The sequence below is a fragment of the Hemiscyllium ocellatum genome, chromosome 46, assembly GCF_020745735.1.
Source record: "Hemiscyllium ocellatum isolate sHemOce1 chromosome 46, sHemOce1.pat.X.cur, whole genome shotgun sequence".
Lineage (NCBI taxonomy): Eukaryota > Metazoa > Chordata > Chondrichthyes > Orectolobiformes > Hemiscylliidae > Hemiscyllium > Hemiscyllium ocellatum.
This window is the reverse complement of record NC_083446.1, coordinates 5,220,362-5,488,803: the sequence shown is the minus strand read 5'-3', so window position 1 is coordinate 5,488,803 and position 268,442 is coordinate 5,220,362. Positions and strand designations below refer to the sequence as shown.

Here is a 268,442-nt window from a genome sequence, read left to right as displayed (position 1 = left end):
CCAGGGGTTGGTGACGTTGGGGCTGAGGCCGAAGCTGCAGAAGCCCGGGTGGTGGACGGGCGAGAGGCCCAGGCGCCTCAGGCACATGCCGGTGTAGACGTCATCGATGGGGAAGAGGGGTACGGAGCGGGAGACCCGGGCCAGGCGTCGGGCCAGGAGTCCTGAGTAAAGGACCCCAGCGCCGCCCGCGTACGGCGGGTATAGTCCACTGTAGAAGGCCCCTGGCACGTAGTATTTGAGGGAGGCGTCGCGGGAGGGCCGGCCCCCCACGATGAGGTCGCCGACGAAGAGGTCCAGGCCTTGTACCTGGCCTAGGCCCGACAGGTAGTCGAGTAGGCCTCCGGTGTTGACGAAGGTGTCGTCGTCGCCCTTGAAGACGTAGCGGGCGCCCGGGCACCGGTGCCCCATCCAGGCCAGGAACAGCACCTCCTTCAGGGTCAGGTTGAAGAAGGTGTCGAGGAAGGCCCACTGCAGCAGGTCGCCGTGGAGACGGCTCTCGCAGCCCAGCAGGCCCGAGAGCTCGGGGTGGCCCTGCCGGCCCAGCAGGAAGAGGAGGCGGACCCCCAGGTGCCTCCCGGCCCCCCAGGTCTGCCGGATGGCCTGGCGGCGGTCAAAGCTCGAGGCCTGGCTCTTGACAGCCAGGAGCAGCTTCACCTCGCCTGGGCCTCGGCACAGACCCCGGGGCTCCAGCAGCAGCGGGTACCGGCGGCAGTGGCGGTACAGCAGGAAGTCTTGCATCTGTTGCGGCAGGTGCTGGAAGTCGACGAAGGTGTCCGCTACCTCGAGGTCAGGCCCACACAGGCCTCCTCCTCCTTCCCCTCCCAGCCTCCACGCCATCTCCCTCCGTTCCCGGTTCCACAGCGACTCGAGCGGGCAGCCAGTCCTCCAGAAGGAGCCAGGAGCCAGGGCGGAGTCCTCGTCCACCTGCCACCACCCCCACCACCGTCCCCAGCTCCACAGGGCCCAGAGGACGGCCAGGTTGGTCAGGAAGCCGCACGCTCCCCAAAGCAGGCCCTTCCTCTGCAGCAGCTTCATCCTCTTCCCGGACTGCGGCCTGTGGTGGGAAAGCGGGGGCTGAGGAGCTTCAGGAGGGACGGTTCCCTCCCAGGCCTGAGGATGGAACAAGAGACGCTGTTGTGAGCTGTACGCCCCCTATATAATCTCCTGCCCCGGGCATTCGACTGCGGGTGGCATCGCACGCGCTTGCCCACCCAACACCCCACCGCAATTGGAAAATCACCAACACTGTTGGGAAACCTAACCAAATAACACGGTAACTATTGCTAATTAACTGTAGTAACATCCCACAAACACAACCCTTGGCAAAAAGGCAAACTCAGAAAACTGGAGTTAGAGAGTCATAGAGCCTGGAAACAGACACATCAGTCCATGCCAGTTGGAGATCCTAGATTAACCCAGTCCCATTTGCTTCCTCCCCACCCCCGAAACCGGTCAATCCATTCTCTGCTCATCGGGACGGTACGTTCAACTGCGGGAGGCATCACAACATGCCCCGACCCCACTCACCAAACGCTTCCTCCCAGGCCAGGTACTCCGTTCTCTGCTCAATGGGACGGTACGTTCGACTGCGGGAGGCATCGCGACACACTCACCAAACACTTTAGACCTCCTCCCACCCCTCCCAACAGCCCTGTAAAGGGTGGGATATTCGACTGGGGGAGGCAGCACATCGACACCCACCCGCGACCCTCCCCTGCACCGAAGGATAACTCCGGGGCAACTGCGGAGAGGGCACTCATCCTGCTGCGAGGGGATACCCGGCGCACCACCTCTGCCAGCCACATGGTCATCGCCACCACACCCTCCCCAAACCCCTCCCCGAAGGTGGGCACGGGCCGGGGGTAGGGGGTGGGGTAAGGGGCACCCCAGTTGGTAGGCGGGTACTCACCGTCAGGGTCAGGGTCGGGAGTGGAGGCAGAGAGGCAAGGGGAGTCAGCGGGTCGGTGCAGTGATGTCCCGGGAGGGAGCCAGGGTCTCCACATGGACACGGGCACATGCTGCATCAGGGGGGAGGGGGAGGGGGAGGGCACCAACACTGCACCCCCTGGTGCACGGGAGGAGGAGCCGCACCTTCCACAGACCGTCCTCCCCCTGGTCACGGGGAAACGGAGATTCCGGGACATTCCGGTCTGGAACAGAGAGACTCCCCTCATCCCCCAACCCCAGACCCACCCTCAACATCAGCCCAGGCCAGACGTCACTGTCGGAGGGTCAGTGCTGAGGGAGTGGGCACTGTCGGAGGGTCAGTGCTGAGGGAGTGGGCACTGTCGCAGGGTCAGTGATGAGGGAGTGGGCACTGTCAGAGGGTCAGTGCTGAGGGAGTGCCGCACTGTCGGAGGGTCAGTGCTGAGGGAGTGGGCACTGTCGGAGTGTCAGTGCTGAGGGAGTGCCGCACTGTCGGAGGGTCAGTGCTGAGGGAGTGGGCACTGTCGGAGGGTCAGTGCTGAGGGAGTGGGCACTGTCAGAGGGTCAGTGCTGAGGGAGTGCCGCACTGTCGGAGGGTCAGTGCTGAGGGAGTGGGCACTGTCGGAGGGTCAGTGCTGAGGGAGTCGGCACTGTCGCAGGGTCAGTGATGAGGGAGCGCTGCACTGTTGGAGTGTCAGTGCTGAGGGAGTGCCGCACTGTCGGAGGGTCAGTGCTGAGGGAGTGGGCACTGTCGGAGTGTCAGTGCTGAGGGAGTGCCGCACTGTCGGAGGGTCAGTGCTGAGGGAGTGGGCACTGTCAGAGGGTCAGTGCTGAGGGAGTCGGCACTGTCGCAGGGTCAGTGATGAGGGAGCGCTGCACTGTTGGAGTGTCAGTGCTGAGGGAGTGCCGCACTGTCGGAGGGTCAGTGCTGAGGGAGTGGGCACTGTCGGAGTGTCAGTGCTGAGGGAGTGCCGCACTGTCGGAGGGTCAGTGCTGAGGGAGTGGGCACTGTCGGAGGGTCAGTGCTGAGGGAGTGGGCACTGTCAGAGGGTCAGTGCTGAGGGAGTCGGCACTGTCGGAGGGTCAGTGCTGAGGGAGTGGGCACTGTCAGAGGGTCAGTTCTGAAGGAGTGGGCACTGTCGGAGGGTCAGTGCTGAGGGAGAGGGCACTGTCAGAGGGTCAGTTCTGAAGGAGTGGGCACTGTCGGAGGGTCAGTGCTGAGGGAGCGGGCACTGTTGGAGGGTCAGTGCTGAAGGAGTGGGCACTGTCGGAGGGTCAGTGCTGAGGGAGTGGGCACTGTTGGAGGGTTAGTGCTGAGGGAGTGCCGCACTGTCGGAGGGTCAGTGCTGAGGGAGTGGGCACTGTCGGAGGGTTAGTGCTGAGGGATTGCCGCACTGTCGGAGGTCTGTGCTGAGGGAGTGGGCACTGTCGGAGGATCAGTGCTGAGGGAATGGGTCAGTGCTGACGGAGTGCCACACTGTCGGAGGGTCAGTGCTGAGGGAGAGGGCACTGTCGGAGGGTCAGTTCTGAAGGAGTGGGCACTGTCGGAGATTCAGTGCTGAGGGAATGCTGCACTGTCGGAGTGTCAGTGCTGAGGGAGTGGGCACTGTCAGAGGGTCAGTGCTGAGGGAGTGGGCACTGTCGGAGGGTTAGTGCTGAGGGAGTGCCGCACTGTCGGAGGGTCAGTGCTGAGGGAGTGGGCACTGTCAGTGGGTTACTGCTGAGGGATTGCCGCACTGTCGGAAGGTCTGTGCTGAGGGAGTGGGCACTGTCGGAGGATCAGTGCTGAGGGAATGGGTCAGTGCTGAGGGAGTGCCGCACTGTCGGAGGGTCAATGCTGAGGGAGTGCCGCACTGTCGGAGGGTCAGTGCTGAGGGAGCGCCGCACTGTCGGAGGGTCAGTGCTAAGGGAGCGCCGCACTGTCGGAGGGTCAGTGCTGATGGAGTGGGCACTGTCGGAGGGTCAGTGCTGAGGGAGTGCCGCACTGTCAGAGGGTCAGTGATGAGGGAGCGCTGCACTATCGGAGGGTCAGTGCTGAGGAAGTGGGCTCTCTCGGAGGGTCAGTGCTGAGGGAATGCCGCACTGTCAGAGGGTCAGTGCTGAGGGAGTGGGCACTGTTGGAGGGTTAGTGCTGAGGGAGTGCTGCACTGTCGGAGTGTCAGTGCTGAGGGAGTGGGCACTGTCAGAGGGTCAGTGCTGAGGGAGTGGTCACTGTCGGAGGGTTAGTGCTGAGGGAGTGCCGCACTGTCGGAGGGTCAGTGCTGAGGGAGTGGGCACTGTCGGAGGGTTAGTGCTGAGGGATTGCTGCACTGTCGGAGGGTCTGTGCTGAGGGAGTGGGCACTGTCGGAGGATCAGTGCTGAGGGAATGGGTCAGTGCTGACGGAGTGCCGCACTGTCGGAGGGTCAGTGCTGAGGGAGTGGGCACTGTCCGAGTGTCAGTGCTGAGGGAGAGGGCACTGTCGGAGGGTCAGTTCTGAAGGAGTGGGCACTGTCGGAGGGTTAGTGCTGAGGGAGTGCCGCACTGTCGGAGGGTCAGTGCTGAGGGAGTGGGCACTGTCGGAGGGTTAGTGCTGAGGGATTGCCGCACTGTCGGAGGGTCTGTGCTGAGGGAGTGTGCACTGTCGGAGGATCAGTGCTGAGGGAATGGGTCAGTGCTGAGGGAGTGCCGCACTGTCGGAGGGTCAGTGCTGATGGAGTGCCGCACTGTCGGAGGGTCAGTGCTGAGGGAGTGCCGCACTGTCAGAGGGTCAGTGATGAGGGAGCGCTGCACTGTCGGAGGGTCAGTGCTGTGGGAGTGGGCACTGTCGGAGTGTCAGTGCTGAGGGAGTGGGCATTGTCGGAGGGTCAGTGCTGAGGGAGTGGGCACTGTCAGAGGGTCAGTGATGAGGGAGCGCTGCACTGCTGGAGGGTCAGTGCTGTGGGAGTGGGCACTGTCGGAGTGTCAGTGCTGAGGGAGTGGGCATTGTCGGAGGGTCAGTGCTGAGTGAGCGCCGCACTGTCAGAGGGTCAGTGATGAGGGAGCGCTGCACTGTCGGAGGGTCAGTGCTGTGGGAGTGGGCACTGTCGGAGTGTCAGTGCGGAGGGAGTGGGCATTGTCGGAGGGTCAGTGCTGAGGGAGTGGGCACTGTCAGAGGGTCAGTGATGAGGGAGCGCTGCACTGCTGGAGGGTCAGTGCTGTGGGAGTGGGCACTGTCGGAGTGTCAGTGCTGAGGGAGTGGGCATTGTCGGAGGGTCAGTGCTGAGTGAGCGCCGCACTGTTGGAGGGTGTGTGCTGAGGGAGTGCTGCACTGTCGGAGGTTCAGTACCAAAGGAGTGCCGCGCTGTCAGAGGGTCAGTACTGAGGAAGTGGGCTCTCTCGGAGGGTCAGTGCTGAGTGAGCGCCGCACTGTTGGAGGGTTAGTGCTGAGGGAGTGCTGCACTGTCGGAGGGTCAGTGCTGTGGGAGTGGGCACTGTCGGAGGGTCAGTACTGAGGGAGCGGGCACTGTCGGAGGGTCAGTACTGAGGGAGTGGGCACTCTAGGAGGGTCAATGCTGAGGGAGCGCTGTGCTGGACTCAAATTGGCCTGACATGACGGAACCTTTATATGACAAGACAACACGGTAACCCTGGAAGTACTGTGCCTTTAAATCAGTCTCAGCCTGGTCTTTTAGGGCCCTGTTGCCTGGTCAAAATACTATCTCACAAATCTGACAGGGTCTGCAGAACTACGTGTACGCCCCATCAAGGTGCTGTCTCTCAGATACCTTCCTCGAGGGCACAAGTTTAAGAAGAGAGTGGAAAGATTTAAAAGGGACCGAAGGGGCAACTTTTTCACACAGAAGTTGGAACGTGCAGGAAGCAAATTTCTGCTGATGGGTGAGTCCCTAACCAGAGGACACAGTTTGAAAATAAGGGGTAGGCCACTTAGAACAGAGTTGAGGAGAAACGTCTTCACCCAGAGAGTGGTGGGTGTATGGAATACTCTGCCCCAGAAGGCAATGGAGGCCCAGTCTCTGGCTAGAGCGCTTAAGGATTGTGGAATCAAGGATTATGGGAATAAGGCAGGAACAGGATACTGATTGTGGATGACCAGCCATGATCATAATGAATGGTGGTGCTGGCTCGAAGGGCAGAATGGCCTCCTCCTGCACCTACTGCCTAATCTGAATGGAATGAGCTGCCAGAGGAAGTGGTGGAGGCTGGTACAATGACAACATTTAAAGGCATCTGGATGTGTACATGAATGGGGATGGTTTGGAGGGATATGGGCAAAATGCTGGCAGATGGGACTAGATTCTGGATGTAGGTTTGCTCACTGAGCTGGAAGGTTCATTTCCAGACGTTTCGTCACCCGACTAGGTACCATCTTCAGTGGGCCTCTGGGCGCAGCACTGCTGATAATTCCTGCTTTGCATTTATTTGTTTGGGTTGGTGATGTCATTTCATGTGGTGATGTCATTTCCTGTTCCTTCTCTCAGGGGGCGGGAGATGGGGTCTAACTCGATGTGTTTGTTGATAGAGTTCCAGTTGGAATGCCATGCTTCTAGTGCATGTCTCTGGATGTGTTGTGCTGAAAATATGTTGCTGGAAAAGCGCAGCAGGTCTGGCAGCATCCAAGGAACAGGAGATTCGACATTTCGGGCACAAGCCCTTCATCAGGAACCTTCTCCTGTTCCTTGGATGCTGCCTGACCTGCTGCGCTTTTCCAGCAACACATTTTCAGCTCTGATCTCCAGCATCTGCAGTCCTCACTTTCTCCTCTGGATGTGTTGTCCCAGTCGAAGTGGTGTCATACAGATCCGGAAGGACATATTTCCATGTATCCCATGCCACCTTTGACCTTCTAGATGGTAGCAGTCCCCCGTGGGTGTGGAAGTGTAGATGGTACACTCTGCTGCTCCTGAGCGTCAGGGGTCGATGGGGGAGGTGAATGTGGTGCCAATCAAGCGCGGGCTGCTTTGTCTTGGGTGGTATCAGGCTTTTTGAGTGTAGTTGGAGCTGCGATCATCCAGGCAAGTGGGGACCCCTGGTTCAAGGGTCATTTGGGTCACTACACTGAGATTAGTTCCCCTTTCAACACTGGAAGATAATGTCATCGTTGACTGTCTACTCATCTTGAAGATTAAAAGAATTCAGTCCCATAAAAAGACCCATGACTGTAATTAATCATTTTGCTGCAAATGAGCTTATAATTAGCATTAAAAACAGACAATGCTGGAAAAGCTCAGCGGGTTTGTGAAGAGAAATCCGAGTTAACGTTTCAGGGTCCAGTCACCCTTCCTCAGAACGGCAACTCTGATGTCTCTCCACAAACCCGCTGAGCTTTTCCAGCAACCTCTGTTTCTGCTTCTGATCCACTGCACCTGCGGTGCTTTCGGTTTTTTGTTTAGAATTGGGAATTCGTTTTATTCCCAATTTGCAAGTCGCCGTTTTCAGCGAATGGTTGAGGAGGAGGTGGAGGTATCATGGGAATGTCGGTGAGAATTAAATTAATTCGCTAAACACACCTGGAATTGGAAGCTGGTCTCAGTGAGGGTCGCCATGGGTCCGGAGGAACCTCGATTATCTGAATGACACGGGCGGGAAGTATTTTGTTTGGAAAATTGAATGTTCAGATAACGAACACAGTTTAGCCAAGTGTTGGGACCTTGCGATCTTGTCCAGATAATCCGGAATGCGGATAATCGAACGTCGGATAATCAAGGTTCCTCTGTATTTGTTGTCTAACCCCATCTCAGAATTGTGAAGGCTTCGAAGGTGGCCATTCAGCCCCATCCTGCCTGTTCCAGCTCCCTAAACAAGCATCGCGATCTCGCTCTGATCTCCTGATTTTCCCCAATCACCATCCAGTGCCTCAACTGAACCTGGCTCTACCACATCTCCAGGGCAGCGCATTCCACATCCTAACCAGTCCCTGAGTGTAGAGGGCTGTTTTATTTCACACACGTCACCCTCAATTTTTATTTTTGCATGTTGCTTTAAAATCGAGGAGCAGGAACTGCTTTTCCTGATTTACTTTATCCATGATTTTGGCAACTTTTCTCTCAGCCTTCCTCTCTCTGAGGGACAACAGTTCCCACCTTTAGATTAGATTAGATTACTTACAGTGTGGAAACAGGCCCTTCGGCCCAACAAGTCCACACCGACCCGCCGAAGCGCAACCCACCCCTACCCCTACATTTTACCCCTTACCTAACACTATGGGACAATTTAGCATGGCCAATTCACCTGACCCGCCCATCTTTGTGACTGTGGGAGGAAACCGGAGCACCCGGAGGAAACCCACGCAGACACGGGGAGAACGTGCAAACTCCACACAGTCAGTCGCCTGAGGCGGGAATTGAACCTGGGTCTCTGGCGCTGTGAGGCAGCAGTGCTAACCACTGTGCCACCGTGCCGCCCACCTCTTTCATCTGTCCTCGGAACTGAAGTTTCTCATTCCTGGAATTGTTCAAGTTAAATCCCTTCTGCGTTCTCTCTAGTGCATTCACAGCGTTATTCTAGCGTGGCACCCATAACTGTATCCAATACTCCAGCTGAGGTCTAACAAGAGTCTCATATCAGTTCCCCAGCACTTCCTGTGTCTGAGTGATAAAGTTAATGATGCCTTATTAACTGCTGTTTCCACTTGTCCTGTCACCTTCAGTGATGTGTGCACATATACACTCAGCTCCCTCTGCTCCTTTACAATCATATTTTATAGACAATAGGTGCAGGAGTAGGCCATTCGGCCCTTCAAGCCAGCACCACTATTCATTATGATCATGGTTGATCATCCACAATCAGTATCCTGTTCCTGCCTTATCCCCATAACCCTTGATTCCTCTATCTTTAAGAGCTCTATCCATCTCTTTCTTGAAAGTATCCAGAGACTTGGCCTCCACTGCCCTCTGGGGCAGAGCATTCCATATATCCACCACTCTCTGGGTGAAGAAGTTTCTCCTTAACTCTGTTCTAAATGGCCTACCCCTTATTTTTAAGCTGTGTCCTCTGGTTCGGCACTCACCCATCAGCGGAAACATGCTTCCTGCCTCCAGAGTGTCCAATCCTTTAATAATCTTATACGTCACAATCAGATCCCCTCTCAGCCTTCTAAACTCAAGGGTATACAAGCCCAGTCGCTCCAATCTTTCAACATATGATAGTCCTGCCATTCCGGGAATTGACCTCGTGAACCTACGCTGCACTCCCTCAATAGCCAGAATGTCCTTCCTCAAATTTGGAGACCAGAACTGCACACAGTACTCCAGGTGCAGCCCTGTACAGCTGCAGAAGGACCTCTTTGCTTCTACACTTAGTTCCTCTTGTTAAGGTGTCCACAATGCCATTAGCTTTCTTCACTGCCTGCTGTACCTGCATGCTTGCTTTCATTGACCAATGTACAAGTACACCTAGATCTCGTTGTAAGTCCCCCTTACCTAACTTGACTCCATTTAGTATTGTCTTCCAATTTTCTTCCTATTGGGCGGCACGGTGGCACAGTGGTTAGCACTGCTGCCTCACAGCGCCAGGGACCTGGGTTCAATTCCCGACTCAGGCAACTGACTGTGTGGAGTTTGCACGTTCTCCCCGTGTCTGCGTGGGTTTCCTCCGGGTGCTCCTGTTTCCTCCCACAGTCCAAAGATGTGCTGGTCAGGTGAATTGGCCATGCTAAATTGCCCGTAGTGTTAGGTAAGGGGTAAAATATAGGGGGTCTGGGTGGGTTGCGCTTCGGCGGGTCGGTGTGGACTTGTTGGGCCAAAGGGCCTGTTTCCACATTGTAAGTAATCTAATCTACACTGCGCATTTCTCTGCACTGAACCCCTATCTGCCACATATCTGGCCACTCCACCAACTTCCCATGGGTTCCAAGCTGTTCTCCTCACCGTTTACAATCCTTCTGAGTTTCCTGGCATCTCCAAACTTTGAGATTGTTCCCTTTCCCCTGCAGACCATTCATTAATTTCCGTACAAGCAAGGGATCCCAACACCGACCCATCCTCCAGCTCCGTTGCCCGTTTTTCTGTTTCCTGTCACTCAACCAATTTTGTCGCTGTCCCAGCAATCTGTCCTGGATCACCCACATGGTCAGGAAGCTCAGAAAGTTCAGCATGTCCATAGAGATGCTCATCAACTTTTACAGAGGCACAGCATCCTATCCGGAAACATCACGGCCTGGTACGGCTCCTGGTCTGCCCAGGACCGGGAGAAACTCCAAGGAGCTGTCAACACAGCCCAGTCCATCACACAACCCAACCTTCCATCCACTGACTCCATCTACACTTCCCACTGTCTCGGGAAGGCAGCCAACATCATTAAAGACCCTCTCCCACCCCGGTTATAATCCCTTCCACCCTCTTCTGTCAGGCAGGAGGGACACCTACGTTCAGGACACCACCCACTCACGCCCTCCACCTCCTCCATGATTTTCGCTTCCCCGGTCCCCAATTCCTTATCTTCACCATGGACATCCAGTCCCTGTACACCTCCATCCCCCATCACGAAGGGCTCAAAGCCCTCCGCTTCTTCCTTTCCCGCCGAACCAACCAGTACCCTTCCACTGATACCTTCCTTCGACTGAACTGGTCCTCACCCTGAACAACTTCTCTTTCCAATCCTCCCATTTCCTCCAAACCAAAGGAGTTGCCATGGGCACCCGCATGGGCCCCTGCTATGCCTGCCTCTTCGTCGGATATGTGGAACAGTCCATCTTCCGCAGCTATACTGGCACCACCCCCCACCTTTTCCTCCGCTACATTGATGACTATATCGGTGCTACCTCGTGCTCCCACAAGGAGGTTGAACAGTTCATCCACTTTGCTAACACCTTCCACCCCAACCTCAAATTTACCTGGACTGTCTCAGACTCCTCCCTCCCCTTCCTAGACCTCTCCATTTCTATCTTGGGCGACCGTCTCAACACGGACGTTTACTATACACCGACCGACTCCTACAACTACCTTGACTACACCTCCTCCCACCCTGCCCCCTGTAAAAATGCCATCCCATATTCCCAATTCCTTCGTCTCCGCCGCATCTGCTCCCAGGAGGACCAATTCCAGCACCGCACAGCCCAGATGGCCTCCTTCTTCAAAGACCGCAATTTCCCCCAGACGTGATCGACGATGCTCTCCACCGCATCTCCTCCACTTCCCGCTCCTCTGCCCTTGAGCCCCGCCCCTCCAACCGCCACCAGGACAGAACCCCACTGGTCTTCACCTACCACCCCACCAACCTCCATATACATCGTATCATCCTCCGTCATTTCCGCCACCTCCAAACGCACCCCACCACCAGGGGTATATTTCCCTCCCCTCCCCTATTAGCGTTCCGGAAAGACCACTCCCTCCGCACCTCCCTCGTCAGGTCCACACACCCCACCAACCCAACCTCCACTCCCGGCACCTTCCGTTGCAACCGCAAGAAAGGCAAAACTTGCGCCCACACCTCCCCCCTCACTTCCCTCCAAGGCCCCAAGGGATCCTTCCATATCCGCCACAAATTCACCGGCACCTCCACACACATCATTTACTGCATCCGCTGCATCCGATGTGGCCTCCTCTATATCTGGGAGACAGGCTGCCTACTTGTGGAATGTTTCAGAGAACACCTCTGGGACACCCGGACAAACCAACCCAACCACCCCGTGGCTCAACACTTCAACTCCCCCTCCCACTCCACCAAGGACATGCAGGTCCTTGGCCTCCTCCATCGCCAGACCATGGCAACACAATGCCTGGAGGAAGAGCGCCTCATCTTCTGCCTAGGAACCCTCCAACCACAAGGGATGAATGCAGATTTCTCCAGCTTCCTCATTTCCCCTCTCCCCACCTTATCTCATTCCCAACCCTCGGACTCAGCACCGCCTTCCTAACTTGCAATCTTCTTCCCGACCTCTCTGCCCTACCCCCTCTCCGGCCTATCACCCTCACCTTAACCTCCTTCCACCTATCGCATTCCCAACGCCCCTCCTCCCTACCTTTTATCTTAGCCTGCTTGGCACACCCTCCTCATTCCTGAAGAAGGGCTTATGCTCGAAACGTCGAATCTCCTGCTCCTTGGATGCTGCCTGACCTGCTGCGCTTTTCCAGCAACACATTTTTCAGGAGGGACAAAAGCTCAAACACACGCACCGACAGATTCAAGGACAGCTTCTTCCCTGTGGTTACCAGATCTCTGAACGGACCTCTCAAATTTCAAATCTAATGTTGATCTCCCTCCCTTCTCTGTCGCTGTGACATTGTATCCCTCACTCTGTTCTATCACCCTACGATCTTTGTATGGTATGAGCTGCCTGTACTGCACGCAAAACAAAACTTTTCTCTGTACCTGGGGTACATGTGACCATAATAAATCAGATCATACCAAGGCCTGACAGGGCTGTTGTCTACACTGATTCAGATACCTTCTGGGAACCCATGTATATCACATCAACAACTTCCCCCTCATCGAGCCTTTCTGCTGTCTTTTCAAAAAGGCCAGTCTGTTCAGCACCATTTCACCTTTCGAAATCTGTGCTGACTCTTCTGAATCAACCCAACTCGAATCGCCAATTCTATCCTGAGAAATTGCTTCCCGGAGCTTCCTCACCACTGATTGGTTTATAATTGCCGGGATTGTCCTCATAACATGAGGAGCGGGGAGTAGGCAATTCAGCCCCTTGAGCCCCCTGCACCATTTAACATGACCATGGCTGATCTTATCCTGATCTCAACTCCACTCTCCTGCTCGTCTCCGTTCCTTATCCTGATTTTCATCAGAAACATTCAGAATCCCTAGAGTGTGGAAACAAGCCCTTCAGCCCAACAAGGCCACACCGATCCTCTGAAGAGTAACCCACCCAGACCCCATCCCCTATCCTATTATCCTATATTTATCCCTGACTAATGCACCTAACCTACACGCCCCCTGAACACTATGGGCAATTTTTTGACTGGCCAATTCACCTGGCCTGCATACCTTTGGAGTATGGGAGGAAACCGGAGCAAACCCATGCAGACACGGGGAGAATGTGCAAACTCCACACAGACAATCTGTCTGAGGCTGGGATCGAACCCGGGTCCCTGGCACCGTGAGACAGCGGTGCTAACCACTGAGCCACCGTGCTGCCATATCTATTGTGTGACTTTTAGCTTTGTCCAGCCCAGTCCAACACCAGCACTTCCACATCATATCCTCCTGAACCTTTCCTGTCCATGTATTTGTCCAAATGCCTTTTAGGTGTTGTTCATGTACCCACCTCAACCACTTCCACTGGCAGCTCATTCCATATGCGTAAAAAAAGTTGCCCCTCAGGTTCCCTTTTATTCTTTCCCCTCTCACCTTAAACTGATGCCCTCGAGTCCTCGATTCCCCAACCCTGGGAAAAAGACTGAGTGTATTCACCCTGTCCGTGCCTCTCATGATCTTATACACTTCTGTAACATCCCCCACCCCCACAGACTCATATGCTCTCAAGAAAAATGTCCTCACTTGTCTACCCTTTCCCTATAACGCAGACCGTTGAGTCTTGGCAAAATCCTTATAAATTCCTTCTGCACTCTTTCCAGTTTAATAACATCCTTCCTATCACACGGTAACCAAAACTGAACACAATACTCCAAGTGTGACCTCACCAACGTCCTGTACAACTGCAATATAACTTCCTAACTTCTGTAGTCAATGCCCTGCTTTTTCATTTTTTTTGCTCTTATCTACAATTTCGCTATGTTACACTCTGTCCCTGCTGGCAGGTCATTGTAAATAGTTCAGAGCTGAGAACTGAACCCTGTGGCACCCACTAGTTACAGTTCACTATGCAGAAAACCTTCTGTTTTCTATCAGTCAGCCAATCCTCTATCCAAGCCAATATTCCCTGGGCTCGAAGCTTCCGGATCAGTTTTTTATGCAGCATCTTGTCAGGTGCCTTCTGGAAATCTAGATACTCCCATTATCCACCTTACTGGTTACCACCTCAGAAATAAAAACACCAGCAGGTTAGTCAAGCACAACTTGCCCTTCGTGAACCTTGCTCATACTGGTCATTTAAAAAACACATTCATTTGTGGGATGTGGGTGTAACATGCTGGGCCCGTCCCTAGTTCTCCCTTGAGAAGGTGGTGGTGAGCTGCTTTCGCGACCCACAGTGCCCCTGGGGAGAGGGTTCCAGGATTCTGACCCAGCGACACTGAAGGAACGGCTGATCCAATTCCCGAGTCAAGCTGGCGAATGGCTCGGAGGGGAACTGGCAGGTGTTCCCGTATATCTGCTGCCCTTCTCCTTCTCAATGGAAGTGGTCGTAGGTTTGGAAGGTGCTGTCTGAGGAACTTTTGGTGAGTTTCTGCAGTGCATCTTGTAGACGGTACGCACTGCTGCTACTGAATGTCGGTGGGGGGAGGGAGTGAGGATATGGTGCCAATCAAGTGGGGGCTGGTTTACCCTGGATGGTGTCAAGCTTCTTGATAGTTGTTGGGGCCGTACCTATCCAGGCAAGTGGGGATTATTCCATTACAGTCCTGACTTGTGTCTTGGAGATGGTGGATAGGCTTTGGGGAGTTACTCCGTGCAGGATTCCTAATCTTCGGACCTGCTCTTGTAGCCACTGTGTTTATTCTTTGATTCCAGTTGAATTTGGTCAATAGGAACCCCCAGGATGTTGATGATGAGGGTTATTCAGTGATGGGAACACCATTGAATGAGGAGAAAGTGAGGTCTGCAGATGCTGGAGATCAGAGCTGAAAATGTGTTGCTGGAAAAGCGCAGCAGGTCAGGCAGCATCCAAGGAGCAGGAGATTCGACGTTTCGGGCATAAGCCTGACGTTTCGGGCATTCCTGAAGAAGGGCTTATGCCCGACACGTCGAATCTCCTGCTCCTTGGATGCTGCCTGACCTGCTGCGCTTTTCCAGCAACACATTTTCAGCTAACACCATTGAACGTCAAGGGGCGCTGGTTGGATTGTCTCTGATTGGTGATGGTCAGTGCCTGGCATTTGTGGAGCGCAAGTGTTACTTGTCAGCCCAAGCCTGGGTATTGCCCAGATCTTGTTGGGTTGGAATATGGGACTGCTTCGGTACCTGAGGAGTCGTGAATGGGGCTGAACACTGCAATCATTGGCGAACATTCCCCACTTCTGACCTTATGGCAGAGGGAAGGTCATTGATGAAGCAGCTGAAGATGGTTGGGCCTAGTACATTACCCTGAGGAACTCCTGCAGAGATGTCCTGGAGCTGAGATGACTGACCTTCAACAATCATCACCATCTTGTTACAATCATTACCCGCTGAGAGATTCCCCCTCACACCCATTGATTCCGGTTTGGTTCCTTGATCCCACACTTGATCGAAGTTAAAAATCACACAACACCAAGTTATGGCCCAACAGGTTTATTTGGAAGCACTAGCTTTCGCAGCGTCGCTCCTTCATCAGGAGGTTGTGGAGAATAAGATTGTAAGACACAGAATTCATAGCAAAAGTTTACACTGTGATGTAACTGAGGTTATTCATTGAAAAAGACCTGGATTGTTTGTTAAGTCTCTCATCTTTTAGAATGACCACATTGGTTTCAGTTCTTTCAGATGTAAATCGCAGATTTTCTTTTTAAAAAAGTTACATTCTCAAGTGAACTTTAATAGTTGGTGTCATGTCGGCCCAGATAATGTATTGAAGGTGTGAGCTTCCTTGTCTGAGGCTGTCTGTGCCCCAATCGGTCAGACTGATTCTAATCAAAAAAACAGATTTACAAAATCTTACACTTGATCGAATGCAGCCTTGTTGTCTCTCTCACCTCTCCCGAGTTCTGTTTTTCCAAGCGCTCAGTTATCTGCTCCTTTGTGGTTGACTCCAGTCCATTGCCCAGGTTAAACTAACTGGTCTAGGATTTCTCAATTTTCGTCTGTCTTCTTTGTCAAGTAAGGGTGTCACACTGGCATGTTCCTAATCCACTGGCAACTTTCCAGAATCCAGGGAATTTTGGAATATCATAACTAATGTATCCGCTATCTCTGCTGCCACCTCCTTTAACAGCAAGTCCCTCAGCTGAAGGGTTAATCACAGAGGGAAATGTTAGTCTCCCCTTGCCCGGATGTGTGACTCCGCACTCCTCGGCTCTTTGAGATGGGCCCCTTTAGCAAGGGCCAATGATGCAACAAATAAGAGTGGGGTATGAGCAGGTCGCCCAGGTGACTGTCGCCCCTGGCAACGCCGAGCGGCCCCCTCACCTCCTCCCCGCCCACCGCCAGCCGTCTCGCGGAGGATGTGGCCGGCCCACCGGGAGGCGGTGTACATGAACCACTGTGTGAAAACGAGGTCCAGTATCGGCGCCAGGCCGAAGGGCAGGGTCACTGCGTGCCCCTACTGCGGTGCCAGCCCCAGCCCACGGCGCCTGGGGAGGACGAGACGGGCGAACAGCAGCAGCATCTCCGTGGCCTCCCTGTGCACTGGCCTGATGGCGTATATCGAGACTATGCTGGAGATAGCGCTGCAGGTGGGTTCAGCCTAACCCACATCCCCCTGCTCCGGCCTCAGCGATCGTGGTCAATCGAGCAGCACAGTGGTTCTGCTGCCAGGGACCCGGGTTCGATTCCACCTTCAGGGGAGTCTCTGTGTGCTGTTTGCAAGTCCTCCCCATGTCTGTGTGGAGTATCCTCCAGGTGCTCCGGTTTCCTCCCACAGTCCAACGGTGTGTAGGATAGGGTGGATTGGCTGTGCTAAATTGTCCCATAGTGCCCAGGGATGTGCAGGTTAGGGTGGATTGGCCGTGCTAAATTGTCCCATAGTGCCCAGGGATGTGCAGGTTAGGGTGGATTGGCCGTGCTAAATTGTCCCATAGTGCCCAGGGATGTGCAGGTTAGGGTGGGTTGGCCGTGCTAAATTGTCCCATAGTGCCCAGGGATGTGCAGGTTAGGGTGGATTGGCCGTGCTAAATTGTCCCATAGTGCCCAGGGATGTGCAGGTTAGGGTGGATTGGCCGTGCTAAATTGTCCCATAGTGCCCAGGGATGTGCAGGTTAGGGTGGGTTGGCCGTGCTAAATTGTCCCATAGTGCCCAGGGATGTGCAGGTTAGGGTGGATTGGCCGTGCTAAATTGTCCCATAGTGCCCAGGGATGTGCAGGTTAGGGTGGGTTGGCCGTGCTAAATTGTCCCATAGTGCCCAGGGATGTGCAGGTTAGGGTGGATTGGCCGTGCTAAATTGTCCCATAGTGCCCAGGGATGTGCAGGTTAGGGTGGGTTGGCCGTGCTAAATTGTCCCATAGTGCCCAGGGATGTGCAGGTTAGGGTGGGTTGGCCGTGCTAAATTGTCCCATAGTGCCCAGAAATGTGCAGGGTAGGGTGGATTGGCCGTGCTAAATTGTCCCATAGTGCCCAGGGATGTGCAGGTTAGGGTGGATTGGCCGTGCTAAATTGTCCCATAGTGCCCAAGGATGTGCAGGTTAGGGTGGATTGGCCATGGGAAATTGTCCCATAGTGCCCAGGGATGTGCAGGTTAGGGTGGATTGGCCGTGCTAAATTGTCCCATAGTGCCCAGGGATGTGCAGGTTAGGGTGGATTGGCCGTGCTAAATTGTCCCATAGTGCCCAGGGATGTGCAGGTTAGGGTGGATTGGCCGTGCTAAATTGTCCCATAGTGCCCAGGGATGTGCAGGTTAGGGTGGATTGGCCGTGCTAAATTGTCCCATAGTGCCCAGGGATGTGCAGGTTAGGGTGGATTGGCCGTGCTAAATTGCCCCATAATGTCCAGGGATGTGCGGTGTAGGTTAGCCATGGGAAAGGCAGGGTTACAGGGAAGGGGTGAGGGTGAGGGTAAGGGTGAAGGTGGGGGTGGCGGTGGGGCTGGGATGCCCTTTAGAGGATTGGTGCAGACCCAATGGGCCAAATAGCTTCCACACTCTCGGGATTCTATGATAAAACTAATTTGATTCATTTTATCAGCGGGATATAAACATTTAAGAGGATATGACGTTGTCAGTGGGATTTCACTGTGCTAACTGGGACGAAGATGTGTTAGTGGGATACACATGCTCTTTAATAGCAGGTATCAGTTGTATGTAACTCATGGAGTACCTGGGACATATAGAGACATAGAGATGTACAGCGTGGAAACAGACCCTTCCATCCAACTCGTCCACGCTGACCAGATATCCTAAACTGATCTGGTCCCATTTGCCAGCACTTGGCCCATATCCCTCCAAACCCTTCCTACTCATATACCCATCCAGATGCCTTTTAAATGTTGCAGTTGTACCAGCCTCCACCACTTCCTCTGGCAGCTCATTCCAAACATGTACCACTCTCTGTGTGAAGTAGTTGCCCCTTAGGTCCCTTTTACACCTTTCCCCCCTCACCCTAAACCTATGCCCTCTAGTTCTGGATTCCCCCATCCCAGGGAAAAGATCTTGTCCCTTTTATCCAACAGTGTCCCTCGTGATCTTATAAACTTCAATAAGGTCACCCCTCAGCCTCCAACAGCCCCAGCCTGTTCAGCCTCTCCCTGTAGCTCAAAACCCTGGCAACATCCTTGTAAATCTTTTCTGAACCCTTTCAAGTTTAATGTGGCCCCATTTGTTACTATTCGTCTTTTCATAGTCTAACGGGGAGGATGAGGATGATGTCAAGGTCACTGTGTCGCCTGTAACCAACTGGGAGAACCTCCGCACCGATGAACTCTACCGAGGTCAGAACAATGTCACCATATCCGGCCATACCTGGCAACATCCTTGGTAAGTAAATCCGGAGATTTCCATTCCAGAGATAGGGGCTGGAAGAGGGTCTGAATGTATTATTGTTCCACCCATTACTGTGGAGAGCAGAAGTAGTCTTAATCCATATTCTTGTGGTCTGAACACTGATCTGTAACTGTCCTGGGTTGCTGTGTCAGTACAGGACATTGGTTAGGACAAAATGAGGACTGCAGGTGCTGGAGATCAGAGTCGAAAAGTGTGGTGCTGGAAAAACACAGCAGATCCGGCTGCATCTGAGGGGCAAGAGAGTTGACATTTCAAGCATAAGCTCTTCATCAGGATTGACCTGTCGACTCTCCTGCTCCTCAGATGCGTACTGACCGGCTCTACTTCTCCAGGACATTGGTTAGGCCACTTTTGGAATCCTGCATTTAATTCTGGCCTCCCTGCTGTAGGAAGGATGTTGTTAAATTTGAAAAGATATGCAAGGATGTTGCTGGGTTTGAGCTATAGGGAGAGACTGAATAGGCTTGGAGGGTTGGAGGTTGAAGGGTGATATCATTGGCTGTTTCACAGTCAGTGTGCCAAGTCACAAGGATACCGCAATATCTCGTATAGAAGCTGGAACGTCATATTGTGGCTGTGCAGGACATTAGTTAGGACACTTTTGGAATACAGCATACAATTCTGACTCCCCCTATAGGAAAGATGTTGTTAAGCTTGAAGGGGTGCAGAAAAAAATTACAAGGATGTTGCAAGGTTTGGAGGGGTTGAGCTTTATGGAGAGGCTGAATAGACTGGGGCTATTTTTCCTGGAGCGTCGGAGGCTGAGGGCTGACTGAATTGAAATGTATTAAATCACAGGGGCATCGATAGGGTGAATAGACAAGGTCATTTTCCCAGGGTAGGGGAGTCCAAAACTAGAGCACATGGGTTTAAGGTGCGAGGGGAAAGATTTAATAGGGGTAACTTTTTCAGGCAGAGGGTAGTGTGTATAGAATGAGCTGCCAGAGGAAGTGGTGGAGGCTGGTACAATGAAAACATTTAAAAGGCATCTGGATGGGTATATGAATAGGAAGGGTTTAGACTGATATGGCCAAATGCTGGCAAATGGGACTAGATTAATTTAGGATCTCTGGTCGGCACAGACGATTTGGATGGAAAAGTCTGTTTCCGTGCTGTACAATTCTATGACTCTATATTCTGTGTCTAACCCCATGTGTACCTGCCCTCAGAGTATTTGTTGGGGACAGTGTAGAAACAGCTTTATTTTCAGTTTACATGAATAGAGGGAACTTTGTATCTAATCTCATGCTGTACCTGTCCTGGGAGTGTTTGCTTATTTTATTCTCTATCTAAACTCATTTTGAGCCCACCACTTCTTTCATTTAGGGAAAGATCCTGCAAACAAGCCTGGGACTCGAGTCATGGCTTTGATGCAATGCACTCTGACTCGGGGAACCTTGAGTCGTTAGTCAACGGGATGTGCCCTCTGCACAGGGTCAGAACTGATGGGGAATGCCAACTTGGAAAAAATGAGGATCAAGGTACTTGCCGAGTGGGCAAGGCACAGGACATGGGGCTATACCTCCAAGACATGGTCAGGGATCAAGGGACAAGACCCCTGGGAAAGGTCGGCAATCAAGAGTTGGGCCCTGCCAGCAAGGTCAAGGATCAGGGATCATGCCGTGAGGTTAACGCGAAGAATCAAGTGCCGCTGCCACTGGAAATGGTTAACGGTGAAGGGTCGTCAGCTTCGGGCCAGGTCAGGGAGGAAAGGTCATGTTCCCTGGGCAACGTAGAGGATGAAGGGTTAGGCCCCAGTAGCTGGGTCAAAGATCAAGGGGTACATTCCTTGGGTGACAGGGAGTGGGCACTGTCGGAGGGTTAGTGCTGAGGGAGCGCCGCACTGTCGGAGGGTCAGTGCTGAGGGAGTGGGCACTGTCGGAGGGTCAGTGCTGAGGGAGTGGGCACTGTCGGAGGGTCAGTGCTGAGGGAGTGGGCACTGTCGGAGGGTCAGTGCTGAGGGAGTGGGCACTGTCGGAGGATCAGTGCTGAGGGAAAGGTTCAGTGCTGAGGGAGTGCCACACGGTCGGAGGGTCAGTGCTGAGAGAGTGGGCACTGTCGGAGAGTCAGTGCTGAGGGAGTGAGCACAGTCGGAGGGTCAGTGCTGAGGGAGTGGGCACTGTCGGAGGGTCAGTGCTGAGGGAGTGCTGCACTGTCGGAGGGTCAGTGCTGAAGGAATGGGCACTGTTGCAGGGTCAGTGCTGAGGGAGTGAGCATTGTCGGAGGGTTAGTGCTGAGGGAGTGGGCACTGTCGGAGAGTCAGTACTGAGGGAGTGGGCACTGTCGGAGGGTCAGTGCTGAGGGAGCGTTGCATTGTTGGAGGGTCAGTGCTGAGGGAGTGCCGCACTGTCGGAGCGTCAGTGCTGAGGGAGTGGGCACTGTCGGAGGATCAGTGCTGAGGGAGTGGGCACTGTCAGAGGGTCAGTGCTGTGGGAGTGGGCACTGTCGGAGTGTCAGTGCTGAGGGAGTGCCGCACTGTCGGAGGGTCAGTGCTGAGGGAGTGGGCACTGTCGGAGGGTCAGTGCTGAGGGAGTGGGCACTGTCAGAGGGTCAGTGCTGAGGGAGTCGGCACTGTCGGAGGGTCAGTGCTGAGGGAGTGGGCACTGTCAGAGGGTCAGTTCTGAAGGAGTCGGCACTGTCGGAGGGTCAGTGCTGAGGGAGAGGGCACTGTCAGAGGGTCAGTTCTGAAGGAGTGGGCACTGTTGGAGGGTCAGTGCTGAAGGAGTGGGCACTGTCGGAGGGTCAGTGCTGAGGGAGTGCCGCACTGTCGGAGGGTCAGTGCTGAGGGAGTGGGCACTGTCGGAGGGTTAGTGCTGAGGGATTGCCGCACTGTCGGAGGTCTGTGCTGAGGGAGTGGGCACTGTCGGAGGATCAGTGCTGAGGGAATGGGTCAGTGCTGAGGGAGTGCCACACTGTCGGAGGGTCAGTGCTGAGGGAGAGGGCACTGTCGGAGGGTCAGTTCTGAAGGAGTGGGCACTGTCGGAGATTCAGTGCTGAGGGAATGCTGCACTGTCGGAGTGTCAGTGCTGAGGGAGTGGGCACTGTCAGAGGGTCAGTGCTGAGGGAGTGGGCACTGTCGGAGGGTTAGTGCTGAGGGAGTGCCGCACTGTCGGAGGGTCAGTGCTGAGGGAGTGGGCACTGTCAGTGGGTTACTGCTGAGGGATTGCCGCACTGTCGGAAGGTCTGTGCTGAGGGAGTGGGCACTGTCAGAGGGTCAGTTCTGAAGGAGTGGGCACTGTCGGAGGGTCAGTGCTGAGGGAGTGGGCACTGTCAGAGGGTCAGTGCTGTGGGAGTGGGCACTGTCGGAGTGTCAGTGCTGAGGGAGTGCCGCACTGTCGGAGGGTCAGTGCTGAGGGAGTGGGCACTGTCGGAGGGTCAGTGCTGAGGGAGTGGGCACTGTCAGAGGGTCAGTGCTGAGGGAGTCGGCACTGTCGGAGGGTCAGTGCTGAGGGAGTGGGCACTGTCAGAGGGTCAGTTCTGAAGGAGTGGGCACTGTCGGAGGGTCAGTGCTGAGGGAGAGGGCACTGTCAGAGGGTCAGTTCTGAAGGAGTGGGCACTGTCGGAGGGTCAGTGCTGAGGGAGCGGGCACTGTTGGAGGGTCAGTGCTGAAGGAGTGGGCACTGTCGGAGGGTCAGTGCTGAGGGAGTGCCGCACTGTCGGAGGGTCAGTGCTGAGGGAGTGGGCACTGTCGGAGGGTTAGTGCTGAGGGATTGCCGCACTGTCGGAGGGTCAGTGCTGAGGGAGTGGGCACTGTCGGAGGATCAGTGCTGAGGGAATGGGTCAGTGCTGAGGGAGTGCCACACTGTCGGAGGGTCAGTGCTGAGGGAGAGGGCACTGTCGGAGGGTCAGTTCTGAAGGAGTGGGCACTGTCGGAGATTCAGTGCTGAGGGAATGCTGCACTGTCGGAGTGTCAGTGCTGAGGGAGTGGGCACTGTCAGAGGGTCAGTGCTGAGGGAGTGGGCACTGTCGGAGGGTTAGTGCTGAGGGAGTGCCGCACTGTCGGAGGGTCAGTGCTGAGGGAGTGGGCACTGTCAGTGGGTTACTGCTGAGGGATTGCCGCACTGTCGGAAGGTCTGTGCTGAGGGAGTGGGCACTGTCGGAGGATCAGTGCTGAGGGAATGGGTCAGTGCTGAGGGAGTGCCGCACTGTCGGAGGGTCAATGCTGAGGGAGTGCCGCACTGTCGGAGGGTCAGTGCTGAGGGAGCGGGCACTGTCGGAGGGTCACTGCTGAGGGAGTGTGGCACTGTCGGACGGTCAGTGCTGAGGGAGTGCTGCACTGTTGGAGGGTCAGTGCTGAGGGAGTGCCGCACTGTCGGAGGGTCAGTGCTGAGGGAGTGCTGCACTGTTGGAGGGTCAGTGCTGAGGGAGTGCTGCACTGTTGGAGGGTCAGTGCTGAGGGAGCGCCGCACTATAGGAGGGTCAGCACCAAGGGAGCACTGCACTGTCAGAGATAGTCAGCTCTGAGGGAGAGCCACAATGTTGGAGGTCACTACTGAGGGAGAGCCGCACTGTCAGAGGGTCCCCACTCCGGACTCCTTCCCCCTGGCGGATGAGACCTTGACTATTCCCCCTATCCTTGCCTGTAGTGATTTATCTCACAAGTAACCCAGGAGCAGGGAGGGAAAGCCTATCTTGTAGCAGTACCTGATGGAGAGAGGGAAAAGCCTGCTTCTTCAAACCTACAGCAGCCTCTGCCCTGTTGTGACTCTAACAGCAAGTGCTTAGAGCTCAGCCTGAAAACGAAAAAGTCTAGAAATCCCGGTCCGAGAGAGCTGGCCACACCCGTCCAGGCTCCTTCTATTGTTCCAACTTTAAAATAAACAGATCCCAAGGCCTCACGTTCCTGCCTTTCCAAGTGGCGCCTCTCTCTTAAAACCTCTTTAAAAACAGGAGAAACCAGGACAAAATAACCTCATATAGCGACAGCATTGTCACATTCAGGACGGTGTGTTCGACTGTGGGAGTCCCCACCAAACCCTTCCCCCCGGGGCCAACCACTCTGTGCCCTGCTCATTGGGACAGTGTGTTCGACTGTGGGAGACATCACAATACACCCACCAACCCTTCCTCCCCACCCCCGAAACCGATCAATCCATTCTCTGCTCATCGGGACGGTATGTTCAACTGCGGGAGGCATCACAACATGCCCCGACCCCACTCACCAAACGCTTCCTCCCAGGCCAGGTACTCCGTTCTCTGCTCAATGGGACGGTACGTTCGACTGCGGGAGGCATCGCGACACACTCACCAAACACTTTAGACCTCCTCCCACCCCTCCCAACAGCCCTGTAAAGGGTGGGATATTCGACTGGGGGAGGCAGCACATCGACACCCACCCGCGACCCTCCCCTGCACCGAAGGATAACTCCAGGGCAACTGCGGAGAGGGCACTCATCCTGCTGCGAGGGGATACCCGGCGCACCACCTCTGCCAGCCACATGGTCATCGCCACCACACCCTCCCCAAACCCCTCCCCGAAGGTGGGCACGGGCCGGGGGTAGGGGGTGGGGTAAGGGGCACCCCAGTTGGTAGGCGGGTACTCACCGTCAGGGTCGGGGTCGGGAGTGGAGGCAGAGAGGCAAGGGGAGTCAGCGGGTCGGTGCAGTGATGTCCCGGGAGGGAGCCACGGTCTCCACATGGACACGGGCACATGCTGCATCAGGGGGGAGGGGGAGGGGGAGGGCACCAACACTGCACCCCCTGGTGCACGGGAGGAGGAGCCGCACCTTCCACAGACCGTCCTCCCCCTGGTCACGGGGAAACGGAGATTCCGGGACATTCCGGTCTGGAACAGAGAGACTCCCCTCATCCCCCAACCCCAGACCCACCCTCAACATCAGCCCAGGCCAGACGTCACTGTCGGAGGGTCAGTGCTGAGGGAGTGGGCACTGTCGGAGGGTCAGTGCTGAGGGAGTGGGCACTGTCGCAGGGTCAGTGATGAGGGAGTGGGCACTGTCAGAGGGTCAGTGCTGAGGGAGTGCCGCACTGTCGAGGGTCAGTGCTGAGGGAGTGGGCACTGTCGGAGTGTCAGTGCTGAGGGAGTGCCGCACTGTCGTAGGGTCAGTGCTGAGGGAGTGCCGCACTGTCGGAGGGTCAGTGCTGAGGGAGTGGGCACTGTCAGAGGGTCAGTGCTGTGGGAGTGGGCACTGTCGGAGTGTCAGTGCTGAGGGAGTGCCGCACTGTCGGAGGGTCAGTGCTGAGGGAGTGGGCACTGTCGGAGGGTCAGTGCTGAGGGAGTGGGCACTGTCAGAGGGTCAGTGCTGAGGGAGTCGGCACTGTCGGAGGGTCAGTGCTGAGGGAGTGGGCACTGTCAGAGGGTCAGTTCTGAAGGAGTGGGCACTGTCGGAGGGTCAGTGCTGAGGGAGAGAGCACTGTCAGAGGGTCAGTTCTGAAGGAGTGGGCACTGTCGGAGGGTCAGTGCTGAGGGAGCGGGCACTGTTGGAGGGTCAGTGCTGAAGGAGTGGGCACTGTCGGAGGGTCAGTGCTGAGGGAGTGCCGCACTGTCGGAGGGTCAGTGCTGAGGGAGTGGGCACTGTCGGAGGGTTAGTGCTGAGGGATTGCCGCACTGTCGGAGGTCTGTGCTGAGGGAGTGGGCACTGTCGGAGGATCAGTGCTGAGGGAATGGGTCAGTGCTGAGGGAGTGCCACACTGTCGGAGGGTCAGTGCTGAGGGAGAGGGCACTGTCGGAGGGTCAGTTCTGAAGGAGTGGGCACTGTCGGAGATTCAGTGCTGAGGGAATGCTGCACTGTCGGAGTGTCAGTGCTGAGGGAGTGGGCACTGTCAGAGGGTCAGTGCTGAGGGAGTGGGCACTGTCGGAGGGTTAGTGCTGAGGGAGTGCCGCACTGTCGGAGGGTCAGTGCTGAGGGAGTGGGCACTGTCAGTGGGTTACTGCTGAGGGATTGCCGCACTGTCGGAAGGTCTGTGCTGAGGGAGTGGGCACTGTCGGAGGATCAGTGCTGAGGGAATGGGTCAGTGCTGAGGGAGTGCCGCACTGTCGGAGGGTCAATGCTGAGGGAGTGCCGCACTGTCGGAGGGTCAGTGCTGAGGGAGCGCCGCACTGTCGGAGGGTCAGTGCTAAGGGAGCGCCGCACTGTCGGAGGGTCAGTGCTGATGGAGTGGGCACTGTCGGAGGGTCAGTGCTGAGGGAGTGCCGCACTGTCAGAGGGTCAGTGATGAGGGAGCGCTGCACTATCGGAGGGTCAGTGCTGAGGGAGTGGGCACTGTCGGAGGGTTAGTGCTGAGGGATTGCTGCACTGTCGGAGGGTCTGTGCTGAGGGAGTGGGCACTGTCGGAGGATCAGTGCTGAGGGAATGGGTCAGTGCTGACGGAGTGCCGCACTGTCGGAGGGTCAGTGCTGAGGGAGTGGGCACTGTCCGAGTGTCAGTGCTGAGGGAGAGGGCACTGTCGGAGGGTCAGTTCTGAAGGAGTGGGCACTGTCGGAGGGTTAGTGCTGAGGGAGTGCCGCACTGTCGGAGGGTCAGTGCTGAGGGAGTGGGCACTGTCGGAGGGTTAGTGCTGAGGGATTGCCGCACTGTCGGAGGGTCTGTGCTGAGGGAGTGGGCACTGTCGGAGGATCAGTGCTGAGGGAATGGGTCAGTGCTGAGGGAGTGCCGCACTGTCGGAGGGTCAGTGCTGATGGAGTGCCGCACTGTCGGAGGGTCAGTGCTGAGGGAGTGCCGCACTGTCAGAAGGTCAGTGATGAGGGAGCGCTGCACTGTCGGAGGGTCAGTGCTGTGGGAGTGGGCACTGTCGGAGTGTCAGTGCTGAGGGAGTGGGCATTGTCGGAGGGTCAGTGCTGAGGGAGTGGGCACTGTCAGAGGGTCAGTGATGAGGGAGCGCTGCACTGCTGGAGGGTCAGTGCTGTGGGAGTGGGCACTGTCGGAGTGTCAGTGCTGAGGGAGTGGGCATTGTCGGAGGGTCAGTGCTGAGTGAGCGCCGCACTGTCAGAGGGTCAGTGATGAGGGAGCGCTGCACTGTCGGAGGGTCAGTGCTGTGGGAGTGGGCACTGTCGGAGTGTCAGTGCTGAGGGAGTGGGCATTGTCGGAGGGTCAGTGCTGAGGGAGTGGGCACTGTCAGAGGGTCAGTGATGAGGGAGCGCTGCACTGCTGGAGGGTCAGTGCTGTGGGAGTGGGCACTGTCGGAGTGTCAGTGCTGAGGGAGTGGGCATTGTCGGAGGGTCAGTGCTGAGTGAGCGCCGCACTGTTGGAGGGTGTGTGCTGAGGGAGTGCTGCACTGTCGGAGGTTCAGTACCAAAGGAGTGCCGCGCTGTCAGAGGGTCAGTACTGAGGAAGTGGGCTCTCTCGGAGGGTCAGTGCTGAGTGAGCGCCGCACTGTTGGAGGGTTAGTGCTGAGGGAGTGCTGCACTGTCGGAGGGTCAGTGCTGAGGGAGTGGGCACTGTCGGAGGGTCAGTACTGAGGGAGCGGGCACTGTCGGAGGGTCAGTACTGAGGGAGTGGGCACTCTAGGAGGGTCAATGCTGAGGGAGCGCTGTGCTGGACTCAAATTGGCCTGACATGACGGAACCTTTATATGACAAGACAACACGGTAACCCTGGAAGTACTGTGCCTTTAAATCAGTCTCAGCCTGGTCTTTTAGGGCCCTGTTGCCTGGTCAAAATACTATCTCACAAATCTGACAGGGTCTGCAGAACTACGTGTACGCCCCATCAAGGTGCTGTCTCTCAGATACCTTCCTCGAGGGCACAAGTTTAAGAAGAGAGTGGAAAGATTTAAAAGGGACCGAAGGGGCAACTTTTTCACACAGAAGTTGGAACGTGCAGGAAGCAAATTTCTGCTGATGGGTGAGTCCCTAACCAGAGGACACAGTTTGAAAATAAGGGGTAGGCCACTTAGAACAGAGTTGAGGAGAAACGTCTTCACCCAGAGAGTGGTGGGTGTATGGAATACTCTGCCCCAGAAGGCAATGGAGGCCCAGTCTCTGGCTAGAGCGCTTAAGGATTGTGGAATCAAGGATTATGGGAATAAGGCAGGAACAGGATACTGATTGTGGATGACCAGCCATGATCATAATGAATGGTGGTGCTGGCTCGAAGGGCAGAATGGCCTCCTCCTGCACCTACTGCCTAATCTGAATGGAATGAGCTGCCAGAGGAAGTGGTGGAGGCTGGTACAATGACAACATTTAAAGGCATCTGGATGTGTACATGAATGGGGATGGTTTGGAGGGATATGGGCAAAATGCTGGCAGATGGGACTAGATTCTGGATGTAGGTTTGCTCACTGAGCTGGAAGGTTCATTTCCAGACGTTTCGTCACCCGACTAGGTACCATCTTCAGTGGGCCTCTGGGCGCAGCACTGCTGATAATTCCTGCTTTGCATTTATTTGTTTGGGTTGGTGATGTCATTTCATGTGGTGATGTCATTTCCTGTTCCTTCTCTCAGGGGGCGGGAGATGGGGTCTAACTCGATGTGTTTGTTGATAGAGTTCCAGTTGGAATGCCATGCTTCTAGTGCATGTCTCTGGATGTGTTGTGCTGAAAATATGTTGCTGGAAAAGCGCAGCAGGTCTGGCAGCATCCAAGGAACAGGAGATTCGACATTTCGGGCACAAGCCCTTCATCAGGAACCTTCTCCTGTTCCTTGGATGCTGCCTGACCTGCTGCGCTTTTCCAGCAACACATTTTCAGCTCTGATCTCCAGCATCTGCAGTCCTCACTTTCTCCTCTGGATGTGTTGTCCCAGTCGAAGTGGTGTCATACAGATCCGGAAGGACATATTTCCATGTATCCCATGCCACCTTTGACCTTCTAGATGGTAGCAGTCCCCCGTGGGTGTGGAAGTGTAGATGGTACACTCTGCTGCTCCTGAGCGTCAGGGGTCGATGGGGGAGGTGAATGTGGTGCCAATCAAGCGCGGGCTGCTTTGTCTTGGGTGGTATCAGGCTTTTTGAGTGTAGTTGGAGCTGCGATCATCCAGGCAAGTGGGGACCCCTGGTTCAAGGGTCATTTGGGTCACTACACTGAGATTAGTTCCCCTTTCAACACTGGAAGATAATGTCATCGTTGACTGTCTACTCATCTTGAAGATTAAAAGAATTCAGTCCCATAAAAAGACCCATGACTGTAATTAATCATTTTGCTGCAAATGAGCTTATAATTAGCATTAAAAACAGACAATGCTGGAAAAGCTCAGCGGGTTTGTGAAGAGAAATCCGAGTTAACGTTTCAGGGTCCAGTCACCCTTCCTCAGAACGGCAACTCTGATGTCTCTCCACAAACCCGCTGAGCTTTTCCAGCAACCTCTGTTTCTGCTTCTGATCCACTGCACCTGCGGTGCTTTCGGTTTTTTGTTTAGAATTGGGAATTCGTTTTATTCCCAATTTGCAAGTCGCCGTTTTCAGCGAATGGTTGAGGAGGAGGTGGAGGTATCATGGGAATGTCGGTGAGAATTAAATTAATTCGCTAAACACACCTGGAATTGGAAGCTGGTCTCAGTGAGGGTCGCCATGGGTCCGGAGGAACCTCGATTATCTGAATGACACGGGCGGGAAGTATTTTGTTTGGAAAATTGAATGTTCAGATAACGAACACAGTTTAGCCAAGTGTTGGGACCTTGCGATCTTGTCCAGATAATCCGGAATGCGGATAATCGAACGTCGGATAATCAAGGTTCCTCTGTATTTGTTGTCTAACCCCATCTCAGAATTGTGAAGGCTTCGAAGGTGGCCATTCAGCCCCATCCTGCCTGTTCCAGCTCCCTAAACAAGCATCGCGATCTCGCTCTGATCTCCTGATTTTCCCCAATCACCATCCAGTGCCTCAACTGAACCTGGCTCTACCACATCTCCAGGGCAGCGCATTCCACATCCTAACCAGTCCCTGAGTGTAGAGGGCTGTTTTATTTCACACACGTCACCCTCAATTTTTATTTTTGCATGTTGCTTTAAAATCGAGGAGCAGGAACTGCTTTTCCTGATTTACTTTATCCATGATTTTGGCAACTTTTCTCTCAGCCTTCCTCTCTCTGAGGGACAACAGTTCCCACCTTTAGATTAGATTAGATTACTTACAGTGTGGAAACAGGCCCTTCGGCCCAACAAGTCCACACCGACCCGCCGAAGCGCAACCCACCCCTACCCCTACATTTTACCCCTTACCTAACACTATGGGACAATTTAGCATGGCCAATTCACCTGACCCGCCCATCTTTGTGACTGTGGGAGGAAACCGGAGCACCCGGAGGAAACCCACGCAGACACGGGGAGAACGTGCAAACTCCACACAGTCAGTCGCCTGAGGCGGGAATTGAACCTGGGTCTCTGGCGCTGTGAGGCAGCAGTGCTAACCACTGTGCCACCGTGCCGCCCACCTCTTTCATCTGTCCTCGGAACTGAAGTTTCTCATTCCTGGAATTGTTCAAGTTAAATCCCTTCTGCGTTCTCTCTAGTGCATTCACAGCGTTATTCTAGCGTGGCACCCATAACTGTATCCAATACTCCAGCTGAGGTCTAACAAGAGTCTCATATCAGTTCCCCAGCACTTCCTGTGTCTGAGTGATAAAGTTAATGATGCCTTATTAACTGCTGTTTCCACTTGTCCTGTCACCTTCAGTGATGTGTGCACATATACACTCAGCTCCCTCTGCTCCTTTACAATCATATTTTATAGACAATAGGTGCAGGAGTAGGCCATTCGGCCCTTCAAGCCAGCACCACTATTCATTATGATCATGGTTGATCATCCACAATCAGTATCCTGTTCCTGCCTTATCCCCATAACCCTTGATTCCTCTATCTTTAAGAGCTCTATCCATCTCTTTCTTGAAAGTATCCAGAGACTTGGCCTCCACTGCCCTCTGGGGCAGAGCATTCCATATATCCACCACTCTCTGGGTGAAGAAGTTTCTCCTTAACTCTGTTCTAAATGGCCTACCCCTTATTTTTAAGCTGTGTCCTCTGGTTCGGCACTCACCCATCAGCGGAAACATGCTTCCTGCCTCCAGAGTGTCCAATCCTTTAATAATCTTATACGTCACAATCAGATCCCCTCTCAGCCTTCTAAACTCAAGGGTATACAAGCCCAGTCGCTCCAATCTTTCAACATATGATAGTCCTGCCATTCCGGGAATTGACCTCGTGAACCTACGCTGCACTCCCTCAATAGCCAGAATGTCCTTCCTCAAATTTGGAGACCAGAACTGCACACAGTACTCCAGGTGCAGCCCTGTACAGCTGCAGAAGGACCTCTTTGCTTCTACACTTAGTTCCTCTTGTTAAGGTGTCCACAATGCCATTAGCTTTCTTCACTGCCTGCTGTACCTGCATGCTTGCTTTCATTGACCAATGTACAAGTACACCTAGATCTCGTTGTAAGTCCCCCTTACCTAACTTGACTCCATTTAGTATTGTCTTCCAATTTTCTTCCTATTGGGCGGCACGGTGGCACAGTGGTTAGCACTGCTGCCTCACAGCGCCAGGGACCTGGGTTCAATTCCCGACTCAGGCAACTGACTGTGTGGAGTTTGCACGTTCTCCCCGTGTCTGCGTGGGTTTCCTCCGGGTGCTCCTGTTTCCTCCCACAGTCCAAAGATGTGCTGGTCAGGTGAATTGGCCATGCTAAATTGCCCGTAGTGTTAGGTAAGGGGTAAAATATAGGGGGTCTGGGTGGGTTGCGCTTCGGCGGGTCGGTGTGGACTTGTTGGGCCAAAGGGCCTGTTTCCACATTGTAAGTAATCTAATCTACACTGCGCATTTCTCTGCACTGAACCCCTATCTGCCACATATCTGGCCACTCCACCAACTTCCCATGGGTTCCAAGCTGTTCTCCTCACCGTTTACAATCCTTCTGAGTTTCCTGGCATCTCCAAACTTTGAGATTGTTCCCTTTCCCCTGCAGACCATTCATTAATTTCCGTACAAGCAAGGGATCCCAACACCGACCCATCCTCCAGCTCCGTTGCCCGTTTTTCTGTTTCCTGTCACTCAACCAATTTTGTCGCTGTCCCAGCAATCTGTCCTGGATCACCCACATGGTCAGGAAGCTCAGAAAGTTCAGCATGTCCATAGAGATGCTCATCAACTTTTACAGAGGCACAGCATCCTATCCGGAAACATCACGGCCTGGTACGGCTCCTGGTCTGCCCAGGACCGGGAGAAACTCCAAGGAGCTGTCAACACAGCCCAGTCCATCACACAACCCAACCTTCCATCCACTGACTCCATCTACACTTCCCACTGTCTCGGGAAGGCAGCCAACATCATTAAAGACCCTCTCCCACCCCGGTTATAATCCCTTCCACCCTCTTCTGTCAGGCAGGAGGGACACCTACGTTCAGGACACCACCCACTCACGCCCTCCACCTCCTCCATGATTTTCGCTTCCCCGGTCCCCAATTCCTTATCTTCACCATGGACATCCAGTCCCTGTACACCTCCATCCCCCATCACGAAGGGCTCAAAGCCCTCCGCTTCTTCCTTTCCCGCCGAACCAACCAGTACCCTTCCACTGATACCTTCCTTCGACTGAACTGGTCCTCACCCTGAACAACTTCTCTTTCCAATCCTCCCATTTCCTCCAAACCAAAGGAGTTGCCATGGGCACCCGCATGGGCCCCTGCTATGCCTGCCTCTTCGTCGGATATGTGGAACAGTCCATCTTCCGCAGCTATACTGGCACCACCCCCCACCTTTTCCTCCGCTACATTGATGACTATATCGGTGCTACCTCGTGCTCCCACAAGGAGGTTGAACAGTTCATCCACTTTGCTAACACCTTCCACCCCAACCTCAAATTTACCTGGACTGTCTCAGACTCCTCCCTCCCCTTCCTAGACCTCTCCATTTCTATCTTGGGCGACCGTCTCAACACGGACGTTTACTATACACCGACCGACTCCTACAACTACCTTGACTACACCTCCTCCCACCCTGCCCCCTGTAAAAATGCCATCCCATATTCCCAATTCCTTCGTCTCCGCCGCATCTGCTCCCAGGAGGACCAATTCCAGCACCGCACAGCCCAGATGGCCTCCTTCTTCAAAGACCGCAATTTCCCCCAGACGTGATCGACGATGCTCTCCACCGCATCTCCTCCACTTCCCGCTCCTCTGCCCTTGAGCCCCGCCCCTCCAACCGCCACCAGGACAGAACCCCACTGGTCTTCACCTACCACCCCACCAACCTCCATATACATCGTATCATCCTCCGTCATTTCCGCCACCTCCAAACGCACCCCACCACCAGGGGTATATTTCCCTCCCCTCCCCTATTAGCGTTCCGGAAAGACCACTCCCTCCGCACCTCCCTCGTCAGGTCCACACACCCCACCAACCCAACCTCCACTCCCGGCACCTTCCGTTGCAACCGCAAGAAAGGCAAAACTTGCGCCCACACCTCCCCCCTCACTTCCCTCCAAGGCCCCAAGGGATCCTTCCATATCCGCCACAAATTCACCGGCACCTCCACACACATCATTTACTGCATCCGCTGCATCCGATGTGGCCTCCTCTATATCTGGGAGACAGGCTGCCTACTTGTGGAATGTTTCAGAGAACACCTCTGGGACACCCGGACAAACCAACCCAACCACCCCGTGGCTCAACACTTCAACTCCCCCTCCCACTCCACCAAGGACATGCAGGTCCTTGGCCTCCTCCATCGCCAGACCATGGCAACACGATGCCTGGAGGAAGAGCGCCTCATCTTCTGCCTAGGAACCCTCCAACCACAAGGGATGAATGCAGATTTCTCCAGCTTCCTCATTTCCCCTCTCCCCACCTTATCTCATTCCCAACCCTCGGACTCAGCACCGCCTTCCTAACTTGCAATCTTCTTCCCGACCTCTCTGCCCTACCCCCTCTCCGGCCTATCACCCTCACCTTAACCTCCTTCCACCTATCGCATTCCCAACGCCCCTCCTCCCTACCTTTTATCTTAGCCTGCTTGGCACACCCTCCTCATTCCTGAAGAAGGGCTTATGCTCGAAACGTCGAATCTCCTGCTCCTTGGATGCTGCCTGACCTGCTGCGCTTTTCCAGCAACACATTTTCAGGAGGGACAAAAGCTCAAACACACGCACCGACAGATTCAAGGACAGCTTCTTCCCTGTGGTTACCAGATCTTTGAACGGACCTCTCAAATTTCAAATCTAATGTTGATCTCCCTCCCTTCTCTGTCGCTGTGACATTGTATCCCTCACTCTGTTCTATCACCCTACGATCTTTGTATGGTATGAGCTGCCTGTACTGCACGCAAAACAAAACTTTTCTCTGTACCTGGGGTACATGTGACCATAATAAATCAGATCATACCAAGGCCTGACTGGGCTGTTGTCTACACTGATTCAGACACCTTCTGGGAACCCATGTATATCACATCAACAGCTTCCCCCTCATCGAGCCTTTCTGCTGTCTTTTCAAAAAGGCCAGTCTGTTCAGCACCATTTCACCTTTCGAAATCTGTGCTGACTCTTCTGAATCAACCCAACTCGAATCGCCAATTCTATCCTGAGAAATTGCTTCCCGGAGCTTCCTCACCACTGATTGGTTTATAATTGCCGGGATTGTCCTCATAACATGAGGAGCGGGGAGTAGGCAATTCAGCCCCTTGAGCCCCCTGCACCATTTAACATGACCATGGCTGATCTTATCCTGATCTCAACTCCACTCTCCTGCTCGTCTCCGTTCCTTATCCTGATTTTCATCAGAAACATTCAGAATCCCTAGAGTGTGGAAACAAGCCCTTCAGCCCAACAAGGCCACACCGATCCTCTGAAGAGTAACCCACCCAGACCCCATCCCCTATCCTATTATCCTATATTTATCCCTGACTAATGCACCTAACCTACACGCCCCCTGAACACTATGGGCAATTTTTTGACTGGCCAATTCACCTGGCCTGCATACCTTTGGATTATGGGAGGAAACCGGAGCAAACCCATGCAGACACGGGGAGAATGTGCAAACTCCACACAGACAATCTGTCTGAGGCTGGGATCGAACCCGGGTCCCTGGCACCGTGAGACAGCGGTGCTAACCACTGAGCCACCGTGCTGCCATATCTATTGTGTGACTTTTAGCTTTGTCCAGCCCAGTCCAACACCAGCACTTCCACATCATATCCTCCTGAACCTTTCCTGTCCATGTATTTGTCCAAATGCCTTTTAGGTGTTGTTCATGTACCCACCTCAACCACTTCCACTGGCAGCTCATTCCATATGCGTAAAAAAAGTTGCCCCTCAGGTTCCCTTTTATTCTTTCCCCTCTCACCTTAAACTGATGCCCTCGAGTCCTCGATTCCCCAACCCTGGGAAAAAGACTGAGTGTATTCACCCTGTCCGTGCCTCTCATGATCTTATACACTTCTGTAACATCCCCCACCCCCACAGACTCATATGCTCTCAAGAAAAATGTCCTCACTTGTCTACCCTTTCCCTATAACGCAGACCGTTGAGTCTTGGCAAAATCCTTATAAATTCCTTCTGCACTCTTTCCAGTTTAATAACATCCTTCCTATCACACAGTAACCAAAACTGAACACAATACTCCAAGTGTGACCTCACCAACGTCCTGTACAACTGCAATATAACTTCCTAACTTCTGTAGTCAATGCCCTGCTTTTTCATTTTTTTTGCTCTTATCTACAATTTCGCTATGTTACACTCTGTCCCTGCTGGCAGGTCATTGTAAATAGTTCAGAGCTGAGAACTGAACCCTGTGGCACCCACTAGTTACAGTTCACTATGCAGAAAACCCTCTGTTTTCTATCAGTCAGCCAATCCTCTATCCAAGCCAATATTCCCTGGGCTCGAAGCTTCCGGATCAGTTTTTTATGCAGCATCTTGTCAGGTGCCTTCTGGAAATCTAGATACTCCGATTATCCACCTTACTGGTTACCACCTCAGAAATAAAAACACCAGCAGGTTAGTCAAGCACAACTTGCCCTTCGTGAACCTTGCTCATACTGGTCATTTAAAAAACACATTCATTTGTGGGATGTGGGTGTAACGTGCTGGGCCCGTCCCTAGTTCTCCCTTGAGAAGGTGGTGGTGAGCTGCTTTCGCGACCCACAGTGCCCCTGGGGAGAGGGTTCCAGGATTCTGACCCAGCGACACTGAAGGAACGGCTGATCCAATTCCCGAGTCAAGCTGGCGAATGGCTCGGAGGGGAACTGGCAGGTGTTCCCGTATATCTGCTGCCCTTCTCCTTCTCAATGGAAGTGGTCGTAGGTTTGGAAGGTGCTGTCTGAGGAACTTTTGGTGAGTTTCTGCAGTGCATCTTGTAGACGGTACGCACTGCTGCTACTGAATGTCGGTGGGGGGAGGGAGTGAGGATATGGTGCCAATCAAGTGGGGGCTGGTTTACCCTGGATGGTGTCAAGCTTCTTGATAGTTGTTGGGGCCGCACCTATCCAGGCAAGTGGGGATTATTCCATTACAGTCCTGACTTGTGTCTTGGAGATGGTGGATAGGCTTTGGGGAGTTACTCCGTGCAGGATTCCTAATCTTCGGACCTGCTCTTGTAGCCACTGTGTTTATTCTTTGATTCCAGTTGAATTTGGTCAATAGGAACCCCCAGGATGTTGATGATGAGGGTTATTCAGTGATGGGAACACCATTGAATGAGGAGAAAGTGAGGTCTGCAGATGCTGGAGATCAGAGCTGAAAATGTGTTGCTGGAAAAGCGCAGCAGGTCAGGCAGCATCCAAGGAGCAGGAGATTCGACGTTTCGGGCATAAGCCTGACGTTTCGGGCATTCCTGAAGAAGGGCTTATGCCCGACACGTCGAATCTCCTGCTCCTTGGATGCTGCCTGACCTGCTGCGCTTTTCCAGCAACACATTTTCAGCTAACACCATTGAACGTCAAGGGGCGCTGGTTGGATTGTCTCTGATTGGTGATGGTCAGTGCCTGGCATTTGTGGAGCGCAAGTGTTACTTGTCAGCCCAAGCCTGGGTATTGCCCAGATCTTGTTGGGTTGGAATATGGGACTGCTTCGGTACCTGAGGAGTCGTGAATGGGGCTGAACACTGCAATCATTGGCGAACATTCCCCACTTCTGACCTTATGGCAGAGGGAAGGTCATTGATGAAGCAGCTGAAGATGGTTGGGCCTAGTACATTACCCTGAGGAACTCCTGCAGAGATGTCCTGGAGCTGAGATGACTGACCTTCAACAATCATCACCATCTTGTTACAATCATTACCCGCTGAGAGATTCCCCCTCACACCCATTGATTCCGGTTTGGTTCCTTGATCCCACACTTGATCGAAGTTAAAAATCACACAACACCAAGTTATGGCCCAACAGGTTTATTTGGAAGCACTAGCTTTCGCAGCGTCGCTCCTTCATCAGGAGGTTGTGGAGAATAAGATTGTAAGACACAGAATTCATAGCAAAAGTTTACACTGTGATGTAACTGAGGTTATTCATTGAAAAAGACCTGGATTGTTTGTTAAGTCTCTCATCTTTTAGAATGACCACATTGGTTTCAGTTCTTTCAGATGTAAATCGCAGATTTTCTTTTTAAAAAAGTTACATTCTCAAGTGAACTTTAACAGTTGGTGTCATGTCGGCCCAGATAATGTATTGAAGGTGTGAGCATCCTTGTCTGAGGCTGTCTGTGCCCCAATCGGTCAGACTGATTCTAATCAAAAAAACAGATTTACAAAATCTTACACTTGATCGAATGCAGCCTTGTTGTCTCTCTCACCTCTCCCGAGTTCTGTTTTTCCAAGCGCTCAGTTATCTGCTCCTTTGTGGTTGACTCCAGTCCATTGCCCAGGTTAAACTAACTGGTCTAGGATTTCTCAATTTTCGTCTGTCTTCTTTGTCAAGTAAGGGTGTCACACTGGCATGTTCCTAATCCACTGGCAACTTTCCAGAATCCAGGGAATTTTGGAATATCATAACTAATGTATCCGCTATCTCTGCTGCCACCTCCTTTAACAGCAAGTCCCTCAGCTAAAGGGTTAATCACAGAGGGAAATGTTAGTCTCCCCTTGCCCGGATGTGTGACTCCGCACTCCTCGGCTCTTTGAGATGGGCCCCTTTAGCAAGGGCCAATGATGCAACAAATAAGAGTGGGGTATGAGCAGGTCGCCCAGGTGACTGTCGCCCCTGGCAACGCCGAGCGGCCCCCTCACCTCCTCCCCGCCCACCGCCAGCCGTCTCGCGGAGGATGTGGCCGGCCCACCGGGAGGCGGTGTACATGAACCACTGTGTGAAAACGAGGTCCAGTATCGGCGCCAGGCCGAAGGGCAGGGTCACTGCGTGCCCCTACTGCGGTGCCAGCCCCAGCCCACGGCGCCTGGGGAGGACGAGACGGGCGAACAGCAGCAGCATCTCCGTGGCCTCCCTGTGCACTGGCCTGATGGCGTATATCGAGACTATGCTGGAGATAGCGCTGCAGGTGGGTTCAGCCTAACCCACATCCCCCTGCTCCGGCCTCAGCGATCGTGGTCAATCGAGCAGCACAGTGGTTCTGCTGCCAGGGACCCGGGTTCGATTCCACCTTCAGGGGAGTCTCTGTGTGCTGTTTGCAAGTCCTCCCCATGTCTGTGTGGAGTATCCTCCAGGTGCTCCGGTTTCCTCCCACAGTCCAACGGTGTGTAGGATAGGGTGGATTGGCTGTGCTAAATTGTCCCATAGTGCCCAGGGATGTGCAGGTTAGGGTGGATTGGCCGTGCTAAATTGTCCCATAGTGCCCAGGGATGTGCAGGTTAGGGTGGATTGGCCGTGCTAAATTGTCCCATAGTGCCCAGGGATGTGCAGGTTAGGGTGGATTGGCCGTGCTAAATTGTCCCATAGTGCCCAGGGATGTGCAGGTTAGGGTGGATTGGCCGTGCTAAATTGTCCCATAGTGCCCAGGGATGTGCAGGTTAGGGTGGGTTGGCCGTGCTAAATTGTCCCATAGTGCCCAGGGATGTGCAGGTTAGGGTGGATTGGCCGTGCTAAATTGTCCCATAGTGCCCAGGGATGTGCAGGTTAGGGTGGATTGGCCGTGCTAAATTGTCCCATAGTGCCCAGGGATGTGCAGGTTAGGGTGGATTGGCCGTGCTAAATTGTCCCATAGTGCCCAGGGATGTGCAGGTTAGGGTGGATTGGCCGTGCTAAATTGTCCCATAGTGCCCAGGGATGTGCAGGTTAGGGTGGGTTGGCCGTGCTAAATTGTCCCATAGTGCCCAGGGATGTGCAGGTTAGGGTGGATTGGCCGTGCTAAATTGTCCCATAGTGCCCAGGGATGTGCAGGTTAGGGTGGGTTGGCCGTGCTAAATTGTCCCATAGTGCCCAGGGATGTGCAGGTTAGGGTGGATTGGCCGTGCTAAATTGTCCCATAGTGCCCAGGGATGTGCAGGTTAGGGTGGGTTGGCCGTGCTAAATTGTCCCATAGTGCCCAGGGATGTGCAGGTTAGGGTGGGTTGGCCGTGCTAAATTGTCCCATAGTGCCCAGAAATGTGCAGGGTAGGGTGGATTGGCCGTGCTAAATTGTCCCATAGTGCCCAGGGATGTGCAGGTTAGGGTGGATTGGCCATGGGAAATTGTCCCATAGTGCCCAGGGATGTGCAGGTTAGGGTGGATTGGCCGTGCTAAATTGTCCCATAGTGCCCAGGGATGTGCAGGTTAGGGTGGATTGGCCGTGCTAAATTGTCCCATAGTGCCCAGGGATGTGCAGGTTAGGGTGGATTGGCCGTGCTAAATTGTCCCATAGTGCCCAGGGATGTGCAGGTTAGGCTGGATTGGCCGTGCTAAATTGTCCCATAGTGCCCAAGGATGTGCAGGTTAGGGTGGATTGGCCGTGCTAAATTGCCCCATAATGTCCAGGGATGTGCGGTGTAGGTTAGCCATGGGAAAGGCAGGGTTACAGGGAAGGGGTGAGGGTGAGGGTAAGGGTGAAGGTGGGGGTGGCGGTGGGGCTGGGATGCCCTTTAGAGGATTGGTGCAGACCCAATGGGCCAAATAGCTTCCACACTCTCGGGATTCTATGATAAAACTAATTTGATTCATTTTATCAGCGGGATATAAACATTTAAGAGGATATGACGTTGTCAGTGGGATTTCACTGTGCTAACTGGGACGAAGATGTGTTAGTGGGATACACATGCTCTTTAATAGCAGGTGTCAGTTGTATGTAACTCATGGAGTACCTGGGACATATAGAGACATAGAGATGTACAGCGTGGAAACAGACCCTTCCATCCAACTCGTCCACGCTGACCAGATATCCTAAACTGATCTGGTCCCATTTGCCAGCACTTGGCCCATATCCCTCCAAACCCTTCCTACTCATATACCCATCCAGATGCCTTTTAAATGTTGCAGTTGTACCAGCCTCCACCACTTCCTCTGGCAGCTCATTCCAAACATGTACCACCCACTGTGTGAAGTAGTTGCCCCTTAGGTCCCTTTTACACCTTTCCCCCCTCACCCTAAACCTATGCCCTCTAGTTCTGGATTCCCCCATCCCAGGGAAAAGATCTTGTCCCTTTTATCCAACAGTGTCCCTCGTGATCTTATAAACTTCAATAAGGTCACCCCTCAGCCTCCAACAGCCCCAGCCTGTTCAGCCTCTCCCTGTAGCTCAAAACCCTGGCAACATCCTTGTAAATCTTTTCTGAACCCTTTCAAGTTTAATGTGGCCCCATTTGTTACTATTCGTCTTTTCATAGTCTAACGGGGAGGATGAGGATGATGTCAAGGTCACTGTGTCGCCTGTAACCAACTGGGAGAACCTCCGCACCGATGAACTCTACCGAGGTCAGAACAATGTCACCATATCCGGCCATACCTGGCAACATCCTTGGTAAGTAAATCCGGAGATTTCCATTCCAGAGATAGGGGCTGGAAGAGGGTCTGAATGTATTATTGTTCCACCCATTACTGTGGAGAGCAGAGGTAGTCTTAATCTATATTCTTGTGGTCTGAACACTGATCTGTAACTGTCCTGGGTTGCTGTGTCAGTACAGGACATTGGTTAGGACAAAATGAGGACTGCAGGTGCTGGAGATCAGAGTCGAAAAGTGTGGTGCTGGAAAAACACAGCAGATCCGGCTGCATCTGAGGGGCAAGAGAGTTGACATTTCAAGCATAAGCTCTTCATCAGGATTGACCTGTCGACTCTCCTGCTCCTCAGATGCGTACTGACCGGCTCTACTTCTCCAGGACATTGGTTAGGCCACTTTTGGAATCCTGCATTTAATTCTGGCCTCCCTGCTGTAGAAAGGATGTTGTTAAATTTGAAAAGATATGCAAGGATGTTGCTGGGTTTGAGCTATAGGGAGAGACTGAATAGGCTTGGAGGGTTGGAGGTTGAAGGGTGATATCATTGGCTGTTTCACAGTCAGTGTGCCAAGTCACAAGGATACCGCAATATCTCGTATAGAAGCTGGAACGTCATATTGTGGCTGTGCAGGACATTAGTTAGGACACTTTTGGAATACAGCATACAATTCTGACTCCCCCTATAGGAAAGATGTTGTTAAGCTTGAAGGGGTGCAGAAAAAAATTACAAGGATGTTGCAAGGTTTGGAGGGGTTGAGCTTTATGGAGAGGCTGAATAGACTGGGGCTATTTTTCCTGGAGCGTCGGAGGCTGAGGGCTGACTGAATTGAAATGTATTAAATCACAGGGGCATCGATAGGGTGAATAGACAAGGTCATTTTCCCAGGGTAGGCGAGTCCAAAACTAGAGCACATGGGTTTAAGGTGCGAGGGGAAAGATTTAATAGGGGTAACTTTTTCAGGCAGAGGGTAGTGTGTATAGAATGAGCTGCCAGAGGAAGTGGTGGAGGCTGGTACAATGAAAACATTTAAAAGGCATCTGGATGGGTATATGAATAGGAAGGGTTTAGACTGATATGGCCAAATGCTGGCAAATGGGACTAGATTAATTTAGGATCTCTGGTCGGCACAGACGATTTGGATGGAAAAGTCTGTTTCCGTGCTGTACAATTCTATGACTCTATATTCTGTGTCTAACCCCATGTGTACCTGTCCTCAGAGTATTTGTTGGGGACAGTGTAGAAACAGCTTTATTTTCAGTTTACATGAATAGAGGGAACTTTGTATCTAATCTCATGCTGTACCTGTCCTGGGAGTGTTTGCTTATTTTATTCTCTATCTAAACTCATTTTGAGCCCACCACTTCTTTCATTTAGGGAAAGATCCTGCAAACAAGCCTGGGACTCGAGTCATGGCTTTGATGCAATGCACTCTGACTCGGGGAACCTTGAGTCGTTAGTCAACGGGATGTGCCCTCTGCACAGGGTCAGAACTGATGGGGAATGCCAACTTGGAAAAAATGAGGATCAAGGTACTTGCCGAGTGGGCAAGGCACAGGACATGGGGCTATACCTCCAAGACATGGTCAGGGATCAAGGGACAAGACCCCTGGGAAAGGTCGGCAATCAAGAGTTGGGCCCTGCCAGCAAGGTCAAGGATCAGGGATCATGCCGTGAGGTTAACGCGAAGAATCAAGTGCCGCTGCCACTGGAAATGGTTAACGGTGAAGGGTTGTCAGCTTCGGGCCAGGTCAGGGAGGAAAGGTCATGTTCCCTGGGCAACGTAGAGGATGAAGGGTTAGGCCCCAGTAGCTGGGTCAAAGATCAAGGGGTACATTCCTTGGGTGACAGCGATAATGAAGAGTTATGCTCCTCAAGCCAGGACAAAGATCAAGGGTCATGTCCATTGGGCAATGTCCAGGAGAAAGAGTCATGCCCCTCAGGCCAGGACAAAGATCAAGGGTCATGTCCATTGGGCAATGTCCAGGAGAAAGAGTCATGCCCCTCAGGCCAGGTCAAAGATCAAGGGTCATGCTTATTGGACAATGTCAAGGACAAAGAACCAATTCCCTCAGGCTGGGTCAAAGATCAAGGAGCATGTTCGTTGGGCAGTATCAAGGATGAAGGGTCATGTCCCTCCAGCCAGGTCAAAGGTAAAGGGTCATGCCTCATTGGCCCCACTCCCCTGCACTGGATGTGGGAGGGCTTTTCCGTGGAGCGGTACGCCCCCCGCAGGCGATTGGCGGAAAATGCAGGCGAGCGCTCGAGGGTGAAGACTGACGGAGACTTCCAAACTGGACCACCCCCAGAGGGGGTATCAGCGTGGCGGTGTCGCCAAGGGGCTCGCCCGAGGAAGGCCGAGAGTCCGGGGACGTGCCGATGGACTGAAATCCCTCACTGCGCCTCCTTCCCCGGCAGGACACAGGCAGGGCGGACAGAGGCGAGTGGCCAGAGAGGGTGGCGCACCGCCCGGGCTCCCCCTGCCTCCAGACGCCACTTGGACGAGCCCACACGGGGCGCCTGCGCGGCCCCGTCTCCGGGCGGCGTAACTATAGCAACCGCCGGCCAGCGTCCGGCGCAAGCGCAGAATCCACCACCACTGCCTCCGAGGTGCCGGGCCGAGCAGCCGCCGCGGACCGTCAAGGCGTACCGCGAGTTCCTGAGGCAGTACCGGAGCATCGTGGAGGATGGGCGAGACCACAAGCCGCCGACGAGGGATGCTGATGAGTTCCGGCTGAAGGCCACCAAACTGGTGGAGCAAAGGCACCAACTCGTCAGGTAAGCGACAGCGACCTGCTCCCGGGGGCGGTTTGCTACCGGCGTCCTCATGCCATTGGATGTTAGGCATGTCAACCGGAGACGATCTCCGATCCGATTGGTCTAACGAGATGTCCGTCAATTCTCCGGACAACACGATTGGTCCAACCGTTGTCCCCGCCTGGAGTTGTCCGGGCCTCTTTCTATTGGTCCGTGAAAACGTCAAGTATCCGCCCGTTTCGGGATGCCTCCGTCCCTCTACCGTCCCCCTTATTGGTCCCCTCACCCGTCGATCAACGGTAGCCCAACCGCCATTGGTCGGATGGACGGCGGCTAACTGCATCTCACCAACGGTCACGTTCCGTGCGTCCACTGTCCCACCCCCCAGCCTTCTGCTAATTGGCTGGTAGCCTTCGGCAAGGCCCACCTCCCATACCCGATTGTACTCCCCTAATAGACAAGAGGTACGTCAATGAACCTGATTCCCCCTCCTACTTGTCGTCGCTACGTCAATTATTCGGGACCCTTTCCTCATTGGCTACCGAGCAGCAGTCGAACCCGCCCTTCTCCGATTGGCCCACACGCCCCGTCAATCGAGTGGCCCCTCCCTTCACTGTGGGTCTACTCCTCCGGCTATTGGTCCACTCTGCAGAGCCGCCTCCATGCTGTTATTGGTTGGCGCTGCCGGGCAGTCACCAGGTCCTCGCACCGCTATTGGCCATGGTAACCGTCAATCATTATGCCTTTAAAGTCACCCCCCCAACTTTTATTTTGAGTTCCTTCACAACTTTTATAAAGTGAAATGTCGTCTGCGTCTGAAGTGGACGAAGTTGCAGGGTCATGGTGACAGGCACAAAGTGTCACAGAACCTTTACAGCACACGAGCTGGCCATTCAGCCCATCATGCCAATACTAGCTCTCCAAATGGCCAATGCTCCACTTCAGACCCTTCATTTGTAACACTGCCCGTCGTTTCTTTGGAGATTATATTTCAACCCCCCCTCATGAATGCCTCCATTGAACCCGCCTCCACCACCCTGACTAGTAGATACAAATTTCTAGGCTATACTGGTGTTCCAAGATGACCTATTAATTTCAGTGAATGGCCATTTGTGTCGTGAGGTGGTTTCCTCCTCCTCCTCCACCACTTTGCCTTTGCTCCTTTTAACCATTCCTTTAAATTCTTTTCTCCTCAACCCATTCTGTTTACTCCCTATCTGTTCTGTGTAGATTTCCCTTCTGACTATGTAAGTGGGTGGCACGGTGGCACAGTGGTTAGCACTGCTTCCTCACAGCGCCAGAGACCCGGGTTCAATACCCGCCTCAGGCGACTGACTGTGTGGAGTTTGCACGTTCTTCCCGTGTCTGCGTGGGTTTCCTCCGGGTGCTCCGGTTTCCTCCCACAGCCAGGTGAATTGGCCATGCTAAATTGCCCGTAGTGTTAGGTAAGGGGCAAATGTAGGGCTATGGATGGGTTGCGGGTCAGTGTGGACTTATTGGGTCGAAGGGCCTGTTTCCACACTGTAAGTAATCTAATCTAAACCTCTGCCAAATCCAGTCACCCAGTAGTCCAATCCTGACTTCTCCAACCTATCCATGGATGCTCTTCATCCATAGAAGCATTTATCAGCAACCTTTTTACTGCATGTTCTTATACCCTCAGACGCTTCCTGCCCGGAACTAGAAGCAGAACCTCAGGTGAGGGTTGAACCAGTGTTTTACACAGGTTTATCATCATTTCCTTCGACCTTTGTAAAGTGCACACTGCAGAAAGCTTCACTAACCACTTTCCTGACCTGTCCTGCCATATTGCATGATACATCCACACCAAGGCTGTACATCTGAATTTTGCTGCAGAGAATGGAACAGCAAACACCCGACAACACTGCTAAAATTGAGGGTCACAGCAATTCCATCTAGTCATTTCGGTTAGAATCAAAGTCAACTATGGATAGATAATAAAATTCTGGCCAGCCAGCGACACCCACATCCCACAAACAAAAAGAAAATTCCTACAATGTGGAAGCAAGCTATTTGGTAAATTAAGTCCAAACTGACCTTCTGAAGAGCATCCTACCCAGACCCACACCCCCACCCTCCCCCAGTATCCCTGCAGTTCCCGTGGTCAATCTGCAGGTGGAGTTGAAGAACCTTGCATGACTTCTTCAATAAAGAGCAGGTGTGGGCCCTTTGGTCTCCACGTCATGATCACATTACTGTTTTGGGAGCTTGCTGAGTGCAAATTAGTTTCTGTGTTTCCAACATTGCAAAGATAAGAGGCATGATGCCACCTCATAGCACCAGGGGCCCAGGTTCTATTCCAACCTTGGGACATTGTGTGGAGTTTGCACATTCATTTGTGTGCCCTGGTTTCTCCCACAGTCCAAAAATGTGCAGATTAGGTAGATTGGTCTAGCTAAATTGTCCTGCTTAGGTTTAGTTTAGGTGGGATGAGCCATGTTAAATGTGGAGTTACGGGAATAGAGAGGGATGCTGTTTAGAGGGTCGGTGCAGACTTGATGGAAAAAGTGAGGACTGCAGATGCTGGAGATCAGAGCTGAAAATGTGTTGCTGGAAAAGCGCAGCAGGTCTGGCAGCATCCAAAGAGCAGGAGAATCGACGTTTCGGGCATGAGCCCGTCTTCAGGAATGATTCTTCAGGGCATTCCTGAAGAAGGGCTCATGCCCGAAACGTCAATTCTTCTGCTCTTTGGATGCTGCCTGACCTGCTGCGCTTTTCCAGCAACACATTTTCAGCGCAGACGTGATGGGCCAACAACCTGTTTCCACACTGTAGGGATTATAAGAGTCATATAGCATGGAAACGGACCCTTCAGTCCGACCGGTCCATGCTGATCCCAAACTAAACTAGGCCTACCTGTCGGCACCTGGCCCCTCTCCCTCCAAACCTTTCCTATACATGTATCTATTCAAATGTAATTGTACCCACATCCACCACTTCCTCAACAAGGTAATTCCACACGTGAACCACCCTCTGTGTGAAAAATGGGGCTGTTTTTGGTTTTTTAAAATCTCTCTCCTTTCACTTTAAATATGTACCCCCCCTCCCCCCGCCCAAGTCTTGAAATCCCTCATCCTAGGGAAAGGACAACTACTCCATCCATACCTCTCATTATTTTATAAATCTGTATAAGGTCACCTCTCGACCTCCTATGCTCCCGTGAAAAAAACATCCCAGCCTTTCTTTATAACTGAAACCTTCCATAGCCGGGAACATCCCGGTAAATCTCTTCTGAACCCTCTCCAGCTTGATAATATCCTTCCTATAACAGGGCAACCAAAACTGGACACAGTACTCCAGAAGAGACCTCACCAATGTCCTTTTACAACCTTAACATGACGTTTCAAATCCTATACTCAGAAGAATGAGCAATTCTATGATTCTAACAAGGCCTGCATTAATACAAAGTACTTCATTGGTTGTAAAGCAGTTTTAGTCCTCAATGACCTGTGAACTTCACTACCAAAATGCTTTCAAAGCTAACCCACCGAATTTAACACAAGCACCACAGGAGTGCTCGTTCACTGATCACTAAACACCTTTACACACAAGGTGGCTCCTTCTCACAGTCTCTGCTTGTGTTCTGAGTGTCATCCATTTCTCACGATGCCAGAAATCTCATTTCACCTCCTTTGTCCTTCTTCTAATGAGGTAAGCTCCTTCAGGAAGACCTGTGTGCTTCACAGAGCCTGTGTCAGCTGAATGACTTGTCTTTATTAATAAATAGGGCCATTCAGTACAGGAACAAGGAGGCAGTTGGGTAATTCTGGATTTGGTGGTGAAGGGATTAGGGAGCTTAAGGTGAAGGGACTGGGGTGGGGTGTTAGTGGCCATAATATGATAGAATTTACCCTGCAGTTTGAGAGGGAGAAGCTGGAATCAGATGGAACGGTATTACAATTGAGTAAAGGGAACTACAGAAACATGAGGAGGAGCTGGCCAGTATTGATTGGAAGGAGAGCTGAGCAGGGAAGACGGTAGAGCAGCAATGGCCAGAATTTCTGCAGAAATTCATCCCAAGAAAGGAGAACCATATCAAGACAAAAGATGAGGCAACCATGGCTGACTTGGGAAGTCAGGGGCAGCTTAAAAAAACAAAGGAAAAAGCAGGCAATGTGCTGACGATTAGTGGGAAGCCTTTAAAAGTAAGCAGGAGGTAACTAAAAAAGCCGGGCGGGGGGCGGGGGGGTGGGGGGATGAAATGTGCAGATAGCTAACTAGTAATATGAAAGAAGAATGCAAGAGCTTTTTTCGATATACATAAAAGGTAAGAGAGAGGCAGGAGTGGACCACTGGAAAATGGAGCAGTAATGGGAAATAAAGAAATGGTACTGAATAGGTACTTTGCTTTACTTCAGAGTGGATCACACCAGCAGAATACCAGAACCTCAAGAGAGTCAGCAGGCAGAGGTGAGTGTAGTGGCCATCACTAAGGCGAAGGTGCTGGGGAAGCTGAATCACTCAGACTCAAAGACTACACCCTCGAGCTTTGAAGGACAAGCTGAGGAGGTTGTAGAGGCTTTGGTGGTGATTTTCCGGGAATCACTGGTGTAAGGATAGGACCCAGAGGACTGGAAAATGGCATATGTAATATGCCTGTTTAAGACGGGAGGGAGATGGAAGGCAGGAAACTATAGGCCAGTCAGCCTGACCTCGGTCGTTGGTGAGATTTTAGAGTCCATTATTAAGGATGAGATTGCAGAGTACTTGGAAGTGCATTGCAAAATAGGGCTGAGTCAACACAGCTTCACCAAGGGGAGGTCATGTCTGACAAATCGTTTAGGATTCTTTGAGGGGGTAACAAGCAATTAGACAAAGGTGAGCCAGTGGACGTGGTTTATTTCCAGAAGGCCTTTGACAAGGTGCTAAGTAAGATGAGCCCATGGTGTTAAAGACCAGCTACTAGTGTGGATAGAGGAGATGCTGACTGGTAGATGGCAGAGAGTGGGGAATAAAAGGGTCTTTTTCAGGATGGCAGCCGGTGAGGAGTGGAGTTGCGCAGAGTTTGCAGAAGGCAGAAAGACAGGTGGAAGGGCAGGTAGTGCTGAGGAAGCAGGGAGATTGCAGAAGGACTTGGACAGGCTAGGAGAGTGGGCAAAGACGTGGGGGGTGGAATGCAGTCTGGAAAATGTGAGATCATGCACTTTCGTAGGATGTTTAGAGGCATAGACTATACTCTAAATGGGGAAAGGCTTCGGAAATCTGAAGCACAAATGGGGTAAGGAGTCCTAGTCCAGTGTTCTCTTAAGGTTAACACGCTGGTTCGATGGCAGTGAGGAAGGCAAAAGCAATGTTAGCATTCATTTCGCGAGGGCTGGAATACAAGAGCAGAGATGTACTTGCTGAGGCTGCATAAGGCTATGGTCAGACTGCATTCGGAATATTGTGAGCAGTTTTGAGCCCCACATCTAAGGAAGGATGTGCTGGTGTTGGACAGGGGGTCCAGAGGAGGTTTACAGGAATGATCCCAGGGAGGAAGGGCTTGTCATATGAGGAGTAGTTGAGGACACTGAGTCTGTCCTCAACGGAGTTTAGAAGGGTGAGGGGGCATCTCACTGAAACTTCTAGAATACGGTGGGGCCTGGACAGAGTGGACATGGATCTGTTAGGAATGGTTAGGACTCAAGAGCACAGACTCAGAGTGAAGGGACAATCCTTTAGACCAAAGATGAGGGGGGATGTTCTTCAGCCAGAGAGTGGTGGCTCTGTAGAACTCATTGCTGGCTCTGGGGACAGAGTCATTGAGTGACTTTCAGGCAGAGATAGGTGGGTTCCTGATTAATAAGGGGGATCAAGGGTTACAGGGAGAAGGCAAAAGAGTCGGGAAGTGTTACAGGGAGAAGGCAAGAGAGTGGGGTTGAGAAACAGATCAGCCATGACCAAATGGCAGGGTAGACTTGATGGGCTGAATGGCCTAATTCTGCTCCTATATCCCCTGCAGACTTATGGATGTTAAACCTCTGAAAGTCACTTGTTGGATCTCAGCTGGATACTATGTATAGACCTGGATTATCATATTCAGGAAAGGTGTGATTGAAATGAATATTAAAGATGTATTTAAAGTTAAGCCGGATAAACAAATATAGGGAGAAAGGAATAGAAGGATAGGGTGAGGTGGGGAGATGAAGAGAGTGTGCAGGGGGAAACCAAAGTCAGCAGCTTCAGATCGAAGGAAAGTGTGAGGCATCCAGGAGTGCCCAACAGTGAAAAGGGAGAGCTAGGTGTCATCAGACAAGGAACTCTATATTTCCTCAACTCATTGCAAGGTCTCGTCAAGGACATGAGTGTGGGACAGGAAGTCAATTGGAATAGATCAAAACAACAGGGGGAATATCTGAGGGGAGGGTTCAAGGTTGTCATCAGCCCCAGTATTCACTCGCATGCCCTTCGTGCTTGAATCCAGGAAAACGATAATGGAGAAAGAGAGGAAAGAACGGATGGAGCAAAAGAAACTCTCAAAGGAGAGAATGAGAAGGAGGAAGCTGGAGAGAGAGATAGCAGTACGCATATCTGTGTGTGAGATGGACAAGTGGAGAAGGACACAGGCAAACAAAAAACTGCAGTCCTTCAGGTGAGAGTCAGCGTCATTCTGTCCCATCTCTCATGTCCCAACGAGGACGCCTGACATTGGAATCTCGATAAATACTGATACACTCACCCCCAGGGATCACCTCTAAACGCTGGTACACACTCCACGGATCTCCTGTAAATACTGAGATGGTTCCTGGGGACCCGATTAAGTATTCCTACTCTCCAGGGACCCCCCTGTAAGTAGAAATACACTCCCCAAGGACTCCCTGTAAATGCTGGCACACTCGTTGGGAAACTCTCAGACCCATTGCTAACACTGACACACACTTCACACAGACCCACTGTAGACACTGACACACACTTCACACAGACCCACTGTAGACACTGACACACACGATACAGACCCACTGTAGACACTGACACACACCATACAGACCCACTGTAGACACTGACACACACTTCACACAGACCCACTGTAGACACTGACACACACTTCACACAGACCCATTGCTAACACTGACACACACGTCACACAGACCCCCTGCAAATACTCACACAATTTTAGCAGACCCTTTGTAAATACACAGACTTTCTAGGGACACTCTGTAAATATTGATAGTCTCCCTGGTGATATCCTGTAAATTGTGACACAATCCCTAGGTACTCCTGAACACACTTACATCCACTTGCAGGCCTAGTAACAGCTTAATAAGTTCACAAGTGCAGTCTAATCTCGAACTGAGATAGTATTGAGAAATGAGGGTCTAGTGATAAGTCTAGAAAGGACCGTAAATTTATTGTATGGGAAACAGACACATCTGCTTTTCACCTGATCAGTGGAGCAAGTGTTTATCTCTCTATTTTTGTTTTACCTAATCTGCCCAGGAAATATAACCGTGAGCAGACAGTCCAATACCAGGCGGAGCTCAGGGAGATGAAGGAAAGAGTGGCCCGTTCTCCATTCCTGTTTGAACAAGTCATCCAAGTGAGGGGAAAGCGTTTAAAAGGGAGTGGGTGATGACGGTGGAAACCTCTTCATGGGATTGTCTTTATGACTGAACACACTCTCTCACACTCACACACGAGGGGCGCATTCTCACTGAACACCCTCTCACACTCACACACGAGGGGTGCATTCTCACTGAACACACTCTCACACGAGGGGGTCCATTCTCACTGAACACACTCTCTCACACTCACACACGAGGGGTCCATTCTCACTGAATACACCCTCTCACACTCACACACGAGGGGTCCATTCTCACTGAACACACTCTCTCACACTCACGCACGAGGGGTCCATTCTAACTGAACACACTCTCACACACTCACACACGAGGGGTCCATTCTAACTGAACACACTCTCTCACACTCACACACGAGGGGTCCATTCTAACTGAACACACTTTCTCACACTCACACACGAGGGGTCCATTCTCACTGATCACACTCTCACACACGAGGGGTTCATTCTCACTGAACACACTCTCTCACACTCACACACGAGGGGTTCATTCTCACTGAACACACTCTCACACACTCACACACGAGGGGTCCATTCTAACTGAACACACTCTCTCACACTCACACACGAGGGGTCCATTCTAACTGAACACACTTTCTCACACTCACACACGAGGGGTCCATTCTCACTGATCACACTCTCACACACGAGGGGTTCATTCTCACTGAACACACTCTCTCACACTCACACACGAGGGGTTCATTCTCACTGAACACACTCTCTCACACTCACACACGAGGGGTCCATTCTCACTGAACACACCCTCTCACACTCACACACGAGGGGTCCATTCTCACTGACCACACTCTCTCACACTCACACACGAGGGGTCCATTCTCACTGAACACACTCTCTCACACTCACGCACGAGGGGTCCATTCTCACTGAACACACTCTCTCACACACTCACACACGAGGGGTCCATTCTCACTGATCACACTCTCTCACACTCACACACGAGTGGTCCATTCTCACTGATCACACTCTCTCCCACTCACACACGAGGGGTCCATTCTCACTGAACACACTCTCTCACACACTCACACACGAGGGGTCCATTCTCACTGATCACACTCTCTCACACTCACACACGAGTGGTCCATTCTCACTGAACACACTCTCTCCCACTCACACACGAGGGGTCCATTCTCACTGAACACACTCTCTCACACTCACACACGAGTGGTCCATTCTCACTGAACACACTCTCTCACACTCACACACGAGGGGTCCATTCTCACTGAACACACTCTCTCACACTCACACACGAGGGGTCCATTCTAACTGAACACACTCTCTCACACTCACACACGAGGGGTCCATTCTAACTGAACACACTTTCTCACACTCACACACGAGGGGTCCATTCTAACTGATCACACTCTCTCCCACTCACACACGAGGGGTCCATTCTCACTGAACACACTCTCTCACACACTCACACACGAGGGGTCCATTCTAACTGAACACACTCTCTCACACTCACACACGAGTGGTCCATTCTCACTGAACACACTCTCTCCCACTCACACACGAGGGGTCCATTCTCACTGAACACACTCTCTCACACTCACACACGAGGGGTCCATTCTCACTGACCACACTCTCTCACACTCACACACGAGGGGTCCATTCTCACTGAACACACTCTCTCACACTCACGCACGAGGGGTCCATTCTCACTGAACACACTCTCTCACACACTCACACACGAGGGGTCCATTCTCACTGATCACACTCTCTCACACTCACACACGAGTGGTCCATTCTCACTGATCACACTCTCTCCCACTCACACACGAGGGGTCCATTCTCACTGAACACACTCTCTCACACACTCACACACGAGGGGTCCATTCTCACTGATCACACTCTCTCACACTCACACACGAGTGGTCCATTCTCACTGAACACACTCTCTCCCACTCACACACGAGGGGTCCATTCTCACTGAACACACTCTCTCACACTCACACACGAGTGGTCCATTCTCACTGAACACACTCTCTCACACTCACACACGAGGGGTCCATTCTCACTGAACACACTCTCTCACACTCACACACGAGGGGTCCATTCTAACTGAACACACTCTCTCACACTCACACACGAGGGGTCCATTCTAACTGAACACACTTTCTCACACTCACACACGAGGGGTCCATTCTAACTGATCACACTCTCTCCCACTCACACACGAGGGGTCCATTCTCACTGAACACACTCTCTCACACACTCACACACGAGGGGTCCATTCTAACTGAACACACTCTCTCACACTCACACACGAGTGGTCCATTCTCACTGAACACACTCTCTCCCACTCACACACGAGGGGTCCATTCTCACTGAACACACTCTCTCACACTCACACACGAGTGGTCCATTCTCACTGAACACACTCTCTCACACTCACACACGAGGGGTCCATTCTCACTGAACACACTCTCTCACACTCACACACGAGGGGTCCATTCTGACTGAACACACTCTCTCACACTCACACACGAGGGGTCCATTCTCCAGCCCTTGTGGCAGGATGGCCTGAAGGTGGTGTCTGAGGCTGTGATGCTTCTGCTAGTCGAATATACCTCTTAGAGATAATGAGGGCTGCAAATGGTGGAAATTCAGAGTCAATATAATTGTGGAGCTGGAAACCACACACCGGTCAAACAGCATCAGAGGAGCAGGGGAGTTGACATTTCAGGTTCGACCCTTTCATATTTCTAAGCCTCAAGCTTTCTGCGACCTGGGAATCCTCTAATATCAAGGAGGGTGGGTTTGGTGAGCTGGATTGCAACTCTGAATACAGATTTGTTTTACCAGTACAGCTTCTGCAGCCATCTTGCTTAACTCACAGTCGGTTTGACCTGCAAGCAGTGGTCTCCAAGATACGGTGGGCGGCATGGTGGCACAGTGGTTAGCACTGCTGCCTCACAGCGCCCGAGACCCGGGTTCAATTCCTGACTCAGGCGACTGACAGTGTGGAGTTTGCATGTTCTCCCCGTGTCTGCGTGGGTTTCCTCCAGGTGCTCCGGTTTCCTCCCACAGTCCAAAGATGTGCGGGTCAGATGAATTGGCCATGCTAAATTGCCCGTAGTGTTAGGTAAGGGGTAAATGTAGGGGTATGGGTGGGTTGCGCTTCGGCGGGTCGGTGTGGACTTGTTGGGCCGAAGGGCCTGTTTCCACACTGTAAGTAATCTAATCTGATTAAAAAAAATACATCGGTGCATGGTGGGGAGGCCGAGATTGCTGAGATAACAAGGGAAGAGAACTTTGCTTGGGCTCCCTCTCATTGTGTGTCCAGTTCGATCAGCTAAGATTCAGTCAAAGGTACCCCACCCCCTCCCGAAGTAGGCTAGACCAACCATCTAGGCCAACAAAGCTGCCCCAACTTCGGCAGTTCAAATGCCAAGTAAATCGATGTGAAATTTCATCTTAAACTTGGCATTGTCTGAGAGGGTAACAAGTTGTGACCAGGGGCAACAGGGAGAGATGACAATGTTTCACTCCGTTCGGAATCTCAGGGCTAATTTCAAGATGAGGGGGTTGCTACATAACTGCTCACGCACCTCCAGTAGGATTCCTTGTCTGCACGTTGTATTCACAAGTCTAAACCAATTCAGCGGCTCCCAGTGAGTTTCTTGTGTTAAGGGGCTGTGAGATTATGTGCATTTGTGCCCCAGCGCCTTCTTTGAACACGCACATGCTGCCTGCCTCACAGCCCCTGTGTCAGTGAGCCTGTAGTTGCTAAGCGACACCATCTCTGCCATATTTGGGCAGGAAAGAGTGACCCAGATGAGTTGTGTGAGAGCTTCTGGAATACAAGCTTTTTTAGTGGGAGAGGGTCGGGGGTGGGGTTCTCCCTTCATCCTGAATGTGTTCCCTCCCTCTCCACTGCTTCATCCTAGGATAAAATTAAAAATCACACAACACCAGGTTATAGTCCAGCAGGTTTATTTGGAAGCACTAGCCTTCGGAGCTGCACTTTGAAAGCTGGTGCTTTCAAATAAATCTGTTGGACCATAACCTGGTTTAGATTAGATTTCTTACAGATGGAAACAGGCCCTTCGGCCCAACAAGTCCACACCGACCCTCCAAAGAGTAACCCATTTCCCCACCCTATATTTACCCCTGACTAATTCACCTACCACTACGGGCAATTTAGCATGGCCAATTCAATCTAACCCGCACATCTTTGGACTGTGGGAGGAAACCGGAGCACACCCACGCAGACACGGGGAGAACGTGCAAACTCCACACAGTCAGTCGCCCAAGGTGGGAATGGAACCCGTGTCCCTGGCGCAGTGAGGCAGCAGTGCTAACCACCGAGCCACCGTGCCACCCTGGTGTTGCGTGATTTTCAACTTTGTCCACCCCAGTCCAACACTGGCTCCTACACATTATCCTGGGATGTTTCCACCCCTCCCCACAACCTCTGCCAATACCCCAACCCTGCTGAACCTCTCTATTTACATACCGGTACGTGAGTATTTTGGAAAAGCTGTGCTCCAAATGGGAAAGACCACAGAGCAGGACATCTGAAGGAGTTTGAGGAAATTCTCTGGATACTTAAAAGATTATTGAAGAAGTCATCTAAACTCGAAACTTGCTTTCTCTCCACGGATGCTGCCTGGCCCACTGTGATTTCCAGCATTTTTTTGTTTTCAGTACGTAAATTCATAGTTTACATTTGCTGTCTTGGCCTATGAAGCTGGGCAATGTATTTCAACCAAATGGACTGCAGCAGGTCCAGAAGGCAGCTCACCACCATCTTTTCAAGGCCACTCAGGGTGGGTGTTAAATGCCAGCACAGTTGGCAATACTCCCATCCCATAGATTAACTTCTTTAATTTATGAGGAATTTATGAGGATGAGGAATTAGCCCAGCAAATGTGTTCCCTTCCTTCCCACCCCAACGACCCAGAGCAACGTGCGCAGGACCATCAGTCGCCTCTTCTCCAAGGTTCTGCAGAAGGTGCGTTTGGACGAGGAGGCGCTGTGCGAGTTCAGCGGGTCGGACTGTGGGACCGAGTCTCAGCTCATCGACCTCGAGGACGAGAACAGTGACTGGTGAGTGACACTGAGGCTACCGGGTACGCCCACCTGCAAAACCCAATCCCTCCCCCTCGCCATTATTTCCCTCCCATCTCTCTCTTAACACCTTCTGGGACATGGGCCCCTCGCAGATTCGGCAGACTGCTCAACTATGAGGTGCATCGCCGTTTACCCAACACTCTCTCTTCTCCGATGCACCATAGAATCCTTACAGTGTGGAAACAGGCCCCTCGGCCCAACAAGTCCACACCAACCCTCCGAAGAATAACCCACCCAGACCCATTCCCCTACACTATTGCTCTACATTTACCCCTGAAATAATGCACCTCATTTACACATCCCTGAACATCATAGACAATTTAGCATGGCCAATCCAACCTCACCTGCACATCCCTGGGCACTATGGGACAATTTAGCACGGCCAATCCACCCTAACCTGCACATCCCTGGGCACTATGGGACAATTTAGCTTGGCCAATCCACCCTAACCTGCACATCCCTGGGCACTATGGGACAATTTAGCACGGTCAATCCACCCTAACTTACACATCTGTGGACTGTGGGAGGAAACCGGAACACCCAGAGAAAACCCCACACAGACTCAGGGAGAATGTGCAAACTCCACATAGACAGTCGCCCAAGGCTGGGATCGAACCTGGGTCCCTGGCGCTGGGAGGCAGCAGTGCTAACCACTGAGCCACCACTTTCCAGTGGGGGTGCGTGTGGGTTCCGCCATCCGATGAGCGGGAGCTGGCAGCCCAGGGGTGATCCACTCCCTCTCCCAGGACTCACTTCGGGTTAGATATAACTGGAAAGGGGGCACCGAGCGGCAGCTGCAGCAGGACTGGCACGACGGCTTGGGCTCTCCCAGCTGCTGCCCCAGGGCTCACACCGGCAAGCACCCTCCACCCTGCAACTGTGGAAGGCTGAAACTCGAGTCACTGGACAGAAGGAGACCGCTCAGCCCATTGTGTCCACACTGGCTCTTTACCCAGTGCCTCCCCCCACCCCACCGTTCTGCTCATCCTTCCTCTTCAGATCATAACCTGATTCCCTGCTGAAGGTTTGGATCGAATCTGCCTCCCTCCCATTCTCAAGCAGTTCCGGGTCGGAACCACACACTGACTGAAAGTTCCTCCCTCTGTCACCATTTTGCTGGACTCCCCGACCTTGTGACTGAGTGGAACAGGGAAGGAGGGAAGGTGATGGCAGAGTCGTATTGTTGGAGACAGGTACAAATCCCACCACAGCAGCTGTTGGAAATAAATTCAACGAATATCAAGCTGCCCTCTGTACCGGTGGCCATGACAACTCTTTGGATAGTCTGAGATGAGCCAAGATCATAACAATACAATATTATTATTGTAATAACTATATTAATTTAGCATATCTGGTCGGATGAGTTGGACCGAAGGGTCTGTTTCCATGCTGTACATCTCTATGACTCTATATCCCTTCTTGTTCACTCATGTCCTTTTAAGGTAGGGAATCTATTTTATTGAGCATATGATTCCATCCCCATAGCAAATGTCTTTTTCCTCTGAAATGGACGAGCAAGCCACTGAGTTCCAGGGATTCTTAGGGGTGGGCAACAAGTGATATCCCCATGTGAGAATGTCCTTCTCTTTGAAAAAAGCTCCAGACCCCCTCCCGATGCGAGCATACCTTTACCAAGCCTCCCCGCGAGAGAGAAGGTGTTTCCTGTCGGCCTTTGTGACATGGAAGCTTCTGTTCCCACAGCAGGGAGGTGGGTGCTATGAGGCACAGCCAGCCACAGCATCACACCTCTTGCGGGGAGCCCCTAGACACGGCCAGCTGTGAACTCAACATCGACTGTGACTGCACAAGCAACCCCAGGACGGACCCGGCCACCAACTGTTCAGAATATGAAAGGTAGAGAGAGACAATAATAAATCCCGTTTGAAAGAAACTAAGCTGGAATCGGCTAATGGTGTCAATTCACAGTCACTGGCTTCAGTGTGGGGGTGGGGAGGAATGGGCTAATGGAACCTGGCAGTCACGGGGTGTCCCCTGACTGCTGTACACTGCATTCCTGTGGCCTCCCTCTCCTCGTATCGGAGATCCAGCTGCTTTCCAGAAACAGCCACTAACAACGATCAACAAATGTCTGTCGGCAGAATTACTCTTTGGGTCGCCTGAGATGAGCCAAGATCATAATAAAAAAAAGGAACTGCAGCAGGCCATTCGGCCCCTCGAGCCTGCTCCACCACTCAGTATGATTGTAGCCTTGACTCTCTTCCTGCCTATGCCCTCGTATTTGTCAAATCCCCCTGTGAATCAAAAATCTGTCTAACAGCCTTAGGCAGTAATGTGGCAGAAGTGAAGTTTCATACCCATGACTGCGTACTAAAAGGAATTTTGTCTCTTTAAGAATTCCTGCATTCACCTGGTCAAGCCTTGTAAGAACTTTCTGTAGATCACCTCACATTTTTCTAAACTTATAGACCCAGCCTATTAACCTTTTCCAACAGTTCAACCCAGAAATTAGTTTGATGAACCTTTTGCAGCAAATATCTTTCCTTAGCTACAATGATCAAAACTGCTCTCAGTACTCCAGATGTGGTCTCGCCAAGGCTGTATATCATTGTAGCGAGCCACCTCTCCTCCTGTACTCCACTCCCCTTATAATAAAGGCAACAAGGCATCTCATGGCTTGCAAGTTAGCTTTCAGAGGCTCATGAACAAGGGCAACTTAATCCCTTTAAAGTTCCACACTTTGCAGCGTCTCACGGTTAAAGAAATACTTTGTATTTCCGTTTTACCAAACAAATTGGATAACTTCACATTTCTTGCTGTTGTATTCCATCTGCAAATGTTTGCGCACTCACTCAGCTCTTCAAGCTGGAACATCTTGGTGCTCTTCTTCAATCTCATATTCTACGTGTGACCTGCAGACTTGGGAATATTTAATCCCCATGTCCAAATAACTGATATCGACTGTGATCAGCTAGGGGTAAAAAGTGAGGTCTGCAGATGCTGGAGATCAGAGCTGAAAATGTTCCTTGGATGCTGCCTGACCTGCTGCGCTTTAACCAGCAACACATTTTCAGCTGTGATCAGCTAGGGCTCAAGCAATTATCCTTATGGCACCCCACTAGTTATAGACTGCCATCCTGAAAAGGACTGATTTATTTCCATTTCCTGTCAGTTAACCAGGTCTCAATCCACATCGATGTATCCCCCAATCCCACATGCTTTCATCTGTTTACTTGTATGGGACCTTTACTGAAATCCTTCTGAAAATCTAAATATTCCACATCCACCAATTTCTCTTATCTATTCTGCTTATGTCCTTAGAAAACTCCAACCTGTCAAACAATTTGTCAAACATTTCATAAATTCACATTGACCCTACCCTATCCTACCACTACTTTCTAAGTGTCCTGATGACAGGTGCTACTGTTTTTACAGTGACTGCTATTTGGCTAACAGGGCCATCATTCTCTTTCTCTCCTTTTTTAATAGTGGCGTTACTTTTCACACTTCCAATCTGCTGGGGCCATTCCAGACCTAAAGGATTCTGGAGGATGGCCACCAATGCATCTACAATGTCTACAGCAATCATTTTCAACAGTTCAGCATGCTTGTCATCATTGCTCAGACTTTTTGAGAGTACGAGTTGCGACGTCACATTGAGATTGTACAGGACATTGGTGAAGCCTCTTCTGTGCCGTTCTGGTTAACTGCAACGATATACAGCCTTGGCGAGACCACATCTGGAGTATTGAGGGTAGTTTTGGTCACTTTACCCAAGGAAGGATATTTGTCACAGAGGGTGTGCAACAAAAGTTCATCAAACTAATTTCTGGGTTGGAGGGATTGTGCTGTTGGAAAAGGTTAAATAGGCTGGGTCTATATTCTCGTAAGTTTAGAAATAGGAAGGATATTATTAAATTGGAGAGGGTTCAGAAAAGATTTACCAGGATGTTGCTGGGAATGGAAGACTGGAGTTATAAGGAGAGGCTGGATATAGCCTGGAATTTCTTTTACTGGAGCGTAGGAGGTTGAGAAGTGACTTTACAGAGATTTATAAAATCATGAGGGCCATAGCTAAGGTGAATACCAAAGGTCCTTTCCCTAAGGTGGGAGTTCAAAACTAGGAAACATATTTTTAAGGTGAGAGGAGAAAGATTTAGAAAGGACATGAGGGGCAACGTTTTGACACAGAGTAGTCTGTGTTTGGAATGAACTGCCAGAGGATGTGGTGGATGCGGGTACAGTTACAACGTTTAAAAGACTTTTGGATAAGGACATGAATAGGAAAGGGTTTGGAGGGATATGGGCCAGGAGCAGGCAGGTGGGACTAGTTTAGTTTGGGATTATGGTCAGCATGGACTGGTTGGACCGAAGGATCTGTTTCAGTGCTGCATATTAAGTGGGTTAGTCACGACAAATTCAGGGTTACAAAGATAGGATAGTGGGGTGATAATGGGGAGGATGCTCTTCGGAGGGTCAGTGTGGACTTGATGGGCCGAATAGCCTGCTTCACACTGGAGTAATTCCATTCCATGACTCTGTGACTAAGATGTAGGTCTCAAGGATTTTATCTGTGTTAGGCCCCATTAATTTCTCTAGTAGTACTTTATTTAATAGCGTTAATACTGTATGTTGATCTGTCCTCATTAACGTTAGTTCCTCAGACTTTCCACTATCTCTATTGTACCGTGGAAGTTTTAAAGTGTTTTCCTCCATGATGGGGGTACATAGCCACCTCTCCAACACCCCCCCCACCCCCTCATTGGACTATCCCACCTCAGGGTCACTTAGCAATACAGAATTTGACATCACAACAACTTGTGGCATTTTTAAGAAAAAAAGTCTCATCTTGCCCTCTCTGATGCTTTTGCCACTTACCCTCATTGTTTGTCCCTTTGGTTACATGTCCCTTCGGTTATACATCCCTCTGTCACCTCCTGCAACATTCATTCAGCACAACATGGGATAAAACATTTCTCAGGCGGCTGGTGAAGGCTCCTTCTACTGAGTTAGTCACTCCAGAGAAACAAAACAACACGGAGAGTCCCTTCACTGCTGTACAGATGCCTGTATTAAACAGCCATAGAAGCATTTCCCATGTCCACGAATGAGCGAGATGTACACGGCAAGTGGTTGGGAGGTGGTAGGGTGATTTTCAACAGGAGGATTTCGGTTGGGGGAAATAAATCAGCTTTAAGAGAGCATTAGCCTCCTCTGTGGCACTTGGTGCCATCAGTGCCAAGCCCAACCTTGGCCAGTGTGGACAGGGATGACCAAATTCCTGCAAACCTACTGCGGGCATTCCAAGGACCGCAGGGAATGCCAGCATCCTGTTGTGGCCACTACCTGCCATGTCTTTCCGCCCCCTGTAACTTTGTGGGGTGGGGTGGAGGTGTCTCGGTGTCTACAGGCAGTCACATTCCCTCCCTCCCCCCCCACCAAGTTCATTTTCTCCCTCTGAGGGGGAAGGGGCCAGTTGCCTGCCTCACTGTGAGGTAGGAATTGTCTGTGCCCTCTGCCTCAGCAGAGGATGGGACGTATGCCCGGCCATTGCAACAACCAGTTAACTGAAGGATGCGGGCGTGGTTTCACAGCAGCTCTGCACTTAACCTAATGGCCAACAGACCTGAAGGAAGCACGGGACTTTCAGAAAAGCAGCAAAGGCAGAAAGAGATAGAGAGCAGGACATGCCTTTTCTGTCTCCAGTCCTGGCATATGTGAGAATCGCAGACACGGACCACCCACCCATTCCTTGGTGCGGTTAAGATCAATTCACCCCCCTCACCCATAACAAAAGGGGCCCTGGCGAGAGGGCCTTTGGCCGAGATGATATTCCTGCCCGCAAGTGCACTCTCATGGTTTGGGGTGGCAACATGAATAAGAGGTGAGGGAAGAGTCAGTCCACAAGGGCTGTACCAGCCAGCCTTTAAATGCCAAAGGGAGAGGCAATCATCCTTGAGTCTGTGCCCAGGGTGGGTGGAATGTTCCAGAAACAATCACTCAGTTGACATTCAGGATGCAGAGATGTTGTCCTGTTGACCGACGCCAATGTTTCTGTTGGGGAACACTGAAGATCTCTGCACAAATTGTTCGGAGTGAGGGGGGCGTCTCGATTCCACACCTCGAGGGAAGGTGGTGGCTGGGAAGCTAGAGTAAACCAGGCGTCAGAGACGAGTTGGATTAAAATCCTGCAGAGAAGAGAACCCTCTTTAGAAAACGGTCAGAAAGGATAAGTGAAGAGAAACACAGAGAGAAACCAGTATAGATACAGAGGGAGAGGAGATGGAAAAAGAGGGAGAGGAGATGGAGGAAGTGGGAGAGGAGATGGAGGAAGTGGGAGAGGAGATGGAGGAAGTGGGAGAAGGCACACAGGAAGGGAGATCGAATTCCAGGCCAGCACTATAGAGAGATTGGTGGTAGCAGGTGGACGGACTTAGAGAAAGAGAGAGACATGTGGTAGGAGGAACAGAGATAGATGGAGTGAAATGATAAGGAGACAGGGACAAGCAAACATTGAGCAAAGTGGGGACAGAGAGAAAGATGACAGTGGGGTAGTGAGTGACGCGAGGGGGGCAACAGAAAGAGATAGGCTGACAGACGGGAGTGGAGGGTTGGAGAGTGAGAGGTGATCAGGCACTGAGTGAGAAGGGATTAGGGATAGAGAAATTGAGGGGAGGGTGGGAACAGAAAGAGTGGGGGGGAAGAGACAACAATGGGAAGCGACAGAGAAAGTGGGGGATGGAGACCATTCTTTGGAAAAAATATTGACTCTTCAAACTGGTCCCATCACAGCTCCGCCCTGATTTCCCATCTGACTTTCTGCTCCCACCAGCCCACAATTTCCCTGGTAGCAAACTGCAACTCTCTCCCCACCCCAACCTCCTCAACACTCCAGCCCCAGGATTTGGACCCTGCCCCACGTGTCCCACGTGGTGATGGACCGACTCTACCCCGACCCACCCAAACTCTGTTGTAAAGTGAGACGTCTTACCGCCAGTGAGGTCGAGTCTGAAGAAATCTGTTTCCTAGGCAGCTGACTGCTGGAAGAACCTGCGGAGAGATTCCAGTTTAGGACTTTGTTCTCCGTCTGTACACAAACAACGTACGCGCAATACTGCATGGAATACACACACAACGTCAGACACAATATTGTGACAATGCTGTCACCTTGAGAGGGTATTTTGTCCTTTTTTGTTGAAGAGTGACAGAGGCGCCAAGCTGAACTAGTTAAGACCATTTGAGTAAACAGCTTGGGAGGCCTTTCTTTATACCAGCCTGAACGGGTGTGGCCGTCTCTCACAGATCTGGATTTCTGAGTAGCATCAGAAGATATTGGGGGTCTCAACAGAGCTTGAAGCTTCAGTGACTGTCTCCTGGCTGCTACTCTCTCTGAATCTTCTGCTGAAGTTTTTATTCCTCCCGGATTGGAGGATTACATTTTGGAAAACCAAACAAAGACATCTCCAATTAAAAGTACAGCCTTGGGCAGTGTTGTAGAACAGAGAGACCTAGGGGTTCAGGTACCTAATTCTATGCATAGGGCAGTTAAGAAGGCATTTAGTACACTTGCCTCCATTGCTCAGACCTTTGAGGATAGGAGTTGGGATGTTATAGAACATAGAACATAGAAGGATACAGCGCAGTACAGGCCCTTCGGCCCTCGATGTTGCGCCGACCGAGTCCTACCTAACCTATACTAGCCCAATAACTTCCAAATGCCTATCCAATGCCCGCTTAAATGAACATAAAGAAGGAGAGTTCACCACTGATACGGGCAGGGCATTCCATGAACTCACAACCCGCTGTGTGAAGAATCTACCCCTAACATCTGTCCTATACCTACCACCCCTTAATTTAAAGCTATGTCCCCTAGTAACACCTGACTCCATTAGCGGTAAAAGGTTCTTAGTATCTACCCTATCTAAACCCCTAATCATCTTATACACTTCTATCAGATCTCCCCTAAACCTTCTCTTCTCCAATGAGAACAGCCCCAAGTGCCTCAGCCTTTCCTCATACGATCTTCCTACCATTCCAGGCAACATCCTGGTAAACCTCCTCTGCACTCGTTCTAAAGCTTCCACATCCTTCCTATAGTATGGCGACCAAAACTGCACACAATACTCCAGATGAGGCCTCACCAGAGTCTTATACAACTGCAACATGACCTCAGGACTCCGGAACTCAATTCCTCTGCCAATAAAGCCCAGTACACCATATGCCTTCCTCACAGCACTTTTTACCTGGGTGGCAACTTTCAGAGATCTGTGTACATAGACACCAAGATCCCTCTGCTCATCCACACTACCAAGTAGCCTACCATTAGCCCAGTAATCCATCATCTTGTTATTCCTACCAAAGTGAACGACTTCGCACTTAGCTACATTGAATTCCATTTGCCACATTTCCGCCCAGCTCTGCAACTTATCTATATCCCGCTGTAACCTACCACTTCCTTCCTCACTATCCACAACTCCACCAACTTTCGTGTCATCCGCAAACTTGCTTACCCAGCTTTCAAGTCCTTCCTCTAGATCATTTATAAAGATAACAAAAAGCAATGGTCCCAAAACAGATCCTTGTGGTACACCGCTAGTAACTGCGCTCCAAGATGAACATAATCCATCAACTACTACCCTCTGTCTCCTTCCAGCCAGCCAATTCCTAATCCAAACCTCTAATGTATCCTCAATGCCATACCTCCGAAGTTTTAGCATTAGCCTACCATGGGGAACCTTATCGAACGCCTTACTAAAATCCATATACACAACATCTACTGCTTTACCCTCATCCACTTCCTTAGTCACCTTCTCAAAGAACTCAATAAGGTTTGTGAGGCACGACCTGCCCTTCACAAAACCATGCTGGCTATCCCTGATCACGTTATTCCTACCCAGATGTTCATAAATCTTATCCCTTACCATTCTCTCTAAGACTTTGCCCACCACTGAAGTCAGACTCACTGGCCTATAGTTCTGGATGTACGGGATATTGGCGAGGCGTCTTCTGGGTCCAGTTCTGTTGCCCTGTTATAGGAAGGATATTATTAAACTGGAGAGGGTTCAGAAGAGATTTACCAGGATATTGCCAGGATTGGAGAGTTTGAGTTATAAAGAGAGTCGGGATAGGCTGGGACTGTGTATCACTGTAGCCTAGGAGATTGAGGAGTAGCCTTATAGAGGTTTAGAAAATCATATAAAGGTATGGATAAGGTGAAGGGCAAGTGTCTTTTCCCCAGGGTGGCAGGTATCAACACTAGGGGGGCATATTTTTAAGGTGAGAGGTTTAAAAAAGATATGAGGGCAATTTCTTTTTACACAGAGAGTGGTTTGTGTGTGGAATGAATTTCCAGTGGAAGTGATGGATGTGGGGACAGTTACATTGAAAGACATTTGGACAAATACATGATGAGGGAAGTTTTTGGAGGAATGTGGGCCAGGAGCAGGCAGATAGGACTACTTTAGTTTGGGAGAATGTTTGGCATGGGCAGGTTGCACTGAAGGGTCTGTTCCCAAGCTTTTTGACTCTACGACTGTATGTGAGAATTTGTGTCAGACTTTGCTAAGGGGTGTGTTAATGGGATGTTACGATATTGGAACAATTAATTAATAATCATTACTGTATCTATCATTCTGGATGTAGGTTTGCTCACTGAGCTGCAAGGTTCATTTCCAGATATTTCATTACCCTTCTAGATAACATCTTCAGTGGGCCTCAGGTGAAGCACTGCTGATAATTCCTGCTTTCTATTTATACGTTTAGGTTTCTTTGGGTCGGTGATGTCATTTCCGGTGATTATGTCATTTCCTGCGGTGAAGTCACTTCCTGTTCCTTTTCTCTATCATTCTGCTAAGTTTTCCAAGAGAGTTAAGTTATTCTAAATTCCTCTTTCTTTGATTGCTTTTTTAACTACAGTGTTTAACTAAATTGTGTCTTGTTTAATGTCGAGTAGTCACATTACATCGGGAACACAGTTTTACACTTACCTTTAAAACAAGAGAAACTTAGGGTCTAGGCTACCTTCTTAAAATATTTTGAGGGAGTTGGGTCTGGTTCAGGACAATATCTACACACAATGTGACACAGGTGACACAATGCAACATGTATTGTACACATTGACTGCAACATGTTGTCTGCTTCAGTACATATATCACGGCATAGACGATGCCAATACAGCACTTGCCAGGTTGCATGCAACATACATATCCCACACAAGCATTGAAGCAGGAATCAAGTTTATCAACCTATGTACTCATGGATATTATTGCTGGGAATAAAAGGTCCCACTTATTTTAGATACAGGCTGTCAGCGAGCAAACATCCCAGAACAGGTCGAGGTACAGAGAAAATCTCCTCTGTACGGTCCCCTTCAAACACTCCCAACACAGGTACGGCACAGCGTTTACACTGAGGGCCCCTCAACCACATCCCAATGCCTTCCGTTGAGGCCTAATGATCAGTATCTGCCCTTACCAGGTGCTGGATCTTTGGAAGTCTTTTTATCACTCAGGAACCCTGACTCTGTATTGCTGCGGTGTCGGAATGTGGGAAGGACAGAAGACATTTGATTTCTCTCTTCGAGTGAATCTTTTGACTGTAGAGAGGAACAATATGATTATTAGAGGAGGGTAGAGGTCAGTTGATATAGTTTATCCCATGAAGACTGCTGCCACTGGGGCACAGGCTCCCACACACATACTGACACACACACCCACACACAGACTCTCACTGGGGTACAGGCACCCACACACACACACACACACACACAGACTCTCACTGGGATATGGGCTTCCACACACAGACACACACACCCACACACAGACTCTCACTGGGGTATAGGCTCACACACACACACACAGACACAGACAGACTCTCACTGGGAATCGGGCTCTCTCACACACACACACACACTCACACAGACTCTCAGTGGGATATGGGCTCTCACACACATACTAACACAGACACACACACCCACACACAGACTGTCTTTGGGGTTGGGGCTCTCTCACACACACTCTCTCACTGTAAAAATATCATTTTTACTTAATGCTTTTATTGCATTGTATAATTTTGAAATGGAGAGAGTTGCCATACAGACACCAAGATCTGGGAAGTGGGGGATATGAAAGAGCATTGTTTGTCTGATGGTGAAGATTCTCCTGCCCTCTCAATTGCCTGTGGCTAGGCCCTTGGCATCACACTTGACTTGGCCTGTAACTAATGGCAGGACTGGGAGCTCACCGAATCCTAAACTCTCCCCAACCTACATCAGCTCCTGTTCTCCCATTCCACCCTGGGATTGCAGGCCTACCTCAGGTCCTCTGCTGGCTGCAGTCTACCCGGAATTCTCATTCTCCTATTGAAATTCATCAAAGGCCTCATCCTCTACCAAGCTTTCACCATCTCTACCCAGGCCCCTCCTTATATCTGTAACGCCCTCCAGACCCTACATCTCTCCCAATCTCTGTAACCCCCTCCAGCCCCTACACCCCCTCCCTATCTCTGTAACCCCCTCCAGCCCCAACATTTCTCCCTATCTCTGTAACCCTGTCCAGCCCCTGCACACCTTCCCTATAGCGTAGCCCCCTCCAGCCCATACGCCCCCTCCCTATCTCTGAAACCCCCTCCAGCCCCTACACCCCCTCCCTATCTCTGGAACCTCCTCCAGCCCCTACACACCCACCCTATCTCTGTAACCTTGTCCAGCCCCTACACACCTTCTCTATCTCTGTAGCCCCCTCCAACCCATACACACCCTCCCTATCTCTGAAACCCCCTACACCTCCTCCAGCCCCTACACCCACTCCCTATTTCTGTAACCTCCTCCAGCCCCTACACCCACTCCCTATTTCTGTAACCTCCTCCAGCCTCTACACCCCCTCCCTATCTCTGTCACCCCCTCTGGTCCCTATACCCCCTCCCTACTTCTATAATCTCCTCCAGCCCCTACACCCCCTCCCTATCTGTGTCACCCCCTCTGGCCCCTACACCCCCTCCCTATCTCTGTAACCCCCTCCAGCCCCTACACCCCCTCCCTATCTGTGTCACCCCCTCTGGCCCCTACACCCCCTCCCTATCACTGTAACCCCCTCCAGCCCCTACACCCCCTCCCTATCTCTGTAACCCCCTCCAGCCCCTACACCCCCTCCCTATCTCTGTCACCCCCTCTGGCCCCTACACCCCCTCCCTATCACTGTAACCCCCTCCAGCCCCTACACCCCCTCCCTATCTCTGTAACCCCCTCCAGCCCCTACACCCCCTCCCTATTTCTGTCACCCCCTCCAGCCCCTACACCCCCTCCCTATCTCTCTAACCCCCTCCAGCCCCTACACCCCCTCCCTATCTCTGTAACCCCCTCCAGCCCCTAGACCCCTTCCCTATCTCTGTAACCCCCTCCAGCCCCTAGACCACACTGAAGTCTCTGTGCTTCAATTCTGAACAGTCGGACAGTTCTGAATCCAATTCCTCCACCAACTGCGCCACAAGTTCTCGAATTTCCTGTTGTCATCTCTCTCTCTCTCTCTCTCTCTCTCTCTCTCTCTCCTCCTTTAAGAGATTCCTTAACCTGACCTCTCAGCAAGCATACAGACATCTGTTCCTAATATCCCCTTGCGTGGCTGATGATCAAACTTTGTCCCCTGGATCGACCGCCTCAGAATATTTTTTGATGCAAACTCCGCTATACAAGTGCATTTGTTGTGTTAAAGCCCTGTAGAGGCATTCAGCTGAAAACCCTGCATCACCCTGCTGTCATTTTGCACAGAGTTGTGTCTCCTTCTTTGACTTGTTACTCCTCAGGAACTAGCCATTCTTGAGGGTCCACTCACTACCTCCCTCGGCTCCCCCTTCGCCCAGCTCCCTCCCCTTTCCCGGACGGGGTGGGCACTGACCGAGGGCAGATCCCGGAGATTATGCATGCCTTGCGAAGGGCCCACATGCACCAAGTGGTTGAAGTTGGTTGGACCGGAGATTAAGTTGGACCTTCTCTGGGGGTCTTTCAGCATCTCCCTACAGAAGAGGAATAACAAAGGGTATGAGTTATTGAATGGACCAAGGTGAACACCCGTTATCATAACCCCGGCCTCTTAAGACAGAGGGCAGAAGCTGACAATTTTTAAAAATAGTAGAACACCAAACAATACAGCACAGGAACAGGCCCTTCGGCCCACAGTGTTGTGCCGAATATGACGCCAAATTAAACTAATCCCTCTGCCAGTCCTTGGTCCTTTTCCCTTGCATATTAGATTAGATTACTTACAGTGTGGAAACAGGCCCTTCGGCCCAACAAGTCCACACCGACCCTCCGCAGAGCAACCCACCCAGACCCATTCCCCTACATTTACCCTTCACATAACACTATGGGACAATTTAACATGGCCAGTTCACCTCACCTGCACATTTTTGGACTGTGGGAGGAAACCCACGCAGACACGGGGAGAATGTGCAAACTCCACAGTTACCTGAGCCGGGAATTGAACCCGGGTCCTTGGACCTGTGAGGCAACAGTGCTAACCACTGTGCCACTGTGCCGCATATTCATGCACATAATCATGTGCTTATCTCAAGTCCCTTATCATATCTGCCTCCACCCCCACCCCAGGAAGTGTGTACCACATTCCTACCACACTCTGTGTAAAAACAACTTGCCCCTCACATCCCCTTTGACCTTTCCCCCTCTCACCTTAAATGCGAGGCCCCTAGTTTACCTCTGGGAAAAAAATCCTGACCATCAACCCTATCTATGCATCTCATAATTTGATAGAATTCTCTCAAGTCTCCCCTCAGCCTCCAGAGAAAACAACCTGAGTTTTTCCAGCCTCTCCTTACAGTTTGTACACTCCAATCCAGGCAGCTTCCTGGTAAACCTCTTCTGTACCCTCTCCAAAGCCTGCACGCCCTTCCTGTAATGTGAACACAATACCCTAAGTGGCCAAATCAAGGTCATATAAAGCTGCAACGTGACACCCTGACTCTCGTACTCAATTCCCCGACCAACAAAGGCAAACATGTCATACCACCCTATCTACTCACCAGGCCACTTTCAGGGAGCTATGGACTTGAACCGAAAGATCACTCTGTACAGATCAGGGCCCTGCCATTAACCACATACTTTCCCAAACATTTGATCTCCGAAAGTGCAACACCTCACACTTACCCAGATTAAACTCCATCTGCCATTTCTCTGCCCATGATCTGCAACTGTATCCTTTGACAATCTTCTATACTATCCACAACTCCACCAATCGTCTGCAAATGTATTCTGTCATGAGGGAACAACTTGCCTTGAATAAATTAGGGAACGGCGATGACTTAGTGATATTAAGTTTTGTTTTATTCATTTGTGAGATGTGGGTGTTGCTGGTTAGGCCAGCATTTATTATCTGTCCCTAGTTGCCCCTTGAGCAGGTGGGGGTGAGTTGCCTTCTTGAACTGGTACAGTCCACCTGCTGTGGGTTGACCCGCCATGTCACAGGGGAGGGAATTCTAGGGCTCTGTCCAGTGACAGTGAAGGAACAGAGATATATTTCCAAGTCAGGATGGTGAGTAGCACAAAGAGTGGTGTTTCCATGTACCTGCTGCCGAGATAAAAGTGGCCGTGGGTTTGGAAGGTGCTGCCTGAGGATCTTTGGTGAATTTCTGCAGTGCATCTTGTAGACGGTACACACTGCTGCTACTGAGCGTCGGTGGGTGGAGGAAGTGGATTCTTGTGGATGTGGTGCCAGTCAAGTGAGGGATGTTTTGTCTTGGATTGCAGGACTGTTAATCCTAAGGCCCAGGTAGTGTTCTGGGGACCTGGGTTTGAGTCCCACCACCGCAGATGGTGAAATTTAAATTCAATTTAAAAAAATCTGGTATTAAGAGTCAAGTGATGTCAGAAAAGCCCACCTGGTTCATCAATATCCTTTACAGAAGGAAGCTGCCACCCTTACCTGGTCTGGGCCTACACGTGACTCCAGACCCACAGCAGTGTGGTTGACTCTTAACTGCCCTCTGGGCAATTAGGGATGGGCAATAAATGCTGGCAAAGGCAGTGACGGCCTCATCCCGTGAACGAATATACAGTAAATAAAGAAACGACGTGCCCGGCCTTTCAGAAGGCAGTTAAGAGCCAACCCAAACCGGGTAAGGATGCTTCTGCCTTCCCGAAATTAGTGAACCAAACAGTGTTTTATAGACGATAGTTTCATGGTTACTCTGACAATTCCAGATGGTATTTAGCAATTATCTGATGTCATTACCTTTATTTTTTTTTTAAAATTCTAACTGCAATGAGTCATGAGAGAGAGAGAGAGACACACACAAACATTTTCATTGTTGCTAGGAGTTAGTTCAATGCAAGTAGCAGAGGAATAAGCCAGTTTCCGTTGTTATGAGACTATTGATGACTAATGTGGGTGGCTGTTTCAGAATCAGGATGTCAGACACAAGGACACCTCGGTATCCAGTACAGGAATTAGGAGATCATGTTGCGGCTGTACAAAATGTTGGTTAGGCCACTTTTGGAATACAGTGTTCAATTCTGGTCTCCCTGCTGCAGATGTTGTGGAACTTGAAAGAGTTCAGAAAAGATTTACAAGGATGTTGCCAGGGTTGGAGGGTTTGAGCTATTAGAGAGAGACTGAACAGGCTGGGGCTGTTTTCCCTGGAGTGTCGGAGGTTGAGGGGTGACCTTATAGAGGCTTATAAAATCATGAGGGGGCATGGCTTGGGTGAAAAGCCAAGGATAGGGGAGTCAAAAACTGGAGGGCATAGGTTTAAGGTGAGAGGGGAAAGATTTAAAAGGGACCTAAGGAGTAACTTGTTCATGCAGAGGGTGGTATGTGTGTGGAATCAGCTGCTAGAATGGCCAAACAAGTATCCTGTACAGCCGCATCATGACCTCCCAACTCCTGTACTCAATACTCTGGCCAATAAAGGAAAGCATACCAAACGCCTTCTTCACTATCCTATCTACCTGCGACTCCACTTTCAAGGAGCTAGGAACCTGCACTCCAAGGTCTCTTTGTTCAGCAACATTCCCTAGGACCTTACCATTAAGTGTATAAGTTGTGCACTGATTTGCCTTTCCAAAATGCAGCACCTCGCATTTATCTGAATTAAACTCCATCTGCCACTCCTCGGCCCATTGACCCATCTGATCAAGGTACATCTTCACTGCCCACTGTACCGCCGATGTTGGTGTCATCTGCAAACTTACTAACTGTATCTCCTGTGTTCACAGCCAAATCATTTATATAAATGACAAAAAGCAGCGGACCCTGAAAACTTTGAGGTATTTGATAGCATCAGTGGGATTGCCCCTACCTGAGAGGGCAGGTGGGGATGGGGGTGGGGTTTTAGCTTTGACAGTTCATGGCCAAAAGATGATACCGTTGACAGCGCAGCACTCCTTCACAATCAACGTTTCGGGCTCTAGGCTGTGGACCACCGAGCTCATAATGTCTCAGCCTTGGAGCCTCATCTCTGGGCCTTTGTTATCGGGTTCAGGATCCAGTTGCCCCCAAGATTCAGCTGTCTTTTCAACCCCTGATGCATGCCCCCCTCACCCCGTCCTCTCACCTTAACTGCTGGAATCGGTCCTCCTCGGAGATTCGGAAAGCAAATCGCCTTTTACTCTTGGTGCGGTGCATTTGCCGCCTGATATTCCCGGTCTTCTCCGGGATGACGAAATCATCAGTCCCTAGCCAGGTCATTTAGGAGAAAGAGAAACCATTAAACATGCAATATAGGAGTTGGGGCGTAAGTTGGGATTGTACAGAACGTTGGTGAGGCCAGTTCTGGAGTACTGTGCTGAAAATATGTTGCTGGAAAAGCGCAGCAGGTCAGGCAGCATCCAAGGAACAGGAGATTCGACGTTTCGGGCATAAGCCCTTCTTCAGGCTTATGCCCGAAACGTCGATTCTCCTGTTCCTTGGATGCTGCCTGACCTGCTGCGCTTTTCCAGCAACACATTTTCAGCTCTGATCTCCAGCATCTGCAGACCTCACTTTCTCCTCTGGAGTACTGTGCCCAGTTCTGGTCACCCTACTAGAGGATGGATATTATCACACAGGAGAGGTTTCAGAAGAGGTTTACCAGGATGGTGCCAGGAATGGAGGGTTTGAATTATAAGAAGAAACTGGGTAGGCTGAGACTTTTTTCACTGGAGCATAGGAGGTTACTACAGTTGTTATGGGGGATTCCAACATGCAGGTAGACTGGGAGAATCAGGATGGTATTGGACCTCAAGAAAGAGACTTTGTGGAGTGCCTCCGAGATGGATTCTTAGAACAGCTGGTGCTGGAGCTGACCAGGGAGAAGGCAATTCTGGATCTGGTATTGTGCAACGAACCAGAATTGGTCAGGGACCTCAAAGTGAAGGAGCCATTGGGAAATAGTGACCATAATACAATAAGCTTCAATCTGCAATTTGAGAGGGAGAGGGTACAATTGGAAGGGACAATATTTCAGTTGGATAAAGGGAACTATGGAGCTATGAGGGAGGAGCTGGCCAAAGTTCAATGGTGCAATACCTTAGCAGGGATGACAGTGGAGGAACAATGGCAGATATTTCTGTGTATAATGCAGAAGATGCAGGATCAGTTCATTCCAAAAAGGACGAAAGATCCCAGGAGGAGGCATGGGTGGCCGTGGCTGACGAGGGAAGTTAAGAAACATATAAAGTTAAAAGAGAAAAAGTATAACATAGCAAAGATAAGTGGGAAAATGGAGGACTGGGAAGCTTTTAAAGAGCAACAGAGGATTACTAAGAAGGAAATACGCAGAGAAAAAAATGAGGTACGAAGGTAAACTGGCCAAAAATATAAAGGAGGATAGTAAAAGCTTTTTCAGGTATGTGGAAGGCAAAAAAATGATTAAGACTAAAATTGAAGACAGAAACAGGGGAATATATTACGGGGAACAAAGAAATGGCAGAAGAATTGAATTGGCACTTCAGATCTGTGTTCACTGGGAAAAACACAAGCAATCTCCCTGAGGTAACAGTGGCTGAAGGACCTGAACTAAAGGGAATCTATGTTTGCCAGGAATTGGTGTTGGAGAGACTGTTAGGTCTGAAGGTTGATAAGTCCCCGAGGCCTGATGGTCTACATCCCAGGGTACTGGAGGAGGTGGCTCGAGAAATCATGGATGCGTTGGTGAGAGTTCGATAGATTCGGGATCAGTTCCTGTGGATTGGACGGTGGCTAATGTTGTACCACTTTTTAAGAAAGGTGGGAGAGAGAAAGCAGGAAATTATAGACCAGTTAGTCTGACCTCAGTGGTGGGAAAGATGCTGGAGTCTATTATAAAGGATGAAATTACGACACATCTGGATAGTAGTAACAGGATAGGTCAGAGTCAGCATGGATTTATGAAGGGGATATCATGCTTGACTAATCTTCTGAAATTTTTTGAGGATGTAACTCTGAAGATGGACAAGAGAGATCCAGTAGATGCAGTGTACCTGGACTTTCAGAAAGCTTTTGATAAAGTCCCACATAGGAGGTTAGTGAGCAAAATTAGGGCGCATGGTATTGGGGGCAAAGTACTAACCTGGATTGAAAGTTAGTTGGCTGATAGGAAACAAAGAGTAGTGTTAAACGGCTCCATTTCAGAATGGCAGGCAGTGACCAGTGGGGTACCGCAGGGATCAGTACTGGGACCGCAGCTTTTTACAATATATATTAATGATATAGAAGATGGTATTAGTAATAAAATTAGCAAATTTGCTGATGATACAAAGCTGGGTGGCAGGGTGAAATGTGAGGAGGATGTTAGGAGATTACAGGGTGACCTGGACAGGTTAGGTGATGGTCAGATGCATGGCAGATGCAGTTTAATGTGGATAAATGTATGGTTATCCACTTTGGTGGCAAGAACAGGAAGGCAGATTACTACCTACATGGAATCAATTTAGGTAAAGGGGCAGTACAAAGTGATCTGGATGTTCTTGTACACCAGTCAATGAAGGTAAGCATGCAGGTACAGCAGGTAGTGAAGAAGGCTAATAGCATGCTGGCCTTCATAACAAGAGGGATTGAGTATAGAAGCAAAGAGGTTCCTCTGCAGCTGTACAGGGCCCTGGTGAGACCACACCTGGAGTATTGTGTGCAGTTCTGATCTCCAAATTTGAGGAAAGACATTCTGACTATTGAGGGAGTGCAGCGTTGGTTCACGAGGTCAATTCCTGGAATGGCGGGACTACCTTACACTGAAAGACTGGAGTGACTGGGCTTGTATACCCTTCAGTTTAGAAGACTGAGAGGGAATCTGATTGAGACATATAAGATTATTAAAGGATTGGACACTCTGGAGGCAGGAAACATGTTTCCACTGATGGGTGAGTGTCAAACCAGAGGACACAGCTTAAAAATACGGGGTAGACCATTTAGGACAGAGATGAGGAGAAACTTCTTCACCCAGAGAGTGGTGGCTGTGTGGAATGCTCTGCCCCAGAGGGCTGTGGAGGCCCAGTCTCTGGATTCATTGAAGGAAGAGTTGGATAGAGCTCTCAAGGATAGTGGAATCAAGGGTTATGGAGATAAGGCAGGTACAGGATACTGATTAAGGATGATCAGCCATGATCATATTGAATGATGGTGCAGGCTCGAAGGGCAGAATGGCCTACTCCTGCACCTATTGTCTGTTGTTGAGAGGCGACCTTATAGAGGTTTACAAAATCATGTGGGGTATAGATAAGGTGAGTGGCAGGTATCTTTTCCCTAGGGTGGGAGATTTCAAAATTACGGGGAACATTTTTAAGGTGAAAGGAGAAAGATTTAAAAAGGACACGTGGGGTAATTTTTATTTACACAGAGAGTGGTTCGTGTGTGGAATGAACTTGCTGAGTGGATGTGGGTACAGTTACAACATTTAAAAGACATTTGGATAAGGACATGGATAGGAAAGGGTTCAGAGCGATATGAGCCAGTAGGGCTCATAATTTGGGATTATGGTCAGCAAGAACTATTTGGATTGAAGGGTCTGTTTCTGTGCTCTTGTCTTAAATGGGAGATCCCTTATTGAATGCTGTGACCTGTAGTTCTAGTCTTACACAAATAAAATACTACATGTCACCTCAAAATCTTACATGTTTTAATGCAATCATCCCTCCATTCCAACAGAATGATACCCAATCAGTCCAACCATTCCTCCTAAATGAGGCCCCACATCCCAGATATCAGTTGAATGAGAAAAGAGACAGAGTGAGAGAGAGAGAGAGAGAGACAGAGAGGACTCTCTCAGGAGGTTAGAATCTTTCACGCACAGCACAGTGGCTCAGTGGTTAGCACTGCTGCCCCATGTTCAATTCCACCCTCAGGCAACTGCCCTTGTAGAGTTTGCACATTCTCCGTGTGTCTGTCTGCAGTTTCCTCCCACAGTCCAAAGGTGTGCAAGTTGGGGTGGATTGGCACACAGTGCTGAGTTGCCCACAGTGTCCAGGGATGTGCAGGTTAGGTGGGTTAGCCATGGGAGGTGCAGGATTACGGGTCTGACTGGGATGCTCTTCGGAATGTTGGTGTGGACTCGAGGGGCCAAATGGCCTACTCCCATGCTGTAGGGAGCTGAGATTTAGATTCGATTCCCTACAGGGTGGAAACAGGCCATTTGGCCCAACAAGTCCACACCGACTCTTTGAAGAGTATCCCACCCAGACCCACATCCCTCTGACTACCTCACACTATGGGCAGTTCACCTGGCCTGCACATCTTTGGTTTGTGGGAGGAAACCGGTGCATCCGGAGGAAACCCTCCAGACACAGGGAGAACGTGCAAACAGATAGTCACCCGAGGGCGGAATCGAACCCTGTGGCGCTATGAGGCAGCAGTGCTAACCACTGAGCCATCGTGCCAGCCATTCCATTCTATGACATACAAAGAACCTCATCTGAATGAGTCACAACAATGTCCTCAAGTCAACAAACATGTCGTTTCTGACCTGCTTCCTTCCTGCGCAGGTAGATTAACCGGAACGGCTCACTTGCTGAGAGATTCAGGGATCCATTTGAGTTCAGGGGCCGGACCTGCAAGAGTTCAAAACCGTGAATTAATTCAGCAAGGTTTATAAACCACCACAGGACCAAACCAGGCCAGGTAATCACCAAGAGGCCTCTAAATGGGAACCAGTTAGTGTTGTCACGCTGGGATTGGAGGGCCTGTGGTTTTACGCCCCGCTCTCGGCCCTTCTCCTGCTCCCCTCGCCCACCCCACCCACATCCACCTCGTTTCTCAGCCTTCTGCCTCCTTACTTTCTTCAGGGGAATAGTCTGGATCCACTCGCCGGTCTTCACTTCAAATATGTTCATTGCATTCTCGCTGTACACGGTCAGGTACGGTCCGTGACAAGCTGCAGGGAAACAAAAACCACAAGTATTAACCCAAACTCCACAAGAGCTGACCAATTCCCCCGCCCTTGTCTCCAATGATCTCTTCCCCCCCCATCCCAAAACCTCAGGGTTAGACAGATGAGAGTGTTGTGACGGTTGAGACATTAGCTGGGCTCTTTGATGCATCGAGTGAGTGAGCGTTTATGAGTGCCCTCTACTCTTGAGTAGGCCTCCTCAGTTGAATCGCGATGGACACACAGTAGCGTCACTGGGAACACAAACTACCAATAGGTTCCTCTTCAAGTGAATTGCCCAATCCAGAAACAGGCCATTTGGCGCATCTGCTCCCTGCCACCCCATTCTCCACCTCTTTTTCAACCTATCCCATGAACCCTTGAAAGTGGAGTCGCAGGGAGACAGGGTGGTGCAGGACACATTTGGCACACTTGCCTTCAGTGCTCATTGCATTAAGCATAGGAGTTGGGAGGTCATGTTGCGTGTGTACAGGACGTTGGTGAGGACACCTTTGGAATACTGTGTTCAGTTCTGGCCTCCCTGCTGTAGGAAAGATGTTGTCAAACTTGGAAGGGTGCAGAAAAGACTTACAAGGATATTGCCATGGTTGGAGGGTTTGAGCTATAGGGAGAGACTGAATAGGCTTGGGCAGTGTCAGAAACTTAAGGGTTTATAGTGATTCATAAAATCACGAGGGCATCGATAGGGTGAATAATCAAGGTCTTTTTCCTGGGGTAGGGGGAGTCCAAAATTAGAGGGCATTGGGTTAAGGTGAGAGGGGAAAGGGATCTGAGGGGCAACTTTTTCACACAAAAGGTGGTACGTGTATGGAATGAGCTGCAGGAGGAAGTGGTGGTACAATTACAGCATTTAAAAGGCATGTGGATGGGTATACGAATAGGAAGGGTTTGGAGGGACATGGGAGGCAAATGGGACTAGATGAATTTAGGATATCTAGTCAGAATGGACGAGTTGGACTGAAGGGCCGTTTCCACACTGTACAGCTCTGTGACACTACAACACCTCTTCCTTTGCTCTCGTGTTGACCTAGCTTTCCCTTGAATACATCCATGCAATTCAATGGACCTTCTCTTTGTGATAGTGAGTTCCAGATTCTCCCCACTCCCTGGGTAAGGAGGTTTATCCTCAATTCTCCAGTTGGATTTCTAAGCGACTGTTTGACATAGATTACACCAAGTTCTAGTCTCACAGAGAAGTAGACATGTTGGACTCTACAACAGCTAGAGCAAACCTTTAATGACTTCTTTAAGGATCATGCCCTCTCCATTTCAGCCTAAACAATCACTACTGATGGGTGGGACCTCTCAGCTGTGGGATCGTTCAAGTAGATTTGTTTTTCACGTTCCCCAATGCTTCTTTTAATAATGCAGTGAGCAAACTCATCACAGAAACTCCAAGTGATCCACATTTAACATTGCTTTTCTGCATTTCAATTCTGTACCTCTAGAAATGAAGCCCAGTTTGTTTCATAGAACCATACAGCCTGTGAACAGACCCTTCGGTCCAACCAGTCCATGCCAACCCATAATTCCAAACTAAGTGAGTCCCACCTGCCTGCTCCTAGCCCATATCCCTCCAAACCTTTGCTATTCATGTCCTTATCCAAATGTTGTAACTGTACCTGCATTCATCACTTCCTCAGGAAGTTCATTCCACACACACACACACCACCCTCTGTGTAAACACTCTGCACCCCCCCATGTCTTTTTTAAATCTCTCTCCTCGCATCTTAAACATGTGTCCCTAGTCTTGAAGTCCCCCATCCTAGGGGTAAGATAACTACCATTAACTCGATCTATACCCTTCATTATTTTATAAATCTGTATAACCCCTCAACCTCCTGCGCTCCAGGGAGAGAAGATTCCCTGGAGCTTTTCTGTATAACTCAAACCTTCCATACCCTACAATGTCCTGGTAAACAAAAACAGAAATTGCTGGAAAAGCTCAGCAGTTCTGGAAGTATCAGTGCAGAGAAATCGAGTGACCCTTCCTCAGAATATTCTGGTAATCTCTTCTGACCCCTCTCCAGCTTAATAATATCCTTCCTATAACAGGGCGACCAGAACTGGACACAGTACTCCAGACGAAGCCTCACCAATGTCCTGTACAACCTCAACATGATGTCCCAACTCCTACACTCAAAGGACTGAGCAGTGAAGGCAAGCGTGCTAAACACCCTTTTCTCCACGAACTTGCTAACTTGTGTCAACACTGTGACTGATTTGTCAATCCATAACCCTCAAATCTCTCCCACGTTGACAATGATTGTTCCAAGTGGTGTCTGACCTTGTGATTCTTCCTATCAAAATGAACCAACCCATACTTACCGACGTTGAAATTCATCTGCTAACTCCATTGCCCATTCCCCACAATTGTTTTGACGTTGCCTTGGATTACTCCCTACCTCCCTCATTTCGGTTATAATGATAGTTTGAAACCATACTTCCAATAACTAGGCTCCATGGTTGGCCACAATGATCCCAACACCGATCTTTGAGGAACCCCACTGAGACAAGCTTCCGTTTTCAGTATTGCTTGTGACCTGTAGCAGAACTGCAGAACGTGGCACACACAAAGGTGCCATTTGACCCATTGCTTCTGTGCTGGTACATGCCCATTTTAATTCCAATGGCCGGCACCCAGGCCCACAACCTTTCACCAGTTCCAGCTTTTCAAGGACAGAGGACAAAGGGAGGACTGCAGCTGCTGGAGACCAGAGCTGAAAAATGTGGTGCTGGAAAAACACAGCAGGCCAGGCAGCATCCGAGGAGCAGGAGAATCGACGTTTCGGGCATAAGCCCTTCATCAGGAATCAGAAGGGCTTTTGCCCGAAACGTGGATTCTCCTGCTCCTCGGATGCTGCCTGGCCTGCTGCGTTTTTCCAGCACCACTCTTTTCAAGGACAGATCCCCAACTTAATTTTAAACGAGTTGAAGGGTTCCCTACCTCAAACACCGAACCGGACAGTGAATTCCAGACGCCTCACCGGCCTGTGGGTGAAAAGGTTTGCCCTCTAGTCCTTCTGCCAGTCTGTACCCCTTGGTAATTGAGCAGGGGTAGCAGGTCTCCCCTGTCCACCATACCCAATCCCCTCGTTATTTTGTATACTTGATTATGCCACCCCTCAGCCCCCTTTTGTTCTAAGGGAAATGACCCTATCCGATCTTCCCTCACAGCTTCAGTTTTCAAGACCTGACAACATTCTTGGACATCTCCTCTCTCTACAGAAAGATTATGTCTTTTCTGTAATATGACGACCAGAACTGTGCACGGAATTCCAACTGCGGCCTAACTAGTGTCTGTTAGATTTCCAGGATTGTTCTTCTCAGTACCTCACCCAGTGAGGGAACGCATCCCAAATGCTTTCGTTACCGCCTTACCTACCCACCTTAAGGCACCTTCAGCCACCCTCCAAAGTCTCTCCCCTCCTCTACCCTCTCAATACTCTCCTGTTTATGGTATATTCCCTCCTGTGTTCGCCCTCTCCAAATGCAGAACATCACAGTTTGAATTCCATTTGCCATGTTAGAACACAGAACAGTACAGCACAAGAACAGGCCCTTCGGCCCACAATGTTGTGCCGACCATGATGCCAAATTCAACTAGTCCCTTCTGCCTGCCCTTGGTCCATATCCCTCCATCCCTTGCATATTCATGTGCTTATCTCAAGTCCCTTAAATTCCCCTATTGTATCTGCCTTCACCCCCACCCCAGGCAGTGCGTTCCAGACTCCTACCGCTCTCATCCCTCACATGGGCGGCACGGTGGCACAGTGGTTAGCACTGTTGCCTCACAGCGCCTGAGACCCGGGTTCAATTCCCGACTCAGGCGACTGGCTGTGTGGAGTTTGCACGTTCTCCCCGTGTCTGCGTGGGTTTGCTCCGGGTGCTCCGGTTTCCTCCCACAGTCCAAAGATGTGCAGGTCAGGTGAATTGGCCATGCTAAATTGCCTGTAGTGTTAGGTAAGGGGTAAATGTAAGGGTATGGGTGGGTTGCGCTTCGGCGGGTCGGTGTGGACTTGTTGGGCCGAAGGGCCTGTTTCCACACTGTAAGTAATCTAATCTAATCTAATCTCCTTTGAACTTTCCCCTGCCTACCTCAAATGTGTGGCCCCTAGTTTTAGACATTTCAACTCTGGGAAAAAGATTCTGACTGTCAACCCTATGTAAGCCTCTCAGAATTTGGTCGATTTCTCTCAAGTCTCCCCTCAGCCTCCAGAGAAAACAGCCTGAGTTTTTCCAGCCTCTCCTTATAGCTCATACCCTCTAATCCAGGCAGCATCTTGGTAAACCTCTTCTGCACCCACTCCAGAGCCTCCACATCCTTCCTGGAATGTGACCACCACTCGAACAAATCATTAATATCTTCCTGCAGTTGAAAGCCATCCCCTTTGCTATCAAATGCCTGGCCAATGTTTCAACTGAACACAAATTTCCCAATCGTGCCTCCCTCATTCAGATTTTAAATCTTTAGTATATACCGACGATTGGAAAGGACTCAAACCTCTTAAATAGCCATCCCACCCTGGCAACGTTTTTCTACAACCTCTCCCATCGGGGAGAAGGTACAGAAGCCTGAACACACGCACTAGCCGGTTTCAAAACAGGTTTCTAACCTACTGTTGTTAGAATACTGAATGGACTCACAAACTCTTAACATTCGCCTGTACCTGTGTTTTTGTTTTTGCTGCTGTTTACCTATTATTTACACTATATGCTACTTAACTTGAGTTTAGAAGATTAAGGGGAGACTTAATAGAGACGTACAAGATAATGCATGGCTTGGAAAGGATGGACGCTAGGAAATTGTTTCCATTAGGCGAGGAGACTAGGACCCGTGGACACAGCCTTAGAATTAGAGGGGGTCAATTCAGAACAGAAATGCGGAGACATTTCTTCAGCCAGAGAGTGGTGGGCCTGTGGAATTCATTGCCACAGGGTGCAGTGGAGGCCGGGACGCTAAATGTCTTCAAGGCAGAGGTTGATCGATTCTTGTTGCCTCGAGGAATTAAGGGCTACGGGGAGAACGCTGGTAAGTGGAGTTGAAATGCCCATCAGCCATGATTGAATGGCGGAGTGGACTCGATGGGCCGAATGGCCTTACTTCCACTCCTATGTCTTATGGTCTTATCTCTGTGATCTGCCTGTATTGCTCGCAAGACAAAGCTTTTCACTGTGCCTCGGTACATGTGACAATAAATTCAATTCAATTCAAACTGAGGCCTGCAGCATTGAAAACCCCTTTCTAGTTGCTAAATCAGCCGACCATCTGTCACTGAGCCAATATGTTTATCTCTTCGTTTTATCCCGGACGAGAGAGAGGGAGAGATTCACTTACCCACAGCAACAGGGAGTGCTGGCCACATGAGCTCACGCTGCTCTGACCTCTGACCCTGGCCGTTGACGTACACGCCAACCGTGTTGAAGCAGAGCAGGTAAAGGTCACTGGAAACAGTCACAGCGCACAAAGCCTCTGCCTGCCCCTGAGAGAGGAAGGTGAGGGAAGGGTCCTCTGGGCTCACTAGGTTGGCTGGAGGTCCTTCGCCCGCCAAAGAGTACAGGCTGAAACCGGACGGATAGCCGACGCACAGGCATTCCTCGAAGACACCCATCCACTGAACCGTCCCGGGGGCCTGGAATTCCCGTGTCCGCCTGAAGGGCTGCTTGCCAGTGGTCAGCTGGTAGCACGTCACGTGGCGCTTGGCAGCTGTGCACAGCCAATTGGTGCTCTTCCCCTGGCAGCGGCTACCCGTGGTGATCAGCTGAGAGCCCCGGGCTTCCAACAGCTTGGCTCCAGTCGCCTCCGGGTTCTGCAGGTCCTCCCAGGTGAAAACGCGCACGTTCCGGCTCCTTCCGGACACCACGGCGAGCAGCCTGGCACTGGGCACCAGCTCAAGCTGGTGAACTCGCTTACAGTCACCCAGCAATGTGATTTCTGCAACACAGGAGGTGGCAAAGAGGGCAAAGGTTTTGAGTAAGGAGATTCATCATCATTAATAAGGTTGACCATTTGATAGTATACCCCCTCGCTACCTGGATTCACTGTCTTGTCATGTTCCCCATGTGCGTCAAATACATTCACTCTCCATTTGACTCAGTCCCCTCCATTCCCCATCTCTCACAATCCCCCCTACCTTCTTCAACACTCCCTTAGTCTTCCCTCAAATCCATTCCTATCCCAGACTCCGTCAATCCATCCTATTTCCCCGATTCCAGCCAGTCCTCTCTCATTCGTCCCCCTTATCCCCACACTCTCCATCATATCCTCCCTTTCACTGTCTTGCTCAATCGCTGTCTCTCAACCCATCCTCTTCCTCACCATCTCCCTCCATTCCTCATGCTCTCGAACCCCTAAAGTGTGGAAACAGGCCCTTCAGCCCAACAAGTCCACACCGACCCCCCGAACAGTAACCCACCCAGACCCATTCCCTTATATTTACCCATGACTAATGCACCCAACCTGCACATCTCTGGACACTATGGGACAATTTAGCACGGCCAATCCACCCTAACCTGCACATCCCTGGGCACTATGGGACAATTTAACACGGCCAATCCACCCTAACCTGCACATCCCTGGGCACTATGGGACAATTTAACACGGCCAATCCACCCTAACCTGCACATCCCTGGGCACTATGGGACAATTTAACACGGCCAATCCACCCTAACCTGCACATCCCTGGGCACTATGGGACAATTTAACACGGCCAATCCACCCTAACCTGCACATCCCTGGGCACTATGGGACAATTTAGCACGGCCAATCCACCCTAACCTGCACATCCCTGGGCACTATGGGACAATTTAGCACGGCCAATCCACCCTAACCTGCACATCCCTGGGCACTATGGGACAATTTAGCACGGCCAATCCACCCTAACCTGCACATCCCTGGGCACTATGGGACAATTTAGCACGGCCAATCCACCCTAACCTGCACATCCCTGGGCACTATGGGACAATTTAGCACGGCCAATCCACCCTAACCTGCACATCCCTGGGCACTATGGGACAATTTAACACGGCCAATTTACCTAAACTGCACATCTTTGGACTGTGGGAGGAAATCCCACACAGACATGAGGACAATGTGCAAACTCAACACAGACTGTTGCCCAAGGTTGGAATCGAACCCCAGTCCCTCGCACTGTGAGGCAGCAGTGCTAACCACTGACCAACTCAGTGCTTCCTTCTGTCCCACTCCCTCAATGTCAGTCTCAATCCTTCCCTGTCTCTCTCAATCACTCTCCTCCCTGTCTACCTGATTCTTCCCCTTCCCCATTTCCACCTGCCTCTCCCTCATAATCCCCCTCAATTTCACAATGTCCCTATGTCCCATAACCTTAATGTCTGACCTTATCCACTGCTCTCCCTACTTGCCTTCCCTTCAGCTTCCAAGGGAGAGGGCCTTGTTTGTGTTGTATATCTTACCATTTTTTATCACATCGATGAGGTAGAGTCCATCGTCAGTGCCCAAGGCAATTCGTTCCTTGTCTGAGGTAGAGACAGGAATATTGAATCAGGGTTTGATGGGGACAGTGTAGAGAGAGCTTTACTCTGTACCTAACCCCGTGCTGTCCCTGTCCTGGGAATGTTTGATGGGGGGACAGTGTAGAGAGAGCTTTACTCTGTATCTAACCCCGTGCTGTCCCTGTCCTGGGAGTGTTTGATGGGGGACAGTGTAGAGGGAGCTTTACTCTGTACCTAACCCCGTGCTGTCCCTGTCCTGGGAATGTTTGATGGGGGGACAGTGTAGAGGGAGCTTTACTCTGTATCTAACCCCGTGCTGTCCCTGTCCTGGGAGTGTTTGATGGGGGACAGTGTAGAGGGAGCTTTACTCTGTACCTAACCCCGTGCTGTCCCTGTCCTGGGGAGTGTTTGATGGGGGGACAGTGTAGAGGGAGCTTTACTCTGTACCTAACCCCGTGCTGTCCCTGTCCTGGGAGTGTTTGATGGGGACAGTGTAGAGAGAGCTTTACTCTGTATCTAACCCTGTGCTGCCCCTGTCCTGGGAGTGTTTGATGGGGGGGACAGTGTAGAGGGAGCTTTACTCTGTATCTAACCCCGTGCTGTCTCTGTCCTGGGGATGTTTGATGGGGGACAGTGTAGAGGCAGCTTTACTCTGTACCTCACCCTGTGCTCTCCATGTCTTGGGGAGTGTTTGATGGGGACAGTGTAGAGGGAGCTTTACTCTGTATCTAACCTTGTGCTGTACTTGTCCTGGGGAGGGTTTGATGGAGGACAGTGTAGAGAGACCTTTACTCTGTATCTAAGCCCATGCTGCCCCTGTCCTGGAAGTGTTTGATGGAATACAGTGTAGAGGGAGCTTTACTCTGTATCTAACCTTATGTTGCCCATGCCTCAATAGGTTTAGGTCACTTAACTTTTAACCTGGAACCGCTGTCATACGCATGGTTAAATGTACTCAGCTTTGAGTAACCTCTTCAGGGTTTTAACCCAACACCTCTGGTCCAGGACTAACATTAACTCCTCACTCTATTTCACTACAGATCCTTACCTTCTGTGGTCCGAACTATCCTTTTCCAAGAAACGTACAGGAGTGCTCAAAACTCCAAGTGTAACTAAAAAAGGCCCTTTCTGTAAGCTGAGGGCGTTTCCTTTAGCTTAAGAATGTTCTAGAATCCTTTATCAAACCTTGAGGCTCCGTTGTTTAACTTGCTTGGTAACCAAGGATTCCAAATGAATGGAAGTCTGTTAATGGTTCCTGCAAACCCTTTTGCTCAAAGCTATTTCCAAATCAGTCATATTACTGCAAAAACACTTGCAAGTCTTCAAACAGAGAAAACCTACTGGTTACTAATTCAAAAGCAAAAAGCCAAACTTAGAATAAATAATAGGAAGAAATATGTAAGTTTTAAGTTCCACAGTTGACACTACACCAATCATACCCAGTTATCTCTGTCGTCTTGTGGGCAAAATTTACTCAGGAATCATAATCTTGAGTTCTTTTTGATCTTGGGTCAATGGGCTGAGGAGTGGCAGATGGAGTTTAATTTGGATAAATGTTGCAGTTTGGTAAAATAAACAAAGGCAAGACTTTTCAATTAATAGTAGGGCCCTGTGTCGTGTTGTAGAACATGGAGACTGAGGGGTTCAGGTATATAATTCTTTGAAGTTTGTATCCCAAGTAGACGGGGGGGGGTCAAGAAGGTGTTTAGCACCCTTGCCTTCATTGCTCAGACTTTTGAGTGCAGGAGTTGGGACATCATGTTGAGGATGTACAGGACATTGGTGAGGCCTGTTCTGGAATACTGTGTCCAGTTCTGGTCCCTCAGTTTGGGAAGTCTAGGGGCACATCTTTAAGGTGAGAGGGGAAAGACTTAAAAAAGTCACAAGGGGCAATTTGTTTACACAGAGGGTGGTACGTGTGGAATGAACTTCCAGGGGAAGTGATGGATGTGGGTACAGGTACGACATTTGAAGGACATTTGGATAAGGACATGGATAGGAAAGGATTGGAGGGAGATGGACCAAATGCAGGTTGGTGGGATTAGGTTAGTTTGGGATTATGGTCAGCATGGGCTGTTTGGGCTGAAGGGTCTGTTTCCTTGCTCTATAACTCTGTGACTCTATAAAAGACGCGAGGGGCAATTTTTATTTGACACAGAGACTGAATCGTGTGTGGAATGAACTTCCTGAGGAAGTGGTGGATGTGGGTACAGTTACAATGTTTAAAAGACATTTGGACAAGGACATGGATAGGAAAGGGTTTGGAGGGAGATGGGCCAGGAGCAGGCAGGTGGGTCTAGTTTAGTTTGGGATTATGGTCATCAGGGACGGGTCAGATCAAAGAGTCTGTTTCTGTGCTGCGTGACTCCATAATCACGCTTTCAGAAGAGAAAGCAAACTGATACAGAGGGTGAAAAATGGGTTGCTGGAAAAGCGCAGCAGGTCAGGCAGCATCCAAGGAGCAGGAGAATCGACGTTTCAGGCATAAGCCCTTCTTCCTGAAGAAGGGCTTATGCCCGAAACGTCAATTCTCCTGCTCCTTGGATGATGCCTGACCCGCTGCGCTTTTCCAGCAACACATTTTTCAGCTCTGATATCTAGCATCTGCAGTCCTCACTTTCTCCTAGTTGATACAGAGGGTGGTACGTGTGTGGAATGAACTGCCAGAGGATGTGGTGGAGGCTGGTACAGTTGCAACATTTAAGAGGCATTTGGATGGGTATATGAATAGGAAGGGTTTGGGGGGATATGGGCTGGGTGCTGGCAGGTGTGACTAGATTGGGTTGGGATATCTGGTCGGCCTGGACGGGTTGGACCGAAGGGTCTGTTTCCGTGCTATACATCTCTATGACTCTGTGTGGAGTGTTAAAGTGGGAGAGGTCAGCTGGGCAGCTTGTTCCTAGCAGGCCTTCCTCCAACTCAACTCGATCAGAACCCAGTCACTGTTCAAAAGCAGGCTCTACAACAAAGTCAACAGTCATGTGAAAAATCCAGTATCTACAGACCTCTTGGAAAGAAACCTCTCTGGCAAAACTTAAAATAAATTCCTCTTCCCACTCAAATCCTTCAAAACCCAAGTCCTCCACGCAATGGACAGGTAACACATGCTGAGAGGGTTTGGAGACCTTACCTATGATGGCGGCAGCGAGTGTATTGCGGATCAGCGGCAGTGCGCTGTCATACGCCTCTTTGAGGCACACCGCTGACTGTTCTTTGAAGCCGTTCTGCTTGCAGATGGCGACCAGCTCGTTGATCACCGTCACCCACTTCTTCTTCTCCTTCTCGCTGTCAGCCAGCACCAGGAGGGAGGCCTTGGAGCTTGGGACTGTCAGCTGAGGAGCCGTGATCTGTCAGGGCAAGCACAGAAAGGGAACTGTCCACAGGCCTGAGCTGGAACTATCCTGAACTTCAACTGAACCCTAGCACTGCTGTTAGTTAGGCCACCCCAGGGGCAAGTTATCACGCATGGAACTGGCAGTGCCTCTATTAAGCTGGAGAGGGTTCAGAGGAGATTTACCAGGATGTTGCCGGGTAAGTTATAAAGAAAGGCTGAGACCATTTTTCCCTGGGACGTAGGAGATTGAGAGGTAACCTTATTGAGGTTTATAAAACCATGAGGGGCAATGATAGGATAAATGGTAGCTGTCTTTTCCCTAGGATGAAACATTTCAAGACCAGGGGGCATGTTTTTAAGATGAGAAGAGAGAGATTTAAGACAGACATGAGGGGTAAATGTTTTACACAGAGAGTGGTTCATGTGTGGAATGGACTTCCTGAGGAAGCGGTGGATTGTGGGTACGGTTACAACGTTTAAAAGACATTTGGATAAGGATATGAACAGGAAAGGGTTTGGAGGGAGATGGGCCAGGAGCAGGCAGCTGGGGCTAGTTTAATTTGGGATGATGGGTCGGCATGGACTGGTTGGACCGAAGGGTCCGTTCTGTTGCTGTACGACTCAGTGAGCAAGCAGAGATTGCGAAAAGAATTCAGAGTGGGAATAGACCCTTCAGGCCTACAGCGCTATTTGTCAAGGTCTTAAGCAACATGTGACAATATCCTTGCCCATATATGACCTGATGGCGTGAGACTCCCAAGGGTAACTGTATATCACTATTCTACCACTTATGCTGGGTTTGTCCTGGGCATACCCAGGGCTGGTGGTATTCACATCACTGCATGGACAGTGAGATTCTGTGACTGCGTCAGGCTAGTCCGTGATCCTCAGATCTCCGTACAAACCCCGAGATTTAGTATGGAGGGTCGACATTTCCAGTGCCTTGGTCAATGCCGGGTGGTTTGTCCAGTTTGAAATTCCAGAATTTAGATCCAGTGATAGAAGGAATGGGAATACAATTCCAAGTCAGGGGCTTGGAAAAAAAACTGACAGGGTGGAGGTCATCAAGACGTACAGCCTGGAAACAGACCCTTCGGTCCAACTTATCCATGCAGACCCAGATATCCAAAATTATTCCAGTCCCATTTGCCAGCATTTGGCCCATATTCCTCCAAGCCCTTCCTATTCATGTCCCCATCCAAATGCCTTTTAAATGTTGCCATTGTACCAGCCTCCAACACTTCCTCTGGCAGCTCATTCCATACACGCGCTTCCCTCTGTGTGTAAAGGTTGGCCTCTTTTAAATCTTTACCCTCTCACCCTAAACCTATGTCCCTCTAGTTCTGGGCTCCCCCAGCCATTCCCATGCACCGTTTGTCATTATCCTTTGAGGAGGTGGAGGTCATGGGTTTGAAAGGTTACGATCAAAGGAGTTACCGCAGTATATCCTGTAGATGGCACACAACGCTGAGACTGAGCGTCACTGGTGGACGTTAAATACGATCAGGCCGGGCTGCTTTGTCCTGGACAGCGCCTGGAGAATTTGAAAGAGTGTAACCACTTCCACCCTTGGGGGGGAGGGTTCCAGAGCACAGGGGCAGAAATTAGAGCCAGGCCGTGAAAGGGTGATGGTTGGGAAGGTCAAATCCACAACAGGGGAAATTTGCAATTATCACTCCCCTCAACAAAACTAAAACAAATTGTCTAAGGTAATGGATCGATTAGACACTTTGAGACAAAGGCTGGTGAATTGTTGTTGGGGTGAGGGACTCACTTTGAGGACAGGAAGTCAAGATAGAGACCAGCTGTGAGCTAAATAGAGGAGTCGAGCGGTCTCCTCCTGTCCCAACATTTTGAGGGGTTAGTGATGTTCAGCCCAGAGAGGAGACGCTACTGTTAACCCAGTCCCCCGAGCTCAAGGAGTTTTACCATTGGACCCCCTATTGCCCCTGACCATTACCCAGGCCATGGTCAAGGGAGGGGGGAGAAACATGTCCAGGGTTATTCCTGAAGGGAAAGGCCGTGGGGATCAGGTCGTACAATGGTCTGACTCACCCTGAATATACACGGAACATCGTTCTTGTTCGCATGAATCACATCAGAGAAGAAAACTGAGCTCACGGAGAATTCTTCATCGCTGAAAAGGCAAAGGGGACGCGAGTCATTTGGGGTGGGGAGACAGACAGAGAGAGAGAAACAGAGAGAGAGGGAAGGAGAGAGAGAGAAGGGGAGAGAGAGTAGGAGAGACAGAGAGAGAGAGACAGAGAGAGAGAAAGAGACAGAGATAGAGAGAGAGAGACAGAGAGAGAGAAAGAGACTGGAGATCCAGGAATGCTAATGAACTCTCAATAGGATGGGCCACTCAGTTCAATGGGCCACCAATCTCCCAACCCTCTCCCTGCATCCCTCAGTCTCACCCTCTCCCCGCGGCCCTCTTCCCCACCCTCTCCCCGCATCCCTCAGTCTCACCCCACTCCCCCTGTCCCACTTCCCCGCCCTCTCCCCGCGTCCCTCTTCCCCGCCCTCTCCCCGCGTCCCTCTTCCCCGCCCTCTCCCCGCGTCCCTCTTCCCCGCCCTCTCCCTGTGTCCCTCAGTCCCACCCTATCCCTGTGTCCCTCAGTCCCATCCTCTCCTTGTCCCTCTTCCCCACTCTCTCCCCGTGTCCCTCAGTCCCACCCTCTCCCCGTGTCCCTCAGTCCCACCCTCTCCCCGTGTCCCTCAGTCCCGCCCTCTCCCCGTGTCCCTCAGTCCCACCCTCTCCCCGTGTCCCTCAGTCCCACCCTCTCCCCGTGTCCCTCAGTCCCACCCTCTCCCCGTGTCCCTCAGTCCCACCCTCTACCCGTGTCCCTCAGTCCCACCCTCTACCCGTGTCCCTCAGTCCCACCCTCTCCCTGTGTCCCTCAGTCCCACCCTCTTCCTGTGTCCCTCAGTCCCACCCTCTCCCTGTGTCCCTCAGTCCCACCCTCTCCCCTGCGTCCCTCAGTCCCACCCTCTCCCTGCGCCGCTCAGTCCCACCCTCTCCCTGTGTCCCTCAGTCCCACCCTCTTCCTGTGTCCCTCAGTCCCACCCTATCCCCGTGTCCCTCAGTCCCACCCTCTCCCTGCGCCCCTCAGTCCCACCCTATCCCCGTGTCCCTCAGTCCCACCCTCTCCCTGTGTCCCTCAGTCCCACCCTCTCCCCCTGTCCCTCAGTCCCACCCTCTCCCCGTGTCCCTCAGTCCCACCCTCTCCCTGTGTCCCTCAGTCCCACCCTCTCCCCGTGTCCCTCAGTCCCACCCTCTCCCTGTGTCCCTCAGTCCCACCCTATCCCCGTGTCCCTCAGTCCCACCCTCTCCCTGCGTCCCTCAGTCCCACCCTCTCCCCGCGTCCCTCAGTCCCACCCTCTCCCCGCGTCCCTCAGTCCCACCCTCTCCCCGTGTCCCTCAGTCCCACCCTCTCCCCGCGTCCCTCAGTCCCACCCTCTCCCTGCGTCCCTCAGTCCCACCCTCTCCCTGCGCCCCTCAGTCCCACCCTCTTCCTGTGTCCCTCAGTCCCACCCTATCCCCGTGTCCCTCAGTCCCACCCTCTTCCTGTGTCCCTCAGTCCCACCCTCTCCCTGCGCCCCTCAGTCCCACCCTCTCCCCGCGTCCCTCAGTCCCACCCTCTCCCTGCGTCCCTCAGTCCCACCCTCTCCCTGTGTCCCTCAGTCCCACCCTCTCCCTGTGTCCCTCAGTCCCACCCTCTCCCTGTGTCCCTCGGTTCCAGCATGTGTCTCTCAGCCCCCACTGGGGAAGGGCTGCATCATTGACCCTGGGGACGTGGTTGGAGGGAGTGGGCTTGTCTAGGGTGGTGCTGAGTAAGATTGAAGCTTTGATGTGGGGGGAGCGTACTAACCGCAAATTAAAGACGTGAGTGACTGCAGCACTGGCCTGGGCACTCCTGGACTCTGCCACCTCGTACACAAAGATCTTGAAGTCACAAAGGATGGCATGGGCCCGATGCCAGCCCTTCCTCACTCCTGTCGGCTTCGGGACCTGAGGGGTCAGGAGCAAAGGGTCAGGCGCAGTGTGTGGAGGAATGGGGCAGACTGGGTGGGGGGAGGGGTCTTCCCCACAACTCCAACATCCCCCCACCCCAAACAAAAAACATGGCAACCTCCGACTCTCTCTGGAAAACATGCCTCTCGATCTTCCATAGGTCATTTGTCATGGGTAGCACTCACACAGACACACACACACACAGACACAGGCACTCACACAGACACACTGACACACGCACTCACACACACACACTCACACAGACACACGCACTCACACAGACACGCACTCACAGACACAGACAGACACATTCACACAGACACACTCACACAGACACACAAACACACACACACACTCACACAGACACAGACACACGCACTCACACAGACACACACACGCACGCACACACAGGCACACACACACGCACTCACAGACACATGCACTCACATACACACATGCACTCACACACAGATAGACACACACTCACACACAGACACACGCACACACGTGCACTCACACACACAGACATAGACACAGACATGCACACACACACACGCACTCACACACACAGACATAGACACAGACATGCACACACACACATGCACTCACACACACAGACACACACACAGACAGACACATGCACTCACACAGACACATGCACACACACACAGACACACACACAGACACTCACACAGACACTCACACAGACACTCACACACACACAGTCACACACACACAGTCACACACACACACACACGCACTCACACACAGACACAGACACACACACAGACATAGGCACAGACACACACATACAGACAGACACACACACATAGACACAGACACACACACTCACACACGCACCCAGACACATACACAGAAACACAGACACAGACATATAGAGACACACACACACAGACACGCACTCACACACAGACACACGCACACACCCACACACATCCAGACAGACACACACACGCACACACTCACACAGACACACGCACTCACACAGACACCCACACACACACGCACACAAACACAAACACACAGACACAGACACACGCTCACACATACGCACAGATACACAGACACACACGCGCACTCACACACACACACGTGTAATGGAACTGCACATGGGGAAAGACTGAACACAAGGCCCATCAGTCTCTTCTCCCCCACACAGCAGCCCGGTCCCGTCTCCTTGGTGAGGTACTGTGACCTACTCACCGACACCGAACCCTCGAATGCCGTCCCAGTTCCTTTGACAGGGTCAATCCCCAGCGACCGGATTTGCTCGGGGGGGGTGGGACAGATGATGGCCTCGGCAGAGCAGGTGGAGTGGCAAACAAAGTGACAGACTGTGAGGATTGAGGTGGAAAGAGAGAAAACAGCGAGAGTTTCCAAAATGGCCAGTGACACCCTTAACGATGACAAGCACTGAATATAAACAAGAAACAGAAAAATCATACAGTCATACAGCACGGAACCAGACCCTTCGGTCTGACCAGTCCATGATGACCATAATCCCAAACTAACCTAGACCCACCTGCCTGCTCCTGGCTTATACCCCTCCAAATCCTTTCCTATTCATGTACCTATCCAAAGGTCTTTTAAACATTGTACCCAGATACACCACTTCCTCAGGAAGTTCATTCCACACATAAACCACCCTGTGTAAAAGATTTGCTCCTCATGCCTTTTTTAAATCTCTCTCCTCTTGCCTTAAGAATGTGCCCCCTAGACTTGGAATCCCCCATCTGAGGGAAAAGATGCCTACCATTAACTCTATTAATGCCCCTCATGATTTTATAAAACCTCCAACAGGTCAGCCTTCAACCTCCTGTGCTCTCATGAAAAACATTCCAGCCAATTTTCATAACTCAAACCCTCCAATCCCAGCAAAATCCAGGTAAATCTCTCCTGAACCCTCTCTGGTTTAATAATATCCTTCCTGTAACAGGGCGACCAGAACTGGACATAGTGCTCCAGACGAGGCCTCACCAATGTCCTGTACAACCCCAACATGACGTCCCAACTCCTACACTCAAAGGACTGAGCAATGAAGGTGCTAAATACCTTCTTAACTCCCCCGTCTACAAGTGATGCAAATGTCAAAGAATTATGTCCCTGAACCCCTTGGTCTCCATGTTCTACAACATTACACAGGGCCCTACCATTAATTGAAAAGCTCTGCCCTTATGTGTTTTACCAAACTGCAGCACCTCACATTTATCCAAATTAAACTCCATCTGCCACTCCTCAGCCCATTGACCCAATTGATCACGATCCCTTTGCAATCTTCGATAACCACCTTCCCTGTCCACTCTGCCACCAATTTTGGTTTCATCCACAAACTCACTGACCGTGCCTTCTATATTCTAATCTAAATCATTGATATAAATGACCAACAAAAGTGGACCCAGGCCTGATCCCTGTGGAACATCTCTGGTCACAGGCCTCCTGTCTGAAAAGCAACCCTCCCCTTATCACCCTCTGTCCCCTGCCATTGGGTCCAATTGGCCAGCTCTCCCTGAATACCACGTGGTATAACTTTACTCATGGGTCCACCTTGCCAAACCTTGTCAAAGGCTTTACTAAAGACCAAGTAAACAACGTCTACTGCTCTGCCTTCATCTATCCTCTTGGTTACTCCCTCAAAAAACTCAAATCAAGTTTGTGAGACACGATTTCCCTCACACGAAGCCACGCTGACTATCCCTAATCAGACCTCGTTTCTCCAAATGCATATAAATCCTATCTTTCAGTTACAGACGCTACAAATATTTGTGCAAGGCTTCATTGGGGGTTTGCGCTTTGAGGTGTAGTGGAAAGTAATATATTCGAACAAGTTTTCCCATTTTCTCACCTTCACAGCTCAAACCTTGTCGAATCAAGCCGACCATGAGCGATGTACAACGCATGCACTTTGTGGGGACCTGGAACGTTTTCAACTTAAACCGGTGAGGAGTGGGCTGCAATGGAAAATGTTATAAAGTGTCAGAGAGATGTTCAGCAAGCAAACACAGCCATCGGTCCAACCCGTCCATGCCAACCAGATATCCCAATCCAATCTAGTCCCACCTGCCAGCACCCGGCCCATATCCCTCCAAACCCTTCCTAATCACATATCCATCCAAATGCCTCTTAAATGTTGCAATTATACCAGCCCCCACCATTTCCTCTGGCAGCTCATTCCATACACGTACCACCCTCTGCGTGAAAAAGTTGCCCCTTAGGTCTCTTTTATATCTTTCCCCTCTCACCCTAAACCTATGCCCCTCTAGTTCTGGACTCCCCCACCCCAGGGAAAAGAGTTTGCTCATTTACCCTATCCATGCCCCTCATGATTTTGTAAACCTCTATAAGGTCACCCCTCAGCCTCCGACGCTCCAGGGAAAACAGCCCCAGTCTGTTCAGCCTCTCCCTGTAGCTCAAATCCTCCAACCCTGGCAACATCCTTGTCATTCTTTTCTCAACACTTTCAAGTTTCACAACATCTTTCCGATAGGAAGGAGACCAGAATTGCACGCAATGTTCCAACAGTGGTCTAACCAATGACCTGTACAACCGCAACTTGACCTCCCAAAAGATCTACACCATGGAAACAGAGCCATCAGTTCAACTCGCCCATATCCCAAATTAATCTAGTCCTATTTGCCAGCATTTGGCCCATATCCCTCCAAACCCTTCCTATTCATATACCCATCCTGATATCTTTTAAATGTTGTCATTGTACCAGCCTCCATCACTTCCTCTTGCAGGTTGTTCCATACCCGCACCACCCTCTGTGTGACAAAGGTGCCTCTTAGGTCCTGTTTAAATCTTTCCCCTCTCACCTTAAACCTATGCCCTCTAGTTTCTTCCCTCCCCCACCCCAGGGAAAAAAACCTTGTCTATCTACTCTATCTGAGCCCGTCATAATTTTATAAACCTGTATAAAGTCACTCCCCCAGCCTCTGACATTCCCCAGCCTATTCAGCCTCTCCCTGTAGCTCAAACCCTCTAGCCCTGGCAATATCCTTGTAAATCTTTTCTGAACCCTTTCAAGTTTCACAACATCGTTCCTTTAGCAGGGAGACCAGAACCGAATGCAGTATTCCAAACATGGCCTATCCAATGTTCTGTACAGCCGAGACTTGACCTCCCAACTCCTGGACCCAATAAAGGCATATCTTATATTGGGACTGACTTATTATATTCGGCAAACGCATTCTGATTTGGAAACACCTTTACGTTCTTTACAAGTGGAAATGCCAGCCTGATCATTTTAGATTAGATTAGATTAGAGTCCCGACAGTGTGGAAACAGGCCCTTCGGCCCAACAAGTCCACACCAACACTTTGAAGAGTAACCCACCCAGACCCATTCCCCTACCCTATATATACCCTGACTAATGCATCTAACCTATACATCCCTGAACACGATGGGCAATTTAGCACAGCCAATCCACCCTAACCTGCACATCCCTGGGCACTATGGGGCAATTTAGCACGGCCAATCCACCCTAACCTGCACATCCCTGGGCACTATGGGGCAATTTAGCACAGCCAATCCACCCTAACCCGCACATCCCTGGGCACTATGGGGCAATTTAGCATAGCCAATCCACCCTAACCCGCACATCCCTGGGCACAATGGGACAATTTAGCACAGCCAATCCACCCTAACCTGCACATCCCTGGACACTATGGGACAATTTAGCACGGCCAATCCACCCTAACCTGCACATCCCTGGGCACGATGGGACAATTTAGCACGGCCAATCCACCCTAACCTGCACATCCCTGGGCACTATGGGGCAATTTAGCATGGCCAATCCACCCTAACCTGCACATCCCTGGACACTATGGGACAATTTAGCGTGGCCAATCCACCCTAACCTGCACATCTCTGGACAGTGGGTGGAAACCAAAGCACCCGGGGGAAACCCCTCGCAGACACAGGGAGAACATGCAAACTCCACACAGTCGCCCGAGGCCAGGATCGAACTTGTTTGGGTCCAGATCTCAGTTGGCGGAATTTAAATTCCGTTGATAAATCCTGGAATCAAAAGCTGTTCTCCGGACCGATGATCGTGAGACTGTCACCGATCGCCCCCAGACCTTCTCAGAAAGACATCTGGCCTTCAGACCCACAGCAATGACTTTGAACAACCCTCTGAAATACTCCAACAAGCCACTGGAGGGCAGAATTCAGAGGCACTAAAAGAGGAGCAACAAACACTGGCTTCCCCAAAGCCCAGGGAAGAATCTTAAAAGGGGATGAAGGAGGCCATTTTATTCATCAGGTCAGGACTGGTGCTGACACTCCACACAAGAGTCCTCTCCAACTCCGTTTTATCTCAAGTTGACACAAACATATGAAGGGGCAGCATGGTGGCTCAGTGGTTAGCATTGCTGCCTCACAGCACCAAGGTCCCAGGTTCAATTCCAGCCTCGGGTGACTGTCTGTGTGCAGTTTGCACGTTCTCCCTGTGTCTGCGTGGGCTCCCTCTGGGTGCTCCGGATTCCTCACACCGTCCAAACCTGTGCAGGTCAGGGTGGATTGGCCATGCTAAATTGCCCATAGTGTTAGGTGCATCAGTCAGAGGGAAATGGGTCTGGGTGGGTTACTTTTTGCAGGGTCGGTGTGGACTGGTTGGGCCGAAGGGCCTGTTTCCACACTGTAGGGAATCTAATCTAATTAAGAGCAGGAGAAAAGCCACTCAGTCCCTCAAGGCTGCCCCACCGTTCAAATAAGATTACTGCGTGCTCCCATCTATGCGTTGCCCCTCACCTATCGAGAATCCCTGCTTCAAGAATATGCCAAAGTTCCGAAGACTCGTATCTCTCTGAGAGAATTGAAATTATCCTCATCTCTGACTTATACCCTGATTTTTAAACTGTGACTTGCCCCCACCCCCGTTCAAAGAGCTCCCCCACCTCCCCTCCCCATCTCATCCATCTAGCCAAAGCCCATAAAAACCTTGTGTCTTCGGACCTCTAGCAGATGCCAGCTTAGACTAGTCCAACCTTTTTTCATGAAAACTGACCCGTCCGTTCCAGGAATTAAACTCATATGCCTTCTCGGAACACTAGGCACGATGGGTCAGCAGTTGGCACTGCTGCCTCACAGTGGCAGAGATCTGGAGTTCGATTCCACCTCGGGCCTCTGTCTGTGTGGAGTTTGCACATTCTCCCTCCCACCGTGTCTGCATGGGGTTCCTCCAGGTGTTCCGGTTTCCTCCCACAGTCCGAAGATGTGGATTGGCCGTGCTAAGTTGCCCCATAGTGTCCAGGGATGTGCAGGTTAGGGTGGATTGGCCGTGCTAAGTTGCCCCATAGTGTCCAGGGATGTGCAGGTTAGGGTGGATTGGCCGTGCTAAATTGCCCCATAGTGTCCAGGGATGTGCAGGTCAGGGTGGATTGGCCGTGCTAAATTGTCCCATAGTGCCCAGGGACGTGCAGGTCAGGGTGGATTGGCCGTGCTAAATTGTCCCAAAGTGCCCAGGGATGTGCAGGTTAGGGTGGATTGGCCATGCTAAATTGCCCCATAGTGTCCAGGGATGTGCAGGTTAGGGTGGATTGGCTGTGCTAAATTGTCCCATAGTGCTCAGGGATGTGCAGGTTAGGGTGGATTGGCCGTGCTAAATTGTCCCATAGTGCCCAGGGATATGCAGGTTAGGGTGGATTGGCCGTGATAAATTGTCCCATAGTGCCCAGGGACGTGCAGGTTAGGGTGGATTGGCCGTGCTAAATTGTCCCATAGTGCCCAGGGACGTGCAGGTTAGGGTGGATTGGCCGTGCTAAATTGTCCCATAGTGCCCAGGGATGTGCAGGTTAGGGTGAATTGGCCATGCTAAATTGCCCCATAGTGTCCAGGGATGTGCAGGTTAGGGTGGATTGGCCGTGCTAAATTGTCCCATAGTGTCCAGGGATGTGCAGGTTCGGGTGGATTGGCCGTGCTAAATTGTCCCATAGTGTCCAGGGATGTGCAGGTTAGGGTGGATTGGCCATGCTGAATTGTCCCATAGTGTCCAGGGATGTGCAGGTTAAGGTGGATTGGCTGTGCTAAATTGTCCCATAGTGCCCAGGGATGTGCAGGTTAGGGTGAATTGGCTGTGCTAAATTGTCCCATAGTGCTCAGGGATGTGCAGGTTAGGGTGGATTGGCCGTGCTAAATTGTCCCATAGTGCCCAGGGATGTGCAGGTTAGGGTGGATTGGCCGTGCTAAATTGTCCCATAGTGCCCAGGGACGTGCAGGTTAGGGTGGATTGGCCGTGCTAAATTGTCCCATAGTGTCCAGGGATGTGCAGGTTAGGGTGGATTGGCCGTGCTAAATTGCCCCATAGTGTCCAGGGATGTGCAGGTTAGGGTGGATTGGCCGTGCTAAATTGTCCCATAGTGTCCAGGGGTGTGCAGGTTAGGGTGGATTGGCTATGGGAAATTGCCCCATAGTGCCCAGGGATGTGCAGGTTAGGGTGGATTGGCTGTGGGAAATTGCCCCATGGTGTCCAGGGATGTGCAGGTTAGGGTGGATTGGCCACGCTAAATTGTCCCATAGTGCCCAGGGATGTGCAGGTTCGGGTGGATTGGCTGTGGGAAATTGTCCCATAGTGCCCAGGGATGTGCAGGTTAGGGTGGATTGGCCGTGCTAAATTGTCCCATAGTGTCCAGGGATGTGCAGGTTAGGGTGGATTGGTCATGCTGAATTGTCCCATAGTGTCCAGGGATGTGCAGGTTAAGGTGGATTGGCTGTGCTAAATTGTCCCATAGTGCCCAGGGATGTGCAGGTTAGGGTGAATTGGCTGTGCTAAATCGTCCCATAGTGCCCAGGGATGTGCAGGTCAGGGTGGATTGGCCGTGCTAAATTGTCCCATAGTGCCCAGGGATGTGCAGGTTAGGGTGGATTGGCCGTGCTAAATTGTCCCATAGTGCCCAGGGATGTGCAGGTTAGGGTGGATTGGCCGTGCTAAATTGTCCCATAGTGCCCAGGGATGTGTCTGTTAGGTTCGTTAGTCAGGGGTAAATATCGGATAATAGGGTAGGGGAATGGGTCTGGGTGGGTTACTCTTCGGAGGGTCGGTATAGACTTGTTGGGCCAAAGGGCCACACTGTAGGTATTCTATGACTCTATGAAAGCTAAACCTTTCTACTTTTCAATTCCTCTCCGAATAAATGGTCACACTCCATCAACATTCCAAATTCCCTGCTGTACCTGTGTAGAAACGTTGTGTCGTTTATGGACTGGGACACTCAGGTCCTACCACCTTGAGGTAGCATACATTTAAAATAAAAATCCTCTTGCCAAAAGAAATGGACAATTTCCCATCTTCCCACCTCCTATCCTCCCCGGCCCACTCGCTCACCCTCCATAGCCTCCTTTCTGTCCTCTTCAAACCCACTTTCCCATCTGCCTTTGTGACATTAGCGATCGAGACTTTGGTCCCTTCATCCAAGTTATTTCTATAAATTGTTGGAGCCCCCGGCTCCCCCACCCCGTTAAGATATTCCCTCATACATTTATCTGCCTGGAATAATTCCCAAGTCCTTGCCCTGTTTTGTAAATTCTTACCTTCAGGTTGTGAGCTGGTAGATTGGTTCTCAGACATTTTGTCACCGTGAGCTGTAACATCAGCAGTGAGTGTCTGATGAAGCACCACTTGCTATTTGTGTGTCTTGGCCTGTTATGGTGGGTGATATCACTTTGGTTCTTTGTTGGAGAGGTTTTTAGATTAGATTACTTACAGTGTGGAAACAGGCCCTTCGGCCCAACAAGTCCACACCGACCCGCCGAAGCGCAACCCCCCCATACCCCTACATTTACCCCTTACCTAACACTAGGGGCAATTTAGCATGGCCAATTCACCTGACCCACACATCTTTGGACTGTGGGAGGAAACCGGAGCACCCGGAGGAAACTCACGCAGACACGGGGAGAACGTGCAAACTCCACACAGTCAGTCGCCTGAGGCGGGAATTGAACCCGGGTCTCTGGCGCTGTGAGGCAGCAGTGCTAACCACTGTGCCACCGTGCCGCCCACAAATGGATAAATGGAGTCCAAATCGATGTGTTTGTTCCGCTTAGAACGCCAGGCCTCTAGGAATTCCAAGACATATCGATTTGGACCCCCTGTCGCCAACCTCTCAGAGAAAAGACCCGGGAAGATATCACCCACCACAACAGGCCTGGGCACACAGGTAGCAAGCAGGACAGAACGCCAGCGCTCCATCAGGCGCTCACTGATGATGTCACCCCGCACGGTGACGAAACGTCAGGGAACAAATCGACCTAGCTCAGCGAGCAAGCCCCCAACCCGACCCACAGCCTTCGCTGCAAATCTTCTCGAAAACCGCACTTCGTACCTTGGGTGCCTGAGGGGCGACGGGCGGGGGAGATGTGGGCTTCTTCAACACCTTTCGAGGAGACACGGGCTTCACGTTCGACTGTGACAGAGAGAACGAGGCACCGGTGAGCGCGTGGCAACCTTGGCTGAGGCCTCGATAAAGAAAGAAAGCTGCCCACGATTTCTGGGTTTTGTCTCGGGGATGTTAAGGATGTTGTGGTTCTGTTCGCCGAGCTGGAAGTTTTTGCCGCAAACGTTTCGTTCCCTGGCTAGGGAACACCATCAGTGCTATTGGAGCCTCCTGTGAAGGCTTCACAGGAGGCTCCAACAGCACTGATGATGTTCCCTAGCCAGGGAACGAAACGTTTGCAGCAAAAACTTCCAGCTCAGCGAACAGAACCACAACAACGGACACCCGAGCTACAAATCTTCAACCAGATGTTAAGGATGTTGCCCGTCCCTAGTTGCCCTGGGAAGTGGCAACAGTGAGGGTCTGGAGTTGCGAATGCTAACAGAATCCAAACTGAACAGGGGAGGTCATTGCTGCTAACACTGTTGATGACACTTTGCTGTTGACTAAGAGCGGGTCTTCAGAGCAGCCTTCGATTGGCATGGATTTGTTCTGGTTTTGTGGAGGGCTTAGCCCTCCACTCTACATATACCTGAACCCAGGGTATCGCGACAGGGACTCAGCAAGGTCCTTCAGCACCACAATGTGCGGGCTCCTGCCCGGACCCCATCCACCCCACACGCACGTTTACTGCCTTTTCATCTTCCACAAGTTTTTAAAATTCTTACTTTAATCTGCTTACCTCCCATGGGAGAGATGGGTGTTTTCAAGGTGCCCAGTGCATCTGAGGTGTGTGTGTGAGAGAGAGAGAGAGAGCACACAAAGGAGTGGGTGAGAAAGTGAGGGAGAAGGACAGAGAATGAGGGAGAGGGAAGGACAATGAGGGAGAGGGAACATGGAAGAGAGCGAGGGGGTGAGGGAGAAATGGCACAGGGGAGTGAGGGAGAGCTCGCGAGGGAGAGAAAGCGAGGGAAAGGGAGAGAGAACAAGGGAGAGAGAACGAGAGAGAGGGAACGAGGAAGAGAGCAAGGGCGTGAGGGACACAGTGTGGGGGAGTGGGAGAAGCAGCGCAGGGGAGTGAGGGAGAGCTCGTGAGGGAGAGAAGGCGAGAGGGAAAGAAAGGGAGAGACTGCGGGGTAGAGGGAGAGGGGGAGGGAATGAGGAAGAGAGCAAGGGAGAGCGAGACACTACACCGGGGAGTGAGGGTGACTGTGGGGTGGGGGGAGAGAGCCTGGGGGAGAGGGAGAGAGTGTGGGGGAGAGCACAAGAGAGTGGGGGTGGGGGGGGGAGGGTAGGTGAGCAATGGAGTGCGGGGGACTTGGAGACCATGCAGAGGGGGAGGGAGAGAGAGTGGGTGAACCCAGCATGGCTAACACTGAGGGAAGGAACTTCTTAATTTATTTCCTTATTTTGCCACTCAACACCAAAGATGGCGCTGGGAACGGCGACATGGTCAAACTTTCCACTGTACTCCTGTACCTGAGTAAAAATCTAGCTCCATTCAAACGTACAACTGCTCCCACCGAGAAGGACAGGGGCAGGAAGTGAATGGGAGCACAGCCCCTTAAAAGCTTCCCTCCCGATTCACACGCGCAATCTTGCTTTTCAAAACGTATCCCTTTGCTGAGGCCGGTTTAATATCTTGGGACACGCGCCCTTACCCTCCTCTCAAGGGGTGGGCGATATATGCCAGGCCTGGCCCACGTTGGCAGGAATGAATTCCAAACGCACCGATGTCGAACCCAACACGGAGCGCCAACACAGGCCAAAGGCCCACATGGAGATGGCAGACAGTCCGGGGAATGGGGCCATCTGGGCGCAGCCCCTGGTGCCCAGGGGGCGCAGAAAGGTACAAAGTGGGGGAACCCACAGTGACTCCCCAACCACCACCCTCACGACCACCAGCCCCAGCACCGACTGTACTCACAATCGGCACCTCCCTGCTCCGGAAAGACGGACTCTCGGGCTGAGGCACTGGGCTTCCCGGAGACTTCCTGCTGTCCGGAGAGAGCCGCGAGGTGGCGGTGAAATCAAAAGACTCGAACTGTCAAACAACAACAACAACAACTTTCATTTGCGCACCACCGTCATTCAACTCCTGGGTCGCAGGGAGAAGGGATTAAGACAGGTAATTAAAAGGTAGATTTCACCGAGAGCAAAGCGAGGGAGGGACTGAGGGATTTAGATGGCCCTATGGAATGGTGGAGCAGGCCCGAAGGGCCGAATGGCCTACTTCGGCTCTGATTTTCTATGTCTCTGGGTGAGGAATTCCGAGGGGGCTAGGAGAGAGCTTACAACGCCAGACGAGGAACCGATCCAACTCAACAAGAACAAGCAGCAGTGCGCCAAACGAGGCCTGCCCTGAGTTAGGCAGCAGTGTGTTGGAATGAAACAACTCCAACCTCCCCTCCCCTCCCCCGACAGCCCACCCAGAGTCACTTTGGAATCCAAGGGTTCTTCAGTCCCCAACAGCCCTCTGAATAAGATCACAGTTCAGTTCACTGCATCCCTACCGTGTGGAATAACACCATTCGGCCCATCGAGTCCACACTGACCCTCCGAAGAGCATCCTGATGCTATCCCTGAAAACCACCCTTTCCCACATCTAATTCACCTAGCTTGCACATCCCTGGGCACTATGGGACAATTTAGCATGGCCAATCCACCATAACCTGCACATCCCTGGACACTATGGGACAATTTAGCACGGCCAATCCACCCTAACCTGCACATCCCTGGGCACTATGGGACACTTTAGCATGGCCAATCCACCCTAACCTGCACATCCCTGGACACTATGGGACACTTTAGCATGGCCAATCCACCCTAACCTGCACATCCCTGGGCACTATGGGACACTTTAGCATGGCCAATCCACCCTAACCTGCACATCCCTGGGCACTATGGGACACTTTAGCATGGCCAATCCACCCTAACCTGCACATCCCTGGGCACTATGGGACAATTTAGCACGGCCAATCCACCCTAACCTGCACATCCCTGGGCACTATGGGACAATTTAGCACGGCCAATCCACCCTAACCTGCACATCCCTGGGCACTATGGGACAATTTAGCATGGCCAATCCACCCTAACCTGCACATCCCTGGGCACTATGGGACAATTTAGCATGGCCAATCCACCCTAACCTGCACATCCCTGGGCACTATGGGACAATTTAGCATGGCCAATCCACCCTAACCTGCACATCCCTGGGCACTATGGGACAATTTAGCATGGCCAATCCACCCTAACCTGCACATCTTTAGACTGTGGGAGGAAACCGCACGCAGACACGGGGAGAATGTGCAAACTCCACACAGACAGTTGTCCAAGGCTGGAATCAAACCTGGGACCCTGGTGCTGTGAGGCAACAGCACTAACCACTGAGCCACCATGCTGGTAACAAGTTCTGGACCTCCACACCTCAGGAGGAATCTACAGGTCTTGGCAGGAATGCAATGTCACCAGAATGATCCAGGAGCTGAAAGGGTTGTGAAGCCAGCACCCCTACAGGAGAAATGGTTTCTTCTACTGGGGGAGCAGAGAGTCCAGAACAAGGGACAGGAACCTTCAGATACAAGCCAAGCCTCTGAAAGTGATGTAGGGAAGCAATTCCTCATGGAACGGGAGTGGAATCTGGAACTCATCCTGAATAAAACTGGGAGATCAACTGAAGGTCAGGACTGATGAGATGGAACATAGTACAGTCCAGCACAGGAATGGGTCCTTGGGCCACGATGCTGTGCCAATAATGACACCAAATTAAACTAATCCCTTCTGCCTGCCCTTGGTCTATATCCCTCCATCCCTTGCATATTCATGTGTTTATCTAAAAGTCTCTTAAACACCCCTATTTTACCTACCTCACCCCCACCCCAGGCAGTGTGTTCCAGACTCCTACCCCTCTCTGTGTAAAAAACTCACCCCTCACATCTCTCTTGACCTTTCCCCCTCTCACCTTAAATGCGTGACCCTGAGGTTCAGACATTTCACCTCTGGGAGAAAGATTCTGACCGTCAGCCCCATCTGTGCATCTCATAATTTGATAGACTTCATTCTAGTCTCCCCTCAGCCTCCAGAGAAAACAATCTGAGTTTTTCCAGCCTCTCCTTCCAGCTCATACCCTCTAATCCCGGCAGCATCCTGGTAAACCTCTTCTGCATCCTCTCGAAAGCCTGCACATCTATCCTCTAGTGTGGCGACCGGAATTGAACGCAATACTCTCAGTGTGGCCAAGTCAAAGTCTAATACAGTTGCAACATGACACCCTGACTCTTGTCAGTTCTCTGCCCAATAAAGGCAAGCATGCCATATGCCTTCTTTATCGGCCTGTCTACTTGCGTGGCCACTTTCAGGGAGCTATGGACTTAACCCCAAGATCACTCTGTAACTCAATGCTGTTCAGGGTCCTAGACCTTTGCTGGGTGAGAAGGGTTAGAGAGTCAAGGCAGGGAGATACAATAGATCTAAACGAATGGAGGATTAGGTGGACGGGCTAAATGGCCTCCTCCCGCTCCCAGTAGGGTACAGAGGGAGGTTCTAAGGGCAGGGGATCGATGGCAAAAAGGGGACCAATGCTTCTGTCACTGAGCGTGGGGTGGAGAATAGACGGGTCATCTCAACAACGCTGGATTCCTCTTACTTACCGAGAGTGGCGACAGGAACGAGAAGACAGAGTCTTGACGTAAACCTGTGGGAAAGGTCAAAAATGTAAAATCCACAACCTTTCCAACAGTCCTGTCATCATCCAGTGAACCAATCATGGCCATGAGGTGAACACGCATCAAGTTCTACACGCACAAAACAGACCATTCAGCCCAACCCAGTCCCTACTAGCTTCCAAATCAGTGACCAGGTTCCCACAGGGATTTCCACCTCTCCATCCCCATCCCTTTCGCCTCCACAGTCCAACTGAATCAGTAAAGACTAACAAAGCTGAAAACACTGGTTTGGTCTCAACTTGAGGGTGCTGTGGAAACGACTCACAAGAATTGTTCTAGGGTCACAGCACCTCAGTTACGTGGAGGGATGGGATAGATCAGGATTGGGGGGGGGATGGTGCTGGTCTCCCTGAATGAAACCAAGAAGGGATTTGACAGGACAAAAACGCATGACCCACTCTCACTAGTATCCTCACAGACGGATGAGGAAGGATACCAATTCAACCGGGACAACACATCCATCCTAGGACAGGCCAAACAAAGACATGCACAAGAATTCCTAGAAGCATGGTATTCCAACCGGAACTCTATCAACAAACACATCGAGTTAGACCCCATCTCCCACCCCCTGAGAGAAGGAATCGGAAGTGACTTCACCACAGGAAATGACATCGCCAACCCAAAGAAACCCAGACATGTAAATCAAAAGCAGGAATTTTCAGCATTGCTTCGCCTGAGGCCCACTGAAGATGTTACCGAGGAAGGTGACGAAACATCTGGAAATGAACCTTCCAGCTCAGTGAGCAAACCTACATCCAAAACCTCAACCTGAGCTACAAATCTCAAAACTCACTGGGGGTATTTGTAAACAGGAAGGATCTGCACAGAGTAGGGCAGGAGAAAAGGTCATGGACAGATTGGAGGTAATTGGCCAGAGGAGCATCAGAGACAGGAGAATGTTTCTCACACAGCGTGTGGTTAGGATCTAATTAAGGTGCCCCGAGAGTGTGATTCAATCAAGGCATTTGGAAAGGAGTCAGATTCTTCTTTGAAAAAGGAAGAACATGCAGGGCTGGAAGGAGAAAGCAGGAGGATTGGCGTTGAGGTAAAAACTGAAAGACCTGCATTGGTTGGGACTCAGAAATGGCTGACAAAACCTCAGCAAGTCTGGCAGCACCTGTGGAGAGAAATCAGAGTTAACGTTTCAGGTCCGGTGACCTGAACTGACTGTAGCTGGGAAAATGTTGGGTTTATATACAGCAGGTAGGGTAGTAGAGGAGTCAATGTCATCTGGGGATAGGGCCCAAAAGAGAGAGGACAGTTGGACAGTCAAAGGGTGGCACGGTGGCTCAGTATTTAGCCCTGCTGCCTCCCAGCACCAGGGACCCGGGTTCGATTCCACCCACGGGCGACTGTCTGTGTGGAGTTTGCACATTCGCTCTGCGCCTGTGTGGGTTTCCTCCGGGTGCTCTGGTTTGCTCTCACAGTCCAAAGATGTGCAGGTCAGGGTGTATTGGCCGTGCTAAATTGTCCCATAGTGCCCAGGGATGTGCAGGTCAAGGTGTATTGGCCGTGCTAAATTGTCCCATAGTGCCCAGGGATGTGCAGGTCAGGGTGTATTGGCCGTGCTAAATTGTCCCATAGTGCCCAGGGATGTGCAGGTTAGGGTGGATTGGCCGTGCTAAATTGTCCCATAGTGCCCAGGGATGTGCAGGTCAGGGTGTATTGGCCGTGCTAAATTGTCCCATAGTGCCCAGGGATGTGCAGGTTAGGGTGTATTGGCCGTGCTAAATTGTCCCATAGTGCCCAGGGATGTGCAGGTTAGGGTGAATTGGCCGTGCTAAATTGTCCCATAGTGCCCAGGGATGTGCAGGTTAGGGTGTATTGGCCGTGCCAAATTGTCCCATAGTGTCCAGAGATGTGCAGGTCAGGGTGTATTGGCCGTGCCAAATTGTCCCATAGTGTCCAGGGATGTGCAGGTTAGGGTGGATTGGCCGTGTCAAATTGTCCCATAGTGCCCAGGGATGTGCAGGTTAGGGTGAATTGGCCGTGCTAAATTGTCCCATAGTGCCCAGGGATGTGCAGGTTAGGGTGGATTGGCCATGCTAAATTGTCCCATAGTGTCCAGAGATGTGCAGGTCAGGGTGTATTGGCCGTGCCAAATTGTCCCATAGTGTCCAGGGATGTGCAGGTTAGGGTGGATTGGCCGTGCCAAATTGTCCCATAGTGCCCAGGGATGTGCAGGTTAAGGTGTATTGACCGTGCTAAATTGTCCCATAGTGTCCAGGGATGTGCAGGTCAGGGTGGGTTGGCCATGCCAAATTGTCCCATAGTGTCCAGGGATGTGCAGGTTAAGGTGGATTGGCTGTGCTAAATTGTCCAATAGTGCCCAGGGATGTACAGGTTAGGGTGGATTGGCCGTGCTAAATTGTCCCATAGTGCCCAGGGATGTGTAGGCTAAGTGGATGATCCAGAGGAAATGCTGGGTTGGAGGGAGTAGAGGGCTGTGTCTGGGTGGGATGCTCTTCAGAAGGTTAGTGTTGATGTGATGGGCCGAATGGACTGTTTCCACACTGTCGGGGTTGTAACGAATGGATAACGATCTGGCCGGAAGGGTGACTGGGGACTGTTAGTGGCTAACAATGGGTAGTGTGTGATAGCAGACCACGCGATAGCAAGGTGGGAGACTCAGACCTGAAAGTTGTTGGACTCAATATTGAGTCCAGAAGGATTCCCAAGCGGAAAACGAGGTGCTGTTCTTCCCATTTGTGCTGAGCTTCACTGGAACACTGCAGCAAGCCTGAGACCGAGACATTGACCAGGGGACAGGGTGGGGTGTAGTTGTGGCAGGTATTAAGAAAGCTGCTTATTTGTCAACATAGTGGGCCGAATGGCCTCCCAGGGACTTGGTTTGTTCTCCAAACGCTAATTTGAGGGATGTGTTTCTCAGGTTTCCCTGCAATGCCTTGATTTGACCAGAAAAAACATCCTTTCACATTAAACTTTACTGTCGCTTTTCTGTCGAACCCGATAGGAGACAGGAGCAGGTGAATGGCGTGGATCTGATGGATGACAGGGAATTCCCCTTCACCTGGCATTTCCCTAGCAGACCCAAGCCCACACTGACAGAAACACAGGCCATTCTTATACCTTTCTGCACCTTCGTCTGTGCCTCCTCTTTGAGCTTCTCAACCTCCTGCTTCAGAGACTCACTCTGTTTCTCCAGTTCCTGTAACTTGCTGTAGCAAAAGGGAGAGAGAGAGAGAGACACCGAGACAGGTCAGCTTTACAGAATTCTCCCAGCCAATCAAACACTCCCCAGGACAGGGGCAGCACGGGGTTAGATACAGATTAAAGCTCACTCTACACTGTCCCCCATCAAACACTCCCCAGGACAGGGCCAGCATGGGGTTAGATACAGAGTAAAGCTCCCTCTACACTGTCCCCCATCAAACACCCCCAGGACAGGGACAGCACAGTGTTAGATACAGAGTAAAGCTCCCTCTACACTGTCCCCATCAAACACCCCCAGGACAAGGACAGCACGGGGTTAGATACAGAGTAAAGCTCCCTCTACACTGTCCCCATCAAACACCCCCAGGACAGGGACAGCACAGGGTTAAATACAGAGTAAAGCTCCCTCTACACTGTCCCCATCAAACACCTCCAGGACAAGGACAGCACGGGGTTAGATACAGAGTAAAGCTCCCTCTACACTGTCCCCATCAAACACCCCCAGGACAGGGACAGCACAGGGTTAAATACAGAGTAAAGCTCCCTCTACACTGTCCCCATCAAACACCCCCAGGACAGGGACAGCACAGGGTTAAATACAGAGTAAAGCTCCCTCTACACTGTCCCCATCAAACACCCCCAGGACAGGGACAGCACAAATTAGATATAGCAAGTACTGTGGGAGCTCCTGCCTGGAATGAGAGACTGCTGTATAGAGTGGGTCCTGTGAGCTCCCCTCTTGCTGGTTCTGAGCTTACCATTCTGTCGCCAGGTTGGTGAGCTTGGCTTCGTTGAGCTGTTCCTGGAGTGATTGCTTAGCCCGGATTTCAGCATCCAGGGCTGACTGTAACTCCAGTTTGGCTGAGGCTTCCAGTTTCTGCAGGCGCCTGACCTTCCAGTGTGTGTCCTTGACCCAGAGAGACAGGGAGAGAGAGAGAGACAGCTAGTGACCCAGAGGTTTAGAATTCATTCTTCATGTCAACCACAAAACTTTCCTTTCACCTTACCGACTTAATTATAGTGCAAAGCCTCCTCACTTCCTCAATCTCCCCGATTTGTATCCTGCCCTTATCTCTCAATCCCTCCAATTCCATCCTCTCCACATCCTCCAATCCCAACGACCCGCACTCACTCGACATTGTTCACTCCCACAGACCCTCAATGTTCCTTAATCTCACTGACCCACAATCTCCCCATCTCCCACAGTCTGCATTCCCCATAAATCCCTGTCCCATTTCTCCCAAATCCCTCAGACCCACCTCCCTCCATATCCCTCAGTCCCACCTCCCCTCCATATCCCTCAGTCCCACCTCCCCTCCATATCCCTCAGTCCCACCTCCCTCCATATCCCTCAGTCCCACCTCCCTCCATATCCCTCAGACCCACCTCCCCCATATCCTTCATTACCACCTCCCCCCATATCCCTCAGACCCACCTCCCCCATATCCCTCAGACCCACCTCCCCCATATCCCTCAGACCCACCTCCTCCCAAATCCCTCAGACCCACTTCCCTCCATATCCCTCAGACCCACCTCCCCCCATTTCCCTCAGACCCACCTCCCCCATATCCCTCAGTCTTACCTCCCCCCATTTCCCTCAGTCCCACCTCCCCCCATATCCCTCAGACCCACCTCCCTCCATATCCCTCAGTCCCCCGCTATATCATTCAGTCCCGCCATCTGCCCTCCCTCCCCACCCCCATCTGCAAGTCCACCTCCAGCCAGGGAGGGAGGGATGTGAGGAATGTTTCTGCCGCATTTCTACAGCGATCAAACCGTGTGTTGCTGGAAAAGCACAGCTGGATACGGGCAGCATCCCAGGAGCAGGAGAATCGACGTTTCGGGCATAAGCCCTTCATCAAGAATGACATTCCTGAGGAAGAGCTTTTGCCCGAAACGTCGATTCTCCTGCTCCTCGGCTGCTGCCCGACCAGCTGTGCTTTTCCAGCTCCACACATTTCAACTCTGATCTCCAGCATCTGCAGTCCTCACTTCCTCGTCATGTTTACAGCAGGAGACCTCCCTCACCCTCCCCTCCCAGAGCAGTCTCAGGCCTCACCACGGGCTTGGCGTTACTGCTGGTGCTCTTCAGCGAGTCCAGTTCCTCCGCCATCTTGGTAGCCAGCGACTGCAAGTAACCCCGAGCTTCCTTCTCTTCGCTCACCCTGTCAGGAGGGAGACATTACATCAGCTCGGCATTGCCGGTGGGGGAGCCGAGACCTGGGTACACACAAACGCAACGGAGTGGGCTGGGGGCGGCGGAGTGGGATGGGAGCCAGCTTCCCCATCTTGCTGCTCCTCCCCATCCCCTTACCATTGAATAATCTCGGCGATCTGGGTGTCCCACTGCTTCACGGTCTCCTTCCTGCCTTCCAGTGCCTGGAGCTCCTCCTCGAGCCGCTTGTTTCTGGCCTGTAGCTTCTCCAGCTTCTCCAGGAGCTTAGGGGGTGGGGTCAGAGGTCAGAGGACAGTTATTGAGTGGACCAGGGCGCACATCAGTTACCAGTGTTTTAACCCCGATCTCTTAAGACAGAAGCTGACAACTTTTAAAAAAAAATATTATAACACCGAACAGTACAGCACAGGAACGGGCCCTTCGGCCTGGAATGTTGTGCCAAACATGACGCCAAATTAAACTGATCCCTTCTGCTTGCCCTTGTTCCCCATCTGGCATATCCATGTGCTTATCCGTAAGTCCTTTTAACGCCCCCCTATCATACCTACCACCACACTCACCCTGGCAGAGCATTCCGGATTCCTACCACTCTCTGTCGAGAAACAACTTGCCCCTCACATCCCCTCCCCCTCTCACCTCAAATGCGTCCCCCCTTGCTGTAGATATTTCAACTCTGGGAGAGAATGTGTCTGACTGACGACCCTATCTCATAATTTGGCAGACCTGTATATAGTCTCCCCTCAACCACTCCAGAGAAAACAACTTGAGTTTTTCAAGCCTCCGGAACTAATTCAACAGCTTCAGACCCTGTGAGCTGCAGTGGGATTTGAACCTGTGTCCGCAGCGTATTAGTCTGAATTTCTGGTCCAGAGACATTACCGTTACAGCATCGTCTCTTTGCTGGGCTGTGCTTCAAAAGGAAATACTTCATACAATCATTAGCTCAACACTGATTGCTGGAGGAAACTCCATCTGTATCCCTACTGTCCAAACATTAAAGCCCTCTCCCTGACTCTCAGGCCCTCCGTGAGGCTTCAGTAAAGCTCCAACCTTCTCAAATATCTCTGAAAATCCAAACCCTGCTTGCTTTATGGACCGTGCTCTTCAGTAACCGCCCCAAGGTTCCTCAGTGTCAGTCCCAGCTCCGACAGATGTGTGAGGCGATTGCCTTGCTCAGTAAAGGTGTGAGAGGATATATAGGCCGCACCAGGCCTTACCGACAGTCCAGGCCCTGACACTCACCGGCTCCAGCTCCACGTTCAGCCTCAGGTTCTCTTCCCTCAGCTGGTTCTTCTCCTGCTCGTGGGCCGCCCGCAGTTCCATCACAAGTTCCTCCTGTTCCGACTGCCTATGGGAGGTCCAGGCCATGCACAAATGTTACTGAGGGGACGTGTTTCCTCAGCCCCAGGACTGGAACTCCAGTCACCATGTCTACCGATGCGAAAACTCGCAGGCGTGACCCTCAGCCTCCCTGTATCCACAAGGTAGATCCCCAAAATCCAGCAGACATGACTCTCTCTCCTCTTCCCCCCCAGGCTTCACCAATACATACCAACCAACTCCCCACAACATGACAGGACCCCAACATCCACCACACAATCCTGAATTCAATGGGTTCAACATCTTCATGCCCCACAAAGACCCAGTAGGCACAAGGCCCCTCCGCCAACCCAAAGGGTGCTTACTCCCACCATTCCCAACTCCCAATGGGCTCTTGCTCCCACCATTTCCAAATCCCAATGGGCTCTTGACCCCGCCTCCCCAAACCCAATGTCCAATAAGAACACAAATCCCATTCCCAAACTCCAGCAGGCACGTGCCCACCAGCCACTTAAAATTCAGCGAGTCTGCACCCCCACAACCTGAAACTCAGCAGGCACTAACCACAGTCCCTCAAAATCCAGCATGTACACACCCCTCTCCCCCTCCCCCTGCAAACAACACCATCCGAAACCCAGCAGGCACACATTTCCCCTTCCAGAACCTCAGCAGGCACACATTCCCCCTTCCAGAACCCCAGCAGGCACTCATTCCCCCTTCCAGAACCCCAGCAGGCACTCATTCCCCCTTCCAGAACCCCAGCAGGCACTTGTTCCCCTTTCTGGAATCCCAGCAGATACATGTTCCCACTTTCCAGAATCCCAGTAGGCACACATTCCCCTTTTCAAATCCCAGCAGACACTCATTCCCCCTTCCAGAACCCCAGCAGGCACCCGCTCCCCCTTTCCAAATCCCAGCAGGCACTCATTCCTCTTTCAGAATCCCAGCAGGCACATGCTTCCCCTGTCAGAATCCCAGCAGGCACACGTTCCTCCTTTCCGAATCCCAGCAGGCACACGCTCCCCCTTTCAGAATCCCAGCAGGCACCAGCTCTGCCCAGCAGCAGCCGTGTGCTGGCCTCACCGCTCGCTGCGTGCTTTCTCCAGGCGGTCTCTGCTGGCCACCAGCTCCCTCTCCAGCCGCTGCTGCCGGCTCTCTGATTCCTCCAGCTGCTCCCGCGCCGCCTTCAGCTCCGCCGCCTGGGCGCTGTGCTGCCGCGCCAGCTCCTCCTCACAGGCCAGCGCCCTCCCTTGCACCTCCGCCAGCTCCCGCCTGGGGTCAGGGCCTCGGCTGCTGGGGTCAGCTCCGGTCTGTGCCAGCTGCAGGGAAGAGGGAGACAGGAGAGGGGCGAAGGGGGAGAGCCCGGTTAGTCTGCTCCCGGAGAGGACATGGGGTGGGGGTGAGGGTGGGTCTGCGACTGTATGCCCGCATTGCTGCCCGCTCTGTGGTAGTCAGGTATCGCTGTACAGAAGGGGGGAGGCGATAGATGGGTGATAGGCCGCCCTGCAGGTTTACCTTCAGCCTCTCCAACTCCTCCTCCAGTTGCCTCCTCCTCTGCTCGCTCCGCTCCCGCAGTTGGCTCTCCTCTGCCACCTCCTGCGCCTGCTCCTCCATCTTCGCCTCCAGCTGCAGGCAGAGGGGATACAAGTCAGACACGGCCGGCAAACCCACCCTTCGCCCAGCTGCCGAAATATTCCCCGCTTCCCGGAGTCACACGATAGCTCAGTGGTTAGCACGACTGCCTCCCGGCGCCAGGGACTTGGGTTCAATTCCACCCTCAGGCGACTCTCTGTGCAGGGTTTGCACGTTCTCCCTGTGGGTTTGCTCCGGCTTCCTCCCACGATTCAAAGACGTGCAGGTTAGATTAGATTAGATTACTTACAGTGTGGCAACAGGCCCTTCGGCCCAACAAGTACACGCCGACCCGCCGAAGCGCAACCCACCCATACCCCTATGTTTACCCCTTACCTAACACTATGGGCAATTTAGCATGGCCAATTTACCTGACCCGCACATCTTTGGACTGTGGGAGGAAACCGGAGCACCCAGAGGAAACCCACACAGACACGGGGAGAACGTGCGAACTCCACACAGACAGTCGCCTGAGTCGGGAATTGAACCCGGGTCTCAGGCGCTGTGAGGCAGCAGTGCTAACCACTGTGCCACCGTGCCGCCATGGATTGGCCGTGCTAAATTGTCCCATAGTGCCCAGGGATGTGCAGGTTAAATTGTCCCATAGTGCCCAGGGATGTGCAGGTTAGAGTGGATTGGCCGTGCTAAATTGTCCCATAGTGCCCAGGGATGTGCAGGTTAAATTGTCCCATAGTGCCCAGGGATGTGCAGGTTAGGGTGGATTGGCCGTGCTAAATTGTCCCATAATGCCCAGGGATGTGCAGGTTAGGGTGGGTTGGCCTTGCTAAATTGTCCCATAGTGTCCAGGGATGTGCAGGTTAGGGTGGGTTGGCCTTGCTAAATTGTCCCATAGTGCCCAGGGTTGTGCAGGTTAGGGTGGATTGGCCGTGCTAAATTGTCCCATAGTGCCCAGGGATGTGCAAGTTAGGGTGGATTGGCCATGCTAAAATGTCCCATAGTGTCCAGGGATGTGCAAGTTTGGGTGGACAGGCCGTGCTAAATTGTCCAATAGTGTCCAGGGATGTGCAGGTTAGGGTGGATTGGTCGTGGGAAATTGCCCCATAGTGCCCAGGGATGTGCTGGTTAGGATGGACTGGCCATGGGAAATTGCCCCATACCATCTAAGGATGTGCAGGCTTGGTGGGTTAGCTGTGGGATATGCATGATTACAGGATAGAGGGAGCGGGTCTGGGTGGGATGGTCTTCGGACGGTCGGTGTGGACTCAATGGCCTGCTTCCACACTGTAGGGATGGTGTGAATTGATATGAGGCGCCAGGAGGCTGTTCAGCCCATCGCGCCTGCATTGGGGCTATTATCCAGTCTGGCCCCATTATCTACCAATCTCTTGTGTTATCACCCACATCCCTGCACACTCTGTGTGTGTGTGGAACAGGCTACCAGAGCAAGTGATGGAGGCTGGTACTGTAACAACATTTAAAAGGCATCTGGATGGGAACACTATCGGATAGATGTTGTACAACTTGAAAGGGTTCAGAAAAGATTGACAAGGATGTTGCCAGGGTTGGAGGATCTGAGCTACAGGGAGAGGCTGAACAGGCTGGGGCTGTTTTCCCTGGAGCCAGAGGCTGAGGGGTGACCTTATAGAGGTTTATAAAATTATGAGGAGCATGGATAGGATAAATAGACAAAGTCTTTTCCCTGGGGTCAGGGTGTCCAGAACTAGAGGGCATAGGTTTAGGGTGAGAGGGGCAAGATATAAAAGAGACCTAAGGGGCAACTTTTTCACACAGACGGTGGTGCGTGTATGGAATGAGCTGCCAGAGGATGTGGTGGAGGCTGGTACAATTGCAACATTTAAGAGGCATTTGGATGGGTATATGAATAGGAAGGGTTTGGAGGGATATGGGCCGAGTGCTGGCAGGTGGGACTAGATTGGGTTGGGATATCGGGTCAGCATGGACGGGTTGGACTGAAGGGTCTGTTTCCGTGCTGTACATCTCTATGACTCTATGAATAGGAAGGATTTGGAGGGATATGGGGCTAAATGTTGGCAAATGGGACGAGAATAATTGAAGATAGCTGGTCGGCATGGAAACGTTGGACTGTTGCTGTTCTGCATGACTCTAAGTCACCCGTCCAAAGTCTCAACTGAACCTGCCTCCCCACATTTCCGGGCAGTCATTCCAGACTGGAACAACTTGCACATCACCTTGGCTTCATTTGCTGATCCCGTTAAAATCGGAGGCCGCTGGAATCGCGCAACATTTTCGCAACCAACCAAGCATCTATTTTCTTTTTAAGGTGTAGTCGCTTCTGTCAGGCAAGAAGCCTGCAGCTGACCAAGTCCATGTGTAGGGCTGCTCCTTCCCAGACGCAGGGTGGAACTTTGACCTGCGCTCTCTCCCTTGGATTGGCTGATCAAGATCCTTTTGTGACATCGAACAAAGGATAGCCATCGGCCCCCTGGGATTTTGCGGAGTCTCCCTCCGCCCTTGCTCCTCACTGCGATTATCATTCTGGGAACTTTCTATCCACTGACGAGGTCCTCAGTTTAATATCGGAAAGACGGCGGCACCTATAAAGCAGCGCCCCTTCCACACGGAGCCCTACGGACGGCTCTCGGTCAATTCGAAAGCCAGCCTCAAACGTGGTTCAGCCTTCCATTGCCCATCAGCTGACTGTCAACGGTCAGAGGACAGGAGCGGTCCTCTGTAGCCTGCTCCATCATTCAGTAAGGGCGTAAATCATCTGATGGCCCCTCATCGCTCCCCCTACCCAATAACCTTGCTGGTTCTCACTTGTCAAGAACCCATCAATGTCTGCATTTTATATTCAGAGACTGTGCTGCCCCTCTACTTTTGAGGAAGAGAGTTCAAAAGACTCCCAAAGCAAATAAATTCTCATTTGTCTTTAACCCTAATTTTTAACAAGATCCCTGGTTTGAGGTGGAGCTGAGCTGCCTTCTGGAACTGCTGCAGTCCACCTGCTGTAGGTTGACCCACAATGCCCTGAGGGAGGCAATTCCAGACCTTTGACCCAGCGACACTGAAGGAATGGCGATAGATTGCCAGGTCAGGATGGTGAGTGGCTCGGAGAGGGAATTGAAGGGTTCCCATGTATCTGCTTCTTTCCGAATGGGGAGATACAAGAGGGCCTCTGGAATGCTGATTGGCCTCCACTCCAGACGCTGCAGCTGCTTTGATCCCAGTCCCACCGCACCCTGGCCACCCACTCACCACCAGCCGGCACCGGTCTGCCGTGCTCAGCTGTTGCCGCAGACTCTCCACCTTCTCCATGACCACCTCCATCTCCTCCTCCCGGTCGCGCAGATCCCGGGACAACTTCTGCTTCTGCAGGCGGAGCTGGGAGTAACGCTCCTCGCCTTCCTGCATCTCCTCCTCCGCACGCTGGCGCTTGACCTGAGCCTCGCGCAACTCCCGGCTCTGAACGCCCAGCTGCTCCCGGGACTCAGCCAGATCCTACAAACACAACAAAACCCAATCGGAAACAAGTGGCACTGAGGGTCAGTTAGAGATTAACGGCACTGAAGGTCAGTTAGTGGTTAATGGGTTGGGGGTCAGTTAGAGATTATTTGGGCTGAGGGTCAGTTAGAGATTAATGGCACTGAGGGGCAGTTAGAGATTAATGGGGCTGTGGGTCAGTTAGAGATTAATGGCACTGAGGGTCAGTTAGAGAGTAATCGAGCTGAGGGTCAGTTGGAGATTAATGGGGCTGAGGGTCAGTTAGAGATTAATGGAGCTGAGGGTCAGTTAGAGATTAATGGCACAGAGGGTCAGTTCGAGATTAATGGGGCTGTGGGTCAGTTAGAGAGTAATGGAGCTGTGGGTCAGATAGAGATTAATGGCACTGAGGGTCAGTTAGAGATTATTGGAGCTGAGGGTCAGTTAGAGATTAATGGAGCTGAGGGTCAGTTAGAGATTAATGTGGCTGTGGGTCAGTTAGAGATTAATGGAGCTGAAGGTCAGTTAGAGATTAATGGGGCAGTGGGTCAGTTAGAGATTAATGGCACTGAGGGTCAGTTCGAGATTAATGGGGCTGAGGGTCAGTTAGAGATTAATGGAGCTGAAGGTCAGTTAGAGATTAATGGGGCAGTGGGTCAGTTAGAGATTAATGGCACTGAGGGTCAGTTCGAGATTAATGGGGCTGAGTGTCAGTTAGAGGTTAATGGCGCTGAGGGTCAGTTAGAGATTAATGGAGCTGAGGGTCAGTTAGAGAGTAATCGAGCTGAGGGTCAGTTGGAGATTAATGGGGCTGAGGGTCAGTTAGAGATTAATGGGGCTGTGGGTCAGTTAGAGAGTAATGGTACTGAGGGTCAGTTAGAGATTAATGGCACTGAGGGTCAGTTAGAGATTAATGGCGATGAGGGTCAGTTAGAGATTATTGGAGCTGAGGGTCAGTTAGAGATTAATGGGACTGAGGGTCAGTTAGAGATTAATGGCACTGAGGGTCAGATAGAGAGTAATGGAGCTGAGGGTCATTGAGAGATTAATGGCACTGAGGGTCAGTTAGAGATTAATGGGGCTGAGGGTCAGTTAGAGATTAATGGAGCTGAGGGTCAGTTAGAGATTAATGGGACTGTGGGTCAGTTAGAGATTAATGGAGCTGAGGGTCAGATAGAGATTAATGGAGCTGAGGGTCAGTGAGAGATTAATGGGGCTGAGGGTCAGTTAGTGATTAATGGCACTGAGGGTCAGTTAGAGATTAATGGGGCTGTGGGTCAGTTAGAGATTAATGGAGCTGAGGGACAGTTAGAGATTAATGGCACTGAGGGTCATTTAGAGATTAATGGGGCTGAGGTTCAGTTAGAGATTAATGTGGCTGTGGGTCAGTTAGAGATTAATGGAGCTGAGGGTCAGTTAGAGATTAATGGGGCTGAGGGTCAGATAGAGATTAATGGCACTGAGGGTCAGATAGAGATTAATGGAGCTGAGGGTCAGTTAGAGATTAATGGGGCTGTGGGTCAGTTAGAGATTAATGGAGCTGAGGGTCAGTTAGAGATTAATGGGGCTGATGGTTAGTTAGAGATTAATGGGGCTGTGGGTCAGTTAGAGATTAATGGAGCTGAGGGACAGTTAGAGATTAATGGCGCTGAGGGTCATTTAGAGATTAATGGGGCTGAGGTTCAGTTAGAGATTAATGTGGCTGTGGGTCAGTTAGAGATTAATGGCACTGAGGGTCAGTTAGAGATTAATGGGGCTGAGGGTCAGTTAGAGATTAATGGGGCTGAGGGTCAGTTAGAAATTAATGGGGCTGAGGGTCAGTTAGAGATTAATGGCACTGAGGGTCAGATAGAGATTAATGGAGCTGAGGGTCAGTTAGAGATTAATGGGGCTGTGGGTCAGTTAGAGATTAATGGATCTGAGGGTCAGTTAGAGAGTAATCGAGCTGAGGGTCAGTTGGAGATTAATGGGGCTGAGGGTCAGTTAGAGATTAATGGGGCTGTGGGTCAGTTAGAGAGTAATGGTACTGAGGGTCAGTTAGAGATTAATGGCACTGAGGGTCAGTTAGAGATTAATGGCGATGAGGGTCAGTTAGAGATTATTGGAGCTGAGGGTCAGTTAGAGATTAATGGGACTGAGGGTCAGATAGAGAGTAATGGAGCTGAGGGTCATTGAGAGATTAATGGCACTGAGGGTCAGTTAGAGATTAATGGGGCTGAGGGTCAGTTAGAGATTAATGGAGCTGAGGGTCAGTTAGAGATTAATGGAGCTGAGGGTCAGATAGAGATTAATGGAGCTGAGGGTCAGTGAGAGATTAATGGGGCTGAGGGTCAGTTAGTGATTAATGGCACTGAGGGTCAGTTAGAGATTAATGGGGCTGTGGGTCAGTTAGAGATTAATGGGGCTGTGGGTCAGTTAGAGATTAATGGCACTGAGGGTCAGTTAGAGATTAATGGCGATGAGGGTCAGTTAGAGATTATTGGAGCTGAGGGTCAGTTAGAGATTAATGGAGCTGAGGGACAGTTAGAGATTAATGGCACTGAGGGTCATTTAGAGATTAATGGGGCTGAGGTTCAGTTAGAGATTAATGTGGCTGTGGGTCAGTTAGAGATTAATGGAGCTGAGGGTCAGTTAGAGATTAATGGAGCTGAGGGTCAGTTAGAGATTAATGGGGCTGAGGGTCAGATAGAGATTAATGGCACTGAGGGTCAGATAGAGATTAATGGAGCTGAGGGTCAGTTAGAGATTAATGGGGCTGTGGGTCAGTTAGAGATTAATGGAGCTGAGGGTCAGTTAGAGATTAATGGGGCTGATGGTTAGTTAGAGATTAATGGGGCTGTGGGTCAGTTAGAGATTAATGGAGCTGAGGGACAGTTAGAGATTAATGGCGCTGAGGGTCATTTAGAGATTAATGGGGCTGAGGTTCAGTTAGAGATTAATGTGGCTGTGGGTCAGTTAGAGATTAATGGCACTGAGGGTCAGTTAGAGATTAATGGAGCTGAGGGTCAGTTAGAGATTAATGGGGCTGAGGGTCAGTTAGAAATTAATGGGGCTGAGGGTCAGTTAGAGATTAATGGCACTGAGGGTCAGATAGAGATTAATGGAGCTGAGGGTCAGTTAGAGATTAATGGGGCTGTGGGTCAGTTAGAGATTAATGGAGCTGAGGGTCAGTTAGAGATTAATGGGGCTGATGGTTAGTTAGAGATTAATGGGGCTGGGGGTCAGTTAGAGATTAATGGGGCTGGGGGTCAGTTAGAGATTAATGGCACTGAGGGTCAGTTAGAAATTAACGGAGCGGAGGGTCAGTTAGAGATTAATGGCACTGAGGGTCAGATAGAGATTAATGGAGCTGAGGGTCAGATAGAGATTAATGGGGCTGATCGTCATTTAGAGATTAATGGGGCTGTGGGTCAGTTAGAGATTAATGGCACTGAGGGTCAGTTAGAGATTAATGGGGCTGAGGGTCAGTGAGAGATTAATGGAGCTGAGGGTCAGTTAGAGAGTAATGGGGCTGTGGGTCAGTTAGAGGTTAATGGCACTGAGGGTCAGTTAGAGATTAACGGCACTGAAGGTCAGTTAGTGGTTAATGGGTTGGGGGTCAGTTAGAGATTATTTGGGCTGAGGGTCAGTTAGAGATTAACGGCACTGAGGGGCAGTTAGAGATTAATGGGGCTGTGGGTCAGTTAGAGATTAATGGCACTGAGGGTCAGTTAGAGAGTAATCGAGCTGAGGGTCAGTTGGAGATTAATGGGGCTGAGGGTCAGTTAGAGATTAATGGAGCTGAGGGTCAGTTCGAGATTAATGGGGCTGTGGGTCAGTTAGAGATTATTGGAGCTGAGGGTCAGTTAGAGATTAATGGGACTGAGGGTCAGTTAGAGATTAATGGCACTGAGGGTCAGATAGAGATTAATGGAGCTGAGGGTCAGTGAGAGATTAATGGCGCTGTGGGTCCGTTAGAGATTAATGTGGCTGTGGGTCAGTTAGAGATTAATGGAGCTGAAGGTCAGTTAGAGATTAATGGGGCAGTGGGTCAGTTAGAGATTAATGGCACTGAGGGTCAGTTCGAGATTAATGGGGCTGAGGGTCAGTTAGAGATTTATGGGGCAGTGGGTCAGTTAGAGATTAATGGCACTGAGGGTCAGTTCGAGATTAATGGGGCTGAGTGTCAGTTAGAGGTTAATGGCGCTGAGGGTCAGTTAGAGATTAATGGAGCTGAGGGTCAGTTAGAGAGTAATCGAGCTGAGGGTCAGTTGGAGATTAATGGGGCTGAGGGTCAGTTAGAGATTAATGGGGCTGTGGGTCAGTTAGAGAGTAATGGTACTGAGGGTCAGTTAGAGATTAATGGCACTGAGGGTCAGTTAGAGATTAATGGCGATGAGGGTCAGTTAGAGATTATTGGAGCTGAGGGTCAGTTAGAGATTAATGGGACTGAGGGTCAGTTAGAGATTAATGGCACTGAGGGTCAGATAGAGAGTAATGGAGCTGAGGGTCATTGAGAGATTAATGGCACTGAGGGTCAGTTAGCGATTAATGGGGCTGTGGGTCAGTTAGAGATTAATGGCACTGAGGGTCAGTTAGAGATTAATGGGGCTGAGGGTCAGTTAGAGATTAATGGAGCTGAGGGTCAGTTAGAGATTAATGGGACTGTGGGTCAGTGAGAGATTAATGGAGCTGAGGGTCAGATAGAGATTATTGGAGCTGAGGGTCAGATAGAGATTAATGGGGCTGAGGGTCAGTTAGTGATTAATGGCACTGAGGGTCAGTTAGAGATTAATGGGGCTGTGGGTCAGTTAGAGATTAATGGAGCTGAGAGACAGTTAGAGATTAATGGAGCTGAGGGACAGTTAGAGATTAATGGCGCTGAGTGTCATTTAGAGATTAATGGGGCTGAGGTTCAGTTAGAGATTAATGTGGCTGTGGGTCAGTTAGAGATTAATGGCACTGAGGGTCAGTTAGAGATTAATGGAGCTGAGGGTCAGTTAGAGATTAATGGGGCTGAGGGTCAGTTAGAAATTAATGGGGCTGAGGGTCAGTTAGAGATTAATGGCACTGAGGGTCAGATAGAGATTAATGGAGCTGAGGGTCAGTTAGAGATTAATGGGGCTGTGGGTCAGTTAGAGATTAATGGAGCTGAGGGTCAGTTAGAGATTAATGGGGCTGATGGTTAGTTAGAGATTAATGGGGCTGTGGGTCAGTTAGAGATTAATGGGGCTGGGGGTCAGTTAGAGATTAATGGCACTGAGGGTCAGTTAGAAATTAACGGAGCGGAGGGTCAGTTAGAGATTAATGGCACTGAGGGTCAGTTAGAGATTAATGGGGCTGATCGTCATTTAGAGATTAATGGGGCTGTGGGTCAGTTAGAGATTAATGGAGCTGAGGGACAGTTAGAGATTAATGGCGCTGAGGGTCATTTAGAGATTAATGGGGCTGAGGTTCAGTTAGAGATTAATGTGGCTGTGGGTCAGTTAGAGATTAATGGCACTGAGGGTCAGTTAGAGATTAATGGAGCTGAGGGTCAGTTAGAGATTAATGGGGCAGAGGGTCAGTTAGAAATTAATGGGGCTGAGGGTCAGTTAGAGATTAATGGCACTGAGGGTCAGATAGAGATTAATGGAGCTGAGGGTCAGTTAGAGATTAATGGGGCTGTGGGTCAGTTAGAGATTAATGGAGCTGAGGGTCAGTTAGAGATTAATGGGGCTGATGGTTAGTTAGAGATTAATGGGACTGTGGGTCAGTTAGAGATTAATGGGGCTGGGGGTCAGTTAGAGATTAATGGCACTGAGGGTCAGTTAGAAATTAACGGAGCGGAGGGTCAGTTAGAGATTAATGGCATTGAGGGTCAGATAGAGATTAATGGAGCTGAGGGTCAGTTAGAGATTAATGGGGCTGATCGTCATTTAGAGATTAATGGGGCTGTGGGTCAGTTAGAGATTAATGGCACTGAGGGTCAGTTAGAGATTAATGGGGCTGAGGGTCAGTGAGAGATTAATGGGGCTGTGGGTCAGTTAGAGAGTAATGGGGCTGTGGGTCAGTTAGAGGTTAATGGCACTGAGGGTCAGTTAAAGGTTAATGGGGCTGATGGTTAGTTAGAGATTAATGGCACTGAGGGTCAGTTAGAGATTAATGGCACTGAGGGTCAGTTAGAGATTAATGGGGCTGGGGGTCAGTTAGAGATTAACGGGGCTGGGGGTCAGTTAGAGATTAATGGCACTGAGGGTCAGTTAGAGATTAATGGAGCTGAGGGTCAGTTAGAGATTAATGGCACTGAGGGTCAGTTAGAGATTAATAGGGCTGAGGGTCAGTTCGAGATTAATGGGGCTGTAAGTCAGTTAGAGATTAATGGCATTGAGGGTCAGTTAGAGATTAATGGTACTGACGGTCAGTTATAGATTAATGGGACGGAGGGTCAGTTAGAGATTAATGGAGCTGAGGGTCAGTTAGAGATTAATGGTGCTGATCGTCATTTAGAGATTAATGGGGCTGTGGGTCAGTTAGAGATTAATGGCACTGAGGGTCAGTTAGAGATTAATGGGGCTGAGGGTCAGTGAGAGATTAATGGAGCTGAGGGTCAGTTAGAGAGTAATGGCACTGAGGGTCAGTTAAAGGTTAATGGCACTGAGGGTCAGTTAGAGATTAATGGGGCTGAGGGTCAGTTAGAGATTAATGGGGCTGAGGGTCAGTTAGAGATTACTGGGGCTGTGGGTCAGTGAGAGATTAATGGGGCTGAGGGTCAGTTAGTGATTAATGGCACTGAGGGTCAGTTAGAGATTAATGGGGCTGTGGGTCAGTTAGAGATTAATGGAGCTGAGGGACAGTTAGAGATTAATGGAGCTGAGGGTCAGTTAGAGATTAATGGCACTGAGGGTCATTTAGAGATTAATGGGGCTGAGGTTCAGTTAGAGATTAATGTGGCTGTGGGTCAGTTAGAGATTAATGGGGCGGATGGTCAGTTAGAGATTAATGGCACTGAGGGTCAGTTAGAGATTAATGGGGCTGGGGGTCAGTTAGAGAGTAATGGGGCTGGGGGTCAGTTAGAGATTAATGGAGCTGAGGGTCAGTTAGAGATTAATGGCACTGAGGGTCAGTTAAAGGTTAATGGCACTGAGGGTCAGATAGAGATTAATGGGGCTGTGGGTCAGTTAGAGATTAATGGAGCTGAGGGTCAGTTAGAGATTAATGGGGCTGATGGTTAGTTAGAGATTAATGGGGCTGGGGGTCAGTTAGAGATTAATGGCGCTGGGGGTCAGTTAGAGATTAATGGCGCTGGGGGTCAGTTAGAAATTAACGGAGCGGAGGGTCAGTTAGAGATTAATGGCACTGAGGGTCAGATAGAGATTAATGGAGCTGAGGGTCAGTTAGAGATTAATGGGGCTGAGGGTCATTTAGAGATTAATGGGGCTGTGGGTCATTTAGAGATTAATGGGGCTGTGGGTCAGTTAGAGATTAATGGAGCTGAGGGTCAGTTAGAGAGTAATGGAGCTGAGGGTCAGTTAGAGATTAATGGAGCTGAGGGTCAGTTAGAGATTAATGGCACTGAGGGTCAGTTAAAGGTTAATGGCACTGAGGGTCAGATAGAGATTAATGGGGCTGTGGGTCAGTTAGAGATTAATGGAGCTGAGGGTCAGTTAGAGATTAATGGGGCTGAGGGTCAGTTAGAGATTAATGGCGCTGAGGGTCAGTTAGAGATTAATGGGGCTGTGGGACAGTTAGAGATTAATGGAGCTGAGGGTCAGTTAGAGATTAATGGCACTGAGGGTCAGTTAGAGATTAATGGGGCTGATGGTTAGTTAGAGATTAATGGGGCTGTGGGTCAGTTAGAGATTAATGGCACTGAGGGTCAGTTAGAGATTAATGGGGCTGGGGGTCAGTTGGAGATTAATGGGGCTGGGGGTCAGTTGGAGATTAATGGCACTGAGGGTCAGTTAGAGATTAATGGAGCTGAGGGTCAGTTAGAGATTAATGGCACTGAGGGTCAATTAGAGATTAATAGGGCTGAGGGTCAGTTAGAGATTAATAGGGCTGAGGGTCAGTTAGAAATTAACGGAGCGGAGGGTCAGTTAGAGATTAATGGCACTGAGGGTCAGATAGAGATTAATGGAGCTGAGGGTCAGTTAGAGATTAATGGGGCTGATCGTCATTTAGAGATTAATGGAGCTGAGGGTCAGTTAGAGATTAATGGCACTGAGGGTCAGATAGAGATTAATGGGGCTGAGGGTCAGTTAGAGATTAATGGCACCGAGGGTCAGTTAGAGATTAATGGGGCTGTGGGTCAGTTAGAGATTAATGGCATTGAGGGTCAGTTAGAGATTAATGGTACTGACGGTCAGTTATAGATTAATGGGGCAGAGGGTCAGTTAGAGATTAATGGGGCTGATCGTCATTTAGAGATTAATGGGGCTGTGGGTCAGTTAGAGATTAATGGGGCTGTGTGTCAGTTAGAGATTAATGGCACTGAGGGTCAGTGAGAGATTAATGGAGCTGAGGGTCAGTTAGAGAGTAATGGGGCTGTGGGTCAGTTAGAGATTAATGGAGCTGAGGGTCAGTTAGAGATTAATGGCACTGAGGGTCAGTTAAAGGTTAATGGCACTGAGGGTCAGATAGAGATTAATGGGGCTGATGGTTAGTTAGAGATTAATGGGGCTGTGGGTCAGTTAGAGATTAATGGCACTGAGGGTCAGTTAGAGATTAATGGGGCTGGGGGTCAGTTAGAGATTAACGGGGCTGTAGGTCAGTTAGAGATTAATGGCACTAAGGGTCATTTAGAGATTAATGGAGCTGAGGGTCAGTTAGAGATTAATGGCACTGAGGGTCAGTCAGAGATTAATGGGGCTGAGGGTCAGTTAGAGATTAATGGCACTGAGGGTCAGTTAGAGATTAATGGGGCTGTGGGTCAGTTAGAGATTAATGGCATTGAGGGTCAGTTAGAGATTAATGGTACTGACGGTCAGTTATAGATTAATGGGGCGGAGGGTCAGTTAGCGATTAATGGAGCTGAGGGTCAGTTAGAGATTAGTGGGGCTGTGGGTCAGTTAGAGATTAATGGCACTGAGAGTCAGTTAGAGATTAATGGAGCTGTGGGTCAGTTAGAGATTAATGGCACTGAGAGTCAGTTGGAGATTAATGGAGCTGTAGGTCAGTTAGAGATTAATGGGGCTGTAGGTCAGTTAGAGATTAATGGCACTGAGAGTCAGTTAGAGATTAATGGAGCTGTGGGTCAGTTAGAGATTAATGTGGCTGTGGGTCAGTTAGAGATTCATGGCACTGAGGGTCAGTTAGAGATTAATGGAGCTGAGGGTCAGTTAGAGATTAATGACACTGGGGGTCAGTTAGTGATTAATGGGGCTGTGGGTCAGTTAGAGATTAATGGGGCTGTAGGTCAGTTAGAGATTAATGGCACTGAGGGTCAGTTAGAGATTAACGGAGCGGAGGGTCAGTTAGAGATTAATGGCACTGAGGGTCAGATAGAGATTAATGGAGCTGAGGGTCAGTTAGAGATTAATGGGGCTGATCGTCATTTAGAGATTAATGGGGCTGTGGGTCAGTTAGAGATTAATGGAGCTGAGGGTCAGTTCGAGATTAATGGGGCTGTGGGTCAGTTAGAGAGTAATGGAGCTGTGGGTCAGATAGAGATTAATGGCACTGAGGGTCAGATAGAGATTATTGGAGCTGAGGGTCAGTTAGAGATTAATGGGACTGAGGGTCAGTTAGAGATTAATGGCACTGAGGGTCAGATAGAGATTAATGGAGCTGAGGGTCAGTGAGAGATTAATGGCGCTGTGGGTCCGTTAGAGATTAATGTGGCTGTGGGTCAGTTAGAGATTAATGGAGCTGAAGGTCAGTTAGAGATTAATGGGGCAGTGGGTCAGTTAGAGATTAATGGCACTGAGGGTCAGTTAGAGATTAATGGGGCTGAGGGTCAGTTAGAGATTAATGGGGCAGTGGGTCAGTTAGAGATTAATGGCACTGAGGGTCAGTTCGAGATTAATGGGGCTGAGTGTCAGTTAGAGGTTAATGGCGCTGAGGGTCAGTTAGAGATTAATGGAGCTGAGGGTCAGTTAGAGAGTAATCGAGCTGAGGGTCAGTTGGAGATTAATGGGGCTGAGGGTCAGTTAGAGATTAATGGGGCTGTGGGTCAGTTAGAGAGTAATGGTACTGAGGGTCAGTTAGAGATTAATGGCACTGAGGGTCAGTTAGAGATTAATGGCGATGAGGGTCAGTTAGAGATTATTGGAGCTGAGGGTCAGTTAGAGATTAATGGGACTGAGGGTCAGTTAGAGATTAATGGCACTGAGGGTCAGATAGAGAGTAATGGAGCTGAGGGTCATTGAGAGATTAATGGCACTGAGGGTCAGTTAGAGATTAATGGGGCTGTGGGTCAGTTAGAGATTAATGGCACTGAGGGTCAGTTAGAGATTAATGGGGCTGAGGGTCAGTTAGAGATTAATGGAGCTGAGGGTCAGTTAGAGATTAATGGGACTGTGGGTCAGTGAGAGATTAATGGAGCTGAGGGTCAGATAGAGATTAATGGAGCTGAGGGTCAGTGAGAGATTAATGGGGCTGAGGGTCAGTTAGTGATTAATGGCACTGAGGGTCAGTTAGAGATTAATGGGGCTGTGGGTCAGTTAGAGATTAATGGAGCTGAGGGACAGTTAGAGATTAATGGAGCTGAGGGACAGTTAGAGATTAATGGCGCTGAGGGTCATTTAGAGATTAATGGGGCTGAGGTTCAGTTAGAGATTAATGTGGCTGTGGGTCAGTTAGAGATTAATGGAGCTGAGGGTCAGTTAGAGATTAATGGGGCTGAGGGTCAGTTAGAAATTAATGGGGCTGAGGGTCAGTTAGAGATTAATGGCACTGAGGGTCAGATAGAGATTAATGGAGCTGAGGGTCAGTTAGAGATTAATGGGGCTGTCGGTCAGTTAGAGATTAATGGACCTGAGGGTCAGTTAGAGATTAATGGGGCTGATGGTTAGTTAGAGATTAATGGGGCTGTGGGTCAGTTAGAGATTAATGGGGCTGGGGGTCAGTTAGAGATTAATGGCACTGAGGGTCAGTTAGAAATTAACGGAGCGGAGGGTCAGTTAGAGATTAATGGCACTGAGGGTCAGTTAGAGATTAATGGGGCTGATCGTCATTTAGAGATTAATGGGGCTGTGGGTCAGTTAGAGATTAATGGAGCTGAGGGACAGTTAGAGATTAATGGCGCTGAGGGTCATTTAGAGATTAATGGGGCTGTGGGTCAGTTAGAGATTAATGGGGCTGGGGGTCAGTTAGAGATTAATGGCACTGAGGGTCAGTTAGAAATTAACGGAGCGGAGGGTCAGTTAGAGATTAATGGCACTGAGGGTCAGTTAGAGATTAATGGGGCTGATCGTCATTTAGAGATTAATGGAGCTGTGGGTCAGTTAGAGATTAATGGAGCTGAGGGACAGTTAGAGATTAATGGCGCTGAGGGTCATTTAGAGATTAATGGGGCTGAGGTTCAGTTAGAGATTAATGGGGCTGTGGGTCAGTTAGAGATTAATGGCACTGAGGGTCAGTTAGAGATTAATGGAGCTGAGGGTCAGTTAGAGATTAATGGGGCTGAGGGTCAGTTAGAAATTAATGGGGCTGAGGGTCAGTTAGAGATTAATGGCACTGAGGGTCAGTTAGAGATTAATGGGGCTGAGGGTCAGTTAGAGATTAATGGCGCTGAGGGTCAGATAGAGATTAATGGGGCTGAGGGTCAGTTAGAGATTAATGGGGCTGATGGTTAGTTAGAGATTAATGGGACTGTGGGTCAGTTAGAGATTAATGGGGCTGGGGGTCAGTTAGAGATTAATGGCACTGAGGGTCAGTTAGAAATTAACGGAGCGGAGGGTCAGTTAGAGATTAATGGCACTGAGGGTCAGATAGAGATTAATGGAGCTGAGGGTCAGTTAGAGATTAATGGGGCTGATCGTCATTTAGAGATTAATGGGGCTGTGGGTCTGTTAGAGATTAATGGCACTGAGGGTCACTTAGAGATTAATGGGGCTGAGGGTCAGTGAGAGATTAATGGGGCTGAGGGTCAGTGAGAGATTAATGGAGCTGAGGGTCAGTTAGAGAGTAATGGGGCTGTGGGTCAGTTAGAGGTTAATGGCACTGAGGGTCAGTTAAAGGTTAATGGCACTGAGGGTCAGTTAGAGATTAATGGGGCTGTGGGACAGTTAGAGATTAATGGCACTGAGGGTCAGTTAGAGATTAATGGCACTGAGGGTCAGTTAGAGATTAATGGGGCTGATGGTTAGTTAGAGATTAATGGGGCTGTGGGTCTGTTAGAGATTAATGGCACTGAGGGTCACTTAGAGATTAATGGGGCTGAGGGTCAGTGAGAGATTAATGGGGCTGAGGGTCAGTGAGAGATTAATGGAGCTGAGGGTCAGTTAGAGAGTAATGGGGCTGTGGGTCAGTTAGAGGTTAATGGCACTGAGGGTCAGTTAAAGGTTAATGGCACTGAGGGTCAGTTAGAGATTAATGGGGCTGTGGGACAGTTAGAGATTAATGGCACTGAGGGTCAGTTAGAGATTAATGGCACTGAGGGTCAGTTAGAGATTAATGGGGCTGATGGTTAGTTAGAGATTAATGGCACTGAGGGTCAGTTAGAGATTAATGGGGCTGGGGGTCAGTTAGAGATTAACGGGGCTGGGGGTCAGTTAGAGATTAATGGCACTGAGGGTCAGTTAGAGATTAATGGAGCTGAGGGTCAGTTAGAGATTAATGGCACTGAGGGTCAGTTAGAGATTAATAGGGCTGAGGGTCAGTTCGAGATTAATGGCACTGAGGGTTAGTTAGAAATTAACGGAGCGGAGGGTCAGTTAGAGATTAATGGGGCTGATCGTCATTGAGAGATTAATGGAGCTGAGGGTCAGTTAGAGATTAATGGCACTGAGGGTCAGATAGAGATTAATGGGGCTGAGGGTCAGTTAGAGATTAATGGGGCTCAGGGTCAGTTAGAGATTAATGGGGCTGTAAGTCAGTTAGAGATTAATGGCATTGAGGGTCAGTTAGAGATTAATGGTACTGACGGTCAGTTATAGATTAATGGGACGGAGGGTCAGTTAGAGATTAATGGAGCTGAGGGTCAGTTAGAGATTAATGGTGCTGATCGTCATTTAGAGATTAATGGGGCTGTGGGTCAGTTAGAGATTAATGGCACTGAGGGTCAGTTAGAGATTAATGGGGCTGAGGGTCAGTGAGAGATTAATGGAGCTGAGGGTCAGTTAGAGAGTAATGGGGCTGTGGGTCAGTTAGAGATTAATGGAGCTGAGGGTCAGTTAGAGATTAATGGCACTGAGGGTCAGTTAAAGATTAATGGGGCTGAGGGTCAGTTAGAGATTAATGGGGCTGAGGGTCAGTTAGAGATTACTGGGGCTGTGGGTCAGTTAGAGATTAATGGCGCTGAGGGTCAGTGAGAGATTAATGGGGCTGAGGGTCAGTTAGTGATTAATGGCACTGAGGGTCAGTTAGAGATTAATGGGGCTGTGGGTCAGTTAGAGATTAATGGAGCTGAGGGACAGTTAGAGATTAATGGAGCTGAGGGTCAGTTAGAGATTAATGGCACTGAGGGTCATTTAGAGATTAATGGGGCTGAGGTTCAGTTAGAGATTAATGTGGCTGTGGGTCAGTTAGAGATTAATGGGGCGGATGGTCAGTTAGAGATTAATGGCACTGAGGGTCAGTTAGAGATTAATGGGGCTGGGGGTCAGTTAGAGAGTAATGGGGCTGGGGGTCAGTTAGAGATTAATGGCACTGAGGGTCAGTTAAAGGTTAATGGCACTGAGGGTCAGATAGAGATTAATGGGGCTGTGGGTCAGTTAGAGATTAATGGAGCTGAGGGTCAGTTAGAGATTAATGGGGCTGATGGTTAGTTAGAGATTAATGGGGCTGGGGGTCAGTTAGAGATTAATGGCGCTGGGGGTCAGTTAGAGATTAATGGCGCTGGGCGTCAGTTAGAAATTAACGGAGCGGAGGGTCAGTTAGAGATTAATGGCACTGAGGGTCAGATAGAGATTAATGGAGCTGAGGGTCAGTTAGAGATTAATGGGGCTGAGGGTCATTTAGAGATTAATGGGGCTGTGGGTCATTTAGAGATTAATGGGGCTGTGGGTCAGTTAGAGATTAATGGAGCTGAGGGTCAGTTAGAGAGTAATGGGGCTGTGGGTCAGTTAGAGATTAATGGAGCTGAGGGTCAGTTAGAGATTAATGGCACTGAGGGTCAGTTAAAGGTTAATGGCACTGAGGGTCAGATAGAGATTAATGGGGCTGTGGGTCAGTTAGAGATTAATGGGGCTGAGGGTCAGTTAGAGATTAATGGGGCTGAGGGTCAGTTAGAGATTAATGGCGCTGAGGGTCAGTTAGAGATTAATGGGGCTGTGGGACAGTTAGAGATTAATGGAGCTGAGGGTCAGTTAGAGATTAATGGCACTGAGGGTCAGTTAGAGATTAATGGGGCTGATGGTTAGTTAGAGATTAATGGGGCTGTGGGTCAGTTGGAGATTAATGGGGCTGGGGGTCAGTTAGAGATTAATGGCACTGAGGGTCAGTTAGAGATTAATGGAGCTGAGGGTCAGTTAGAGATTAATGGCACTGAGGGTCAGTTAGAGATTAATAGGGCTGAGGGTCAGTTAGAGATTAATGGCACTGAGGGTCAGTTAGAAATTAACGGAGCGGAGGGTCAGTTAGAGATTAATGGCACTGAGGGTCAGATAGAGATTAATGGAGCTGAGGGTCAGTTAGAGATTAATGGGGCTGATCGTCATTTAGAGATTAATGGAGCTGAGGGTCAGTTAGAGATTAATGGCACTGAGGGTCAGATAGAGATTAATGGGGCTGAGGGTCAGTTAGAGATTAATGGCACCGAGGGTCAGTTAGAGATTAATGGGGCTGTGGGTCAGTTAGAGATTAATGGCATTGAGGGTCAGTTAGAGATTAATGGTACTGACGGTCAGTTATAGATTAATGGGGCGGAGGGTCAGTTAGAGATTAATGGGGCTGATCGTCATTTAGAGATTAATGGGGCTGTGGGTCAGTTAGAGATTAATGGGGCTGTGGGTCAGTTAGAGATTAATGGCACTGAGGGTCAGTGAGAGATTAATGGAGCTGAGGGTCAGTTAGAGAGTAATGGGGCTGTGGGTCAGTTAGAGATTAATGGAGCTGAGGGTCAGTTAGAGATTAATGGCACTGAGGGTCAGTTAAAGGTTAATGGCACTGAGGGTCAGATAGAGATTAATGGGGCTGATGGTTAGTTAGAGATTAATGGGGCTGTGGGTCAGTTAGAGATTAATGGCACTGAGGGTCAGTTAGAGATTAATGGGGCTGGGGGTCAGTTAGAGATTAATGGGGCTGTGGGTCAGTTAGAGATTAATGGCACTGAGGGTCAGTCAGAGATTAATGGGGCTGAGGGTCAGTTAGAGATTAATGGCACTGAGGGTCAGTTAGAGATTAATGGGGCTGTGGGTCAGTTAGAGATTAATGGCATTGAGGGTCAGTTAGAGATTAATGGTACTGACGGTCAGTTATAGATTAATGGGGCGGAGGGTCAGTTAGCGATTAATGGAGCTGAGGGTCAGTTAGAGATTAGTGGGGCTGTGGGTCAGTTAGAGATTAATGGCACTGAGAGTCAGTTAGAGATTAATGGAGCTGTGGGTCAGTTAGAGATTAATGGCACTGAGAGTCAGTTAGAGATTAATGGAGCTGTGGGTCAGTTAGAGATTAACGGGGCTGTAGGTCAGTTAGAGATTAATGGGGCTGTAGGTCAGTTAGAGATTAATGGCACTGAGAGTCAGTTAGAGATTAATGGAGCTGTGGGTCAGTTAGAGATTAATGGGACTGAGGGTCAGTTAGAGATTAATGTGGCTGTGGGTCAGTTAGCGATTCATGGCGCTGAGGGTCAGTTAGAGATTAATGGAGCTGAGGGTCAGTTAGAGATTAATGACACTGGGGGTCAGTTAGTGATTAATGGGGCTGTGGGTCAGTTAGAGATTAATGGGGCTGTAGGTCAGTTAGAGATTAATGGCACTGAGGGTCAGTTAGAGATTAATGGCACTGAGGGTCAGTTAGAGATTAACGGAGCGGAGGGTCAGTTAGAGATTAATGGCACTGAGGGTCAGATAGAGATTAATGGAGCTGAGGGTCAGTTAGAGATTAATGGGGCTGATCGTCATTTAGAGATTAATGGGGCTGATCGTCATTTAGAGATTAATGGAGCTGAGGGTCAGTTAGAGATTAATGGGGCTGTAGGTCAGTTAGAGATTAATGGCACTGAGGGTCAGTTAGAGATTAATAGGGCTGAGGGTCAGTTAGAGATTAATGGCACTGAGGGTTAGTTAGAAATTAACGGAGCGGAGGGTCAGTTAGAGATTAATGGCACTGAGGGTCAGATAGAGATTAATGGAGCTGAGGGTCAGTTAGAGATTAATGGCACTGAGGGTCAGAGATTAATGGGGCTGAGGGTCAGTTAGAGATTAATGGGGCTGAGGGTCAGTTAGAGATTAATGGGGCTGTAAGTCAGTTAGAGATTAATGGCATTGAGGGTCAGTTAGAGATTAATGGTACTGACGGTCAGTTATAGATTAATGGGGCGGAGGGTCAGTTAGAGATTAATGGAGCTGAGGGTCAGTTAGAGATTAATGGGGCTGATCGTCATTTAGAGATTAATGGGGCTGTGGGTCAGTTAGAGATTAATGGCACTGAGGGTCAGTTAGAGATTAATGGGGCTGAGGGTCAGTGAGAGATTAATGGAGCTGAGGGTCAGTTAGAGAGTAATGGGGCTGTGGGTCAGTTAGAGATTAATGGAGCTGAGGGTCAGTTAGAGATTAATGGCACTGAGGGTCAGTTAAAGGTTAATGGCACTGAGGGTCAGATAGAGATTAATGGGGCTGTGGGTCAGTTAGAGATTAATGGAGCTGAGGGTCAGTTAGAGATTAATGGGGCTGAGGGTCAGTTAGAGATTACTGGGGCTGTGGGTCAGTTAGAGATTAATGGCGCTGAGGGTCAGTTAGAGATTAATGGGGCTGTGGGACAGTTAGAGATTAATGGAGCTGAGGGTCAGTTAGAGATTAATGGCACTGAGGGTCAGTTAGAGATTAATGGAGCTGAGGGTCAGTTAGAGATTAATGGCACTGAGGGTCAGTTAGAGATTAACGGAGCGGAGGGTCAGTTAGAGATTAATGGCACTGAGGGTCAGATAGAGATTAATGGAGCTGAGGGTCAGTTAGAGATTAATGGGGCTGATCGTCATTTAGAGATTAATGGAGCTGAGGGTCAGTTAGAGATTAATGGCACTGAGGGTCAGTCAGAGATTAATGGGGCTGAGGGTCAGTTAGAGATTAATGGCACTGAGGGTCAGTTAGAGATTAACGGGGCTGTAGGTCAGTTAGAGATTAATGGCACTGAGAGTCAGTTAGAGATTAATGGAGCTGTGGGTCAGTTAGAGATTAATGGCACTGAGGGTCAGTTAGAGATTAATGTGGCTGTGGGTCAGTTAGAGATTCATGGCACTGAGGGTCAGTTAGAGATTAATGGAGCTGAGGGTCAGTTAGAGATTAATGGCACTGAGGGTCAGTTAGAGATTAATGGAGCTGAGGGTCAGTTAGAGATTAATGGGGCTGATCGTCATTTAGAGATTAATGGGGCTGTGGGTCAGTTAGAGATTAATGGCACTGAGGGTCAGTTAGAGATTAATGGGGCTGTGGTTCAGTTAGAGATTAATGGAGCTGAGGGTCAGTTAAAGGTTAATGGCACTGAGGGTCAGTTAAAGGTTAATGGGGCTGTGGTTCAGTTAGAGATTAATGGCACTGAGGGTCAGTTAAAGGTTAATGGCACTGAGGGTCAGATAGAGATTAATGGGGCTGTGGGTCAGTTAGAGATTAATGGAGCTGAGGGTCAGTTAGAGATTACTGGGGCTGTGGGTCAGTTAGAGATTAATGGCGCTGAGGGTCAGTTAGAGATTAATGGGGCTGATCGTCATTTAGAGATTAATGGGGCTGTGGGTCAGTTAGAGATTAATGGCACTGAGGGTCAGTTAGAGATTAATGGGGCTGTGGTTCAGTTAGAGATTAATGGATCTGAGGGTCAGTTAGAGATTAATGGCACTGAGGGTCAGTTAGAGATTAATGGGGCTGTGGTTCAGTTAGAGATTAATGGCACTGAGGGTCAGTTAAAGGTTAATGGCACTGAGGGTCAGATAGAGATTAATGGGGCTGTGGGTCAGTTAGAGATTAATGGAGCTGAGGGTCAGTTAGAGATTAATGGGGCTGTGGGACAGTTAGAGATTAATGGAGCTGAGGGTCAGTTAGAGATTAATGGGGCTGATGGTTAGTTAGAGATTAATGGGACTGTGGGTCAGTTAGAGATTAATGGGGCTGGGGGTCAGTTAGAGATTAACGGGGCTGTAGGTCAGTTAGAGATTAATGGCACTGAGGGTCAGTTAGAGATTAATGTCACTGAGGGTCAGTCAGAGATTAATGGGGCTGAGGGTCAGTTAGAGATTACTGGGGCTGTGGGTCAGTTAGAGATTAATGGCGCTGAGGGTCAGTTAGAGATTAATGGGGCTGTGGGACAGTTAGAGATTAATGGAGCTGAGGGTCAGTTAGAGATTAATGGGGCTGATGGTTAGTTAGAGATTAATGGGACTGTGGGTCAGTTAGAGATTAATGGGGCTGGGGGTCAGTTAGAGATTAACGGGGCTGTAGGTCAGTTAGAGATTAATGGCACTGAGGGTCAGTTAGAGATTACTGGGGCTGAGGGTCAGTTAGAGATTAATGGCGCTGAGGGTCAGTTAGAGATTAATGGGGCTGTGGGACAGTTAGAGATTAATGGAGCTGAGGGTCAGTTAGAGATTAATGGGGCTGATGGTTAGTTAGAGATTAATGGGACTGTGGGTCAGTTAGAGATTAATGGGGCTGGGGGTCAGTTAGAGATTAACGGGGCTGTAGGTCAGTTAGAGATTAATGGCACTGAGGGTCAGTCAGAGATTAATGGGGCTGTGGGTCAGTCAGAGATTAATGGGGCTGAGGGTCAGTTAGAGATTAATGGGGCTGAGGGTCAGTTAGAGATTAATGGGGCTGTGGGTCAGTTAGAGATTAATGGCACTGAGGGTCAGTCAGAGATTAATGGGGCTGAGGGTCAGTTAGAGATTAATGGGGCTGAGGGTCAGTTAGAGATTAATGGCGCTGAGGGTCAGTTAGAGATTAATGGAGCTGAGGGTCAGTTAGAGATTAATGGGGCTGTGGGTCAGTTATAGATTAATGGGGCGGAGGGTCAGTTAGAGATTAATGGAGCTGAGGGTCAGTTAGAGATTAATGGGGCTGATGGTCAGTTAGAGATTAATGGGGCTGAGGGTCAGTTAGAGATTAATGCTACAGACAGCAAGGCTTGCTGTTTATGGAAAGGGAAGATTGAGAGGATTAGGTGAGAGGTAGGGGATACTAACTTGTGATAGAAATACTAAAGATAATGGAATGCCCATGTTAGATGTTGATAGGCTGAAGAGGTGTCCTGTTGATTTTCTCTTGCATATACATCAGAAACCTCCTCCAGATGACCTGGATCCCATCAAAAGCCAGAAACGCTGTTATAATCGGACAACTGGGGGAAGAGGCCGGATTCTCTGCTGATCTGGGAGTCACCCACCCAGGGTCTGGGAAGAGTCAGAGGCCCGGGCTGAGCTGGCTTTGGTACCTTATAGATTTCCTCCTTCTCCTGTTTCAGGGTCTTCAGCTGCTTCTCCAGGGTTCGGAGCTGGTGATTCTCCGACTCACTCTTCCTCTTGACCTGCTCATCATTATCCAGCTGGTTCTCTGGGAAAAAAAAACACAACAGGCCTGTGAGTCTCAGAACCCAGCGTCCTGAGGAGTTTCTTAGAGGAGGGTGAGATCTCAGAGGGCTGTTAGTGTGGGTGGAGGTGTGTGCGGGCTGGTCAAAGACGAAGCGACAAAACAGGTAGGACCCCACAGGTCAGGGACGCGAAGACCACAAAGCTTAATTGGGTGCACCGTCTTAACATGTCCCTTCCACTTCACTCGATAAACTCCCCCCAACCCCCACAAACCCACTAAGTCCCACAAATTCCACAGCCATTAACTGTTACTGTCACTGCATCTGTGTTGGTTACTCCAAGACAGGGACAGCACAGGGTTAGATACAGAGTAAAGCTCCCTCTACACTGTACCCTCATCAAACACTCCCAGGACAGAGACAGCACGGGGTTATATACAGAGTAAAGTTCTCTCTACACTGTACCCCCATCAAACACTTCCAAGGCAGGGACAGCACGGGGTTAGATACAGAGTAAAGCTCCCTCTACACTGTCCCCATCAAACACTCCCCAGGACAGGGACAGCATGGGGTTAGATACAGAGTAAAGCTCTCCCTCTACACTGTACCCCCATCAAACACTCCCCAGGACAGGGACAGCATGGGGTTAGATACAGAGTAAAGCTCTCCCTCTACACTATCCCCCATCAAACACTCCCAGGACAGGGACAGCACGAGGTTAGATACAGAGTAAAGCTCCCTCTACACTGCCCCCCATCAAACACTCTCCAGGACAGGGACAGCATGGGGTTAGGCACAGAGAAAAACTCCCGTTACACTGTCCATTATCAAACACTCCCATGGTGATACAGCATAGAATTAGACAGTGTAAAGATCCCTCAACACTATCCCACTGTTTATTAGTCTGTAAAACTATAAGGCATGGGAGCAGAAGGAGGCCATTCAGCCCATCGAGTCCACTGAGCTATTCAATGAGATCATGGCTGACCAGGTAATCCTCAACTCCATTTTCCTGCCTTTTCCCAATGATCCATCCTGATTCAAAACCAGTGTCTCTCAGCCTTGAATATACTTAACGACCCAGCCTCACAGCCCTCTGGGACAAGGAATTCCACGGATCCACTCCCAGCTGAGATAAGAAATTCCTCCTCATCTCTGTCTAAGCGTCTGATTCCCTTACCTGATGCCCTGATGCCCTCTGGTCATCGACTCTCCCACAAGGGGAAACAACCGTTCCACATCTCCCCTGTCAAATCCCGTAACAATTTTGTGTGTTTCCATCCGACAGACCCTCAATCTTCTGAACTCCAAAGAGTTCAGTCCCAATGTACTCACTTTCTCCTCGTTAAAAAAACATATCCAGACCTGGAATCAATCTTGTGAATCTCTTTATGACATACTCCAGCCTTTCCTCAGATGAAGGAACCAAACTGTACTCCAAGTGTGTGATCTAATTGGTTCCTTGTGTAGTTTCAGTAAGACATCTCCAGCCTTATCTTTCATTCTTTTTGAAATAAAGGCCACCATCCCACTTACCTTCCCTATTACCTGCTGAACACGGGATGTTAGCTTTTTGTGATTCACCCCAAACCCCTCCGCGTTGCAGCTTTCTGCAGTCTTTCTCCATTGAAATAATATTCAGCTCCTCTGTTCTTCCTGCCAAACTCAAATATTCTGCCTGCCAAGTTTTTGCCCATTCGATATCCCTCTTGTGCCATCAAGTCATCCAGCACGGAAACAGACCCTTCAGTCCAACCAGTCTGTGGAATTTTTTTAGATTACTTACAGCGTGGAAACAGGCCCTTCGGCCCAACAAGTCCACACCGACCCTCCAAACAGCAACCCACACAGACCCATTCCCCTACACCTCACACTACAGGCAATTTAGCGTGGACACTTCTAAATTGTTCCATGCCAAACATAATCTCCAAACTAAACTAGCCCCACCTGCCTGCTCCTGGCCCAAATCCTTCCAAACCGTTTCCTATCCGTGTCCTTATCCAAATGTTTTTTAAACGTTGTAATTGTCCCCACATCCACCACTTCCTCAGGAAGTTCATTCCACACACAAACCACCCTCCCTTAAAAAACAACTGCTTCTTACATTGTTTTAAAATCTCTCTCCTTAAAAATGTTCCCCCTATTCTTGAAATCCCCCATCTTGGGGAAAAGGGACCTACCCCTCAACTCTAACTATACTTCTCCTTATTTTATAAACTTCTATCGGGTCACCTCTCAACCTCCTACGCTCCAGTGAAAAATGTCCCAGCCTACCCAGCCTTTCTTTATAACGCAAACCTTCCATACCCTGCAACATCCCGGTAAATCTCTTCTCAACCCTCTCCAGTTTGATCATAGTCTTCCTATAACTTGCCTTCCCACCTATTCTTGTATCAAACATAACCCGGGCTGCCGGAATTCCACTTTCCACATCAGGACGAGTTGGACCGAAGGGCATGTTTCTGTGCTGTTTGACTCTATGATCACTGAGCACGGTGGCTGAGTGGTTAGCACTGCTGCCTCACAGCACCAGGGCTCCAGGTTTGATTCCAGCCTTGGATGACTGTCTGTGTGGAGTTTGCACACTCTCCCCGTGTCTGCGTGGGTTTCCTCCAGGTGCTCCGGTTTCCTCCCACAGTCCAAAGATGCTCAGGTTAGGGTGGATTGGCCATGCTAGATTGCCCATGGTGTTCAGGGATATAGAACATAGAACATCGAACATAGAACATTACAGCAGTACAGGCCCTTCGGCCCTCGATGTTGTGCCGCCCTGTCATACTAATCTGAAGCCCATCCCACCTACACTATTCCATGTACGTCCATTTGCCTGTCCAATGACGACTTAAATGCCCTTAAACTTGGCGAATCTACTACCGTTGCAGGCAAAGCATTCCATACCCTTACTACTCTCTGAGTAAAGAACCTACCTCTGACAGCTGTCTTATACCTATCTCCCCGCACTTTAAAGTTGTGGCCCCTCGTGTTTGCCGTCCCCATACTTGGAAAAAGGCTCTCCTTGTCCACCCTATCTAACCCTCTGATTATGTTGTATGTCTCTATTAAGTCACCTTTCAACCTTCTTCTCTCTAATGAGAACAGCCTCAAGGCCCTCAGCCTTTCCTCGTAAGACATTCCCTCCATACCAGGCAACATCCTAGTAACTCTCCTCTGCACCCTTTCCAAAGCTTCCACATCCTTCTTATAATGAGGTGACCAGAACTGAACACAATACTCCAAGTGTGGCCGTACCAGAGCTTTGTACAGCTGCAGCATAACCTCCTGGTTCCGGAACTCAATCCCTCTATTAATAAAGGCCAAAATACTGAATGCCTTCTTAACAACCTTGTCAATCTGGGTGGCAACTTTCAGGGATTTGTGTACATGGACACCGAGATCTCTCTGCTCAACTGCACTCCCAAGCATCCTACCATTAGCCCAGTACTTAGCATTCTGATTCCTCCAGCCAAAGTGTATCACCTCACACTTGTCCACATTAAACTGCATTTGCCACCTCTCAGCCCAGCTCTGCATCCTACCTATGTCTCTCTGCAACCTACTACATCCTTCATCACTATCCACAACTCCACCGACCTTAGTGTCGTCCACAAATTTACTAACCCACCCTTCTAAGCCCTCAGCCAGGTCATTTATAAAAATGACGAACAGCAGTGGACCCAACACCGACCCTTGCAGTACGCCGCTAGTAACTGGATACCAAGATGAACATGTTCCATCAACTAGAACCATCTGTTTCCTTTCAGCAAGCCAATTACTGATCCGAACTGCTATGTCTCCCATAATCCCATTCCTCTGCATTTTGTACAATAGCCTACTGTGGGGAACCTTATTGAACGCCTTGCTGAAATCCATATACACCACATCAACTGGTTTACTCTCATCTACCTGTTTGATCACTTTGTCAAAAAACTCAATAAGATTCGTTAGGCACGACGTACCCTTCACAAAACCGTGCTAACTGTCCCTGATCAGATTATTCTTTTCTAGATGGTTATAAATCCTATCTCTTATAAACTTTTCCAACACTTTACCAACAACTGAAGTGAGACTCACTGGTCTGTAATTACCAGGGTTGGCTCTACTACCCTTTTTGAACAAGGAAACCACATTTGCTATCCTCCAGTCCTCAGGCAGAATTCCTGTAGACAATGATGATTTGAAGATCAATGCCAAAGGCTTGGCAATCTCCTCCCTGGCTCCCAGAGGATCCTAGGATAAATCCCATCCGGCCCAGGGGACTTGTCTATTTTCACACTCTGCAGTATTTCTAATACCTCTTCCTTGTGAACCTCAATCTCTTCCAGTCTAGATGCAAGTATCTCTGTATCATCCTCGCCAACATTTTCATTTTTTATAGTGAACACTGTTGAAAAATATTTATTTAGTGTTTCCCCTATCTCATCTGACTCCACACACAACTTCCCACTGTTAGCCTTGATTGGCCCTAATTTAACTCTCGTCATTCTTTTATTCCTGACATATCTATGGAAAGCCTTAGGGTTAACCCTGATCCTATCTGCCAACAACTTCTCATGTCTCCTCCTGGCACTTCTGAGCTCTCTTTTTAGGTCTTTCCTGACTTCCTTGTAACCCTCAAGCATCCTAACTGAGTTTTCACATTTTGTCCTAACATAAATCTTCTTCCTCATCTTGACCAGGGATTCCACTTCCTTAGTAAACCACGGCTCACGCGTTCTATATCTTCCTCCCTGCCTGACAGGTACACACTTATCTAGGACACACAGGAGCTTTTCCCTGAATAAGCTCCACATTTTTAATGTGCTCATCCCCTGCAGCTTCCTTCCCCATTCTACGCTTCCTAAATCTTTCCTAATTGCATCGTAATTTCCCTTCCCCCAGCTGGAACTCTTGCTCAGTGGAGTACACCTATCCCTTTCCATCATTTAAGTAAACCTGACAGAATTGTGATCGTTGTCTCCAAAGAGCTCATCTACTTCCAAATCTAACACCTGGCCAGGCTCGTTACCCAGTACTAAACCTAAAGTGGCTTCGCCCCTTGTTGGACTGTCTACATACTATGTCAAGAAGCCCTCCTGCACACACTGGACAAAAATTAACCCATCCATGGTACTCGTACTGTAGTGATCCTAGTCAATATTTGGATAGTTGAAATCCCCCATGACAACTACCCTGCTTCTCTCACTCCTATCGCAAATCATCTTTGCCATCCTGATGTGCAGGTTAGAGTGAATTGGCCATACTACATTGTCCCACAGTGCCCAGGGATGTGCAGGTTAGAGTGAATTGGCCATACTACATTGTCCCATAGTGCCCAGGGATGTGCAGGTTAGGGTGGATTGGCCGTGCTAAATTGTCCCATAGTGCGCAGGGATGTGCAGGTTAGGGTGAATTGGCCATTCTACATTGTCCCATAGTGCCCAGGGATGTGCAGGTTAGGGTGGATTGGCCGTGCTAAATTGTCCCATAGTGCCCAGGGATGTGCAGGTTAGGGTGGATTGGCCATGCTAAATTGTCCCATAGTGCCCAGGGATGTGCAGGTTAGGGTGGATTGACCATGCTAAATTGTCCCATAGTGCCCAGGGATGTGCAGGTTAGGGTGGATTGGCCGTACTAAATTGTCCCATAGTGCCCAGGGATGTGTAGCTTAGGTTGGATTGGCCATGGGAAATTGTCCCATAGTGCCCAGGGATGTGTAGGTTAGGGTGGATTGGCCATGGGAAATTGTCCCATAGTGCCCAGGGATGTGCAGGTTAGGGTGGATTGGCCGTGCTAAATTGCCCCATAGTGTCCAGGGATGTGTAGGTTAGGGTGGATTGGCCATGCTAAATTGTCCCATAGTGCCCAGGGATGTGCAGGTTAGGATGGATTGGCCACAGGAAATTGTCCCATAGTGTCCAGGGATGTGCAGGTTAGGGTGGATTGGCCGTGCTAAATTGTCCCGTAGTGCCCAGGGATGTGCAGGTTAGGGTGGATTGGCCATGCTAAATTGTCCCATAGTGCCCAGGGATGTGCAGGTTAGGATGGATTGGCCACAGGAAATTGCCCCATAGTGTCCAGGGATGTGCAGGTTAGGGTGGATTGGCCGTGCTAAATTGTCCCATAGTGCCCAGGGATGTGCAGGTTAGGGTGGATTGGCCGTGCTAAATTGCCCCATGGTGCCCAGGGATGTGCAGGTTAGGGTGGATTGGCCATGCTAAATTGCCCCATAGTGCCCAGGGATGTGCAGGTTAGGGTGGATTGGCCGTACTAAATTGTCCCATAGTGCCCAGGGATGTGTAGCTTAGGTTGGATTGGCCATGGGAAATTGTCCCATAGTGCCCAGGGATGTGCAGGTTAGGGTGGATTGGCCGTGCTAAATTGCCCCATAGTGTCCAGGGATGTGCAGGTTAGGGTGGATTGGCCATGCTAAATTGTCCCATAGTGCCCAGGGATGTGCAGGTTAGGATGGATTGGCCACAGGAAATTGCCCCATAGTGTCCAGGGATGTGCAGGTTAGGGTGGATTGGCCGTGCTAAATTGTCCCGTAGTGCCCAGGGATGTGCAGGTTAGGGTGGATTGGCCATGCTAAATTGTCCCATAGTGTCCAGGGATGTGCAGGTTAGGGTGGATTGGCCGTGCTAAATTGTCCCATAGTGCCCAGGGATGTGCAGGTTAGGGTGGATTGGCCGTGCTAAATTGCCCCATGGTGCCCAGGGATGTGCAGGTTAGGGTGGATTGGCCGTGCTAAATTGCCCCATAGTGTCCAGGGATGTGCAGGTTAGGGTGGAGTGGCCATGCTAGATTGTCCATGGTGTTCAGGGATGTGTAGGTTAGATGCATTAGTTAGGGGTAAATGTAAAGTAGTAGGTTCGGGGAATAGGTCTGGGTGGATTACTCTTCAGAGGGTTAATCTGAATTTGTTGGGCCAAAGCGCCTATTTCCACACTGTGGGGACTTTATGATTCACGTCTGTTATAAATAATTGTGGCCCAGCACTGACCCCTGTGGCACTCCACTAGTTACAGACTGCCATCCTGAAAATCTCCTGCCTCACCCCAACTCTCTGTTTTCTATTGTTTAACCAATCCTCCACCCTCTGCCAATATTCCACCGCTGAATCCATGGGCGCTAACGCTCAGTGAAGGCAGTAGTCTGCCGGTTTGCTGGATTGATACGAACACGGTGAACCCGGGGCTTACCTGCCAGTCTCGTTTTCAGGATCTGCATTTCTTCTTTCAGACTTTTGATTTCCATTTCTTTCTTGGCCGTCCCTGAGCTGCTGTGACCGACTGCGGCTTTCTGCAGAGATTCTGTCACATGGAGAGAGAAAGTTAACAATCGCAGAGGGCTAAAGGTCATGTGGCCCCCACCGCTCAGTGATTCCTCAGAGAGAAATCAGTGCAGATCACTGATCAACCTCATTGCAATGCCCCAGGGGTAACAGCCACAGCTGTCCATGTACACTGTAAGACTGTTAACATGCTTAGACCCACGTGACTGAGAAGGATTCACTGTAATCTCCCTGAAACCCTGGATTGGAAGCCAACTCACACATTCTGATGAAAATCCTATGCAAGACACTCAATTCGATTAAGTTCATAAGTGTTATTTTATTTATGAAGCACGCAGATCCCTTGATTAGATTCCAGTCTCTCACTCAATCCCAAAGGGTTTGTTTTTCTGGATACATTTGCAAAAGCACTTTGAGTAGATTCCAACCTATTATTTACTCACTGGAATGTACCGTTCTATATGTAAACCTCCAGAACCCCACAATCAGATTCCAGTCTGTAACTCACTTCCAGGTATTTTATTCTGTATATAAACCACCCCGAACCCCTCAGTTAGATTCCAGTCTGTAACTCACTCCCGGGTATCTGTTATTCTGTATATTAACCCCAGCGGACCCCTCGATTAGATTCCAGTCTGTAACTCACTCCCGGGTATCTGTTATTCTGTATATTAAACCCACTGGACCCCTCGATTAGATTCCAGTCTGTAACTCACTCCCGGGTATCTGTTATTCTATATATTAACCCCAGCGGACCCCTCGATTAGATTCCAGTCTGTAACTCACTCCCAGGTATCTGTTATTCTGTATATTAACCCCACCAGACCCCTCAGTTAGATTCCAGTCTGTAACTCACTCCTGGGTATCTGTTATTCTGTATATTAACCCCACCGGACCCCTCTTTTAGATTCCAGTCTGTAAGTCACTCCTGGGTATCTGTTATTCTGTATATTAACCCCACCAGACCCCTCGATTAGATTCCAGTCTGTAACTCACTCCCGGGTATCTGTTATTCTGTATATTAACCCCACCAGACCCCTCGATTAGATTCCAGTCTGTAACTCACTCCCGGGTATCTGTTATTCTGTATATTAACCCCACTGGACCCCTCGATTAGATTCCAGTCTGTAACTCACTCCCGGGTATCTGTTATTCTGTATATTAACCCCACCGGACCCCTCGATTAGATTCCAGTCTGTAACTCACTCCTGGGTATCTGTTTTTCTGTATATTATCCCCACCGGACCCCTCTTTTAGATTCCAGTCTGTAACTCACTCCTGGGGATCTGTTATTCTGTATATTAACCCCACCAGACCCCTCAGTTAGACTCCAGTCTGTAACTCACTCCCAGGTATCTGTTATTCTGTATATTAACCCCACCGGACCCCTCGATTAGATTCCAGTCTGTAACTCACTCCCGGGTATCTGTTATTCTGTATATTAACCCCACCGGACCCCTCTTTTAGATTCCAGTCTGTAACTCACTCCCGGGTATCTGTTATTCTGTATATTAACCCCACCGGACCCCTCGATTAGATTCCAGTCTGTAACTCACTCCCAGGGATCTGTTATTCTGTATATTAACCCCACCGGACCCCTCGATTAGATTCCAGTCTGTAACTCACTCCCGGGTATCTGTTATTCTGTATATTAACCCCACCGGACCCCTCGATTAGATTCCAGTCTGTAACTCACTCCCAGGGATTTGTTATTCTATCTGAAAACCACCTCGAACCCCTTGACTAAAAACCAATCATTTGCAGATAATACAAGGGTACAAACTTTGACAATTTTGATTTGGTTTCCATGAGCAATTTGTAACAATGAATGAGTTAAAATCGAGATGGTGCATGTGAAGTGAAGCATCTCCAATTTTCACCTTGGAGTCTGTGATTCAGCTCCCTCTTGTCCATCTCCAGCTGCTTTATCTGTATCTCAAATGCCTCAGCCTCCCGGTTGTCAAGTGAAGTGCTGCCCCAAGCGTCTCTCAGACAGCCGCGGTCAGACAGTGAGCTGGAGGAGATGGAGAAACCGGTCACGTGAAGCATTAACCTCTGCCAAAAAGCCTCCTACCAGTCCCCTGCCAACTCCATTTTGCATCAGGAAATGGTTTCAGGCCATTGGATTCTGCAAAGGGCGTTTGCCTTATCAGCATTATGGCTGAAAATGTGTTGCTGGAAAAACGCAGCAGGTCAGGCAGCATCCAAGGAACAGGAAATTCGACGTTTCGGGCATAAGCCCTTCATCAGGAATGAGGAAAGTGTGTCCAGCAGGCTAACCCTGTTCCTTGGATGCTGCCTGACCTGCTGCGCTTTCCCAGCAACACATTTTCAGCTCTGATCTCCAGCATCTGCAGACCTCACTTTCTCCTCCTTGTCAACATTATGGCCATAGCACTTAAAGACTCATGTTCCAACACTAATTATGTCCTCAGTACAACTGCTATAGTGGCCGCTACTCTGTTACATGGAGGATATTATTAAACTGGAGAGGGTCCACAAGAGATTTACCAGGATGTTGCTGGGAATGGAGGACTTGAGTTGTAAGGAAAGGCTGGATAAACTGGGATTTTCTTCACTGGAGCATAGGAGGTTGAGGGGTGACTTCATAGAGGTTTATAAAATCATGAGGAGCATTAAGAAGGTGAATGGCGAGTATCTTTGACCTTGAGTGGGGGATTTCAAAACTAGGAGGCATAAAGAGTCATGCAGCACAGAAACAGACCCTTTGATCCAACTTACCTAGGATTCCCAAACTAAACTAGTCCCATTTACCTGCGTTTGGCCCATTTCCACTTAAACCTTGTCCCTGTCCAAATGTCACTTAAACATTGTAACTGTACCCGCATTCACTACTTCCTCTGGGTTCATTCTACACACAAATCACCCTCTGTGTGAAAAAGAGGACCCTCGCGTCCTTTTTTAGTCTTTCCCCTCTCATCTTAAAAATATGCCCACTAGTTTTGAACTCCCCCGCTCTAGAAAAAAGGCAACTGCCAAATATGCCCCTTATGATTTTATAACCCTCTGTAAGGTCACCCCTCAGCCTCCTTGGCAACTTTTTCACACAGAGGATGGAATGAGCTGCCAGAGGGAGGCTGGTACAATGGCGACATCTGGATGGGGACATGAATAGGAAGGGTTTGGAGGGATATGGGCCAAGTGCTGGCAAATGGGACTAGATTAGGTTAGGGTATCTGGTCAGCATGGAGGGGTTGGACTGAAGGGTCTGTTTCTGTGCTGTATAACTCTATGACAATCGTGGGTGGCACGGTGGCACAGGTGGGCAGCACGGTGGCACAGTGGTTAGCACTGCTGCCTCACAGCGCCTGAGACCCGGGTTCAATTCCCACCTCAGGCGACTGACTGTGTGGAGTTTGCACGTTCTCCCCGTGTCTGCGTGGGTTTCCTCCGGGTGCTCCGGTTTCCTCCCACAGTCCAAAGATGTGCGGGTCAGGTGAATTGGCCATGCCAAATTGTCCGTAGTGTTAGGTAAGGGGTAAATGTAGGGGTGATGGGTGGGTTGTGCTTCGGTGGGTCGGCGTGGACTTGTTGGGCCGAAGGGCCTGTTTCCACACTGTAAGTAATCTAAAATAAAAATGCCAGGGACTGACCATCTCCAATAAAAGAGAATCTAACCATCACCTTGACATTCACTAAAATGACCTTCACCCTCAGGTGATCAGAACCTGAAGTGAACCAGCCTTATGAATACAAGAGCAAATCAGAGGTTAGGAATCCTACAGCGAGTAACTCCCCTCCTTACTCCCCCTCCCAAAGCCTGTCCCACCATCCACAAGGCAGGAGGGTGAGGGAATACTCCCCACTTGCCCCTGGATGGGGGCAGCTCCAACAACACTCGAGAAGCTCGACACCATCCAGGGACAAAGCAGCCCCCTCGCTTGATTGGCACCACATCCTCACTCCCTTCCCCACCGACGCTCAGTCGCAGCAGTGTGTACCATCTACCAGAAACTCACCAAAACTCCTGAGACAGCACCTTCCGAACCCACAAGCACTCCCATCTAGAAGAACTGAGGGCAGCAGATACATGGGAATACCACCTCCTGCAGCTCGCCCTCCGAGCCCCTCACCATCCTGACTTGGAAATATGTCGGCGGCTGTGTTAAAATCCATGAACTCCCTCCCTAATTGTCTACCTACACCATATAACTGCAGCGGTTCAATCAAACAGCTCAACACGGCTTTCTCAGGAGAGTTAGGATAGACGACAAATACTGGCCTGGAGCACAGTGCCCACCTCCTACAAAGGAACAAAGAAGGACCAAATCCGTGTTCTATGTTCACGATCATTGTGTGAATTTTTGCAGTGCATCTTGAAGATGGTACACACTGCTGCTACTGAGGTGGAGGGATTGAGCACGCAGTGCCAATCAAGCGAGGGGCTGCCTTATCTTGGAGAGTGTCAAGCTTTTGGAGTGTCACTGGGGCAGTATCCATCCAGGCAAGTGGGGAGTATTCCCTCACCCTCCTGACTTACGGCTTGTAGATGGCGGACAGGCCCTTCGGGTCTGGGGGACGTTAGGCTCAGTTTGTTCCCTGGTTGTAACTCACCAGTTGGAAGTGTATGTGAACCCAACGAAGGGCAGGTGGAGTCCAGAGAACGCACCCCGGCTGGAAGGAACCGTCGAGTCCTGAAACACACAAGGCAGACAGTCAGAGACCCCTGGAAGAGACAGGACTCAGTGAGGAACTGTCAGATGATGGGCATAGGCACGAATATGGGAGAAATTAATAGGCAGATGGAAACATATCCTCAGAACCACAAAGATGATGCACAACAGAGTTAAATATAGAGGAAAGCTCCCTCTATACAGTTCCCCCATCAACCACTACCAGGACAGGGACAGCACGGGGTTAGATACAGAGTAAATCTCCCTCTACACTGTCCCCCATCAAACACTCCCCAGGACAGGGGCAGCACAGGGTTAGATACAGAGTAAAGCTCCCTCTACACTGTCCCCCATCAAACACTCCCCAGGACAGGGGCAGTTCAGGGTTAGATACAGAGTAAAGCTCCCTCTACAATGTCCCCCATCAAACACTCCCCAGGAGAGGGGCAGCACAGGGTTAGATACAGAGTAAAGCTCCCTCTACACCGTCCCCCATCAAACACTCCCCAGGACAGGGACAGCATGGGGTTAGATACAGAGTAAAGCTCCCTCTACACTGTCCCCCATCAAACACTCCCCAGGACAGGGCAGCACAGGGTTAGATACAGAGTAAAGCGCCCTCTACACTGTCCCCCATCAAACACTCCCTAGGACAGGGGCAGTTTAGGTTATATACAGAGTAAAGCTCCCTCTACAATGTCCCCCATCAAACACTCCCCAGGACAGGGGCAGCACAGGATTAGATACAGAGTAAATCTCCCTCTACACTGTCCCCCATCAAACACTCTCCAGGACAGGGGCAGCACAGGGTTAGATACAGAGTAAAGCTCCCTCTATACTGTCCCATATCAAACACTCCCCAGGACAGGGACAGCACGGGGTTAGATACAGAGTAAAGCTCCCTCTACACCGTCCTCCATCAAACACTCCCCAGGACAGGAGCAGCACAGGGTTAGATACAGAGTAAAGCTCCCTCTACACTGTCCCCCATCAAACACTACCAGGACAGGGGCAGCACAGGATTAGATATAGAGTAAAGCTCCCTCTACAATGTCCCCCATCAAACACTCCCCAGGACAGGGACAGCATGGGGTTAGATACAGAGTAAAGCTCCCTCTACACTGTCCCCCTATCAAACACTCCCAGGAGAGGGACAGCATGGGGTTAGATACGGAGTAAAGCTCCTTGTACACTGTCCCCCATCAAACACCCCCAGGACAGGGACTGCACGCGGTTAGATACAGAGTAAAGCTCCCTCTACACTGTCCCCCATCAAACACTCCCAGGACAGGGACAGCACGGGGTTAGACACAGAGTAAAGTTCCCTGTACACTATCCCCCCTCAAACACTCCCAGCACTGGGTTGATACAGAGTAAAGCTTCCTATACACTGTCCCCCATCAAACACTCCCAGGACAGGGACAGCGCGGGCTGTGCTGCTCCATTTTCTGTACATCGTGTCCTGCGCTGAGTGTCTCGGGTTGCCTGGCCGTGACCTCTCGCACAGCTCCGTGACAATGCCGTTGTGTAAATGTGGGGCTGTTGTTAAGTGAGGGGAAGTGACGGCCTAGTGGGCTGTTAACCTGGAGATGTAATCTGGGGGCCTGGGTAGAATCCCACCACGGCAGACAGTAAATATCTGGAACAAGGAGTGTTGTGACGATAGGAATCGATTGTCGGACATTCCTGGTCTGGGTCGCTATTGTCAAGCTGCCACCCTGACCTGGTCTGGGCCTACGCGTCGCTCCAGATCCACAGTGTCGTGGTTGACTCTTCACTGCCCTCTGGGCCTGACCAGCAACACCCAGGAATGATGAAAGACTGGGGTCGGCTATCTGGCTCCCGACAACCGAGCCGTTCTCCCCAACCCCACCCCCCCAGCAACGCTGCCACTCACCGCCAACTTCAGCACATCGTCGTCCACGTCGAAGTTAGATGTATCGGTGGGGCTGGTGACCTCAGGGATGTAGGGTGGTGGGCACTCGCGGATACGCTGCCAGTCGATGCCAGCGAAGAAGGGGTGGCCCTGCAGGTCTCTGATGCCCGCCTGACCCAGCCGCCTGTCCTTGCCACACACCAGCTTGGCGATCAGGTCCTGGGCCTCCTCCGAAACGTCGCTGATGTCCGGCGGGAATGACAACTTATCCTGCGGGAGAGGGGGTGATGGGAGAGGGGGCAGAGCAAGGCAGGAGAGTGAGCAGATATATCCACTGCCCCCCCCCCAGCCGTTACATGACGCCTTTAACAGAGAACCTGGATTGCTCAGACTGTAAGATCATCACCTGTTTTGACCAGAGGGTTCAACCATTTTGGTCACAAAGCAACCTGAACAGAAATTGCTGGAAAAGCTGAGCAGATCTGGCAGTCGCAGGACCTGTGGCGAAATCAGAGTTAACGTTTCGGGGGGTCAGAGTTCCTCAGCTCTAATAGTGGGTCACCAGACCCAAACCGCTAACTCTGCTTTCTCTCCACAGCTGTTGCCAGACCTGCTGTGCTTTTACAGATAATTTCGGGCTTCATTTCTGATCTCCACCATCCTCATTTCTGTCAGTTTTAGATTGAATCACGAGGCCAGTTCCGTTGATCTCACACCGTCCTTACGATGACAGTCGTATTGGCTGTTTTCAACCACGTACCTTTATGTGGCGCCCATAACGCGACGGAAAGACTCAAGGTGCGATGTTAGGGTCTGATGACCCTCAATTTTTGTCAAAGAGTGAGAAAGATAGGGAGGATTAGGGAGGGAATTGCAGAGCCCAGCTCCCCGCCCCGGGCAACTCAAGGCATGGGGAGTGTACGAGAAATGTGCCCAGATCTGGTCACCCTGTTACAGGAAGGATATTATTAAGTTGGAGAGGGTTCAGAAGAGATTTACCAGGATGTTGCCAGAAATTTAGGGTTTGGATATGCTGGGACCAGTGGGTGGCTCAGTGGTTAGCACTGATGCCTCACGGCACCAGGGAGCTGGGTTCAATTCCACCCTCAGGGAACTATCTGTGGGGAGTTTACACATTCTCCCTGTGTCTGAGTGGATTTCCTCTAGTTTCCTCCCATGGTCCAAAGATGTGCAGGTTAGGGTGGATTGGCCATGCTAAATTGTCTCATAGTGCCCAGGGACGTGCACATTAGGGTGGTTTGGCCGTGCTAAATTGTCCCATAGTGCCCAGGGATGTGCAGGTTAGGGTGGATTGGCCATGCTAAATTGTCCCATAGTGCCCAGGGATGTGCAGATTAGGGTGGATTGGCCGTGCCAAATTGCCCCATAGTGCCCGGGGATGTGCAGGTTAGGGTGGATTGGCCATGCTAAATTGTCACATAGTGCCCAGGAATGTGCAGATTAGGGTGGATTGGCCGTGCTAAATAGTCCCATAGTGCCCAGGGATGTGCAGGTTAGGGTGGATTGGCCGTGCTAAATTGTCCCATAGTGCCCAGGGATGTGCAGGTGAGGGTGGATTGGCCGTGCGAAATTGCCCTACTGTATCCAGAGATGTGCAGGCTCTGGGGATTGGGTTGGTCTGGGTGGGATGCTTTTTGGAGGATCAGTGTGGAATTGATAGGCCAAATAGTTCGCTTCCACACTGTACAGATTCTATGAGTGTTCTTTCCCCTGAAGTATAGGAGGTTGGGGGATGATATTAGAGAGGGTTCTAAAGTCATGAGGTGCTTAGATAAGGTGAAAGGCTTTTCCCCAGGGTGGGGGATTTCAAGACTATGTTTAAGGTGAAGGAGGAAGATTTTAAAAAAAAGACATGGGGGCGGGCAACTTGTTTACACAGAGGGTGGTTCACATGTGGAATGAACTTCCTGAGGAAGTGTTGGATGTGGGGACAGTTACAACATTTAGAAGTCATTTGGATAAGGACATGGATATGAAAGGGTTTGGAGGGATATGGGTCAGGAGCAGGCAGGTGGGTCTAGTTTAGTTTGGGATTATGGACTGGTTGGGCTGAAGGGTCTGTTTCCGCGCTGTATCACGCTATGACTCCATGTTGGATCATGGCACAGTCGTAATTTGTTCCTGGGTGAAATAATCTAAAGGCCTGGACCAATACCCCAGTCAGATATTCAAATCCCATCACAGAGGCTAAAACATTCAATTTGTTGGGAAAACTCATCTGGTTCACTCCTGCCCTTTTGGGAAGGAATCTGCCATCCTTACCCTAGACTGAGGCCTACACGGGACTCCAGACCCACAAGCGATGTGGTTGACTCTTAACTGCCCTCTGAATCTGTGTGAGCAAGGCCCCGCGTTTGGATTTGAGAACATGACACAGTGGTTAGCAGTGCTGCCTTGCAGCGCCAGCGACCTGGGTTCAATTCCCGCCTTAGGCGACTGTCTGTGTGGAGTTTGCACGTTCTCCCCGTGTCTGCGTGGGTACCCTCTAGGTGCTTTGGTTTCCTACTACAGTCCAAAGATGCGCAGGCCAGGTGAATTGGTCATGCTAAATTGCCCGTAGTGTTAGGTAAAGGGGTAAATGTCTTTGGAGGGTCGGTGTGGACTTGTTGGGCCGAAGGGCCTGTTTCCACACTGTAAGTAATCTAATTAATTCACTGGGCCAGCAGAAGAGTCTAACACCTGCAGCTACAAGAGCTGGTCAGAGGCTGGGAATCCTGCACCGATTAACTCACATCCTGACCCCCCAAACCAGTGTCCACCATTTTACCGCTGGATTGGGTGCCCCGTCCTCCATCTTCAACATCTGCTCCCTCTCCCACCGCCGCTCAGTCGAAGCTGTGTGTACCATCCACAAGATGGCAGCTCTGTCCAAACACCCCCAATCTCAACATTCACCTCCAGCCAAGGCAATGGGAACATCACCCCCCTTTAAGGTCCCCACGCCGTCCTGACTTAGAAAGAAATCTCTGTTCCTCGAGTGTGGCTGGGCTAAAATCTAGTGACTCCCTCCCCGCAGCAGGTGCCTCCCTACACCACACGGACTGTAGCAGTTTAATTAGGGACAGGCAAAACATGTCGGCACGTCCCACAAATTAATCACAAAATGTCCCACACTATGTATCACACCACACTTAAACTGATTAAATTATCTCCCTGCACTATTCACGGCTGGATAATGTATAATTACAGATAATCCAGTAATTAGTTTGTGCATTCCTGGTTGAAGAAAGCATTCCCCATCACTGCCAAACCTTGTGGTTCATGATCTTCCCGTAGGTCTCCACCAGCGACTCTGCGTAGAAAGGGGTCTCTCCGAACAGCAACTCGTACATGCAGACCCCCAGGGACCACCAGTCACACTCTGGCCCGTATTTGCCCTTCCCGTCCTCCATCGCTTGCAGGATCTCCGGGGAGATGTAATCCGGGGTCCCCACGGCAACTGAGGTTTCCACCTGGCACAGAAAGATCCCAGGCATCAGGAGACAAATCAGCAAACTCTCCGTCCACTTTAAGACACAGGGTCAAATCCTTTAAATTTGTCTGGGCAATCGCATGGGATTATTACAAGGTAAGGGGAGGAAGTGGGATTAGACTGGGTGGGATATTAAAGGGAGTGGGGAGTGAGGGGGGAGAGTGGGATTAGACTGGGTGGGATATTAAAGGGAGTGGGGAGTGAGGGGGGAGAGTGGGATTAGACTGGGTGGGATATTAAAGGGAGCGGGGAGTGAGGGGGAGAGTGGGATTAGACTGGGTGGGATATTAAAGGGAGTGGGGAGTGAGGGGGAGAGTGGGATGAGACCGGGTGGGATATTAAAGGGAGCGGGGAGTGAGGGGGGAGAGTGGGATTAGACTGGGTGGGATATTAAAGGGAGTGGGGAGTGAGGGGGGAGAGTGGGATTAGACTGGGTGGGATATTAAAGGGAGCGAGGAGTGAGGGGGAGAGTGGGATTAGACTGGGTGGGATATTAAAGGGAGTGGGGAGTGAGGGGGGAGAGTGGGATTAGACTGGGTGGGATATTAAAGGGAGTGGGGAGTGAGGGGGAGAGTGGGATTAGACTGGGTGGGATATTAAAGGGAACGGGGAGTGAGGGGGGAGAGTGGGATTAGACTGGGTGGGATATTAAAGGGAGCGGGGAGTGAGGGGGGAGAGTGGGATTAGACTGGGTGGGATATTAAAGGGAGCGGGGAGTGAGGGGGGAGAGTGGGATTAGACTGGGTGGGATATTAAAGGGAGTGGGGAGTGAGGGGGGAGAGTGGGATTAGACTGGGTGGGATATTAAAGGGAGTGGGTTAGTGAGGGGGGAGAGTGGGATTAGACTGGGTGGGATATTAAAGGGAGCGGGGAGTGAGGGGGAGAGTGGGATTAGACTGGGTGGGATATTAAAGGGAGTGGGGAGTGAGGGGGGAGAGTGGGATTAGACTGGGTGGGATATTAAAGGGAGCAGGGAGTGAGGGGGGAGAGTGGGATTAGACTGGGTGGGATATTAAAGGCTGTGGGGAGTGAGGGGGGAGAGTGGGATTAGACTGGGTGGGATATTAAAGGGAGCGGGGAGTGAGGGAGATGTGGAGCACTAAAGAGTTTGCCTGGATAAGGATCAGGAGGCTCCCTCTCGGGTGTAGTAGTGGAGGGCAGAAGGACAGGGGTCCATACTTACTGTACCATCCGGCCCAAGCTGAAGACAGGAGCCAAAGTCCGCCAATCTGATGTGTCCATTCATATCAATTAAAACATTGTCTGGTTTGATATCTCTGAAAGGCAGGGACCTCATGTCAAACCTGTGCCAGCTCATTTTAAAGAGAGATCACATCGAGAACGTACGGACAGCATTCTGTTCCATAAATCTACCCCATCGGCAAAACTGATTGGGTCTGGAACATTGTAGGCCATTCAGTCTATTTGGTCATGGAATCCCTACAATGTGGATGCAGCCCATTCAGCCCATCAGGTCCACACCTACCCACCCTATAATCCTGCATTCCCCGTGGCTAACCTACTTAACCTACACATCACGGACCATCTCCCAGGGCCAATCCACCCTAACCTGCACGTCTTACCGGGAAACTGGAGGAAACCTACACAGACACAGGGAGATCATGCAGGCTCCACACAGTCACCTGAGGGTAGGATCGAACCTGCGTCCCTGATGCTGTGCATCAGCAATGCTAACCACTGAGCCATTGCACCACCCCACCTTGGTCAAGTTGGGTCTGACAGTGCCCTCAACTGTACATCCCTTTCCGATCTCCCTATAATCTTTGAAACCCTTTGTCAGGAGATCATCTGTGTAACATCGCCTTCAATGACCCAGCCTCTACTTCTCACTCACAAAGAGTTCTGCAGGCTAACGGCCCTCATGGAACAGACTTTTCCTCGTCCCTGTTTTATAATGAAGACCCCCCTCATCGGGAAACAATGTGCCCAAGTTGTATAACCCACCCGCACGGGCAAAAATATCTTCCATTCTGTGAAGGCCCCTCCAAATCAGACTTGTTCAAAAAGACCACCTCTCAATTTTCGAAATTATATGCCTGACCTGTTCAACCGAGTTTCCATCCCAGACTGAAGGATTAACCTGGGAACAAAGGGTCTTAATGCTACTTCAGGCAGGCTTTGTCTACGCTAGGCCTGTCCCTCCAATTCATTGCTAAATGGGCCGCCATCTTGCAATCGAACACAATATTCGATTAGTTTTCCTGGCTACATGCTGATTAATGAGGGATAACATCAGAGACAGCAGTAAGGCCAGAGTCAGGTTAGTGTGCAGATACAGCAAGTAACTAGGAAAACGAACAGAATCTTGCGTTCAATTGCGAGGGCAATTGAAGGTAAGATGTTACGCATCAATTGTACAGGGCATTGGTGAGACTGCGTGTGGAGGACTGTGTACAGTGCTAGTCCCTGCATTTACGGAAGCATAGAATCACAGAGTTGTACAGACCCTCTGGTCCAACTCATCCATGCCAACCATATATCCTAAATTCACCTAGTCCCATTTGCCAGCACTTGGCCCATATCCCTCTAAACCCTTTCCATTCATATACCCATCCAGATGCCTTTTAAATGTTGTCATTGTACCAGCCTCCTCCACATCCTCTGGCAGCTCATTCCACACACGTACCACCCTCTGGGTGAAAGAGTTGCCCCTTAGGTCTCTTTTATATCTTTCCCCTCTCACCCTAAACCTACGCCCTCTAGTTCTGGACTCCCCCCACCCCAGGGAAAAGACCTTGTCTATTTACCCTATCCATGCCCCTCATGATTTTATAAACCTCTATAAGGTCAGCCCTCAGCTTCCCTCGCTCCAGGGAAAACAGCTCCAGCCTATTCAGCCACTCCCTGTAGCTCAAACCCTCCAACATTCTTGTAAATCTTTTCTGAGCCCTTTCAAGTTTCACAACATCCTTCCTATAGCAAGGAGACCAGAACTGAATGCAGTATTCCAACGTCTTGTACAGCCACAATATGACCTCCCAACTCCGATAGTCAATGCACTGACCAATAAAGACAAGTGTCCCAAACACCTTCTTCATTATCCTGTCTACCTGTGACTCCACTTTCAAGGGACTATGAATCTACGCTCTAAGGTCTCTTTGTTTGGCAACACTTGCCAGGACCTTACCAGGGTGGCACAGTGGTTAGCACTGCTGCCTCACAGCGCCAGGGACCCGGGTTCGATTCCAGCCTTGGGTGACTGTCTGGGTGGAGTTTGCATTTTCTCCCCGTGTCTGCATGGGTTTCCTCCCAGAGTCCAAAGATGTGCAGGTTAGGGTGAATTGGCTGTGCCAGTGTTCAGGGATATGTCGGTTAGTCAGGGGGTTAATGTTGGGGAATGGATCTGGGTGTGTTACTCTTTGGAGGGTCAGTGTGGACTTATTGGGCCTGTTTCCACACTGTAGGGATTCGATTCAATGTTCAAGTCCTGCCCTTGATGTACCTTTCCAAAACACAGCACCTCACATTTACCCAAATTACACTCCATCTGCCACTCCTTGGCCCATTGTCCATCTGATCAAGGTCAAGCATGTTAATACGTTGGAAACAGTTCAGAGAAAGTGTAAGAGACTAATAAATGGAATGAGCAGACTGCCTGATGAGCTAGGGTTGGGCAGGTACCTCTAGAGTTTGGAAAAGTCAGAGGTGACTGAATTGAAACATCGGAGATCCTGAGGGGGCCTGTATCAGGTGGGTGTGGGAAAGATGTTTCCACTTGTGGGAGAATCTCAAACTAGGGGGTCACTGTTGCAAAATAATTTCAAACAGAGATAGGGAAATGGTTTTTCTCCCTCTTGAGAGCTGAGAGTTCACCTTCTCAAAGGCAGAATCTTCAATATATTTCACAGAGAGGTGGAGAGAGTTTTGATGATCAAGGGTACGAGAGATTGTCAGAGATGTAGGGGAAATAGAAACTTGGGGTTTAAAATCAGGTCAACCACAAATGGAGGATCAGTCCCAAATGGCCAGGTGGCATACTCTTTACCTTGTTTGAACGTTTTAGAAAATATACTGGGAGCCTTATTCTGTATCTAACCCCGTGCTGTCCCTGTCCTGGGGAGTGTTTGATGGGGGGACAGTGTAGAGGGAGCTTTGCTCTGTATCTAACCCCGTGCAGTCTCTGTCCTGGGGAGTGTTTGATGGGGGACAGTGTAGAGGGAGCTTTACTCTGTATCCAACCCCGTGCTGTCCCTGTCCCAGGGGAGTGTTTGATGGGGGACAGTGTAGCAGAACCATTACTCTGTAACTAACCCCGTGCTGTCCCTGTCTTGGAGTGTTTGATGGGGGACAGTGTAGAGGGAGCTTTACCCTGAATCTAACCCCATGCTGTCCCTGTCCTGGGGAGTGTTTGATGGGGGGACAGTGTAGAGGGAGCTTTGCTCTGTATCTAACCCCGTGCAGTCTCTGTCCTGGGGAGTGTTTGATGGGGGACAGTGTAGAGAGAACTTTACTCTGTATCCAACCCCGTGCTGTCCCTGTCCCTGGGGAGTGTTTGATGGGGGACAGTGTAGCAGAACCATTACTCTGTAACTAACCCCGTGCTGTCCCTGTCTTGGAGTGTTTGATGGGGGACAGTGTAGAGGGAGCTTTGCTCTGTATCTAACCCCGTGCAGTCTCTGTCCTGGGGAGTGTTTGATGGGGGACAGTGTAGAGGGAGCTTTACTCTGTATCCAACCCCGTGCTGTCCCTGTCCCTGGGGAGTGTTTGATGGGGGACAGTGTAGCAGAACCATTACTCTGTAACTAACCCCCGTGCTGTCCCTGTCTTGGAGTGTTTGATGGGGGACAGTGTAGAGGGAGCTTTACCCTGTATCTAACCCCATGCTGTCCCTGTCCTGGGGAGTGTTTGATGGGGGACAGTGTAGAGGGAGCTTTGCTCTGTAACTAACCCCGTGCTGTCCCTGTCCTGGGGAGTGTTTGATGGGGGACAGTGTAGAGGGAGCTTTGCTCTGTAACTAACTCCGTGCTGTCCCTGTCCTGGGGGTGTTTGATGGGGACAGTGTTGAGGGAGCTTTACTCTGTATCTAACCCCGTGCTGTCCCTGTCCTGGGGAGTGTTTGATGGGGACAGTGTAGAGGGAGCTTTGCTCTGTATCTAACCCCGTGCTGTCCCTGTCCTGGGGAGTGTTTGATGGGGGAACAGTGTAGCAGAACCATTACTCTGTAACTAACCCCGTGCTGTCCCTGTCTTGGAGTGTTTGATGGGGGGACAGTGTAGAGGGAGCTTTACCCTGTATCTAACCCCGTGCTGTCCCTGTCCTGGGGAGTGTTTGATGGGGGACAGTGTAGAGGGAGCTTTACCCTGTATCTAACCCCATGCTGTCCCTGTCCTGGGGGTGTTTGATGGGGACAGTGTAGAGGGAGCTTTGCTCTATAACTAACCCCGTGCTGTCCCTGTCCTGGGGAGTGTTTGATGGGGACAGTCTAGAGGGAGCTTTGCTCTGTAACTAACCCCGTGCTGTCCCTGTCCTGGGGAGTGTTTGATGGGGGACAGTGTAGCAGAACCATTACTCTGTAACTAACCCCGTGCTGTCCCTGTCTTGGAGTGTTTGATGGGGGGACAGTGTAGAGGGAGCTTTACTCTGTATCTAACCCCGTGCTGTCCCTGTCCTGGGGAGTGTTTAATGGGGGACAGTGTAGAGGGAGCTTTACTCTGTATCTAACCCCGTGCTGCTCCTGTCCTGGGGAGTGTTTGATAGGGACAGTAAAGGGATCGGGCCTACCTGTGAACATAGTTGAGTTGATGGATTGAGTGAATAGCCAGCACCATCTCGGCGATGTAGAATCGGGCCATGTCTTCAGGAAGCCGGTCTTCGAACTTGCTGAGCAGGGTGAGGAGATCACCTCCCACATAATAATCCATGACCAGGTACTGGAGGAGAAAGCAACACCCTGGAGTCAGGCACTTTGAGAGTTTGAGTTCACAGAAAAGCAGACTTAGATTTCTGTCGTGCCTGTCAGCAGCTGAGGACAGCGCAGAATGATTCACAGTGAATTCATTATCGTTTTCAAAGTAATACCTGTAGTAATGTAGGGGACACAGCACCCAATTCATACACATCAAGATCCCACAGCAAGATCTCTCTTAATGATCCAAATTGTCTTTTTCATTTGAAATTATGTTACGTTTAGGGATAACTACTGGCCCTGGATATCAGGATGACCACTCTCCTTCTAGCACTTCTTCCAATAGCAGCCATGGGTTCCTTTCTCCCCACCTCTGAGGGCATTCAGGGGGTAACCGTGGCTTGGTAGACATTACTTCCACCAACACTGCTCTCCCTCAACACCATCAGACAGTGCGGTGCTCCATCAGCACTGACCCTCCTACAGTGCCTGCTCCCTCAGCACTGACCCTCCGACAGTGCCCACTCCCTCAGCACTGACCCTCCAACAGTGTGGCACAACCTCAGCACTGACCCTCCGACAGTGCGGCGCTCCCTCAGCACTGACCCTCTGACAGTGCGGCACTCCCTCAGCACTGACCCTCCGACAGTGCGGTGCTCCCTCAGCACTGACCCTCCAACAGTGCGGCGCTCCCTCAGCACTGACCCTCCGACAGTGCCCACTCCCTCAGCACTGACCCTCCGACAGTGCGGTACTCCCTCAGTGCTAACCCTCTGACAGTGCCCGCTCCCTCAGCACTGACCCTCTGACAATGCAGCACTCCCTCAGCACTGACCCTCCGACAGTGCGGCACTCCCTCAGCACTGACCCTCCGACAGTGCCCACTCCCTCAGCACTGACCCTCCGACAGTGCCCACTCCCTTAGCACTGACCCTCCTACAGTGCCCACTCCCTCAGCACTGACCCTCTGACAGTTGCCGCTCCCTCAGCACTGACCCTCTGACAGTACCTGCTCCCTCAGCACTGACCCTCTGACAGTGCCCGCTCCCTCAGCACTGACCCTGGGATTCGTGTGGACCTTGAACTAATGACCTTCTCATGTAGATTGAGGGAAAGAGCGTGCTACCTTGCTGATACTGGCCAACATCGGTGTGAAACCCTGTCCTTTGCCTCTGAAGGCTCCCTCTGCCCTCCCCAGCTCACCAGAACTCACCAGGTACTGCTCATCCTGGAAAGCGTAATGTAGTGTTGTGATCCACTGGTTGTCACCTTTCATCAGTATGTCCCTCTCCTCTCGGAAACAGGCTGTCTGTAAATTAACCACATGGATTAAAACTGGGAATATTCACAAAGGCGGAGGAGACTGGAATGGGGAAAGGGAACTTTCTGATCAAAGTTTTGGAGCTGGACACAGACCCGGCCCCTGACGGACTCCATTGTGGTGTGTAGCCCAAAAGGAAACGACTTGTGAGATGGTTCCTGCATTGGTTTAAACTTCTGTGAGGAAATTTTATGTCCATAACAACCCTCACCAACTTTTACGGATGCACCATAGAAAGTATACTGCCCAGGAGCATAGCAGCCTGGGACACCAACTGCCCTGCCCAGGGCGGGAGGAAACGACAGAGAGCTGTGTGCACAGCCCAGACCATCACAGAGGGCAAGCTCCATGGACTCCATTTATACGTTACAGAAAGGCTGCCGACATCATCAAAGATCCATTCCACCCCGGGAATGCTCTCCCACCACCTCTCCAGTCAGGCAGGAGAGATGGAAGTTTGAACACACACACACACACACACACGCATATCCAGACTCTCATGCACACACACAGACACAGATAGATAGACAGAAACACACGCACGCACACACACATGCACATCCAGATGCACGTACACACAGACACACACATATACGCACAGACACACACACACACACAGACACACACACACATGCACACACACACGTGCGCGTGCACACACAGACACACACAGACACACACGCCACACATGTGCACATGCACACACAGACACGTGCACACACAGACACACAGACAGACACATGCACGCACACACAGACACACACGTACGCACACAGACACAGACACACACACACACACACACACACACACACCTTCTTCCCTGCCATTATTAGACGGATGAATGGACCTCTCTAACTTCAAATCAAATGTTTTGATGGGGAGGAGCCAGTGTTGGACTGGGGGGTGGACAAAGTCAGAAGTCACATGACACCGGGTTATAGTCCAACAGGTTGATTTGAAACCACCAGTTTTCGGAGTGAGGCCCCTACATTGGGTGCAGTGACGACGTTCACCTGACAAATGGGCCTCACTCCGAAAGCTGGTGGTTTCAAATCAATCTGTTGGACTATAACCCGGTGTCATGTGACTTCTGACTTTGTCCACCATCAGTCCAACACTGGCTCCTCCCCATCAAAACTCCCACAGAAGCAGGATCTTTCATTTAGTTTCCAGTAGATATTGTTGGCGTCTGGAAGGAGGGAATGCTACTCCCAGTTACGCGCGTGTGTGTGTGTGTGTGTGTGTGTGTGTCTGTGTGTGTGTACATGTTTGAGAGTGTGTGAGTTACAAAGTGTGAGTGAGTGACTGTGTATGTGTGTGTATGAGAGTGTGCGTGTGAGAGTATGTGTGTGCATGAGAGAGAGTGTCTGTGTTTGTGTACAAGAGCAAGCAAGTGACTATGTGAGAAAGTGAATGTGTGTGATAAAGTGAGGGTGTGTAGGCTGAGGGTCAGTGAGTGAGAGTGTGAGTGTGACAAAGTGAGTGTGTAGGTTGAGGGTCAGTGATTGAGTGTGTGAGATAGTGAGTGTGAGAGTGTGATAAAGTGAGTGTGTAGGTTGAGAGACAGTGAGTGTGTGAGTGTGATAAAGTGAAGGTGTGTAGGCTGTGGGTCAGTGAGTGAGTGTGTGAGACATTGAGTGTGTAGGCTGAGCGTCAGTGAGTGTGTGAGACAGTGAGTGTGTGAGTGTGATAAAGTGAAGGTGTGTTGGCTGAGGATCAGTGAGTGAGTGTGTGAGACAGTGAGTGTGTAGGTTGAGGGTCAGTGAGTGAGTGTGTGAGACAGTGAGTGTGTAGGTTGAGGATCAGTGAGTGAGTATGTGAGACAGTGAGTGTGCGAGTGTGATAAAGTGAGGGTGTGTAGGCCGAGGATCAATGAGTGTGTAGGTTGAGGGTCAGTGAGTGAGTGTGTGAGACAGTGAGTGTGTAGGTTGAGGATCAGTGAATGAGTGTGTGAGACATTGAGTGTATAGGCTGTGGGTCAGTGAGTGAGTGTGTGAGACAGTGAGTGTATAGGCTGTGGGTCAGTGAGTGAGTGTGTGAGACAGTGAGTGTATAGGCTGTGGGTCAGTGAGTGAGTGTGTGAGACATTGAGTGTATAGGCTGTGGGTCAGTGAGTGAGTGTGTGAGACAGTGAGTGTGTAGGTTGAGGATCAGTGAGTGAGTATGTGAGACAGTGAGTGTGCGAGTGTGATAAAGTGAGGGTGTGTAGGCCGAGGATCAATGAGTGTGTAGGTTGAGGGTCAGTGAGTGAGTGTGTGAGACAGTGAGTGTGTAGGTTGAGGATCAGTGAGTGTGTGAGACAGTGAGTGTATAGGCTGTGCGTCAGTGAGTGAGTGTGTGAGTGTGATAAAGTGAGGGTGTGTAGGCCGAGGATCAGTGAGTGAGTGATGTAGGCCTGGAAGTGGTTGCATGTGCCTGACCCTTGCCTAAGGGGGCAGTGCCTCTGCTGTGCCATTCTGTAGGGCCAGTTGTCGCCATGGTTACTCACCTCTGCTCTCTTCAGCATCTCCCATTTGTGGAGAATTTTCATGGCAAATACTTTCTCGGAATTCTTCAGCTTCACCACAGCCACCTGGAGGCAGGATGGGCATCACCTTAAACACATCCACAAATCTCCAAACATAAGCCCCCCACCCAACAAGCCACACTCATTGTATTACAGACACTGAGCAATTGGGGTCAGGGTCAGTCTCAGCTACAGGCCAACAGATGCCCCTGTTCCACAACTGACATTAGTGTCAGCACTAAAACCACTTGAATTATGGAGAACAGAGTTTGTAGGAGTGAGAGTCAGTGTGTTTATGGGACCCCGTATGCCAATGAGAGAGTGTGTGTGCGTGTGTGTGTGTGTGAGCCCGTACCCCAGTGAGAGTCTGTGTGTGTGTGTTTGAGAGAGAGGGAGAGAGCCCGTACTCCAGTGAGAGTCTGTGTGTGTTTGAGAGAGAGAGTGTGTGTGTGAGAGAGATAGTGTGTGTGTGTGTGTGTGTGTACGAGCCCGTACCGCATGAGAGTCAGGGTGTGTGTGGGACCCCATACCCCAATGGGAATCAGTGTGTGTGTGAGAGAGAAACTGTCTGAGTGTGTGTTTGTGAGAGTGTGTGAAAAAGAGACACTCTGTGTATGTGTGTGTGCTTGTGAGAGACAGTGTGTGAGAGAGATAATCTGTGTGTATGTGTGAGAGATAGAGAGACAGTCTGTGTGTATGTATATGTGTGAGAGAGAGAGACTGTGTGTGTGAGAGAGAGAAAGGGAGAGAGACAGTCTGGGTGTGTGTGTGTGAGAGAGAGAGAGACAGTCTGTGTGTGTATGTGTGTGAGAGAGAGAGACAGTCTGTGTGTGTGAGAGAGAATGTGTGTGTGTGTGTGTGTGAGAGAGAGAGACAGTCTGTGTGTGTGAGAGAGAATGTGTGTGTGTGTGTGTGTGTGAGAGAGAGACAGTCTGTGTGTGTGAGAGAGAATGTGTGTGTGTGTGTGTGTGAGAGAGAGAGACAGTCTATGTGTGTGTGTGTGAGAGAGAGAGACAGTCTGTGTGTGTGTGTGTGTGAGAGAGAGAGAGACAGTCTGTGTGTGTGTGTGTGTGAGAGAGAGAGACAGTCTATGTGTGTGTGTGTGTGAGAGAGAGAGAGACAGTCTGTGTGTGTGAGAGAGAATGTGTGTGTGTGTGTGTGTGAGAGAGAGACAGACAGAGAGAAACAGTCTGTGTGTGTGAGAGAGAATGTGTGTGTGTGTGAGAGAGAGAGAGAGAGAGAGACAGACACAGTCCATGTTTGTGTGTGTGTGTGTGTGTGTGTGTGTGTGTGTGAGAGAGACAGACAGACAGACAGAGTGGGTGTATGTGCGAGAGCCCCTAGTAGGAAAAGAAGGAGATTAGACAGATAAAGAAAGATGAGACAGAAAAGAGGAAGAGAGGGCTGAAGGAAAACAAGGAGTGAGAGATATACAGAGTGATACAACACAGAGAGGGAGTGAAATGAAACAGAGACAGAGGGAGAATGTGTTGTCCAATCTCCAGCTGCTGATCAGTATTTAGTTTGCATTGTAATTCAGAACAGGATCAGGCAGTTGATCTGAAAATAAATCGAAGCCATTTCCTCCCTGATATCAATCAGGATTGAAACTGCCAGAGCCTGCTGGGTATAATGGACACCTTTGTTAGTGAACCCAGGCACCTCACACCCTCCCTGTAATTAACCCCTCCAGTGTCCAGCTGCCTGGGTAACTCTGGGCTGACATTGTCCTTGACAATGCTCCGAGATACTGAGGTTACTCCCTCACTGTCGCTGAGTGCTCATCCCCTCCCGCCCCATCCCCAATCCCCGGTACCTCACCTCCCCAAAAGCCCCGCGCCCGATGACCTTCAGAATCTCAAAGTCCTCTCGCTGCAGACGCATCTTCTTTAGCTTGTTGGCGAACGGACTGACTGGAGAGAGAGAGAGAGAAAGGAGAACACCAGAGGAAATACATCGACATGTTTTCATTGAGTACCAGTGAGAACGACACAAGCAGATAGCTGTGTGGGGTTCCCCTGAGTTCAGATAGCTGCCCTGAATGTTGGTGGGCAGTCAGTGCCCTTTGAGGGGGGTGGATAACGTTCAGGCTTATCATTAACAGACCTAGTCAGGATAAACTGAGGCCATTTGGCCCACTCTGCTCGTGCTAGCTCATTTGGTCTCATCGCCAATCACACCCATCCATCTCATAATCATCAGGGAAACAGACCCTTCAGTCCAAGATGACCAGAGATCCTAAATTAATCCAGTCCCATTTGCCAACACTTGGCCCATGTCCCTCCAAACCCTTCCTATTCACGTACCCATCCAGATGCCTTTTAAATGTTGTAATTGTACCCACCTCCCCCACTTCCTGTGGCAGCTCATTCCATACACGTACCACCCTCTGCGTGAAAAAGCTGCCCCTTTTAAATCTTTCCCCTCTCACCTTAAACCAATGCCCTCCAGTTTTGGACTCCCCCCACCTTGGGGAAAAGACCTTATCCTATCCACACCCCCTTGTGATTCTATAAACCTCTCTAAGGTCACTCCTCAGCCTCCGAAGCTCCAGGGAAAACAGCCCCAGCCTCTCCCTGTAGCTCAAACCCTCCAACCCCTGGCAACATCCTTCGAAACCTTTTCTGAACCCTTTCAAGGTTCACAACATGTTTTGTACAGCCTAAAGCACTGCAGACTGCAAAGGGTGTGGGCCCTGACCACAGTTCGGCAATAATACTGTCGAATCTTGCTCCACAACTTGCCACATCCCCAGCTCAGCTGGTCAACATTGGCACCTGCCTGGCAACGTGGAATACTGGCCAGATACATGCCAATCCACAAATAATCTGGATAAGTCCAAAGCAGTCAAGTGGGTCAGCACGGTGGCTCAGTGGGTTAGCCCTGCTGCCTCACAGCACCAGGGTTCGATTCCAGCCTCGGGAGACTGTCTTGTGTGCAGTTTGCACATTCTCCCCATGTCTGCGTGGGTTTCCTCCCACAGTCCAAAGATGTGCAGGTCAGGGTGAATTGAGCATGGTAAATTGCCCATAGTGTTAGGTGCATTCGTCAGAGGGAAATGGGACAGGGTGGGTTGCTCTTCGGAGGGTGGGTGTGGACTGGTTGGGCCGAAGGGCCTGTATCCACACTGTAGGGGATCTAAACTAATGGTCTCAGTGGGCTAGGCTTGATCATCAGTAAAGTGATGGAAAAGGATCATTGGCTACACAGCAATAATCTCTTCACTAATACTCTGCTTGCCTTCTGCCACTCAGCTCCCGACTCATCACAGGTTTGGACTGAACATGGGTGAAAGAGCTAAATTCTAGAATACAATCCCTACAGTGTGGAAACAGACCATTCGGCCCAACAGGTACCACCCAGACCCATCCCTGAATTTCCCATGGTTGACATACCTAGCCTGCACATCATGAGCAATTTAGCACGGCCAACCCACCCGAACCTGCACATCCCTGCACACCATGGGACAATTTAGCACGGCTAACCCACCCTAACCTGCACATCCCTGCACACCATGGGACAATTTAGCACGACAATCCACTCTAACCTGCACATCCCTGCACACCATGGGACAATTTAGCACGGCCAATCCACCCTAACCTGCACATCCCTGCACACCATGGGACAATTTAGCACGACAATCCACTCTAACCTGCACATCCCTGCACACCATGGGACAATTTAGCACGGCCAATCCACCCTAACCTGCACATCCCTGGGCACTATGGGACAATTTAGCATGGTCAATCCACCCTAACCTGCACATCCCTGCACACCATGGGACAATTTAGCACGGCCAATCCACCCTAACCTGGACATCCCTGGGCACTATGGGACAATTTAGCATGGCCAATCCACCCTAACCTGCACATCCCTGGGCACTATGGGACAATTTAGCATGGCCAATCCACCCTAACCTGGACATTCCTGGGCACTATGGGACAATTTAGCACGGCCAATCCACCCTAACCTGCACATCTCTGGGCACTATGGGACAATTTAGCATGGTCAATCCACCCTAACCTGCAAATCCCTGCACACCATGGGACAATTTAGCACGGCCAATCCACCCTAACCTGCACATCCTTGGGCACTATGGGACAATTTAGCACGGCCAATCCACCCTAACCTGCACATCCCTGGGCACTATGGGACAATTTAGCATGGCCAATCCACCCTAACCTGCACATCATGGGCGGCACGGTGGCACAGTGGTTAGCACTGCTGCCTCACAGCGCCTCTAGACCCGGGTTCAATTCCCGACTCAGGCGACTGACTGTGTGGAGTTTGCACGTTCTCCCCGTGTCTGCGTGGGTTTCCTCCGGGTGCTCCGGTTTCCTCCCACAGTCCAAAGATGTGTGGGTCAGGTGAATTGGCCATGCTAAATTGCCCGTAGTGTTAGGTAAGGGGTAAATGTAGGGGTATGGGTGGGTTGCGCTTCGGCGGGTCGGTGTGGACTTGTTGGGCCGAAGGGCCTGTTTCCACACTGTAAGTCTAGTCTGTAAGTCTAGTCTAATCCCTGGGCACTATGGGACAATTTAGCATGGCCAATCCACCCTAACCTGCACATCCCTGGGCACTATGGGACAATTTAGCATGGCCAATCCACCCTAACCTGCACATCTTTGGACAGTGGGAGGAAACCGGAGCACCCGGAGGAAACCCACACAGACACGGGGAGAATGTGCAAACTCCACACAGACAGTCACCAGAGGGTGGGATCGAACCCAGGTCCCTGGCGCCGTGAGGCACCACCATCACGCAGGTGAGAGGGAGAGTCTGTTATTGATGTCTTGGCATATCTGACTGAGAATAACATCAAGGAACCATCAGAAACCCCAAACAAAGTCAAGGAGAGCTTTTGATTTATTATTGTCACACGTACCCCAGGTACAGTGAAAAGTTTTGTTTTGCGTGCAGTACAGACAGTTCATACCATACAAATGGTGATAGAACAGAGTGAGGGATACAATGTTACAGTGGCAGAGAACATGCACAGAGTGCAAGATCAACATTAGATTCGAAATTTGAGAGGTCTGTTCAGAGATCTGGTTACTGTGGGGAAGAAGCTGTCCTTGAATCTGTCAGTCCGTGTGTTTGAGCTTTTGTCCCTCCTGCCTGAGGGAAGAGGGTGGGAGGGATTATAACCGGGGCGGGAGGGGGTCTTTGATGATGTCGGCTGCCTTCCTGAGGCAATGGGGAGTGTAGATGGAGTCAGTGGATGGAAGATTGGGTTTGTGTGAGGGACTGGGCTGTGTGTTCACAGCTCTCTGTAGCATCCTGAGGCCAGCAGTGGGAGAACTGCAAAGGTGAGATCTCTCCTGGGTCAATATTTGACCCCCTTATCTCAATTCCTTTCAATCAAAAGAAAAACTAAGCAGAAAATCCGCTCCTAATCGCACTGCTGGTTATGGGATCTTGCTCTGTACAAATTGGCTGTCATTTTGCAACAGTGACTCTACCTCAACAGTGTGCCCATCGTCTATAACGCACTTGGGGGCAGCCTGCGCTGGTGAAAGACAGTGTGAAGTGTTTTTGCGTTCAGTTCTGGTCTCCCTGCTGTAGGGAAGTCGTGAACCATGAAAGGGTTCAGAAGGTATTTACAGCCATCTTGCCAAGATTGGAGGGTTTGAGCTACAGGGAGAGGCTGAGTAGGCTGGGGCTGTTTTCCCTGGAGCGTCGGAGGGTTGCCTTGCAGAGGTTTATATAATGATGAGGGGGCATGGAGAGGGTAAATAGACAAGGGGTAGGGGAGTCCCGAACTAGAGGGGAAAGAGTAGTTCTCTTTAAGGTGAGAGGGGGACAGATTTAAAAGAGACCTAAGGGGCAACGTTTTCACCCAGAGGGTGGTATGTGTATGGAATGAGCTGCCAGAGGATGTGGTGGAGGCTGGTACAATGACAACATTTAAAAGGATGGGGACGTGGATAGGAAGGGTTTAGAGGATATAGGTCAAATGTTGGCAAGTGGGACTAGATTAATGTAGGATGTCTGTTCGGCATGGACAGGTTGGACCAAAGGGTCTGTTTCCGTGTGGTACATCTCTATGTCCCATGGGATGTGAGCCAGCATTTGTTGCTTATCCCTAGCTGGCCTTGAGAAAATGGCGGCCGGACACTTTATTCAACCTGTGCGGTGCATGTGGCGTCGGGACACCCACGCAGCACTGTTGGGCAGGATGTTGACCCAGTGACACTGAAGGAACAGCTGGTACAATTCCACATCAGGACTGTATGGTGTTCCCATGCTGTTACGACCCTCGGGGCACTACGAATCCTGGTTTCGTAAGGTGCCACCAGAGAAACCTTTGCAATGTGCCTAGCAGATGGTACACACTGCAACCACTGAGGGTGACAGGGGCAGTGGGGGGGAAGGTTTGAGCTGGTAGATAGTGGATCAAGTGGGCCTGCCTTGGGGATGGTGCAATGGCTCTGGAATGCCGTTGGAGCTGCACTCATCCAGAGAATTCCCCGGAGTTGTGCTTTGCACGTGGTGGACGGCCTTTGAAGAGTCAGGAGGTGAATTCCTGCAGAATTCTAAGTTGCTCTTGGCACCCCAGTATTTATGGGGAGGTGCGGGCTGTGTGGCATTGTCATTGAATTCAGAGACCCAGGTGGTGTCCTGGGGAACCTGGGTTCAAATCCCGCCACGGTGAAATTTGAATTCAATCAAAATCTGGAATTAAGAGTGATGAGCGTGAATCCATTGTCAGAAAATCCCATCTGCTAAATGCCCCTTAGGGAAGGGATCTACCATCCTTAGGAGGTGGCACGGTGGTTCAGTGGTTAGCACTGCTGCCTCATAGCACCAGGGCCCCAGGTTCGATTCCAGCCTCGGGCAACTGCCTGTGTGGAGTTTGCACATTCTCCCCGTGTCTGCGTGGGTGTACTCCAGTTTCCTCCCACAGTCCAAAGATGTGCAGGTCAGGGTGAACTGGCCATGCTAAATTGCCCCATAGTGCTAGGTGCTAGTCAGAGGGAAATGGGTCTGGGCCGATTACTCTTCGGAGGGTCAGTGCGGACTGGCTGGGCCGAAGGGTCTGTTTCCACGTGTAGGGAATCTAATCTTACTTGGTCTAGGCCTACACGTGACTCCAGACCACACAGCAATGTGGTTGACTCTTAATTACCCTCTGGGTAATAAATGTTGGCCTCATCCTGTGAATGAAGTTTTATTTTGAGCTCTGTTTGCTTTCGCATCGTAAAGTTGGCCAGCGTGGCAGTGCAGCACTCCCTCAGCGCGGGAACTGGGTTCGTCAGCTCAAACTGTGTGTTAGGGTGGGGTCCAAACTGTCAACTCTGACTCAGAGAGAGAGAGAGGCAGCTACCTCATTGTAAGACACAGGAATCCTCCCAAATCTGGCTCCTGATCACTTGGCGATTGCTACCATGGCAACAAAATTATATTTTACTAGTAAAATTAAAAACACAACAGTTGTTGCTCTAACCTCAGCGCTCTCTCTCTCTCTGCGAGCAGGGTGGGGCACCTAGAATCCTTTCGAGTTTACATTCCACACCTAAACAGACATGTGCTGACGAATTGTGCTCGCGCTATCAGGATGCCAAGCTTTGACCTGTCATGTCTCTAAAGCATTGCAATGACTCCAGTCGGCGAAAGCAAGTTTACTGGCGTCAAAATAAAGTCCCCGCTGACCAACTGCGGCCCTCGTTGTCCAACAGAAAGCTTGCTAGACAAACCAAGACGTCTCACGACGCAAGCGTGTTATAAACCAATATGTGGCGCCCAGTGAGAGGTTTCAGAGAGGGCGCTGGAGGAGGAGAGTGAGGGAGAAACACAGGGAGAGATACAGCGGGGAGAGATACAGCGAGGAGAGACACGGGGTAGAGAGGGAAAACCCAGCACCCAGACCCCAGGGTCAAGGCAGCTAAAGGCAAGGCTGCATCAGTCTTACAGAGATTCAAATCACAGCACGTTCCAGAGGGCACAACCACAGGAATGCAGGGAACGCAGATGGAGGTAGGGGCTGGAGCGGGTGACAGAGATAGGGAGGGGGTGTAGGGGTTGGAGGGGGTGACAGAGGTAGGGAGGGGGTGTCGGGGCTGGAGGGGGTGACAGAGATAGGGAGGGGGTGTAGGGGCTGGCGGGGGTGACAGAGATAGAGAGGGGGTGTAGGTGCTGGAGGGGGTTACAGAGATAGGGAGGGGGTGTAGGGGCTGGAGGGGGTTACAGAGATAGGGAGGGGGTGTAGGGGTGGAGGAGGTGACAGAGATAGGGAGGGGTGTAGGGGCTGGAGGGGGTTATAAAGATAGGGAGGGAGTGTAGGGGCTGGAGGGGGTTACAGAGATAGGGAGGGGGGTGTAGGGGCTGGAGAGGTTTACAGAAATAGGGAGGGGGTGTAGGGGCTTGAGAGGGTAACAGAGATGTGGAGGGGGTGTTGGGGCTGGAGGAGGTTACAGAGATAGGGAGGGGTGTACGGGCTGGAGAGGTTTACAGAGTTAGGGAGGGGGTGTAGGGGCTGGAGGGGGTGACAGAGATAGGGAGTGGGTGTAGGGACTGGAGAGGTGACAGGGACAGGGAGGGATGTCTGGGCTGGAGGAGGTGACAGTGGTGGGGTGTTGTAGGGGCTGGAGAAGTTGACAGGTAGGGATGGGGTGTAGGGTCATAGAAGAGGTGTCCTCTAGATGGAAGAGGTATAGGTTTAGAAAGAGCTGTCTGAGGATCTTCAGTGAATTTGAGCAGTGCATCTTGTAGATGGTACACCCTGCTGCTACTGAGCGTCGGTGAGGGGAGGGAGGGGATGTGGTGCTAATCAAGTGGGGGCTGCTTTGTCCTGAATGGTCCTCGAGATTCTCAGCACAAAACAGATCTTTCAGTTCAACTCATCCAAGCCGACCAGTCATCCTCAATTAAGCTAATCCCATTTGCCAGCCTTTGACCCATATCCCTGTCGGAGTACTCCATCACACGCATGACTCAGAAAGTAAGGCCTGCAGATATTGGAGATCAGAGTCAAAAAGTGTGGTGCTGGAAAAGCACAGCAGGTCAGGCAGCATCCGAGGAGCAGGAGAGTCGACGTTACGGGCATAGTCCTGATGAAGGGCTTATGCCCGAAACGCCGACTCTCCTGCTCCTCGGATGCTGCCTGACCTGCTGTGCTTTTCCAGAACCACATTCATAACCCATGCCTTGTCGATGGTGGACAGACTTTGGGGAGTTCCAGGGATTCCCCAGCCTCTGATTGGTTCTTGTCGCTGCTGTGTGTATGCGGCCAGTTAGGATGGTAACGCCATGGAATGCCAAGGTCTCTGAATGCAGCATGCGGAGCAGCTCTGTCAGGCCACGCGGCCTACTCCTCCTCTTCCATTGCCATCCTGGCACCAGTAGCATTCACCATGGAGCCTTAGGCATGTGACCTCTGACCTCAGCGGTGGGAGAGAGAGCTGCTGGCTGGCAGGATCGGGGAAAGAATGTGGGAAGCAGATCGGAATCATGTGCTGGCAGAGTAGGAGGCAGCCACCAATCAATATGGGCTCACTTGGCATCTTTCCACATGCAAGTCCCAGGATTTCAGACCCAAAACAGTGGAGGGGAGGCTGATTTCGCTTCCACTCGGGAACAGACCGAGAAAACTAGCAGCTGGTGTGAGACACTAAATCACAAAAGGTTTCTTTTCCAAAGTTTAGCAAATCTATCGATAAAAGATAAATAAAACATTATTCCTATCAGGGGATGGTACGGTGACTCAGTGGTTAGCACTGCTATCTCCCAGCGCCAGGAACCCGGGTTTGATTCCAGCCTCAGGTGACTGACTGTGTGGAGTTTGCACATTCTCCCCGTGTCTGCGTGGGTTTCCTCCGGGTGCTCCAGTTTCCTCCCACAGTCCAAAGATGTGCAGGTTAGGGTGGATTGGCCGTGCTAAATTGTCCCATAGTGCCCAGGGATGTGCAGGTTAGGGTGGATTGGCCGTGCTAAATTGTCCCATAGTGCCCAGGGATGTGCGGGTTAGGGCGGGTTGGCCGTGCTAAATTGTCTCATAGTGCCCAGGGATGTGCAGGTTAGGGTGGATTGGCCGTGCTAAATTGTCCCATAGTGCCCAGGGATGTGCAGGTTAGGGTGGATTGGCCATGCTAAATTGTCCCATAGTGCCCAGGGATGTGCAGGTTAGGGTGGATTGGCCGTGCTAAATTGTCCCATATTGCCCAGGGATGTGCGGGTTAGGGTGGGTTGGCCGTGCTAAATTGTCCCATAGTGCCCAGGGATGTGCAGGTTAGGGTGGATTGGCCGTGGTAAATTGTCCCATAGTGCCCAGGGATGTGCAGGTTAGAGTGGATTGGCCGTGCTAAATTGTCCCATAGTGCCCAGGGATGTGCAGGTTAGGGTGGATTGGCTGTGCTAAATTGTCCCATAGTGTCCAGGGATGTGCAGGTTAGGGTGGATTGGCCGTGCTAAATTGTCCCATAGTGCACAGGGATGTGCAAGTTAGGGTGGGTTTGCCATGCTAAATTGTCCCATAGTGCCCAGGGATGTGCAGGTTAGGGTGGATTGGCCATGCTAAATTGTCCCATAGTGCCCAGGGATGTGCAGGTTAGGGTGGATTGGCTGTGCTAAATTGTCCCATAGTGCCCAGGGATGTGCAGGTTAGGGTGGATTGGCCTTGCTAAATTGTCCCATAGTGCACAGGGATGTGCAGGTTAGGGTGGATTGGCCGTGCTAAATTGTCCCATAGTGCCCAGGGATGTACAGGTCAGGTTGGATTGGCCGTGCTAAATTGTCCCATAGTGCCCAGGGATGTGCAGGTCAGGGTGGATTGGCCGTGCTAAATTGTCCCATAGTGCCCAGGGATGTGCAGGTTAGGGTGGATTGGCCGTGCTAAATTGTCCCATAGTGCCCAGGGATGTGCAGGTTAGGGTGGATTGGCCGTGCTAAATTGTCCCATAGTGCCCAGGGATGTGCAGGTTAGGGTGGATTGGCCATGCTAAATTGTCCCATAGTGCCCAGGGATGTGCAGGTTAGGGTGGATTGGCCATGCTAAATTGTCCCATAGTGCCCAGGGATGTGCAGGTTAGGGTGGATTGGCCGTGCTAAATTGTCCCATATTGCCCAGGGATGTGCGGGTTAGGGTGGGTTGGCCGTGCTAAATTGTCCCATAGTGTCCAGGGATGTGCAGGTTAGGGTGGATTGGCCGTGGTAAATTGTCCCATAGTGCCCAGGGATGTGCAGGTTAGAGTGGATTGGCCGTGCTAAATTGTCCCATAGTGCCCAGGGATGTGCAGGTTAGGGTGGATTGGCTGTGCTAAATTGTCCCATAGTGTCCAGGGATGTGCAGGTTAGGGTGGATTGGCCGTGCTAAATTGTCCCATAGTGCACAGGGATGTGCAGGTTAGGGTGGATTGGCCGTGCTAAATTGTCCCATAGTGCCCAGGGATGTGCAGGTTAGGGTGGATTGGCTGTGCTAAATTGTCCCATAGTGCCCAGGGATGTGCAGGTTAGGGTGGATTGGCCGTGCTAAATTGTCCCATAGTGCACAGGGATGTGCAGGTTAGGGTGGATTGGCCGTGCTAAATTGTCCCATAGTGCCCAGGGATGTACAGGTCAGGTTGGATTGGCCGTGCTAAATTGTCCCATAGTGCCCAGGGATGTGCAGGTCAGGGTGGATTGGCCGTGCTAAATTGTCCCATAGTGCCCAGGGATGTGCAGATTAGGGTGGATTGGCCGTGCTAAATTGTCCCATAGTGCCCAGGGATGTGCAGGTTAGGGTGGATTGGCCGTGCTAAATTGTCCCATAGTGCCCAGGGATGTGCAGGCGAGGTGGATTAGCTGTGGGAAATGAAGGTGTGGAGGGATAGAGTAGGGGTGGGTTGCCCTTCGGATGGTTGGTAAGGGCTGAATGGCCTGCTTCTACACTGTAGGGATTCAGTGGGGGAGAACTGAAAAGTCAGGAGGCTGTGTCAAACCCATCGGGGACCACATGCAGATACTGCACTCAGCTCTGGCCACTATGTTATAAACAGGAGGTAGAGGCGCTAGAGAGATGCAGAGAAGAAATACTGAAATAGCCATACCATGAAAGGATTGAGAGACTGGGCCTGTTCTCTCTTGTAAACAGAGGGCGAGAGGGTGACCAATGAAGTGGGTAACTGCACCCCTGAGGGCAGAGATCTCACACATGACAATTGGCGTGACTACACATTGGCTCACAGACTCCACTATTCCACTCGGAACTCCGCACAGCAGAAAGAAATATTTCTAGGAATATTGAGCACTGTAACATTCTGATTGGGCAGAGCAAATGACCCCTCTTGTAGAGAACAGCAATCAACGGAGGCCGCCATTATCAGATTGAAATAAATTCAGGAGACACGTGTTCGCCTGGAGTCACAGTGATCTCCAACACAACCATCCAACTAATCTAATCCCAATTCCCAGCACTTAGCCTTGTATGGATAGATAGATTTTTGACCTGTGAAGGAATTAAGGATTAGAGTGAGTAGAGCTGAGTCCATTAAAAGATCAGCCATGAACTTATTGAAAGGTGGAGCAGGCTTCAGGCCTACTATGCTCCTAGTTCTTAAGTTCTTACATCCTGGTATCACAAGTGCCCATCTAAATAGGTCTTCAATGTTACGAGGGTTTCAATCTCTCCCATCCTTCTAGGTAGTGAAGTCTTGATTCCTACTACTCTCCAAATGGAAATATCTTCGTCACGTCCCCTCTAAGCCTCCGGCCCCTTCCCACTATCATTGTTTCGCCATTGGCGAGAAAGTTCTTTCCTGTCTACCTTTTCGACACCTCCCCTCGTAATTCTATACATCTCCCCACTCACCTCCTCTGCTTCAAGAATAACGATCCAATCTCTCTCCACAACACAATAATGAGAGGAATAGATAGAGTCAATAGCCAGAGAGGGTTTTTATCCCAGGGCAGGGTTGACTGGGTACGAGGAGTCATAGTTTGAAGATACTAGGAGGAAGGTATAAAGGAGACGTCAGAGCTAGGTTCTTTACGCAGAGAGTTGTGAATGCATGGAGTGCATTGCCAGCGGTGGTGGTGGTGGAAGTGAAATCATTGGGGACATTTAAGCGACTGCTGGACATGCACATGGATAGCAGTGAGTTGAGGGGTGCGTAAGTTAAGTTATTATATTTTACATTAGGATTAAGTCTCAGTACAACATCGTGGGCCAGAGGACCTGTTTTGTGCTGTACTTTTCTATGTTCGATGTTCTAACCAAACTTTTCCAGTCTGGACAACATCCTGGGAAATCTCCTCTGCACCCCTCTCTCGAGCAATCACATTCCTCCTCTAATGGGGATTCCCCACAATATTCTAGATGCGACTTAAGCAATACAGTTCCAGCATAGCCTTCTCTGCTCTTAAACTCTCCGCCTCAGCTAATAAAGGGGATATCCCATATGCTTCCTTCACTGCACTATCGACCCGTCCCACTGACTGATGGACAATCAGTTCCTGGACCTCCCACAGGCAGTCAAGAACGCAAAACAATGCCTCTTCTTCCTCAGGAAACTTAGCACGTCCATAAGGACCCTCACCAACCTCTACAGAAAGCACCTGGTATGTCAACTGCTCTGCCCAGCTCTGTAAGAAACTATAGAAGATGGTGTACATAGCCTTGATCATCAGGGAGCCAACTTCCCATCCATTGACTCCATTTACACTTTTGTTGCTACAGCAAGGCAGCCAACATCGTTAAAGACCCCTCCCATCCCTCCCGGTCATCATCCCTTCTTCCCCCTGCGGTCAGGCAGAAGGGGGAGGTAAGAGATGCTGAGGGCACGTTCCAGAGGGCACAACCACAGGAATGCAGGGAACGCAGATGGAGGTAGGGGCTGGAGCGGGTGACAGAGATAGGGAGGGGGTGTAGGGGTTGGAGGGGGTGACAGAGGTAGGGAGGGGGTGTAGGGGCTGGAGGGGGTGACAGAGATAGGGAGGGGGTGTAGGGGCTGGAGGGGGTGACAGAGATAGAGAGGGGGTGTAGGTGCTGGAGGGGGTTACAGAGATAGGGAGGGGGTGTAGGGGCTGGAGGGGGTTACAGAGATAGGGAGGGGGTGTAGGGGTGGAGGAGGTGACAGAGATAGGGAGGGGTGTAGGGGCTGGAGGGGGTTATAAAGATAGGGAGGGAGTGTAGGGGCTGGAGGGGGTTACAGAGATAGGGAGGGGGGTGTAGGGGCTGGAGAGGTTTACAGAAATAGGGAGGGGGGTGTAGGGGCTTGAGAGGGTAACAGAGATGTGGAGGGGGTGTTGGGGCTGGAGGAGGTTACAGAGATAGGGAGGGGTGTACGGGCTGGAGAGGTTTACAGAGTTAGGGAGGGGGTGTAGGGGCTGGAGGGGGTGACAGAGATAGGGAGTGGGTGTAGGGACTGGAGAGGTGACAGGGACAGGGAGGGATGTCTGGGCTGGAGGAGGTGACAGTGGTGGGGTGTTGTAGGGGCTGGAGAAGTTGACAGGTAGGGATGGGGTGTAGGGTCATAGAAGAGGTGTCCTCTAGATGGAAGAGGTATAGGTTTAGAAAGAGCTGTCTGAGGATCTTCAGTGAATTTGAGCAGTGCATCTTGTAGATGGTACACCCTGCTGCTACTGAGCGTCGGTGAGGGGAGGGAGGGGATGTGGTGCTAATCAAGTGGGGGCTGCTTTGTCCTGAATGGTCCTCGAGATTCTCAGCACAAAACAGATCTTTCAGTTCAACTCATCCAAGCCGACCAGTCATCCTCAATTAAGCTAATCCCATTTGCCAGCCTTTGACCCATATCCCTGTCGGAGTACTCCATCACACGCATGACTCAGAAAGTAAGGCCTGCAGATATTGGAGATCAGAGTCAAAAAGTGTGGTGCTGGAAAAGCACAGCAGGTCAGGCAGCATCCGAGGAGCAGGAGAGTCGACGTTACGGGCATAGTCCTGATGAAGGGCTTATGCCCGAAACGCCGACTCTCCTGCTCCTCGGATGCTGCCTGACCTGCTGTGCTTTTCCAGAACCACATTCATAACCCATGCCTTGTCGATGGTGGACAGACTTTGGGGAGTTCCAGGGATTCCCCAGCCTCTGATTGGTTCTTGTCGCTGCTGTGTGTATGCGGCCAGTTAGGATGGTAACGCCATGGAATGCCAAGGTCTCTGAATGCAGCATGCGGAGCAGCTCTGTCAGGCCACGCGGCCTACTCCTCCTCTTCCATTGCCATCCTGGCACCAGTAGCATTCACCATGGAGCCTTAGGCATGTGACCTCTGACCTCAGCGGTGGGAGAGAGAGCTGCTGGCTGGCAGGATCGGGGAAAGAATGTGGGAAGCAGATCGGAATCATGTGCTGGCAGAGTAGGAGGCAGCCACCAATCAATATGGGCTCACTTGGCATCTTTCCACATGCAAGTCCCAGGATTTCAGACCCAAAACAGTGGAGGGGAGGCTGATTTCGCTTCCACTCGGGAACAGACCGAGAAAACTAGCAGCTGGTGTGAGACACTAAATCACAAAAGGTTTCTTTTCCAAAGTTTAGCAAATCTATCGATAAAAGATAAATAAAACATTATTCCTATCAGGGGATGGTACGGTGACTCAGTGGTTAGCACTGCTATCTCCCAGCGCCAGGAACCCGGGTTTGATTCCAGCCTCAGGTGACTGACTGTGTGGAGTTTGCACATTCTCCCCGTGTCTGCGTGGGTTTCCTCCGGGTGCTCCAGTTTCCTCCCACAGTCCAAAGATGTGCAGGTTAGGGTGGATTGGCCGTGCTAAATTGTCCCATAGTGCCCAGGGATGTGCAGGTTAGGGTGGATTGGCCGTGCTAAATTGTCCCATAGTGCCCAGGGATGTGCGGGTTAGGGCGGGTTGGCCGTGCTAAATTGTCTCATAGTGCCCAGGGATGTGCAGGTTAGGGTGGATTGGCCGTGCTAAATTGTCCCATAGTGCCCAGGGATGTGCAGGTTAGGGTGGATTGGCCATGCTAAATTGTCCCATAGTGCCCAGGGATGTGCAGGTTAGGGTGGATTGGCCGTGCTAAATTGTCCCATATTGCCCAGGGATGTGCGGGTTAGGGTGGGTTGGCCGTGCTAAATTGTCCCATAGTGTCCAGGGATGTGCAGGTTAGGGTGGATTGGCCGTGGTAAATTGTCCCATAGTGCCCAGGGATGTGCAGGTTAGAGTGGATTGGCCGTGCTAAATTGTCCCATAGTGCCCAGGGATGTGCAGGTTAGGGTGGATTGGCTGTGCTAAATTGTCCCATAGTGTCCAGGGATGTGCAGGTTAGGGTGGATTGGCCGTGCTAAATTGTCCCATAGTGCACAGGGATGTGCAAGTTAGGGTGGGTTTGCCATGCTAAATTGTCCCATAGTGCCCAGGGATGTGCAGGTTAGGGTGGATTGGCCATGCTAAATTGTCCCATAGTGCCCAGGGATGTGCAGGTTAGGGTGGATTGGCTGTGCTAAATTGTCCCATAGTGCCCAGGGATGTGCAGGTTAGGGTGGATTGGCCGTGCTAAATTGTCCCATAGTGCACAGGGATGTGCAGGTTAGGGTGGATTGGCCGTGCTAAATTGTCCCATAGTGCCCAGGGATGTACAGGTCAGGTTGGATTGGCCGTGCTAAATTGTCCCATAGTGCCCAGGGATGTGCAGGTCAGGGTGGATTGGCCGTGCTAAATTGTCCCATAGTGCCCAGGGATGTGCAGATTAGGGTGGATTGGCCGTGCTAAATTGTCCCATAGTGCCCAGGGATGTGCAGGTTAGGGTGGATTGGCCATGCTAAATTGTCCCATAGTGCCCAGGGATGTGCAGGTTAGGGTGGATTGGCCATGCTAAATTGTCCCATAGTGCCCAGGGATGTGCAGGTTAGGGTGGATTGGCCGTGCTAAATTGTCCCATATTGCCCAGGGATGTGCGGGTTAGGGTGGGTTGGCCGTGCTAAATTGTCCCATAGTGTCCAGGGATGTGCAGGTTAGGGTGGATTGGCCGTGGTAAATTGTCCCATAGTGCCCAGGGATGTGCAGGTTAGAGTGGATTGGCCGTGCTAAATTGTCCCATAGTGCCCAGGGATGTGCAGGTTAGGGTGGATTGGCTGTGCTAAATTGTCCCATAGTGTCCAGGGATGTGCAGGTTAGGGTGGATTGGCCGTGCTAAATTGTCCCATAGTGCACAGGGATGTGCAGGTTAGGGTGGATTGGCTGTGCTAAATTGTCCCATAGTGCCCAGGGATGTGCAGGTTAGGGTGGATTGGCCGTGCTAAATTGTCCCATAGTGCCCAGGGATGTGCAGGTTAGGGTGGATTGGCCGTGCTAAATTGTCCCATAGTGCACAGGGATGTGCAGGTTAGGGTGGATTGGCCGTGCTAAATTGTCCCATAGTGCCCAGGGATGTACAGGTCAGGTTGGATTGGCCGTGCTAAATTGTCCCATAGTGCCCAGGGATGTGCAGGTCAGGGTGGATTGGCCGTGCTAAATTGTCCCATAGTGCCCAGGGATGTGCAGATTAGGGTGGATTGGCCGTGCTAAATTGTCCCATAGTGCCCAGGGATGTGCAGGTTAGGGTGGATTGGCCGTGCTAAATTGTCCCATAGTGCCCAGGGATGTGCAGGCGAGGTGGATTAGCTGTGGGAAATGAAGGTGTGGAGGGATAGAGTAGGGGTGGGTTGCCCTTCGGATGGTTGGTAAGGGCTGAATGGCCTGCTTCTACACTGTAGGGATTCAGTGGGGGAGAACTGAAAAGTCAGGAGGCTGTGTCAAACCCATCGGGGACCACATGCAGATACTGCACTCAGCTCTGGCCACTATGTTATAAACAGGAGGTAGAGGCGCTAGAGAGATGCAGAGAAGAAATACTGAAATAGCCATACCATGAAAGGATTGAGAGACTGGGCCTGTTCTCTCTTGTAAACAGAGGGCGAGAGGGTGACCAATGAAGTGGGTAACTGCACCCCTGAGGGCAGAGATCTCACACATGACAATTGGCGTGACTACACATTGGCTCACAGACTCCACTATTCCACTCGGAACTCCGCACAGCAGAAAGAAATATTTCTAGGAATATTGAGCACTGTAACATTCTGATTGGGCAGAGCAAATGACCCCTCTTGTAGAGAACAGCAATCAACGGAGGCCGCCATTATCAGATTGAAATAAATTCAGGAGACACGTGTTCGCCTGGAGTCACAGTGATCTCCAACACAACCATCCAACTAATCTAATCCCAATTCCCAGCACTTAGCCTTGTATGGATAGATAGATTTTTGACCTGTGAAGGAATTAAGGATTAGAGTGAGTAGAGCTGAGTCCATTAAAAGATCAGCCATGAACTTATTGAAAGGTGGAGCAGGCTTCAGGCCTACTATGCTCCTAGTTCTTAAGTTCTTACATCCTGGTATCACAAGTGCCCATCTAAATAGGTCTTCAATGTTACGAGGGTTTCAATCTCTCCCATCCTTCTAGGTAGTGAAGTCTTGATTCCTACTACTCTCCAAATGGAAATATCTTCGTCACGTCCCCTCTAAGCCTCCGGCCCCTTCCCACTATCATTGTTTCGCCATTGGCGAGAAAGTTCTTTCCTGTCTACCTTTTCGACACCTCCCCTCGTAATTCTATACATCTCCCCACTCACCTCCTCTGCTTCAAGAATAACGATCCAATCTCTCTCCACAACACAATAATGAGAGGAATAGATAGAGTCAATAGCCAGAGAGGGTTTTTATCCCAGGGCAGGGTTGACTGGGTACGAGGAGTCATAGTTTGAAGATACTAGGAGGAAGGTATAAAGGAGACGTCAGAGCTAGGTTCTTTACGCAGAGAGTTGTGAATGCATGGAGTGCATTGCCAGCGGTGGTGGTGGTGGAAGTGAAATCATTGGGGACATTTAAGCGACTGCTGGACATGCACATGGATAGCAGTGAGTTGAGGGGTGCGTAAGTTAAGTTATTATATTTTACATTAGGATTAAGTCTCAGTACAACATCGTGGGCCAGAGGACCTGTTTTGTGCTGTACTTTTCTATGTTCGATGTTCTAACCAAACTTTTCCAGTCTGGACAACATCCTGGGAAATCTCCTCTGCACCCCTCTCTCGAGCAATCACATTCCTCCTCTAATGGGGATTCCCCACAATATTCTAGATGCGACTTAAGCAATACAGTTCCAGCATAGCCTTCTCTGCTCTTAAACTCTCCGCCTCAGCTAATAAAGGGGATATCCCATATGCTTCCTTCACTGCACTATCGACCCGTCCCACTGACTGATGGACAATCAGTTCCTGGACCTCCCACAGGCAGTCAAGAACGCAAAACAATGCCTCTTCTTCCTCAGGAAACTTAGCACGTCCATAAGGACCCTCACCAACCTCTACAGAAAGCACCTGGTATGTCAACTGCTCTGCCCAGCTCTGTAAGAAACTATAGAAGATGGTGTACATAGCCTTGATCATCAGGGAGCCAACTTCCCATCCATTGACTCCATTTACACTTTTGTTGCTACAGCAAGGCAGCCAACATCGTTAAAGACCCCTCCCATCCCTCCCGGTCATCATCCCTTCTTCCCCCTGCGGTCAGGCAGAAGGGGGAGGTAAGAGATGCTGGAGACCAGAGGCGAGAGTGTGGTGCTGGAAAAGCACAGCAGGTCAGGCAGCATCCGTGGAGCAGGGGAATCGACGTTTCAGGCATAAGCCCTTCATTAGGAATTGCCTGTCACGTCGATTCCCCTGCTCCTCGGATGCTGCCTGACCTGCTGTGCTTTTCCAGCACCGCACTCTCTTAAATGCACATACCAACATGTTGAAGAACAGCTGTTACCCTGCTGTTATTAGACTGCTGAATGACCTCTTTAGTTTCAAATCTAAAGTTGATCGTGTTTGCCTGCCTCCAATGTAGCGTAACTCTGTGTACCTCACTCTGAGCATGCTATGATCTGCCTGTACTTAGGTACACGTGACAACAATAAATCAAATCAAATCAGATGCACAGCAAGGTCCCTTTGATCTTCAGAGCTCCCTAAGGTCCTATCATTCATCATATATTCCTTGTATGCTCAGCCCAAGTGCATCACCTCCCAGTTCTCTGGCTTGAATTCCATTTGCCACTCATCTGCCCAGTCTGTTTGTGTCCTCCTGTACTCTAACGTTGTCCTCCTCGCGAGTTGCCATTCCACCAATCATCTGCAAACTTACTGATCCACCCTCTACCATTCAACTCAAAATAATTGATCAGCGAGGGCCCCATCACAGATCCCCGTGGAACCCCTCCGGACGCAGATCACACAGACACCCCCTGACCCAGCTCCTGCCACTCAGTCAATCCAATTAGCCAGGCGCTCATCCTTTCACTATCAGTCTCCCCAAGCAGGACCTTAGCAAAAGCCTTGCTGAGGTCAAATGTATCAGCCTCATCTACATACTGGGTCATTTCTTCGAAAACTTTCAATCACGTTGGTCAGACATGACCTTCCCTTCCCTTCCCATGCTCAAGGTTCGTGATTAATCCCAGCTCTTCAAGTGCAGATTAATACTATGGCTGGGGCGAACAGTGTTGATGCATTGACAGGTAAGTGATACATGTATGGAGTCATAAGAGTCATACAGACCCCCTCCAGTCCAACTTGTCCACACTGACCAAATATCCTAAATTAATCTCGTCCCATTTGCCAGCATTCGGCCCATTTCCCTCTTAAACCCTTCCTACTCATATACCCATCCAAAACAAAACCCATCTGGTTCACTAATGTTCTTCAGGGAAGGGAATCTTACCCAGTCTGGCCTACACGTGACTCCAGACCCACACCAACGTGGTTGTCCACGCTGACCAGATATCCTAAATCCATCTAGTTCCACTCACCAGCATTTGCCTCACCCATGATGCATTGCAGAGGGCACTTCACTGCCTTCTGGGCAATTAGGGATGGGCAATAAATGCTGGGCCAAGTCACTTACTCACCCTGTGAGTGAATAGAACAAAACTAGTCATACCCGAGAGGCTGCTATGGTCTCCACTGTGTTCCAATCTCAAGAAAAGATGTTCAGGCATTGGGAGAAGGGGCAGGAGAGGTTTATGGAAATGGTCCCAGGCAATGAGGGATTTGATTGATTTATTGATTCTCACAAGTACAGAAGTACAATGAAAAGTTTTGTTTGCAAGCAGTACAGGCAGGTGATTGGAAGCAATGATGTACAGATGAAAGAGACTTAAAAGTGTAGGAACGGCTATAAGGAACATTTTTGCAAGGTTTGTGAAGGTTTGTAGCTCAGGTTGCGGTTTAGGGTGTAGGTTTGCTCGCTGAGCTGTAGGTTTGATATCCAGACGTTTCATCACCTGGCTAGGTAACATCATCAGTGGGGACCTCCAAGTGAAGCGAAGCTGTTGTCTCCTGCTTTCTATTTATATCTTTCTTCTGGATGGGGTTTCTGGGGTTTGTGGTGATGTCATTTCCTGTTCGTTTTCTGAGGGGTTGATAGATAGCATCTAGATCTATGTGTTTGTTTATGGCATTGTGGTCGGAGTGCCAGGCTTCTAGGAATTCTCTGGCCTGTCTTTGCTTAGCCTGTCCCAGGATAGATGTGTTGTCCCAGTCGAAATGGTGGCTAGCTTCTGACCAAATACTTAACTACACCAGCAACCATCCCAACACACCCAAACGAAGCTGTATCAGAACACTATTCCAACGAGCCACCACACACTGCAGCACAGACGAACTTCGGAAAACAGAGGAGAACCACCTATTCAACGTATTCAAGAAGAACGGATACTCAAAAAACACAGTGCGCAGATTCCTCAAGAACAAACCACAACTAGCAGACCAAACACAGCCAGAAACCCTAACCACCTTACCATACACCAAAGAAGTTTCAGAAATGACAGCCAGACTACTAAGACCCCTCGGAATCCTAGTAGCACACAAACCCACCAACACTCTCTAACAAAAACTAACAAATTTAAAAGACCCAGTACAACCCATGGACAAAACCAACGTCATCTACAAAACTCCGTGCAAGGACTGCCACAAACACCACGTAGGACCAACAGGAAGAAGGTTAGCCACTAGGATACACGAACACCAGCTAGCCACAAAAAGACACGACCCCCTCTCCCTCATAGCCCTACACACGGATGAAAAAAACCACCATTTTGACTGGGACAACACATCTATCCTGGGACAGGCTAAGCAAAGACATGCCAGAGAATTCCTAGAGGCCTGGCACTCCAACCACAACGCCATAAACAAACACATAGATCTAGCTGCCATCTATCAACCCCTCAGAAAACGAACAGGAAATGACATCATCACAAACCCCAGGAACCCCATCCAGGAGAAAGCTATAAATAGAAAGCAGGAGATAACAGCTTCGCTTCACCTGGAGGTCGCCACTGATGATGTTACCTAGCCAGGCAATGAAACGTCTGGATATCAAACCTACAGCTCAGCGAGCAAATCTACACCCTAAAGGTTATAAGAAATATTAGAATTAGACCTGCTGTGGGGATCTCACAAGGAGTTGCACGAAATTGGCGCCATCTTGGATTTCAGTCAATGTGGAGAGACTGGGAATGCTCCCCTGAGAGCGGAGGAGGTTAGGGGACACAACCGGATGGAGGCTGAGTGAATTTGGAGAATTCATCCCAAGTGGGAGGAGGGTCAGTCAAACGCAGATTGAAGAGGAGTCAGGACAAGCGGAGGAGGGAGGGAGGGGAATGTTTTAATTGAGGCAACGAGTTGGCGTGACTCTGGGATGGATTGCCTGAAAGGGTAGGGGGACTTTTTGGGAGTCGGATAAATACTGCTAAAAGAAATTTGCAGGAAGGTGAGGAGCAGGAGGATATAGGATGGTAGTTGGATGGATTGTTTGAAGTTAGATGGGCTGAACAGCCTGCGCTGTCGGAGCTGAGGCCCAGGAGCCCAGAGGAAAGCAAATGCCTCGCCCATAATGCAATGCAGCCTCTGCCGAGACGGGTGACAGGGAAGCATGTGAGAGCCAGCAGTAACTGTCCCAGCCAGTGGATTAGTCAATTAATTAGGATTAAGGAGGTTGCTTCACGGAGATCCCTGAGACTAATAGCAAAGGGAGGAGATTCTGTGGCAAGGATTAGTCGCCATGCCAGACTGGATCAGTAATCCCGCACCCAGAAACCATAGGAGTACAGAGAAACAGAAAAAGGCCATCTTTTTCTGAATCTACGCCTCTTCCTCATAAAATCACGAGGGGCATGAATAGGGTGAATAGCAAGGATGGGAGAGTCATGAACTAGAGAGTAAACGTTTAAGGTGAGGGGGCGAGATTTAAAAGGGATCTAAGGGGAAACTTTTTCACACAGAGGGTGGTGTGTGTGTGTGTGGAATGAGTTGCCAGAGGGAGTGGTGGAGGCTGGTACAATGACAACATCTAAAAGGCATCTGGATGGGGACATGAATAGGAAGGGTTTAGAATGATATGGGCCAAGTGCTGGCAAATGGGACTGGATTAATTTAGGATATCTGGTCAGCATGGACAACCCTGTTGCTGTCTGGAGTAACTAATGTGCCCTGAAGCACGTTAGTGAACTGGATGGGTTTTTTCGACAATTGTCAATCGAGGCTGAGGGGAGACTTGATAGAAGTCGATAAAATTATGAGATAGGGTTGACGGTCAGAATCCTTTTCCCCCAGAGAGGGGGCATGTCTAGAACTAGGGGAGATGCATCTAGGGCTTGAGGAGCAAGTTGTTTTTTTCACAGACAGTGGTAGGAGTCTGGAATGCACTGCCTGAGGTAATGATGAAGGCAGATACAATAGGGGGATTTAAGGCGCTTTCAGTAAACACATGAATATATAAAGGATGGAGGGATATGGACCAAGGGCAGGCAGAAGGGACTAGTTTAATTGGAATGACGTACAGCACAACATTGTGGGCCGAAGGGCCCATTCCTGTGCTGCACTGTTCTGTGGTCATTAGCTGAGTCTTAATTCCATACTCTTTACCGAATTCATCTGCCAAGGCAGGATTTGAACCCAGGTCCCCAGGGAACATTCTTTGGATTAATAGTCGAGTGACAGTACCACTAGGCCCTGGCTTTCCTCAGCGTGCTTTAACACAGGCCGGTTTCGAGTGATCATGAGTATTCCGACGTTGTCGGCAGCTTGCTGGGGGGGGGGGGGGGGAGGCAAATTAGATGCAAAAAGCGGGACGGAATTAGGATCATCGAGGCTGTTGCTGATTCTGCGCAGGACACGGACAGCATCGTGTGAGCCCTACCCAGTCGCAGTGATTTCTCCACAGACAGGGAGACAATGTGCAAACTCCACACACACAGTCTGCCTGAGGCTGGGATCGAACCTGGGTCCCTGGTGCTGTGAGGCAGCAGTGCTAACCACTGAGCCACCGTGCCACCCCTATTTGCTAGCTGTGGCCCCCCCCCACTTCCTTTCTAAATCTCTCTGCCTATCCTCCCACCTCCTCCCCAACTGAAGACAACTCTGAAAATGGCCTCCCCCACTGAGCATTGGGACAACTGTCTCTGTTAATTCCTGCCGTGGTTCCACACTCGTTTATTACTTTCACCCAACCGCACTGCCACGCATTTTCCTCTCTTGGTAAAGCCAAGTGTTGGAGGAGTTTGGATTACAGAGGAGGGCTCGGTGAGGTCCTAACAGGAGGATGGGCGTGGCTCCTTCAAGACGGAGAGATTCTCGGAACGGCCCCTCTGACGGCTTGTGCCCTGCCCCAGGATTGCGTCACCGAAAGCAGGATTCTTCAGGGCTGGGATTAATCTCTCCCTAGAGCGACAAAATAAACCAAACCCAGGCGCAATCTCACAAACATGGCGCCTGGTCTGTTTGTAACCCCCCCTCACCACGGCAGCTCTCTCTCTCTCTCTCCCCACTCTCTCGTGCAGCAGTGTCCGATTCCCTCCCCACCCCACAGTCGCCATCCTCCGGGCGGAAAGGTCAGAATAGGATAGCCCAGTGGCAGGAGAGGCATCGCTGGGCTGTGAGTGCCACTCTGTGCTGGGCACGGATGCAAACTGAGCCCACCAACCCTGCAGGAATGATGGGGAAAGGAGGAGGCTCCCTCAACGAGACAAGACACTGTGGTTAAGGGATAAGGGAAATCAAACACTTCCAGGGCATACACACCTCAGGATAGATACAGAGTAAAGCTCCCTCTACACTATCTCCCATCAAACACTCCCAGGACAGGGACAGCACGGGGTTAGATTCAGAGTAAAGCTTCCTCTACACTGTCTCCCCATCAAACACTCCCAGGACAGGGACAGCACGGGGTTAGATACAGAGTAAAGCTCCCTCTACACTGTCCCCCATCAAACACTCCCCAGGACAGGGACAGCACGGGGTTAGATACAGAGTCAAGCTCCCTTTACACTGTCCCACCATCAAACACTCCCCAGGACAGGAGCAGCATAGGGTTAGATACAGAGTAAAGCTCCCCCTACACTGTCCCCCCATCAAACACTCCTCAGCACAGGGGCTGCATGGGGTTAGATACAGGGTAAAGCTTCCTCTACACTGTCCCCCATCAAACACTCCCCAGGACAGGGACAGCACGGGGTTAGATACAGAGTCAAGCTCCCTCTACACTGTCCCCCATCAAACACTCCCCAGGACAGGGACAGCACGGGGTTAGATACAGAGTACAGCTCCCTCTACACTGTCCCCCCATCAAACCCTCCCCAGGACAGGGACAGCACGGGGTTAGATACAGAGTAAAGCTCCCTCTACACTGTTCCCCCATCAAACCCTCCCCAGGACAGGGACAGCACGGGGTTAGATACAGAGTAAAGCTCCCTCTACACTGTCCCCCCATCAAACACTCCCCAGGACAGGGACAGCACGGGGTTAGATACAGGGTAAAGCTGCCTCTATACTGTTCCCCCATCAGACCCTCCCAGGACAGGGACAGCACGGGGTTAGATACAGAGTAAAGCTCCCTCTACACTGTCCCCCATCAGACCCTCCCAGGGCAGGGACAGCACGGGGTTAGATACAGAGTAAAGCTGACTTCCTTCAACTCCCGCCAACTGATTTGAGTATTTGACGATCGTCCGGGGCACCTGACTGTTTGTGTAGAACGTTACCTGCAAAGTGGTTTGAATCATGACATTGTGAAACTGTCAGAATGCCTGTATGAGTAAGTTTCAGGATCAGTGAAGTCATATTACAGGCTGGTGGTGACAGTCCGCAGAACCCTGCCTCTTCGTTGACGCAGTGGTTCCACCTGTCAAACAATCTCACCAGAATGATGAAGGAGTTTCTGAGCTTGGAGATATATCAAGGTACAATCCATAAAGTACAGACAAATCAGGCTGAGGCAGAGCCCAAACCTGTCTCATAAACCTGAAAGACAACATTCTTTCATTCACTGAGTCCTGTCCTGTTCCCAGGCACAAACCTGGCCCTCGGTACAGTGGCTGCTCCCTCAGTTCCTACCTCGCATCTAGTCCCAGTGTTATACAGGGACAGACCTGTCCCCACCAGTACTGTACCCCAATGTTATACAGTGACAGACCTGTCCCCACCAGTACTGTACCCCAGTGTTGTGCAGTGACAGACCTGTCCCCACCAGTACTGTACCCCAGTTTTATAAAGTGACAGACCTGTCCCCACCAGTACTGTACTCCAGTGTTGTACAGCGACAGAACTGTCCCCACCAATACTGTACCCCAGTGTTATACAGGGACAGGCCTGTCCCCACCAGTACTGTCCCTCAGTGTTACAGAGGGACAGACCTGTCCCCACCAGTACTGTACCCAGTGTTATACACGGACAGACCTGTCCCCACCAGTACTGTACCCCAGTGTTATACAGGGACAGGCCTGTCCCCACCAGTACTGTCCCTCAGTGTTATACAGGGACAGACGTGTCCCCACCAGTACTGTACCCCAGTGTTACAGAGGGACAGACCTGTCCCCACCAGGACTGTACCCAGTGTTATACACGGACAGACCTGTCCCCACCAGTACTATCGTCCAGTGTTATACAGTGACAGACCTGTCCCCACCAGTACTGTACCCCAGTGTTATACAGTGACAGACCTGTTCCCCCAGGACCGTACCTCAGTGTTATACAGGGACAGGCCTGTCCCCAACAGTACTGTATCTCAGTGTTATAGAGTGACAGGCCTGTCCCCACCAGTACTTTACACCAGTGTTATACAGGGACAGACTTGTCCCCACCGGTACTGTACCACAGTGTTATTCAGGGACAGACCTGTCCCCATCGGTACTGTACCACAGTGTTATACAGTGACAGACCAGTCCTCACCAGGACTGTACCCCAGTGTTATACACGGACAGACTTGTCCCCACCAGTACTGTACCCCAGTGTTATACAGGGACAGACCTGTCCCCCCAGGACTGTACCTCAGTGTTATACAGAGACAGACCTGTCCCCATCAGTACTGTACTCCAGTGTTATACAGGGACAGGCCTGTCCCCACCAGTATTGTACCCCAGTGTTATACAGGGACAGACCTGTCCCCCCAGGACTGTACCTCAGTGTTATACAGGGACTGGCCTCTCCCCACCAGTATTGTACCCCAGTGCTATATAGGGACAAACCTGTCCCGACCATTACTGTACCCCAGTGTTATACAGGGACAGACCTGTCCCCATCGGTACGGTACCACAGTGTTATACAGGGACAGACCTGTCCCCACCAGTACTGTACCCCAATGTTATACAGTGACAGACCTGTCCCCACCAGTACTGTACCCCAGTGTTGTGCAGTGACAGACCTGTCCCCACCAGTACTGTACCCCAGTTTTATAAAGTGACAGACCTGTCCCCACCAGTACTGTACTCCAGTGTTGTACAGCGACAGAACTGTCCCCACCAATACTGTACCCCAGTGTTATACAGGGACAGGCCTGTCCCCACCAGTACTGTCCCTCAGTGTTACAGAGGGACAGACCTGTCCCCACCAGTACTGTACCCAGTGTTATACACGGACAGACCTGTCCCCACCAGTACTGTACCCCAGTGTTATACAGGGACAGGCCTGTCCCCACCAGTACTGTCCCTCAGTGTTATACAGGGACAGACGTGTCCCCACCAGTACTGTACCCCAGTGTTACAGAGGGACAGACCTGTCCCCACCAGGACTGTACCCAGTGTTATACACGGACAGACCTGTCCCCACCAGTACTATCGTCCAGTGTTATACAGTGACAGACCTGTCCCCACCAGTACTGTACCCCAGTGTTATACAGTGACAGACCTGTTCCCCCAGGACCGTACCTCAGTGTTATACAGGGACAGGCCTGTCCCCAACAGTACTGTATCTCAGTGTTATAGAGTGACAGGCCTGTCCCCACCAGTACTTTACACCAGTGTTATACAGGGACAGACTTGTCCCCACCGGTACTGTACCACAGTGTTATTCAGGGACAGACCTGTCCCCATCGGTACTGTACCACAGTGTTATACAGTGACAGACCAGTCCTCACCAGGACTGTACCCCAGTGTTATACACGGACAGACTTGTCCCCACCAGTACTGTACCCCAGTGTTATACAGGGACAGACCTGTCCCCCCAGGACTGTACCTCAGTGTTATACAGAGACAGACCTGTCCCCATCAGTACTGTACTCCAGTGTTATACAGGGACAGGCCTGTCCCCACCAGTATTGTACCCCAGTGTTATACAGGGACAGACCTGTCCCCCCAGGACTGTACCTCAGTGTTATACAGGGACTGGCCTCTCCCCACCAGTATTGTACCCCAGTGCTATATAGGGACAAACCTGTCCCGACCATTACTGTACCCCAGTGTTATACAGGGACAGACCTGTCCCCATCGGTACGGTACCACAGTGTTATACAGGGACAGACCTGTCCCCACCAGTACTGTACCCCAATGTTATACAGTGACAGACCTGTCCCCACCAGTACTGTACCCCAGTGTTGTGCAGTGACAGACCTGTCCCCACCAGTACTGTACCCCAGTTTTATAAAGTGACAGACCTGTCCCCACCAGTACTGTACTCCAGTGTTGTACAGCGACAGAACTGTCCCCACCAATACTGTACCCCAGTGTTATACAGGGACAGGCCTGTCCCCACCAGTACTGTCCCTCAGTGTTACAGAGGGACAGACCTGTCCCCACCAGTACTGTACCCAGTGTTATACACGGACAGACCTGTCCCCACCAGTACTGTACCCCAGTGTTATACAGGGACAGGCCTGTCCCCACCAGTACTGTCCCTCAGTGTTATACAGGGACAGACGTGTCCCCACCAGTACTGTACCCCAGTGTTACAGAGGGACAGACCTGTCCCCACCAGGACTGTACCCAGTGTTATACACGGACAGACCTGTCCCCACCAGTACTATCGTCCAGTGTTATACAGTGACAGACCTGTCCCCACCAGTACTGTACCCCAGTGTTATACAGTGACAGACCTGTTCCCCCAGGACCGTACCTCAGTGTTATACAGGGACAGGCCTGTCCCCAACAGTACTGTATCTCAGTGTTATAGAGTGACAGGCCTGTCCCCACCAGTACTTTACACCAGTGTTATACAGGGACAGACTTGTCCCCACCGGTACTGTACCACAGTGTTATTCAGGGACAGACCTGTCCCCATCGGTACTGTACCACAGTGTTATACAGTGACAGACCAGTCCTCACCAGGACTGTACCCCAGTGTTATACACGGACAGACTTGTCCCCACCAGTACTGTACCCCAGTGTTATACAGGGACAGACCTGTCCCCCCAGGACTGTACCTCAGTGTTATACAGAGACAGACCTGTCCCCATCAGTACTGTACTCCAGTGTTATACAGGGACAGGCCTGTCCCCACCAGTATTGTACCCCAGTGTTATACAGGGACAGACCTGTCCCCCCAGGACTGTACCTCAGTGTTATACAGGGACTGGCCTCTCCCCACCAGTATTGTACCCCAGTGCTATATAGGGACAAACCTGTCCCGACCATTACTGTACCCCAGTGTTATACAGGGACAGACCTGTCCCCATCGGTACGGTACCACAGTGTTATACAGTGACAGACCTGTCCACACCGGTACTGTACCCCAGTGTTATACAGTGACAGACCTGTCCCCACCAGTACTGTACACCAGTGTTGTACAGGGACAGACCTGTCCCCACCAGTACTGTACCCCAGTGTTATACAGGGACAGGCCTGTCCCCACCAGTACTGTACCCCAGTGTTATACAGGGACAGACCTGTCCCCATCGGTACGGTACCACAGTGTTATACAGTGACAGACCTGTCCCCACCAGTACTGTACCACAGTGTTATACAGGTACAGACCTGTCCCCACCGGTACTGTACCCCAATGTTATACAGGGACAGACCTGTCCCCACCAGTACTGTACCCCAGTGTTATACAGGGACAGGCCCGTCCCCACCAGTACTGTACCCCAGTGTTATAGAGTGATAGACCTGTCCCCACCAGTACTGTACCCCAGTGTTATACAGTGACAGACCTGTCCCCACCAGTACTGTACCCGAGTGTTATACAGGGACAGGCCCGTCCCCACCAGTACTGTACCCCAGTGTTATACAGGGACAGACCTGTCCCCACCAGTACTGTACCCCAGTGTTATACAGTGACAGACCTGTCCCCACCAGTACTGTACCCCAGTGTTATACAGGGACAGACCTGTCCCCACCAGTACTGTCCCCCAGTGTTATACAGGGACAGACCTGTCCCCACCAGTACTGTACCCCAGTGTTATACAGGGACAGACCTGTCCCCACCAGTACTGTACCCCAGTGTTATACAGTGACAGACCTGTCCCCACCAGTACTGTACCCCAGTGTTATACAGGGACAGACCTGTCCCCCCCAGTACTGTACCCCAGTGTTATACAGGGACAGACCTGTCCCCCCCAGTACTGTACCCCAGTGTTATACAGGGACAGACCTGTCCCCCCCAGTACTGTACCCCAGTGTTATACAGGGACAGACCTGTCCCCACCAGTACTGTACCCCAGTGTTATACAGTGACAGACCTGACCCCACCAGTACTGTACCACAGCGTTATACAGGGACAGGCCTGTCCCCACCAGTACTGTACCCCAGTGTTATACAGTGAAATGGTAAAACTGCTGCACTTCAGTCCCATCTAATGAAGAATGGACTGACTAGTTATGTCACTGTGGGGTTTACGTTAAATTCTCCATATCTAACCTGTTAAACCACAGCCCTCTCTGACCAGCCAATCGGTTTCAGCTGTCATGTCCAATTGAAGCCGATACAAATTAAATAAAGATTTGTGCACTTTATGTCTCTCACTGTGTCTCACAGCTGCACACACACACACACACCATGGGTGCTGGGAAAAAAATAAGCACTACCGCAGTTAGGCGGTAGTGTGGGGGTTAATTAAAAAAAAATATAACCAGGGGAATAAAAAAAAATAAAGATTTGTGCACTTTATGTCTCTCACTGTGTCTCACACCTGTACACAAGAAAAAAAAATTGAAGCCGATATAGAATTGTCGAGAGGTTAAAGCTTGTTGAAACTGGCTGTGAAGCAACCCTTTTCCTTAACCCTGATAACGCGATGTGCTTCCCCCACCCACTCAGTACCGATTGCCAAAATGGAGGCTGATCGGTCCATCTGCTCCAGGACTGTGACAGTATGGGAGGCCACCTGTCTGCACCAACTCTCCAAATGAGTAACCCCCTTCCCCACCCACCCCCTCTCGCCCGTGCTGCCTTCTCTCTGTAACTGTGCCTAATCTGCCTTTTCCTCGGAGATCGCACAAATCCACACAGACATTCCTTTTCCTCCTCCGGTTCCAGCTGTCCTCGCTCTCCATCTTCATCCATTCCTGATGAAGGGCTTATGCCCGAAACATAGATTCTCCTGTTCCTTTGATGCTACCTGACCTGCTGCGCTTTTCCAGCAACACATTTTCAGCTCCCTCTCCATCTCCCATTTGGAAGTCTCACTTGAGCACGGAAACAGACCCTTCGGCCCAACCAGTCCATGTTAACCCTGATCCCAAACTAAACTAGACCCACCTGCCTGCTCCTGGCCCATCTCCCTCGAAACCCTTTCCCATTCATGTCCTTATCCAAATGTCTTTTAAACATTGTAACTGTCCCCACAATCCACCACTTCCACACTGAAAAGACATTTGGATAAGGACATGGATAGGAAAGGATTTGGAGGGAGATGGGGAAGGAGCAGGCAGGTGGGTCTAGTTTAGTTTGGGATTATGCTTGGCCTGTACGGATTGGACTAAAGGGTTTTTTTTCCTGTGCTGTATGTACCTACGACTCTATGAGCAGGTTAGATCGGATTGGCTGAATTGCCTCATAGTGTCCACTGTTTGTGAAGGCCAGCTGGATTAGCCATGGCAAGTGCAGGGTTACTGGGGAAGTGGATCTGGGTGGGATGCTCTTCAGAATGTCGGTGTGGACTCAAGGGCCTACTCCCACACTGTCAGGATTCTACCTCCACCACAGCCTTCCCTTTTTTTAGAGAAACTAACCCCAACAAGGAACAATACAGGCTGCTCAGACTATCACAAAACAAAAGCAGGCAGAACTCTCTGTAGTTCCTTTCCAGAGGGGTATAACTGAAACGCGGGGCAGCTTTATAAGACCATAAGACATAGGAGTGGAAGTAAGGCCATTCGGCCCATCGAGTCCACTACGCCATTCAATCATGGCTGATGGGCATTTCAACCCCACTTACCAGCGTTCTCCCCGTAGCCCTTAATTCCTCGTGACATCAAGAATCTATCAACCTCTGCCTTGAAGACATTTAGCGTCCCGGCCTCCACTGCACTCTGCGGCAATGAATTCCACAGGCCCACCACCCTCTGGCTGAAGAAATGTCTCCGCATTTCTGTTCTGAATTGACCCCCTCTAATTCTAAGGCTGTGTCCACGGGTCCTAGTCTCCTCGCCTAACGGAAACAATTTCCTAGCATTCACCCTTTTCCAAGCCATGTATTATCTTGTACGTCTCTATTAGATCTCCCCTTAACCTTCTAAACTCCAATGAATACAATCCCAGGATCCTCAGATGTTCCTCGTATGTTAGACCAACCAGGGATCATCCGTGTGAACCTCCGCTGGACATGTTCCAGTGCCAGTATGTCCTTCCTGAGGTGTGGGGACCAAAACTGAATACAGTACTCCAAATGGGGCCTAACCAGAGCTTTATAAAGTCTCAGTAGCACATCTCTGCTTTTATATTCCAACCCTCTTGAGATAAATGACAACATTGCATTCGCTTTCTTAATCATGGACTCAACCTGCATGTTTACCTTTAGAGAATCCTCGACTAGCACTCCCAGATCCCTTTGTACTTTGGCTTTACTAATTTTCTCACCGTTTAGAAAGTAGTCTCTGCTTTTATTCTTTTTGCCAAAGTGCAAGACCTCGCACTTGCTCACGTTGAATTCCATCAGCCATTTCCTGGACCACTCTCCCAAACTGTCTAGATCCTTCTGTAGCCTTCCCACTTCCTCAGTACTACCTGCCTGTCCACCTAACTTCGTATCATCGGCAAACTTCGCTAGAATGCCCCCAGTCCCTTCATCCAGATCATTAATATATTATGCGAATAGCTGTGGCCCCAACACCGAACCCTGTGGGACACTGCTCGTCACCGGCTGCCATTCCGAAAAAGAACTTTTTATCCCAACTCTCTGCTTTCTGTCAGACAGCCAATCCTCAATCCATCCCAGTAGCTCACTTCGAACACCATGGACCCTCACCTTGCTCAGCAGCCTCCCTTATCAAAGGCCTTTTTGAAGTCTAGATAGACCACATCCACTGGGTTTCCCTGGTCTAACCTACTTGTCACCTCTTCAAAGAATTCCAACAGGTTTGTCAGGCATGACCTCCCCTTACTAAATCCATGTTGACTTGTTTTAATCAGACTCTGCTCTTCCAAGAATTTAGAAACCTCATCCTTAATGATGGATTCTAGAATTTTACCAACAACTGAGGTTAGGCTAATTGGCCTATAATTTTCCATCTTTTGTCTTGATCCTTTCTTGAACAAGGGGGTTACAACAGCAATCTTCCAATCATCCAGGACTTTCCCTGACTCCAGTGACTTTTGAAAGATCTCAACCAATGCCTCCGCTATTTCCTCAGCCACCCCTCTCAGAACTCTAGGGTGTATCCCATCGGGACCAGGAGATTTACCAATTTTAAGACCTTTTAGCTTTTCTAGCACTTTCTCTTTTGTAATGGCAACCATACACAACTCAGCCCCCAACTCCCTTTAATTGTTGGGATATTACTCATGTCTTCCACTGTGAAGACTGACACAAAGTACTTGTTAAGTTCTCCTGCTATTTCCTTATCTCCCATCACTAGGCTTCCAGCATCAGTTTGAAGTGGCCCAATGTCTACTTTTGCCTGTTGTTTGTTTCTTATGTATTGAAAGAAACTTTTACTATCATTTCTAATATTACTGGCTCACCTACCTTCATATTCGATCCTCTCCTTCCTTATTTCTCTCTTTGTTATCCTCTGTTTGTTTTTGTAGCCTTCCCAATCTTCTGATTTCCCACTGCTCTTGGCCACTTTATAGGATCTCTCTTTTTCTTTAATACATTTCCTGACTTCCTTTGTCAGCCATGGCTGTCTAATCCCTCCCCGGATAATCTTTCTTTTCTTGGGGATGAAACTCTGTACAGTGTCCTCAATTATACCCACAAACTCCTGCCATTTTTGCTCTACTGTCTTCCCTGCTAGGCTCTGCTTCCAGTCTATTTTCGTCAGTTCCTCTCTCATGCCCTCGTAATTACCTTCATTTAACTGTAACACCATTACATCCGATTTTGCCTTCTCTCTTCCAAACTGCAGACTGAACTCCACCATATTATGATCGCTGCTTCCTAAGGGTTCCCTTACTTTAAGATCTTTTATAAAGTCTGGTTCATTGCAAAGCACTAGGTCCAGAATAGCCTGCTCCCTTGTGGGCTCCATGACAAGCTGATCCAAAAAGCCATCCTGTAAGCATTCCATGAATTCCCTTTCGTTGGATCCACTAGCAACATTATTTACCCAGTCCACCTGCATATCGAAGTCCCCCATGATCACCGTGACCTTGCCTTTCTGACATGCCTTCTCTATTTCCCGGTACATGTTGCGCCCCTGGTCCTGACCACTGTTAGGAGGTCTGTACATAACTCCCATTATGGTTTTTTTTGCCTTTGTGGTTCCTCAATTCCACCCACACAGACTCCTCATCATCCGACACTATGTCATTCAGTGTCATAGATTTAATTTTGTTCTTAACTAACAAGGCCACCCCACCTCCTCTGCCCACCTCCCTGTCTTTTCGATAAGTTGAAAATCTTTGGAGGTTTAACTGCCAGTCCTGACCCCCCTGTAACCACGTCTCTGTGATGCCTACCACATCATAATCATTCACGATGATCTGTGCCATTAGTTCATCTGCTTTGTTATGAATACTACGAGCATTCAGGTAAAGTGCCTTAATGCTAACTTTATCATTAGAGATATTGGAAGTCATAAGATGTCCTCTCAAACACTAGTTGGCTTACTCAGCCTTGAAGTTACTATGAACAGTTCTGTTCTGCATGTTTAAGAGGCACTCCAGAATTTTAAACTTACTCATGGGATAAGGGTGATGCTGGCTAGGCCAACATTTATTACTCATCCCTAATTGCCCACAGGGGGGCAGTTAAGAGTCAACCCCATTGCTGTGGGTCTGGGGTCACACGTAGACCCGGACCAGGTAAGAATGGCAGTTTCCTTCCCTGAAGGACATTAGTGACCCAGACGGGTTTTCCCAGCAGTTGGCACTGCCATCATTAGATTCTTAATTCCAGATTTGTACCGAATTCAAATTCCATCTACCACAGCAGGACTCGAACCTGGGTCCCCAGACTGTTGTCTGGGTCACTAGATTAATAGTCGAGCGATAATACCATTAGGCCATCGTCTCCCATTAAAACAGCAACAGACCCGTCTAGAATGACGGCAGAGGCTGGAACTATTTTCTCTCGGGAGTGACTTGTTAGAAGTGTTCAAGATTACGAAGGGGTTAGAATCATAGAATCCCCACAGTGTGGAAAGAGGCCATTCGGCCATCAAGTCCACACCGACCCTCCAAAGAGCATCCCACCCAAATCCCTGCACTTCCCATGCCCAACCTACCTAATCTACACATCCCTGGGCACTATGGGACAATTTAGCACAGCTAATCCACCCTAACCTGCACATCCCTGGGCACTATGGGACAATTTAGCATGGCCAATCCACCCTAACCTGCACATCCCTGGGCACTATGGGACAATTTAGCATGGCCAATCCACCCTAACCTGCACATCCCTGGGCACTATGGGACAAGTCAGCATGGCCAATCCACCCTAACCTGCACATCCCTGGGCACTATGGGACAAGTCAGCATGGCCAATCCACCCTAACCTGCACATCTTTGGACTGTGGGAGGAAACTCACGCAGACACAGGGAGAATGTGCAAACTCCACACAGACGGTTGCCCGAGGGTGGAATTGAACCTGGGACCCTGATGCTGTGAGGCAGCAGTGCTAACCACTGAGCCACCATGTTTGATGGGGGGGGGGGGGCTTTGGAGAGAATATTTCCATTTGTGCGAGGGGCTAGAAGCAAGAGCTAGCCAATCATAAATCAGTTCATGAATTCAGAGTGGGGAGAACATGGGACTTGCTAGCACAGGGAGAGATCAAAGTGAACCGTATTGGAGTCGTTAAAGAGAGGAAAAGCTGGGATTAACGAGAGAGAAAGGAGATGTTGTTGGGTGAGATGAAAAGGGTGTGAGAGTCCAGCGTGCACCAGCATGGAACAGATGGGCAGAATGCCTGGTTTCTGTGCCGGGAGCAGTAATTGTTACATAATCGCTCTGCGATCATTACAAAGTCTATATCTTGCAGTGTTCGGCCTTTCAAATCAACATTTGTGGGCTTTGATAAAGTTGCACCAGGCACCCATCAGACTACAACCTCGAATACCATGGGGAGTTTTAGTCTGAGGAATGGTACACTTGCATTGAGGGCAGTCCTGAGGTGGCTTGGGAAGTTGATGCAGGGTATGGAAGGATTCTCTGATGAGGAGAGGTTGGGGTTTAGAACGGGAGGTAACCTTACTGAAACACAGACGATTTTCAGGGGCTTGTAGGAAGTGATGCTTCCCCGTGTGGGAGAGTCCAGGCCCAGATGGCATCATCTCAAAGCAAGGAGTCACCCACCTGAGGGGGAAGCTTCTTCTGTCAGATGGTAGGGAAGCCGTGCAATGCTTTACCTTAGAGAACTGGATCATGGAGTATATTTAAAAAAAAAACTGAAGTAGATTTTTAATCAGTAAGGTTGAGAAAAGGAGGGAAAGTAGAGTTGAAGATGATCGAATCAGCCATCATCTCATTGAAAGGTTTAGCAGACTCAATGGGCCAAATGGCCATTTCTGCTCCTACAGCTTATGACCTACTGAATTACCAATAGTGAGTGCTTTGGAGCTACACTCTGACTGAACGTGTCTGGGTCAACACACACGCAGAGGCAGACACAGAAACGCAGACACACGCACAGGCAGACACAGAAACGCAGACACACACGCACAGGCAGACACACACATAGGCAGACACACAGAAACACGCATAGACAGACAGACAGACACACACACACAGACAGACACAAACGCAGACACACACGCACGGATAGACACACGCACAGACACACAAACATGCACAGACAGACACGCACAGATGGACACACATGCACAGACAGTCATAAACACAGACACACACGCACAGGCAGACACACACACAGGCAGACACACAAATGTAGACACACACGCACAGGTAGACACACGCACAGGTAGACACACACATGCACAGACAGTCATAAACACAGACACACACATATAGACAGACAGTCATAAACACAGACAAATGCACAGACACACAAAAACACAGACACACACGCATAGACACACATGCACAGACAGACACAAACACAGACACGCACGCACAGGCAGAAGTGGGCACTGCAGGTGCTGGAGATTAGAGTCAAGATTAGAGTGGTGCTGGAAAAGCACAGTAGGTCAGACAGCATCCGAGGAGCAGGAAAATCAATGTTTCGGGCAAAAGCCCTTTACACACGCACACATGTACAGACAGACACACACACGTACAGACACACACACACACACACACACGTACAGACAGACAGACACACACACACACGTACAGACAGACAGACAGACACACACGTACAGACAGACGTGCAGAAACACAGACACATGCACAGACAGACACGAATTAGTGGCATAAAGGCACTGGCACTCCTGATGCCCATATGCTTTGGCAACTTGGAGCGTAGTTAGTGGGATTTAAATTGAACTCTCATTGAAATTAGTGTCAGCAGACAGCGACTGTTGTTCAGAATCCATCTGGTTCAGTAATTCTCCCTTCGGGAATAAGTCTTCAGTCTAAATAAATCTTACACATGATTCCAGGTGCATAGCAATGCTCCTTCGCTGTTCCCTGATATAACTGAGCAGGGCACTTAGGATGAGCCACAAACACTGACCATTTCTCACATCACAAAATACGAAAGAAAAGTGTCCCTCCGAGACCGGGTATTAACCCAAGCCCTGGCTGTCCTCTCCCGTGGAGATAGATAATCCCACAACCATTATTTCAAATGTCAACGGACTTTAATAATTCTCTCATTCTGAAATACTCAGAAAGCTTGATTCATAAACCTACAGCAATATGGGGAACAAATATAACGTTCCTGAAGTTACTGATGACATGAAGCTGGGTGGGAATGGGAGTTGTGAGGAGGATACAAAGCAGCTGCAAGGGGATTCCGACAACCACAGGATGGGGAACAACAATGGGTGATATACGATGTGCAAAAATGTGAAATTATCCACGTTCAAGGGAAGGGCTACTCCGGGCAGGACGTACACACTTTCCTGTTCTTTTTCCTCAGTGGGGTGGTAGATGGGGTCCAAGTAAATGTGTTTGCCACCAACCCAAAGAAACCCAAATATATAAATAGAAAGCGGGAGTCATCTGCAATGCTTCATCCGGAGGCTCACTGAAGATGTTACCTCGTCGGGTGACGTCTGAAAATAAACCTTTCAGCTCAATGAGCAAACCTACATCCATTGGGAGGTGATGTTGTGGCTGTAACCACAAAAATGGTTAGGCCACTATTGGAATATTGCGTGCAATTCTGATCTCCCTGTCATAGGAAATATGTTAACCTTGTGAAATGGTTCAGGAGAGATTTATAAAGGATGTTGCCAGGGTGGGAGGGTTTGAGCTATTGGGAGAGGCTGTGTAGGCTGGGGCTGTTTTCCCTGGAGCATCAGAGGCTGAGGGGTGACCTTTTTGAGATTTACAAAATCATGAGGGGGCATGGATAGGGTGAATGGTCAAGGTCTTTCTCCCCAGGTTAAGGGAGTCCAAAACAACAGGGCATAGGTTTAAGGCGAGGGGAAAGATTTAAAAGGGACCGAAGGAACAACTTTTTCCACACAGCGGGTGGTATGTGTATGGAATGAGCTGCCAGAGGAAGTAGTGGAGGCTGGGACAATTACAGAGGCGTCTGGAGGGATATGGACCAAATGCTGGTAAATGGATCTCGATTAGGTTGGGATATCTGGTCTGCATGGATGAGTTGAGCCAAAGGGTCTGTTTCCGTGCCGTACATCTCTGTGGCTCTGATTATTTGGACCCTTTGTTGATGTGTAACTGGAATATTGTGTCGGGATTTTGGTTCCCTTACATCAGCGTGGCTGAAAGGGAGTGCAGTGGAGACTCCCAGGGTGATTCCTGAGATGACCTACGAGGAGAGATTGAAAAGACGTGGTCTATATTCTCTGGAGTTCTGAAGAGATGATCTGACTGAAGAATATAATACTCTTACAGGTCTGCACGGGGTGGATGTATGGAGGAACTAAGCAGCTAGAACCAGGAGGGGCACACTCTCAGGAGAAGGGAGGTGGCTGTTTTGGACGGAGAATTCCACACGGAAAAGGGTAGGAAACTTTTGGAACCCTTGATCCCAGTCAGTAATGGAGGCTCACTTATTGAGAATTTCTCTCTAATGTGGACATAGATACTAAGTAATATCATGGGATAGTGCAGACAAATGGGTTTGATGGGCTGAATAGGCTATTCCTGTTCCTATTATCCTCAGTAAACCTAACCACACACGTATTATCTGGTTACAGTGTTTGGGATAGCTTCTGTGCACTAAATTAATGCCCATATTGTATTCTGTGACAATACTTGCACTCTGGGTCAGACACAGAGTGAAGTTTCCTCCTTGTCCCACCAAACACTCCCCAGGACAGGGGCGGTATGGGGTTAGATACAGAGGAAAGCTCCCTCTACACTGTCCCTATCAAACATTCCCAGGATAGGGAGACCACAGAGTTAGATACAGAGGAAAGCTCCTTCTACACTGTCCCCCATCGAACACTCCTAAGGTCAGGGGCAGCACAGGGCTAGATACAAAGTAAAGCTCTCTCTACACTGTCCCCCATCAAACACTCCCCAGGATAGGGACAGCACAGGGTTAGATACAGAGTAAAGCTCCCTCTACACTGTCCCCTATCAAACACTCCCAAGGTCAGGGGCAGCACAGGGTTAGATACAGAGTAAAGCTCCCCCTACACTGTCACCTCACCAAATATACCCAGGACAGGGACAGGATAGAGTTAGATACAGAGGAAAGCTCTGTCTACTCTGTTCCTCCCTGGGCCAACACAGGGTTAGAGAGCGAGTAAAGCTCCCTCTGCACTGTCCCCATTAAGCTCTCCCAATGATCCCCAGGCTGAGACAGAGGGGGTAATCAGTGAGGGTCCCTGCTCCTGCTCACTGTCCAGTGATCCCTAAGGTTAGGGAGAGGGAATCTGACAGGCTCACTGTCCACGGTTACAGAAAAACCATTGAAATCTATAAACATGCTGGAACTACAGGCTAATAAATTGCACTTTGGAGAGGCTTCAGCCCTGTGCTGTGCTGTGCTGTGCAGGGAGAAGTGCCCTGGTTGGAATAGGCCAATCCAGGTCCACCCTGACAGGAGTTAGAAGTTAAACACAGACTCTCTCTCTCTCTCTCACTCACTCTCACACTCAGGGACTCACCCCAGTGCAGAAAGCCAGCAATGTTCGGGTCCTTTCGGAGCGGGGAGCTGACCAACTCATAGTAAAGGCACAGCAGCAGATCCAGGAGGGTCTCCACACTCAGACGGGGTTCAGATTCCCCACAGCGAGGTGCTGTGTGTACCATCAGCTGCTCCAGCTGTCGCAGGCGCTCCTCAGTAGACATGCTTCCCTGCTCTAGGCAGCGCTCAGCTCTCCCTCTCCACCCCCTAACACACCTATCAAACAACCTCACTCTGTCTACCTTCCCCCCCCACTCTCTATCTGTCTATCTCCCCCCCCCCCAATCACTGTCTGCGTCCTCTCTCACTCAGTTTGTCTCCCCATCTCACTCTGTCTCCCTCTCTCGCTCTGTCTCCCCCCTTCGCAGTCTGCCTCCTCTGTCACTCTCTGCCTCCCCCTTTCACTCCCTGACTCTGTCTCCTCCCTCCCTCACTCTGTCTCTCCCCGTCTCCTCTCTCTCCCCCTCACACACACACACACCTGAGACAGCTGACTGTCAGTGCCAGTATCCAATCAGAACCCCACAGCCGCAGGTAAATAAACAGTTGCCATACCCTTCTTAAAGGTGCAGTTCTCCAGTTTTAGTTTTCATAGTTATAGTGAAATCTCTCCCTTAAGATGTGCACACACCAATACACACACACACACACACTGACCACTCTTTTCTAAACCCACTACTTTAGTGGTTAGCACAGCTGCCTCACAGCACCAGGGACCTGGGTTCAATTCCCACCTCAGGAAACTGTCTGTGTGGAGTTTGCACATTCTCCTAGCGCCTGTGTGGGGGTGCTCCGGTTTCCTCCCACAGTCCAACAATGTGCAGGTCAGGTGAATTGGCCATGCTAAATTGCCCGTAGGGGAATGGTCTGGGTGGGTTGCTCTTTGGGAGGGGTCAGTGTGGACTTGTTGGGCCGAAGGGCCTGTTTCCACACTGTAAGTAATCTAATGGACAAGGGGCAGCAGATAGATGGGAAACACCAGTCCCTGCAAATTCCCCTCACCCTCCTGACTTTGAAATATATTGGCCGTTCCTTCAGTGTGGCTGGGCCGGAATCTTCAGTCAACATCACTGTGCATCCTAAAGGGCGGGTGGTTCGAGAGAGCAACTCACCACCACCACCACCTTCACCAGGGTGGCAAGAGACAGACAATACACTCATGCCCACAACACCAATGCTGGATACAAAAAAAAAAGCTTTTTCTCATTCCTTTCCAAGAGAAATAGTCCAAAGTATATACAGCGCAAAACAAACAGGCCATTCGGCCCAACCTGTTTAAACTACACACTCCTCCCCAGCTTCACCGTGAGGCTTCCCGATATGTTGGCCCAATCCCTGCACAGCTCTCCCTCAGTACTGCCCGAGGAGTGCCAGCAGGGATTCACGTGCTCTCAGATGCTGAGCCAAGTCTTGAACCAGCAGCAAACCCTGGGCACAAGGCCCAGAGATGCCCAGGACGACACAGAGTTGAGGTCAGGGATCAAGAGTCTGGGAACCATTAGGCTAAGGGGAGGCACAGTGGCTCCGTGGTTAGCGCTGCTGCGTCACAGTGAACCTGGGTTCGATTCGACCCTTGGGTGATCGTCTGCATGTTCTGCCCACATCTGTGTGGTCCCAAGATGCGCAGGTTAAGGTGGTGAATGGGCCATGTTAAAGTGTCCAGGGATATGCAGGCAATGTAGGGCTATAGCGTAGGATAGCGAGTCTGCAGAGGGGCTGAATGGCCTGCTCCAACACGTTAGAGGTTCTGCGATTGATTAATTGTTAGATGCACCACAGTACAGTGAAAAGCTTTGTTTACAAGCGTGGATCATAGTAAAGATGTACAGAACAAAGGGTTTGGACAGAGGCACACAGGTAGCATTGAGCAGATTTAGAACTTAAGTATAGAAGATTGGAATATAAGAGCACACAGTCTTATAACAAAGCACCATGGGGTCTACAAAATCACACAACACCAGGTTATGGTCCAACAGGTTTATTTGGAAGCGCTAGCTTTTGGAATGCTGCTCCTTCATCAGGTGGTTGTGCAGTAGAAGATCACAGGACACAGAATTTATAACATGGGGTCAGTCAACTGACCAGTAAAAGCCCCTGCCCCTCAGGTCTGGGCTCTTGAGCTATTTCCACATAGAACAGCAGCTTGACCCTGGTGTGCTGGAGATGATAGAATGCTCATAGATAGAATGCTCATAGATAGACTCCGTATCTTTCAACCACCAGCTAACCAGCACCCCCTGCTGCAAGCCAGCATACACTACAGGGAGACGATTAGCCAATACCAACCATAGCTCACCCAAACAGAGAAACCAATTGGATATCCAAGTCCCAGCAGGACACAGGTTTCCCCGTTGACTGCTAGCGGGAGTTGAAGGTCAGAGGAAAGGTGGGGAGATGTTTAGGATGTGGGTCATGTTCGGATGTGCTTGGGAACTGGGTTTAAGGGATCATCCCAAATTTAAACAAAAAAAAGGACAGAGGTTGCTGTTGGCTAGCCTGCTAAAGCCGGGCACCAAATGGCCTCAGCTCTTTCAGCAGCTGAGCTCCTTCACCATCGCGGAGCTCAGGAACAGTGAGGGTTGTGGGTTTGAGCTATAGAGGCAGAGGATTGCTCATTTGGAGAGCTAGAACAGTCACGACAGGCCAAATGGCCTCCTCCTGCTCTTCCACCGTCCTGAAGTGGTTAACAAGGCTGGACACAGTAAAAAAATCCCACAAACAGCAAGCGAGATATTCTCACACTCTATTTCCATCCCCTATTACAGGGAGAGAGAGAGCTCCAAGGGCCCACAATCAACGCGGTCTCATCTGCCCTAGCCCACCCACGTTGATGTGATGGTCAAAGTGGCCCAACACTGCCTCTCCTTCCTGAGGCTCAGGAAATTCGGCATGTCCATTATGACCCTCACCGACACCATAGAAAGCGTTCTATCTGGATAGATCATGGCAACAGCTTTGCCCAGGACCATGAGAAACTAGAGGGTTGTGTACACAGCCCTGGCTGTCAGACAAGCCAGCGTCCCATCCATGGACCCCATTTCTTCATCGAGTTGCAGGTCAATCCTTTGTGATTCAGGCCCTCGAATACCCAGGTTCCTCTGCAGCCCCGAGTGCTGCATTCTCCCACTGTTCAGCCAAGGGTGTTGCACGTTTTTCCCCAATATGCACCATTCGCCATATCTTTGGCCACTCAGTGAACCGAGTAACATCCATCAGTAACCACCTTAACATAACGGCTCCCCCCATAACTGGTGTGAACTGGGTTGGAGTATCTATTCAAAGAGGAAGGGGGAAAAGCTAAAGGAGTTATTTATGGTCTTCCAATTTAATGGGACCGTTTCTCAAATCAAGAGGGTTTTAGAAAATAAATAGATGGTGAGACAGCTCGTGTGAGACAGGGGGGTAAAGTCGGTCAGGTGTCAGGCCACATTTTATAGAGTACCACTTCTCCAGTTATTGCAATTGTCCCCATTTGTTGCTCGCTCTCTAATGTTTTTCATCCTTCAGTGACGGTTGATGCAAAACGACAGCTTAATTCCTGTCAACGCCTCATTTTCCATTATTAATTCACCAGACTAAGTTTTCAACCGAACCAATGCTCACTTATTAATTCAGTCCTTCGTTGGAGCTTTATAGAAATTCAGAGGGTTTAGAACACAATAGTACAGCACAGGAACAGACACTCAACACCATGCCAAACATGACACCAAATTAAACTAACCTTCTGCCTGCCCATGGTCCATATCCCTCCATCCCTTGCATAGTCATACGTTTTTCTGAAAGCCCTTTAAGTGCCACTATTGTGTCTGCCTCCACCAGCAGCACTGACTGTATTCCAGGCTCCTACAGCTGTTTAAAAAACAACTTGGCCCCTCTCATCTTAAATAGAGTCCGAAACATACAGCATGGAAAGAGACCCTTCGGTCCAACCCGTCCATGCCGACAAGATATCCCAACCCAATCTAGTCCCACCTGCCAGCACCCAGCCCATATCCCTCCAAACCCTTCCTATTCATATACCCATCCAAATGCCTCTTAAAATGTTGTCATTGCACCAGCCTCCACCACTTCCTCTGGCAGCTCATTCCCCACACGTACCACCCTCTGAAAATGTTACCCCTTAGGTCTCTTTTATATCTTTCCCCTCTCACCCTAAACCTATGCCCCTCTAGATCTGGACTCCACGACGCCAGGGAAAAGACAATAGAACATAACAAAAACAGCGCAGTACAGGCCCTTCGGCCCTCGATGTTGCGCCGACCAAAGCCTACCTAACCTACACTAGCCCAAAAACCTCCGTATGATTAGATTAGACTTAGTGTGGAAACAGGCCCTTCGGCCCAACAAGTCCACACCGACCCGCTGAAGCGCAACCCACCCATACCCTTACCTAACACTACGGGCAATTTAGCATGGCCAATTCACCTGACCCGCACATCTTTGTGACTGTGGGAGGAAACCGGAGCACCCGGAGGAAACCCACGCAGACACGGGGAGAAAGTGCAAACTCCACACAGGGTGCTCATCCAATGCCCGTTTAAAAAACCATAAAGAGGGAGAGTCCACCACTGCTACTGGCAGGGCATTCCATGAACTCACGACTCGCTGAGTAAAGAATCTACCCCTAACATCTGTCCTACACCAACCCCCCCCCCCCCACTTAATTTAAAGCTATGTCCCCTAGTAACAGCTGACTCCATACACAGAAAAAGGTTCTCACTGTCAATCCTATCTAAACCCCTAATCATCTTATACACCTCTATCAAATTGCCCCTAAACCTTCTTTTCTCCAATGAGAACAACCCCAAGTGCCTCAGCCTTTCCTCATACGATCTTCCTACCATGCCAGGCAACATCCTGGTAAACCTCCTCTGCACCCGTTCCAGTGCCTCCACATCCTTCCTATAGTATGGCGACCAAAACTGCACACAATACTCCAGATGCGGCTGCACCAGAGTCTTATACAACTGCAACATGACCTCAGGACTCCGGAACTCAATTCCTCTACCAATAAAAGCCAATACGCCATATGCCTTCTTCACAGCACTATTTACCTGGGTGGCAACTTTCAGAGATCTGTGTACATGGACACCAAGATCCATCCACACTAACAAGTAGCCTACCATTAGCCCAGTAATCCATCTTCTTGTTACTCCTACCAAAGTGAATGACTTCACACTTAGCTACATTAAACTCCATTTGCCACCTTTCTGCCCAGCTCTGCAACTTATCTATATCCCGCTGTAACCTGCCACATCCTTCTTCGCTGTCCACAACTCCACCGACTTTCGTATCATCCGCAAACTTGCTCACCCAGCCTTCAAGCCCCTCCTCCAGGTCATTTATAAAAATGACAAACAGCAATGGTCCCAAAACAGATCCTTGTGGAACACCGCTGGTAACTGCACTCCAAGATGAACCTTTACCATCAACTACTACCCTCTGTCTCCTTCCAGCCAGCCAATTCCTAATCCAAACCTCTAATGCACCTCAATGCCATACCTCCGTAATTTTTGCAGTAGCCTACCATGGGGAACCTTATCGAACGCCTTGCTAAAATCCATATACACCACATCTACTGCTTTACCCTCGTCCACCTCCTTGGTCACCTTCTCAAAGAACTCAATAAGGTTTGTGAGGCACGACCTGCCCTTCACAAAACCATGCTGACTATCCTTGATCACGTTATTCCTATCCAGATGTTCATAAATCCTATCCCTTACAATTCTCTAAGACTTTGCCCACAACAGAAGTGAGACTCACTGGCCTATAGTTACTCGGGCTATCCCTACTCCCCTTCTTGAACAAGGGGACCACATTCGCTATCCTCCAGTCTTCTGGCACTATTCCCGTAGACAACGACGACATAAAAATCAAGGCCAATGGCTCCGCTATCTCCTCCCTAGCTTCCCAGAGGATCCTAGGATAAATGCCATTATCTATTTTCACCCTTTCCAGTACTCCCCGGACCTCTTCCCTACATACCTCAAAGCCATCTATTCTAATCACTTGTGACTCAATATTCACATCAGCAACAGTGACCTTATCTATTTATCCTATCCATGCCCCTCAATTTTGTAAACCTCTATAAGGTCACCCCTCAGCCTCCGACGCTCCAGGGAAAACAGCCCCAGCCTGTTCAGCCTCTCCCTGTAGCTCAGATCCTCCAGCCCTGGCAACGTCCTTGTAAATCTTTCCTGAACCCTTTCAGGTTTCATAACATTTTTCTGCTATCAGGGGAATCCAGAATTGATAGGAAGATTAAAATTTGAGAGATGGGCAACTTTTTTTTTACATAAGTGTGGAATGAACTGAGAGGAAATTTAGTAGATGCAGGTACAGTCATTATGTTTAAAAGCCATTGGGTAAATACATGAGCAAGAAATGTTGAGGTAGGTGGGCCAAGGGCAGGCAGGAGGGACCTGCGTAGTTTGGTCTGCCACAGATGGACTGAACTAAAGGATCAGTTTCTGTGCTGAATGACCAATATGAGGGCACCAGAGCAACGTTTTCACGTAGAGAGAGTGACGAGTGTATGGAATGAGCTGCCAGAAGTGAAGGCTGGTACAATTACAACATTTAAAAAAAGGCATCAGGATGGGTATGTGACTAGGAAGGGTTGAGGGATATGAGCCAAGTGCTGATAAATGAGGCCAGATTAGTTTAGGATATCTGGTCAGCATGGATGAGTTGGACTGAAGGGTCTGTTTCTGTGCTGTATAACTAGAAAAGTATGCCGCTGAAAATGTGTTGCTGGAAAAGTGCAGCAGGTCAGGCAGCATCCAAGGAACAGGAGATTCGACGTTTCGCCCTTCAAGAATGAGGAAGGCTAAGATAAAAAGGTGGAGGGACTTGAGGGAGGGGTGTTGGAAATGTGATAGGTGAAAAGAGGTCAAGGTAAGGGTGATAGGCCGGAGTGGAGTGGGGGCGGAGAGGTCAGAAAGAAGATTGCAGGTTAGGAAGGTGTTGCTGAGTTCGAGGAATTTGACTGAGACAAGGTTGGGGGAGGGGAAGTGAGGAAACTGGATGAAGGGATGAACTCCTTTCTCCAGTTTCCTCATTTCCCCTCCCCCCACCTTGTCTCCGTCAAATCCCTCGAACTCAGCACCGCCTTCCTTGACCTCCTTCCACCTATCACATCTCCATCACCCCTCCCCCAAGTCCCTCCTCCCTACCTTTTATCTTCACCTGCTGGACACACTCCTCATTCCCAATGAAGGGTTTATGCCCAAAACGTCAAATCTGTTCCTTGGATGCTGCCTGACCTGCTGCGCTTTTCCAGCAACACATTTTCAGCTGATCTCCAGTCCTCACTTTCTCCTATAATGGTATGCCCCCTCGTCTCGAAATCCCGCACCCAAGGAAAGAGACACCTACCATTCACCTGATCAATATCCCTTGAGGGTCACCTCTCAACCTCATGCTCCACTGGAAAAAGGTCACAGCCTCTAAGTAACTCCTGACCATATGCACAACAGTAAAGACTAGAGTCACCTCTTGACGGAGGCTGCAAACTATGGTCTTCAGGGAGGACCACCGCACTGCAGCCCACAGGAGGCTGACTCAGCAGCACCAAAGGGTGCTTGAGGAATCCAGGTCAGTGACCAATGACTTGTGGGCTGTCATGCATATTTATCACTCCAGAGGGCAGTGTTGTTCCACCAACCACTCACTCAACACCTTTATTTCTTCAAATACCCCTGGATTCCCTTCAGAGAATCCCTTCCGAGATGGTCCCAGCTCCCTGGGGGTGCTGGGAACATACAGATTGCAGAGGTAGCCCCTTCTTTGCTCCAGTTTTAATGCCCATCTCATGTCTGCATCTCCAACAGCCATCATCTAAAGGACAGTAGGCTGCTCAAAAAAGGTCCTGGGTGAGAGTGAGGACTGCAGATGCTGGAGATCAGAGCTGAAAATGTGTTGCTGGAAAGGCGCAGCAGGTCAGGCAGCATCCAAGGAGCAGGGGAGTCGACGTTTTGGGCATGAGCCCTTCCTCAGGATTCCTGCAAGTTTCTGCTCAAAGCTCCTGCCCACATATCTGCCCCACTGCAACTTAACCTTAAAATCAGAGCACAGGAAGGCCATTCAGTCCATCAGCCCGAGTCCAGTTCTTTGGAAATGCTATTCAGATCAGTCCAGTCCTTCACTCATTGAGAGATTACAGCTTTGAAACATCTTTTTGTCCAACGCGTTCAAGCCCACTAGAGACCCTAAATTACTGTACTCCCATCTGCCAGCATGTGGCCCATATCCCTCCTGAAGGGCTAATGTGCAAAACATTGAATCTCCTGCTCCTTGGATGCTGCCTGACCTGCTGAGCTTTTCCAGCAACACATTTTCAGCCCATATCGCTCTGAACCCTTCATATCCACGTACCCATCCAGATGCCTTTTAAACCTCAATTGTAGCAGCCTCCATCACTTCCTCTGGCAGCTCATTCCAGGCATACACCACCCTCTGCATGAAGAGGCTGTCCCTTTTAAATCTTTCCCGTCACCTTAAGCCAATGCCCTCTAATTTTGGACTCCCCTACCTCTGAGAGGGAAGGAACCAGTGGATTGGCAACACACTAATGTGACACCCTAATTCAAAAAAGATGGGGGTGCGGGAAGAGGGAGGAAGAGTTACGAGCCATCCAAACCCCAGTTAGCTATTGTCGTGCAGAGAAGGTCCCATTGCTCCTGGCCTTCTGCGTTTGTCAGTCAGCCAATACTATACCCCGGAGATCTAACTTTCTAGATCAGTCTTTGATGTAGCTCTTTACTAAATACCTGGAGGTCCACATCCACTGGATTCCCCATTATCCACTCAACTGGTGACATCTTGCAAGAGCTCCAGTGAGTCAGTCAAGCACAACTTGCCCCTTCATGAAGGGGTGCTGACACTGGTGAATTGAGCCTAGTTTCTCCTCCTCCTCCCAAGGGTTTAGCGATCGCCATTATATTGTTGTGGGCAAGTTAGCGGAGCCAGAGGCCAAACTGGTCTGTAGTTTCTCGTCTTTTTGAGGAAGGGTGGCCCCCTTAGCCCAATCCACTCGTACTAATTCCCAATCCAGGGAACTTTGGAATATCAACTAACATATCCACTATATCTCAGCCACCACCCCCTTTAATGACCCTCAGGTGCAGCCATCAGGAGACTTACCTGCCTTTAATCCCAGTTTACTTAACACCGTCACCCTAGTTATAGTAATTTCATCAAGTTCGTAATGGCAGTGTTTGGGAAGAAATGATCTTGCATTGTGCAAACATTGGCTTAGTGCAGCTGTCATCGCAGTTCCCCCATTATTACTGTGCCATTTTCATCCTCATTTAATCACTACTCTCTCCTTTTTATATTCTTCTAGAAGTGGTTGTTAACTCTGCTGTGTTTCAGCTCATTTCCTGTCATAGGCCCTGCCCACCAGCAAGGCCCAAGCCAGGGGTCTGGTGGGATACACTGCACTTGCCCTGAATGGGGACAGCTCCAACACTGAAGCTCGACACCATCCAGGACAAGGCAGCCCACATCCACTCCCTCCAAATGACACTCAAATACACTTCAAGCACCACCTGTACTACCTAAAAAACACAGGTACACAGGAGCACCACACAAAGGGGAGAAGCAAGAATATGGCTATCCCTGGACCGAGAGGTTTGTGTTTAAGTCCCACCTGCTTCAGAGATGGGTCATCACCTCTGAACAGGTTACTGAGGACAATAGATCAAGGGTCAGGGTGGTTGTGAATTAGAGGGGTTGGGAGAGACTAGCGGAGATCGGTCTGTTTCAGAGAGAGGCACTGACTTATTTTTAAAGTCATCCATTGCAGAAGCTCCCAGCTTTGCTGAGGCTGCTGTAAATTTGAGCCGTGGATTGTCAATGTCAGTGAGGACACAGTATAACATCCTCCACCAGTCCCCAGACCCTCAAAATCCCTGGCGAATTCATTCCCCTTTCTGACTTCAAGCAACAGCACACAAGTCATCCAGAAGATCAGGTCAATTCAATGTGAGGGATAACAACTCACATTAGTGGGCGGCACGGTGGCACAGTGGTTAGCACTGCTGCCTCACAGCGCCTGAGACCTGGGTTCAATTCCCGACTCAGGCGACTGTGTGGAGTTTGCACGTTCTCCCCGTGTCTGCGTGGGTTTCCTCCGGGTGCTCCGGTTTCCTCCCACAGTCCAAAGATGTGCAGGTCAGGTAAATTGGCCAAGCTAAAATTGCCCGTAGTGTTAGGTAAGGGGTATGGGTGGGTTGCGCTTCAGCGGGTCGGTGTGGACTTGTTGGGCCGAAGGGCCTGTTTCCACACTAAGTAATCTAATCTAAAAAAAATCAGCTCAAAATACAGTTATTCTACTCAGTCTTACAGAACGCAAAACACTGACGAGCTCTGCAGGACATCTACATACAAAGTGACCTGATCTTAGAGCTGCCAACATCCCACTGTGTTCCCCTGGCCAGCACCTATCTCAGGCTCACTGCAGCGCTCTAGCAAAACACCACAAGATGAAAGAACACCTCATTTTCCACTTGGGGTTCCCTGTCACCTTCTGGGCTCAATATGGAGTTTGAGAATTTTCAGGGCCTCAGCATCTCCCCCATGTTCTCATCCCAAACCCTGGCACCTACCACATGGACTGCAACCAACCCAGTGCTGGCCACTAATGCAACCCCCCCAGCCCTCCCCAACCGGTAGCAATTCATTGTCCCAGGCTGACCTGTTCAAAAACAGAACAGGAAGAAACTCAGGAGGGTCTGGCTGTAACTGGGGAGAGAAATCAACACTTCAGGTGCAGTGAGTCTTTGTTGGCCCGTTTCTCGGAGCTCCGTCTGCCTATTATTCACTCCCACCCCCTCCCCGTCTATACCAACCTTTTCCAAACTACCTTCAGGTCAGAGCAGGTCGCTGGGGTCAGTGTTAACGCTGCTTCCTCTCCACAGATGCTGCCAGATTGAGAGTTTGGCCTGGAATTGGTTTTGACGCTGAGGTGCTCGCCTTCTCAGGATCCCAGCTCTGATGTACAGCCCCAGGCTGCTTCTCTCCTCAGAGAGCGCCTCCCCTCAGTCACTCCGGTGAGCTCGGCCAGTCGACCGATCAGGGCGAGACAGTCAGGCAGGAGTCACAGTGCAGTGAAGGGGTAAGACAGCAGGGTCAATCCTGTACAAAGGCCTCTCCTCTGGGCTGGAATATCAGAAAAGCAGCATTGCCCAAAAAAAACCCACGTAGTGATAGGATAATTGCATTCCAATGTGCACATTGGTTTTAAACTGAAATCTTTATTTGTACATCGATCCAACAATTCAACAGCATACAGTGGAGATGACAAGAGCTGCTGGGAGCCAATGACACAGAACACAAGACAATTGGAGGGAGGGATGGTGGGTTGCCTCAGTCCCCAGGGTACGGCTATTCCCAGTCAGTCTCTGGATTGTACCCTTCCGCTCGCCCACAGTCCATCAGGAGCTGAAAGCTAAGGGCCACAGTGTTACCACAAGGGGTTGGGGTGGGAAACTATGGAGATTGCACACTGAGGGCGTGCTATTGTTATCCCCACAGTTTTGATTCCTTCCCGAGGTGCCCTGGAAAGGCAGAGCGAGGTGGGTAAGCAGACGGTTAAGGAGGACGGAGTCAGCGGAACAGACTGACAGACAGCAGATGAGAGCGAGAGACAGGTACAAAGCGAGGAGGAGGAGGAACAGGCAAGACGTTGGGGAAGTAGTTATCCCCTCACACCTCACATTCACCCCTCCCTCCACAGCCACAAGCTCCCCTACCCCACCCGGGTATGTGCAGAAAACTCTAGTACAGCCCAGAGAGAGAAATCAGCTCAAATGCTTTCATTAGCAGGACCTCTATGGCGAAAGAGACTGGCCCCACCACAAATCAACCAGGGTCCGAAAGGAGCCGAGGACATGACTGGGTCTGCTTTGGGGCAACTCGCTCTCCAGTTGGAGACGGTGTCATATTTTTTGGGGGGGGGGGGGGGGAAACCGTACACTTCCACACAAACGTTTACATCCCTGTGGAGGGGGGACTCCCACTCCCAGCCATTAATCGATTCGGTGACACTGACAGAGGGTTAAGAGACACTTGGGAGCGCCATGCTTTTGCCTGACTGACTGGTGCAGGGCCCGACATTGCACCCACCTCAAGAAAATGCCACTCAGACCAGAGGCTGAGAGAAAGAGCACCTTGCTCCCAGCCCCACACATCCCTCCGCAAGACCTGAAGTAGCAAATTGTGTTCCAATATTTTCCCCAACTCTTTCTCCACCCCCCCCCCCCCAAAAAACCTGGAATTTAAAAGCCCCCCAAAAAAGGTGCATATTTTAAAAAAGATTGTAAAATGTGGTTGAATTGATGCTCAAAGTGTCCGAGGCCTTTGGGTTTAAAAACAGAGTGAGGGTCTGTGATGAGCCAAGTGCCCCCCAGCATGCTAGCCCATCGATAAAGAGTGGCCGTGGGTAGCTCTACGTGGCACAGAGAGGGGTGGCTGTGCGTCCAAAAGCAGGGGGGGGGGGGGGGGGTCAGTCAGTGATTTGCTGGGTGCGTACGACAGGATCCAAATCAAGGTGCCCACAAGGGCACATCCTCAATGGCTCCCAGGGGTTAGTGCGCCAACCTGAGCCTGGCCACAGCACGCCTCTCCAGGTCACAAAGGCCTAGGCTCGACCTGTGGCCAAGTACAGAGCCGCAAGGTGCACCTTGAGCCAAGGTTTAAAGGAATCAAAGCACCCGAGGAGGTGGGATGTGAAATCAAAAAGGACATCAACTGGCCGTTGACCACTTTGGTTAGCGTCCCACTGGATGTGGGAAGGTGAAGGGAGGGGGGTGTGGTGGGAGGGGGAGTAGGACAGGCCGAGGGGGGGCGGTGGGGAAGTCACTCGTGTCTCCGCTTGGAGGGCGGGATCAAATGCTCAGGCAGTTCGTTGGGCAGTTCGTGGCCTTCCAGCTTGACCTTGATGAGGTGGTTGGCCAGGGCAAACTCTTCGTCATCCAGCATGCCGTCCTTGTCCACATCAGCCAGCTTCCAGATCTTGCCCAGCACCGTGTTGGGCAGCTTGGACTTGACCATCTCCTTCTTGGCACTGGCACCGGTCACCTTGCCATTGACTGGCGACAGGGTGTAGAAGATCTCATCGTACATGGGCTTGTCACGGCCCACCACCCACTCCACCTCATCGATACCCTCGCCGGCGCCCTCACCGTAGCCAGCACCAAACGGCCCGTTCATTGTACCTTCAAAGGCACCACCATGGACAATCTGCTTGGGCATCTGTGCCTCCTCCTGACGTACCATGGTCATCAGGCGGGCAATGTCATTGGCCAGCATGTCATCAACCATGTCCAATAGTTTGGGTTTGAGGCTCTGGAATTTGGTGAAATCCATCGTCTGCAAGTGCTCCTGAGACAGACAAAAAGATCACGTTACACAGGTCCTCAGGTGACGAGCCTAACCAGCCAGCGCTCTCCACAGAACCCGGCCCAATCCAGTACACCGCCAGCTCCAATACAGCCTCCTCCCAGCTGTGACTGTAGATGCTGGAGGCTCGAAAATAAAACGCAAAGAGCTAGAGAAACTCAGGAGGCCCACCAGCATCTGCAGAGAGAAAAACCATTCAGGTTACAAGTCTGGTAGGACTTGAGAAAGTGAGGTCTGCAGATGCTGGAGATCAGTGCTGAAAATGTGTTGCTGGAAAAGCAGAGCAGGTCAGGCAGCATCCAAGGAGCAGGAGAGTCGATGTTTCGGGCATAAGTCCTTCCTGAGGAAGGGCTTATGTCTGAAACGTCGAATCTCCTGTTCCTTGGATGCTGCCTGACCTGCTGCGCTTTTCCAGCAACACATTTTCAGCTCTGATAGGACTTGTCCAGGATTTGGAACGGTTTCTCTCTGCAGACCTGCTAAATTTCTCCAGCAGCTTTGATTTTTTAAGGTGGCACCATCTCATCTTAAAAAAGGTGAGAAACTAGACAGGAAGCCCCACGTTCTCCCATTCTCTGCACGAAGACATTTCTCCTGAATTCTTGACTGGATTTCTTGGTGCCTGCCATGTACTGAGTGTTTGGAGCAATACCTTTCCCCTACACAGTCCTCCAACATGGTCAGGTCTCAGTACAAAGCCCCTCACTTCGTAACTCCTGGGCCAGAATTGAGGGGCAGACTGGCCTTGCTAATGAGGTGCAATTTCAAATAATTCACTCAGGACACAGGTGTGCAACTCCTGTACTCAATGCCCCTGACCTACGGCCAAGATGATCACTTCATTCCGTTGCAGTTTTACTGTATTCAATTGTCACCATGAGGTCAGCAAGATTTGAACCTGGATCTGCAGAACATGAACTGGGTCTCTGGAGTAATTGTCCCAATTTAGTTAATTAGTTTCAATTAATCATCCAAATAATCTAGATTAATGGCCTGGATAATACCACCTCTGCATAGTTCTTATAATTAAGAAATGGTTTGGTGCACAGATACACCTTTGTCATCCTCTTAAATGTTGCAATTGTACCAGCCTCCACCACTTCCTCTGGCAGCTCATTCCATACATGTACCACCCTCTGCGTGAAAAAGTTGCCACTTGGGTCTCATTTTTCCCCTCTCACCCTAAACCTATGCCCTGTAGTTCTGGACTCCCCGACCCCAGGGAAAAGACCTTGTCTATTTATCCTATCCATGCCCCTCAATTTTATAAACCTCTATAAGGTCACCCCTCAGCCTCCGACACTCCAGGGAAAACAGCCCCAGCCTGTTCAGCCTCTCCCTGTAGCTCAAACCCTCGGACCCTGGCAACATCCTTGCAAATCTTTTCTGAACCCTTTCAAGTTTCACAACATCCTTCTGATAGGAAGGAGACCAGAACTGCATGCAATGTTCCAATAGTGGCCTAACCTTTGAGACAAAATAACTCCCACAGTGCAAGCTACCTTCAAGTGAAATTTTGCCTCTCGCACCCAGACTTGGCAATTCATGGCTGAAGAGGAATGAGATTAGGCTTTCTGAGCACCCAGACGTCAATGCTCTTCAGAGGGTCAGTGTGGACTCAATAGGCCATTCAACCTGCTTCCACACTGTTGGGATTTAACTCCGCTCCACTTGCCTGCCTGGACACCGTAACTCTTAATTCCTTTACTGTTCAAAAATCTCTGCCTTCAACGAGGTAACCTCAACTGCTTCACTGGGCAAGGAATTCCAACTCGACAACCCTTGGGGTGAAGTTCCTCCTCAGCTCAGTCCCTTATTTGGAGGCTGTGCCCTCTAGCTCCAGTTTCATCTGCCAGTGGGAACAGCCTCTTAGCTACTCCCTTCATTCACGTTTCAGAAAGACACTTCCCCCCCCCCCCTTCTCCCCCTCTACCATTTTTCTACATTGAACTGAGTATAATCCCAGTCTGCTCAATCTATCGTAAGTCTGAATCCTGAAGGGCTTTTGCCCGAAACATTGATTTTCCTGCTCCTCGGACGCTGCTGTGCTTTTCCAGCACCACTAAATTGGGACTGATTTCCAGCACCAGTTCTGCCTCAGTCATAAAGCAACCCTCACCTGCAGAATAATCTCGTGACCCTCCTCTGCACCCGCTCCAGTACATCCTCTCTCGAGGAGAGGAACTGTACAATGAGCTTATGACCTTCCTGTAACCTAACTCCATAATTCCTGGCCATCTCCCTTCACTAATAACCGAAAAAGTGTAAAATCGCCAACTGTAGCTAAGCCTTAGCCCTAGAGTGTGTCAGGGATGAAGCAGACATCAGCAGGCTGTGGTGTCAGAGCAGGAGGTTAAGAGAGAAGGTCACATACCTGCATTTTCTTCAGACTGGGGAAGTCACCCGGAGAGATCTGATGCTCCCTTTCGATCTTCTGGTAGATGTCTCCAAGGCTGTTGATGAGTTCCTTCTTCTTGTTCTCCTTCCCGAACACACTCGGCATCTCCTTCTTTAACGAGGAAATGATGTAGGCATGAACCTGGGAGGAGGAGGAGGAGGAGGAGAGTGTCACTGCTCAATGGGGTGCCTGTTTACATAACTGTGGCCATGTCTGGGTGGCCTGGGGACTGAACAGTAGGCCAATAACATAGGCAAGGGGTCCAGGTGGGGTCAGCATGGAGTCGTAGCCTGCTCCAAGATTCAATCCTGCTCAGGTGTTCGATGGTAACCGAGGTGGCAACTCTGGGGTTTCCAACCTTAATTTTGGCTCAGTGTTGTTAACTTTTATTATACCAAACGTGGTGCGTTGTTTGAGCTATAGGGAGGGGCTGGGGCTATTTTCCCTGGAGTGTCACAGGCTGAGGGGTGACCTTAGAGGTTTATAAAAAGGAGGGGTTAGGGTAAATAGTCAAGTCTTTTCGGGGGGGGGGGGGGGGGGAAAGAGAGCAAAACTAAAGGGCATAGGTTTTAGGAGAGAGAGGCAAACGATGTAAAAAACAGTCCTGAGGGGCAAGGTTTTCATACTGAGTGCTGCATGTATGGAATGAGCAGGGTGGTACAATTATATTGAAGGGTATCTGGATGCCTGTCAAATTGGACATTAATAGGAAGGGTTTAGAGGGATATCAGCCAAACTAGGCAGATCTGGTTCACAGAGACCAAAGATTCTGCTTCCATGCTCCCATCTTTACGACTGAGACAGCTCAGACTATTGAGTTAAAAAATCACAACACCAGGTTATAGTCCAACAGGTTTAATTGGAAGCACACTAGCTTTCGGAGCGACGCTTCTTCATCAGGTGACAGGGCAGGAGCTTCCAATTAAACCTGTTGGACTATAACCAACCTGGTGTTGTGAGATTTTTAAACTTTGTCCACCCCAGTCCAACACCAGCATCTCCAAATCATGACTATTGAGATTAGTAGAATTTGGTGCAATTCAAAGGTAGGGCAGCAGAGGAAGCTTTACTCCAAGTAACCACATACAGTACTTGCCCAGGGAGTGTTCGATGGAGACAGAGGGACACTAGATCCAACCTCAGCTAAACTCGGAGTCTTCTCCACTTTGGAGAAGGATTCCAGTGAATACCTTCACTGTTTAGACCCTGTAGGAATTCCCTCCCTAAATCTCCCCACCTCTTTCAGATGAGAGGCTGATCTGCGGCCATGCCTTTCACAGCCTGTCCAAAGGTTTCATCATCTGGCTCAGTCTCTAATCTTGGCTACAGGGATTTATTTTAACAGCATGGTAAAGTTAACGGTGTTTCAGAGTCTGATGCCGAGTCAGGAGGATTTCAGGAGAGATAACCCAGCATTCGGAAATAAATACCGAGCAAGACTCGACGAGTTGAGAGAGAATAGCTGAGCCAGACTCAAACATGAGCCAAGATGCAGTTAGCCCACACGGTCACGGACAGCACTGCCTTAATCAGTGGGATTCATGTAGGAGTCACGTTTAAGGAAACGTTCAGTGCTCACAATAAGTTGGTGCTTTGAAGCAGGCTGAGGGGGGAAAGGAGTTACCTCAGATTAACCGGTGTGCAGACAGGGTTACAAGCCAATGCAGCACTCAGGCAGCACACGGTTACACTGAACTGGATATTCTCTCCCCTGGCCATCTCTGCAAGGCCTGACAGGTTATGGAAGGTTTGAGTGAAGAAATGCTAGGACTTGCTTTCCCTACTGGAGGGAGGTTAAGAGATGACTTTATAGGAGGTTTGCAAAATCACGAAGGATTTAGATAGCGCTAATGGTAGCTTTCTTTCCCCTCGGGTAGGGCACTTCAAGACTGGAGCATACTGAAGGTGAGAAAAGAAACGAGGGCCAAATTGTTTTTGTAACAGATGGTGGTGTGGGGGGAATAAACTTCCAAAGTTTAGGATTACAACATTTAAAAGGACATTTGGAGAAGCGCGAGAATAGGAAAGGTTTGGGGGTCGAGAGGTATATCAGCCATGATTGAGCGGACTTGATGGGCTGAATGGCCTCATTTCTGCTTATGGGCTTTATGGTCTGGAGGGATATGGGCCAGGAGCAGGTGGGCAGTTGGGATTACATTCAGCATGGGCTGGTTGGACCAAAAAAAAGGCCTGTTTCTGTGCTGCACAACTGTACCAATATCAGACTGCTGCCTCTGGTCAGGTCAGTTGATCTACTTCCCCCAGCCCAGGCTTCCTGCTGCTGTACTGCAGCCAAACAAGCAACAACCCAACAAAAACCACAGTGCGTTAGTTGCTGGTGATCCAAACCAAAACCAGGGCTTGGAGAAATGAGAGACCTGGAACCTGCCAACCCTGAACAACGTGGTCTCCACATTCACCTTCACAGACGATCGTGGGGGTAGGGACAGGGGGTTTCCTTTCCCAGAGAGAAAACAGTGCCTCAGTGGGGCTCAGCTAAACAGCTTCATGGCCACTTCGTTAATACCAACTCACCAGCAAGGGAATGATGAGATCAGAAATTGTGGCTGTGATCATCATCAAGGCTTCTGGATTCGTCATACATCAATGTAACATTACCTTAGTACAACAGCTGGACAGAAGTATTGCCCATGGGTGCTGGGAAACCGGAATGGAAGTGGTTGGAACCAGACATTCCAACCTCAAACTCCATTTCCCTACGGTCCAGGTGGTTTACACTTTGAAGCCCAGAGGATGGGCACATTGAACACTGGCTGTACTTAAGATCACAGCTGAAAATGTGTTGCTGGTTAAAGCACAGCAGGTCAAGCAGCATCCAAGGAACAGGAAATTCGATGTTTCGGGCATAAGCCCTTCATCAGGAATGAGGAGAGAGTGTGCCAAGCAGGCTAAGATAAAAGGTAGGGAGGGGGGGCAATAGAGATGCGATAGGTGGAAGGAGGTCAAGGTGAGGGTGATAGGCCGGAGTGGGGTGGGGGCGGAGAGGTCAGGAAGAGGATTGCAGGTTAGGAGGGCGGTGCTGAGTTGAGGGAACCGACTGAGACAACGTTTGGGGTGGGGGGGTGGGGGGGGGGGGGGGCGCTGAAGGGTCTCTGTGCTGTACAACTCTACAGCCTTGTAAGCACCTTTAAGCCAGCTAACCCCCTACGTTACAGCTGTACAAATCATTATCAAATTCGAGGACAGGCAGGAAGCTGGATCTCAATTTTATTTTAAAAAAGGTGGTGGTTTGACGGAGAAGGCAGCTCAAGGCACAGCTTCAGAGCAGCACAGAGAGACAAAGTTAACAGCTGGCATGAGCAGAGAGGGCGGACTGGCTCTCTAATAGAAAAGATAGTCAGATAAGGCAGGCCATGCCTAGGGTGCACCCACTGAGGTAACACCACAGTGATCAGTGCTAGGACCATAATGACTGACATCTGCAGAGGGAGATGGAGGTAGGTACAGTGAGCGAGCAAATAAAACATGGAAATTGGAATAGAACATGGGAAAATAGGAGGTGACGCACGTGGACAGGAAGAGTACGGACGCTACTTAAAGGAAAATGGAAGAGTCCTTGTCCACAAATGACAATTAGCATCAGGTTCAGGGGAAGGTCAAATGGAACACTGACCTTTATTGCCAAGAGAAAGGGAAGATACTAGGTGGAGCCAGCTGGAATACTGAACAAACATTCGTACTGACAGCAATTCAACAGTACCTTCAAGGGCAACAGGGAATGGGAAACCGATGCTGACCCAGCTGGTTAATAGCTGCCTCCACCCCTCCCAAGTGAATATATACTGGTATTGGAGACAGTCCATGGCTGGTTCACTCAGTCCGCAGTACAAAGGAATAGTTAAGATTAGTTTGGGCCTGTACTCACTGGAATTGAGGAGAGGCCACCTTACTGCAACAAAGATGCTTACAGACCTTGACAAGGTGGACGAGTGTAGGCTGGTCCCCCCCCTCCCCCCCACTGTGGGAAAGTCCAGGCCCAGAAGGCATGGAGATGCATCTTTCACTTAGGGTTGCACATTTACGACAGAAACGAGGAGGAATTCCTTCAAAAAAGGTGGTGAATCTGTGGAATTTGTCACTGCTGTCGAGACTAGATTATTCAAAGCTGAGATTTTTAAATCAGGAAGAGAATCAAAGGTTTGGGGGGGGGGGGGAGAGAAAGACAGGAAAGGGGAGTTGATCAGCCATTGAACAGCAGAGCAAACCCGATGGGCTGAATGGCCAACTTTGCTCCTATGTCTAATCCTGCAGTGAGGATGATCACTTATTCTGGGACAAACAGCCTACAGGGTTCAGAGCCACCTCAACAGCTCATCCCCCTAGAGCAAACTCGTTCCCCACACTGGGCTGAGCTGACTCAATACATCGCAGACGGAAGCTGCTGGGAATAGTCAGTCCTTTCCAATATTGTCGGTCATCCACCCCCACCCGAAGCAGAACAGCTCTCAAGGCTACACAACATGATACAGGACAGAAACGCGTGTCAGATTCAGGAACAAACAGTACTGGGGACAGAATGGAATGGAATGGAATTCTCTGCTCCCAGGTTCAGAAGCGTCACCACTGGTGCACGCCTTCCAACCACATTGGAACCACTATTAACCAGAGGTCTGGTTGATGTGGAGACAGACAGGCAGGCAGTTAAAGCCAAGCAAGAGGCCAAATGCAGGCTGTTGTTCAGTCCCTCCCTGTACTGGTGGACTTTCAAACAACTGTCAGAAGAAATCTTGAAACCGAGCGCTCTCGCTATCTCACACTTGCACTCCACGTGCTTGGGAAATAAACCCCACAACTATGAGGGGGCTGGGGAAATATTTTTTAAAATTAAAAGAATTCACATTGCTTGCAGGAACTCCCAAATTGACAGCAGTGCCTGCATTAAATTTTGAACATTGTTTAGAGCGCTATGGAAAGGTAGTGGCTGAAGGTGCTGTTGGATCGAGAAGAGTATGAGAGAACACAGTTCAGTGCAATGTTAGCCTTCCTCATGAGAATCAGCACTTCACAAGGCACTGCAGGGCAACTGGAAGGCTGACCCAAAGTAGCTTTCAAAAGCTCTCTGACGTCAGGTAGAGGGATCCCAGCATTAACAAGTTCTGTAATTCTGGGTCACATTTCAGGAAATATATCACAAGTGGTCCTGTAAGTTACAGCATTGCACAATGCCTCATGATTCAGATCACATACGTCTGCAAGGGTTTTGTAGGGCTAAGAGGAACAGAGCACACAGCTCAGGGTGGGAGGAATGGGGAAGAGCAGCAAGGGTTTTGTAGGGCTAAGAGGAACAGAGCGCAGTTCGGGGGAGGGGGTGGGGAGAATGGGGGAAGAGAGATGCTAACAAATCCACTGGAGGCAATACAGCGAAATTCACTGGTCCCGGGGTGAACAGGAGTGCCTGCTGAAGAGGGATTGGGGGGGTGGGGTGGAATTAGACCTACATTTTCTCCAGACTACAGGAGAAAGACATGATAGAGGACATGGCTGACATTATATCAGAATGCTAGTGGTGTAAGGAATAAGTAAGCAAGCCAAAAAAACTGGCAGGTACAATGGGGTGGGCACCAGAGCTTTGAGAAAGTGACCATGTAGATGAGGGTAGGGCAGTTGATGTGGTATACATGGACTTCAGTAAAGCCTTTGACAAGGTTCCACATGGCAGGCTGTTGGAGAAAATGCAGAGGCATGGGAGTGAGAGTGATTTAGCAGTTTGGATTAGAAACTAGCTTTCTGAAAGGCAGCAGCAAGTGGTGGTTGATGGAATATATTCAGCCTGAAATCTGGTTACTAGTGGTGTGCCACAAGGATCTGTTTTGGGACCACTGCGGTTTGTCATTTTTATAAATGACTTAGACGCAGGCACAGGTGGATGGATTAGTAAATTTGCAGACACTAAAGTCGGTGGAGTAGTGAACAGTGTGGAAGAGTGCTACAAGTTGCAGAGGGACTTGGATAAACCGCAGAATTGGGCTGAGGGGTGGCAAATGGAGCTCAATGCAGCTAAATGTGAGGTGATGCATTTTGGGAAGAATAACAGGAAGGCAGAATATTGGGTCTCTGGAAAGATTCTTGGTCATGTGGACGTGCAGAGGGATCTTGGAGTCCATGTACATCGATCCCTGAAAGTTGCCACCCAGGTGGATCGTGCTGTTAAGGCAGCATGCGGTGTGTTAGGTTTCATTGGTAGAGGGATTGAGTTCCAGAGCCACAATATGCTGCAACTATACAAAGCATTGGTGCGGCCACACTTGGAATATTGTGTAGAGTTCTGGTCCCCATATTTTGAAGGATGTGGAAGCATTGGAAAAAGGTGCAGAGGAGGTTTACCAGGATGTTGCCTGGTCTGGAGGGAAGGTCTTTGAGGAAAGGCTGAGAGAGACTTGAACCTGTTGTCATTGGTAAGGAGACGAAGAGAGGATTTGATAGAGACATACAAGATGGTCAGAGGATTAGATGGGGTCGACAGTGAAAATCTCTCTCAGATTATGACACCAGCGTGTATGAGGGGGCATAATTACAAATTGCAGGGTGATAGATTGAAGACAGAAGTCAGAGGCAGGTCCGTTACTCAGTGGTAAGGGCGTGGAATGCCCTACCTGATAATATATAGTCAACTCAGCCACATTAGGTAGATTTAAACAATCCTTAGATAAGCACATGGATGATTTTGGGATAGTGTAGGGGGAGGAGCTGAGAATAGTTCACAGGTCGGTGCAACATTGAGGGCCAAAGGGCTTGTTCTGTGCTGTATTGTTCCATGTTCTAAAGAGATCAGGGTTGGGAGCTGAATATACGCCCTATTGAAAAGGTATGCAGGTGGGGTTGCCTTATTGTAAGGAACGAAATTAAAATGAATACCTGTAGTAAGAAACGAAGTAGGGTCAGATGGTGCAAAATGCAGTGGGGAGAGATAAGGAACTGCAATAGCTGGAGTCATGTGTAGGCCCCCAAACAGTAACCAGGAGCTAGGGTGCAAGATACACCGCATAATGTGTAGGAAAGGCAAAGCTAGTGATTGGGGGACTGGGAAAATAAGATTGGTAGTGAATTGCAAAAGGAATTTGTGGAACATCTAAGAGATGGCTTTTTGAAGCAGCTTAGAGCCTAAGGAACAGGCAACATTGGATTTATTGTTATACAATGAAGCAGACTTGGCAAGGAAGCTCAAGGTGAAGGAACCCTTAGGAGGCAGTGATCTAGTGACTGAATTCACTCTGCAACTGGACAGACAGAAGGCAGAATCAGAAATACAGCTGAATAAAAGCAACCACACAGGGGGGGAGCTGGGTAGAATTGACTAGGAGAGGGGCCTAGCAGGAAAGACAGTGGAATAGCAATGGCAAGAGTTTCTGAGAGTAATTCAGGAGACATTCATCCAGAGGGAAAAGCAGCTTAGTGCAGGGAGGACGAAGCAACAATGGCCAACTAGGGAAGTCAGGGATAGTAACAAAGCAAAAGAGAAAGCATATACTGTGGTGGAGGGCAGTGGGAAGCCAGAGGATTGGGAAGCTTACAAAGACTAAGAGAGCAAAAGAGAAAGATTAAATGAGGGTAAGCTAACAAGTAATACAAGATTAGCTAGCTTCTTTAGATATATAAAGGGCAAAAGAGGACATTGGGTCCACTGGAAAATGAGTGGAGAGATACTAGTGGGGAACAAGGAAACTGCTGAGGAACTCAAATTACTTCACATCAGATTTCACTGGAAAACGATTAATATTCCAAACATTCAACAGAGGGGGCAGAGTGTAGTAAGGTGGCCATCACAAAGGAGAAGGTGCTAGAAAAACAAAGGCCTGAGGATGGATAAACCCCCTGGACCAGTTGGACTACACCCCCAGAGTTCTAAGGGAGACAGCTGAAGAGAAAGCAGTGGCATTTTAATGGTCATTCTTTCAGGAATCGCTAGAATCAGGGAATCCCGGGGGGGGGGGGGGGGGGAGGAGGAGATTTACAGACTGATTAACCAAATCTCAGTTATGGGCAAGATCCTGGAATCCATGGAAGTGTATGGTAAAATAGGGCACAGTTTCAGCAAGGGGAGGTCATGCCTGACAAATCTGCTCGAGTTCTTAGAGGAGGTAAGGAGCAGGTTTGACCCAAGTCAATGGATGTTATCTACGTGGACTTCATGACAGCCTGTGAGAAGATGCTGCACAGGAGGCTACCGAGTAAGATAAGGGCCCCATGGTGTTAGAGACCAGGAGCTAGCATGGATAGAAACTTGGCTGTCTGGAAGAAAGCAGAGGGTGGGGATAAAAGGGTCCTTCTCAAGATGGCAGCCGGTGACCAGTGTGTTCTGCAAGGCTCAGTGTTGGGGCTACAACTTTTCACCTTTGGACCACATTTGGAGGACTGCGCGCTGTTTTTGGGCCCCATATCTCAGGATGGATGGATGGCTCTGAACTAGAGGAAGTTCACCAGAATGGCCCTTGAAACAAACTGCTTAACATACAAGGAAGATGGTGAGGACTTTGGGTCTGTACCTGATGGAGTTCAGAAGGGTGGGCAAGGGGGTCTCACTGAAACTGGAGAATACTGAATGGCCGAGACCATAGACACTGGGAAGATGTTCCACTGGTAGGAGAGATTAGGAGCTGAGTGCACAGCCTTCGAGTAAGGGAAGACCTTTTCAAACGAAAAAAAGAATCCTCTTGTGCCCATGGTGAATCTATGGAATTCACTGCCACAGAAGCCTGGGGAGGCCAGGTCATTGAGTATGTTTAGGATAGAGGTAGATAGGTTCTTGACTATCAACGGGATCAAAGGTTTGGGGAGAAAGCAGGACAAGGGGGTTAGAAACTTATCAGGCACGACTGAACGGCAAGGCAGACTCGAGGGGCTGAATGGCTTAATTTCTGTTCCTGTGCCTTATTACCTCAGTCTCCCTGCCCACTCAGTAACAATCTCAGAGAAGGGGCTGACCGTCAAGGACTGAGGAACAGAGGGCAATGAGTGTCTGGAATCTTCTACCCTCCAGGGCAGTGTTGAATGGATTCAAGGCTGGGATCATTGCTAGCTTTGGCCTGGCTACGAATCGAGAGAGATAGGGAGCAGAGGGGAAAATGGAGCAAGGCCCAGGTCAGTAACAACCAGAGGGTCGAAAGGCCGACACCTCCACCATGAAGGGCTCAAACAGATGTGATGCACATCAGTGGGACGCCTCACCCCACTGGTTTAGATTCCTCCCCTCCAACCTGTTGGCAGATTGGGGTAGAGTCACAACTTTAAGACATTTGGATAAGTCCATGAATGGGAAAGGGTTTGGAGGGATATGGGCCAGGAGCAGGCAGGTGGGGGGGGGGGGGGGGGGGGAGTTTAGTTAGGATGACAGATGGGCTGAAGGATTCCATGATTCCTTACCTTGGCCAGGCGCGCTCTCTTGATCAGGTCGTTGAGTTTTCGCAGCGCTGCATTCCTCGGTAGACTCTGGATGTCCCTGAACAAGTCCTGCTCCTCGGCCTCAAACAGCTTGCGGTTCTCGGCGATGAGGAGGGGCTGGGACCAGAAGGAGCCGATGTAGACGCGGATCACCTCGGGCGTGTTGATGATCTTGCCGAGTGACCACATGAGGGCACCGTAGACCCGCATCAGCTGCTGCGTGTGGATCTGGTCGGCCTTGTTGAGCACCACCCGGATCTTGTCCTCGTGGTTCTTCATGGCCTTGATGACCTCCGAGAACTCGTCAGAGATGTCCAGTTTGTGGGCATCAAACAGTAGGATGATCCTGTCCACCCGCTCGGCAAACCATTCCAACACCGCCGCAAAGTCGTAACCTGGGAGAGACCAGCGTTGGGGAAGGAGGTCAGAACTTGGAGCTACCAGGAAGCTATTCAGCCCATCTGCCCTTCTTTCAGGTCAGCTTCCAAAGTCCCCAATTCCTGTTTCCAAAACAGTGATCTACCCCCCACACGGTAGAGAATTCCAAACACTCTCTCCCATCTGGAGACGACATTTATTTGGATCTGAAGTGGAAGGGCATCATAACAGATCCACTCACGGGTGGAAACATCGACAACCACCTGTCAAACCCCCTGCCTCAGAATCTTGAATGTTTCACTAAGGTCAGCTTACTAACCCGCTTCAGTATTCGTAAGCCAGGGCTGGTCACATCAGAGAGAGTGGAGAACTGTCTATACTCCGTGGAGTTAAGGAGAATGGAGGACAGGGGTGAACTCACAAACGTACAGGATATCAAGGGGCCTGGATAGAGTGGATGTGGGGGTGACATCTCCACTAGGAGTGATGACCATGACCCTGAGGGGGCACAGCCTCAGTAATGGGTGACCCTTTAGTACAGGGATGGGGGAGTTTCTTCAGTCACAGTAGTTAACCCATGGGACTCATTGCCAGAGGGCTGTGGAGTCGTTGTGGGGGAAATCACCAGCCTCAGAGTCAGAGTCAGGGGTCAATGGTGGAGTGTATTGTACAAGGAAATCCTGGAGCTCTGGGGAGAGAAAGACACCAACAGCACAGTGGTCAGCTGCAAGTCTTCTCTCGACCCAGAGCACATGTCAAGATACGTCTATACGCTTTGAGATACAATAGGTCAGAACAGTTTCGATGCAGTCAGTTCCAGCACAGCCTTTTGTTAATTTCAGCGCTGCCATTGTCAGTTTCGGTGTCTGCACGGAAATCCATTGCAGTGGTAAATGAGCGCTAATCGCACTTCCTGAGAAGGGCAATGACAGCAGCCCTGGCTATTAGCACTCTGGATTGAGTCTGTATCAAGCTGTTAGCATTTCTATGAAAAGGTGTTGGCTGGACCCAGTCACTTTGGCAGGCAGTATACACTGAGGTATTCTCTCCCCCACGCGCCTTAAGCTAATCAGTTAGATTGGAGTGTTGTGCTGATATCCTGATGGTCCCAAGCAGTATCTGCATTTGCTCTGCTGCCTCTCTCCATAATGTGGCCCGGTGGCCATCTTGTGTCTCAATTGGCCAATTTAGGGTTCAGTGGCCATCTTGTATGCCCATGTGCCTCGTGTCACCCTGTCCTGTGCCAGCTCCCACTTCAAGTACAAGTCATTGAGTGTATTTAGGACAGAAAGATGGATCCTTGAATAAGGGGGATCAAAGTTTACAGGATGACAGGAGAATGGGGTGAAGAAACATCTATCATGATCAAACGTTGAGCCAAATGGCTTAAATTTTCTCTTATCTCTTATGGTCTAACCCCTTCATCCCAGGGATCAGTATTTCAGTTAAATTCAGGCACCAAAATCACAGACCGTCACCAACCCTCCTCGGCCAGTTGCGACAGGATTGCACTAGTTTAACCCTCCAGCCACTGAGCAAGGCAGGTCAAATTGCCATCTGTCTTCAATTATTGACACAGTTGCCCGTGAAAGTTATTATGGACAGGACCCAGATCCCCCCACACTGCATGGTTGGGAGTCTCTCTCCACTTAACTAATACTCCCTTTTGATTCTCCATACAAAGTGCGTGACCCCACTTTCCGGCAAAGTTCCAAAGTACGTGCTCACTCACTCACCCTCTCCTCACCAATTCCTTACATCATGTGCCGTCCCAGCAGCAAATCTAGATGTACCAATCCTTCAAACTCATAGGAACAGGAGGCCATTCAGCTGCTCAGGTTTAGCCACTGGGATCACGGCTGATCTGTGCTCCAACTTCGGCCCACAACATTTAACCCTCAATTCTAGAGGAAACAGGCCTAAATTGTGTAATCTCTCAACTTCACCCAAGTCCAGGTATCATTTGCAAACCCATGTTGTGCTCTCTCCAAGGCCAATGTCTATCCTTCCCAAGCTGTCGGGCCCAGATCTGTTCTCAGTGCTCCAAGTGAGACTGAACCAGGGCTTCACACAAGGACAGATAATAGCCACCCTAGGGATGAATATTGTAGCACATCTTCAACCTAAAAATGCCCCATTAATGCCAGCGTTGTGTTAATCCACACTAATACATGCCCACCAATACTGAATTGATCCTATACAAAAATCTTTTATATGGTACCCTATCACTTCAACTTACTATAGTCACCAAATCAACTGTGCTGGTTATATCCTCAAGGTTTAGCCAAAGACTCCTCTGGTCAAGGTACACCCCATGTAACCAGCAGAAACTGCTCACATAATCACTCAGCACCCATAGCCCAGTGTGGTTAACAATTGACAGTGAATGGGCCCCATCACAATCTGGCACTGTGCCCACTTGGCCAGGGCTCTGGTATTTCATTCCTCTGAATCGTCACAGACAGATTCAACATGCAGCCAAAGGCCTCCCTTCCACACTAACCTGGCCAATTCTCCTAAAATCAGCTCCGTGGGTCTAACCGGTGGTGTTGGTAACTACATGTTACAGGATCCACTCGCAGACAAACAAATCTGGGCAGGGGACTTGACAATCACCTCACTGATACCCACCTCGGGCGACTGTAAAACTGGCACTCTCTCCCCATGGGTTTCCTCCGGGTGCTCCGGTTTCCTCCCACAGTCCAAAGATGTGCAGGTCAGGTGAACTGGCCATGCTAAATTACCCGTAGTGTTAGGTGCATTAGTCAGGGGTAAAACATCGGGGAATGGGTCTGGGTGGGTTGTTTTTCAGAGGGTCAGTATGGACTTGTTGGGCCGAAGGGTCTGTTTCCACACTGTAGGGAATCTAATAACGCTCATTACAGCCACAAACCCAGCCCTTTGTTAATGGCCATCGCGGTGGCCATGTTGGAATCAGAGCTGCTTGCTCAGTGTACACTGGCAGTGACTGCAGGACAAATACTGGACCCCAGGTACCAAGGTAAACCCCTCACCCCAACCTGGAAATGTGGGTGTAAAAGTTCTGCCAATTAGGCAGGGGGCCCACTATTGCAAACTTCAAGCTAGCTTGAAGTCACCAAGCTTCAAGAAACCAACAGCACAGTCTTGCCTTAGACATCAGCCACAAGGTCTTGGTCCAAGCCTCAGGTAGACCTCCCACCCAGCTTAAACATAAAACCAGTGAGAACATGTGATAAATAACAGATCTACACAGCAGCTACTGCCCTGGCACCTTTCAAAGCTGGGCTGCTCTGCTAAATGAGGATGAAAGACTGATCTGAGGGAATGGGTTCCAGCTACATCTCAATCATTTCAGAGCCTGAGCCAGTGTCCAGGCTGATACTGAAGGTGGTGGCGGACAGAGTAGGAGGAATGCTAAAAGACATGAGGCCACTGGAGTAGAACTGTTTACTCCTGGATCCCAGACAAACATTTATTCCCACATTTATTCAGATGGCCATAAGGAGCAAAAGCAATGTGCTCATGTGTCCTTTTCCAGTGTGGGATGTGGGCACTGGATTTGTTGCTGAAACTGATCTCACTAGGGTCATTCCAGAGGGTGGTAACTCTGCTGACTCAGACCAGGGAGATTTGCTTTCTTACTGAATCGGGGGATCTTTATGACAATTGGCCCGAGGTTAGATCAGATTGTTACTGAATTCAGATTTTTCCCATCAGCCACGATAGGATTTAAACATCAGAACAGGAGCACGGGCCTCTGGATTAGTCGCTCAGTTACACATGAAGCCTTGCTCCTGTCAGCTGCTGTTACAGCATCTGTTTTAGAGTCAGCGCAAGAAACAGAACTGGAGGTCTGTGCATTTCTCAGAGTCCACTCCCTTGGGATTGCCAAACTGAAGACAAAAACAGCGCCGCACACCCACTCCCAATCACTTCAGCCTTTTCCAGACACTATGCTAACCATGGCCCTAGACTCAGCAACCACCTCATCTCAAAAACACACTATTTTTCTGATAACAGGGTGCAAAGTCCAGACACAGCAAACTTTGCTGACCTGCAGTCAGTAAATCACTGAATTCATTGAAACCAGAGATTGTAACAGCGTGCGAAACAAACAACAGAACCAAAAAGGTGATTTAAATAGGGGACTACAGAGCCAGTGAGATCAAACAAAGCACTGGAAGAAATGAGCAGATCAGGGAACCCTTGTGGACAAGAAACAAAAGCAGGTAATGCTGAAGAAGCTCTGACCACAGCATCCACAGCTCTTTAGGTTTTTAGTTAAAGTCTAGAATCTAATCTAACTTTTCCAAACTGAAAGGGAATGGAATTTTTTTGTTTTGAAATGTTGAGGCAGGGGGAGTAACAGCAAGCAAACAGTTGGCAGGAATGCCCAGAGCTAAAGTCAAGGGCTGCTAACAGAGGTGAAGGAGCAGTTGGGAGGTCAAACGGGTGTTAACAGAAGAAGTGCAGAAGGGAGACGATGTCCACTCTGCTCAGAGCAAGGTCAACAACACATGGTTATACAGGCAAATGGAAACAAGACGGGAGAAGGCAAACCCAGGGCAGAGCTAGCTTGGTTAATGGTCGAGCCATGAGAGAGAGCTGGTGTTCCTTGAAAGCGGAATCGCAGGTTGACAGGGGGTGAAAGCGGCATTTGACGTGCTGACCTTTTTGGACTGTGCATTCAGTGCAGGAGTTTGGACAGTTATGAAGGTATTCTGTATGTTTAAGTTAAAAGCTAGCAAGGACTTGGAAGCAGACAGTACTGGAAAATTTAAAATGTAACATTTGGTCAAACAGCTAGATCAGCTGGGTTGCCTGGAGACAAAAATTTGGATTCAGTGTTTAAATTATGCTCCAAATACGAACTTCCAATCAGTTTTGAATTTGGTATTTGGACAATATTGACACCAATGAAGTGACTGATGCTTTGGGGTATAACGCTGAAAAAAATTTGAACAGGTGGGCAAGAACTGCCAAAAGACTAACAAATGTAGGCTGCTAGTGAGAACCCCAAGTTACCTGCCTAGGGAAGGAGTTTGCACACAACATTGACACCAACGCAGAGAGCAAATCTACAGAGGAAGATACAGAGGACCCGAGAGCGGGCTGGTTTTGAAGTTTGAATTTCAGTCAGTCAATCTTACTCTGGGATTTTATCCGACTACCATTGTAGAAGGGAAAGTAAAAGATAGGAGCGTTTACAGTTAGTTAATTATTCTGTTATACTTAAGAAATAAAGTTGTTAATTTTCACTTCAAATAGTTCTTGGCCTCGAATGTTCACAGATTACTGCACGGGATAAATCTTGTGTGCTGCTGGTTTAAATTAAGCAGGAGGGTTTATCCCATGGTGTAACAGTCATATTGCAGCTGTCCATGACATTAGTGAGACCACTTTCAGGAATACTGCATTCTGATCACCCTTCTAGAGGGAGGATTTTGTTAAAATGGAGAGTGCGCAGGAAAGACTAAGGGTGTTACTGGACTGGAGGATTTGAGCTATATAGGGACAGGCTGAACAGATTGGGGCTGGCAGAGGCTGAGAGATGACCTTACCGAAGTTTATAAAATCACAAGGAACATGGATAGGGTGAATAGCCAAGGTCTTTGCCCCCAGGGTGGGGGAGTCCAGAACTGGAGGACATGGGCTAAAGGTGGGGGGGAAGAGGAGAGATTTAAAAGGGATCTAAGGGGCAACTTTTTCAAGGGAGAGGGTGGTTCATGAATGGAATAAGCCACCAGAGGAAGCAGCACAATTATAACATTCCAAAGGCATCTGGATGGATGAGAGACCAAGGAGGGTTTAAGACGGATATAGGCCAAAAGCTGGCAAGTGGAGAGATTAGATTGGGGTGTCTGATCAGCACAGAAGAGTTGGATCAAAGGGTCCAATTCCATGCTACACATCTGACTAATTACTTAGAAACTTGGAGATGCAACTGGGAGTAGTGTGAAGACTTTCTTCCCTTACATGAGCAAAGTTAGTGCAGAGACGCAAAGGACAAGAATGGTGGTCTAAGGGGAAATGGAACCCAAGGAGGAAGCCTTTTTTGGAGTCAGTCTGTGGGATTCTCTTCCACCATGCACAGGGAGGCTTGACTATCAGATTCTTGACCTACATTAGCGATATAAAGCAGGCAGAGATATTATCACATCAGCCATGACCTTCGGACAACATAGAGCAGGCTGAGGGGACCAACTCTTGGCTCCGGGGAGGAAGGCCAAGACTGCAGGATTGTTCTAGAACAAAGGTGGTCAAGGGGTGATTAAGAATCAGGAAGGGGGGGAAAAAGGAAGATGAGAGGGAAAATATCATCGTGCTCTGGAGTCAGATTGATTGGAAGTCCACTAACTGGGAAGAGTAGTAATTTGCTAGAGAGATTCAAATACTGACAGGTCAGTGCAGACTGATTCCACAGGAATTTCCAAAAGGGAAGCTGGTAAATGGCTGGAGAGAGGAGAAGATGTACAGAGAAGACAGCACATGATTTCTGGGAGGATAGAATTATGATTGGATAGGTTTCTTTGTGGGCATGACTTAAAACAAATCAGTTGTGTTGTCTATTTGTTGGTCATAGGTAAACTACTGGGCTATGAGCACCACAGAACAAAACATGAAAGCCACCCTGACCTGCAATAAACGAGAGATGGGAATGGTAGACCCCAACACAAGGATCAACCAACCAGCACTTAACTGCATAGCTGTCAAAGCTCACCCTGTGATTGGATTGCTCACTCGCATTGATGGAAAGCTCCCTCTACAAAAGGCAAGGCTGTGATCCTGTGTAACTCTGTCCTGGGACAGGCTCAGCTATACAGGCTGTTCCCCCTGCATTACCAGTGACTGACGATGTGCAAGAGTTGTGAAATATTGCCCAATTGGGTGGTTACACCACCTTGGTTCTGCTTTACGGATCTGTAATGAGCAACAGATCGGCCTGCAAGCCAGGCCCCACATTCTCTGGCAGCCTCTCTTAAGAGGTTGGTGTCCCTGGAGGACTTGGTCCCACCTCTGGGACAGAGCAGCAGTAAGCACACCGTTAACTACACCAACTAAGCCGGAGATGAAGAAATCCCCAGTGACTTGCAATAGATGTACAACACATTCACAGTTCAATCATGTGGGATTTGCAAGTACAACTATCAAGATCAACACTACCGGAGTTGGCACAGAGCAGATATTGACACTCAAAAGCAACTCTAGGTACGACGGTAGATTACAGGGCACAGGCTGTTCTGTTGAACCTGCACCTTACATCCCACAGCAACACCCCAGAACAGAAAATCAGTTTCCTCAAGTCTGTCCCATTTGATAAGCCACAGGTAGCCAGAACTGGACCTGGCATTTCTTCTGTCTATCTCAATACTCAATCCTTTACTTATCCTGTCTTTTATAAATATTCACTAAGCACATGTCCACTGCAGATTTACCTGATGGCCATCTAGTGATGTTCCTTGCTGAAATGCCACGGTAACTCAGCAGGTCTGGTAGCACCTGGGAGGGGGGGGGTAGGAAGAGAGAGAGACCGACAGGAACAGTTGACGATTTGCGTCAGACTGGGCGAGCAATATTAACGGTCTCTTATTCTCTTCAGATGCTGCCAGATTTGCTGAGTTTTGGCAGCACTCACTTCTTTCCCAGATGTTTGATTAGCTAAAGGATTTGTAAACAGCACAGCTAAGGGGGACCTGCAAGGGGAGGGGGAAAATAGAGGACACAATGATAACAATACTTGAAAGCAGGCAAACAGCCCCAGAGGCCCATCTCCCCCCAGCACCTGGGCATCCTTGCAAATACCAGTACAACAGGCTGACTGGAGACTGTAATACATCAACACTTTCCAGATCTCAAACCTTGAATTAATGCATCACCACAGGCTGACAATGAAAGACAGCTCTCTGGATGTTGCCTCTTACCCAGAGTTGCGGGATCAGACAGAAGCAGGTTCCCTGAAACAGACTCAGATCGAGGAACATTGCAACAGAGGGTGGGTGGGGAGGGCCGAGAGGTTTACAGAGACAAGTTTAAAGGTTAGCACTCAACTCCAGGCAGAAGGGGCTGCTAATAGTGTAGGGACAGAAACGGAGGGAAGCTCAAGGTGCTAGAGGTTTAAGGAAGATGGTGGGGGGGGACAGGGAACAAGGAGCCCAAGGTGGTCACAGAGGGAGCAGCAGAGGGCTGGAATAGCCCAGACAGGGGTAATTTGTAAACAGGAGAGACTTGGAAATCAGATGCACGAGCAAGACAGGCAAATCTGTGGAGGGGCAAGACCATGAGGTGGCTCTCGGACAGAACGGAAGTGGGAGGGGAATAAATCAGGAGATACATTTCCATTTCCCAGAGAGAGATTCCAGCAACAGGCTAACAAATCCAATGGAATGCAAGCCTTTATGGAGCCGGTGAGCTGCTCGGAGCAGCACTTTAGTGTTGAACGTCCTGTGCTGTTCAGAGAAAACGCTGGACTGTCACTCTGTGACCACTTACTCAGCCGGGGTCTGTAAACATGAGGGCTTTCAGAAAGTGCTCACTGGGCTGAAAAACAAAAGCAAGCTGGGCACAGAGCCAGCCGTTTAAACAGAGACCGACACCCAACCGTATCAAACGCAGTCTCTGGAACATGCCAGGTCTGCAGCATCAGCAGTGGCAGAAATCAACTGACTGGTGGGAAAACTGCCAATCACTGCTGTCAGGGAGCCCGCTTGCAAATGCACATCCTGACTGGGGTTGGTGGTGGTGGGGGGTACGGATTTAAAAACCCATTCCCTGCTAAAACAGAATCAGTGTTTACACATTGCTGAGCAGGAGGTGCCATCTGTGCACGTTCTGAACAAACACTTAGCTGAGAGGTGGATCTCATTTGGGTACGCTCTCCACTGCAGGATGGGGATTTCTCAAATGGTGGAAAGCACCTTCCTTGAATGGCTATGAATAGAGGGGAAAGCCCAGCATTGCAAATCGCTCATCTCAGAGGTCTGGCAAAGAACTGCCTATCGCACCAGCCCCTTCCACACAGTATCATGACACTGCATGATGTGGACAACAGCAGCTAATTCACACCAAGTTCGCAAGGTTACTTCAACAAGCAGTGGATTGGCTCATGAGTTATAACGGAGGGGTACATACAAGCCAGGACAGGGGAGTTTCAGTATTAGCATTGCTCTCGGCTCTGGCACAGAGCTGACTCAAGCAGGGATTGTTTTCTTCAAATGGGACAGGACTCAACCTTTCAATTCTGGAGGAAAACCGCACTGTCCACATACACCAGAACACAAAGCTCAACCTTCCCGTAGCTCCGTACAGTACCGTCCACACTGTCGTGATAGAGAGAACAGACATCAGTCAGTAACCTGAAGGCAGTCAAGACAATGACTGCTTAATAGTTAAGTCTCCCCTTTAACACCAATTCTTGTGCTGCCTTTGCATTAGACACTTATCCCATATGACCTGGCCTCACCAGAACAGGTCCCCGCAGCATTATTTAGGGACAGACCCGTTTCTCCTCTCCACCCCCCCCCCCCCCGCCCCAATGTCGGCCCTAGTGTCACTTGGGGACAGACCCATTCCACCCCCCCACCCCCCCCAGAGTGTGCGTCCCAGTATTACTCAGGGACAGAGCGGCCCCCCCTCACCAGCAGTGTCTGTCCTAGTGTTACTCAGGGACAGAGCCGAGTCAGTCATCACTGAACAGGGACGTTACAGACAATGCCTACCCTGAGTGCCCACTATAACAACAATGCCTGTACAAATCTCCCCCTGAACAGGGCACAACATCATGCATCAATAGAACAAAGAACCGACTGACTGGCCAAGCCTTGGAGGCCAGTACCCTTGACAATCACACATCACCATGCCCACTGACTTAACGGTTCAGTAAGTGTATATTCTGCTCCAATTCCTCCAAGGGCACTGGGTGTTAGTCCCCCTATAACTTCCCAGATCCGACAGGCCCAGATAATTCCAACTCTACCCCAAGTAGAAAGGCGATAGACATCATGACACCAGAAATCTGTAATGTCTGAGACTGGGGAAACTCAGCTGGCCTGGTTACATCTGTGTGGGTAGAGAGGGGAGCATTAATGCAGCAAGTTTGGTATGACTTCAAGAACTTCAGTTCTGAAGAATCATTCCAGACACACCGTCAACTCTCCTACTCTCTCCACAGAGAAAGACCTGTTGGGTTTCTCTAGCATTCTGATAACTGCATTCGCACCCCAGGTTTACAGGGTAAACTCGATTATCTGAACAGCACGGGTGGGGAGTACCACAGTTGGATAACTAAAATGATCGGATAACAGTTTACCCAAGCATTAGCACCTTGATCCTGTTCGGATGATCTAGAACCCAGATAAACAACGCTGCCCTGCACACCACTGGAGAAACTAGAGCTTACAATGAAATACGCAAATATGACACAGACAGCCCTTGCAGGCGAGACTACACCCTGACTGGGAACAGTAATCGTCACTGATCCCTAGTCTGTCCAGTAGATGGATGGGTGGGATGCAGGGCCCAGTGGGAAGGATAAGGGAGGAATGGGGATTCACGTATGGAACATGCCCTTGTAACGACTGGTTGTAGCTAACTCCTTCACACCAGGATTAATCTCATCAGCACTCTAGCCAGAGAGCGCGCAGGCCATGCTTCCTGATGTAAAATTTATGCAGACTCAGTTTCCAGTTCCCTTTGGGCCAAAAACAAAGCTTTTGCAAACAAAACACTACAAACAATGACAGCCCTGTGAGACAGCAACACCAATCCTCACTGGGAAGTTCAGTGACAGGCACACTCCGCCATCACACGACAATGGGCTCCTTCACAGTCGGTATTCCTAACCCCTTCCCATCAGCCATAGCCCCTCCCCAAAGCCAACAGCACAAGTTGAGACCACTGCCAGAGCATAAACAGCTGAACTTTCAGATAGAGATTCACCCCCTGTAGGGAGATGGGGAGAGGGGGTGCGATACTACTGGAGCTGCTGCCTGTGAAATTAAACACTAGACTGGGCCAGGAACGAAGGAAGCTTTGTTGGAAAGGTGCAGAGCTGCCCTCCAGCGCCTGCTGCTACTTTCAATTGACATTAAAATCTGGCCATAGCATACTGCTGTCATTGGGAGCTAGCTGTGGGCAAACGGACCATCACTGTCAGCTACATTACAACAGCCAGGACACATCAAAAGTGCTTCTGAGAGTGAGGTAGCATTTGCGAAAATGCCAGTTTTCCTGCAATCAGACAGATGCGACGGGTGAATTAAAAGATCAGAAATAGCGTCAGAAGACACTAAATGCAGCACCCCCGGAAAATATTGGAACAGGAAGAGAGGCTCTGTTAAAGGAAAGCCTTAGGCAGGAGGAATTTGTAGACACATGGAACCAGAGGTGAAGCTGTGGGATGTGCACTGTTGGAGGGAGACAGGGACACCACACGGATTTGAAAAGCAGCATGCACATCGTTAAATGAAATGAAGGTGCGCTTAACACATTTCAGAAGAGAGGGGAGAGACAAGAAAAAAGGCAGTTAAATGGCACAGAAAAAGGGAACCAGGCAGCAGAAAAGGATGAAGCTGTCACACTTCGTGCAGCCTGACCAGCTGAGAGCACTGAAGCTAAAAGCCCCAAGCTTTCAGAATGGGGACTGTTGGCACCTGGCACACGAACAGAAACAGACAACTCGTTTCTCTAAACACACAGGAGCAACTTCAATTCCCACTGGGCATTGAGATTTGAGATTTCATTAATCTGGTATAAAATACTCTTCTCCGATGATCATTGAATGGGGTATTTCTCAGACAACGTGCTACTTATTCACCAACCTAGAGGTGAATTAATGACAGACAGTGGGCAGGAAAACCCAAGCACAAATTAAAATGATAAACAGCTTCTGTATCTCAGACCTGTGCATGATTCCATCAAGTCAGAACTGGGTCAAAATGCCACTGGAAAGCAGCACCCCCACTCAAAACAAAACCCTGAGCTGTGATGCAAAGAGAATTCCCCAAAGATTCCTGCTCTTGCCACCCATGAGCTTTTATAACATCAGGAAGGAGGGCTGGATTAGATACAAGAGGGCTGTAGCAGGCTGGTGATCACACCACAGGAGCGGGGAGACAGGATACTCTCTCTACGGCCGGCTAGTTTCTGGGTTAGTGAAGCCAGTCACTGTGCTCAATTCACAGCTTCCCCTCCCTTCCAGACACCCACAGGCAGCTTCCTGGAGAGGCACAGCCCTGCAATGGCTCAGCCAAGAATTGGGTTGGGGGGGGGGGGGGGGGGGGGGGGGGGTGACTTTTGATGAAGGGGTCCCAGACAATTGCCATGGTCACACCTCACCACAACGTCCAGCACCCACAACTCATTGACAGTGGCAAACAACAAAACATAAGCAAAGCCAGCATAAAAAAAACCAAGGGAAAGAGAAAGTTAATGAGATAAGGGGAATATAGACAGAAGTCTAACTCGGGAGTATGGCAACAAACTGATATGCACAAACAAAGAGCAGCTTAGTTACTGTGACCAAACTTGAATCACTTCAGTTCTTATCAAAGCTTGCCTTGTTTCCTCCTTACTCACTAATTACTGACTGAAGGGGAAACTCCAGATTTCCATCAACGCTCATTTCACAAGAGGGGAGGTTCAGAGTCTCAAGAGCTCTTCGCCACTCGAACACAAGAGAAATCACTGGGAGACTCTTCACGCGCCAACTGGATTGTGTAAGAAAACGGTGACGCCTCCCCCATCACCCCCAGATTGATTTTTAACCTCACAGGCGGGTTGGAAGAAGAGGTGTGTCTGGACAGTCTGGGGTTATAGCAGCTGTACAAGCACACTTGCACACAGTACTGCAGGAGAGCCGCACTGGCAGAGATGGCTACAGTCAGGAAACACCAACACCTCCCTGCCCCCGGGTGAGCACACACTGCGGGAGACCCCCCCTCCACGAGGTTGCATACTCTTGACCAAGCCCGGGGGTGGGGAGCTGTTAATGTGACGAGGCACAGGGCAGTGGGTTGATTGGTGTGGCTGTCCCAGAGACAGACATTCTCTGAAATGTTCAGTGGTGAGGCAGATCAGAACAGGGGTCAGTACGTTGGTGTTGAAGCACACTATCCCAAGGCTGCTTTCATCAGACACAAAGTCACAACCTGAACAACAAGTCTCACTCAGTCCAGCCTCAAGGCCAAAGACAGTTCACATTGTGCAGCTAGAACTTGGGTCTTGGAAGCAATCTGATGGGAACGCAACACTGTGCGACCAGCAAAATAACCAACAAGGCAAAGTCCGTCAAACAGTAAAAGGAGGGGCCAGTTGTCACCTTATCACTCCATCACAGGCAGACAGCAAGTTCACAGCACAGGCAGTCCATCCATTAGTGCCTGCAGAAGCCTGCTTATGTGTCCTCTCCGCACTAAGGGACCCAAGGGCAAACTCTTCACTCCGTGGTGTGTGTGGGGCATGAGCTGCCAGAGGAAGTGGTGGAGACTGGTACAATTAGTCTGTAAAAAGGCATCTGGATCAGTACATGAATAGGAAAGAATTAGGATCTCTGGTCAGCATGGACGAGTTGGACTGAAGGGCCTGCTTCGACACTGAACACTGACCCACTGCTCTGCAGAAACAACGAGACCATTTCAGGCCATTATTTGAAGATTAGGGGCGGGGGTGCAGCCGGAGACGCGCTCAGCTGGGAGAGCAGCCTGTCCCTCAGATTGAACCTCTCAGCACCACCCTGCGGGACTATCAGAGTATAGAAGGGGACCCGAGCAGCCTGAATGTACAAACCCCAACCTGACACTGGGTTCTGAAACATAGCAACGCTTGCTGAAGGATCACTAGCGACAAGACCAACTGATTAGTCAGGCAGGGTGGAGAATTACAACCAAGTCGAAAGCACCAACCTGAAGCTCTCTGGCAAACAATTTCAAGTCTTTTTCTTAAACATACCTATAAAGCTGGGTAGCTCATTTCTGCACAGCAACATTTCACCCAACTGGAGCGTATTCGACAACCAACCCTTGTGAGCAACAGGATAAGTTGGAACAGGTGACTGCTGGCATTGTTGGAAGTGCCTGGTTAATGTAACAAAGCCCCAACAACTACTTCCTATTCAACAGGAAGTAAGAACATGAGGGTTTTCCTCTGACCCCACATGAAAGCGGTGGGGTGGTCCACCAGCTCCTCTCCCCGTGATGTGGAGCCACATTGGCAGTGCCCTTACCTCGTTTCTGGATCAGTGGGGCTGGAAGAGCACAGCAGTTCAGGCAGCAGCCAACGAGCTGCTCGGATGGTGCTGAACTGCTGTGCTCTTCCAGCACCACTGATCCAGAATCTGGTTTCCAGCAGCTGCAGTCATTGTTGTTACCTAGTGCCCTTACCTCGGCTGATCCGCTGCTTCTCTCCAGACAGGATGCCAGGAGTATCAATGATGCTAATACTCTCCAGGACTGGGTTTGGGAGCTGTGCACAGTTAAACCTGAGTAGGCAAACAAAGAAAAGAGGTAGTCAGAACCATGGAAATGCTGATAATCTTAACCAAATACTGTACACTACATTCACTCCAGGACTAGGCTCCACCGTTATTACAGGGGACCAGCTGAGGAACCAAACTGACAGCCCCCTCCCAGCCCCAGCTTTTACAGGACTGAAAGCAAGCTGACAGGCCGGGCTACACCCCACCCTGAGTCCAAACCAAACGGTAACAGTAACGCTCAGACCTGAAACGGCCAGCTGAAGTGATGAACACACCTATAATGTGCTGGGAATTGCCACCTCATTAACTTAGCGCCAGAACAGGAACTAAACACATCATGGCCTAAGTGGGAGGTTAGCCCAAGCAAGGGTCACTTGACCTGAGGCACTAACATTTCTCTGCAACCAGACCTACTGAGCTTTTCCAGCAATTTCAGATTTTGGCAACTATTGCTAGCACATGTACACAACCTGCATTTACATAGCACCTTCAAATGAAATTCAGCAAGTCAACTGCTTCAGAGTAACAAATTAAAAAGCATGTTGAAACGCTACAGACAGGTGATCGAAAGCTCATTCTAATAGGTCTGTTTCAGGAACATCGTAACAGAGTCAAGGGGCTCCGAGCTCAGCCCCAGGTAGTTAAGGCATGCTTAGGAGAAAGTGAGGACTGCAGATGCTGGAGATCAGAGCTGAAAATGTGTTGCTGGAAAAGCACAGGTGGTCAGGCAGCATCCAAGGAGCAGGAGATTCGACGTTTCGGGCATAAACCCTTATTCCTGATGAAGGGCTTATGCCCAAAGTGTCAAATCTCCTGTTCCTTGGATGCTGCCTGACCTGCGGCGCTTTTCCAGCGACACATTTTCAGTTAAGGCATGCTTACTCAAGGTCAGAACTGGAACAGTGCAAAGATTGAGGACTGAAAGGGGAGGGGATAGGACCCTCAAGGGCTTGCGGGTGAGATTTTTCACATGGAGGACTGACCAGCAGGCATTGAGGGAGGGTACTGTCAAGGGAAAGGGAAGGGGGTGGGAGTGGGAAAGCAAGGCTAACTAGAGGCATAATATGCCACTTGCTGCACCAGTCCCTTCATCAGCCTTGCTTTCCTATTTACTATTCCTTCAAATCTAACAGCCGAATGGATGGCCAGCACTTCAGCGGAGCAGCCCCAGGGTGGGGTGCCGACTCAAACAGCCACGTGTTCACAACAGCCACAAATCTGTTCACGTTGCCAAACTAACATACGGAAAAAAAACAGCTGCATTCCAGGGGATCAGAGATGGAAAACATTTCCAGCAAGTGGCAAGCTGCCTGTTTCGGAGCAGTTCACAGGATCAGCACTCTCCACGGGATTACACCTCAGCTCCGGAGCGTTCTAGCTAATTACCTCCAGATCTTGATAGCGTGCCCGCATTCCCCCGACTTCAAACAGCAGCGAGCCCCTCGCCATGATTTAAACTAATCGTTAGCCCTGTGGGGACCACCATCCCCAGAACCAGAGCTCTCAACCAGGTCAGGAGCTGGTCAAAGGGTGGAGAGCCAGGCAGAGAGAGAGAGAGCACACACTGATCAGATGGTATCCACGGTTCCATTGGGCCGATCCCTTTCCAAACTCTCCTCCTCCCCCCCCCCCCCCCAATAAATCCAAACAGTTGACAAATTTTTCTGTTGAACCCTCTGAGCAACGGTTCCAAGCTTTTCCCACTATCTGGTTCACAACATCACCCTCCCATTGTGAGTTTTTTTTACATATACACACCCTTTTGTTCTGGGCTTGCTCCACAGCAGGAAATACTTTGGCACTATCAAGTCCTGAGCGCCTTTATTAGATCGCTCCTTTAAGGCCCACTTCACAGGGAATGCCACAAGGGCACACAACCGGCCCTCGACGATTAATCTTTTCAAAGTGAGCGAGATATCCAGTTGATCTCAGACCAACAGCTCCCTCCAGCCCATCAGCAGACCAGCCCATCGTTAGTGACAAAGTGGGTACTGCAGATGTTGGAGATTAGAGTCAAGATGTGTAGTGCTGGAAAAACACAGGTCAGGCAGCATCCGAGGCACAGGGAGATCAACATTTCAGGCAAAAGCCCTTGATTCATTAGTGACGACCATCAATAGGATTACTCTACAGGATTACAGCCCTGGATCTCTACACTGGTATCACATTAGCCCCCGCATCCCCCCCCTACAGAATTCAATCCCCTGACCCTTCCCCCAACTTGTCAAATTCCCTTGAACTGTGTCAGTACCCAAACAGCCAGAGACATCATGGTTCGGTATTTCAGCCACGGAGTTTTCTTTGGGTGGGACGAGGGAGGGAGAGTAAAAGAAAGTTGGGGCAAGTTACGTCATCATTGCTCAGAACCCTTTCACTTTCAATTTTAGTTTAGCTTGGGAACGTGGTCAGCAGAGACTGGTTAGCCCAAAGCGCCTGTTTCTGCTGTACGCCTTGAACAGGAATATTTTCTCCCCAGCCATCAGGACCCCTCAATCAAATCTCCTCAGGAGTGGGAGCACACCTCCCTTCCTGACATAAGCAGCTATCAAAAACACAGTCCTACCCCGATTTTAAAAAGACAGGGGAATAAAAGACACTGTACAAGAGGCAGTGGAGTCCCGATTCATTGACAAACCAAGAGGGGCTCAAGAAGCAGCATCCAGCTGGTACATTCCACTGTGTGGATGTCACTGAATTCTCATCATGCCTCAGATTCCCAGAGGACAACCTCCTGAGAATCACTGATGATTAGTCAGCACCAGTTCAGCAGATGAAATCCCCAAGGCAGGGTTATTTCCCCCCGGGTAGGAGGTGGAATTCCTGGATGCTGTACACAGACTGCTCACAGCGTCTTCCCATACAGACAAGGACTCGTGTTTCCAAGTCAGACAAGCCCCAGAAACCAACCCCACACACCCCACCGCCAATCCAAGAATATTCCTCAGCCCTACGCTTCACAGGCAGAGGGTACATCACACCCTGGGCCCAGAGGAGCTGCACAATGGAGACACCAAGGGAAGTTGCCTCTTAGTAGGTGCTGTAGTTCAGGAAGGAATCTTGCTCATAGTTTACATTACACATCCTCCTTCACAGCTTGCTACTATTCAAGCGGTATTAAAGTAAATCCCTGCTGATTCATCATGGGCCTAACAGTGACAACTGTGCAATTCACACTGGCTACTCAGCCAGGCATGGTTCACTTCCATTTCACTGCTCACATCAGAACACATGACACAGGCCAGCCTCTCCCAGGAACCAAGGCCTTGTTACGGCCCACATGGCAATCTAACAGAACTGACCCTAATGGAAGTACAAGGGGAAACCTCTCCAGCCAGCACAGAGACTGTTGTGGTTAGTGACGTTTAAATGCAACAATCCCAGTGACAAGTAGTTGTGCAGGGTACTATGTTTACAGCTATGTTTTCCTCCAAAGACAGCAGAAAGGACAAAGCCACCCTTGCTCACCATGACCAGACAACATCTGATCAGTGGCAAGTCACATTCACACCACAGAGGTGGCAGACAGTGAGCATCACCAACAGAAGATAACCCAAGCACTGCCCCTCGACAGGGACTCTGCCCTTACTCAGTCTCCCACCACCAACATCCTGGGTGGCTATTCACCAGAAACGGAACTGGCTTGCTCAAACACCGACGACAAGATCAGCTCCGAGATTGGGAACCCTACAATAACTGACACAGGGACAACAGTCTAGTGCTATTATGACTGGATTGTCAATCCTGCAGGTCTGAGATCAAATCCCACCACTGTAGATGGTGGAATCTGAATTCACTAAAAACCTGGAATTAAGAATCTAATGAATCCATTGTCAATTATCTGGTTCGCTCATCTCAAGGGAAGGAAGCTGCCATCCTGAACCTGGTGTAGTCTGCAACGCCAGAGCCACAGCAATGTGGGTGACTTTAGTTAGCTCGCGATGGGCATTACATGCTAGGCTAGCCGGTGACACCCTGACCCCATGAATGCAGCACTTCCTGACTCCCCTAACTACAAGGCACATGGCAGAACACCTTCTAAAAACACATGCAGCTTGATCCTAACCCAGACGAAAGCTGTCTGCCTGCCTGGCATCACCTCCAACATCCTGAACACACTACTGACACAGCTAGCAGCCATACAACACTGTCACGTGGGGATAGCCAATACCCCTCCACCCCCCAACCCTAGCTAGTGACACCCATCCTGTAAATAAATAAATACCAAAATTGCTCTGTTACCACAGGGCACCACTCACTTATCTTTTTCACTTCCACACATCCTGCTCAAAACCAAACTGTTGGCGCTGTGCCAGCTCTGGGCTGTACAGTGCTGAGACATGGCAACTTCATGCACAGCACCCAGCAAACGGGGCAGCGTAGACAGGTAAAGGACAGAGGGCACCGACTCCTCCAGTGTCTGCACCCGCTGCCATGTCTGAACTGAAGGAATGCAACTGTTTGTGACCAAATTCTGAGATTTGTTAATTAGACTGATGCCAGGAACAGGTTGTGCACCCTAAGGTGGTGGTGCTGAAAGTGAGGTGCACATCCACTTACATGACGACTAAGAGGCCATTCAATTGAAACAGGCAAGTTTGTGCTGGGATCTTGACTGGATTGAGACACTGAGCGAGCGTGGGAAGAAACAAGGGGTCAGCTATTTAAAGGACAGACGAGAAATATTTCACTGAGTACGGCAAGCTTTGGAATGCTTCCTGGGAAGTGCAGAAGTACAAGTAAAGGCCGAAATAGAGAAAGCCTCAACAAACAATGGGGTGAGAAGTGACAGGGCTGGGGCTGAAGTGGAAGTAATCAGAACTGTCCTCAGTGTTCGGTACACTGGATTGGACCCTCTCCTAACTAGAATTAAAACAAACGTCCACTCAATCAAATCCCCTGCAGCTGACTCACTAATTTAAAAAAAAATTAAAGTAAAAGGGCTGGTTGAGAACATGCCAGAACAGTCCAGTAATTAGCAACCAGCAGGTCAAACCAGCCCCCACCACCCCCCCCAGCTGGAGCGATGCCAGGCCAGTGAGTAAGTAGGGTGGAGGGTCCAGCTGATGTTTCATGTAGAGGCAGGCAACACAGGCAACTTCTGACCCTGGTGTGCACTCAATCCTGAGACATTAGGAGGCTCAACTGCTCCCTCCAGATCCACAAAAGTGAGGGAGGGACCCAGTTACTCCCCAGGTACCGAGAAAGAACAGAACCTATGGGAGGCTGAAGGGTTAAGAGTACAGCTGGAATGACAGACATTAAAGCTGTAACTAAGACATTCAGCCCTTCAACAGGGCTTTCGTCAGATTGTACTGTTCAATAACCAGCCCTTGAATAGGTCTGTGCTCTACGAGCTGTTCCCAGAGTGCCATCCTGCTTTCCCCCCCTCAGTCAAAACAAAACACTCAGTTTTACCTCCATCGTTATTCCAGACCCTGGGAGGGAAAGAATGATCACCATGTGCACAGGGACAAGGGTTCTCAGTCTTCTCTGGAACAGCAGTTTCTCAATTAATTATTGAGTCATTTGACAGGAGGAACATCCAGATAAGGCAATATACATATTGATTGGGTGACTGTTACAATCAGCAAGTGTCAATAGCAAAGATTAAGCCATCTACTGTTACTCAATTAATGTCCTTAACCTTGGCTGGCTTCACACAATGAATACCCTTCACCTTGTTAAACTGACCCTACATACTGAATGCTTCCAGTATTGTGATCAGACTCTACATAATGACTGTTTCCACCTTGTTAACCGATTTGAAAGTGAGGTCTGCAGATGCTGGAGATCAGAGCCGAAAATGTGTTGCTGGAAGAGCGCAGAAGGTCAGGCAGCACCAAAGGAGCAGGAGAGTCGGGCGTAAGGGCTTATGCCCGAAACGTCGAATCTCCTGTTCCTTGTTAACCGATTACCCTTGTCTCCAGCAGCCAATTGTTAATTGTAGTGGGGGAAGGGGCCAGCGGGGGGGGGGGGGCAGTGTGGTGGGGGAGGGTGGGCAGGTGAGGGTGGGGGAGGGGGGTTGGGGGCACGGAGGTGGTGGGGGAGGGGGAGAAGGGAGGGGGTGGGTGAGGGTGGGAGAGGGGGAAGGGACAGGGGCCAGTGGGGGCTGGGGAGGAGGAAGGGGAGGGGGTGGGGGTGGGTGTGGGGGAGCAGGCAGGTGGGGTGGGGGATGGGGGGAGATAGGGAGGGCTGGGGGCCAGACAAGGGTGGTGAGATAGGAAGGGAGGGGGCCAGTGGGGGAGGAGAGATAGGGAGGGATGGGGGGGAATAGGGGTGGAAGGGGCCAGTGGGGGAGGGGAAATAGAGGGAGGGGGCCAGTGGGGAAGGGGTGATAGGGAGGGAGGGGAGGGGAGATAGGGAGGGATTGGGGGGGGGGGAAGAAGGGGGCCAGTGGGGGAGGGGGAGGCAGGCAGGGGATGGGGATAGGGGCGGGTGAGGGTGAAGGGGGATGGGGGTGGGGGATGGGGATAGGGGCAGGTGAGGGTGGAGGGGGATGGGGGTGGGGGGGGGTGGGGGGGGTGGGGGATGGGATGGGGGGAGGGAGGGGGGTGTTACCTGTTGAGGAAGGCGTTGCCGAAGGCGTTGAGTTTCCTGAAGGGCTTCTTGGGGTCGACGACCAGCGCGTTGCCGGGCACCACCCCGTCCTGCTCACCGTGCATGACGGCGATGAAGGAGTCGGTGGTGGGCTCGGGCCCGATCCTCATGCCGGGGAAGTCCTGCTCGATCAGGTGCCGGATGAAGGTGGTCTTGCCGGTCGAGTACTGTCCCACCAGCAGCACCATCGGCTTGTTGTCGAAGTCGGCCTCCTCCAGGGCGGGCGAGTGGAAGTCGTGGAAGCGGTAGCTCTCCTCCAGCGGCAGCAGCTTCTGCGAGTACAGCCGCTTGAGGCCATCGCTGACGGTCTGGAAGAGCTCGGGCTCCTTCTTGCGACGCGCGTCTTTGCCCATCCAGCTGAACATGGCGAGAGCCGGTCCCCGCCCTCCGACAGACCCACCACCGCCACCAACCGCCACCACTGGAGCCGCTGCGCCTGCGCGGTCCTCCTTAAATACGGAGGTCGGGCTGTGGGGGGGGGCTCTCGCGAGATCTCCGCCACGCGATAATTATGTCACCCCAGGACCACGCCCCAACGTGGAAGGGGTGGGCGTGACTACAATCGGCCACGCCTCCCTAAGTGGGTGGGACACGTCACTGCCATTTTCACCCACCCGGTGGCGACCCCGCCCACCCATGGGTGTGTCCGTACGTGGCAACGCCCCCTCGTAATGGGCGTGTCCTATTCTGGTTTCGCCTCTCTCAGGGAAAAGTCCTCGATCAGACCCGGACACTGATGTGCCCGTCATCTCAACCCCGCCCCCTCACCGACGTGCCTCCCGCCCACCCAAGGGCGTGTCACCTTGCAGCCCCGCCCACTTACGCCCGTGTCACCGCGCGGAGCCACCCACTTAAGTTCTGGCCTGTCATGTCAGCCCCGCCCACTTACGGCCGCCCCGCCCACCCCAGGGTATGACATCACGCGGCCCCGCCTACTTACGGTCAGTCCGTCGCAGCCCCGCCCACACACCGGCGTGGCAACCCCCCAGAGCCCCGCCCACTGCTCAGTCATCTCGGCCCCGCCCACTTCTGGGTGTGTCATTTTGAAGCAACGCCTCCCCGCGTATGTCATCTCAACCACGCCCATTCTGCCCCCCCCACACTTGGTCCCGCCTACTTTTGGGTTTGTCCCAGCCTCAGGCCCAGGGGATGGCCGATTCAAGATGGCGGATGATGGCGATTGGGGAGTGAACACGTCAACACTGAGAGGGCCCGGGTAGCACCTCTTCAACCCAGTTTCCTGAAGCTATATTGGCCGCCATATTGTGTTGACCCAGGCTAGAAGGGCCGAGTGGCCTATTCCTAATTCCCAACCCCGTAGTCATAGTGACACCCAAATGGTGCTCTCTATCCTGAGTCATCGACTGTGGGCATCAAAGTATGGTGGGAATCGTATGCGATTCTTAATTGTTAGGGGACTGGAGTATCTTGCTCCATTTATATAGCGCCTCTGTGAGCCTGCACCAGTTCATTGAACCCCTACAATATGGAAGAAGGCCATTGAGTCCACACTGACCTTCCCAGACCCGCCCCTCCTCCCTAATACTGTCGGACCACATTTTCCCCATGGCTAACCCACCAACCCGTGCGCCCCTGGACACTTTGGGGTAATTTCCCATGGCGAACCAGCCCTAACTTGCACACCTTTGTGTGCTGTTGGGCGAAACTGGAGCATCCGGAGGAAACCCCACGCAAGACACAGGGAGAACGCGCAAACTCCACGCGGATGCCTGACGGCGGGATCGAACCCAGGTCCCTGGTGCTGTGAGACAGCAGTGCTAACCACTGAGCCACCAATCCGCTCGCCTGATTTAAGGAAGGCCGTTGAGGGAGTGTAGCAGAAGTTTCTGATCCCTGCGGGGATGGGATTGTTTCACAAGGAGTGATAGAAGCCTGTATTTTCTAGAGTTTAGTAGAATGAGAGTTGGCCTGATTGATGAATACAAAAATTCCTACAGGGCTTCACAGAGGATAAGCAGGAAGGATATTCCCCCCGCTGTCCCTGAACGAGGAGACACACAGACTCAGTGTAAGAAATATGACCATTTTGGACTCGGAATTTCTTCAGTCACACTGGGGAATCTCCGGAATTCTCTGTCTTGAGGGACAGCAGAGGCTCTGTCATCAAGCTCGTTCAAGACTAAGGTTTCTAGATAAAATATATCAAGGAATGGTGTGGGGAAATGGCACCAAGGTTTAAAATCAGTCATGCTCTAGATTGGTGGAGCAGGTTCAAGGGGGTGAATAGCCTCCTCCCAGTTCTGTGTTCCGCATGCCAGGCACCAGCTAATGATGAGTTCAGGTCAGAGCCCCCTTGTACCACCCAGAGGTCTGTATGTCTTCCCCATTGGGTGCTGTCTGTACTTTGTAGCTTGGTCCACTTACTGCTGTGCACAACTGTTTCCTCCAACCCCACCCTGAATCCCTCTTCTTTTAATTGATGTTGCCTCTCTGGTGGGGACATGACCCTAAATCCGCTTGTGAGACATCACCCAGCACCATGTGACAGTTCTCCCCCCTCAGCTTTCACATGGTCTTCATTCAGTATGACCTCTCCGGCTCAACAGGCTCAGAGCAGCAATTGGAATTTATCTCAACTTAATAAGTTTATAGCAATTAAATCAGCCTCGTTTTTAAAATATCTTGTCACAAAGCTAGTCCTTTTTTTTGCTAAAAGCTGTTCCCTGGCTCAAGATTACTCTGTCCTTGATTATTTTTTCAGAGAGATAATAAATCAGGCCGGGCTCCGATCAGTCTGATTTGGTACAGAGATGTAAAGGATTTTGAGAGACCTTTTGTTTATATGTAAAAGTCCAAAGTGGTCATATTTTGGACATGACCTTGTGTAATGAAAGGGGAGGTGGTCAGCTCTTTAGCTGAGCAGGAGAAAGTGAGGGCTGCGGATGCTGGAGATCAGAGCTGAAAATGTGTTGCTGGAAAAGCGCAGCAGGTCAGGCAGCATCTAAGAAACAGGAAATTTGACATTTCGGGCATTAGCCTTCCTGATGAAGGGCTTATGCCCGAAACGTCGAATTTCCTGTTCCTTGGATGCTGCCTGACCTGCTGCGCTTTTCCAGCAACACATTTTCAGCTCTTTAGCTGAGCAGTTTAGTTCAGTCCAAAATGAGTTGGGAGTTCAACAGTGAGCTGTGTGGAAACTCTCTGTTCTGCCCCTCTACCTTCAACCTGTAAACATCTAACCTTTTTTATACTGTGTTTTAAAGGGGGCTTGCTTATTGGGACGGTTATTCGGAACAGCATACTTCAATCTAGTTTGAATAGACTGAGTTCTGTGGGTTTTTTTTATTCTGTTCTTAGTGTTTCATTATGTAATTTTGTGAAGACATGTTTTGTCTGTTTTAAACCTGGTAGTCAACCTCGCTAACTTAATCCGGTTAATTTTCACTTACCGAAACAAAGTTATGGTCTGGGCTGAAAATGTGTTGCTGGTTAAAGCACAGCAGGTCAGGCAGCATCCAAGGAACAGGAAATTCGACGTTTCGGGCATAAGCCCTTCATCAGGAATGAGGAGAGGGTGCCAGGCAGACTAAGATAAAAGGTAGGGAGGAGGGACTTGGGGGAGGGGCGATGGAGATGCGATAGGTGGAAGGAGGTCAAGGTGAGGGTGATAGGCTGGAGTGGGGTGGGGGCGGAGAGGTTAGGAAGAAGATTGCAGGTTAGGAGGGCGGTGCTGAGTTGAGGGAACCGACTGAGACAAGGTGGGGGGAGGGGAAATGAGGAAACTGGAGAAATCTGAGTTCATTCCTTGTGGTTGGAGGGTTCCCAGGCGGAAGATGAGGCGTTCTTCCTCCAACCGTCGTGTTGTTATGTTTTGCCGGTGGAGGAGTCCAAGGACCTGCATGTCCTCGGTGGAGTGGGAGGGAGAGTTAAAGTGTTGAGCCACTGGGTGGTTGGGTTGGTTGGTCCGGGCGTCCCTGAGGTGTTCTCTGAAGCGTTCCGCAAGTAAGTGGCCCGTCTCCCCAATGTATAGGAGGCCACATCGGGTGCAGCGGATGCAATAGATGATGTGTGTGGAGGTACAGGTGAACTTGTGGCGGATATGGAAGGATCCCTTGGGGCCTTGGAGGGAGGTGAGGGAGGAGGTGGGCTGCCTGCTGAAGAATTTTTTGAGTGGTCTGGCCTCGTCCATAACTATCTTTACAGGTGATCCTCAGAGATGGGTTTGAAACAAAACTGGACACGTTGGTTTGTTCCTTTCTCGATGGTTTGCTGGGCGGAGTTTTGGGAGAGACATCGAAATCGTTGAGGGTCTGGGCAGATTATCGAAGGACTGTGTGGAAAAATGGCAAAATATGGACTGGTTTGGACATATTTTCTGGGTTAGGGTTTCATCAAGAAGTGGGGTTGATGAATGATGTGGGCTGTAAATTAGTTTGTAGAAACGTCAAGTACCTTTCGGGAAAGCAGCCGAGCAAAACTTTTAAGGAGATAAAATATGGGTTTATTGCCTTAATTACTGAAAAAAAAACTGGCTTTGAAAGGTCTGAGGGTGGCAGGGGAAGAGGTAATTTTATACTAATAATTGTCTAACAATCTTTTCTGGACTTAGAATTCTATTTACAGCCTCTGGAGTCAGGAAGTGAGACATTTTTACACTTAATGGTAAGATACTGGGGAGTGTGGCTGAACAAAGAGACTTTGGAGTGCAGATTCATAGCTCCTTGAGAGTGGAGTCGCAGGTAGATAGGATAGTGAAGAAGGCGTTTGGTATGCTTTCCTTTATTGGTCAGAGTATTGAATACAGGGAGTTGGGAGGTAATGTTGCGGCTGTACAGGACATTGGTTAGGCCACTGTTGAAATATCGCATGCAATTCTGGTCTCCTTCTTATCGGAAGGATGTTGTGAAATTTGAAAGGGTTCAGAAAAGATCTACAAGGATGTTGCCAGGGTTGGAGGGTTTGAGCTACAGGGAGAGGCTGAACAGGCTGGGGCTGTTTTCCCTGGAGCATCAGAGGCTGAGGGGTGACATTATAGAGGTTTATAAAATCGTGAGGGGCATGGATAGGGTAAATAGACAAAGTCTTTTGCCTGGGGTGGGGGAGTCCAGAACTAGAGGGCATAGGTTTAGGGTGAGAGGGGAAAGATATAAAAGAGACCTAAGGGGCAACTTTTTCACACAGAGGGTGGTGTGTGTATGGAATGAGCTGCCAGAGGAAGTGGTGGAGGCTGGTACAATTACAACATTTAAGATGGGTATATGAATAGGAAGGGTTTGGAGGGATATGGGCCGGGTGCTGGCAGGTGGGACTAGATTGGGTTGGGATATCTGGGTCAGCATGGACGGGTTGGACCGAAGGCTCTGCTTCCATGCTGTACATCTCTGTGACTCTATGACTCCTGAAGGTACAAGCCTGACCTCCAGAGATATTCCCAGTAACCTGCTGGAGTTTCCGACAAACGTACGAACCCGAAGCACCCGACTGTGTTCTTCTGGGCTGTCTGCAATCAGAACGAAGGGTTTAATCAGCCCGGAGCTCTTAACCTCAGCAACAGCAAAACAGAAGACACACAACGTGGTGAGGTGCTGTGGGAAGCCAGAGGACTGAGAAGCCTGTGAAAACCAGCAGAGAACCAGCAGGGAGCGGGGAGAGACGAGCATGTGAAATATGAGGGGAAGCTAGCTAATAATTTAAGAGAATTTATCCTTGCTGGCCAATGGAGAACTGATGAGTAGCTGATGTTCAAGACTAGGGAAACTACAGACCAGTGAGTCTCACCAGTTGGGAAGCTATTGGAGAGAATTCTTAGGGATAGGATTTAAGCGTATATGGAAAAGCACAGCCTAATTCAGGGACAATCCGCATGGCTTTGTGCAGGGCAGCTCATGTCGTACTTACTGGATTGAATTTTTCAAGGAGGGGTCGATGAGGGTGAAGTGAACGTTGTCTACATGGATTTCAGTGAAGGCTTTCAACAAGGTTCATTAAGGTTAGGCTCATCCAGAAGGTTAAGATGCATGGGATCCACAGTGACTTGGCCGCGTGGTTTGAGTTTGGCTGGAGGGAGATGGACCAAGTGTGGGCGAAAGGGATTTGTTTAACTTGGCGTCAGATTCACCACAACCTTGTGGGCTGAGGGGCCTGTTTCGATGCTGTACTGTTGTATGTCCTAAGTGGTTTTTTTTTTGTTTTTGGATATAAAGGTAAATGAGAAGCAAGAGTAGACATTGAAAAATGAGACTGAAGGAGGGGTGACGGGGAGCAAAGAAATGGCAGAGGAACTGAATAGGCCTCGGTCGTTGGTAAGATTTTTGAGTCCAATATTCAGGATGAGATTGGAAGTGCGTGGTAATATAGGGCTGGGTCAGCATGGCTTCATCAGCTGGAGATCACGCCGTGGCTCAGTGGTTAGCACTGCTGCCTCACAGCACCAGGGTCCCAGGTTCGATCCCACCCTCGGGTGACTCTCTGTATGGAGTTTGCACATTGTCTGCGTGGGGTTTCCTCTGGGTGCTCCGGTTTCCTCCCACAAGCCACAAAGATTGTGGGCGACACGGTGGCTCAGTGGTTAGCCCTGCTGCCTCACAGCGCCAGGGTTCAATCCCACCCTCGGTCTGTGTGGAGTTTGCACATTCTCCCCGTGTCTGTGTGGGGTTTCCTCCGGGTGCTCCGGTTTCCTCCCACACTCCAAAAGTTTGTGCAGGTCAGGGGTGAATCGGTCAAGCTAAATTGCCCAGAGCGTGTAGGTTAGGAGCATGAGGGGAATGGGTCTGGGTGGGTTACTCTTTGGAGGGTCGGTTTGGGCTATTTCCACACTGTAGGGATTCTGAAAAAAAAAACTGTTAGAATTCTTTAGGGAGGTCATGAGCAATTTAGAGAATGGGTGGGATCTCTTTAGATTTCCGGAAAGCTTTTGAACAGGGTGCTACACGGGAGGATGCAAAATAAGACAAGAGGTGTTAGAAGCAAGGTACTAGCATGGGTCCAGGAATGGCTGATTGCCTGCAGATAGAGAATAGGGATGAGGGTGTCGTTTTCAGGATGACAACCAGAGACTAGTGGAGTACCCCAGGGGTCAGTGTTAGGATGACAGCTATTCCTGTTACACATTTACAGTCCAGATGAAGGAACAGACGGCATTTGTGCTCAGTGTGCAGACGACACCAGGCTAGGTGGAGAGAGAAGGCAGTGCTGAGGAGATGGGCCTCCTGCAGAAGGATATGGACCAGCAGGGGAGTGGGATACAATGTGGGAAAGTGAGGTTGTGCACCTCGGTCGGAAGAATAGAGGTGCAGACTATTTTCTAAATTGGGGGACAGGCTTTGGAAATCTGAAGCACAAAGGGACTTGGGAGCCCGAGTTCAGGATTCTCGTAAGGTTCCCATGCAGGTTCAGTTGACCGTTAGGAAGGCAACTGTAATGTTAGCATTCATTTCAAGAGGGCTAGAATACGAGGGCAGGCATGTGCTGCTGAGACTATAAAAGGCTCTGGTCAGACCACGTTTAGAATATCGTGAGCAGTTTCAGGCCCAGTATCTCAGGAAGGATGTGCTGGCGTTGGAGAGGGTCCAGTGGGAGATTTATAAGAATGTTCCTGGGGATGAATGTCATTTGATGGCTGGTTGAGGACTGTACTCAATGGGGTTTAGAAGGATCAGGGTGGTGGGGAGAGATCTGTTTGAAACGTACAGAGGGGCCTGGGTAGAGTGGGGGGTGGAGAAGATGTTGAGGAGGGACATGGACCCGAGGGCACAGCCTCAGTGGGAAGGGACTGAGATGGGGAGGGATTTCTTCAAATGTAGGGGGGTGGGGTGGAACCCAATGTCACACAGGGTTGTGGAGGGTGAGTCATTGAGCGTCTTTAAGACAGAGAGAGGTGGGTTCTTGGTTAGTACAGAGAGTCAAGGGTTACAGAGAGAAGGCAGGACTGTGGGGGTGGAGGAACGCATCCAATATGTCACCCAAGACCCTCAGGCAGCACCTCCCAAACCCACGCGAGAAGGAAAAGGGACATGGATCACCACCCCCCCGGAAGTTCTCCCTCCAATCCCCTCCCCATCCCAATTTGGAAATATATCAGCCGTTCCCTCAGTGTGGCTGGGTCAGAATCCTGGGATCCCCTCCCTCAGGGTCTAACCCACAGCACACGGACTGCAGCGATTCAAGATGGCCGCTCACCGCCCCACCCCGCTGAAGGGGGGCAACTAGGGACGGGGGAATAAATACTGGCTGGACGGTGCCCCCACAATTGATTTTTTTATATAAATGATTGAAAGGCAGATCAGGCTGAATGGGCTGAATGGCCTAATGCTGTTCTTATATCATATGCTCTCAGCAATCCAGTGGACGTAAGAAACCATCAGTTTGCGCTTGACCCAGCAAGTTGTTTCTCCCGCTGCGTTCTGGGTTTCTGTAAACCACGGTCATCTCTGACAGTGTTGTATGGGTGCGTCAGAGAGCTATCACAGTAGATGGGCAGGATGTCCTCCTCCTGCTGTTCATTGGTGACTGTGAACAGTGTAGAATTCCCTTACTCCATACAAAACGTGGATTTCGGAGACAGTGCGAGGAAAAACAGATGTGGAACTGAGAGATTATACCTGTCGGGAGAGATTGAACGGCTTGGAGCTCGAAAAGAGAAGGGGGAGGAGACTTGAGGAGCTGAACTCGGGATAAAACAAGTCCTCAGCTACCCTGGGGTAGAGGACAAATATTCCAATTTCCAGCGCGGAAACAGACCCTTCGATCCCGAACTAAACTAGCCCAACCTGCCTGCTCCCGGCTCATATCCCTCCAAGGCGAGAGTGAGCACTGCCGATGCCTGGAGGTCAGAAGCAAGAGTGTGGCGCTGGAAAAGCACAGCCGGTCAGGCAGCATCCGAGGAGCAGGAAAATCGACCTTTTGGGGCAAAAGCCCTTCATCAGGAATTCCTCTTGTCGGTTCTCCTGCTCCTCGGAGGCTGCCTGACCTGCTGTGCTTTTCCAGCACCACACTCCTCGCTCATACCCCTCCAAACCCATTCCTACCCAGGTCCTTATCCAAATGGCTTGTAACCGCACCCACAATCCACCACTTCCTCGGGAAGTTCATTCCACACAACGAACCGTCCTCTGTGTCAAAGAATTTGCCCCCACCCCCCACCCCGTGTCTTTTTTAAATCTCTCTCCTCTCACCTTAAAAATGTACCCCTCTCCCCAGTCTTGAACTCCCCCACCCTTGGGAAAAGGCACCTGCAGTTCTCCTTATCCATGCCCCTCATGGTTTTATAAGCCTCTGTAAAGTCACCCCTCAAACGCTCCAGCAACAAAAGTCCCGGCCTATCCAGCCTCTCCTCATAACCCAAACCTTCCACACCCGGCAACATCCCGGTAAATCTCTTCTGAACCCCTCTCCAGTTTAATAACCCCCTTCCTGTAACAGGGCGGCCAGAACTGGGCCCAGTAATCGAGAAGAGGCCTCTACTGTACAACCTCAACATAACATCCCAACTCTGACACTGAGCGATGAGGGCCCCAGGCGGCCTCAGGACCCCAGACGGATTGTTCTAGAAGCTATGGGCACGTTCAACCTCCACAAAACCCCAGTGTCTGTCGCTTCGATGAGCCTTTTTCTGTAGGAAGGCCATCCCCGATGGTGGGGGGAGGGGGGTCTAGAATTGGCACGGGGAGGGGGTCAAAGTTTAAAGGGTAAACTTTTAAGAACTGAGACCGGCCAGCTTTTAGAATTCACTCCCATGGAGTGAGGGCGAGGCTAGACGTTGTGTTTTTGGGAAGGAGGTAGATTAAACGAGTCTGTGAGGAAGGGCAGGTTGAGGGAATTGAGTTCGATGATCATATTGGATAACAGAGCAGGCCCCAGGACCCACACGACCACCTCCTGCTGCTCCCCTCCATGTCTCTATGCACGATAGAAACTAATGCCTCTGCTCCCGGAATTATGGTTGATTTTAATTCTGTCACAGGAGGTGGGGGACGCTGGCTGGGCCCAGGATTTGTCCCTCGAAGTGAGGGTGAGCTGCCTTTCGTGTGCAGTCGGGAACCCTCACCACACCGCACTGTCAGAGAGAGAGAGAGAGGGACGGCCGACATGTTTCCCAAGTTGGGACGTTGAGGGACTCGGAGGGGAACTTGCAGGGAGGTGGTGGTTCCCCATGTATCTGCTGATCCGTGGATGGTAGCTGTGGAAGGTGCTGCCTGAGTATCTTTGAGGTGAATTCCCACAGTGTATCGTGTAGATGGTACACCCCGCTGCTACTGAGCGTCGGTGAGGAACGGAATGGGGATGCGGTGCCCATAAAATAGGGGGCTGCTTTGTCCCTGGACGGTATTGTGTGTTGTTAAAGCTGCCCCCACCCAGGGGGCGAGTGGGGAGTATTCCCTCACCCTTGTACCTCGTCGATGGTGGGACAGGCTTTTGGGAGGGGGTGTTGGGGGTTGGAGTCAGGAGATGAGTTACTCGCTGCGGGATTCACATTCAGAGGATCACCGGCTACCATTTCCCCCACCTCCAGGGAGATGTCACCAGCAGACACACATTCCCATCCCGTCCCAGTGTCAGCCTGAGGGTATTCCTCCCCCAGGGCTGGGAGCAGACAGCGAGGCAGCAGGTTCAGAACGCCCCTCTCCCAGAGAAACACGACCAATCCCTCTGAAAGGCACAGATTAGCCCCGGGCCATGGGTCTCCCTGAGTAATAGTCCTATCGGGACAAGCAGGGACAGAATCCTAGCATCCCTACAGTGGGGCGGCAGGCCGTTCAGCCCATCTAGTCCACACCGTCACCTCGGAAGAACATCTAAGACAGACCCCTTCCATCCCAGCATTTCTCATTTCCAACCCACCCTAACCTGCACATCCCTGGGCACTATGGGACAATTTAGCATGGCCAACCCACCCTAACCTGCACATCCCTGGGCACTATGGGACAATTTAGCATGGCCAATCCACCCTAACCTGCACATCCCTGGGCACTATGGGACAATTTAGCATGGCCAATCCACCCTAACCTGCACATCCCTGGGCACTATGGGACAATTTCCCATGGCCAATCCACCCTAACCTGCACATCCCTGGGCACAATGGGACAATTTAGCACGGCCAATCCACCCTAACCTGCACACCCCTGGGCACCCTTCCCCCAACTCCAGGAAGGTGTAGATGCTCTTGAAGAGGACGAGGGAAGGGATGACCTGAAAGATCCCGGGCACGTGGGGCTTTAGCGACAAGTTGGGATCGGAAAGGTTGGTGTTCTCTGTGAATTGCAGGAGGTCACGGTGACCACAGGTTTGGAGAAAGTTAAAAATCACACAACACCAGGTGACTGTCCAACAGGTTTATTTGGAAGCACTAGCTTTCGGAGCGCCACCCCTTCATCAGGTCGCTCTCAACCATCTGACTGACCTCTGTCTGGACTATGCAGCTCATTTTAATCATTTCTAATGTTTAAAATGCAATGTAAAATTAATATGTAATGATCTGATGTATAAGGACTTGTAATGTTGTTTTAAATGTTTTAAAATAATAAAATGTACCAAAAATTGCAGAGGCAGACCACAAAAACAATCAAAGTCATCAGCATCAAGGTGGGTGAGGGCAGGAGAATGGGGCTGACTCATGTGGCTCATTTTAAAAAGCCAGTACAGGCACAGTGGGCTGAATGGCCTCATTTTGTCGCTGATTGCTTGATCCTGGTGTAAACGTGGGCAACACCGCCGCCCTGTGGCAGCCATGGGCAGTGGCAGCCGAGGCCAATCACAGCCCGCACTGCCACCTGCTGCCAACATAGTGGTAGTGCAGTGACTCTCGGATTGTCATGGGATGTGGGGGGGGGAGAGAGAGGGCTGCTTTCATCTAGCGCCTTTCCATCCTACTTGGGGCAACCCAGTGATCCTTGCAGCAATTCAAATCAGGAGTAGGACCTCATGGTAAGGACCTGGGGAGTGAACAGAGAGACCTTGGAGTGCAGGTTCATAGCTCCTTGAAAGTGGAGTTGCAGGTAGATAGGATAGTGAAGAAGGCGTTTGGTATGCTTTCCTTTATTGGTCAGAGTATTGAGTATGGGAGTTGGGAGGGTCATGTTGCGGCTGTACAGGACATTGGTTAGGCCACTGTTGGAATATTGTGTGCAATTTTGGTCTCCTTCCTATCGGAAAGATGTTGTGAAACTTGAAAGGATTCAGAAAAGATTTACAAGGATGTTGGAGGGTTTGAGCTACAGGGAGAGGCTGAACAGGCTGGGGCTGTTTTCCCTGGAGCGTCGGAGGCTGAGGGGTGATCTTATAGAGGTTTACAAAATTATGAGGGGCATGGATAGGGTAAATAGACAAAGTCTTTTCCCTGGGGTGGGGGAGTCCAGAACTAGAGGGCATAGGTTTAGATTAGATTACTTACAGTGTGGAAACAGGCCCTTCGGCCCAACAAGTCCACACCGACCCTCAACCCACCCAGACCCATTCCCCTTCACCTAACACCACGGGCAATTTAGCATGGCCAATTCACCTGACCCGCACATCTTTGGACTGTGGGAGGAAACTGGAGCACCCAGAGGAAACCCACACAGACACGGGGGAACATGCAAACTCCACACAAATAGTCACCCGAGGCTGGCGTTGAATCCGGGTCTCTGGCACGGTGAGGCAGCAGTGCTCACCACAGTGCCACGTGCCGTTTAGTGTGAGAGGGGAAGGATATAAAAGAGACCTAAGGGGCAACTTTTTCACACAGAGGGTGGTGCGTGTATGGAATGAGCTGCCAGAGGATGTGGTGGAGGCTGGTACAATTGCAACATTTAAGAGGCATTTGGATGGGTATATGAACAGGAAGGGCTTGGAGGGATATGGGCCGGGTGCTGGCAGGTGGGACTAGATTGGGTTGGGATATCTGGTCGGCATGGACGGGTTGGGCCGAAGGCTCTGCTTCCATGCAGTACACCTCTATAATGTATTGAGAGAAGATTGTGAGGGTGGGATGGGTTTGACAGGGTAGGTGCTGTGAAGATAGTTACCCTTGTAGACGGGGAGAGGGTTTCAAAATGAGGAGACCTTTGTTGAAGGCAGGGTCTGAGGGGGGAGGTGATGGCTGTGTGGAAGCCCCAGTTCCAGCGCTCTCAGGACACTATAACAGCAGCCTGTGGGATATAAAGTCAGCCAATGTTATGTTGGGGGTTGTCCTATGGAGGCCAGACTGGGCCTGGTCTGCAGATTTCCTTCCCTGAGCTGGGATTTTAATAATAACAATCCCAGGACACGGCGACTCCAAATTCCGAAACGGAATCGGGCTTTGGAATCCAGGTCCCATCCACGACTCCAGACTCTCACGGCGATAATACAGGGGTATTCAAGGAGGGTAAAGACACAGGGGGAAGGGGGCAGAAGGTTATGGTAGTGGGCAGAGGATGAGGCTTGTGCAGAGGGGCTGAACGGCCTCTTTCTGTTCTGGATGTGGTGAGGAAGTATTCACCAGAGAGCACATGGAGAACTCCCAACAAAACGTTTTGGATTTTTCATCGCAGCTCCCAGCCCCCGGCGTGCAGGTCAGAGATACAGTAACAGTCGCACGGTCCTCCTGTGAGGGAGATGTGCATCACTGGAAACGTGTCAGTCTCCCTGGTCTGGGGGGCCAGGCTGGTTCCAATGGGCAGGGGGTGTGACCTCCAGATGTTGATAGACCAGACTCCCAACATCACGGCTGCGTGTCAGTGCACAGGCCAGCCCTTGGGATACACCTTCCACACGGCGTCACTCAGCTGCATGGCCCAGAGCATCCCTGGAAATACAACATCTCCATCACCTCATCCCCATCAGCTCCACTCCCTCTCAGCACTGACTCCCCATGGACAGGGGCAGCACAGAGTAAAGCTCCCTCTACACTGTTCCCCCATCAAACACTTCCAGGAGTGTTTGATGGGGGACAGTGTAGAGGGAGCTTTACTCTGTATCTAACCCCATGCTGTCCCTGTCCTGGGGAGTGTTTGATGGGGGACAGTGTAGAGGGAGCTTTACTCTGTATCTAACCCCATACTGGCCCTGTCCTGGGAAGTATTTGATGGGGAACAGTGTAGAGGGAGCTTTACTCTGTATCTAACCCCGTAGCTTTACTCTGTATCTGTCCCTGTCCTGGGAGTGTTTGATGGGGGACAGTGTAGAGGGAGCTTTACTCTGTATCTGGCCCCGTGCTGGCCCTGTGTAATAGATGGGTTCTCCCAGCTCACACGATCCCTCCAACAGCCAAGTGCCCGCTCTCTGTCTTGTTGACCCTGTGACCAATCGTTACTGTGGGACCCACTGTGTATGGGAAGTTACACACACATGTTTCGTTCATGGGTTGTGACTATTGCTGGCTGGTCCTAGCATCTCCTCCCCATCCCTACCTGCCCTCAGAGTTGAGCTAATTTATTGAACCATGAGCTGTCGAGACTATCACTGCTTCTCTGTGCAGGATTTGGACCCATTGAAGCTAAAGGGGCTGCTTATATATCAGGTGGTCTGTATCGATCAGAGGGGACCTTGGTGGAGTAGGATTCCCAGGGATATGCTGCCCCTGTCCTTCTCAGTCTTGGGGTTTTCAGCTGTTGCCTGCAGACCTTTGGTGAGGGCATCTTATTGATGGTACCCGCTGCTGCTACTGGGAGTGACAGGACGTGGTGCCAGTCCAGTGGATGGTGCTTGTTCCTGGACAGAGTCCATCTGGATGCAGGAACTGAGGACAGTGTGGCTGAGTTTGAAGATGATGCATAGATCAGGCAGGGAGACCGCAGGAGAGTGGACAAAACGTGCAATACAACGTGGGGAAGTGTGTGGTTATAGAGCATGGAAACAAATCTGTTGGTCCAACCAGCCAAACTAGTCCCACCTGCCTGCACCTGACCCATATCCCCACAACCCTTTCCCGTTCATGTACTGATCCAAATGGCGTTGTAACTGAACCCACAATCCACTACTTCCCCTGGAGTTCGTCCCTTTCCCATTAAGAATACAGGCTCATGTGATTTTTCCAGACAGGTAAAGGCTTTAGAAATCTTCAGCGTGGAGGATTTGGGTTTCCTCGTTGTGACGATATGATGGCTTTCAGAGGTGTAGTTTCTCCTTGGTCTTTGTAACGAAGGAAGAGGTACCGAGCTGGGAGACAGTCCGGTCCACAGACACTGGAGATCCTGATGAAGGGCTCCGACCCTGAAACGTCGATTATCCTACTCCAGAGTTATCAAGCTGTCGGCTCAACACCAATACAGTAAACAGATTTGTGAGGCTTTGGGGTTTTATTTGGAACAATAGAAGCAGCCTGAACGGGTGGGGTCAGGCTTCCACAGAACCTGGATTTTAATTTAGACTTTAGAAATTGCTGGGGTCTTGAAGCTGGATGTGGAAGCTCTTATTGCTCTGTCTGTCACAGCTCAAAGCTGGGGTTCTCTCCCTGCTGCTAGAATTGCATGCATTTCGCGTGAGGTTTCCTCCGGGTGCTCCAGTTTCCTCCCACAGTCCAAAAACCTGCAGGTTAGGGTGGATTGGCTGTGCTAAATTGTCCCATAGTGTTCGGGGATATGTAGTGTTAGGTGAAGGGTAAATGTAGGGGAATGGGTCTGGGTGGGTTGCTCTTCGGCGGGTCGGTGTGGACTTGTTGGGCCGAAGGGCCTGTTTCCACACTGTAAGTAATCTAGTATTTTACTGAATTTGCCATTGCCTAGGTTGTGATTATGGGATGTTACTCCAAACCTGTTTAGTTGCTGTTTCGTATTTAAATAATCTGTTATTCTGTTCCATTTTTCAGGAGAGTTGTTATTCCAATTCTTTTCTTTGCGTTTTAACTGGGGGCTGAGAGTAAAGTGTGTTCCGATTACAGTTAAGAAGAGTAACCAATCATAAGTAATCTAATCTAATATTAGGGTTGAGGCTATCCGCCTTGTTATTTTTTAGGGGATTTGCTTTGGTTAAGGATGGACTTCAGGATCCCCTCAATGTTAATGTTTGGGTGGCACGGTGTCTCACTGGTTAGCACTGCTGCCTCACAGCGCCAGGGACCCGGGTTCAATCCCACCCTCGGGTGACTGTCTGTGTGGAGTTTGCACGTTCTCCCCGTGTCTGTGTGGGTTTCCTCCAGGTGCTCCGGTTTCCTCCCACAGTCCAAAGATGTGCAGGTTAGGGTGGATTGGCCGTGCTAAATTGTCCCATAGTGCCCAGGGATGTGCAGGTTAGGGTGGGTTGGCCGTGCTAAATTGTCCCATAGTGCCCAAGGATGTGCAGGTTAGGGTGGATTGGCCGTGCTAAATTGTCCCATAGTGCCCAGGGATGTGCAGGTTAGGGTGGG

At 50.4% G+C, this 268,442-nt stretch overlaps 3 protein-coding genes across 4 annotated transcripts in view; all 3 read right to left on the bottom strand.

The window, feature by feature from the left end:
• The window catches only part of si:dkey-160o24.3 (N-acetyllactosaminide beta-1,3-N-acetylglucosaminyltransferase 2), a 1,955-nt gene extending 144 nt beyond the window's left edge, over window positions 1-1,811 (bottom strand). Inside the window, exons 1-2 of the mRNA XM_060855510.1 lie at window positions 1,702-1,811; window positions 1-1,054 (exon numbers count right to left, since the gene is read on the bottom strand). The exon at window positions 1-1,054 is cut by the window's left edge and continues 144 nt beyond it. Of these exons, the coding sequence (XP_060711493.1) occupies window positions 1-1,054; window positions 1,702-1,811 (1,164 nt within the window). The remainder of the gene's footprint in view (window positions 1,055-1,701) is intronic.
• A 55,275-nt stretch (window positions 1,812-57,086) lies between these two features.
• LOC132836325 (serine/threonine-protein kinase MRCK alpha-like) lies at window positions 57,087-205,773 on the bottom strand. 2 transcript variants are annotated; one of them, XM_060855755.1, is made up of 37 exons: window positions 205,534-205,773; window positions 166,317-166,408; window positions 164,478-164,561; window positions 161,882-161,977; window positions 160,545-160,693; window positions 155,986-156,079; window positions 154,582-154,782; window positions 151,331-151,579; window positions 149,375-149,454; window positions 146,680-146,813; window positions 144,708-144,818; window positions 137,434-137,552; window positions 117,508-117,750; window positions 114,193-114,303; window positions 113,761-113,996; window positions 112,600-112,705; window positions 111,496-111,620; window positions 111,241-111,346; window positions 109,940-110,088; window positions 109,098-109,186; window positions 105,933-105,976; window positions 103,211-103,327; window positions 101,233-101,313; window positions 94,755-94,860; window positions 93,116-93,246; window positions 91,749-91,888; window positions 89,932-90,013; window positions 87,673-87,889; window positions 84,504-84,566; window positions 82,408-83,004; window positions 76,957-77,054; window positions 76,647-76,731; window positions 72,288-72,408; window positions 68,618-68,735; window positions 66,201-66,321; window positions 62,719-62,777; window positions 57,087-61,915 (listed from the first exon to the last, which is right to left on the bottom strand). In XM_060855755.1, exons 1-37 carry the CDS (start codon window positions 205,715-205,717, stop codon window positions 61,892-61,894), a joined length of 4,962 nt encoding a protein of 1,653 aa, XP_060711738.1. In that variant the 5' UTR covers window positions 205,718-205,773; the 3' UTR covers window positions 57,087-61,891. The 2 variants fall into 2 exon arrangements, with proteins under 2 accessions (XP_060711738.1, XP_060711739.1); XM_060855756.1 differs by lacking the exon at window positions 84,504-84,566.
• Window positions 205,774-216,791: 11,018 nt separating this feature from the next.
• Window positions 216,792-252,608, bottom strand: LOC132836110 (EH domain-containing protein 1). Its single transcript, XM_060855385.1, has 5 exons — window positions 252,143-252,608; window positions 245,490-245,587; window positions 230,737-231,149; window positions 221,332-221,496; window positions 216,792-218,939 (listed from the first exon to the last, which is right to left on the bottom strand). Exons 1-5 carry the CDS (start codon window positions 252,544-252,546, stop codon window positions 218,415-218,417), a joined length of 1,605 nt encoding a protein of 534 aa, XP_060711368.1. The 5' UTR covers window positions 252,547-252,608; the 3' UTR covers window positions 216,792-218,414.
• Between the last annotated feature and the right edge of the window lie 15,834 nt (window positions 252,609-268,442).

Bases quoted from the DNA above. Each gene is read 5' to 3' on its own strand.
- LOC132836110 (XM_060855385.1), bottom strand. From the start codon at position 252,546: ATGTTCAGCTGGATGGGCAAAGACGCGCGTCGCAAGAAGGAGCCCGAG. The intron at 245,588-252,142 runs GTAACACCCCCC...TTGCCTACTCAG, and splicing joins GGCAACGCCTTCCTCAACAG to GTTTAACTGTGCACAGCTCC. The intron at 218,940-221,331 runs GTATGTGACCTT...TGTCTGTCTCAG, and splicing joins CCAGTCTGAAGAAAATGCAG to GAGCACTTGCAGACGATGGA.
- LOC132836325 (XM_060855755.1), bottom strand. From the start codon at position 205,717: ATGTCTACTGAGGAGCGCCTGCGACAGCTGGAGCAGCTGATGGTACAC. The intron at 114,304-117,507 runs GTGAGTGGGTGG...CTCTGCCTGCAG, and splicing joins CAGACCGGTGCCGGCTGGTG to CTGGAGGCGAAGATGGAGGA. The intron at 110,089-111,240 runs GTGAGGCCTGAG...CTCTGGGTCAAG, and splicing joins GCAGTAACGCCAAGCCCGTG to GACACACACTGGAAGGTCAG.